Source organism: Triturus cristatus, chromosome 2_2, assembly GCF_964204655.1.
Source record: "Triturus cristatus chromosome 2_2, aTriCri1.1, whole genome shotgun sequence".
Lineage (NCBI taxonomy): Eukaryota > Metazoa > Chordata > Amphibia > Caudata > Salamandridae > Triturus > Triturus cristatus.
In genome coordinates this window covers 513,936,284-514,224,641 of record NC_140582.1, presented here as the reverse complement: position 1 = coordinate 514,224,641, position 288,358 = coordinate 513,936,284, and the positions used below count along the sequence as shown (strand labels likewise).

At 44.9% G+C, this 288,358-nt stretch overlaps 1 protein-coding gene across 4 annotated transcripts; it reads left to right on the top strand.

The window, feature by feature from the left end:
- The first annotated feature begins 60,367 nt into the window (after window positions 1-60,367).
- PRMT9 (protein arginine methyltransferase 9) lies at window positions 60,368-287,400 on the top strand. Of its 4 annotated transcripts, none has more exons than XM_085641632.1 (12): window positions 60,368-60,658; window positions 78,940-79,088; window positions 116,095-116,331; window positions 120,807-120,974; window positions 147,447-147,549; window positions 182,026-182,132; window positions 235,676-235,868; window positions 242,997-243,180; window positions 255,092-255,758; window positions 256,456-256,609; window positions 257,963-258,085; window positions 284,733-287,400. In XM_085641632.1, the coding sequence occupies exons 1-12, from the start codon at window positions 60,503-60,505 to the stop codon at window positions 284,955-284,957; spliced, it is 2,466 nt and encodes an 821-aa protein (XP_085497758.1). In that variant the 5' UTR covers window positions 60,368-60,502; the 3' UTR covers window positions 284,958-287,400. The 4 variants fall into 4 exon arrangements, with proteins under 4 accessions (XP_085497758.1, XP_085497759.1, XP_085497761.1 ...); XM_085641634.1 differs by having other exon boundaries at window positions 60,520-60,658; window positions 78,940-79,092; XM_085641633.1 differs by lacking the exon at window positions 116,095-116,331 and having other exon boundaries at window positions 60,374-60,658.
- Window positions 287,401-288,358: the final 958 nt, after the last annotated feature.

Genomic DNA, 288,358 nt, shown 5'->3' with positions numbered 1-288,358 from the left:
CGACAACTTACCTGCAGCATCCGCATCCACTCTTACAAAATCAGGAAGTTAGTGCGTGTTTTTATCCCCCGCTATATATACTGGTGATTTCCCATGTCGCGATTTACAAAAATGGAAATGGGGAGGGTTAAAGTACGGGCGCCATCCTAGTTCGGGCGTCTCAAGCCAATGTGACACACACATAGAAGACGGACCAAAGATTAAAGAATATCAATTTGGCCATCTCAGAGTATTACGAAAAAGTTCTATGACACTTCAAAACAACATAAAATGATGTTGTTTAATGATTTAAAAACATTAGGAATAAATAAAAATAATAATAAAGATGCCCAAGAGTCTATGTGGACGTTCGACCACGAAAAACAGAGTGTGTAACAAAAAACGGATATCCGGTGTAATCATGATATTTGTGTATTCAACCTTAAAAGCCACAAAGGGGCAATCGCCTCAAAGAAAAAAAGGGAAGCAAAACTTTTTGTCAACGAAAGAAGCCCAATCTGAACAGTGAAATAGAAGAAGTGAACATAGTAAGAAATACATGTACACAGTTCAAATGAGAGTATACTGTTATATCATATGCTGTCAACACTTTTGACCATAATACACATTGCTATTAAGACAATTACATGTGTGACAGTCATAACTGTCACTTGAGATGGTAAGATTACAATAGTACTTCAACAATCTACATGGCTGCATAGTAATACTTATAGTGGCAATCCTCACTATTAATGCAGATAGTCTTTATAATGACAATCATCACCATTAATGTGAATAATCTTAATATAGTCACATTACAATAAATTTAAAGGCATAGGGTCTACAAATGTTGTCAATATACATTTAATCGAACACAACATTGCAGAAGAAGGAGAAACAATATGTGATCCCACAAGGATATCCAGAATTGTATACCATATCAAAGTGTATATTGTGGCTCTTAATACAATCACATTGTCAAGCAAACAATTGTTTATTCTACATCAGCGCTGTACTCCTCTGTGTAAGTTTTCTACCCCATTCCCAGTCCATGCCCAAGTCCCTGACTATGTTCCTGACATAATCCCGTACAGTCACTCACATAGCACAGGCTTCACTCTCTCACGAAGGCCCAAATACGAACTAGTAGAGAGGTCAAAAAGAAAAAAAAAAATTTCAGAATAAAATGATTTCACTGTATACCACCTATCTCTACTCTATTCCCATTTACTTATAAAAGCTCTCCCCGCATTAGCACTTAGTAAATAGCTTGCTTTAGTTTCAGCAAAGCAGATGCTTAGCATGTGAGCGTTCAAGCGACCATTTTTAGAGCGACTGCGCAGGTGCAGAAATTTCCCTCCAATCGAAAGAATGGCATTCTGCGTAGATGCAGTTGATGCATGCGCAGTACAGTTTCCCGCGTTAGCAGCCATCTTAAGTTTCACTCTGGTTACTTGTTAGTAAAAACACGTAAGCAAGCTTCATCTTGCTAAAATATGTAATGAAGTGCATATTAATTCACACAATACTTTATTATTTCAGTGTTACGAGTTATATGAGAGGATTGCATCCGAGCAAGTCTCTTTTATGCAAGTCCTTGCTCCAGCAAAACCCAAACCTTTATTCAAAACCCTTTCATCTGCGGTAGTAAGGGTGAGTGGGGAAAGGTTCATGATTAGATCCTGTGAAGGCTCATCCCTGCTTGTGGCTCTCGTGTTTTGCTCCAGGTGTTGTTCCCTACTGAGTTGTCCTCCTCCCAGTGTACCTGATTGGCACCCTTTCTCCTTCCTCTTCCCCTTCTGCTTCTCCCGAAAAAAGGCTGCCTGTAAGAGTTTAGTGGGAAAGGAGGTTGTGAATGTGTGAAAGCAGTGTTCCACCCAAACATCGAATATTGTTGGTGTGGGTTAAAAGGGCCTGGGAACCCTCCCTTCCCTGGCGGAGGGTAGTTCTGCCAAGGTTGTTGTACATTTTGAAATCTGTTTCTCCTTCTTTGTCTCGATCTACTGCTACCCCCACTCGACCCACTATTTGTGGAGGAATCATCATTGGAGGGATCAGAGTTTCTCTTCTCTCTGGTTGGGTGAACAAAGTCAGGTCCAGCTTATGGGTATGTCTTTGTGTAGGAAAACCGTTTCAGGTCTTTCTGAAATTTTTGTATTTTAGACTGTGTTAAGTTCTCTTTGTGTTCAGTGATTTCTTTATTTAGTTCATCCAACTTTTTTTTGTATGCTGTAATGTGGTTTTAAAATCGTTCTCTGTTAGCTGTATTTCTATCAGCATCGCCTCTGACAGTCTCAGGGCAGTTTTTATAAATAAGACAAACCAGTCGCCTGTGCAATGCCACGCGATCTGGGCCCAGTCTTTTCTGAAGGTGGCATCCTCTAGGAAGATCAGAGGTACATTAGTGACTATCAAGCCCTTAGTAGCTGTTTTATTCCGTAAATATTTTTTTTCAGAAAGCTTAGACTAAAAGATTTTTTGAAAAACAGGTACCAAAAGACAATACTCCTAACTCGTGTGAGACAGGGTTACGTTTAAAATCCACCTTCTATCCACCTCCCCACACCACTCCTGTGGAAATCATGACTTTTGAACAGGCAGTATTCAATGACATTGAAAAGATGGAGGACAAACACAAGTTCATAAATTTGAGCAAAGAAAAACTATGGCCCTGAGACAATTAAAAAATAATGATACCATTCTGATCAAACAAGCAGATAAAGGTGTTGGGGTGGTTTTACAGGACAAGCTTGACTACCAAAAAGAATGCCGCCGACTGTTGGAAGATAAAAATAACTATTCTCCTCTTAAAGTGAATCCAACTCAAGAGCTAAAAAAGAAGATCAGATCTCTGGTGGACTATGCCTAAACTAATGGCCACATTTCCAAGCAGGAGGCAGATTTTTTGGTAACAGGGGATGAAAAAATCCCCTATTTTTATACACTACCAAAAATACATATAAACAGATTGCCTCCCCCGGGTCGCCCAATTGTGTCGGGCATAGGCTCACTTTTGGAGCCTTTGTCACGCGTTTGTGACTTCTTTCTCAAGCCCCTTGTACAAAACACCACGACCTATCTCAAAGACACCAAGAGCCTGCTAAATTTGCTGAAAGACATTAATGTGGATAATGACCATACCATCTAAGTCAGCCTGGCTATAGAGAGCTTGTACACAAGCTTTCCACAAGATGACACTATTGAAGTGATCAGCAAGGCTTTAGATGAGACCAACTGGGAGTTTCAAACCCCAAAATACTTCATAATCGAATGTGCCAAATTGGCACTCAAGGAAAACTTCTTTGGGTTTGAAGGGTGATGGAGCAAGGACTCGTACACAAGAGAATTGCTCGGAAGCAATCCTCTCAAATAACTTGTAATACCGTAATAATTGTATTCGTAAATACTAATAACGCACCAGAAAATCTGTACACTGAATCTAGGGGAAGCTTGCCTATGTGTATTACTAACAAGTAACCTGTGTGTCTCTACAATGGCCAACTGGGAGTTTCAAACCCCAAAATACTTCATAAACGAATGTGCCAAATTGGCGCTCATGGAAAACTCCTTTGAGTTTGAAGGGTATTTATTCCTGCAAGTGAATGGCAGTTTGATGGGGAGCACCTTTGCCCCTAGTGTGGCAGGGCTATATGTGGATAATTTCGAAGAAAGATTTATCCCCAATGAAACCAACCCTTTCGGTACATATATCTCCTTCTGGAAGAGATTTATCAATGACATCATTGTCATTTGGCAAGGACTGACGCAGGCATTATCTGATTTCTTCAAATGGATTAACAACTGTGATACTGTCAGGATTCCCCCGAGGCAAGCGCTAGCAGCGATCCACAGACTTCCGCGTTCCGAGACGTCCGGAACTACAGCCCCCAGAGGGCATAGCGCGTCTCGCGAGAAGACGCGCTTGATGCTTAAAACAGGAAGTCTCCTGCCTCCAGTTGTCGGAAATTCCTGTGGCTTGATCACGTCCCGTCCGATCCGCGTTCCACAGTCCGTGGCCTTGGCTGTACGGTAAGGGTGCTTGCACCAAATATTCGTTTGAACCTTCGTTAGTCGAGCGGCTGCTCCTACGAAGGACTACGCTCGATATCCAGAGGATTTGTCCGGCCTGCATTTTCGGCAGGCGGAGTGAGAGAGAGAGCCTCCCCCCGGATCTTGTTCGGCCAGCATTGTCGGCCGGCGGCGTGGTGGCCCCACGACTGGGCTTGCAGGGTTCATTGGCACTCCTAGAGCTCCGAGGAAGCTCGCAAGTGCGAGGCCTACCATCGATATTTGTATTGCTCATCTCCATAAAGATTACAGTGTGAAGTGAACACGAAGGGAGAGTGTGGTGACTGCGTGCAGAGGATTACAGTGATGGGTGCAGTACTGTGGTGTATTGTCTAACTGTTTGTTCCGTTGACTCTATCTTTAACAGGGGTTATTACGAGTGGTAGAGGGCTGCACTCTACCCCTGTGAAGTGCGGTGGAGTCGATAGGAGGGTAGGTGCCAGATCATGCTACGTTGCCTAACAGATCAGAGTAGGAGGTTAGCATAGGGGCTGATCCTTGTTCGTTTTGTCATTTGATACAGCCCAACATCCCGCCTCAAGCATTGCCAGCCAACCTCTCAACCTGCCTTCAATCTTACGTTACCTACGTCATGTTATGAATGGATGTTATTTTCCTTTACAGGTACAAGGGCCAAGGGCAATACCACATGCGGTACACATTCCTAAGGGTTGTATATGTTAAGGTGATTCTTACTGGTGTGTGCTCTGTTCTTTTCTCATTTCAGATCTCCCTCCCCGGTGTTCCCTTCCTTTCCTTCCCTCACTTGATCCTTCCGCTGACCTGCGCTGTAACAGCATTCAGGCTTGGTTAGATCAAGAGGTGGACCCCTCATTCTTCAACCCGCTCCTGAGGACCGGCCGGCATAACAGATCCCAACCTAAAATTCACGTGCTCGTTTGATGAACAAGAAATGCTTTTCCTGGATATAACTATCACGCAGGGCAGACTGGAAACTAAAACTTACCACAAACCAACTGCCATAAATAATCTCCTGAAATTTGATAGTTTTCACCAAAGGGCACTTAGGGAAAACTTGCCATATGGTCAATACTTACGATTGAGGAGAAATTGCAGTAAACTAACGGACTACAAAAATCAAGCAGCTGTCCTCTCACAGAAACTCGTGAACCGGGGGTACCCTGACAAAATAGTGACCAAATGCCCAAAACGTGCCAGGAATCAACCACGAGAGGCTGTATTAGAGGATAGTCAAACCAAACAATGACATTCCACTCACCTGTGTAACCACCTACAGTACGGTGTCTAACCTAGTGACCAAATCCATCAACAAGCCCTGGAAAATCCTGCACACCGGCTCACTAAAATGGGAAAACCTCTATTTTCTTTTAAGAGAGCTAGGAGCCTGAAGAATAGCCTAGTCTCTACCCGCCCGAGGCCTGTTGAGAAAAAGTGTACCTCCACCGTACTGAATGCTTGGGGCCATTCTAATGTCACTGGACATTTCCCCTGCGGTAATTGCAGTGTATGCCACTTAAGTACACCAGCTAAAAGCCTCGACCTCGAACCTAACAAAATCTGGACACTCAAAGCACACACAAATTGTAACTCTATGAGTGTAATATATCTGATTACATGCGCTTGTGGATTAAGATATGTGGGATTACAAGCAGAAAAGTCAAGCAACGCATTTGCGAGCATCGGAGTAATATTCGGTGCAAAAAAGTACCACAAAAATGACAGAACACTTCCTACAGTCAAATCACACAACTAATGATTTAAGATGGATGATTATTGAACAGATTAGAACTAGTGCCAACATGCCACGTTTGCATTAGAGAAAGAACAACGTTGGATATACAGGTTGTCCACACATAAACAAGGGGTAAATGACAATATTCAGTGGAACTCGTTGAACCAAAAATAGGGCCACGTTCATCCACCATTTTTGCTAAACAAACCTTTATATATCATTCAACTCTTGAGAAATACCCGGCCGATTGATCGGAGGTCTGCCCCACATATTTGGCTGTAACGAGTCTTTTGGCTTAGGGAACACTTGAACCTCCTACCAACACTCTGGAGCAACATCTTTTTTGTTAGATGGTACACCTTTACCGGACTCCCTAACCCTTGTGAGGTTAGTAGGGCTCATTTTCACTTTACAGTCCGCCAATAAACTCTGGGCCACAGGGTACATTAGACCCTATAGATTAGACAGGGTACTCCAAGTTGCTCACACTTTCCCTATGGTTTTAGTTTGACAACCTTGACAGCCGCCTAATTGGTTGTAACGTTAATCACACTCGCCCCTGCATGTGACCATTTTTTATATCAATGGACTATCCCTGACAACCTTAGCAACCGCTAATTTATTTGTTACTTTAATCACACTCGACCATACTTGCGGCCAGTACTGACATTGAATAATTAGCCTTGGCATGTTTTATAAGTCCTGGGATGTTCGCACACATCGAGATTAAAGTTAGAGACATTTGAAACATATGGGACTTAAATGGTTAACTTTCTACAACCCCGGGAAAATTATGTATTGGCAGGTTTGATTTTAAGTGGAATTATGATTTCCCTAATAGCCTTTTTGAGAATGGACTAATTTTGAAGCGGAATAGTGGTAGTTAATTTTGTGCACACTGTTTAAAGGTGAACTATTCAAAGTCCAAGGGTAGGTCGTCACTGGTCAAAGCCTATCTTAGTGTGTGATTGTGTAGTGTCTTGAAGTACGACTGCTCTTGTTGTAAGTTTGATTCCCTTACCATTTTCTGGTACACACACTGGTTTTATTGTTTTAGCTTTCTGAATTATTGTATTTGAAGATATATTGTGTTATGGTTATACCATTATTTGACTCTGTGGTGTATTGTCAAGATTGTTTGAATATACAATGAGTGCGAGTTTGAGTAGGTCTAAATCTAAGTTGCTAGCAGAAACACAATCTCTACTGCCCATTGGAAGTCCAGCATATGAAATGGTTGTGAATGATGGGATGCAAACCTGCTTAAGGAGAGGTACAAGGATACCCAGGGTGACAGGATCTACAATTTCCTGAAAAGTATACGTTTGAGTTGAAGAAAACTGTTTACTTGAGACAATGTTTGCTTAATACAACTCCACAGCCAACGCCTACCCAGTTTGAAGCATTGAATGAATGGGATATTGGGGCCAATCTGAAGGCACTTTATAACATAGAGATTTCACACAAAGGAAGGTGCACTCAGAGTTACGTCCCAATAAACAAATATATTCCAAAACAATTTTTTTCTTCTTTTATTTTAGACAGCAAACAGCCAACGTGTTTCGTTCCCTTTGCCACAGGAACTTCTACAGGGCTGTAATCAATTACAAGACAACATGTATAAAGAAAACATATATAAATACAACATATATAAAAGAAACAAGACTAACCTCACAATATATACATATATGCATACATTGAAAAACACAGACACCTATGTATTTAGTACAAAAAACCACATAACTTACATATATAACAGTTAACAAGACAAATGGCTTGTATCACATGTTTGCAAACATAAGCATAGATGGGAAAATTAAACACATACAGATTATATCGTTAAATACATATTAAGATCAGAAGGAAGCCAAAGAAAGGAATAGGAAAAGAAAAGAAAGAAGAAGAGAAAAAAAGAAAAAGGAAAAGAGGAGAAAAAAAAGAGAAAAAGAAACAGGAGAAAAAGAAGGGGGGAAAGAAAAGCAAAAAAGAAGAAAAAGCCAAGAATTGATGCAAAGAATAATCAAAATAACCAATCCAAATATAATAAACAGACAAGAGAAGCCTAGAAAGGCGTCAAACTCATGAAGAATATATATAACTGCCAAACCCAGAAAGGACTACAAAATATGTCCAAAACAGGTCTCACCTAAAGATCAAATAGGATTGCCAAATAATCTGACCATGATGCGTACACAACTCAAGGATTCCAGTAAAATGAACCAGAAACTTGCCGTTCATATAAAGAACGAAACCCCAATTTTTAAATCTTATAAGAATCCAAATATATATACAAGGGATGAATCACCCCATGTATCTTATTGCAATAAATATATAGCGTTAACATGTAATATGACTTATTTTCTAAGGACAAGAGGGGCATTTGTACGACGAGCACGATATAGATCTACCAAGATTGCTCACCTTTAGTCAATAGATGTATGTAAATCCTTCAATAAGACATAAATGAAGCAGAGTGCTCAATATTCAGGTTGGCGCATAGAATATAAAAAATGAAGTCTGAAACACAAAACGCAAATCAGACACAACTACAAATAAAAATGTTTACAAAAAGAAAACAGATGACCTAATATATGTGCATCTAAATAACAATGGACTCACCTTCAATATTGAAGGTGTGGTTGAAGCCCCTCGGGGGAAACAAGTATTGAGAATAAGGATATAGTCTCTCAGAAAGGCAACAGCACGTATAAATGTTTAAGGATCTACACAGAGGAGAAGACAGATACCAAAAGGTAATCTCATATCAAATACCAAAGTCATATATTGTACAAAGTAAAAAACACAATACTAGAGCCCAATCATAGAAAATGTCACTATACAACAACTCTTCCAAATAAAATAACAATGTACTTCAAAAGTTTATACCAACTAGCACATTTAAGGACTAATAGTAAAAGTAAAAAGTGAACATAAACCAAATCATACCAAAAGCACTTAGGTGACTATCCTATAATTAATCGCACCTCTTATTGATTTTAAAATTGCTCAAAAAAAGAACCCCTCATAAATCAAAGGCCGACATAGTAAAGCCTCCAAATTTGAAAAATTTCACATATAAAATCAAAACACACACCATAACGTTACCTCAGTTAAGTAACACCAATACCAAAAAAATCGCTAGGCGCCTCTTAGTGAGTCTATTTAATATCGACGGAAACTCTACCGAGACTTACCAAAAGGGTCCCGACGTGACGGGCGGCATGATAACCGGCAGCGACGCGTAATAAAAAAGCGCCGCCATTTTAAAGCTTCACTCATACGTAAAAACGTAATGCTCTGGTACGTGAACAGGAAGTAACTACAAGCGATGACGGTTTTAAGAATGTAAAATAAGGCGGCCATCTTATAGTAATCATCAGTGTCCACTGAAACATGTTCTAAAGCCCAAAACTTTACAGTTCTAATAATGCAAATGCAAGGACAACATTAACAAGGAGTCCAAAAAAGTTATTAATTGAAAGATATCGTAACCAAACCTATCTGCTATGCAATTTTCTTGAAGTAAAAATGAGGAGCCAATACTCCATGGCGGATAACTAGGAGTATACGTGAATAACTCTTAAAGAGCCCGTGGTATCCGGCAACAGTGATTAATGACAAGAACCAGTCGCAATAGATCGAACAACAAAAATTAATATGAACAATCAAAAAGTCCATCCAATGACATATCCAATCGCTTATTCTGCTTCAACGATATTAACTTAAAATGTACATAATCAAAAATAACCGTCCAATGACAACTTACACTCTCGTATTTTGCATAAATGATATTCATAATAGCAACATAGAATTTCTCAATTATATAATGCAAATTCCATAGTAAAACAATACCTTAAACAAAAATAGAAAGTGCATAGCAATAGTCTAAAAGAAATATACTCCCATTGCAGGACAGATCGAAAATAGAAATAAATACCTCAATTAAAAAGGAACTTATATAAACATAGTTTTATATATATATATATATAAAAAACATATATTTATAAAAAATATCCTTGGCGAAAAGAACATTTCCTAAAATCTGAATAAAGCAAACGTTTGCCCCCATAGTCTACTAAAATGTCATGTTCATGTTCTTCAGCAATTAAACATTTTTTTCATATTAAAATAATGATATATGGAGGTAACACCATCAGATACTTCAAAGAGAGCTCCATTCTTTACAATATTAATTTCAATTCTTCCAAAAAAAAGAAAAAAAAAAAAATATATATATATATATATATGATTCCTCCAGGCTTAGGTGACTGCCACCGCACTCCTGAACAGAGGGTGCGTCGTCGGAGCGGACCACCCAGGCACGGTCCGTAATAAATTTTGAAACTTCCTCGCAACGCAAGGATGACGACGCCGTGTTCTGGTCAATAAAAAACTTTTATTGCAATCGGCTGGTAGGACGCGTTTCGCCTGACTAGCAGGCTTGTTCACCAACGACTTGCCCGTTTCTTTGGCCATTTTAAATAAAGTGTTCACATCGTGTCACATGACTAAGACTACTCACAAAGTGTATTGAAAGAAAGACTCGTAGTTTTTTGTCATCATAGCATGCATGCACTCAATATACGATAGTCACATAAGATTCGATATCAATTTAGGTAAACAAATATATAAGTCCTCACTCCTCAATACATTACAATACATTACAAATTCAGGAAACATAATGCCATTTGCTGTGAAAAGTATTTCTTCTCAGGCTCATTAGAATAGAAGAAATAACTCGAAAAGCGAGTCAGTACTACGCTAAAATTTGACACACACAGCAAACGCAAATTCTCAAAAAGTTGCCTGCTTATTTATGAGGTGGAGAATATGTTCCCTTGAGTACTAATATGTGCATAAATGGCATCAGTTTTTCTTACGAGACTATTTGTAATTAAGCCCCAGTGGGCCGTTAATTCAATACATATATTAAGAACAAATTACAGGTAAATTTCATTCTTTTCCTACACCCCCAATGGGCTAGTACTACAGTATAATCCCAAATACATTCATGGTTAATCTTAAAGATTGAAAATTGTGATTGTGTATCTGTTATACAACAACAAATAAACAAAAAAATAAAATAAAAGATAAGTTAAAAACGGGGCAGAGAAGTTGCCTGTTTAATACTTAGTTCTATATTCCAGCGCTGACACAAAGTCTGATTATAAGTGTGTGACTAAATCTTCCTCAATATTCAGTCCTCCAGGGGACCGTGTATTGAGCTCTAAAATGTAGCAAGACTCAAGTTTACGCAACTTTTTTTCTCTATTACCTCCTCGTTGGTTTAGAGGAATGCAGTCTATCACAAAATAAACTAGGCCTTGAGTACTCTTGTTGTGATATGCTGCAAAGTGTCTCGCAACGGGGTAGGAATTGTCCCCATTCCGAATTGCTCTAAGATATTGTAGCACTCTCTTGTGGACTGGATGGATCGTGCTGCCAACGTACCTCAAGCCACAAGGGCATTGAAGGACGTAGACAGCAAAATCTGTCTTGCATGTAAGATGTCCTTTGATTTTTTTCATCCGTTTTGATAGTCCTAATGTATAAACCTGTGTATTTTTCCCAAAACTGCAAGCTTTACATTTGGTGCACTTAGTAAACCCATCTCTGGGTTTGAGCCAATTCGTGGACTGTTTATTAGGACGCTTCATAACATTGCTCACCAGCATTTGCCTGAAAGACCGCGCCCTTCTGAATGTGATTGCTGGTCTTCTCTGAGTTAGTTTGCTAAGAATCGGGTCATTTCTGATCAAGTGCAAATGTTTGGTAAGAATGCTTCTGATTTGGCCATGTTTGCGATTATAGGTTGTAATCATTCTTGGTTGATTATTTTCTGGATTAGTTCTTTTGTTTTTACTTTTACTGGGTCTGAAGAGGATATCTTCCCTCGAAGATTCCCTTGCTTTTTTAGTTGCTGATTGTAGATTTGCCTTGGTGTATCCTCTGGCTCGAAATCTCGAGCTAAGTTTGGTTAATTCTTTCTCTAATACTGCGTCTTCACTACAGTTACGCATGGTTCTTAGGCATTCCCCATATGGGATGCTCTTAATCAGATTTTGAGGATGAAAACTGTCTGCATGAAGAAGGGTGTTCGCTGCAGTGGGCTTTCTATATAGTTTAGTCTGGAGTTTGGAATTGTTGACATAAATGGAGAGGTCTAGAAAGTCTACTGATGAATTGCTGATGGTGCTGATGAATTTAAGATTGAAATTGTTCACCTGCAATTTTTTAATAAAGTTTTTTGCTGACTCCTCCGTTCCTTTCCAAACCACAAACAGGTCGTCGATAAATCGACTCCAGTGTAGTACATTTTCCTCCCACTCAGTATGGTACGCAACCTGGACCACCTGCTCCTCCCACCAGCCCATATGCAAATTTGCATAGCTGGGGGCGAAGCAGGTGCCCATCGCTGTCCCACAGATTTGATGGAAAAGCTCATCATTAAAAAGAAAATAATTGCTTTTCAAGCAGGTGGACACCATGCTCAATAGCATCTGGGTATGGGCCCAAAGTTTAATCGGACGGTTACTCAAGAAATGTTAAATGGCATTCAGGCCATCCTCATGTTTGATGCTTGTGTATAGTGTAGTTACATCAATCGTCATCAACAGAAAATCTCCTGTGTCCTGTATATAAGATGGTAAAGTTTTTACTATAGGGCACAGGAATGAATCTACAAACTTTGATGTATTCTCAAATGTTCCTCCTATAGCGGAGATAATGGGGCGCCCTGGGGGATTATCTAGGCTTTTATGCACCTTCGGAATGAGGTAAAAGACGGGGATAACCGGTTTGTCTATTTTCAGAAACATACGTTCCTCTGATGATAATAAACATTGGTTATGCCAGTCTTGTAGTTGTTCATTAAACTTAAAAAAGCTCGTTTGCATCAAAGAATCAGTAACTCTTACATAGTTGCTGCAGTTATTTAGTTGTTTGTATGCCTCATTCAAATATCTAGTTCTATCCCACAGTACCACGTTCCCTCCTTTGTCAGCATTTCTCACAATACAATTACCATCTGAAGTCAACTTAGTAACTAACGCCGAGTACTCTTTTTCATGCTGTGAATAGACTTTATGTTTCACACTAGTACATTTCTCCAAATTCTTAAGATCGTTAATCACTAGTTCATTGAAAATGTCAATAGAGTCTTTGGCAGTTATGGGTATAAATTTAGATGGTGGTCTGAAGCTGGTAGGTTCATTTGCAGTGATTTCAACCTCTTGTTCCCTGGCAGTTACTAATGCTTGACTCATAGAGATCACAGATAAAGCCTCAGATATAACAACCCGCCTCAGACACTTGGAGAAACTTAAACGTAGCGAGCTGTCTAAGTGGTGGGAGGCTAAGTCCCTCCAAAGGTATCTAGAAGTAAAAAGGATTCCTAGAGGGCTTCGCATTTTGGTGGCCCCCACGTATGAGGACCCCAATCCTAATATGCTGATAGAGTGGGCAGACAACAACCAAGAGGCATCACGGAGGATGCTAGGGATCCTCATTAAATATGCCGAAATAGATCGACAAAAGATAATGGAAGAAATCTCTCAAATTTCTGATATGCTGGAGAAAGAAACCAACAGAGAACCAATTGATAAATTCATGACAGAACTGTCTGAACGCCTGAAAAAATTGGAAACAACTATAAAAGAAAGAAAGGCTCAAAAATTCTTGAGAGATAAAAACGACTACGAACGGGTCCAGATCTACACTTTTGCGAAGAAATTCGAGAGTGTCAGAAAACAGCGATTGAACTGTAAAGGACCCAGTACGACAGTAGACCAACCAGAATTAAGTAGCCTACAAAGCTCCGAAGTAGACACCGATTTGGAAGAAGGCCAAAGCAGACAAGGAGAACCAAACGCACCTTCAGTTCTAGAAGAATTTGGTTTTTTAGAACAAGAAAGGAGGTTCAATCTCCGCCCGAGACCATTTGTCAACTACGAAGGCACACTAAGAGGAAAAGGCAGAGGCAGCAGAGGCGGAAGGGGACAAAGAAATATCAATCCCGTAAACTTGAAAAAGAAATAATAACTGAGACCTTACCTGAAGAAGAGGAAAGCACAATCATAAATCACACTAACTGAGAAGGAGACCAAATTACTCAAACTAGGATTGTCCTACTGTCCACCAGCAGATTTTAACTACGTAACAACAAGAGTAGATGTATTTAAATTTGTTAGGACTTTAAAATTGAAAAAACTATTTGCACAAAAGAAGGCACTAAGACCACGAGAAGAGAGCAGTGGCCCTGTTGACCTAGAACATCCAGGCAGTCTTTCTGTGGCAGATATGGATCTTATGCTGGGTTTACACGGTATGGATAATGAAGGTGGTCGTTGTACTGCAACGAATAACCAGGATGAGAACACTAGCCTTTGTGACCAAGAAGAAACCTCTGTGATCTCTATGAGTCAAGCATTAGTAACTGCCAGGGAACAAGAGGTTGAAATCACTGCAAATGAACCTACCAGCTTCAGACCACCATCTAAATTTATACCCATAACTGCTAAAGACTCTATTGACATTTTCAATGAACTAGTGATTAACGATCTTAAGAATTTGGAGAAATGTACTAGTGTGAAACATAAAGTCTATTTACAGCATGAAAAAGAGTACTCGGCGTTAGTTACTAAGTTGACTTCAGATGGTAATTGTATTGTGAGAAATGCTGACAAAGGAGGGAACGTGGTACTGTGGGATAGAACTAGATATTTGAATGAGGCATACAAACAACTAAATAACTGCAGCAACTATGTAAGAGTTACTGATTCTTTGATGCAAACAAGCTTTTTTAAGTTTAATGAACAACTACAAGACTGGCATAACCAATGTTTATTATCATCAGAGGAACGTATGTTTCTGAAAATAGACAAACCGGTTATCCCCATCTTTTACCTCATTCCGAAGGTGCATAAAAGCCTAGATAATCCCCCAGGGCGCCCCATTATCTCCGCTATAGGAGGAGCATTTGAGAATACATCAAAGTTTGTAGATTCATTCCTGTGCCCTATAGTAAAAACTTTACCATCTTATATACAGGACACAGGAGATTTTCTGAAAAAAATATATGATCTGCCTTGGGAAGATGACTATCTGTTGATGACGATTGATGTAACTACACTATACACAAGCATCAAACATGAGGATGGCCTGAATGCCATTAAACATTTCTTGAGAAACCGTCCGATTAAACTTTGGGCCCATACCCAGATGCTATTGAGCATGGTGTCCACCTGCTTGAAAAGCAATTATTTTCTTTTTAATGATGAGCTTTTCCATCAAATCTGTGGGACAGCGGTGGGCACCTGCTTTGCCCCCAGCTATGCAAATTTGCATATGGGCTGGTGGGAGGAGCAGGTGGTCCAGGTCGCGTACCATACTGAGTGGGAGGAAAATGTACTACACTGGAGTCGATTTATCGACGACCTGTTTGTGGTTTGGAAAGGAACGGAGGAGTCAGCAAAAAACTTTATTAAAAAATTGCAGGTGAACAATTTAAATCTTAAATTCACCAGCACCATCAGCAATTCATCAGTAGACTTTCTAGACCTCTCCATTTATGTCAACAATTCCAAACTCCAGACTAAACTATATAGAAAGCCCACTGCAGGGAACACCCTTCTTCATGCAAACAGTTTTCATCCTCAAAATCTGATTAAGAGCATCCCATATGGGGAATGCCTAAGAACCATGCGTAACTGTAGTGAAGACGCAGTATTAGAGAAAGAATTAACCAAACTTAGCTCGAGATTTCGAGCCAGAGGATACACCAAGGCAAATCTACAATCAGCAACTAAAAAAGCAAGGGAATCTTCGAGGGAAGATATCCTCTTCAGACCCAGTAAAAGTAAAAACAAAAGAACTAATCCAGAAAATAATCAACCAAGAATGATTACAACCTATAATCGCAAACATGGCCAAATCAGAAGCATTCTTACCAAACATTGGCACTTGATCAGAAATGACCCGATTCTTAGCAAACTAACTCAGAGAAGACCAGCAATCACATTCAGAAGGGCGCGGTCTTTCAGGCAAATGCTGGTGAGCAACGTTATGAAGCGTCCTAATAAACAGTCCACGAATTGGCTCAAACCCAGAGATGGGTTTACTAAGTGCACCAAATGTAAAGCTTGCAGTTTTGGGAAAAATACACAGGTTTATACATTAGGACTATCAAAACGGATGAAAAAAATCAAAGGACATCTTACATGCAAGACAGATTTTGCTGTCTACGTCCTTCAATGCCCTTGTGGCTTGAGGTACGTTGGCAGCACGATCCATCCAGTCCACAAGAGAGTGCTACAACATCTTAGAGCAATTCGGAATGGGGACAATTCCTACCTCGTTGCGAGACACTTTGCAGCATATCACAACAAGAGTACTCAAGGCCTAGTTTATTTTGTGATAGACTGCATTCCTCTAAACCAACGAGGAGGTAATAGAGAAAAAAAGTTGCGTAAACTTGAGTCTTGCTACATTTTAGAGCTCAATACACGGTCCCCTGGAGGACTGAATATTGAGGAAGATTTAGTCACACACTTATAATCAGACTTTGTGTCAGCGCTGGAATATAGAACTAAGTATTAAACAGGCAACTTCTCTGCCCCGTTTTTAACTTATCTTTTATTTTATTTTTTTGTTTATTTGTTGTTGTATAACAGATACACAATCACAATTTTCAATCTTAACCATGAATGTATTTGGGATTATACTGTAGTACTAGCCCATTGGGGGTGTAGGAAAAGAATGAAATTTACCTGTAATTTGTTCTTAATATATGTATTGAATTAACGGCCCACTGGGGCTTAATTACAAATAGTCTCGTAAGAAAAATTGATGCCATTTATGCACATATTAGTACTCAAGGGAACATATTCTCCACCTCATAAATAAGCAGGCAACTTTTTGAGAATTTGCGTTTGCTGTGTGTGTCAAATTTTAGCGTAGTACTGACTCGCTTTTCGAGTTATTTCTTCTATTCTAATGAGCCTGAGAAGAAATACTTTTCACAGCAAATGGCATTATGTTTCCTGAATTTGTAATGTATTGTAATGTATTGAGGAGTGAGGACTTATATATTTGTTTACCTAAATTGATATCGAATCTTATGTGACTATCGTATATTGAGTGCATGCATGCTATGATGACAAAAAACTACGAGTCTTTCTTTCAATACACTTTGTGAGTAGTCTTAGTCATGTGACACGATGTGAACACTTTATTTAAAATGGCCAAAGAAACGGGCAAGTCGTTGGTGAACAAGCCTGCTAGTCAGGCGAAACGCGTCCTACCAGCCGATTGCAATAAAAGTTTTTTATTGACCAGAACACGGCGTCGTCATCCTTGCGTTGCGAGGAAGTTTCGAAATATATATATATATGTGTATTACCTACTGGCGGTCACCAGTAGGTAGTTATAGTTAGGACCCCTTTTCCATAGGAAATCCGCAACATTCTATTTTGAATAACTTTGGCGCCGGTCGACGAATCCTCGCGAATTTCTCAAAATAGGTGGGGCGCTACGCTCCGCTCCTACCCTGAAAGTCTCAGGGGGATTCGTCAAGCGGGGGCTGAGATAAAAGGGGGGTCCCAAAACGCGTTTTTCCCATGCATTTTTCCATAGGACCTTTAGACAGGGCTACAGCCCGAACGGCTGAACAGAATTACTAGAAATTTGGCAGAGAGGTAGTCCTCAGGTCAAGGAAGTGCCTTTTGTAGGTTTGGTGTAAATCTGTTCAGTAGATTCTGAGAAAATAGCCTTTAAATCAATATATATATCTGAGCCAGCTTACGGTACGCTTACCGTAAGCTTACCGTACGCGTACGGTGGCGTGCGCGAGCGCGATTCTGATTGGCTGTTACATCTAAGTAAACATTCGAATCGGTCGAAACCAGGAAGCGGCGGCCGCCATTTTCTCTCTCGCACTCTGAGGGGGGGCTGTAAATAAAGGCAAAAAACATATAAAGGGGCTGTTTAGACAGCGCCCATGCACATAGCCATGTTAGTTGAGTCCTCAAAGGCCAAAAACGGTACATTTTTATTTTTTGAAAATTTCGCCGATTACGCTTACTGTACGCGTATGGTGCGCTTACGCTAAAAATTTTAATAAAAAAAAAAAAAACACTCTCTGTGCATGGCATATTATTGTCATCAATTACAAATTAAATTTAACAGATTACCTATCACAAGGAAGCGCATAATATGTCCTCCATGTGCGCACGGTGCGTAACGTGGGCACGCGGTGCGCGTAGCGCACTGCGTGCCCACCTTGCGTGTACGGCACTAACTGCGTAAAGTGGGCGCGCGGTGCGCGAAGCGCACCGCGTGCTCACCGTGCGCGCACGGTGCGCGTACGGAACGAACTGCGTTAAGTGGGCGTGCACGCCACGAATGGCGTAAAGTAACTTAGCATTTAAAAAACCGTACAAATTCACTGAAAAAACCATAGGTTTCACACACGTTATAGTTAGGAATTAGCATTTAAAAAACCTTGCAAATTCACTGAAAAAACCATAGGTTTCAGACATGGTATAGTTAGCGGAAATTTTACTGATAAAAAACCAATGAAATTCCCCCGTTATAGTTAGTGCAGGCAACTATAACTCACGCGACCGCAATCTTCTGCTGATGACATATGTGTCTTTATGAAAAAAAAATATTTCTAATATATGTATAGCTAAAAATTTATGGAAGAAGACATGGGCAAATAAGTGTCTAAATACAGTATTAGCATCAGCAGAAGATTGCGGTCGCGTGAGTTATAGTTGCCTGCACTAACTATAACGGGGGAATTTCATTGGTTTTTTATCAGTAAAATTTCCGCTAACTATAACATGTCTGAAACCTATGGTTTTTTCAGTGAATATATATATATATTATCTACTGGTGGTCGCCAGTAGATAGTTATAGTTAGGACCGTGTTTCCATAGGAAATCCGCAACATTTTATTTGGAATAACTTTGGCGCCGATTGACGAATCCTCGCGAAATTCTCAAAATAGGTGGGGCGCTCCGCTCCGCTCCTTCCCTGAAAGTCTCGGGGGGAATCGTCAAGCGGGGGCTGAGAAAAAGGGGGGGGGCCCAAAACACGTTTTCCCCATGCATTTTTCCATAGGACCTTTAGTCCGAGCTACAGCCCGAACGGCTGAACAGAATTACTTGAAATTTGGCAGAGAGGTAGCCCTCAGGTCAGGGATGTGCCTCTTGAAGGTCTTGTGTAAATCTGTTCAGTATTTCCTGAGAAAATAGCATTTAAATCAATATATATATCTATAGGCGCGCTCCGAGCGCGTACCGTAAGCTTACCGTAAGCTTACCGTACGCGCACGCCGCCGTGTGCGAGCGCGATTCTGATTGGTTGTTAGATCTTAGTAAACATTCGAATCGGTCGAAACCATGAAGTGTCGGCTGCCATTTTGTTTCTCGCACTCTGAGGGGGTGAAAAATAAAGGTGGATAACGTGAAAAGGGGGCAGGGTGGACAGTTCCTGACCCCCTAGACTTTGTCAGGGGTCCCAGAAGGACCCCCAAGGGCAAAAATTAATTGTAATGTTTTTCCGAACAATCACCGAATGCGCGTAGCGTACGCGCACGGCGTAAACGGAAAAATTCCGCGAACTTCGCGTAACGATTCCGCGATTACGCGTACCGTGCGCGCCCAGTAAAAATTTGTTTTAAAAAAGGAGAGGTTAAAAATAAATAAAAAAAATTGTGAGGTAAGGTTGGCTCTTAAAGGAGCCGTTGTGTTAATACAGGGATAGAGGAAAGAAAGAATGGGAATATTATGAACGTCTACAAACGTGCTGGTCTATCTTATTGTTAATAAGGGAAACACTGGTCACGCGACCGCAATCCTCTGCTGATGACGTCAGATATTACATCACTGATGACATATGTGTTTTTCTGAAAAAAAATATTTGTAATATATGTATAGCTAAAAATTAATGGAAGAAGACATGGGTAAATAAGTGTCTAAATACAGTGATGTAATATCTGACGTCATCAGCAGAGGATTGCGGTCGCGTGAGTTATAGTTGCCTGCACTAACTATAACGGGGGAATTTCATTGGTTTTTCACGAGTGAAATGTCCTGCTAACTATAACATGTGTGAAACCTATGTTTTTTTTCAGTGAATATATATATATACATTGCATTTCCTCCTTAACATCAGCGCCATCTTGAAATGTCCAGGCCCAATCCCGACATTTACCAGAGGCTCAGATGCTCTAACAAATGAGTGCTATCCAATTAAAATATTTGTAATTCAACCCACAAATGGGTATACCTTGATTCCAAACACATATATATGAAAATATATATGAAAAGTCTGTAGGAAACATTCACATCATCATGCCCTGAATGGGCAGAACCTCGAAGGAAAATAAAGACTTCTAATTCTAAATCATGACTCAGGCTCCCTGGTTACACATATGATGTCTTACATAAATATTTACAAGTCTATAAACAAATTTACAAATTCACAAGTGGGCTTACGCTAACCTACAAGATAAGAAAAGAGAAGAAGAAAGGGAGAAGCAACAAAAAAGAGGAAAACGAGAAAAGAAAAGAATCAGGAATAACAAGTCTGAATGTAAAGGACTTATAAGAGAAAACAGAACAAGAAATCCAGTTCTAATTCATCCAATATATACAATGTATACAAATGTACCAATATACACGTATAAACGTATAAACCAGTCCTATGCATCAATCATAAAGAACCCATCACGCCACTAAAGGTAAAAATACATAAAGCCACTAAGGCTAGTCACTGCAATAAATGTATTAAGCAATACTATTACTACTACTCACCCAAGTGGATAGCCAGCTCCTCACTACTATTCAGTCCCCAGGGTGTTTTAGTCTGCAGATCAATAATGTACCGTGACTCCAATCTCCGGAGTCTCAGTATCCTATCCCCTCCTCTGGGATTCATCGGTACATGGTCAAGACAAAAATAGCTTAGCTGATCCCTATTGCGATTATGCATTTTATCAAAGTGGCGTGCTACGGGATATGTCTCATCACCTTTGGCTATAGCCCGCATATGTTCCAGTATTCTAGTCTTCGTTGGGTGTATGGTGCTGCCCACATATCGCAGGCCACACGGGCATGTTAGACAGTATACTGTGTAAGGCGTGGTGCACGTCAAAAACTTTCTGATATTCCTGCTAGTACTTATGCTTGGAATATCATAACAAAGCACCCTCTTACTCCCTCTTACTCCCTCTACAGGCTTTGCACTTGCCACACGGGAAGAAACCTTGCAATGCACCAAATGCTGATCTTGGGGTGTCCCTTAGAAAACTGCACACTAGATCGTTCTTAAGTGATCTAGCTTTCCTGAATGTAATCAGGGGGTTAGATGGAAGGTCTCCCCCTATTATACTGTCAGTCTGAAGAATATGCCAGTTTTTTCTCACAATTCTTTTTATATCACTAGCATTCCTGGAAAAAGTAGTGATAAGCCTGAATTTGCCTCCACTAGTTTCGTTATCCAAGCTCTGTGTCTCTTTGTTCTTCAATAAATCTAACCTTTTGGTTGCATTGACTCTCCCAAAAGCCTCATCCAGGACTCCCTTCCCGTACCCTCGTGCTTCAAAACGTTTGATACTGTTACTGTTGCCTCGAAGATTCCTCGGGAGCGGTTCGATGCCAAAAGGGGTCCCTCTCTCGACAGCCCCAACCCTGATTGCTGTTAAAGCACAGGAGAGCGGGATGGTCAAGCGGGGGAAGGAAAGGATGGGAACAGCAGGGAGGGAGATCTGAAAAGAAAAAAGACACTAAAACATTAGTCTCCTGGCCCTTAATGGAGGTAACTCCAGCCTGAGGGGGTATTGTATCTAACACACCTGTAAATCAAATAAACTCGTGTTCTCCAGGGGTAATCATCCTGGACTTCACACAATCAATAATAGGTTCTGTATGCCACTATGGTTTCTATGGAGAAAAGGAGACCTGGTAAGTACATACACCCTTCACAACTCCACCATGCACCAACACCCAGCCTCGCCCGGTACCCATACACACCAGAGTCAATGCCGTGCTTCTCGTCACAGGGGAAGAGCAGACTGCCGCCTCTTAAACCCCCTGTTAAAGCATACAAGGAAAGGTGAGTTAAAATACTTCTTTCAACTCCAGATATAGCGCTGGTCACAGGGTTATAATGCCTCAATAGGGGTACTGGTTTCCTAATCACCTAACCCCCTCAAGACTTGCAGAGGCCTGTGAATGTTACCAGTGCTCAGCTCACCGGAATACCAACAACGCCCGTAGCGTATGACTTGCCAAGAGCAACGCGTTCTCCGCGTAAATGTCACGAGAGCCGGTCGGCTCACAAGGTTCACGATGGTGCAGGTGCACCCTTACCCTACACGGGTGGCTTGTAGATCATGGAATCTAAATACTGCTTAGAAGTCTTCGGCTGCATCCAGGAATAACCAGCAGCGAAGGAAACGCCAAGCGGTGTTTTAAACAGGAGCCGCTTCCGGGTTACGCCCACGTGATCGGCGTCAGTAACGGCGAGCTGGGTCACCTGGGAACTGTAGTCCTGCTGCCTGGCGTATGTTCTGTCCAGACTGTCCGTCTCTGTGATTGTCTTCGAGTTGCCCCCACCACTCGGTCAGCCACCCCCAAAGGGCCTTCGCTTTGATTTCTTGCCTTATTCCCCCGCCACCTCTCCGCGAGGTCAGAGGTGTACACGGTACGCACGATGTTCGGGGGGGGAGGAGCATAACAGTTACTCGCTGCCTGCTGAAACTCTCTGTCATCCGAGCTGTTCCTCTTAATACGGAGTAATTCCCCATAGGGGATACTCTTAACCAGATTAGTAGGGTGACTGCTCGAGGCATGCAGGACAGAATTCCCTGCAGTCTCCTTACGATAAAGTCTCGTTTTCAGCTGTCCTCCTTCCACATAGATGTTTAGATCAAGATAGTTAACTGATAGTGCATCAACCTCACCAGTAAACTCAAGGTTCACCTTGTTAGTGTTCAGGACCCTGATGTATTCTCTGGCCGTGTCAAGTGAACCGTTCCACACGATGAACAAGTCATCGATGAAACGGTACCACCTTACCACCTGATTTGTCCAATCCAAATTGGAAACATCCCAGGCTACCTGCTCCTCCCACCAGCCAACGAACAAGTTCGCATAGCTGGGGGCGAAGCAGGTACCCATGGCCGTCCCTGAGGTCTGTCTATACATCTGTGTCTGGAACAGAAAAATATTGTTAGTAAGACAGAATCTAGCAAAGTCCAAAATCAGTTCGCTGTGTTCCAAGTACTTGATAGGGCGTTTCTTAGGAAAGTACTCCATTGCCACTAATCCATCATGATGTACTATGGAGGTGTACAAACTTGTGATGTCCAATACCATCAATTTATACTCCTCCTTCCATTGTAGTGAAGCAATGTGACCCAACAAATCCTTCGTGTCTCAAATATATGATTTTACGGTCTTGACATGGGGTAGGAGGAAAAAGTCAACATAAGTGGACATATTTTCCGTGAGACTGCCCTGGGAAGCCACAATCGGTCTCCCCGGCGGTGCCTCCTTATTTTTGTGCACCTTAGGTAGGTGGTAGAAAGTCGGGATAGTCGGGTTCAGTCTTTTCAAAAATAAAAATTCATCCATGTTCAATAGTCCCTTACTGTGCCATTTAGTGATGAGAGAGTGATAATCATCCATACTTTTATGATATTCATTGACAGAGATCGCATTATATGTCTGCTCATTGGAGAGCTGGCGCAGTGCTTCTTTATCATAGTTCTCTTTAGTTTGGAGGACAATATTGCCCCCCTTATCCGACGGTTTGCACACTATTACTTTGTCCTTGCTCAAATCTGCTAGGGCCTTCTGTTGTTTAAAGGTGAAGTTACTCTTCTCTGCATTGTCCTTTTTGAATTTCTGTTTGCGTCGAAGCTGTGTCAGATCCTTTGTAACGGCTTCTGCAAATACTTCGATGGCATCCGGTACCGTTTGGGGTAAAAACTGGGAAACCGGTTTGTAAGTGGTTAATCCACCCCGTTGTTTTATACCTGTGACTGCCAATTGCTGCGATTGCCTCAAGGACGTTAAAGCCCCATCTTCTGCTTCGGTTCTCAATTCTTCCAGAACCATAATTGCATTCAGATCCCCTCCTACAAGCTCCTCCATTTCAGGTGTGTCACTGACTTGAAGTTTAGATTTCATAACTTGTGGTTTGACTTTAAAGTATTTGTGCAATTTTAATTTACGCGTAAATTTAAAAAGATCTATACGTGTCTGCGTAAATTCCATATTCTTTTGGGGACAAAACGTGAGACCCAATTCAAGGACTGACTCCTCAGTCTTTGTCAATTTTTTGTTCGTTAAGTTAATAATAGTGAGATTCGCTTCCGTCTTTACCGTCTCCTGTTGGACGCTCTTCTGTTGTAAGCCGTCCTGCTCCGTGTAGCTGGCGGGGATAGGTTGCCTCTTCCTACCCCCTTGTCCTCTCCTGGTCTTCCTCTTGCTGTTTGATCCGGGGGCTTGCCTCTGCCCCCCCTTTGCCACGATTGACGGATTAATTTGAATTCCTCCTGTAAAGGAGTGCGCACTGATCCGGACCTCAGAGGATTCATTTTCTGTTACCTCCGATTCTGAGGTCAATGGTACTTCCACCGCCGCCTGTGTTGACCTCTTAGCGTCGCTTAGAAGTTCCTTCCTTGGATTATCGAACTTCTTAGCAAAAGTCAAAATCCGTCCTTGCGCATAATCATCTTCATCGCGGTCGAATTTGCTTTGTTTTCGCGATTTAATTTTCTCCTCATAACTTTTCAGGCGTTTCTTCATTTGTTCCTTGTATTCACTGATCCTTGCTTGATCCTCCTCCTTCTTTAATGTCTCCTCCATATCTTCAATGTCCCGCAGTGCCTTGTTGCGGTCACTCCATGCAAATTTAACCAGAATCCGCAGCATTCCTCTGCATGATTCCGCGGTATGCTCAGCCCACTCTTCCAGTAATAAGGGATCCGGGGATTCATAGGCCGGTACGGTATATATCCTTAGGCCCCTGGGGACTCTGTTGACTTCAATGTAGTTCTGTAGTGAGGTCCCTCCCCACCACTTTCTGATCTCTTGCTCGTACAGCCGTTCGAGCGCAATACATTGAGTCACGATGTTCGATTTCCCAGTGTCCCTTTCTTCTCGTCTCTGATCCCCTCTCTCCTCCTTTTTCTTAAACATCACCGAGGCAGCCTCACGGCGCTCCGACTCACAGAACATCTTTAATCCAATGCCCGTATCGATACGAAACTTATCTCGTGTTCAGCTCCCCCTCGCCTTGCACAAGTTGGAAAATAAGTAAGAAACGCCAGCCGGCGTCTTACCCGGACTTCACCCGCTGTTCTCTGTCGCGGGAGTGTGCCTCTCCGGCGCCAATGTCCGTCAAAAATTCACGCAGCCAACTCGTCCGGTTCTCCTTATCTTTAAATTACTGCTCCCAAATGCCATTCAGGTGCACTCTCAGGCGGGTGCTTTCTCAGTGCGGGGGTGTACCCGCATATCTATTACAGCTGCAACTCCCCTTCTCTCATTCAATTTCTCTGGAGAAAGACAGCACTCGCGGGGGGCCGTTTCCGTAAATTTATTAACAGAAACTTCACACGCTCGCAAAACAGACGCGTTTCGGTAACAACCTTTTTCTATGTTTACCGAAGCGCCATTTCATCAAGCCCTTCTTTTCTCATTTTCTTCTTTTTTGTTGCTTCTCCCTTTCTTCTTCTCTTTTCTTATCTTGTAGGTTAGCGTAAGCCCACTTGTGAATTTGTAAATTTGTTTATAGACTTGTAAATATTTATGTGAGACATCATATGTGTAACCAGGCAGCCTGAGTCATGATTTAGAATTAGAAGTCTTTATTTTCCTTCGAGGTTCTGCCCATTCAGGGCTTGATGATGTGAATGTTTCCTACACACTTTTCATATATATGTGTTTGGAATCAAGGTATACCCATTTGTGGGTTGAATTACAAATATTTTAATTGGATAGCACTCATTTGTTAGAGCATCCGAGCCTCTGGTAAATGTCGGGATTGGGCCTGGACATTTCAAGATGGCGCTGATGTTAAGGAGGAAATGCAATGTTTGGAACAACGTGATTGACATTTGTCCCTTGTTGATTTCCATGTAATTGTTGATTGTTTAAAATCATGGCGAAATGGCGCTTCGGTAAACATAGAAAAAGGTTGTTACCGAAACGCGTCTGTTTTGCGAGCGTGTGAAGTTTCTGTTAATAAATTTACGGAAACGGCCCCCCACGAGTGCTGTCTTTCTCCAGAGAAATTGAATGAGAGAAGGGAAGTTGCAGCGGTAATAGATATGCGGGTACACCCCGGCACTGAGAAAGCACCCGCCTGAGTGTGCACCTGACTGGTGTTTGGGAGCAGTAATATATATATATATATATATATATATATATATATATATATATATATATATATATATATATATATATATATATATATATATATATATATATATGATAAGACGAGCTGATGCAGAGTGAATAAGCACTCAGGGATACTTGAAGACAAACATTTTTTTGTCAAAAACATCTGTATAATTATTCAAATTACATCTGTCGTCACTACATTCATTGAGTAATCCTGACAAAGGAATTTTAGTTTCAACATGCAGCATGGAAAAACATGAAGAACATCTGTATAATTATTCAAGTTACATCTGTCGTCACAGCAAAAACCAAAGGAAATGATGGACGGAGTGTTGAACATTGCAAGCACTCACCCCCAGTCAACTGATCTGGATTTAATCCATCACCGTTCTTTAGCCCACTCTGCCACCCCAGTTCAGACATGGCCATATGCAAATCAGTCTGACCCTGTGCCTCATGGGAACAGTCCAGCCCGAACTACCAAGCCATGTCTTCCCTGGACCGGAAACAAGCTTCCTAGGACCGGTTTCTGGCATTTCAGCCGTTTTCAGCCAGGCTTGCTTGAATCCAGTGGCAAAGTGAGCAAGGGACTCACGTCTGAGCATACCCTGCCAACTTATGGCAAACAAAGCAAAAACCAAAGGAAATCATGGACGGAGTGTTGAACATTTCAAGCACTCACCCCCAGTCAACTGATCTGGGTTTAATCCATCACCGTTCTTTAGCCCACTCTGCCACCCCAGTTCAGACATGTGGGCTAATCCCATCTTGGAATCTCTGCATTATAATTAGGGCTCCCGGTTTTCCGTTTAAATGGATTTTTACATATAAATACAGACGGAAAACAAGTTTTCCTTTGTCTGTATTTATATGTAAAAACGGGAAAATACTAGCACATTTTGTGGCGCTGCCCTTTTCCAGCAGAGTTGCAAAACAGGATGGTATGGTGATTGCTCACAGAGTAAGTATCGCTGCTGGTGTTATCAGTATTTGCAACAAAGCCTCATTAGCAATTGAATGGTCTTATAAAGACCTGTGAAGTATTGGGGTGCGGCTGGCAGCTCAAAAACTGTGTGTTTGCCCGGGAAGCTGTCTCAGCCCGGCTGACACACACGACGTAGGGGGGTGGTATTGTGAAACGGTCCAGCTGCATCTATAATGTCAAGCTTATCCCTCGACGCTACCTTAGCTGCAGCTCTGCAGTTTCAACATGCAGCATGGAAAAACATGAAAAACATCTGTATAATTATTCAAGTTACATCTCTCGTCACAGCAAAAACCAAAGGAAATGATGGACGGAGTGTTGAACATTGCAAGCACTCACCCCCAGTCAACTGATCTGGATTTAAACCATCACCGTTCTTTAGCCCACTCTGCCACCCCAGTTCAGACATGGCCATATGCAAATCAGTCTGACCCTGTGCCTCATGGGAACAGTCCAGCCCGAACTGCCAAGCCATGTCTTCCCAGGACCGGAAACAAGCTTCCTAGGACCGGTTTGTGGCATTTCAGCCGTTTTCAGTCAGGCTTGCTTGAATCCAGTGGCAAAGTGAGCAAGGGACTCACATCTGAGCATACCCTGCCAACTTATGGCGAACAAAGCAAAAACCAAAGGAAATGATGGACGGAGTGTTGAACATTTCAAGCACTCACCCCCAGTCAACTGATCTGGGTTTAATCCATCACCGTTCTTTAGCCCACTCTGCCACCCCAGTTCAGACATGTGGGCTAATCCCATCTTGGAATCTCTGCATTATAATTAGGGCTCCCGGTTTTCCGTTTAAATGGATTTTTACATATAAATACAGACGGAAAACAAGTTTTCCTTTGTCTGTATTTATATGTAAAAACGGGAAAATGGGGAGGAGCCAAGATGGCGACCGGAGCAGACGCTTGAGCGCCCGGCTCCGTCGGCCCTTGGCCTCGGACTATCATCCTGACTACTATCCTCGCCGATTTTCGAGGTGCAACGTGTGCGACGACGCGCTGACTGCGCCGCTGCCTTCCCGGAGTTTTAGCCCGCCCGGACGCCGGAGTTCTTGGTGCTTTTGTTCTCCGCATTGGACCCCTGCTCTATTGTGGCCTTGGCTGGCCCCCTGGAAGCTCCGCAGTTACCGGACCCGCTAGCGTAAACCTGAGCCCCGCGGTCCCGGTCCCACCTCATACCACGGACTGTCGCCGGATGAGCCGGGGGAGGGACGCCCGGACACCCCCTGCACCCCGCACCTGATGGGCTGGAGCTATAGGGTAAGCCCCGGTGCGGCGGGTCTCCTGCCCCGTTCTGTGGACCGCGCTGTGGGAGGCTGCAGACCCCCTTTTTTTCTATTGCCTAGTCGGCTGCAAAGAGATCCCGAGGGAAGGGCAGTGACTGTTGGCTTTTCCCTGTTGCGGCGCAGACCGGAGGGGAATTGCCTCCTTCCTACGACCCCCCCCCTGGCCACTGTACCGTTCTGCGGTAAAACATGGCGTTGATTGCCTGCTCGCGGCTGGGGGATGCTACTCCGGTCTCGCCCGCTGCCCGCTTCGCCCTCCCTCTACCAGACACCAGCTCCATAGTGCCGTCCCGGATTGCTACCGATGTGGGGGCGCAGCCTCCGCTGACATGCGGCTCCGTGCTGGCTGCCCTGCGGGACTTTCGTCTACAAATGTGTCTTGGTTTGCAGGCGCTGAGTGAGCGGTTTGACTCCATACTGTCGGCTGCGGGTCGTGAGCGCCCCGTTTGTCATCAACAAGGAGTGGGTCTGCCAGTGCTTTTGCCCTCTTGCGGGGACGCAATGGCTGTTTATGATCGTGCTACACTGGTGCCTGCATCTGGCTTTACCGGCACCCAGGATCAATCGCTCTCCAGCTCAATTGCAGATACTTTGTCTCCCCGTTCATTGCCGCCTGCTTCGTTGTTGCCTGCCTCACCGTGCCCGCAAGGGTATCCAGCAGAGCGACACCTGACGTCCTCGAGGAACCGTTCACGGTGGCCTACTGCTTCTTTTCTGTGGAACTCCTGTACTTTACATGCCAGGTCTGGACTTTATGTGGTGCACAAGGGGACCTCAATAGATGGTCGGCGGCCATTTTGTGACTCTACTTCATCATCCTCTCCCAAGCGGCCATATTGTCTTTGTCTGCACGGAGTGCGGGGCCTTCATGTAGGGGCGGGTGTAATCTTAAGCCCGCGATCGGGCCAGGGCTAAACTGATTTATATCGACATGGTTTCACGGATGGGCTGGACTGGGACTGGAACTGTTTGCATATGTTGTGCGCACTCGTCGCGGTTTGTCCGCCTTCATTTAAATTGTTGTGACACTTTATCTTCCCACGACCGCTTTTGGCGTAGTGGGTTCTCAGTGTGTGGCGGCCATAGTTGGCCGATGGTTTCGAGCGCTCTGGGGTAACGTAGGCTCCTCCCCACTTATCTCTCTGTTCTCTTATTTTTCTTTACTCTATTCCTACTTTCTCTCTTGTCTATATTTCGGGTTCATTGGGCGACAGGCACTATGCCGGGGGGGGGCAGGCCGTAGCCTCCGCATTGGTGTAGGGTGGGGGGGTAATTCACTGTTTCTACTTAGTTCTATGGGCCTTTTTCTTTTATGTCTCTGCGCTATACTTGTTTCGATTCGGGGTCCGGGTGTGGGGTGGATTGAGTGGGGGTGGCTCTGGAGGGGTGCATATTCAATCATGTGACTATCCTGTTATATAGCTGCATCGCCTCACTGCCTGAGATTTTCCTTCCATGACCGTTTTAATGCTGCTGCTGCTCTCCCGTGTGGTGAAGCTATCTTGCGGACTCGAATCTCCTTGGTGCTTATTCTTTACTGATTTTTTCCCTGATAAAATTATTTTGAAAACCTTAAAATTAACCTTCACTTCTCCTTCCCCTGGTGTCAAGGATCTCTCCAGTTTATACCTCATGACTCGTTGCTAATCTTGACCGTGGATGCGCAGGGGATGTAATGTTTGTACCAGTGCTTAACCGTACCGTGGCCGGCCTGACGGTTGTAGGCCCGTATTTGTTATTTTCATATGCACAAATAAAGGTTTTTTTAAAAAAAAAAAAAAAAACGGGAAAATACTAGCACATTTTGTGGCGCTGCCCTTTTCCAGCAGAGAGTTGCAAAACAGGATGGTATGGTGATTGCTCACAGAGTAAGTATCGCTGCTGGTGTTATCAGTATTTGCAACAAAGCCTCATTAGCAATATTGAATGGTCTTATAAAGACCTGTGAAGTACTGGGGTGTGGCTGGCAGCTCAAAAACTGTGTGTTTGCCCGGGAAGCTGTCTCAGCCCGGCTGACACACACGACGTAGGGGGGTGGTATTGTGAAACGGTCCAGCTGCATCTATAATGTCAAGCTTATCCCTCGACGCTACCTTAGCTGCAGCTCTGCCAAATAGGGCAAAGTTCAAGTGGAGAATGTGAACTCTGTAAACTGTGTCAGCGTATCTCCTCTGGTTGTACAGTTCACGCGGTTTGCATACAGTGTGCCCTTCTGTTACCATTCCAGACCCTTATCTACGCAGCGTTTCATAAAACACAAAACACACAAGGTAGAAACTAAACTGCGCAGAGGGGGACATGAATTCTGGCCTAAAGGATACATTCTCTAATAGTGTGTCCCTTTTTCATAATAATTCATAAATTGGATTTGACCCTCACTTTTATGTTGACTTTGGTATAGCTCATCCATCTATCAGGAAGCAGGTGTTTTCGAAAACATGAAGCTGATGAAAATTATCTTTGGTCTGACAATATCTTACCTGGCGCAGCAGTCCAATTGCCTGATTCTATATGCTATTTACTGAAATGCCGTGAGTTTGCATCAATTCCATAATTTATTTCAACAAAACTGACGGTTTTCCAAAGACAGTTATGATCAACTAAAATTTATACTTTAGAAGGCACAAATCCATGAACGGTGCAAGGATTTATAAAGTCCCAGGAAAATACGTATCATTCCGCACTCCCAACAAAAGGGTTATATTTATGGTCCCCAGCTGTGACACTGCTTCCTTTAGTGCCTCCTGCTGGTGGCACCGTACCTTATCTTGCTTCAAGAAAGTGCCTGCACTTAACTAATTTTTACTGGGTTCCAGCTTTGTATCATATATGCTAAATTATTAAATGAAAAACACACTCCAAGAAAAATATTATTTCTGTATCATGCGTTAACAATTCAATAATTAGGACAATCCACAAACACTTGTCTTAAAAGGGTCTAAAATCTTTTGTAAAAAGTAAGAAAAAATAAATGGAGGGGCTTAAAGTTTTTGCCCCTGTGTGTCTGGCCATAATTGCGGTCAGGATCTCAAGCTGACAATGGCAAAAACTAAACTATTAATAACCATATAATTATAAGGAAATTCAAAAATGATAACATGCAGTTTAGAAAGCAGTGTTGGGCACAGACAGACATGCTTTTCAAGCAGCATATTACTCTTGTCTAGTGCATAATTTGAATTGAGTTGCTTCCAGGTGTTTATAGTGGGGCACAATTGGGTTGTATCTGAAGGCAGTGTGAGGTTCTCTCAGTGAGGCTGTATGGTGTTCAGTGTGGGAGAGGATGTGGCACTCCGTGCCGATGACAGAAACTGCAAGGCTCTGAGACAAATGGCTTTGGATAGCACTTTTAGTCGTATTTGGGACATTCTGCGAATGGCAAAGTTTTCAGATGAATGTATTGTGTTGACCAATAACAAACGAGTGCATGTGTGCATTGTTAATTTAAATTAATGTGGAAAAATACTAGCTGCAGCGTCGTCTTTTACTTGTGGGAAAAATAAATGTGGATAAATACAGATAAAATGCCCCAAAAATAAATATGGATAAATACAGACGGAAATGGCAAAAAAATAAATACCATAAAACCGGGAGCCCTAATTATAATGGTTCAATAGCAAAAGGGAACAAGTGCAGAACGGTCCAGAATAAACATATACAAACAAAACAACACCAACGACAGACCAAGGTTAAGCACTTCAATTCCTAAGTCTAAGAAAGTTTTTTCAGTTTGGAGCAACAACTTCCAACATCTGTCGTTGTTAGATGTTCAATAGTCCAAGAGATTTCACACAAAGGAAGGTGCACTCAGAGTTACGTCCCAATAAACAAATATATTCCAAAACAATTTATAGCACTTTATAACATATTAAAGGATCAAATTGGCAAAGCAGTACATGATTTGATGGATTCTAAGTTGCACATGGGGAAAAGGACATAGAGTAATGAAGTGTTGGAAACTGTGAGTGCATTTCCAGAGGATCAGGCAAAGCGTAAATCAAGGGAGCTTATGAAGAAAAAGAGTGACTCTGCTGAAGAGGATGTGGCATTAGACAAATTGTTGACAGTTAGACCGCCACTTTATAATGAGGATGGAGAGCTATAATTGAGTCACAAGGATGGAGACTCTGAGTATAGAGAGCCACAGAAGCATGTGGAGTGCTCAGAATGGTGCTTCAACGAGTAAAGTAAATTTGGATTAATTTCTTGCTTTATGAACTAATTGCAATATGGATTTGAAGGTGACATTTGATGATATGGTGTTTTTGAATTTGGAAGCAAGAAAACAATCTTGTTGCACATAGGAGAAACTGGAGAGTGTGGCTGGAGAATTATATTCGTGAGGTTAATAATGCATGCAGCTACCCAGGAGAGTGTCCCAGAGCTAAAGCAGGTAGCCTACAACAACATAAGTGTTCTGTTATGCTTGCTGGAAGAGCCATGTTTTAAATTTTTTCATAACCGTAGAAAGTTCCAATGTTGTACGTAGCTCCATGGGAGTTTATTTCAAGTGACCGGCCTAAGATAAGAAAAAGACCTGCCACCAGGCCTGGCCCAAAGAATTTTGGGAACGCTAGCCAGTTGCTCGGAGGAGGAGCGAAAGCTTCTAGAAGGGACATATCATGAATCCTCTTCCTCAAAAAGCCAGCTCCCAAGGCATGCAAAGCTATGTGGACCCGGACTAAGGATTTAAAAAAAACCCTTTTCTGATGGGGAACGAGTGGAGAGCTTTCAAATGCAAGCACATGTGTGTTCTAGAGGGAAGACTAAGGAGGATACAGGCTGCCGCATTGTGCGCCACCTGAAGTTTGTCAAGAAGGTATTCCAGCAGACCCAGGGATAGTGTGTTCCCATAGTCCAACCTTGAGGTTACTCAAGCTTGGATCACCATCTTCTTGGTGTTGTCCGACAGTAGGGGAAGGAATATTTTCAGGGACCTTAACAACCCGAAATAGGCAGTCGTCAGATCCTGGATCTGTGGTTGAAAAGAGAGGGCACTATCGAACTTGATTCCTAAGTTCTTCATGGTTACATGTTGGGGGCCAGGAAAGGGGGCTTCCTTATGCCAGAAGGTCCTCCGTAAATCTGGCAATGATGGACCAAAAAACACAATCTTAATTTGATCTGGATTGCATTTTAAATGGTTGACAAACAACCAATGGAACTCGTTAGACAGGCAGTTTATTATGACTTCACCAGCGAGCTACTCTCTCCTCCCACAGGAGAAAAGAAGCTGGGTATCGTCCACATAGTTGATTACCTTAGCTCCTAGAATCTCCGCTAACACAGCTAAGGATGTTAGAGAAACATTAAAGAGAGTAGGTCTGAGTGCCAAGCCATGCGGCAGACCAACCGTTAGCTCAGAAACCTTGGAAGAGCCTACCTTTATAATAATATTCCCTTGGAATTTGATAAAACTGATCTTCTTAAAATACAGGGTAAGATCTCCGCATTTATCTGGCCAGCTAAAGGGATCAGGCTGTCCTGGAAGTAACTACGGTGGAAATTGTCTAAGGGAGGTTTGGGTCTGCCGGAACTTCAGTTGTACTGCTGGGCATATCAACTAAAAACCTGCAGGATGTTACTTTTGAAACCAGACAGCTCCCTGATTGGCAGTATGTTTAAAGCTATGCTTTTAGATCTAGATGAGGTAGGTTTTATGTATAAATTTGGAGCCCCGAATTTTAAAAAAAAGATTAGGCTGAAGACCCTATCTATGGCGGCTAATCTAGGGACGGGGTGTCGAGCATGTTTGGGACTGTCCTATTACAGTTAATGGGCTCCAGTATGGGACTCCCCAGGTACACCAGAATGTCTCTTGAACGCTCTATCTCAGCAATTGAAGGAGGCTGGAGTCTCACACTGGAAAGATATAATGGATGGCAATAACTTTTACCCCTGGGAAGTCTGGTGGAACCTCACTAGTGGAGCTCTCTCTAGATTCAAATTCTATCAAATCTCTTCATGGTGTAAGAGCCAACGTTGGTTAATCTCCGAGGATATCTCCATGGAAGATGAGTTGCAAGACCCAACTGTTAAGAAAAAGGAAGTAGGACGGTGGTACCATCATCTTCTTGCGGCAGCGGATAGAAAAATGGTGCGTCCACACCTGGTCTGGGAGAGGTGCTTGCCGAGTGATAATCTGGAAAATTTATGGCAAGTATCTTTAGAAATTTTATATCCATTGATTAAATCTGCTGCACTCAGGAAGAATCACTTTTTCACACTTCATAGGATATACTGGTCGCCCGTGAAGCTTGCCAAAATAAGGGGCAATGGAGAGGTTAAATGTATGAGGTGCGAAGTCCCGAAAGCGGATGACGTTGACATTTTTGTGGCTGGCCCCATGATTCAAGAATTTTGGGGCTGTGTGGGTAAGACCTTGTCTGATGTGCTGGGCAGAGAGGTTGAGGTAAGCCCCTCTCTTATTCTTTTTGGTATCATATTGAAGCCTGAAGGGGTGCTGGGGCTCCCGGTGCTTCAAAGTAAGTTGGTATTCTACTTGGTTCTTTTGACAAGAAGGGAGATTTGTAAGCTATGGTGCCAAGCGTTGCCCCCTACCTGGAGAGCCTGGTGGAATGCGGTATGATATTTGAGAGATTTGGACCAAAAGGTCAATCATAATAGGGCTAGAGCAGACTTGGGGTTGTTTTGGAATCTGTTAGATTGTACTGTTGTTGTTTAAATTACGTTGTACAATCCAATGATTATACCTCTTGGTCAGCTCACGATGTGTGGTGCGGCTGGGCTTCGCATAATTAGCATCAGCTGAGCCTCGACCCCTTAGATAAGAGCAACAAGGGTGGTACAGATCGAGAGGTTGTTTCATCTACGGAGGTCATATGAGGATTAAAAAAAAGAACCCTTGGAAGTAAAAGGGGGCAGCCAGACCTCTTAACTTCTTCCCTCCAAAAATGAGGTGAACCTTTTCAGAGCTATTCCCTTCATCCCAATAACTTGGAGTTGAACAAGGAGTAATTGATGGGGGACAGTATTGAAGTCTGCCGATAAGTCCAGCATATTTAGGAAGGCCTTCCCCCTATTTACCAGGGCGTCTCTTATGTACTCTGCAACCTCTAACAGAGCTGTCTCTGTGCTGAAATGGGGTCTGAAGCCCGATTGACTCGGGTGCAACAGATTATCATCCTACAAAAACTGAGAGAGTTAGATTTTTCCAATACTTTTGAAAAAGCGTGAACAAGGGAGATTGGTCTATAATTCTCTGGGACCTTGGGATCCACAGTGGATTTCTTAAGCAGCGGCAGAATTTTAAGCATTTTTCCACTACCCAGGGACCATGGCCGATGACAATGAGGTGTTCAATACGCTATCTGCAATCGTATTAATAACTTGAGCAGCTTTGGCAAGTATACAGGGAGGGTAAGGGTCCGATGGAGATCCCGATTTTAGACTCTTGATGGCTGCCAAAGAATCCTCTAGGAACAAAGGTTGAAAATTGGGGAGGGTTGGCATCTTAGACATGGTCTTAATTACACCTGCTGTTTCAAACTCACTAACATAACAAGAAAGAATGGATTAATACTGTGTTGTATTATGGGAACTTTTGGATGGATTGTTTTCGATGATAAAGACACATGATTTGTCAACTGAATGCAAGATGATGATAAAGTAACCATATGAAGAATAGTTTAGGAGTCTGCCGAGTTATAAGCCCTCTTTGTGGATATGGATAAGTATGCGGAGGTTATTGAACATCTGAAAGAAAAGGTTCCAGGGAATCATGTTATTTAGTAAAAAATTATGAGACCAACACACACAAAATGCAGATGAGTCAGTTCATGCATATTATGAAAGATTGATCCAGATGTATATGCAATATACTGGAATGGAAGACCCAACTAAAGAGGGAGCGTCGAGTTTTGTCAGCTTTTGTGTTGGGTTTGCGAACGAAGGTATGTACACAGATTAAGCAGAATGTGCAGAATGTGAGGTACTGACACACAAAGTCACTTGATGGGATTTTGGCTTATACTAACTATTGTAATGATTATTGGGAGTATAAAAAATCAACAAAGGAGAAAATGATGGTGGCACACGCTGTATTCTTTCAAAAAGGAGAGAAAGGATTGATATCTCAGGGAAGTGGTGTGCAGTTTCAGGGTTCTTCGAGAGGTGGAGGACATTTTCGAGGTAGAGGTAGAGATTTTAATACCAAAGCTAGCAATGGTATGATGAGATCTGAAACTTGTCACAGATGTGGTAAGAGGGACATTGAAAGAGAAACTGTAAATATACTGCCATATGCTAATGGGACTCAAATTGTGCCACAAATGAACTCTATGCAAGAGAATACGATTCCAGTGGCACAGCATGGGGTGAGTCAGTCAGTAGTCCCAACCCACCAGCACCTGAGTAGACTACAAAGCAGTTCTACAGAATTTTGCCTTTGACTTAATATTTACCATAAAAACATGTGTACTAAGCTTTGTGATTCTTTGAATTTTCCCTACACTATACCATAGGGGGATCTCCACCCTGGTGGAGAAAGGTTAATTATATATATTTATTTTTAAAGTAACACTAAATTAAACAATACTATGTTATTAATAACTTAATTTACATTTAAATATAATGATTCTGAATATCTTGAATTAAATTAGTTTGCTGAAGTTTAAATAAAACAAATTGTACATAAACTAAAATAAAATATTATTATGTGTTAATTATTAAAAGTATTGCATAGAATTAATTCAAAGTAATTTAATTGTATGTCAACAAAATGTACTGTTACATTCATTTTAAATAAAAAAACATTATTAAAATATTTAAAATAAAATAATAATGTATCATTTTTAGATAAAGAAATATTAAATGTAATTAATTTATATTTTTACTAGTTTAAATAATTCAATGTAACATTATATTTAATGGGGTTTTATTTGAATTCTTTGCCTCCATTATTTTGTACGGGAGAAAGTTGAAGTATTAGTGGTGGGCTACTCTGTTTGGGTCCTTTTTGGCTGTAATAACTTCAGAGGTGTGGTTTGTGCATAGCAATGGGCTTACTGTTTTGTGAGTGGATGCATGTCCCTCCCTAAACCCCTCATTGCTCCTCCCTAAGCCCCCTCATTTAGTAGTCACTATTTCCATTTTTACAACCACTCCCCCTAGTCCCTCTCACATTTGTTACTAGGCAGTAAGCTTCCATGTATGAGGATCTCACCGTAGAAAAGATAGGAAAGGTGGAGTTGGAGATTTACAGTTGTAGGTTTGTGAATTGCATTTTGTAGTGAGTAGTACTAGTGTAATACTAATTGGCATAGTACAAAAAGCAGTTTGTGAATTACCTCAGTGTGTCTCCACCTTGGATGTTTCCATGCTTGACATTAGATGATTTTGCATTCTTCTTCCTGCTTTATTCAGATAGCAGCCATAGTAAAGCTCAAAAACAGTTGTATAAAATCAGTATTAATAAAAGTAGAACTAGCAGCCAATCAAGATCAGTCTAATATTTTAAACCACATAGAATCCTTCATGACCGTTTCTTCCTTGCTGTTTGGCGGCCATATTTAAGTATCCCAGACCTTATTGCCTTCAGTTTTAATTACTTTGTGACGTTTTTTTCCCATTGATTTTAGGTTTTGAGTCGGTAATGAGCAGACTATCATCTGCGATGGTGCTTTCCGGGTTTATTGTCCCCTTTTCTCTGGCTTTCTGTATGTAGATGTGTCCAGTGCGCTTTTGCACAAGCCCCACCCCCTCTTTCTATTCAGCCTGCATCAGCACCATCTTCCCTTGACAACCGAGATGGGGAGCACTCCTTCACAACACCACTTAGCGGTACCTTCTTCAGAGGCATGCCACTCTTTGCAAGGGTGGTAGCTGGAGAGTTTCTTCTCCCAACGCCTCCTTCAAACACGCCAGCTCCAGGTATGATCTGGCTAGTGGGAGGAGCTTGAGGCAGGCTACTGCTGGGCCATCACACCCTCCAGCTTATAACCATTCCTGGGCACGGTTACTTCAATATTTTAGAATTTTGAATTCGAAAGATGCCCTGGTTTCATAATTAGGGTGCAATAATTTACATGCTTTGTTCTCTATAACATGAGAGCACACAGATTCAGCCAGTACTAATAGACTATGAGGAGGGGTGCTCCACTTCCTCATATCATCAGTTGGCAAGCAGTGTAGAGTTGTCTCTCCCTTTATAAGTAAAAGGATGCTCCTTCCCAGAGGACTTCAATTGATACTGCTTGACTCTAATGAATGTCTTCCCAAGTCTCTTTTACCAGCACTGGTTGACCTCAAGGAGGAAGAGATTACACATTATGCATGTGGGCAAGATCAACCAGCCTTGGATAAGGCATCACAATCATATGTGTAAAAATCAATGTCTTCTTCTTTGGTCCTTTGACAAACAGCTGAAAGCATTTTTCTCCTCTGAACCTTTGGGTGGTTCTTCCCACCCTCTTCAGCCCTATGTGCACCTTGCCTCATTAGGCCATCCAGCCTCTCCACCCAAGGGCAAGCTACTTAGATATAAGACAGACACCGTAGAAAGTTTGAAATCCTCATTACTAGATACTTTACCTATTTAATTTCAGATTGTAGAGGGGGACATCCAGTTAAATGAACCCCAGGAAGAGATGGAAGAGTTGAACTAAGATGTTTCTTCAAAATATATAGACCTATCTCCAAGTCCTCTCTCGAAGGGGTAAAAGAATGATGATGTGGGTGCTGGAGAAGGAGCTTGGGATCATTCTGCTGTCCTCTCATCCATTCTCAGGGATATGTTAAATCCAGAAGAACTCATTCATCTAGGTCCTCAGACTGGACGCCATCAACCAAGACTACAGCTTATGTTCAGTTCAGATTGAGAAAGCCTTTCCTGAAGAATATTATAAATTGCCTGAGAGCACCTGAGTGACCAAGACCCCGCCCCTTGAATACCAAGTCACTAGCACTCCTGATATTGATACTAAACCAATAATAATTTTAGGAAAAAGTGTTAAGGACCCCAAAAGATAATTGATCTTTTTAGGAAAGCTTGTTAGAACAATCGCGGGACTTATCAGGACCCTTTTCCAAGATTTTGCACTTAGCTTTCTCAGATAGGAAAAGGGGTCTTGCATTGACTTGGATATCCTGGCAGGATTGGTCCAGCAGATATATGTCTTTTGGAAAATGCAAACTGTGCCATCACTGCCAAGAGGCGTACGTCAAATATCATGTGGATTGCCCCAAAGCTGTGTGAGCTAGTCTCTAAAGAGACCTGTCCATCAGCAGGTGGCTTACTTTTGGGTGCTCCCCTATGACAAGTTCTTCAATACGTTCCCCTCCTTAGATTAAGCTCAGGCTGCACTCAAGAAGGTGTTTGATCAAAATCTTTCTGCTAAGAGCGGCAGACCAAGGGAGTACTCCATTAGCTGCCTACTATTCCAAAATCCCTTCAAGTGAAATCAACACAGAAGATGAGATTGACACAAAGCTCAGAGAAAAGACACATTTTTTCTTTTTTGAGCAACAGTTTTTAGATGCCCATTGCACTCTCTTGCTGAGGTAAGTTATACTTTTTCTTCTCCAGTAGAATGAGAGAGCAGAATAAGTTTTGTTTTTTGCAATTGGACTCTAATTATGCCAAGACGAATGGGAATTAGAGAAAGAGTTCAGGTATTTCATTCAGAGTTTTCTCCCAGACAAAGTATTTTTTATCTCCAAGAAGTAGTCTTTTATAGACCGTGGGATCCAATGTCTTCTTCGCAAGAGTTCAATTCACACCTCTAATCCTCATCCTTTGGGATTCCTAACCAGCATCTTTCTGCTACAAAAAGGAGGACAGTGCGGGTTGTAATGGACAGACATTTCAAGATGGAAGGAGTACACCTTCTCAGAGAACTTTCAAAAGAAGGAGGGGTCATGGTCCATATGGACCGGAAAGGTGTGTATCTCATTTTTCCTGTCTTTGTTCGATCGAGATTACTACAGTTTCAATAACAATACATGAATTAACAGTTCTTAGCTTTTCCCATTGGGCTATTGTCATTCTGTCAGGAATACCCTCCCGCACATGGATTCCCTCCCACGATGCCACTTCCGTGAACCTGGTGCGCTTGGAGGAGAGCGGACTACAACTCCCAGAATGCCCTCCGGCAACAGTGCCTTATGCAACTCAAGAGTTCTGGTTACATAACACCAAGGGTAACGCCTAGTTTTCGTGTTATGCAACTTAAGAGTCATGGTTATACAACGCCGAGAGTACTACTTAAGGAGAAGATCACTGGGACTCGGCGTCGGATATTCTGATCTTTGCCGGAGTACCTGGTTGAGGTACACGGACCCGTTGGAGAGTTGAGCGGCGGAAGGAACATTCTAAGGAGCGGAGGAGAGGTGCTGCGTGTGCTTCCTGCCCGTGTCCTGTCCCGTTCTGAGAGCCGTATTCAACGTCATTGGGCACAAGTACCGTTGGTAGAGCCGAAGCTCCCAACGGCCTGACAATTGGAGAAAACGAGGTGGGTGCGAGCCGAAGCTCCCCACCCTTGTTACTTGGGTAAACACACGCCTAGAGCTAAGACGCTATCCAGGAGGTGTTTCCGCGTCTTAGCCATCGACACTCGTAGGATAACTGGGATAGGTAGAGCGGCTGCTCCCATCCATTCTCTGCACCACCTTGGGTATCATCACTTAAACCCGGATACAAGAGACGCACACTAGGAAGTGTTCCCAGCGTCTTTGTGTTGTGGCAGTACTCTGGGGGATACTGATAGACCGGCTGTTCCCAGGTGGTAGAGAGCCCGGCCGGGTGACTCCCACGTGCCCCCCCCCCCGTAGATTCCACAACCTTGGAACTACCCTTCACAGCGGTCGAGTGGCATTGTCGGCCACTGCTTAGCACTGTGCCCTCCGTTGGAGCATACCGGGTCCGGTGTGCATGCGGAGGACGGTTAGAAGAGCTGTGAATGAGTATCGTACTTTAACTGGTGATTCCAGTACCGGTATTCTTTGTTGTCTGTAGTTGTTTATCTGTTTATTAAATCATCCTTAACCTCCATTTCTCTGGTCCGTCGTCTGTTTGTCCCAACCCCGAGAAAGCCAGGACGTTACACATTCCCTCAGTGTTTCACTGAGATAAAGTAGCCTCTGGTGGAATTCTTGGGAGTGAGGGACTCCCCCTAATAATCTATTTTGATGAAATTCTGATTACGGCACAGGATCCACACCTCTTGTAATAATGATTATATGCAACAAATTGTCTGCTGCAAAATCCGGATTTTATCATCAATCCAGACAAATCAACCATGAATCCCTCCAAACATATGGAGTTCCTAAGCTTTGTGCGATAGTTGGATTCTGCCACTATGTCGTTTCTGTCTCAGAAGATAAAGTATGTCAAATGAGAATTTTGTAAAATGTTAGTGAAAAACAAGGTTACTCTTGTGTGGATGGCTAAACTAGTAATATTGCTATCAGCCTCCATTCAGGCAAATTTTTTAGGGCCCTCTTCACTATGGAGTTCTTCAACATTTGAAGATCCTTCATTTATGGAAGGGTCTGTCATATGCAGATGATCTCTCTGACTGCGGAGCTTCACCGAGAACACCTATGGTGGCTAGCAAGCATGGAGGCATGGATTACCAGAGCCGTCTATGGATTTTTTCCAGGCATGGTAATTAGGTCAGATGTGAGCCATCTTGGCTCTGGAGCGCAGTGTAGAGAAGAGACCACCACAGGCAGATGGGCTTAGGAGGAATTGCATTGTCACATCATCAGTCTAGAATGTCTTGTGGGATCATTTGCAATCTGTTTCTTGGGTCCTCAAAGATTCAGCTGCTACATCCTCCTGAGGATGAATGTGTCAGTGGTTTAATACATCAAATGTCTGGACAAGATCTCAAATGTTAGTAGAGGTAGCAAAAGATTTTTGGCACTCCTGCCTTTCCAACAACTTTTCAGTGACAGCAGTTTACCTCCCAGGGTGAGACACAGAAGTGGCAGACTGGAACTCTAGTTACCTCAGAGATGCCAGTGATTGGAAGTTGGATCCATTGTTGTTTGTGAGAATTATGAAAATATGGAGTCCATGCTTTTAGCTTCTCATCTGACGTTCCAACTTCCGATTTACACCAGCTAGAGACTTGATCCACCAGCTTTAGCAGTAGGTGCCTTTTTATAGGAGTAGAGGTTTTTGAATTGCACTTTTCCACCTTTCTCCATTATCCCAGGGGTTACCTTATAGGTTAGGAAGCAGGTGGCAGATCTAGTCAGGATAATGCCATTGTGGAGAACATGGAGGCAAGGATTATGTCCCCCTAACTGCTACTTTAGCATAGCGCTGGTGGTCACTCAATAAAAAACAAAACTAAGATCTAGGAAATAAAGTATATTGTCTGCCTTTGATAAGAAATGCAGCATCTTATGACTTTTCAGATGATTATTGCCCTTTATTCTGTATAGTTGCAGATCAGAAACAAAACTGAGAATAAGGAAAATCAAAGTCACCGACATGGAAGCCTTGTAACAAAAAAGATGCATTCCTAAAGAACTACATGTGGTTTAGATGATTAGATGGATTCTGATTGGTTACTCATTCTACTTTTATTTCAACTTGTAGTTTGTGCACAAAGCGTGATGGTTATGGTGGCCCTCTTGATAATACTTTTTTATACAACATGTGCCCCGTCGCATTTTGTTTATTTAAAAAATTATATTCTTTTATCATCTACCTCTAAAAAATTCCTGCAAGTTTGGGGGCGTGGCTTGCTAAGCCACGATGGGGGACGCACTTTAAGAGTGCTCCGGGACCCCTCCACCATCCGCCCGTAATCCTTACCTGAATCAAGCCATCCAGCGGTGTACTTTGATGTGCATGTTGCGGATCAGCTCTGACTGCACCTCCGGGACTTTTGGAACTTCGCTGAGCCGTCCTGCTGCTGAGAAGAGGAGCATCGCGCCTCGCCTGCACAATGGCGGCCCCTTTCCGGTGATTGCGGTGCTGGATGCCCCTGAGGTGCTCTTCCCGGATCCTCGTGTGCTGCTGTGAGTGAGGAGAGCGCCTTGACCGCGCATCCTGGGGAGGAGCGGCTGCCGGCCCGGCGGACTCTTCCCCCCGCCGCCTGGCATTCCCTAGTCGGTGCTGGCAGGGGCTGTCCTGTGTGTGAGGAGCTTCGGTGGCCCGGATGCGACTCGCGGCCAGAGGCCCTCCCAACGGCGCTGCGGCGTCATCGGCTGCCACATCGGGCAGCGCGGGCGAAAGATAAAGGCCACACTCCCACTGAGACGGGGAGATCAGCGGAGGACTCGGAGGCCGCTGTTCCGGTGCCTGTGGAGTGGGTGAGTCCTGGTGGGGGTCCGGGACGGCTGCAGGGGGCCCCCCCAGGTGCCTCTTCTCCCTGCCTCCTGGGTCCTTGTTTTTCTTTTCCTCCCCCGTGCCGGCGCTGGCAGAGGAGTGCGTGGCACCTGAGCAGCTGGGCTCTGTATCCTCGCATCCGGCCTTCCTCCACGCCCTGCTGCCCTAGCAGCGATCCGGAGGTCCTCACCTGCAGCGGGACCGCTGCACCACTCTCGGAGCGATTCTCAGCCGCTTTCCGGCCCCCGGGGCCGAGTTCTGCTGCCCGTTGATGTGCGGCCGCGAGGGACGCGGCAGGCTGGTTCCGCGGCCGGCACTGGCCGCCACGCAAGTTCCCCGGTGCCGGTGAGGGGCATAGGCCGTGTGGCTGGTGGAGGCTGGCCGCCCATCGCGGGTCCCAGGGAGGTGATCTCAGTCATCAACGGACCAGCGGGGCGCTGCCGCGGGCACCGTGGGGTGTCCCTGGCCCTGCGGGGGCCTGTGAAGGAGACGACCTGGAGCAAGCGGTGTGGGCCTGCGCGGGCGGCCACATCGGGCCGCGCCGAGACTGGCTCCTTTCTCTTCGCCGCGCCGCTACCTGAGGCTTACACCGGCGGCGGCCGGGCAGCAGTCTCCTGGAAGGCTTCGAGTCTGGACCCACCGCGAGGGGTGAGGGAACCCTGCGGCCACAGGCGCACGCGGCCGGCGTGGGAGCCCATCACTGCTTCGCGGCCATTGAACTCTGCCCCCCCCCGCCGCTGCCGGTTGGGCCCAGCTGCTGATGAGAAGAGGGCGCCCTGTTTCCCCCCCCCCTCCTGGAGGGGCCTGCTGTTGATCGAGTCCCGGGGGGACTGCGGAGTGGCCCCGCTGCACCGGGCGCACCTGCGGGCACACAGTGGGGGACGGCAGTCAGACGGACCGTGGACTGCGCCTGAGCTGACGGCGTCTGCAGGAGTGGGTCGCGCCGGTGCGGCTCTGGTGAGGTGAGGGGGCGGCCGGCCCGGATCCGAGTGGGGTGGTGGTGTGTCTCTGGCCCCACGCCGGCCGGTCGTTCGGCGGTGAAGCATGGCTGGCCGAAGAATCGCCGTACCGAGCCTAGGTACCGGCGCGCATATCCCGAGCGCCATCATGGGCAAGGACAGGGGTGCCAAGTCGACGGCCGCGTCCCATCAGACCAAAATTGACTGCTTCACTAACCCAGACCCCCCGGGCGCAGGCGGAGAAGTGGCGTCCACTCCTGGCGCGGACCTCGCAGCCGTCCTGCAGGCCATCAGCGCCTCCCGTGCGTCCCTGGAGGGAATGGTCGGGGAGGTGAAGGTGGACGTTGCGCTCCTGCGCCAAGACCTCCGCAATGCCACGGCCCGCATCACGGAGACGGAGTCCAGGATTTGGACGGCGGAGGACGACATTCGACAGCTCCAAGACCAAGTCTGGGAGCTAACGACCCATTCCAAGGAGCTGCATCGGCGGGCGGAGGATGCCGAAAACCGGGCCCGCCGCAACAACCTCCGCCTGGTGGGCTTTCCGGAGGGGGTCGAGTCTGGCCGCACCGACGACTTCCTGGAGAAGTGGTTCAAGTCTTGGATGCCGGCGGCCAGCTTGTCCACCTGGTTCGTGGTGGAGAGGGCGCACCGGTCGTTGGCTGCCAAGCCTCCGGTGGGGGCCCCCCGCGCCCCTTCCTCTTGCGGATCCTCAATTTCAGAGACAGGGATGCTATTCTGAGGGAAGCGCGGACACAAGCCCCCTTGTCCTTTAACAATCACCCCATGATGGTCTTCCCGGACTACACCCGAGAGGTCCAGGAGCAACGCCGCTCGTATACGGAGGTGAAGCACAAGATGCGCTCCTTGGGCCTTAGCTACCAACTTCAGTTCCCGGCACGCCTTTGCGTTGTCTTCCAGGGCAAGACTCTATTTTTTTACACTCCCCGGGCGGCATGGACCTGGCTCACCGAGGAACGACCGCTGCGCCAGCCCGGGCGGGCGTCGCCGGCTCGGCGGCCTTCGGAGGGGGACGCTGCCGGGCTCCCACGCCGCAGGAGGCGCACGCAATCCCGGCGGCCCCGGGGTGGGGTGGCGGCTGGGCCTCGATCCGTGAGTGTGTCGGGGAGGAGGCCAAGGGACTCATCCGTCTCATCCGAGACGTCCTCTCAAGCGGCTGGGGGTTCTCAACGCCGCTCATCGCACCCGCTGGCTCCATCCCTGACCCCCCTTCCCACACATATAGACCTTTCCGACCTCTCCCGCAGCCCAGCCCTGTGACTTTTCTTTGTCCTCTGTCTCGGCAGGGGGTTCGACGGCCCGGTCCCGCTGTGGAGGCCTCAATCTCAGACTTGGATTCAGCGGTTTCCCGCTCTTGTGTAGCAACTTAGGACAGAACACTTCCATCCGTACTTCAAGAGGGGTCCACCACGCTCTTTACACCCGAGCGCTCCTGCTTGGGGCCTTGTAGTTGTTTGTTAAAAGTTAGGGCGACAGATGCTTCCGTTCTCGAAGTGTAGGGTGGGGGGGTGGGGGGTCGAGGGTGGGGTTTTGTTGGTTGTTCCTCCTAGTGAGGGTGTTATTTTTAGTTTGGGATTGTTTCTTCATGGGCCTGTCACACAGCAGCACCCCACGCGCGCCACTGCGTGGCTCCACACTGATACTCACATGCGTTCCGCCAGCGCTCGCTCTCAGCCGGCCTTCCCTGGCTCCCTTCAGTATGTCATTCCTTCTCCCTGTGGTACCGGTGCGCTCCTTGTCCCTTCCCCGCGCGCCCACGCCGTTCGGTGTCCTCTCGGCACTCCCCTGGCGGCTCCGCCCCCGCTGCGATTCCCATCCACTGCTTCCATGGACGATTTAGCCCCCAAGGCCCAGCTGCGCATCCTGACCTGGAATGTTAACGGCCTGTTGGATAGGCTCAAGCGCACGGCAGTCCTTAAATACGCCCAGCGCATAGGGGCCGATGTGCTCATGCTTCAGGAAACCCATCTTCTCAGTGAGAGATGTCCCTTTCTGGCACGCTACGGGTATGACCGGGTGTGGCATTCGGGGTTTTCCCGTGGCTCCCGCGGGGTGGCCGTCCTGCTGCGCCGCTCCCTCCCCTTTGTCCTTACAAAGGTGACCCACGACCCTCAAGGAACCGGGATCGCTGTTTGTGGCACACTCGACGGTAGGCCGATTAGCTTTCTGTCGCTTTATGCGCCACCCTCCGGGTTGCCGCAGGCTTTAACTCTCGCCGCCTCTCTGCTGGAGACCTTCCCGCTGGGGACTGTTGTGCTTGGGGGGGATTTTAACGCCGCCTCGGCCCCTCAGCTGGACTCATCGGGACCGATTTCAGCCTCCCGCGCTGCGCGGGCGAGGCAGCTGGCGGGTTGGGCCGAGGCCCAGGGCCTATGCGATGCCTGGAGGATTTGGCATCCTCACACTCGTCAGTACACCCACACCTCGGCCGCTCACCACTCTCACGCGCGTATTGACATGATTTTTGTCCCCCTCGCCAATTGCGGGGGCATCCAAGATGTCCGTATCCTCCCCGGGGGGATTTCGAACCACTCTCCGGTCCTCCTGGGCCTGGGCCCTCCGCCTCACACGGCCCGGCCGATGTGGCGCTTTAACGCCTGGTTCCTCCAAGACAGGACACTTCGTAGGGCGGTGGGCGCTGAACTTACCCAGTACTACTGTACCAATGAGGGTTCGGTCTCCTCGGCGGGCACCCTTTGGGAGGCCTGCAAGGCGACCATTAGAGGCTAAGGCGCATGTGGTGCGGCACCGCCAGACGCAGCTGCAGCAGCTCACTGCCTGTGAGGCCAGGGCGCTGCGGTTGGAGCAGTCTCTCTCTGAGTCCGACGACCCGGCCGTGAACCGGCAGCTACGGCTCCTTCGTGAAGAGATTCGTCAACGATCCCTCGAGGCGGCCAAGCTCCTCTGGCAGTCTTCGCTGGCGAGGGTGTATGGTTGGGGTGATAAGAACGGCGCATTGTTACATCGCCTGGCCACCTATCCCAGGACGTCACGCATCATTCCGGCGATTACCGACTCCGATGGCGCGCTCCAGTCCTCCTCCGTGGCGATAGCGACAGCTTTCGCCTAATTCTATTCCCAGCTCTACCGGGCTCGGGCAACGGATCTTTCTCTGGCCACTCTGCTTGCTTCTGGTAACGTGCACCTCGATCCAGCTCCGGCCGGACGAGTGGGAGAGCCTGGAAGCCCCCATTTCCCTTGAGGAAATTGGGGAAGCAATAGGGCGTACGTCCGCGGGGAAGACCCCGGGACCCGACGGCTTCCCCCAAGAATTCTATGCCGCCTATAGGGATAGCCTGGTCCCGCGGCTGCGGGACCACTACGCGGAGGCGATTGAGAAGGGCTCCTTCCCCCTCGAAGCTGACTTGGCCACAATTGTGGTTTTGCCTAAATCCACACCACCGTCCACCGACAGAGCGGATTACCGACCGATCTCGCTCATTAATACTGACGTGAAGCTCTATGCGGCGGTCTTGGCCCAACGGCTTCGGGCCTTTTTGTCGACCCTGGTCCAACCGGATCAGTGTGGCTTCATGCCCGCTCGGGGCACCCGCCACTGTCTTCGCCGCCTCCATGTGGCTCTGGCTCACCGCCACAGACTGACTCCATGCCGATTTCGAGAAGGCTTTTGACTCGGTGGGGTGGGCCTACCTGTTCGACGTCCTGGCCCACATGGGTTTTGGCCCTAAGTTCATGGGGATGGTGCGGGTCCTCTATGCCCATCCCCGTGCCCGGGTACTGGTTAATGGAGCGCTGTCGAGGCCATTCCGGATTGGCCGGGGGACGCGGCAGGGATGCCCACTGTCGCCCCTTCTCTTCGCGCTCGCGATGGAGCCCCTTGCGGCCCTGATTAGAAATGACCCTCTCCTTCAGGGCTGGGAATGGCCTGGCCTGGAGGCTGACAAAATCGCCCTCTACGCGGACGACGTCCTGCTGTATCTTGGAAACCCGGCGCGATCCGGACCCCGTGCGTTATCCATCCTGGGCCGCTTTGGCCGGGCATCCGGTCTGTCCCTAAACTCGCGGAAGTCGGTTCTAGTTCCTTTACACCCCTCCCGGGAATGTTTTGATTGGCAAGCGACCATCCCCCTCCGCCGGTTGTCCTTTAAATACTTGGGCATCTGGGTATCCCTCCTCCCGGAGCTGAGCTGGGCGCTGAACGTGACCACCCTGGTCAAGAAAGCCAAGGCAGACTTGGCAAGATGGCACCAGCTACCCCTCAATCCGCTGGGGAGGGTGGCCCTCTACAAAATGATGATTCTCCCCCGGTTTTTGTACGTGCTGCAAAATACCCCTCTCTCCTTTCCACGACCTTGGTTTCGTGAGCTGGATGGGATGGCGACGAGATTTCTCTGGGGTGGTGGGAGGCCCCGGTTGGCCCTGTCGACATGCCGCCTGCCCACCTTTGACGGGGGCCTGGGCATGTCTAATCTCTACCTCTATTATCTGGCCACCTGCCTCCTGGTCATTCATGACTGGTTTGGGGGGGGGGATGGTCCGACCCGGCCTACAGGGTGGAACTTGGAGCTCTGGGTTTCGCTGGTATCCAGGACCTCCTGTATGGCGCCTCCATCCCCGCCTCCTGCCCGGATATCACCAAAGCTATATTTCTGGCCTGGCGAGCGGCGCTCCGTCACACCCGATGGACTGGGAGGTTGACCCGTGTTACTCCTCTGTGGCATGGGACGTGGTTGCGGGAGGTCGCGGAACTGGAGGGCTTTCAGTCATGGGATCTACTAGGCATTTCCCAGCTGGGGGACGTTTGGCGGGGAGGGCAAATGTGTTCCTATTCTGAGCTGCAGGCGCGCTTCTCCCTCCACTCCTCCCAATTCTATAGATACCTTCAGCTGCGCCATGCCATACGCACCTATACCCCACTGGATGTCCGACTGCCGGACAACAGCCCCCCGGAGGCTCATGTCATGATGGACAATGCGGGGAGGGGGGGCATTTCCAGGATTTATCGCTCCCTCGTCAACTGCACCCCTACATCCCTGGAGGGCCTTAAGGAACGTTGGGAGAGTTGGGTGGGTCCCCTGGATGAGGCCGACGGGCGGGATGTCCTTATGGCCCCCCGCTTGGTGACGGCCTCCGCCAAACTGTGGCTTATTCAAATTTACTACCTGCACACTGCTTATCTCACACCGGCGCGCCTCCACCGCGCGGGCCTCACCACTGACGCGGCATGCCCCCGCTGTGGCTCTGAGCCGGCCGACTTCTTTCACATGGTGTGGTCTCGCACGGAGCTGGAGGGGTTCTGGAGGGGCATTGAGTCCGAACTCACGGAGGTCCTGGGGTGGGAGGTGCCGCATGAGCCTAGAAATTCCCTACTGGGTATCACTGATGGCTTGGATGGCACACGCCTAGAGCGGCTATTCCTCATGACAGCCTTAATGGTGGCCAAGCGGGACATTGCAGCGGCGTGGAAGCAACCGCAGTAGCCTAGCTTAGCTAAATGGGGCGCCGGGGTGGACTGGTGTGCGGCGCAGGAGCGGACTCTTTATCAGGCACGGGGCTGCCCCGAGAAATACCGAAAAGTCTGGGGGAAATGGCTGGGCAACGTACCGTAATAGGGAGGTTTAGAAGACGGGGGAAGGTTTTAAGGGGAGGGCGGGATTGTGGTGCACTTTCTACTGTATTACTGTGCAGAGGTGGTTCGACAGGCCCGAAAGTTTATTTTGTTGTATTGTCTAAAACAATAAAAACTTGTTTATCAAAAAAAATCCTGCAAGTTTACTGTTTACTGTCTTTAGAAATGGTACAACTGTGATATTTTCAGTGCTACAAAAATCATTTATCTAGGAAAAATAGGAACACATTATCACGCTAATTGTGTATAGAACTGACGTGTCGGGAGGCAAGCTAATGACTTTTCTTTAACCCTCTGGGTGCTATTGAGGTGATCTCCATGTCAGTAGTGCTCATAACAGGGCGCTATTGATTTGGAGGATATGTCACAGGGCCTGGCACCAAATAAGCAGCTGTTGTGTGCTGCCCTGATGCCCCCCTCCTGTCACACCCTCCTGGGTCAGGTCAGACAGGGAGACTCTCCCTTGCTCCAGCAGGGGGGGGTGGGACTTTCCGGTCCTGTAACTGATGCGATTGTGAGTCATGACTGACGCAAGAATGTCAGTTGCAAGACCAGCACCCAGGAAACCCTGGCTTCCTTGCAAACTCTGATGGGACTAAAAATTCCCAGGTTCTTTCTGACCCCTCAGGAGGCAGATTGGGAGGTTTCCTCCAATCTGCCCTCTCAGGAGGTTAGAAAGCCCACTAGAAGCCATGGATATGTTTAACTAAAAAGCAAAAGGGGTGGTGGTGGCCCAACCTGGAATAGGGCTTTTACTCCATCCCAAAAGAGGGCAATACAGTCTTACTACACCCCTGGGAGGCAGAGTTGGGAGTTTAGACTCATCATGGGAGAGATAGAAAGCATACAAGCCACCAGGGATTAACTAAACTTTGGGGTGGGGGCAGCCCACCCTGGTGTAGGGCCATGCCCCACCCCATAAAGGGTATTACAGTCTTTATGCCCACCAAGAAAGCTTAATGAAAGGTCAGCCCCTAATCTGCTCACCCCGAGGGTGGGAGGAAGACCACTAGAAACTAGAGAAATCATTAAAAAAAAAGGGTTGTGATGTCTCACCCTGGCAAAGGGCCATAAATCAACCCAAAAAGTGGCAATGCCGTCTTTCTGCCCTATCCCCACCCCCGTGGGGAGTATGGAGGCCTAGCCAGCTGGGGAGCAGAAAGCCCACTAGACACCACAGATTTCAAAATAGAGGAAAAACTAACAAACCAATAGGATGTGGGCAGCCCAGCCTAGCATCAGGGTATCAACCCACCACAGAAGGGGCAATAGAGTCTATCTGCCCTCGCACCTTCATGGGGGAAGATAGGAGGTTTGCCCTGAAGGCCAGTAATCCTCTCCCGGGGTGGTAGAAACCCCTCTGTACATCAGAGATTTTACACTGGGGCAAAAAATGAGTGTGGCATCCCTTCCTGGCATTGGCCAATGACTTCACCCCAACATAATTTTCTGCCCCCCCCCCCCCCCTCCATGGAGCAAATGGAGCTGGAGGGTTTGCCTCTTGGGATGGCAGAGAGTTCACTATACACCAGGGATTTCAAAATGGCACCAAAACAAACAACAGGAAGGGGAGAGCCCACATTGGCCTTGGGCCAAACCCCACCAAAAGGGGCTATAGATTCAGGTTTGTTCCAGTTAAGGAGATTTTCCCAAATCTGTGCTTGGTGGGGTAGCAATCTCACTAGACACCAGGGATTTTATACTTGGGAAAAACAAAGCAGCTCACTCCACCACCCCAGTTCAGACATGGCCATATGCAAATCAGTCTGACCCTGTGCCTCATGGGAACAGTCCAGCCCAAACTGCCAAGCCATGTCTTCCCTGGACCGGAAACAAGCATCCTGGGACCGGTTTCGGGTTCATAACCCTCATCAGCCAGGCTATCTTGAATCCAATGGCAAAGTGAGCAAGGGACCCACGTCTGGGCATACCCTGCCAACTTAGGGCGAACAAAGCGATACCAAAGGGGATGATGGACGGAGCGCTTGAGCTAATCAAACACTCACCCCCCGTCAACTGATCTGGGTTTAATCCATCATCATTCTTTAGCTCACTCCACCACCCCAGTTCAGACATGGCCATATGCAAATCAGTCTGACCCTGTGCCTCATGGGAACAGTCCAGCCCGAACTGCCAAGCCATGTCTTCCCTGGACCGGAAACAAGCATACTGGGACCGGTTTCGGGTTCATAACCCTCAAACCTCAAACAAACAATGGGGCAGCCTACCATGGCATCGTGCCATACTGTTTTCTATCCCCATGGTGGTAGATACGTTTGTCCCGGTTGGGTGTTTGCACATAATCTGCCCCCCCCCCCTCTCGGGAGACACCTAGACATGGAGGATTTTATATTTAGGCAAAACAAAGAGGTGTGGGCATTCCACCCTGGCATTTGACCATCCCCCACCCCAAAAGAAGCAACTCAGTCTTTCTACCCTTTGAGAGCAGAGAAGGGGTTGTCCCAATTTACCCCACAGGGGACTTGAGGCACAAATCCCACTCAGTGGCTGGAATTTTGTTAGTAAAATAATGGGGTGTTGTTTTGCCCATCCTGACATCAGACCCCACCCTAAAGCCTTAACAGTCGTTCTGCTCCCCTGGGGTCTAAAGCATCCTCATCCATATGGCAAGCAAGGGTGGAATTCTTCTGGGCACTGTTTTTACATTTGGGCCAGCAGAGTAGGGGTTAATCTGTAATTTTCTCACATTTCTGGGAGGTAATCTTCTGGAATATGCAGGGATCCCCAAAATTTCTACCACCCACCATTCCCACACTTCTTCCAATTAACATGCTACCCCACTTGTGTGTCTCCGCCAATCCCCTGTGTCATAAAAGACCCCAAAACGCAGACATCGTCATTAGGGCTAACTCCAATATTTTGGCACAGCTTAGCCGCCACCCAAGTAATCCTACTGGCCCTAACATCAGATCCTTCAATGCCTGCCGCACCATAGACACCTCCCTGTGCTTGTGACTCGTTCCGCAACCCCACATAGATCCTGGTGCAGGTGATAGATGTCCATGGCCGTGTGTCTATCTATCACTCTGGTGCCGCTCTTGACCCCTGTATTGATGCCAGGATCTCAGCAGTGCCCTGCATCTGCCACCCAGGCCTGAACTCGCCTGATCCTCCTGCTGTGTTGCCATCGGGGAAGGACCAGGTAAAGTATATTGCTCAATCGTATTCATTTGTAGTCCTCTTTGGCTCATTCTCTTCACCATACTTAAGTTCTGTTAGGAAGATTATGTGTTGTCAAAGTAGCCTGGTTGTCCGTGTGAGTCAACACCTCTCAATAGGCCCCAATGCAGCACAACCAAGCAGGAGAAAAGTGCGCAGATAAAGCAGCCGGTGGTACAACGAGGACCTCGGCAGCTCATCTACTCACAGCAGTTTCAGAACAGGGCCAGCAGCACAGACTTGGCACTACAGGCACCAGAGCGGTCAAGCAAGGGGCAGAAATCCCAGCAGCAGCTTACTGTACATATTTCCCAAACATCAGCATCAGTGAGTGGGAGGGGGGCAGAGTCACATATTTCAATGCCCAGGGCTTCCGTTTTAAAGCAGCACACAGCTGTCATAATTTGCATTCTAAAATGCAGAAGCAGGCGACGGGGGCATCAACAGGGGGCAGCCAAGGCATCACTTAATGCCCCCGGCCCCCATGAGCAAAGCGGCACACACTGTGGAATGGTCTCACAACTTCAGAGGCTGCGGACATGCACACCTCCCTCCGAGCTCGCCGCCCTCAGCCGGTACAGGTATGTCTGGCCTAGGCACCATACATGTCGGGGTGAGCCACAGCAGCTCCTGGACCCATGAATAGGGTGTGGCAGCAGGTTTCCACAGTTGCGTTGACACGCTGAGCTCCTCTCCCAAGACTTTCCAAATATGAACTGGGAGTGACTTTAACTAAACTTATTGGCAGCAAATCATTAAGCACAATTTATACAGCTGACCCTGCCTTTCAAGTTTACACACACGTGATATTCTCACGCTCGTACCTTCAGCGAATTAATCTGGGTGAACTCGTCTACCCTCAGATGTTTTCTGAAGCCCTCAATTGCTCTTCCTTGCGCTACGAATAATTGCATCAATTCAGCTTGCTCACCCGTTATATGTCCTGATGATGATCTCGAACAGTTGAGATCGAAACGCCGTTGACCCTTTACAACAAAACTCTTCCTATTCTATAAAGTTGCTTGAGGAGTTTTACACTATTGTTGTCGATGCGATGCCGTTATTTTAAACTTCACCATCACTCTGCACGTCCATGCCTCTTTCACTTACTGCGTGAGCACCTGAATTCTATTGTTGTGGAAATAAATGTTTCACATGAACTGACTTATGTCCCTATGTACATTATTTTTTTTTTGCTCCTTTAAAACAATTAATCTTCAACTCTCTAACCATAAGTGCTCTCCTTAGGATCACTTTATTATTGGACCTTTTGGCCACACCCGAACCATTGTTTTTTTACTGCATATTTCACCCCAGGTTCACGTATTGGGGTACGCTTGTTTTTCTTAAAACTGGTCGAGCAGTAAGGCAGTATCAGAGGACAGTGACACTCAGTCAGCAAATGGTCTCACACACTCAAGAACTGAACTCTAGGCCAATTGTTTTGTATATAAAAATATATAGTTGTTTTATTTTAGAACCAACAATAGGTATCAAAATACTTTCTCAGAATAAGATGCTCTAGTTGAATACTTTCAAATAGCAATAGACTTTTAAATGCAATAGTTACAGTTGTTGCAATAGGCAACACAAGTTAAACACAATTATAACATTGAGCTCAATGAGAGTTTTTAAGTAAAGGCAATTTCAATTACTTTGCATAGGTTTTTCTTACTCAGGGCTGGATCCTGGATTCATCCCTGGCGCATCTCCTGTAAACAGTTGAAATAAATCGTTTTTGTTACACAGGCGATTTTTAAGGAATATTTGTATGTTTCTAAAATCAACACTTAAAAGAATTTCTGGCAAAAACCAGGCAATGTTATCCTATGGAGGAAAGTTTGGTTATCATTTAATCACAGTTATAATTACTTTTCAGGGTCAGTGCTGGGCACCAAGATCCAGCACTGGGATCTCTCCTGGTAACAGGTGAGTAATTTTGTTTTTGTTGTTCGGTTGATATTTAGTGAATATTTTAAAGTTTCTAAACTCGACACTTGGAAGAATTTCCAAGTGAAACCAGTCAATGTTATCCTATGGAGAAAATGTAGGTTATCGGCTTTCAGGTAAGTACTCGACTGGCAGAGTAAAGGTTCTGGGCATAGACTCAGGGGTCTCCCAGGGTCAGGTAGGTACAGTTGTTACACCCTCAGCGGCATAGGGGCAGCCGGGTGCAGAGAGAGTTAGGCCCAATGTTAGCCTATGGCAGGCAGCGGGCCTTTGGTTGGGTGCTGCTAGCAGGCAGGCCACGTGGCTGTGGGAGCTGGGCTCCTGGTCACTCACTCAGGGCAAGTGGGGAAGTAAGATAGGATAGAGGTTGTACTTCCAGGGGCACTCGGGCAGCTGGTTGCAGGGTGCTTTTGAGCCGTCGGGCGCTCAATGTATTTCAGTGGAGAAGCTGCAAGATGAGCAAAGGCTGCAAGCTCGGGGACGGAGATTCTTCAGGTGCGGCCACCACTTCGAGAGGTAAGTTGGGAAGCTGTAGGTTAGGTAAGCACCCAGGAGTTGGGCATAGGGGGCCGAAGGGTGCAGGGGTGTCTTTTGGCATCGGGAAATCTTACCCTCTGCTGGTCACGGTTGGAATGGTCCCTGGTTCTGAGGCTGCAGGCGTCATCAGGAGCGACGAGGAGGGTCCTTGGGTGCTGGATTCTTGGTCACAGTCGCCGGGGGGACGTCCTCGTGGTCTTTGTTCACTGAGGCACAGGCTGGGTGCAGTGGGACAGAGTGTGCTGGATTCGCGGTTCCTGGCTGGCACCAGGTGTTGTTGCTTGTTTTGAGCAGAACCACTGCTCGTGGGAGTCCCAGTCTTTTGGATGAGCAAGGCAGTCAGGTCCTCCGGGGTTTTTGAGGTTGTTGACCACTGGAGATGCCAGGGTTTAGCAGAAGCAGGTTCGAGGATCGACAGGCCTGTAGGGCTGGGGCCAAGTCAATTGGTGTCGTCCTCTTGTTAGCAGCTGCACGGTAGGTCTTCTTTCTTCTTGTTCTTCTTTCTTGTTTCGGATTCGGAATCTGAGGAAGGATGGTTCAGGGTGCCCCTAAATACTAAATTTAGGGGCGTTACAGGTAGGGAAAGGTCAGGGACCAATGGGTCCCTTCCCTGGGGTGGATACACCCCCTATCCTGCCACTCTCCAGTGGGAGGGGGGCAGGAGCCTTGTCCTCATTGGGCAGGGCTACCCATCCTCAAGATGGCGAGAGTCCGGAGTTGTGCTTCACCTCGCCTCCCCCACCTGAGGGGTGGGGTTGGTAGAGGCTGGCACACCCCCTTTCCTCACTTGGGCTTTCCCGCCAGTCTTCCCGCCAAAGTGGGGGTCAGAACCGGTGGGGACCAGTTGCTGAGTACAGCAAGTGGTTTGGGGAGGTTCACAAAGGTGGCATGCCTTTGAAGCTTACCCTGCCTATCCTGGGGGAGGAGACCTAGCACCTCGCCCAGGATGTGCATTGTTGCAGGCCCAGGAGAGCGGCTGGCTCTCTACCCAGGGGTCCAGCAACATGCCTGCTGGGTGGCAGCCTAGGCAGCCTCTCAGGCAGGATGTGGATTGTGGGTTAGGTTCAGGAGGCAACTCTAAGTTGCCCTCTGTCGTGCATTTTACATTAAATCCCACACTGGCATCAGTGTGGGTTTAATGTGCTGAGAAGTTTGATACCAAACTTCTCAGTCTTCAGTGTAGCCATCATGTTGCTGTGGAATTTGTGATGACAATCTCCCAGCACCATATACTCTTAATGGCAGCACTGCACTTACAGTGGCCAGGAATGGACCTGGGTACTGCAGGGGCACAGGACTCATGCACCTGTGCCCACACCACTAGCATAGGGCACCCAGCTGTAGGGGTGACTGAGGTATGCCAGGGCAGTGTGTTTGTGGGCATGGCACACAGGGATGTGTGCCATGTCGACTCTCTGTTTTGTTCTGCACCAAGACACTCAGCCTGCAAGGGCAGTGTGTGTGTGTCAGGGTACAGGGCCTCTAAGGGTGCACAATAAGTTCTGCAGCCCTTAGGGGCATTCTCTGGTCACAGTGCCCTGGGTACCTAGGGTACCATTTACCAGGGGCTGACCTGTGGCCAGAGATGCCAATTGGGTGTTGGTTTCAATGCAGTTTTAGGGAAGGAACATAGGCCCTGGGCACCTGATTGTCAGTAGCCCAGGGCACACTCAGTCAAAGTACTTCAGCAATTCAGCAAAAAGTGGGGGCATACCATGCAAGAAAGATGGCACTTTCTCACAGAACACATACTTGAAGTTTCAAGACAAGAGTGGGCATCAACTATCGCAAATGTTGAGATAAAGTCCGTTGAAAATGAACTAAGTTTACAGCCAATAGAAGACTTCTGATGTTGTCTGTAATTCTTCACCTGGGTATATGGAGGAGGCTGTCGTTGTCCTGTTTCTATGACTATAGATCTAGACCAGTTTCAGTGCATACAAATGATTCTGGTAAGCAAGCGTGCTGAATACAACGGGTGGCATTTATTTCCATTATCTGAAGTTGCACTCTAAAGAACTGCTCCTTTACTCTGTACCAAGGTTTGAAGCATCACCTTGCACTGCTAGGGCAAAATTAAGAGGTAAGATTAGCAAATACGTAGTGATTGTGATGACCTGAGAGAGAACAACACTGCCTTTCTCTTGTCTGCTTTACACTGCATCCCTCTTGTTTTTGTCACCATATTGCATACATTATTTTTACATTTTCAAAGGTCAGGAGACACAAACCCAAGTGTTAGCTCTTAACAACATTATTCTGGTTTTTAATCAGAACCAAATCCAGGCTTATCTTATTGAAAAAAAGAAGTAAGATAGTGCCCTTAAATAAGCAATTGACGGATGTTGATCTCTATCATGGACATTTCTAGACCATTAAACTGCACACAAAGGAATCATTTCTGTAGTTTTACTCAATGCTGGTGACATAACACCTTTGTTCTTCTTGCAATAAAGTGTCACTCATAGGGTCACATATAAGGCATTGGGATGTCACTCATTAAGACACTGAAAAATGTAAATGTCACTCATAAACCAGCGGTAAATTTGGCAGGTATGCATTTCTCTTGTAATGCAAGGGAACAAGACCTAAAAAGGAGAAGTGGGGGGACTAACCAAGTTAGGCAGCATGCAAGTGACATCATTGCACGTGACATCACAGCGTGTGACATCCCGACACATGACATCACACGTGGCTTCGCAGGATGTGACATCACTGGAAGGGGCATCACAATCCATGACCATTACAGGAAGTGGTAACGGATCATAAAACCTCATCAATATGTTTATGAGCACTTTATGAGATTGAACAAATTAGATTTTGCATCAGGGATGTGCAGAAAATATTAATGCACCCCGACACAAAATCTTGACCTCAACTTATACATTTATTTATTTTAAACACTGTCACAAAGAAGTTGGTAACAAGGAGAAACATTGTATTATATCTATTCTGCTTAATTGTTTGCAAAGTCTTAATTTTAAAATATCTTATGGGGTTAAGGCACCTGCTGTAGAAATCTTTGTGTGCCCAGAAAATCTGAGGGAATAATAATGGAAAGATAGCCCTAGAAGTTAACGCATTTGCTGCTGGGGAGATCTCTGCTTTATCTAGTCAGAATTTTCAATTGAAGTAGCATAGAGGGTTGATATGTCTTCTGCAAGGCACATCATGTAATATGCAGATTCCTGATTCTTATTTTATGTAGCTAGGTAAGTGGATTGCAGCGTTTTACACCAAGATCCTTTTGTTGCTTGCAGTTTTCATAAATTGTAATCCTTCTATTATAGTACATTGAGCTATGAAGGACATGTGATTCCTTGTAACCCTCACTGTCACATGTAACACGGCCAGTACATTGATTTACACACACGTTTTATTGTGAATGTGTACATGTGATGTAAAGCGCGTTAACACCCCAAATCCGGATGAGTAGCACTCTAAAAGGAAGAAAACAAAACAGTGGCATTTAAATTGTTATTTGTCTAAATGCTGTGACAAACCCGAACATCTGACAGTCTTATAATGCATGCGTATCTTTTATATATAGGGCCTGAATAAGTCAAATGCTTGCCTCTCTTGAATACTTTTTGAATTAACAACAAGCTGTGTGCCTTTGCTTCCCCTCCATTGTGTTTGCTTTTGCAGTTAGGCTCCAGATAGCTCCCAGTCATGATGAGGGAACAAAGGAGGCCTGATTAACTTGCCCTAGATGCCCAGCTGAAATCTGATTAGCCCTCTCCCGGCCTGAACGTTGCTGCTCAGAGTGAAAGCAGACAACGTGCAGGCGCTGCTGAAGGTATAAAATAACACCTGCCCCGGGACCGGTTCAATGTTTTCTGAGAGGCCAACTGTTTGACAGGGTAGACGGCGTTACTGAAAAGTAAAAGTATGTTAAAGTTGGTTCCTAATTTGACAGGTCAGCCGTAGGTTGGCGCCTTCCTCGAACCCACACCAGAGGCTGCTGTGCGTCAGTAAAGGGGAGGAGATCATGTTTGTGCATCACGTTGTTGCTGATTTGCCCTTGATCGTAGACGATACAGCTGCAAATTTTCTTCGGTGATCTCCAACAAGTAGGAGAGGTGTTATTTACGCACAACAGACACAGAAACCGCAAACATAGGTTTTAATTAATGAGCAGAGTAGCTTCATACAAGCGCAAATATTAGAAGGTGCTTCAATTCTTAGCGAAACATATTTTTGAAGTAAGAAAAATTATGATATGGTTGCAAAATACCCACTCTTATAACAACGTTATAGTGCATTAAGTAGAACGCATTCGCGCTAATATATGATCTTTTTCCGTCCGCCACAGTTCCAAGATGGCTGCTGTGTTGGAGTTCAGACCCTCCCTGGTGCGCTCTGCTTCCCTAAGCATTGCTCCTCTCTGTGGCATGACAGTAAAATCCAAGATATCTGACGCTGCCCCCCGTGCGTTTCCACCATAAGATGCCGTTCCTGTAACAGCCACTGCACTGCCGGACCGTAACTCCTGCAGCCTCGCATCATGCAGCCCTCGGCTCTCTCCCGTGGCCGAGAGGCGCTGGTGTCGAGCTCCTTGAATAGCGCTGGGCACTGCTTAACCGAGGGAGACTTTGGTACGGCATATGCACACTACCTGCTAGTGCTGAGCCTAGCCCCTGAGCTGCAGGCAGAGCTTAAGGTGAGTAATCGAGTGGTGGATAATTTGATCTTTTTTGCCCATAACTGTCGCACTTACTTTGCATGATGAGCATAAATGCACCGGTGTTAAGAAGTCACAATAATTTGATGAGCAAACACCACATGTCAAGCTACGGCTTCCAGCACATCTTTCGGATAGGACCCAAGAATAGGCAACTGCATGATGCCTGTTTTCGTATCACGCTGCATGCGAAAGTGTCCGATGGAGATTAAAGCATGTGCAAGTCTTCCTTGTAGTACTCATGTTCACCAGACATTCGCCTCCAAACCGGGATGTTTATGTAACACAGGTTGATGTGTGGAGACGCCAGACGAGAAGTTACACAACCATTAACAAAGCCAATAGGGTTATTGCCTTTAACCAGGACTTTAAGCGGGATGTAAAAACTGTGTGTGGGGTGGTGGGGGGGCGTCTGTGAAAGGGGTGATGCAAACCTGTTAAAGGGGCGTGGCCAACACAATTTGGGGTGTGGCCTAAATCAAGAGACCTAGAAAAGTGTGCTTAAGCAATTAGGCTAAACAAGCATTTGCAATGCAATAGGTCTCGCATTTTTTTAGAGTTAGAGTTATTGGCGTTGTAATGGAAATGTATTTTACTTATGTGAGAGCAAGTGCGAAAATGATAGAAAGGGAGAGCGAGTTGCTACATAGAGATAGTTCGAGTTATCTGCGTATACAAGTGTGAGGTAGAGTGAAGAGAGAGAGAAAGAGAATGAGATAGAGATTGAAAAGAGAGTTAGAGAAAGGTAGAGTTACATGCTGGAGTCCGGGGATACTTGTAAAAAGCATAGTCAGGGTGAAGCTGCTCCCAAAGCTACTGATATATATTTTGGTGTCACGATGTTTTTTGTCATACTTTATATATTTATTATTGCAATGCAAAAACAATCTATGGACGCATCATGGTGGTCCATGTAGGTTATGTATTTGTTGTTCAGGTTTAGAAGACTCATGTAGGCTTCATGTTATTAAATGCGTTAATGCACTTAACTTTCACAGATCAGTAAGCATAATGGTGTTGCTCATTAAAAATTCTGACGGGGACCAGGTATTGCTTGGATATGCAGGTTCCCAAGTCCATTTGAGTTGCTGCGGTGTATGTGTGCGTCCCTGCGGCATCAGACTTTTGTGATGTGGATATAAGAGCGGCAGAAACAGCGGGACAATGTAAGAGGCGCGGGGGTCAAAGAGGACAGATGGATGTAAAAGGGACAGACCAGCAAAAATAAGTGGCGGCCCAGTGTGATGACGTATGCACATGTATGCCTTGCCTTTTTTTTTTATTATTTACGATTTCAAGATGTCGAATGTCACCTTTAGCAGTCAATTTATTTTTGAAAAAGACAGGTAATTTCTGATGTATATGTTTCCCTCGTCTTCATTTTGCTTGCAACAAAGTGTCACCCATAATCGCTGAATGCCACTCAGAATTAAAGTGAAGTTATGAAAATGTCATACACAAGCAATATGAATCCTTGGCATCTATGCGTCTCCGCTGATGCGGTCTGAAGGTGGCGTGGGGGGGGCTGTTGCGGCCTCTCTGCTGATGCTGTCTAAAGGCGGGGTGGGGGACAGAACACAGCTGGGCTGCGAGGCCTCTCTGCTGATGCTGTCCGAAGGTGGTGGTTGAGGGGGCAGAAGAGGGCTGTGCTGCGTGGCCTCTCTGCTGATACTGTCCGAAGGCAGCATGGGAGGGGGGCAGGGGGAAGCAGAAGGCTGAGCTACAGAGTCCTCTCAGCCGATGCCATCTGGGAGGGGGAGGCTGACTCGGGACTGTTGTGGCCTTTCTGCTCACGCTGTTCAAGGGGAGGTTGGAAACAACAGCGGGCTGTGTGACAGGCGAAAGTGAAAGACGAGTGCTTTCAGGCTGCCAAATGGTGCGCGCGCCCGGCACACATGCACAGTAGTTGGCGGCCTGAAAGCACCCGTTTACACTTCCAAAAGTGCTTACTATAAGTCTCGCCAGAACAGCGCTAAAGCGCTGTCTCAGGCGAGACCTAAAAAGGGCAGTAGTAGATGGTGTGTTGATTGGGGGGGTGGGGGGGACGAGACAAGTAAAAAAAACATTTACCGGTCAAATCGCGTCCCTCTTTTCCACAGGCACAGGCTCCCAGAGTGCACTGTGGCCAATCCTGACTCAGCATGGATTGGCCTGAGCGCTGATGATTTGCGCTCCTACTTGTGCCTGCTCTCTCTAACCTGGCTACGCAGCTCGGGTTGGAGAGAGCTTCAGTGTGCATGACGGTTTGGCCGGCCTGAGACGGCCGACCAGACAGTCATTCACACTGAATATCTGTTCAACCACTCCTCCACCAGCCTGGCATCATCCTGTCTTCACCCCCAAGCCTTGGCTCTGAGCGGAAAATTAAAACGATAATAAACAAGGGTTTACTATTGTTTCATTTACAATTTTTTGGCTGCTGGTAGGTGGGACCATACTACTCCGCCATATGGGAGAAGCCGCAGCTGAAAAAGGGCCTAAGCAAATACTCAGTTTCTCAGTGCCTCTTTAAAAATTTTCACTTTTAATATATGCCTCTTAATTCCTTGATATAATGTGATGCACTTAGGTAAATCACTACTCTTTGTTAAAGAAATACACAATTTTAATTCTGAAGACCGCTTACCATATTCAAACATGGTTTGTTGCAAAGTTATAATGCTACAGGCAGTTATACATTGTGAGATCGTGTATTGGCCATTGACTCCATTTTACTTAAACTACATTTTGTGAGCTCAGCTTCATCTTGTGTCTGTCTGGCCATCGCTTTCAGCTGCGAATGCAAGCCGGCCCAGGTTACTTGCGTGAACAGGTTGTTTGCTCTTCACTTGACAGAGCGAGAGATAAGCTGCTAAGACATACAGTGTGGGATGCGTACAGTGTCCAAGGATGAAAATGTGAAGAATTCTACCTGCAAACTCTCATCGGAGCCTGGCAAGCTCCGTTGAGTGACCTCGATGCAGAGAGAGTAGCCAGCACCTACAGCGCAGATGAAGGGAGAGCTTCTAGAAGTCTCTCTCAGTGTTAGTAAAAAGTATAAAGACAGAGACCTCTTGGCGCTTTGACAGGAATCCTCCTGTGGAGCATACACTGTGCTCAGGTCCGCCTTTGTGTGTTTGTTTGAGAACTCCTGCCTGAGACTATGAACAGGTTCCCCAGTTGTGCTGGCAAAGATGATGCCAAACAGACAGCTGGTGAAGTATTCCAAGTTCTAATTACTTATTCTTGTGTATATACATTCACTACACACATTTATTTTACATGAATATTATTGCAATTTGAAACATGGGAACTTGCTGCAATAAATATTCTCCTTTACTTTGCAAATGAGTGTTGAGCTTTGGTCACATTGTATTTTAAAGTGTGTAGAGACCTAATTTGAAGAGTGTTCATGTTGTGCCCTGGTATTTTGAATTCTTGCCCCGTGCTCTGAAGAAAAAACAAGACAAATGTTTATATTTACGTTCAGATCCTGACCACAGCAGATACTAAGTACACATCCTCCCTGGAGGATGCAGAGACATGCACACAGAAGGCAAGGGGTGGGTGGGGAGATCTCAGAGAAGTTTAATTTCAATATTTACTTAACATCATGTGGAATTGCTGTAACTAGCACATGTGCATCAATGTGTAGTGTTGGGGCACATTGACCCACTCAAAGTTTACCTGTACTATTTGGGCAACCACTGTGCTAGGAAACGAACAAACATGACCCACCAACAACGAAAGCCCACCAACATGTCTCTCCTCCATACCACATAGATTACAACTTCCCGATTTCCAGCTCATGCCCTGCATAACTTGTTGTCTTGTGGATACATTTGGCGGGTTTGACATTCACAGCTCCACATCAGCCTTAAGGCTAAACTACAACCACATTTGTGTTCCGTTACATCAGGCAATATCTGGCAATTGAGAGGATGAAAAGGCGTGACAAAAAGGGAAATCACGGTCTTGAAACCGTTACATAAATTAGGCCAGTCGCTGCCAAGTACCTCCCATGAGTCACCGTAGGTGAGGTGTCTCTCCAGAGGAGGATTCCGGTCTGGGTTCAACACCACCACATCCAGCATCAAAGGAAAGGTCGGGTGCAAATGAAATCACAGCAGGGCAGCTGCAGGTGGGTCCAAAATCACTCCACCCACATTGCACAAATCAGCATAGAAAGAAGGCACAGTAGGCCAGTATGTGTGTAAAGCAACATCCCGGGCACCCTCTTCTGGTTACTTTTAAGATTCCTGTTTCGTTACAAAAGTGTTACGAGTGACTCAAGTAGTGATGCGTGAGCCATGTTTGTTAGGCTTGTCCTCATCCAGTCTGTATAGCCAGGACATGGCATCAAAAGGTGAGGGCATGACAACTGAGCCCAATCGGAATCCGTTTCAATGCTTCCTTTTTAAAACTGCCGGTGCCCAGCACCGGCAGGACCCAGTCAACTTAAAGCCCTCGCTTTAACAATGATTTGGAGCCATGCTGTACAGCAGCACAACAAAAACTAATTTTAAAAAGTGCTTTGATGCTGCCAGTGAATATAGTGCTTTAAAATATATTTTTTAACTGTGTACTCTTCCTTTCCCCCCCTGTCCCCATCCTCCGTGTCCTCCTCTCTCCCTCTGTTTTATCTTGTTCCATAACTCACTCCCCTATTTGGAAAAGAAAAAAAAAACTCGGATGGAGGGCGGGAGAGAAGGACAGGGGAGTGAGTTGGGGAAAGAGAGAACACGTAGTGAGGGGAGAAGAGAAGGACATGGGTAGGGGATAGAACTGGTGAGAGTAACTGAGGAAAGCGCACGGGCAATGGAGGAGGGGCTAGGGGCAAACACACAGACAATGGAAGTCTGACAGGGCTGAGTAAGCACAGACAGTGGAAGGGGCTGGGGTAGCACACGGACAATGGACGGTGGGAGTAACGCAGAAGGGTTCAGTAATCAGACAGGCAGTTACTTCAAAGCTACTTTGAGTAAATTGAGTGCAATTTATTTTTTTGAGTCTTGATAGAAGTGTGACCCCTTTGATGTGGCAAAAGAAAACTGCGGCTGTAGTTGTTTGAGAGAAGGGAGGAAGAAAAAAAGCTATTATTGTGTAGAAGCTTGGCGTTTTGTTGCATCGCTCTTAGAGAGATGGGGGTCAATATATGATTAGGAAATATGGAGCCTTGTTCTAAGAATTTTTTGAAAAAAGTGGTCACAAATTGTGCACCAACTTTTTGCGAGTCAATTATGAGTTTGCAAACTGATCATTCTATGTTTTTTTTTTAAATAGTAAACCATTTCCCTTAAAGGAAATGGGAGTGTGTTTAAAATACTTATTTTTTTAAAGTTTTACTTGGATTTGGTAGTGGTCTCCAGAAAACTTTTGTGAAAGAATCACAAAATGAAGGGATTTAAAGACCCCTTTCCTTTTGCTACCCACATACCATTGATGCATTCCTCTCTGTAAACAGGAGGGGGACACACCTTTCACACCACCTCCTATTTACGATTTGGACAAGGTTGCTAAAGACCTTTTGTGAGTCCCAACAATTTTGTGACTTGTAAATGGGCTTTTGGACATAAAAAAGCCCCTTTGTGGATGCAAAACGGCTTTGTACACGACGCCCGCGGAGAGTGGAAGAAGTCACCAAGCAACATAGTTGTTAGCTAAGCTTCAATCTGTGGTAGCGGTTTGGCAATGTTAATTGTCTGATTATTTGCCAGTAATCTTAATTACACTGAATCCTACTCCTCCTTGTGCCATTCCTAACCAGTGAGGATATCCCACCCAGTAGACATCCATGCCCCACTCCTAATTAATGACCATAAAATAGCAGTTATATAACGGCATTTATCACATAGCACATATTACATCGTGATGCTGCAATAATACGATTTATTAGTTAGACTTAAAACAAAAGGAAATATTTAACTGCTACAGGTCCCAAAATATCTCAACCAAACACATCATCAGAATAAAAACCCTGGAGTATGCAATGATTTATGATTGTATTGGGTAAAGGCCATGCTGCTGTGCGAAAAATTTCAGCAAACATTGACAAAGTCAGTTCTGGAGATGTCTGCCAGTCTTGTGCTTCGCCAATATTTGTTTTGTTTCTTCAAAGTTTTTGTAGTATGTTGTTGTTGCAGCAGCTGTCAAGCCCTCAAAAATATATTTAAAAAACTGCCTAAAAACACATTTTTGTTTCGAAATGAACATGTTGTAGTTGTTTCTGGCATAAGGGAACTACTTTGTGTGCGGATGAGCCTCTTGTGAAAGAGAAGAATGCTGTCATGCACAGTAAAATTTGTCAATGTATGAAGTGGTATACATTGTGAGAAGTTGGCCTGATATATGATATCACTAGTTCTAGTGTACACCTTATATCAGTCCAAACAACCCTTACGGTGATTGGTTGTAAAGTCAACCTTATAGACCAGCTATCCTAGTGGTAGCATGGACAAGAGCAGTCTTAGGCTAAACTCTGTATGGCATGTGAAGCCAGCTGTTATACCATTTGCAACCCCTTGAATACCAAATGAAAGGACACCACAACAGATAAATTATAAAAATAGAATGTTTTTATTCTAGTCAAAATACCCTCAGCACTCTTTATGAGATTCGAGGTAAGTACAACACAGTCTTATTTAAGCATACATAAGTCACACAGGTAAGTAATACAGTTAGGCCCTAGGGGCCACGCAAACCATATACTAAGTAAGTGGTATAAGAACCACTGTCACGAACACAGGTTAGGCCTAGGCCTAGGGAATCGCTGGGGCTACAATATACTACCAATTGTTAGGAAGTGGGAGGCCCACGGGATTCAGGTGCAGAGTGGAAACACTCACGCGTAATGCGTTAAAGTCGATAGAAATAGTAGTAATTAGAAATTAAGAGTTTTAGGACACTTCGGAAGTAGCTAGGAGTTAGAGACTTGAAAACTAGACACTAGGATAGTCAATACCCTTGTGAGCACCGGAGTACTCAAGTTACCTAGCCCACGGGCTGCTGGTGCATAGGTGTGAACTTGCGTCGGGTTTCGTCGTCGACTCCTATGGATGCCTGAAGAAAGATGCTGACAGGCAGTCAGTGAAGAGTGTCCGGTGGATTCCAAGGAGGGAATCGAGAAGGATACCTGCAAGCAGAGGGGACAGAGTCTAGGTCACCAGCCGGGAAGGAACCAGGAAGGAACCAGGCGATGTCGTGAAGATGCAGGTGAAGAGGTGAAGCTTGTCACAGCAGCCACGGGTACCAGGAGGCGTCGAGGACGACCAGATCAGGAGGCGAGCTGTCCCACGAAGGCTCTTGCTGTCGGCGGCGTCAATGTCGAGTTAGGACCCAACAAGCCTTGGCAAGCGTAACCCACGCAGGATGGAGGACTTGCTTCTGTCGCAGACCAGGAAGGTCTGGGGTGCTTCCCTTTCACAGGGGAGCGGGGGACAATCTGGAGGGGCCGGACCAGCAAGGCAAAGTTGAAGGTTCGTCGTCACAGAGGTCATTAGCCAACGGGCCAGCAACCGGACAACACGTCGAGCAACTCAGGTGCAGAAGGGCCCCACGCAGAACACGTGAAGTGTGGGGAGCTGATCTTCTTTGCAGATGGTGCTCGGGATTGGGGCTTCTCAATTCCCCAAGCACAGCCTCGAGGAAGCCTCAGAAGTCGCGCTAGTCAGTTACTAGCCACTTTTCCCAAGTCGCCGGTCCCTCGTCGCCTCCACGGGTCTCAGCTTTGCTGTAGATGTGGATCTGGTTCAGAGGTGTCTGGAAGTCACGGCGCTGGTCAGTCTCTGCAGTCGTCCCTCGTAGGATCAGTCGCAAAGCAAGCAGCGGTCGCTGGATGGTGCCTGGTTGCCCAGGGTGGTCACTCCATGGCCACAAGGGAGATTCTTCAGTCTTCTTCCGTAGTTGAATGTCGAAGGTCCAGAGTTTCTGTTCAAGATGCAGGTTCAGGATAAATCTAATCCTGCAGGGCTCAGCTGCCTACTGATATACTGGGCTAGTGGGCTGGGCTACCTGCAAGGTCCCTACTATGGGTGGGACCAGGAAGGGGGGTGGCTACACCCCCTTTCCTTTGTCCAGTTTCGCGCCAGAGCTGGGGCTGGAGTGCCCCAGTACCGGTTTGAACTGGACTATGCATGGGACACCTTGTGTGCCCCAGGCAGTGTCTTATTCCTTTCAGCCCTCCCTGCCCCAATACACTAAAGTCTGTCTGGGGAGGTGCTAGCACCTCCCCAAGCAGGAAACCTATTGTCCAGGCCTCCCTAGCTGGGAGGGCTCCCAGCAACAGGAGGTCAGACTCGTGTCTGTGGCAGCAGCATCCATTTTGTGATGCTGAGGCTTTGGTCAGAGTTAAACAGCAAAGTAGGATTTTAACAAGTCTCTCCCTCTAGAAGGGAGGAATAATATCCTCATCACCAGAAATGGTATGGGGGTATTATTCCAAAGTGTTAGACACCTTACACGACATGTTTTGATAAAGCCAAACCATAGTTACCATAACCGTTTAAGATTATAAGGCACTTTAAGAGTATATGGTAGGCGATATCATAGAACAGCTATAAGGACATGGTTCCGAAAGCTGCAGACAGGCTCAGCTCATGGTAGAGCACCATCTCACATGTTACCAAGCACTCTGCCTCCAGGATTGTTAAGGCCTGCCATAGGAGTGGCTCACAGGTACACATGTGTCTATTTTAAGTGTAGATATAGGTATACTATATCTAAGCAAGGGGTGATTACACGACCTTGCCCCAGCTGAGTGATCAGCCAGTTGTGTCTGATTGGAAGGCCAGGCCAGGGGTGGCATAATACATGCTGCAGCCCCTGGGAGGCCTAGGGTACACCTATGCCCTGGGTACCTAGGGTACACTGTACAGGGTCCAATAAGGTGATCCTTTCCAATTGGGTATGTACCTAGGGTACATGGAGTCCATTTTAAAGAGAGAGCAGACAGCCTGAGACCCTGAATGGCAGGATCTCAGGCCAACTAAGTCGAAAAACCAGCTAGACACTAGGCAAAAAGTTGGGGGTAACCATAGTCAGATATTCACCTTCCTACACCCACCACCCTGTGCTGTATGCCATAGTGGACAGAAGAGAAATGTGAGTAACACTATAGACCCATGGACGAAGAGGGCTTGCTGAACACCCCTATACTTGAAGAACACTCTATTCAATCTTCGTTATCTAATCTATCTGTATCAAAAGTCCTAGGGTAAAGCCACACCTAAAAATAGAAACACCCTTGCAATAGCTCAAGAAGTTGACATACCTATGGTGGAACTGCTGCAGATCGGAGCATATAAATTCTCCCTACTTCCACGGACAGAGTAAATCCACAGTCACACGCACATACACTCATCATACGCTAGGGCCCATTACACTAACATTCCTTCTATTACTCTATCCACACTGAATATATGAGAGAAACCTAAACCAATCTGCATCTAGTGCGAGGTCAATGCGACCTAAAAGAAATTGTCCTGAGTCATGATTCTAAACATAGGAAATACATCTGAAACTCAATAAACGATAAAGAAATAACCACCCGACACTGGAATTCAAACATATGTCAATTTTTATCTAAAATTAGTTCAAATGAAAGTCAATCAATAGCAAAATCATTATTCTCATAGTTACCTATTCTAGCTAAATGGGTCAGGACAGGTCTCTCAGTAAAGTCTCCCGAGTCGCCCTCCTCTCGATCATCATCGATCCTCACGAGCATAGGTTCAGGAAGAAGTGGCATTAGATCCTCCCTAGTCTAACATTATTTATAAAAAAAACTTGCAAAATAAAAGTAACAAACAAACACTAAACGTCCGTTGAGCCGCTGAGCAGAGCGAGCAGGAAAGGATGTTGTCTTAGCAACATTTAGAAAACCTCTGCTCAGAAAAATCACAAAAATAAAAACACGGAAGAAGGAAGCTCGAGTTAGGCAATCGATACATTTATGAATGCTCTTCCTTGGAACCATAGCGGAGCCACCGCAAGTTATTAGTTCATTGTGGCTTTATTCTCCTCCAAGGGCACTTGGCAGCAAGCCCGGAGCTGCTGTCCTCACGGAAACTTTTAATTCAGACAGAGGCTGTGGTCAGGTGACTTTCAACCATGTTCAGCAAGGCCTCTCGTCACATTTTCAATCACTCGAGTGCAGGCTGCAAATAGCGGCCATCTTGGTTTAGGCCAAAACGGACCATCTTAATTAAAAGAAACACAAAACAACGTTACCACATCGTAATGATTATACAGTGTTAATCCCCACTAATACCCTTATGTGTATGTAATTAATGATTATAAATTAGTAATTTTAATCATGACTTATAACATAATCTGGAGTTTAAATCTCAATAAATTTTCAATAGAAAACCCTGCTCCAGCAATCCCCCCTTTGGTGATATATATCACCACAAAAACCAACCCAAAAAAAAAAAAAATGTAGTCCCAATTTTAGGAGAAATTGAAAATGTCTTTTGTGACACAACATTAAACGCCAGATTCTCTTTCATCATCCCTCTTCGACTCCAAGTAAACACTCTCCCTCAATTCTTCTAATTCTATTTCTTGTGGGTCTCTCTTTGACCTCTTTTGTTTCTTTGCAGAATTACCTCTAATTATTCTCTTTTTCCCTCCCCTGTTTTTACAACACAAACACCCTAATCTAAGCATCAATAAAGCAACAATTACACATGTCAAAGGAAATAATATCTTACCAATAATGGTACTACCTAACTTAGCAATAAAACTCTTAACAGCTAGTAGCTTATTAGCCATTTTAGTCCAGATACTTTCAGCTTCCAGTGGTATTAATTCTTCATGCAAATCAGTAATATTTTTGATATAGACCTTTAGATCTCTGCTTTCGTCAGGAATGTAAGTGCAACAATGTTGAACTTTCAGCATTCCACAAACTCCACCCTCCTTGGCCAAAAGAATATCAAGGGCAAGTCGATTTTGCATAGACATGGCACGTACGGCAATCATCTCCGTATTTACCAACAGAAACCCTCCAGCGGTACTTGTCGATAAGCGATCCACCACTGTTGACAGTTTCCGAATTCCATATGCATTTAAAGAAATTCCCACTGCTGGAATTAAAGCTCCAAAGATATCACCTACAATTTCTGACCAAATTTCTCTTTTAAAACGTGTTAGTAAATTAATGTGTTCTACGTCTTCTATCTTATCTATATGAAAAATCTTTGGAAACGTTACCACATCGTAATGATTATACAGTGTTAATACCCTCTAATACCCTTATGTGTATGTAATTATCTAGCCGTCTGCAACATAAAAAAGCATTCGAGCACGTTATTAAAAAGCGCAAACACGAAACAAATAGCACTTTTGCGACACTTATTTAATTAACTTGCTCACCAATTTAGTTCACGTATTAATAAAGCAACATATATGCATTCCCGCGTGTAATTTTCTCTCATTAGTAATGTTGATTAATAAAGACTTCCAACAAAGTTAATAATTAATGATTATAAATTAGTAATTTAAATCATGATTTATAACATAATCTGGAGTTTAAATCTCAATAAATTTTCAATAGAAAACCCTGCTCCAGCAGAACAACCCAAAACTAGTTAAACCTAATAAAAGAGATAGATTACATGTCGAATCCACCTAGTTAATGTTGAGACAGGAGGTTTAAAACTCTGCATAATTGAACAAAACGTAACTGAAAGGGATTCAGATACCTTAAAGTTGGAAATTCTCTCCAAATACAGTTACTGTTGTGATCAGATGTAAATAATACATTCAAAAAGAGGCTTGTGATGGGGAGGGGTAATGAGTTCGAAAGCATGAGGTAAGGGTTAGAAAGCATGAGGTTAAAAACCAGCTCTAACCTATATTAAAGTGGGTAACTATTTTGACCGTCAGTGTAGGTGGGTGTGTCTACCTTGAACCCACAGCAGCTGCTGCTGTCCGTGAGTAGCGGGGATTTGGTCATGTTTGCCACCTCGCTTTGTTGCTTCTTTGCTCGTGTATGCTAGGTGATGCAGCTGCAAATCTCCCTCTGTGACTTTGAAATAGGTGAGGTGTTATTTTTGCACAATAGACATACAAAAGCTGCAAACGTCGGCTTTAATTACCAGTCAGAGTGGCTTTGTGCATGCTCAAATATTGTAAGCTCCTTCAAATTTCACCAAAACATACTTTTAGAGTATGAATACTCTGTCCTTTACTGGGGAAGGGTTAGACTATAGTTAAGGAAAAACAATATCTTCATGTAATTAAAATAAGATACAGTCTTTGGTAAGAAACCGACCGGGAGCTGTAGAAACAAACCCTCCAGAACAAAGCATTATAATATTGTAAGATAGCAAAGCCACTATCTCACCTAATCTACAACTGAGGTCCTCACAGCAAGGACCTTAGCAGAAAGAACCTTTAAAGGTACCTCTTATTCCGGCAATGAAATGAAGGAGATTGAAGAACTTTTAGACCAAGGGGCAATCCCGCAAAGGAACTATAGGGGAGCCTGATGCTGCAAGACTCTGATGTTATCAACTGCAGCAACACCAAACAGGAGCCAGTCCCTCTTTAAAACAGGAAAACCAAGATGTGCAGTGGGTGGTATCTTCTTATTTCTTCTGAGAATAAAAGGCCTCTCTACAGGAATGAACATCATATTTGGTTAGGAAGGGAACGAGAAAGAGGGACAAAATAGTAATGGGAATGCTTTTGAATTTTGTTTGGGTTACTCTTGGAGTATACAGTAGACATATGTGAATAAATGGTTAGTACACATGGTTCTGTATGTTGAGAGTTGGCTGCCGAGGTCACAATAAGTTAAAGTTGCTTATCGTCTGTATATTGGTAAATGGCGATGGATGTCAACATAGGCCGTAAACACATGGCTGAAGTGAGGTCCTAAATGTCTCATTGTTCTTGAAAGTACTCCTGTAATAGTGATGTTAGCCAGATAAGTATAGTTGCTGTTAGTTTGCATCCCTCTCCAGAGTCTGCAGTGCTTAAGACCGAATGATGACCTGTCAGTATAATTGTGCACTTTCATCCCTATCAATCTTTTCCCCTTTTTAATCGGTGCCTCTGATGCAAATGAGAACATGCAATCTTGTTGTTGTGCACTGAGTATCAAACAGAGTGAACTCTGTTACTTCTGTGGAGGTGCAGAGCTTTTGTCCTGCTTCTATTTTGTCAAGAATTGTTTTATTGCCAATATGATTGTGTTTGGTTTGCCTTTTTATTTTATTTTTTATATTTAAAGAAATGCCTCCATTCTCTATTGGTGAGGTGAGAAAATGGGTTGTTGATTGAGGGCGGGAGGGTGAACTCTTCTCAAGCAAGAGCCACAATCCTCGTCAGTGTGAACCACAAAAAGTCACTAAATTAATGTGTGCTTAACCCTCTGGTAGCTTGGCACAAAAGCTATCAGGCTTAACTTGAAGTCAATGCATAAAGTATTTATGCAGCACACCAATAGCAATAAAGTGAAAATATGCCGCAAGAAAAATCCCACACAAATTTAGGAAAAATAAAGTAAAATGTAATATATTATTTGACACCAAAACAACAAAAATCCAAGCAGTAGGACTGGACATATGCAGTTTCAAATATTTGAGTAAGTATAGTGCCCAAAAGCACAAATTGTTACTTATGCTTATCTGGTCTTGCAGGACTGGGGGAAAGTCACAAGTTCAGGCCAACCGCTGTAGAATGCTGGCCAAATGCAGGTTCCAGGTTAGTGCTGCTGAAAAAGTTACGTTCCCAATATCTGGCACGAAGAGTCGAGTTTGCAGTGGAGGAGGCCATGAGGAGCAAGTAGAGCATTGCGGATTGTATTTGCTGTAGTACTAAGATCCTGTTGGGTGTCGCAGACAGTCCTTGCTGGAGCTTCGCGTTGCTGGCGGTCGATGTAGTGTGAAGAGTTAAGTCTACTAGAGCGTTACGTTGGCAGTCCTCGCTGGCGGTGAGATCTTGGTGCATACTGGCCTGTTCGCTGTTGCTGAGAGACCAAAACTTCAGGAATTCTCCTTTGTGTCCAGAGGAGTAAAATCTGATGCCAGCCAAGGCCCAGATCCTGGGTAGGCCTCTCTTGTTATGTTATGGTATTGGGTTTTTATAACGCGCACAGCTACTCCTAGGAGTGTCCCGGCGTGAGCCTGCGAGGTGCCGAATAAGAGAAGAATTAAAACAGAAAGGTTTTGAGCTGTTTCTTGAATTGCCCCAGCTCTTGGATGCCGTGCAAAGAGAGAGGCAACGAATTCCAAGCCGTAGCTGCCCTAACGGCAAGTGATCTGCCCCCCATTCTTTGGAGGCGCACGCAAGGAATTTGCGCAACCAGCTGAGATGACGATCTCAGGTGCCTAGTAGGCAGGTAGAAAGCAAAACACTTTCTAAGATATAGAGGTCCTCCATCATACAAAGCGCGATGCGCTATGACCAAGGCCTTAAACTCCACACGTTTCCTAACCGGGAGCCAATGCAACATGCGCAGATGATGCTTGATACTCTTCCTAGTAGGAATGTTGAGCACCAGCCGGGTCGCTGCATTCTGGACCACCTGCAATTTTTTAAGAATGTAGTCAGGAAGGCCCAGATACAGCCCATTGGCATAGTCTACCCGAGAGAGGATCAGTGGGCGGGCCACTGTTTCCTTTGCTGGTCTTGGTAGTAGTGGAAGGAATTTCTTGAGAGACTTTAATATCCCAAAGCAACTCCCCCAAATTTTTTGATCTGAGTCGAAAAGAACAGCTGTTCATCGAACCAGACCCCCAAATTTCTGACTGGTAAACCCGTGCAAGATGGCATGGGATAGTCAGATGGCCAGAGAGATTCCCTGAAGCGCGGGGGAAATCTACCGTAAAGGAGAATTTCGGTCTTTTCCTCGTTACATTTCAGTTGAGCGGCCGAGAGCCATTGGAAAACGGCTGTCAGACACTCCTTCACCCTCACGGTAGAAAATTTCGATTTACCCCAGGTGAACAGAAGCTGGGTGTCATCGGCGTAAGCATCGATCTTGGCACCCCGCTCTTCTGCCAATTGGACCACAGGAGTAACATATATGTTAAAAAGCAGGGGATTCAAAGAAGACCCCTGCGGGACTCCAGTGGTCACATATTGGAGAGGAGATGAGAAAGGCGGGAGCCAGACCTGTTGCGAACGCCCAGTAAGAAAGGATTCCAGCCACTTCCAGGCTTGTCCAGAAATGCCTATGTCCGCTAGCCGAGCCAAAAGCAGTGCATGGGGAACAGTGTCGAACGCAGCCGACAGATCCAGCATTATGAGGGCTGCACTTCCGCCCGAGTCCAGACAGTCTCGAATAGCTTTAGAGACCTCGACCAAGGCGGACTCAGTACTAAAGGCGGCTCTAAAACCAGATTGTGCTGGATGAAGTAAACTAGACCCCTCAACAAAATCCGTAAGCTGTTTGTTGACTGCCTTCTCACAAATTTTCGCCAAACAGGGGAGCAGAGAAATAGGGCAATAATTCCCTGGGTCCCTAGGATCAAGCAATGACTTTTTTAGCAGCGGAAGGATCTTCGCCTGTTTCCACTTCAATGGGACAACTGCCTCTTTTAGGGAGAGATTAACGAGTGTGTTAACCTCAAAATTAACTGATTCGGCAATAGAGGCCAGAAGCCTGGCCGAACACGGGTCCGATGGAGACCCAGGTTTCATAGATTTCAATATTTTGAGGGACTCCGACAGATCAACAAAGGCAAAGGCTGACAGCATAGAAGCGGAAGTTGGAGCCACATCCACTTGAAGGCTCTGGCCGACAAACGTTGCCTGGATGGCCCGAATCTTATCAATGAAGAAATTGGACAGCTTTTCACACCAGGCAGCTGAAACAGGGAGTTTAGTAATCATAGCCTCAGGGGCCATGAAACTCTGTATAATAGAAAATATTTCCCTAGAATTGTTGCTGGTGGACTCAATCCGTTCAGGGACTCACTCTTGCAGAGGCTAGCAAGGCTTAGGTAGGTCCAGTTGCAGCACGTAAGCTGAGCAGTTGTATGGAGGCCACTGTAGAGTATGTCTCTGTCGCTCTGAACAGGAGGTCCATCAGCTGACCCTTGGAGTCACTTCAGGTAGCCTGGGTGAAGGGAGTAGGTCCCGTCTTCCTTCTTAGACAGCAGGGGAAGCCTCCGGCAGTAGGGCAGTCCTCTGGCAGCAGGTCAGTCTTTCTTCTGTAGTATTAACAGGTCCAGGAGTGTACTCAAGAGTTGGTCTGAGGGTCCAATATTAATACCTGGTGCTAGCTTTAAAGTGGGAGAAACATCTAGCCCCTCAGCCCCAAACATCTGGTCTGAAAATCCTTCCTCCCTGCTGTGGTTCCTGGAATTCTGGTATCACAAAAGACCAGAGTGAAGTTACTTGTGTGAGTGCCGAACCGAAGTAATTCCTTTGAAGTGCAAGTGTGGTAGGTGACAGCTTCACTAATCCTGTCGGGTCAGGAAGGCTCATTTTGCAAAGGTTCAGTCTCCCTTTCTGATAACTGGGAGGAATACACAAAGGCCAACTGCCAACTTTATTTAGCCATGTGAGCCAAGATAAAGGTACCAAACGGTTATGACAAGAAAATGCCAAATTTCTAAAAGTGCCATTCTAAGAATTGTATCTTAAAATTAGACTTGACCATTAAAGAGGGTTTTAATTTACAATTCCTTAGACTCCAAAAGTCGCATCAACCTATTCCCAAACAAACATTATCACTTATTAAATGCAATAAGATAACCCAATGTTATCCTAAGGGAGAGTTAGGCCTTGCAGTAGTGAAAAATGTATTTGAGGTTTTCATTACCAGGACAAAAGTTCAACTTAAAAAGTTAATGTCCAACTTTCTAAATACAGTGCACCCCAGCCTGTGTGCTGTTTAGGGCTTACCCCAGGGGTAACTTATGTGTTAAAAAATAATGTTTTGGCCTGGCATAAAGCTTTATTTAGCCAGGTCGAGATCGCAGTTCAAAACTGATACAGGCTGCAATTGCAGACTTGAGGTATGTTTAAAAAAACTTTTTCAGTGAGTGGCACAGTAGTGCTGCGAGCAGACTAGAAGCATTTTATTTACAGGCCCCGGGTACATGTAGTACACTTTAGTATGGACTTACAAATAAATGAATTGTGCTATTTGGGTGGAAGCCAATCTTATCCTGTTTAGAGGAGTGAGCGCAAGCACTTTTGCCCTGGTTAGGAGTGTTAAAGTGTGCAGAGTCGTCAAGCCAACAAAAACGGATTCAGGAAACAGGAGGAATGAAGGCAAAACGTTTGGGGGTGACCCTGCAGAGAGCGCCAAGTCCAACAGGTGATATCTAGGAACTTTGACTTCATGCATTCAAGGGTGTAAAGAGACCAGAGAAATTGGGTGGGCCAGACGCGGGAACCAACTGATTGCTTCAGAAGAGATAGTGGGGTATCATTATCCGACTGCAGGTCCCACAGTTTTCTGAGGTATGCTGAATGAGTGTATGGATTGACATAAAATAGTTAATGAAATTACTAATTGTTCTGCCAACATAATTGCCGAAAGGCTGATAATAAATACATATAGGTTTTGGGTAGAGAGTCGACTGTTTAAAACTAGTAGGGATGTGTGATGTGAAATATGGTGGGCTTTTCCAGTGTTAATCATATTTTATGATTGCTCAAATTATCTGAATAATTACAATTGTTTTACTTGCTGATTGTACATAATAAATAACCTTTTATTGTAAAATAATATACCAACAGCTGAAGGTCTACAATTTCGAGAATCCAATTTGATGTGTCGTGCATTCACAATGTTCCTCTTTACAGAGTTATATTTTTTATGTTTAGCATGATTAGGAACTGTATTTTCAATGGTTTTGCACCTTTCCTAAAGACAGCTGGTCTTGCTTTTTCTTCACTGAAACTTGAGAATTTGGTATTTCAGCTTATAACTTCTTTTTAATGATACAGTTTTAGCATTTGGCAAAAGGCCAGGCTTGCATTTTGAGTCCTTTTTAAAATATTGTTTTGAAAAGCTTGCTGCTGTGAAAAAAGCTTTGCTTTCTATAAACCTGTGAGTTAAAAATAAATGAAATATAAAAGTTCTGTTTCATTGTAGTTTTGAGATGTCACTCCATAGGAATGGTATACCAAACCGTCAGTAGCAGGAGGTGATATAGAATTACTCCTCCGGAGAGATCCAAAGTGCACTTTGTTTATTTGATAGAATTGGGTACAATAGGTCTGCAGACAGCTGACTGTCAAGCCGAGCCTAAATTGGTTTTAATGCATGTGTATATATTAACACTTAATTTTTTCTTTGTTTTTTTTTTCTTCAGGAAGCATTTCAGTTCACACTTTTGAAATGGGCTGAAGAGCTGAATAATCTGGCTCGGATAAAAGATTTATTTGATTGTTACGAGCAGGCCCTGGAGATCTTCCCTAGAGATGAAGTTATTTGCAATAGCATGGGGGAACATCTCTTTAGGTTGGTAAGAGGACAAATCTAGATTTTGTGCTAGAAATTTTATGGTTATGGTGCTGATGTCCTGTTCTTATTTATTTTACTATGTTTTTGCTTTAGTATTGCTAATCATTTACGTTTAGTTTGCATCCCCGAGTCTGTTTATCAAGATTCATTAGAAGAACATGTGAAAATGTATCTTAACAAAATTGGATAGACATGTGAAACTTACTAGAGCAAGTTTGGATTAAGCATCTGTTATATGCCCCTAATTTTGATCAAGATACATTTTTCCATCGTTTGGGTGCAGCTCTGGTGGGTTGGGACACGATCCCCTGGATTCTAGGGGGGGATTGCAATACGATGCTAGATGTGGATTTGGACAGATCTCACCCCCTCCTGCACGGTGCTTGTGTATACAAGCAAGCAGATCTCCTGAAAACATGGACACATGGGTGGGAGCTGACGGATATATGGAGACAGATGCACCCTACACATAAAGAATATTCTTTCTATTCGCCGGTCCACCACCTCCACACCAGGATAGATAGATTATTCTGTACAAGTACCATTGCTCGCGTATTAGTCAGTCCACTTATTTAAAAAGATTTTTCTCTTTGGACTAATCAAACAAAATTCACTTAAATTACCCGATAGGGACGTACCAGACGGCAGTCGTGCACACTCATGTGTAGAGCTATCAAGCCTACTTAATAATATATTTGGAAACAGAGAACCATCTTCTTTTAAATTAAACATCTTTACTAGATGACGAACGGTTATTCCCACAAGCATGAGTGAGGGCTTTTAAACTGTTGATTGCGCTACCTTCTGGGTCCAATTGGCTAAATAGACCAGTGAGTGAAGGGAGACCCCACCTGAATATATTAAGGTAGATCTACATAATTACTGCGATATCGGTCGCCTTAAGCCCAGATGTTTACTGCCAGTTTTTCAATCACGGCATGAGCAAAGGAATGTTCATTAACCTTGACTAAAGGAGGAAAAGTATTGCCAGTCCTGAAGAAGGTGGTTTTTATCATTCCATTCCACCGAAACGCGTCGACGCATGAGTACTTGGTTTAATTTGTCTTGGGACAAAAAACTTTAGAAATTAGGGTGAATTATTCCCAGTTCCCTTTTTTTCCGCATTGGTTACGAATTAACACTGCCGAGTCACAATCTTGGTGTCAGTTGTTGTCTTTCCTTCTATATGATGTCTTATTGTTATTTGTGTATGAGATACTGAATAATTTTTAATGTTTTAATGATGCATTTTTCTTGTGTACATTGATATGCTCCTTCATGTAAATTGTATTTATGATATCATTTCTTTGTGTCACCCATTGCTGTAATGGGATTTTTAATGTGTTAATAAACTCAATGGGATATTTTTAATAAATGCAATTCACCTTAGTGTAAACTTTCTTACATCTCATCCGGAGTGGTTTGCAGAGTGTGACAGTTTTGAGTTGATGAATCTGATTGAATGGTGTAAGTGGGTAATTTAAGTGAATTTTGTTTAATTAGTCCAAAGAGAAAAATCTTTTTAACTATACAGTTTCTGGTGCTCTGTCCCTTTTGGACTTTAATGAGCCCCTCTCCTTGTTTTTCAAAGTCCACTTACTTAGCCAAAACCTTCTTGGATCACAATCCTCTGGAGCTTACCCTTACCTGGGGGAGAGTGCCGACACCTGTGCCTACCTGGAAACTCTGGCCCCAGTTACTGGAGGACGCTCCGTTCCGCACAGCTATTTCCACCACCATTAACAATTAATTACTTGTCTGAAAATTGGAATACAGCTTCCTCCAATCTCATAGAATGGGATGCACTTAAGGTGGGGGTGCAAAGGGCTGCCATCGGGCAGACAGTGGGGGCTAGACAAGAGATAAGTCAACGCCTGATCAGTGTAGAAACCCTAATGAATACTCTAGAACCGGAGGCAGTGACAGATCCAGGAAAACGAGACGCATTTCAGGAGGCCCGCATTAGTCACGCTGAAATGCTAGAAACTTTAAGGGTTATCGATTATAGTGCTTTTACACAGCGGAAGAATGTTGAGGCATACAAGGCAGGAACATTATTACCCAGCATAGTACAGAACAGACCGGAACTACCAATCATCACACACATCCATACACCGAACAGAGGGACATTCTACACAACTCGAGATAAATGAGGCCTTTTGTGAATATTTTAGTGACCTCTGTGCGACCCCCCCCGCGCATCACACTGATATGCTCCTGGACGATTTCTTCCACGACCTAACAATACCCTCTCTATCGGCGGATACACAGAAGAAACTGGCAGGCCCCATCACCCAACATGAAATCCGGGCAGCGATTTAAAGGCCTAAACCATAACAAAGCACCTGGCTTAGATGGCCTGCCCATAGAATTTTATGAAACCTATGCAGACGCTCTGGTTCCTAAATTGGAAGAGGTGTACAAGACGGCACTGGAAGTTGGACACTTGCCACAATCCACTATGCAGGCACTGGTCGTCTCCCTGCTTAAGCCGGGTCACTATCATACTGATATTTCAAAAAAAATTTGTTTAAATATCTTTATTGGTCTTTTCATATTTTTCCATTTTCTCAAGGTACGTGACATAGCAGAATGTCAAATAAAACAACAATATTTTCAATTACATGTTACATTTTTGCAACAGTACTGTTGTGGATTAACTACTCATGTTACAGCAGAACGTATTTCGATGCGTTACAACACATCAACTTAACATCAAGGCTGTCTCTCATAGCGTCTTCGTGATCCTCTAACCTGCATTCCTCCCCACATTACTTAATTGCCTGTGGAGAAAGAGGCGTGCAACCAGAAAGAAAAAAGAGGGAAAAAGGTGCCCAATACCACATGATGACATCGCCTATAACATTAAAGCCACCCAGATCTGATCACCCTGAGATTAACAAATGTTGAAAACATTCTTATGTGGCCAGTGCGATAGGCCGACAGTGGGATTGTTCCAAAGGAAAAAGGAGGATAGAAGCAAATACACCAACAAAGTAAATATTTACAATATAATAACTGTTAACATAATCAAAGGGCTGCCATCCAGAAACCATTATGAAAGCCATTACATTACAAAGCATGGGACTATAGAGTGTGGGAGGTACGACAGGACAGCACACTGGGGTGATAGTCAAACTCGTGTCAGTGCCAGGAGCTAGCCTCATGAGTGCAGGCACCGGGACAAGACGGAGTGAGGACCACGCTACACCAAGCGTACTCTGCGAGGCGACATCCGGTGGGGTGCAAGTGTGTGCCGCCATGTTCCCGTCCCCCACCCCCAGGATTTTCGGCATGTGTCCTATGGAATAGATGGCTAGGGGTCATTGTCCTCCCCGGTATCCGCAGTGTTAAAAGCCGACAGTTTTGGCGTCCCATTGTAACGCTATGGGATATGTACGGAGCCCCGCCGTCTCTCCCCTGTGAAGTGCGGTGCTTTCTCCCTGTGCCCATATCTTAAGTGAGTTTGTCCAGCTGATCGTCTCTGATCATACTGATATATCTAATTATAGGCCCCTATCCCTACTGGCCACTGAATATAACATTTTGAGCAAAGCACTAGCGAACCGCATACAACCATATTTAAACTCCCTTATACTTATGGATCAATGCGGATTTTTACCGAATCGCAGCACGTCCCTCAACACCAGACGTTTACATTATATTATGACGGCTACCCCAACGGCGTATCAGACAGCGGAATGTTTGGCGCCAGATTTACGCCAAGCTTTTGACTCCCTAACATGGGAGTATATGTTTACTGCCCTACGGCGTTTCGGCCTCCCTGACGCCTACCTCAAATGGTTGCGCCTACTGTATACTGCTCCCACAGCCAGGGCACGCACTGGCCGTTATTTTTCATGGGAATACGTGATACATAGGGTTACCCGACAGGGGTGCCCTTTGTCTCCCCTGCTGTTTGTACTCGCACTAGAACCTCTGCCGATCGCCTTGAGACAATCACTGATGCAGCTGGGAATACCCGTTGATGGCAATGCTCACCTGATTTCGATATATGCTGATGATGTTCTCCTTTACTTACGCAATCTCACTGCTGACGCTGAACCTCTTCCCACACTGTTTTCTACCTTTGAAAGAATTTCCGGCCTCTCTATTAATACCAGGAAATCGTATGCCTTCTATTTTCATGACGGACCTCGCCCAGATGTGGCCCAATTCGGTATTTATAATCTACCCGTAGCCCACACGACATTTAAGTATTTAGGAATACAAGTATACAGAGCACAGGCGGATCAGTTTGAAGGAAATCTGCTGAAGGCCATCATCGCCCTACGCTCGAGTGTAGCCTTTTGGATATCCCTGCTGCTCTCAGTCATGGGGCGGATCGCCATCTCTAAGATGGTGATGCTTCCCCGTTTATTATACTTATTTGTGAATCTCCCCCTGGTAGTCCCGCACGTCATCTTCCGTACCTTGAATACTATTCTCATAGAACTCATTTGGTGTATGGGCCGTCGGAGAGTGAGTCTCCAGAAATTGCAATTAGAATCCCATAAGGGAGGGCTGGGAGTTCCCGACTTTAAGGCATATTATTATGCCTGTCAACTACAATGGCTGTCCTATTGGACAGCGGGCTGGAACTTACAAGAAATTGGATATACGCCCAGGAATATTGACCGAGGTACACTCCACTCCCTAATTCTACCGATAGCCAAAATCCCGGAAGAGGGGCCCACACTGCTCAAGACTGCATTGCAATGTTGGAAGAAAGCTTTGTTGTACACTTGTGGAGAAGTGTGGCTCAGGGGTTAGAGGCGGCAGACCCGGAAGCTGAGATCGGTCCTGGACCAGGGTTCAATTCCCGCCTCGGCGGGTCTTGGGCTAAAAATTCCACGGACTCGATAATTCTCGCCCTGGTGCCTCCTCGACTCACGGGTTCACACTCTGCAACTCTGGGCAATAGCTTGCTTAATCTCCACAACGGCCCCTCGCGGCGGGATGCCTGACTTTCACCTTGTGGATACCCTGCTATCTCACAGGGGAATACCAGGACGGGTTCCCTAAGCAAGCGCCGGGAAACCCACAGCGGGTAGCTGTGCGCTATATAAGCTCAACTACATTTACATTTACATTTACTTCCGAAGCATCCCCATACGCATCCAACGTCCCTTTGCTGGGCATCCCAGCCCCGGGGGTGGGCTCACGATGGCCAGGCTGCGGGCTTGGACTGACGCGGGCGTTAAGACAGTCGGGTCTTTCTTTGGAGATGGTGTCCTCCTTGATCACTACACATTCATACAGACCACTGGTGCACCGGAACGCCTATACTTAGTACATGCAGCAGTATCACTCTATATTAAAGAAACCTGGGCGGCACGATTCACGGAACCCCCACAACATAGACTAGTTAATTTATTATATTACATGGGAGAAGGAGGCCACTTGGTTAAATGGCTGTATACAGGTATTCGGGTGCAAGCCTCGATTGAACTCACTACACTTAGAGCAAAGTGGGCAGAAAATACAACCACAGAACTCACCGATAAAGCCTGGGAGAGCATGCTTGAACATCCTAAGAGGGTATCCCGTAACGCTAAACTTAAATTTATTCAAACAATGGTTCTACACAGATCTTACCTAACCCCCAAGAGGATACACCGCATGTTCCCAGAGGCCCAACACTGCTGCTCTAGATGCAGGGGTGATGAGGCGGACTTCACTCATATACTATGGGCGTGCCCGCGTCTTCATGTTTATTGGAGCAGAATCCGGCATTCTTTGGGAGAGGTCACACACCTCACAGTTCAGGACAATATCCTGAAATGTCTCATGGGGCTCTGCAAGGGCACTACGTCGCTCAGGGTGCAGTTGCGGTTCTTAGACTTGGCCCTCATACTGGCCGTGAGAACCATCACCATGAGATGGAAAGCCCCTAGATGTCCCTCGTTGATTCAATGGCAGGAAGACGTGACGCAATGGGGCAGTGCTGAAAGCGCGGCACTAAGAAGAGAAGAGTGGCGAGGGGGGCGCGGAAACATCCCATCTCTATGGACTGGGACGTAATGATGGAAAACTTTAAACAGTTAGATCTTATGCCGGCACAAGGTACCCCCACCCAATAATACACTCACATTTTACAAGCAAAGCACGTCATGAATAGTTACTGGTCTGAGTGAGGATACAACCGAATACGGATAGCACAGAGTCAGTATTACTATACTGTTAGTACTGATAGGCCGTTAATCATACAAACACCAGCAGACCAGGAGGTAGGGTGGCGGGTAGGGGGAAGGAATTAAAAGTTTTGTATTGTTTTAACATATTCAATGCAGTTATGTGGATGCAATGATGTACCTCATGTATGCAAAATCTTCGGAGGACTGTAGTAATGGAGACTTAGCACTTAACAGCTCGACCCGAAACAGTATAGAGATATTGTGTATAAATTGAGGATTCAACAAAAGTAAAACATGCCATAAGTACTAATTATACTGTATTGTACTGCCGTTGAGGTAATCAATAAATTATGTTAAGAAAAAAAAGCATCTCAGTTTACAAGCTTTTAAAAAATATATATTTTATTGATTTTTACAAACGTCATGAAACATGATCCACTTGTTCCTTCTTTACAGCATGACACTTGAGGGCATTTACTACTTAGCATACATTATACATTAATTCTGTGTGCTTCTGTATGAACCTAAACCCCTTTTTATTTTTATTTCCAGCCTGTCCAACAGTTTACAAGCTTTTAAATACAAAATGTTATTTTGATTAAATGTACTTATTTAAAAACAAATAGAACTAGCATTTGCAATGCAATAGGTCTCGCATTTATACGAGTTTAAGCTATTGGCATTGTAAATGACAATGCCTTTTATTTATGTTTAAAAAAACAAAAATAAGAATTGCCATTTACAATGCTAATAGCTTAAACTTGCGTAAGTGCGAGACCTATTGCAATGCAAATGCTTGTTTGGAATTGAAAGTGCTGAGAGAGTGGAATTTTGCAACTGCTGAAAGAGCCGTATGAGATCTAAATATGACGGAGGTACTTTTGGATGCTGTGAATGACAGCAGTGCAATAAATGAAGCAACAATGATTCACCCCCTGTTGACAAACTGCAAGGGCCGCGGACACGTGCAGAAACACGCACACAGGCACATGGGCGGCCGCACACATCCGCAACTGATGTGCAAACCGGCACAAACGGCAACACGTGCATTGTGAAACTTCTCAGCCGCAGCCATACAATTCATGCACGCACATTGGCACGGATGCATGCACAGTGACACTCACACAGGCAGACTCTGGGGCACTCCTACACAACGACACGAACGGCAGTACTAACGCACTCCGCGTGTGTTGCCTATGTAGAGTGCGCACCCAGGCACAACTGTTCTGCCTGCCATACTCTTACGCAAGTACCACAACTGCAGGATGCTCACACCATCGAAGTAAGTCTCACATTGCACAAGCCAACTCATGGCAGGGTGACATGTACTCACTCCAGCGCGCGATGAATGCATGTGCCAGGCTCCCTCGAAACAGGCAGCAGTGTGAATGAAACCTCAGAGCCATGTGGAAACACACGCGCTGTACGGCTAGCCATGAACGTTGTGAGGGTATCCCAAGGTGTGCTATACAAATCACATGTCGTGCAATATTCATTTAAATATATGTGTGGGTGCAAACTGTAGTGCTATAAAAAGCCATATTTCACAGGCAGTGGCAAGGTTTCAGTACAATATGGCTTTATTACACTGGGGGGGACCTGCATTCATTCTGATTTCCTTCCTGCAGCCATTTAATGTATAACGCATGATCGTGCATTTAGATAATGATAGGCCCAGACCCCTCTATAGAAATTCACTATTGCCTTAATTATCAAGCTGTTCATGAAAGCTAAGCAAAACCTGACCGTTGTAATTACAATCAGGGCCTCTTGTTAGATGAACATAGCAGGAGCAGCTTCAACAAGGAAGTAGGCGATAACTTTTTAAAAGAGTGGTGCACGCGCACCACACCGAGACATCTATTTCCTATTATCGCGCACGCCTCTGTGCACGATAATTACAAACAGATGTCGGGCCTGCGGGTAACCGACAGCAATAGGCCATGGGCGGAGCAATACACCTGCCTTTGGCCAATTGCGTGCTGTCTTTGTTAAAAGGACGCACGCAAAGGCCAATAGCTTGGGCCAAAACAAAAAGCACACGCACAAGCATGTCCGATTCTTAGGTTAGTTTCCGAAGCCCCTATATGAAGTCTTCGCCAGAACAGCGCATGTGAAGGGAGACCCCTCCTCCCCCTTCCACCGCTACTGTGGCAGACAGCGCTATACAAAAGATTATACAATACAATACAATACTGTGGGTCCACCGCCTGCCTGTAGGCAGGGTGGAGCGGCACGGATGCGGTCACGGAGGCCGGTGGCGTTAGACATGGGCTGGCACGGCTGCCAGAGGGCGGGGGCCTGCAGGATATTTGGTCCCACTGTGGACGCCTCTTCTGCCTGTATGGCATTTAGGCTGGAAGGATGGAGCTACGTCGGGCATGCCGGCCCTGAGGCGTGAACAACAGGGGAGTTCGGAGCCTAGACTGGGGTCTGGCGTGTTGAATGACTGTTTGTACTGGGTCGCTCTGGCCTGTAGACTAGTTACATCCCTGGCACTGAGGAGTTAGCAGGGGTCTGCAGGAGCGACATGGCTGGCAAACATGGACCTGATCCTGCTGGCTACCCGGGGCCCCGGCGGACTCTGCCTGTCTATACCACTGGGAGTTGGGCTGGTGTGGCACATGAGCACTCAGACCTACTCTGTCCATCCCTAAACAGATTGCCCCTACTAGCCATCTAGAGGAGGCATTCTCTTAACGATGTTCTTTTTTTACTGGTTTGAGCGGTTAGCCATTGCTAGGCTGCCCTTGGGCGAGGAAGTTTGTAGTTGGGGTTTTGTTTACATGTTCAGAGTGTCGAACATAGTCCTCCTACTGCTGGGTAGTAGGTGGAGGGGAGAGGGAGGGGGGTACACAGAGTGGCTGTGAGGTGGTGCGGAGGGAATTCTGGTATAGATGTCATATACGAGAAGCCTGCATAGCAACATAAAGTTATTGTCTTGGAATGTAAGGGGGATTGGGTCTGTTTCCAAGAGGCATAGTATTCACCTATATTTGTTTTGTAAAGGAGCTCAAATAGTAAGGTTGCAGGAGACCCATCTTACAGCAGAGGAAGCTGTCCACCTGCGATCTAGATGGCGCTGCCAACTCTATGCAACCTCTTACTCTGCTTATTTCCCAGGGGCATTGCTGTGGGTTCGGGCAGGAACCCCTTTTGAGGCCACACACTCTATCACTGACCCAGATGGCTGTTATGTTTTGGTAAAGGGCAGGCTGCTGGGCAGAGAGGTCATCCAGGGGACTGTCTATGTCCCAAACTTGGACCAGGTTTCTTTCCATAGCCGAGATCCTGAGGGCACCCGCCCTACTGGCAGAAGATGGCAATATACCATCTGGTAGTGGGAACGACGATTGGAGATCACTCCAGACATTTAGAAAGTTACAGATCAAGACTGCCTTACATGGAACTAAACATGACTGAATACCTGAGATCTAATATCGCTCCCAACGGGTTATTGATCACTTTAGCACCCAGGATATCTTAGAAGATCTTACTTTCCGTCGGGAATGGTCAAGGATTTCATGGAAATGTACCCGTGATTGGTTGGTACTCCTCAGTAACACGGCTAAACGGTTATCAGATGACCTTCTGATACAGATCACACTCTCCGAGAACAGACTCAAAACTGGCATCTCTGTGACAACATTCAAGTCAAGATTGACAGAAATTAATCAAGAAATGCAAGATCATAAAGAGTATCTTACTAAACAAAAGATCAATCAACTTCAAAAAGATGTGAGGAAGTTTGATAAAGAAAAAGTCTATCCATATATCAAAGATGATTACGTATTCCCCAACCATGACACTACATCAGAGGATATCAGCAGTAATAACTCGGGGAGATCAGATTCTACTGGCAGCGAATCTAACTTTAGTAACAGACAACAGAGATCCAGAGGAGGATACAGATATCAACCTATGCCACCACCCTTATTCCAAGGTTTCCCTACACATCCTTTTCACTCTCAACAGATGTGGAACGGACTACCAGCACAGAATCCCCTGCCTAATTACCAATCATTCCAGAACCCCCCTTTTCTCAACAGAGGGAGGGGCAGAGGAAGAGGCAGAAGAAGAGGAGGGATCAAGAACGTTCACTGGCAGGAACCAGAGCAGATGGTCCTGTGGAGCAAGACAACGAGACCCTAGTGGTCAATTTGTCATCAAAACCTCTTACCACAGGAGAGACCAAACTTCTAGAGAAAGGCCTTGGATTTGTCCCGACACCGAAGGTAGATGACTTCAAATTACACCAAGAATTGCATCAATTCTTCCGGAAGGTACGACTAAGGGCTTTCTTCCATGATAGACCTGCTAATCCACCGGAAGGCAGTGGACTCAAGAACAGATCCCGATTCACTCCGACTGCAGCAATGACTCCCAATGAGATCCTGACGTTCGAGCAGGCCATCCTCAAAGATGTTGACAAAATCACAACTAACCGCCCCTTTGACAATCTCTCCAAGGAAGAAAGATCTATGCTAAAAGACCTGGCGGAAGATGACTCCATCATTATCAAACCGGCCGATAAAGGCGGAGCGATTGTCATACAAGACATAGACACATATGATGAAGAATGTCTACGACAATTATCCAATGTAAGATACTACGAACCAACCGAAGAAGACCCTACTTCACGACTTGCTACAGCTATACGCTGTCTAACAGATGAAGCTGAAACAGAAGGTTGGATAACGAAGGACTAAGCCATGTTCCTCAGAAATGATGACCCTCGGATGCCATATTATTACTGCTTACCTAAAATTCACAAGGGCATTAACCCGCCCCCTGGACGCCCGATCGTGTCGGGCATCAAATCTCTACTTGAACCTCTGAGCAAATTTTGTGATGTTTTCTTACGGCCTTTGGTCACCAAGACTCCAACTTATCTAAGGGACACTACAGAAGTACTCAATTTGATAGAACAATTTGAGGAACCAGAATCCATCACACTGCTTGTCACCCTAGATGTAGAGGCACTTTATACTAATATCCCGCAAGATGCCACTCTGATGGTTTTGGAACGTGCCTTACGCCATCTAAACCCCTGGCCTTTTTCTACACCAATCGGTTTCATCTGTGATTGTGCCTCACTTGCATTGAAAGAAAACTTCTTTGCGTTCAAAAATAAGATCTATCACCAAGTGCAGGGCACTTGTGTGGGCAGCACATTTGCGCCGAGCCTGGCATGTCTTTACATGGCCAGGTTCGAAGAAGAACATATCCTCACAGACACCAACCCATTTACCGGCAACATCCTATTATGGCGCCGGTATATAGATGATATCATCATCTTTTGGAAAGGGGATGAGGAGGCCTGTCGTTCCTTCTTCACATGGATTAATACCATCAATCCCTTCCTGAAATTTGTCGGATCACTGTCATCGGATTCCATGCCCTTCCTTGACCTCTGATATCACTTGAAGAGGGTACTCTAAAAACAACCAACTACAAAAAACCTACAGATTGAAATAGGAGCAAGCTGTTCCTAAGTCACCATCCAAAAGCACTCAGGGAGAACTTACCTGTAGGTCAGTTCCTCCGACTACGGAGAAATTGCAACACCAGAATAGAATTCGAAAAAGAAGCTGAGACCCTATCTGTTAATTTGATCAGAAGAAATTATCCATCTAACATCATAAGACAGGCACGCAAGAGAGCAAGAAACAACCACAGAGGAGCTCTACTTGAAGTAAAAGAGAAGAAGGAAACTGAGAAACTAACCTGTGTGACATCATTCACCTCCTATTCCAACAAAATTCAAAAAATTGTCAAGAAGCACTGGAGGATATTAGAAACAGGCAATGTGTCACCAGGACCGACACCCCTGTTCGCATTCAAAAGGACTGAGAATCTGAGGGATATATTGGTACATACACGTCCAAAAAATAAAACCAACCCACAACCAACCCTTTGGACGCTACCCCCCGTGATGGGCCACTACCCATGCGGTACATGCACAGTCAACGAACGACGGCGACCAAAGAACTTGATCTTGGACTTTCGAGACCATGGCATCAAAAACGCCACACTAATTGCAACACCAAGAACTGCGTATACTTGATTACGTGTCCCTGTGGTTCATATTACATAGGAATGACAGCGCGACCAATAAAGATACGCATAGGAGAACATAAAAGCACTATCCGTTGCAAACGCTCAGCAACGAGATTACAGACGCATTTCCTGGAGAAAAATCACCCCCCAGACAGCTTGAAGTGGACCATTATAGAATCCAACCCTCAATGGTCCATGACCACTTTGTTTGAGCGTGAACAACGATGGGTCTTCAGACTTAAAAGTGACAGTGGTGGTCTCAACGATAATATACCCTGGGTGGATCTGACTAGATAAACCACCCAGTGGGAACATCATATAACATCTGCCCTATTCACTGCACACATGCACACATGACACAAAATGGCGTCATGTTCCCTGAGACCACAAAAACCATACAATATATATAACAGATAATGTTTCCCTCCCGCATAGTGGTCCTACACCGTCTCTTCTAACTATGCATTACACCACTACTGAGACTATACCCTCACATCTCTGTCAGCAGATATTCGCCCACATGTCTCTAGTCGACACTCTGATCTCAGTGTCTCTAGACTACCACTTGTTCCCAAATACATGCACTGGATATGCATCCTTAGCACACTATGGGTCAGTTTACATTGTCCCACTCCCTCTCCGTTGTCCCGTTTAATTACATGCTCTAGGCCATGATACTTCATGTTCCACAATCTCGCGCAACTCTGATTGCCATCCCGGTATCATTGGGATTCCCGTATTTGGATCCCGTTCCAACATGGCCGCCATACAACCCCTGACGATTATCTCGTCATTACGCTCTACCACGTGTCACGTCATTTCACTCCCCTGCACTTATCCTGAAGGCTTTGTATATAATGGATACTGCCGCCCCTAGTTGCCGTCCAGCAGCCGAAGCTACCGGGTAGGTGATCCGGAGCACAGAAGAAGAGTACGAAGTAAGTGCTTTCCACCCTGTCATTATGACATTTGTCATATCGTATTATTACCGGCACACTGTCCCGTTTTCTAGCCGGTTCTATCCCGATCAGCTTATGTGTCACAGCCTTGCGGTTTTTGTTCGCAGCTGCCTTCTCTGGTTTTCGGCGAAGCTGACGAGGTCTATCCTGGAAAGAGGGAGGGTAGGAATTGTGGAACTCTTTTTTACGGTGTGCTTTTCTTGTACGACCATGCCTACGCTGTACTCACCTCCGTAGTCCTCTTTGCTAGGAAGGAGCTCAGCGTATCACCAATCTCCACTATTCATGATTAACGATATATGGACACCCTTTCCGTATGCACACTATCTACACCATTGACCCGCGGTGTTTTGTCTTTAGTGAGCATTCTCATCGCCTAGCTCAGCACTCGACATAGTCCACATATCTGAGTCTAACGCATGCCAGGGACATTCTTGCTCCCCCCTCCATCCACATGTATGCATATGTCCAGTTAGGTTCCCCACAGGGGTACTTTGTGACACAATCAGCATGCACAGATTATTTATCCACACTACTTGAGACTGTTATTGACGGCCTTGTATTGTGTTCCTGTTCCCTTCCCCTCCCCCCCCCACCCCCTATGTGTTTTTTGTCTTCTCTATAGGCCGCAACCAGGGACACGCAAAGACGACGTGTCCCTTATTTATCTACTCTACAGTATCTCCTATATTTAGGACTCATGGGTTTATAGGGTGTTTCTTTCCCGATTCCCATTTGACATACCTTACTCTCTTGGTCCTGATGAAGCGCTCCCAGATCCATTAGGGACTACTTATAGCGCGAAACATGTCGACCCCTTGACACACCCACACGATTCACCACACGGGTGAGAGAAGAGGGATTATATTTGTTTCATTTTCCCCTCTCACACAGGCAACTGATGTTGCTTCTCCATCCCCGTGATATATTTTAAACCAGACCCCTAGGACATCCTTAATAAATTGCTAGTGTCCTTGGGCTCTTTTTAGACTTCACTCACTATCACCACTACCACTTAGTCCCACACACCCCCATGCACAAGTGCGGCAAACTCCTTAAAGATCTCCGACAAAGAGCCCCGTCAAACGGGCCCGTGAGGGACTGCAGCGCCACCCCCACGAGGAGCACCAGCCCAATGATGATGCTATACACCTGTTAGGGTGTGTGAGGGCACTTCTAGATCCACACAGGAGTACCTTCACTCTTTCTCGGCACACTCAATCCCACTTGGAGACACTTCACATTTTTCCACAGCCCAATTAGCTGTCTGATTCTCTCCTCTTTTATTCATAAGGAACTGTTACCATCTTACTGCTGTCGCAATTAATTTGGGAGCCCTGGTACAGGACCTTTTCAATAAGCTCCTCGTCCCCCCTCTTATGTTGAAAAAATATTCTTTCCATCGGGGTCTAGCCATGCCCTTGACCTCTGTCGTAGCAAAGGACCTCCATTTAGGGGATCATTTTAACTGTGATGCGAATGTTCACCTGGATAGGTCCACACCTCCTCTACATGGGACGCTGGCGTCCAAGACTTCACAGGGTTTTCAGGACTGGATGGGCCATTGAGGTCTTGCGAATATTTGGAGGGTGCAAAATGGGCTAATGCGAGGCTATTCTAATTATTCACATCTTTATAGACTGCACAAACGCTTAGATATGTGTGTTTGCTCGGCCTGTCTTAGCCTGAATGTGATTCATACCGAGTATCTGGGGCGCACGCTATCAGATCAGAGCCCATTACCGCTGGCATTTTGCCCTGTTGCCGTGCGCACAGTAATTCCTATGTGATGCCTTAATTAATCCTTTCTTAAAGATACATGCTGCAAACATTCTCTACAGGCAGCCATCTCTGAATATTTCCAATTCAATCAGGGCATGGCTGGTGTCCCGCTTGTTGAATGGGGTGCTTTTAAAGCGGTGTTGAGGGGGGGCGTTTGTATGGGGCAGACCATCGGGGTGAGAAGAGAACTCAATAGAGAACGTTTCACTATAGAAACCAGGTTACATGATCTGGTAGTAGTTTGGGTTCTGATAATTCCACTCATACACAGTTCACAGATGTGAAGGGCTGATATAATGCTTCATTAGAACATTTGCAGTGCCTTGACCTAAAGATTACCTTGCAAGAGTTTTTGAGGAGAGTGACAGATCGGGCACTGAAGATGGGACTTAACTACACTCGCCCATGGCCATTAATACAACATTCTGCACCTGTTACGAAACCCTCAACAAATACCCTGAACAATTTAACTGGAGAAGAGGACAGCGTTCCTGGCACCATTACCGCTGCGTATGCTTGACCTGCCTTCCGGGAGGAGCTGAGGGGGTGGGGGGAGGGGTGAGAGGGCAGTCACGGTACAGGAAAATCAATTGCCCATCAAGAACGTGACTGCTGTAAAAACCTCGGGCCTGGGTGGATTTCTGGCAGAGTTTTATTCTATATTTGCTCCTGCCCTGGTTCCTAGATTAGAGGTGCTGTATGCGGAATCCTTGTGTGTAGGGTCATTGCCTAGTTTAGTCCAGAGACTCATTTGTGGTCCCTCTTCCGAAGACGAAGTCTTCGGCTGCACGTCCATCTGAGTTTCGCCCCCTCTCGATGTTAAATGCAGATTTTAAGATTCTCCGTAAAATCTTAGCCATGTGATTACTTCCGTTAAAGCCTGGGCACATACATGAAGACCAGAATGGATTTATACCGACTAGGTCCGCCTCAGGAAAACTCCGCTAATTGGATCATATCCTTTACCATAGGGATATTGGTCTTCACCCAGATGCTTTAGTAATGTCAGTTGACCTGGAGAAGGCCATTGATTCTGTAAGATGGGATTTTATACAAGCGGTTATGAAGCAGATGGAGTTAGGAGATTGATGGTTTATATGGCTATGTTTTTTATACACTAACCCTATAGCGAGAACTCGGACAGGTGGTGTCATTTTGGCCTCATATGGAGACCCTCGTGGCATAGCCAGGGGTGTCCGTTATCCCCCGTTTTGTTTGCTTTGGCCGTTGAGCCACTGGTGGAGCTTTTCTGATGGAGGGGTGCAGGTCATGGACTGCACTTGGGAGGTAAATTACATATTATATGCTTGTATCCGGATCACTTATTATTATACCGAGCTGATGGCCACCTGGGAGTGGCCCATGCCCTAGCGTTATTAAAGGAGGTTTAGGTACTGGTGGGCCTTCGAGTAAACAAATTGAAGACTCACCTTTTCCCCATGACACCAGGGCTGTCACCACCAGCTGATCTGCCAACAGAGCTCCATTGGTCACCTCCGTTCTTCAGATATCTGGGCAAACAGGTGTTCTATGCCTTGGAAGAGCTTAAGGAAGGCAATTTGGTACCAGTGACAAGATCACATAAGACGTGTACAGATCTGGCCTTCCCTAAAATTGCCAGTGATAGCTTGCACCGCCTTGTCCAAGAATATTATGCTTCCCAAGCTTATATTTCTTTATGAATTCTCACTGTTGTGATACTACGCACTTGGTTAAAAAAATTAGATTCCCTACTCCGAGATCTAATTTGGGATGGGGGCATAATGGGGCCTCCCTGACAATACTTGGGAGATCCCTGGAGTATGGTGGATTGGGTGCCCCCGATTTTGAGTCATACTACTGGGCCGCTCAGCTTCAGTGTTTGGCACAGTAGTTAGATGGTAAGTTTCTTGAGATACTCGGTCTATTGGTTTGGTTGATAACCAGGGCTTTTGCTGGCTAAGCTCCTCAATCTGGCAAACATCTAGGACCCTCTCTATGCTCCGAATATACCAGTGATAGTGCTACTCCATGGGGATCCACTCTCCCCATTTACGAGATGTCATTTATCAGAATGGACGACAGCCGGTATAATTATGGTGCATGATTTTTTCCAGCAGGGTGAGCTTATCCCCTGGATGATTTCCTGTCCCAATATGATCTGCCCTCCGGTCAGTTTTTGAACTATCATGCACTGGTGAGAATGTTTGGGGAATTATGGCCGAGGAGCAGACAAGAGCCGAAAACCCATTGTATTCTTCAGCCAATTGGTGACCCTGGGTGCTGCACGTCCTCTTGTGAAGTGGCTTTATAGAGCACAACTAGTGATGATTACAAAGCCATTGGTTAAAATTCAGAACCTCAGATATTTAAACTGCCGCGAAAGTGGAGCGTATAGATATGAGGAAGGCGCTGACGCTGTGGAACACTAGCCTTATACTGCGCGCGGCAGCAGACCAGTCCCGGGGCGCGAGAGCAGGAGACCAGCCTTGAACTGAGAGAGGGCGAGACCTGCCCTGTGGCACCAGAGACCTGCCAGTTAGTGCGAGAGGCCGGGACTTACCTGCGGTGCAAGTGGCAGGAGACTGGCCTGGAACTGCGAGATGCAGGAGACTGGCTCTGTGGTGCGAGAGGCTAGAGAGTGTCATTTAAGTGGCACGAGATGCCGTAGGCCAGTACTGCGATAGGCAGATAGACCGACCCATCACTGCGAGAGGCCAGAGATCGGCCCTGAACAAGGAGAAACCAGAAGAGCATCTGAGCCAGCGAGGGCTGGGAGAGACAATATGGGCGATAACTTTTTAAACAAGACATATTTTTCCTATTATCGCGCACGCCTCTGTGCACGATAATTGCAAACAGATGTTGGGCCTGCGGGTAACCGACACCAATAGGCCATGGGCGGAGCAATGCGCCCACCTTTGGCCAATTGCGTGCTGTCTTTGTTAAAAAGACGCACACAAAGGCCAATAACGTGGGCCAAAACAAAAAGCACATGCACGAGCATGTGCGATTCATAGGTTAGTTTCCGAAGCCCCTACATGAAGTCTTCGCCAGAACAGCGCATGCGCACTGTTACAGGCTCGACCTAAAAAGCAGCAGGGTCACCTGTATGCCTTACTTGTACACTGTCTGTGTGATACGTCCTCAATCAGAAAGAAATTAAAGACCTAGCTTTCTAACTTAGCTTAAACCTGCTATCCCCGGGGTAGCATTTACAGAAGTGCAGAGTGCCTGGCACTCTTTAAAGTAACACCAGTGCGCTTTACAAATGCTCTTCCATTCCAATCTGGCAAAATAATATGGTTGACAGATATACAGTCCCAACGCATATCTGAAGGATGCATATAACATTAAAGATGTTTTATTTCGATCTATATCCAACCAGGGACTTTTTCTTTCATGTTATTTGAATAAAATATATACCTTTTTGTCTTAGGCGGTTTTTTAAACATTTATTATAGTACATCTGCTATGCTAAGTTAACTTTTTGTTAATACATTTTACACTTCCTCTCCCCACCAGCAGTTACATTGGCCTCACATTTGCAACCTCCTTCTCTCCACCTCAGGCTGCTCTGTTTCTGATAACATTTCAAATGAAGACCGGAAACTAGTCCTACTCTTTTCTCTATACCTCTCTCTCACATCTGAGTGTCATTGCCTCTTTGGCCTACTCTAAAGGTGCATCACTCTTACACACAGATCCCAAGACAATTCCATTGTAAATAAAAAGCATCCATAGAGCCAGGATTTGAACTCTTCCATAGCCACTACACATATTATTTAGTGCTGCGTAACTATAGATGACCATTACTTTCTGTTTTCATTATAATTTTGGTAATTCTCTGTACTAGCTTTTAAAATGTGCTGAATCAAGCCCAATATAATGAGAGCAGAAGTTGTATGTGTTGAGACACCTATAATCCCCCTAGTAGCCTGTAACACCACTTTCTAGAAGATCGTTCACATTTTTTACCTTCACCATCTATGTAAAATGTTAATTATACCTCACTGGGTTTTAAACCATGCAGCTTTTAAATTCATTGAGGGGGTTCACTTCTTGAGTTACATAAGAAAATTCGGATTTATCCTTTTTTGCGCCAACTTTTCTAGGTTATAAAGTGGATTGTCAAAGTAAATGAGTGTGCTAAGAGTGGGCATCTATGTGTAGTTATAAATTAGCGTACAGAATCTAGTGAGTGAACGTTAAGTTTGAATTTTCCTGCAGGGGTTATCAATTTACAAAAAGCTATTTCATTAACCTCTTCCCCCAAATCCATTGTTGCTTCTGGATGAATGTCCAGTAGACTTGGTCTAAGCCCTTTGAACCAGCCAGTTTTAATGTTACTGGCTTGTCCTTCCTCTCTGTCTTTTAACAGTATGAATTAGTTATCAGATTTAGATCATTTGCTTGTTCTGAACAAATCCCTATTGGTTGGGCTTATTTAATTGTGGGAGAATAGGTTCTATTCTGTTGACTAGTACTTTTGGTCTTCGGTTTCGTATCCACATAATTTATTGCAATAGGTTTGTAAAATGCATATTGCTTGGGAACCCTCTTTGGCGTAAGCACTAAAGTAATATCCCCATCTATCATAGTGCTAGAAACTATATTAGAGCAAAACATTGTTAAGTTATTCACCTACCACTTACTAATATTATATGCTGGCAATCACATAGTCACATCTACAAGATGAATAATTCAATATGCGCTGGGTTTGAATATCTTAAGTGAGAAATCGTCCTAGTAGATCATGTATAGCGACAAAATTGTGAGACATTGGAGAGGTTGTATTACGAAGAGGATCCTTATTCTTCCTGTTTGTACAGATGTTCACAAGTTCTTGCTTCTATACTTTCTGGCATTTCGACCCAGACACATGTTTTTTTGCCCTTTGTAGCCTGAAGGCCTAGGGCTATTTCAGGGTTTCAATGATATCAAAAATGTCTTGCCTGTAGCTGCCATGCTTATGTATCATTTCGTCTGAGTTAGAATTTGTCTTGGTGCAGAATGGAGAAGGCATCTCTTTTTTTTGTCCATATAATGTCTTGTACTGTTGTTTTTGTCGGCTGGATTTACAGAAAACCAACCCATTACGACGAATTCCGATTTGGGCAAAGTGATATATACAGTACACTGAGCCAAATTAAGTGTTTGGTAAATTTTGTTAATGTAATTTAGCTTCTGTTTCTCTGTAATTGCACTCTGACCCTCTGCTGGTGTTATTTCCTCAAAGTATCAGTGCTCCAACGCCTTGAGCCTGCAAGCTGTGACTTATTGGTTACTTCACCCATGTAATTGAGCACAGATGGGAGTGGTTCAATTTGTAAGCAAACTTGTTTCCTAAATTTTCTTGTGTATATGTTTAAGTTGAGTATTGTGTGACAAACTTGCCAGCATCCGTGATGGCGCTTTCCCTCTGGCTGCCTTCCGACCTGCGCTTGCTGCTGCTGATGTGTAAGATGGTCCAGGCAAAATTGGTGTGTTGAGAAGAAGGGTCGCTGCTGGCATTTGTCCCTGGAGATTGAAATATGGAGCCTACCAGCCTTCTTTTCAGCTGGTATCCGTCTTTCAATGCAGACTGTGCCAAGTGTTATGGGTGGAATGAGGATGGATGAATTTTCCAGGAGAATCCCATTGTGTACTGGTGCCATGGGAGCAGCTTCTTCTCTGCTTATCTGATGGCAGAACAGGAGGATCCAGGAAAGGACAGTGCAACACTCAGGGACCTGCCCCCACCCCAAAATCTATGCAGAGACCAATTGATGATAAAGTGGAGGTGCTCCATGCCCCTCAGACCTCTGTTAGTAATATTGTGTAATACAAATGTGCAAAGACTTTAACTATCATTTCTGAACTGTAGCAGGAAGTTGATCGTCCATGAGAACAAAGTGTCAGCTGTGTTGGAGGAAGTTTGCATCCCATGCATTGTCAGAAAGGCACTAAGGAGGAGTTTTTAGGTCTAAGGATTCTCCTACTGTATACCACAAAGTAACTTGGCTCCTAATGGAGTGAAAATCGACGGGAATCTTGAGCCAACAGATGGCAAGAGGATCTTGTTCTCCTTTATCAATGACTTGTAGAAACATCTAGCATTGAAAATGGGTGAGATCTCCATGACAGTGCTTGCTTTGAGGGGCTGGTCGGAAGATTTAAGAGGCTTTGAAAAATAAGTGGGCAAGGTGGATGTGTGTTGCAAGCAGAATACGTATTCTGTGATAAGCAGTATAAAGATGCTTTTGATGAGCAGAAACAGAAATGTTGAAACTAGACGTGAGGGTGAATACACTCAACAACAACAAGGCTAGGTGTGTGTCTCGGAAGTCTAATTTTTGACTGAGTGCATTATTTGCATGGTACATTCAAGGTGTTGATGGGGTACTTGTCACTCTTTTTAAACAAGGGTGTCCATGTCTGGCGTTGAAGTAGATGCACCTGTCTTAATGGTCCCACAATTTATGGATCTCTGTAAACATTTTCTTATGGAGGTTCAGAGTGAGGGTCCTGGTGTGTTGCTTGTTCCTGATTTCCACTAGGATTTGCTGTCTAGCAAAAAAAAATAGAGTTTGACTCTCATTGGATCTAAGCAACAATCCAGGATCATGTTAAACATAGGGCGGAACACCACCATTAGAGTCACCTTTACCAGAAAGGAGGCAACCAAATGTTTTGAGAGAATAGTAAAGGTGTGAAGTCTGTGCCATGGCATTGACAATGGCCTGTCTTCCATACAGTCTTAGATTTGTGAAATGTGGTGGAAAGTGTGGTTGCTTCCATTTTTGTTGGTAGGGTGAACTCTTGTGGGTTTGGCAAAGGTAAAAGGGTGTCATCTGAGACACAAGGTGATAAGGACAAAGTGTACAAATAATCGTTATATAGTTTGCAGAGATGCGGAAATCTTTCTGATTTGCCACCTTTCCTTCCTTGGGCCTGCTTGGACCACTGGACGTGTGTTTAGACCTTATGGGATATTCATTATTTTGTTCATTATTTATTTACGCAGTATACGTTGGGGACAGCACTTGTTAATGTGCATAATGGATTGACTCAGTGGTTCTGTCCTAATAAAATCGATTTCATGTTGAAGGTTCTCTTTGGTGAGAATAAGCACTTGTTGAAAGTTATCTATGATGGAGATACTCAGCTACCAGAGGATTGCATTGTGGCGTCATGTTTGTAGCTTAGAGAAATTCTCACTTGATGGCCAAATAATTTATTTTTCATTTTCTTCTAATTCTTTCTTATACATTGGATTCTTCATTTTTGTCTCCTGCCAAGGAGTTGTATATTTGTCAGATCTTAATGCTGAAAATAATGTTATTTAATGCTTTGTATGAGCGAGTTGCTCACTGACTTAATATTTCTCTGTGCTTACTCTTGATATACATGTGAAAAGTTGAGTACTTTCTCCTCCCTGGATGTGCCTCGATGGCAAATCCTTCCAATGATTGGACACATAAAATGTATCATCCTCTTGTTGCAAGTTGGAACAATAATTGCAGCTATAATGATGATTACTCCTCCTATATATCAGTGTTCCATTCATCATGATTACTGTTCCTGCACAGTCTTCCCAAGTTCTTTTTTTTTTTTTTGTCGTTTTTTTTTTTGTTAAAAAAAAACTAATTTTTGTTAAACAAGAAGTAGAAGTGAGGTAACCAGTATAATGCAGTCATCACGGTCATACTGTGACCTGTTTAAAATAAAGGAGCAATAATTTTATTTTAAGTTTCCAGGTTAGCCTAAGTGCGATACTTCTTGACAGTGGATTATCAATATGTGGAGGTAATGTCCTAATACCTTGTAAAATCGTACCTCCCACATATATTTAGGCTTGGAAATATGATCAAAACTTAAGTCACTTATATATAATCCATGGCTGTCAGCCAGTCTTCATATGGGTAGGGGAGGTGCTTTCAGCTAAATAGTTGACTCTCCTCCGAGCCACATTGGTTGCGCAGCACAAAAAATCATCTCGTCTCCTGATAATAGATTGCACCTCAATTAGAGGGTTCATATTTTGGGATGCAACATAACTATTACTCGGGTTCTATCCCAAGCTCCTTCTATGTCTCACTCCACTTGTCAAAGAGAGGGGGACAGTCTCAGGCCAAATGCAGGAAGCCAGCTCTAAAGCGGGCACATTTGGTATAGATATCGGGAAGAATGAGTTCAATGTAGTGTAGTTTCACAAAAGTAACATCAGCCTGATGAAGAAATTTAAGGTGAAGTAATTTAAGTATGTAATTCAGTTACACTTTTTACATTTTGGTACAGTTAGCCATTATGTGCCAGTCAGAACGTGTCTAATTTTTTTTCCCCATTTCTCCCACCATGTGACACATTCAATATTCGTACAATGAACATGTTAAAATCAAGTCTGTCATTTTCAGATTTTATGTTTACATATTTTTGTTGTTCTGATAAACCACTACCTACCATGCTATATTCAGGACACCAGTCTGGAAAGCACCTGCATTCTTCTGAAATGCAATGTCACACTATCCTACATTGAAATATTTCCAGAACAAGCCATTATTAACATCTCTGTCAAGTCAGACCCAAGCTCAAGTGGAGCTTGGCATTGATGGGAGGACAAAGAGAAACATGGATTTAAATAACTTCCCCAGAAGTATCATATTAAACGCCCAAATTCTTTAACCTTAAAGTAAAACATAAAAATGCAATTTCTCTGAGTATTCCTGGGTTTTATGTAGTGAAATTAGCTCGTACAGTTGTGCAGCACATAGTTCACGTCATAGCCTCTTTCTCCTCGAGCTCTGCTTGCTTTCTTTGCATACATATAGTACTTAACCACCTCCTAGATTAAAAAAAATATATAAAACATTTTATTCAATTTTTTTTTAATTTAACATACAAATTTGCCAACATTACTGCGTATGAATGCTATGTTGAACAACAACATTCAGGTAAAACCAAGATTAATGACATTGGATCACCCTCTGTCCACTTTAATACTTTCAATCTTGCAGTTTCCGGTCACTGTCTTTGGTTCCTCCACATATGCCAACCTTTAAATATAACAGCCTCTAGATTTGAAAACATAAAAGCTATTCTTTAGTCTCAAACCAACATTCTGGCAGTATACCAGGGGGACGTCTCAATACCATGGCGTTAGAGTTCCTTTTTATTTAGTTGTAGGCCTTGCCTGTGTTTCAGAGATGCAGGACTCTGGTTTGTGAACACACATGTATTTGAACACATGTTCTGTCGAGTTGCACACAGGAAAATATTTTCTTTTTCTTCATAGCTGCATTTGTTACCAAATCACCGAATACGATCCTCCAATTTGGCCAGCACCATGCTCATGTGCACCCCTTAATGTACGGGGCTTTTGGCGGGTGGGCATATTTCTTTTGAAACTGAGGTTTCAGTGCTTGTTGTGCCATCTAGACCAGCGATCTCCCAACAGTTTCTATCACAGGAACTACTTCTATTAACTGAAAATAGTCCACAATTGCTTTGACTAATGTTGCAGTAGTGACCACTTCAGATACATTCACAATCGTGGCTACACCTTGCAGAATTAATAGTAGTCACCACCCAGATATGTCATAATATTGAGTGACAACATACTGTAATTAAAAAATGCCATAGCCAGAAAATTCATAGATACGAATGTTAACTTCACATATATTTATCTTGAAAATATGTGTATCTTCAAGGTACACAGATGTGTAGTTAAAAAAGTAAATGTAATTATGCTTACTATAAATGCCTTTGTGATATTGTGGTAGTCGATATTCTGGATGCAATATTTTGGCTAGAGGATATTTAAAACTTTATATTGTAGTAGTACACCAAACAACCCAATGCATAAGTCAGGGTCATTTTTAGCAACGTCAGGAAAAGCTTCATTAATAGAGAATACTTATGCATGATTAATGAATAACAGCCACAGCAGAAAGTGCCCATTGGCAGAAAGTAAATACTAACAGCTATAGCTCTCCTCAGCTCTGTTTGAACTATCATTCAAGCAGCTTTAATATGTTCGGAATTTGTGATCATTTCACTTTCAAACAGCAGCATATTCGTTTCTTAAAATACATTTTTTAACATCAAACATGCTCTTTCTGTATTGGGTTAACACCTTCCAACAGCTTTGTCTTTTTCTGAAAAAAAAAACTAAAACCTCTGCATCCATGGTCCCCAAATGTTAGCTTATGATTTTTCTAGTATTTGCATCTTATTGATAAAGTCTGCACCGCCTACACAAGCATTACCCTCACATGCCAAGGATACTCACCATAATGCCAAAGAGCCCTACATTATTCCAAGGATCCCCACCATTATGTCCGAACCACTCCTGAGGGGCCTTGATTGGCATTTCAGGCTGGACTGTTTCCATTAGAGCAATACCAGTGCTGATCTGGATATGGCTGGGTCTAATCTGAGGTGTCATCATGGGGAACATAACGGTGGGTTGAAATGCTATCCTGAGTGATTGCCAGATGTAGAGTATTTTTAAATCACCCCCATCACGTTTTTTTGTGGTTGGGGGCCATACTTGTGCCAAGGCTGCGCTACATGCTAAGAACTACGACATCATGTCCGTCATGGGCTTGATTTCTCCAAGGATCGGCCTTGATAATGTGATAGATGACCTACTCTCATTATGGTCAGAATAACTGGTATTATGCCATGATTTGTCCAACGATGTCCATCATAGGCCAGTATTTACCATTATTTTGCCTGTGAGATAATTATGTCAGAAATAGTCATAGTATGTGACCGAGATTAACCCTTTATACCGTGGCCTCACTATGCATTTGGTGTTCCCTGGCACCAGGAGTGGCTTCCATGGTGAGTCAGTGTCTTTAATAAGGAATTCACCACCAATCACATACGCAGCACATCCATAAGAGAACACATATGTATACATAAGCAGAGAGAAACATTCAAACAAATATGCATAGATACGTGTGGACACCACTCTCACTGTATAAAACAAACAAGGTAATTGCGTATCTCTAGCTCAATCCAGCCTCTACTGTCCTTGGCTACAGACCTGCTAATGCACAGTTAATATATAGTTCCACTCTGTCTCCGACAGTCCCACACTCTAGAGAATTTTCTTTGGCTATTGCTAGTACTTCTTTTCTGGCCCGGTTTTCACAGGTACTGTGTGATCGATAAACTGGGGCTTGAAATGTGTCCAGTTTCCTTGTTACATTTTTAAATAGGCCACTCCAAGGAGACAGAGATTTGTAGAGTTGCCATCTTCAAAGTAGCTAGAACCACTGAATTACATTCATACTTTGCTGGGCTGCCCTTCATGCAGCTAATTTCAGGACCCTGTCAAGCTACCAATTGATCATTAGCTACTCGCTGGACATCTGAGTGTGTGAAAAATATCTGTATCTCTGATTTCAGATACACTTCTGTGGCTAGGTACACATCCCCAGAATTAAGACATTGGAGGCCTTTGTCTCCTTCTCAAAGAACTCCACATGTTTTCAAGTTTTGCTATCTTCTGGCTTCTGTTAAGTTTTTCCCCATGGGTGTGCATAGTTTTTTCTGTTGTTGAAATGTGGCAGTCCTAAAGGTAGATGTCCTGCTCAGTATTGGAGATGCAGTCTTTGAGAACCTTCATTACCTTTTTCTAAGAAAGGGAGGTCTCTCAGTGTTAACTATTAAGGACTTTCCTTGTGTAAAAACGGTTTATGGGATAGCAGATAAGACCAAGTCCCCCTTCTCTGGAACCTCTGGTGTCATGGACTTTGGGGGAAAATAGCCACCATTTACTTTGAGATTCCGCTGTTCTCCTTGAAAGGCATTTTCATTAGCAAACTACAGCATTTGAGCCTGGCGATGAGTCTTCACTGTACACAAAGTAGAGAAGGTTTGCCACCACCTGCTTCTCTGCTCCAGCTACCACTGCACTCTCCCTCATCACTCTGTAGTGATTCAGCCAGTCTCAAGAAGCAGCTCCAGAGATGGAGCTGCACCTGAGAGACAAAAGAAAGTGACCATGTTGGTGTCCTGCGTGCTGCACCTCGCCACAAAAGGATTTTAGTGTTTGGTTGACTATCCTGTGTTCTACTGGGACGTTATGGAACCGAAAACCTATCACTGTATAAAAGAGAAAAATAAACTGAAATACTAAAACCGTGTCGGATGGGAGATCAAGCCCCATTGATGAAGCTGATCTAGTGTAATAAACTCACCATCAATAAAAAGCCCACCAAAAGTATTTTCACCCAGTTTCTCCATATTCTAAAAAAAAATATTCTCAGGGCTCACCTTAATGCCTTCTGTGAAGGCTAGCGGAAGGATGGGGATTAAAGAGTAATACCACCCATGCGCTTCGACACACCATGCTGCGTTCTTGAATTGATTATATGTCGGCACTTGGGAGTCAACTGAGACGGAGAGAAATGGGGCACAGCCCTGCCAGTTATTTTTTCAGTCAGAGTGCAGCCACTCAGCAGTAGAATGGTTCCAGTAATGAGTGTGAGCAATCAGATAATATAGCTCTCCAGATCTGCAACCTCACTCTCTGTCCCTCTCCCCTTTGTTGTATGTTACCAGCTTAACACTAGGTAGCGATCATCGAGAAATACTGTAGGGTAATTTGGCAATTCTAATGAGGAAATCACACCTAACATTGATAAAAGTAGCCATATCGGGGGTAAGGGGGTTACCTTTAATTCAAAAGCTGTTAGGGTTCACACATAATTGGCATCATATGTGTCCAGATTGTTTGGAAATAATACAACCGTTAACAAACATTGGGCCCATTTAAACCTCTTTTCTTCAGATAATTGCAGGGTGGCGACAGTAGGTGGCATCAACAGTGACTTACTCCAGTTAACATTTCAACCCTGTCAGCTCACAGTAACTGCTTATGTCAGATGTGATATATTAGATTGGGAGTGCGATTGTAGAGGAACATATCTGCATACAGGATACTCCTAGTACACTTAGTTTATACCTGTCCTTATCTTGGTGTGCCTCTTCAATCAGTCATAGCAAGGGCAAATCGGAGAGGTAACTAGATCACCGGATCCCTTTAAGGCAGAATGTCATGCATCTTGGAGTGCATGAGTTATTGGATATACATTTTATGCCTACCTTTACGCCTATCCATATGTGCGTTGGCCTCCTATAGACCAGATATTTCTGTGTGTCAATTAGTAAACTACCAATACATTGATTTTTATTTATTTTTATTTTTTTATTTTTTTTCGTGTGTGAGAATTACCAATTTGGTCCATTTTACTCTGTTATACACTTGTGCAAAGTACAGTTTTCAAAGTTAGTTGCACTGAATATAATTTGTACATTGTGTTTTGTACTATTGACAGTGCAGAATGTCAATCCACAGTTGCTCAATCCTGGTTTACTTGCACGCACATTTCTGCTTAGCACAACTTGTTATCTCGGGTTGCAATACAGCTCTTAAAAAAATCTGCTTTCAGGTTTTGTTACTGCTATTTGTGCACACTATCATGAATTGGGATAACAGAATGAAGGTAACATATCTGGTTGGTCAATTTGATAAGTTCTTACTGATATATAATCAACCTGGAATGAATGAGCTTAAAACTAAAATGTAACACTTTTTCCTACTAGGTTAACGTACAATTTTATCCAGTAAAATACATTTGACCACATGTTGTCAAGGCCATGCAGCCTATAGTTCCTCCATCCTGTAAAAGTCGTTCACCAAATGTTCCTTGGTTGTGATGCCCTGTATCTTTTTATTTTTAGTTTGGCTACATTGATTGGTCTTGCTGATACTTTACACTAGGCGTGTGCAAAGAATTCTGGTCCATTGGCAGAGTTTGTGGAGTTTTGCCCACTTGGCGCGGAGTTAAGCATAACTGTGCGAAGTGACGCAGAGCAGATTTTTTTCTCTAAGGCGGCTGACCAACATTAAGTTGGTGAGAGCTTGCAAGAAAAAATCGTGCACTAGGCCTCCCAGCGAGATTCCTCAAAGCGGGCAGTTGCGGCAGGTCACGACTGTTTGCATCGAGAAATCTGCCGCTCGCATTGAGGAAGCTGCCCCTTGAGTAGAATGTCTTCTCAAGTGGCAGAAAACGGCAACGCCCTCTGGCGCTATGCCTAATGCAATTTGCACTTATTTTACAGTGCAGGACAAACTCCCAGCACTAGAAATCAGTGCAAGCAGCGCAACGTACCAGACTCTGCTGCTGGCGGAACTCCGCGGAACTCAACAGAGTTTTTCCGGCACTTCACAGAGTGGAACTCCGCGAACTCCGCCCAGGCCTACTTTACACTTAAAGTGCCCTTGGATTCTGAAAGTCTAGAACTCTGTGAAGGACCTCTGAAGTAACCATTGACCCCGAGTTATTATTTGGTTCCAATCTAAAATGTATTGGAGCCTGAAACGTAGCTCTGCTGAATGTTCTTGTGTTATCTGGGTCACCTGTAAGCCCGTGCACATTTTACCTGAGAGATCTGTTGTGTGTGAAGGTTCACTTTTCCTTTCTAAGGGTGACGCAGAATGTCTCTTGTTGGTTTAAGAAGGCCCACTCCCAAGGTCCTTTAACAGAGCCAATACCATAGCTACCTTAGGTGCAGTTGTTCCATTTATGTCCTTGTAGGTCCTCATCTTCTCTCTGGTTGTCATTGCAAATCAGTCTTTCTCACGAAGAGGATTTCGGAACCATTGATGAGAGCGGAACTGGAATAGCAAGCATGCAGAAAAAATATGGAACTCTTAGTACAAGACAATAAATATTCATACAGACAAGGACAGGACTGAGGACAGCATCGATATAGAGCTTAGGAACAAGCAGTAGCTAAGGAGTAAAATACGATACCGGGAATCAGTAAATTTAAAATTTGCAAAGCTAGTAACGCAGAGTAAGCCAAAGGGCTGAGCAACAAGCAGACCATGTTTGAGCAGCGTCTCAAAAAGAGGATGCCTTTTTAGAACCCAGAGATTCAACTATACTTTGATTATGTCCCTTCATCTGTGCTACTCCTCTGAGTTGCCACGGCCTGATTCTGCACATTGAACTCTTTGCAAACGCAAATTGTCTAGGTACATCTGGCCCTAAAGGGTTAGTTACATAGATCAGAATGCATCAGTGTGATAAATCAGACTGGATTGACTAGTTGGACAAGGATTGCAGTGAATCAGTGAGTATTCTTTAGTAACCTTGCCTGAAGGCTGAACCCTCAGGAGGACCACCTGGGGGTTTAATCGTCATTTAAATCCTTCCTTTTTTTTCTAGCTGGTCGGTCACTCTACCTTTACTTTGTTTTATTGACTGAATCCCTTCATCAACTGAATTTTCTTAGCTTTGATCGTTCGCAGACTGACGTCAGATTTTAAACACTGGGGTACATGGCTGCAACCTTGTTTTACAGGATTCTCAACATCTTAATAAATTGCTTTCCGGTTGGAAACTTGTGTGTCTTGTAGGTTGATGGCTAATCAAATAAATATATCCTCAGAGTGCCAGGACTTAATGCGTGATCTCCAAGCTGTTGTAGCTATGCCATCCATTATTCTTTAACATGGACAAAAGTTGAATGATATCATTGTTGGGTGTATTAAGAGAACCAGAAGAAACTTGGAATCCTTCAGCAACGATATACTGGGAGACCTACTGTGGTGTTCTGAACCTTCCTGTCAGCCACAGCTTCCAGGTTCTGGAATGTGGTGAAGGTTGCTAGGCACTGGTTTGAACTGTTTGAGTTCAGTTATACTCAGCCTACTGCCGGATGGGGTCTCTATACTTTTATGGTCCTGAATAAACTTATCAATCAACAAACTACGTGTCAGTTCTTCTTCACAAGGGACCCACTTCTACATTTTGGCGACGACTTACCTACGCACTGTATCTGACCGTAAGAGGCCCCAACAGCTACAAAATCACAAGGCGAAGTGAAGCTTCTCTTACTACTTCCTACAACCTCAGCCTTCAGTGCTAAACTTTTGCCTTCCTGCTGGTGAGACTCTGCTGTGTGTCTCCTCCTTCAACGCTTCCCTCCGTTGGTCCAGCGGAGTGTTGTCTGGTGCGCACTGCCGACTGGTGGCATTGACGAACGGTAGGGCACCATTTTATTTACTTCTCACCTCTGTCGTGATCGCTGCAACTTTGCTTTCTTCACCATACTTCCTTGGATGGTACATGCATGGTGCCTTTCCATTGGGCCTTCAACTCGCCAAGCACCTCCCATTGCTGCCTGACGTTTCCTGACCTCTGACACGTGTTGCCTAATGTTGCCTTGACCTTATGTCAGCAAATCGTCCTCTGCCGCATGACACTCTTTGAGGTGCATGTTGTTTGCTGTTGCCTGGGTGTTACATCATCAAGCCAACACGTAACCGCCTTTTTCTCTCTTCAGGCTAACATGACGTCGCTGCCATCTTCTTTTCTTGCCTGTCTTTGCCTAGCTTGCTGTCATTCACGGTAGGACAAGTTCAGCGGTTCTGGTTTGTTTTGCGCGCCGACGCGCACAGCTGACCTTCACATAATTTACATTTCCTGCTCGTTAGCTTCTTCAGCACTGATGCGCACAGCTGCACTTTCTTTCATAATTTGCTTGTGAACTGCAAATTGAATGTCTACAAAGAAGTAATTTTTACTCATGCTGGCAACAGCTTCTTTCTTGTTACACAGGTGTGTCGTTCACACTGATACACACAGCTTACTATTGTGTGTGTAGTTTCTTCGCTGATGCACACAGCTTATGGTGTTTGCTACATAATTTCACTATATCTTCATCTACTACGTTCGCTGATGCATGCTCATTTTTAATATTTGTTTTTCTTACTTCGTGTTCTCATTTCACATAATACTTACACCAAGCAAAATGTCACAACACCTCTTATTTTTCTAATCTCTGCAGGTTGCCCATTATGCTCGAGTTTGTGGTACCTCTTTGAGCGCTGAGCGGAAAACCTCTCTCCTCATGCATTGTTTAGGATCTGAGGGTCAAGAGGTGTTTGAACATCTCCCTGAACTATCTGATAGTTACTCTGCCACTCTCAGTGAATCTGAAATTTGCATTAAACAACTGGACTTGCATTATCTTCATAAAGTAAGCACGGTTCTTGAGCAGTATCATTTTAGAAGATGCATGCAATGGCAGGAGGAGTCTGTTCATCAGTACATAACGGTTTTGCGCAAATTGGCCTCTACTTGCAACTTTGGTGCTACTTTGGAAGAACGCTTGAGGGATCAATTTATGTTAGGGTGCGTACAAGACAAAATGAGGGATGCTTTATGGCAAAAAGACACTCCCACTCTTCTAGAGGTTATAACCATCGACAAGAGTCATGAAAATTCCAAAGCATGTGTCGATATTATAAAGAAGGACTCTTCAGGTGACAAGAAAGAAAATTCGGAGGTGAAAGTGGTGGTTGATAAGCGTGTTAAACCCAAGACTGGTTTAGCTCACAAATTTCCCTCTCAGAAGACCTTTCAAGGCAAGTGTTACAGGTGTGGTGACTCAGGTCACATGGCCAGTTTTAAAGACTGTCCAGGCTGGAGAGTAATATGCAAAACTTGTGGGACAAAAGGTCACGTCTCCAAGTGCTGTAGGTCAGAAAAGGATCACAAGAAGGTCAGGGAGGTTGATCTTTTTGAGGAGGATGTAGAAGAAGTTATCTTTGGTCAAGTTACAGAAAATATACGTGATGGGCCTCATGAACTGGTACTGGTTAATGACGCACCTGTTTGACTACGGAGCCAAGATTACGCTGGTTCCAAAAGTTTTTTTATGAGTGCAGTTTTGTTAGGTAAAGTCACTCTTTTAAAACCTGACATCAGACCTAAAGGGTATGGTGGGGTGATCATAGAGTTACTTGGTTACTTTTGAGGCACAATTGATTTTAAAGGAAGGGTCATCCCTGGGAAGATCTATGTCTCAATGAAAGGTGACTCACTTATAAGTTGGGTTCATCAAAGGGATCTGCATGTGTTTCTTGACCCCAATGAGAATCCTCCCATTTGTCTAAAAGAATTGGCACCTGTGAGGGTAGTTGACAATTCCATTAAAAATTGGATCAAGGATTTCCCTGCAGTTTTTGCTAGTGACCTAGGTTGTTTTTAAAACTATGTGCATCGCATAAGGGTTAAGCAGAATATAGTTCCAAAAGTTGCCAAGGTTAGGAATGTGGCACTACTGGTAAGAGTGTTACAGCAAACAAATGATGGACGGAATGCTGATAATGCAAACATTCTCGCCCAGTCAAAAGATCTGGGTTAAATCCATCGTTCTTTTGCCCACTACGCCACCCCAGTTTGGACCCAACCATATGCAAATCAGTCTTGAGCCTGTGCCCCATGGGAACAGTCCAGACCGAACTGCCAGGTCAGGTCCTCCCTGGACCGGAAACAAGCATCCTGGGACCGGTTTCAGGGTATGTCACCCTTCTTCATCCAGGCTAGCTTGAATCCAGTGGCACAGTGAGCAAGGGACCCAAGTCTGGGCATACCCATTCCACTTAGGGTGAAAAGTGTTACAGCAAACAAATGATGGACGGAATGCTGACAATGAAAACATTCTCCCCCAGTCAAAAGATCTGGGTTAAATCCATCGTTCTTTTGCCCACTACGCCACCCCAGTTTGGACCCAGCCATATGTAAATCAGTCTTGACCCTGTGCCCCATGGGAACAGTCCAGACCGAACTGCCAGGCCAGGTCCTCCCTGGACCGGAAACAAGTATGCTAGGGCCGGTTTCAGGGTATGTCACCCTTCTTCATCCAGGCTAGCTTGAATCCAGTGGCACAGTGAGCAAGGGACCCACGTCTGGGCATACCCATCCCACTTAGGGCGAAAAGTGTTACAGCAAACAAATGATGGATGGAATGCTGACAATGCAAACATTCTCCCCTAGTCAAAAGATCTGGGTTAAATCCATCGTTCTTTTGCCCACTACGTCACCCCAGTTTGTACTGGGGTGAATGTATGACATTGTTCTGCATTCTGTCCATCAATAGTTCTTTTTGCATTTGTCACCCCGAGTGGGACTGGTATGCTCAGACGTGAGTCCCGTGCTCTCCATGCCACTGGAATCAAGCTATCCTGGCTGAAGAGGGGTGAAACCCTGAAACCGGTCCTAGGATTCTTGTTTCCAGTCCAGGGAGGACCTGACCTGGCAGTTCGGGCTGGACTGTTCCCATTGGGCACAGGGCCAAGACTGATTTGCATATGGCTGGGTCCAAACTGGAATGGCATGGTGTGCAAATAAACGATGGATTTAGGCCCAGATCGCTGTACTGGGGTGAATGTATGACATTGTTCTGCATTCTTTCCATCAATAGTTCTTTTTGCATTTGTCACCCCGAGTGGGACTGGTATGCTCAGACGTGAGTCCCGTGCTCTCCATGCCACTGGAATCAAGCTATCCTGGCTGAAGAGGGATGAAACCCCGAAACCAGTCCTAGGATGCTTGTTTCCAGTCCAGGGAGGACCTGACATGGCAGTTCGGGCTGGACTATTCCCATTGAGCACAGGGTCAAGACTGATTTGCATATGGCTGGGTCCAAACTGGAATGGCATGGTGAGCAAAACAATTATGGATTTAGGCCCAGATCTCTGTACTGGGGTGAATGTATGACATTGTTCTGCATTCTGTCCATCAATAGTTCTTTTTGCCTACTGGTAAGGGAGCATGAAATCTGAGCTGGATAAGCTTCTGGCCAAAGGTAGCATTCAAGAAGGTGAGGCAACAGAGTGGGTCTCTCCGGTGGTGATGGCCCCTAAGGCCAATGGTGAGGCCCGGCTCTGTGTGGACTTGAGAGAGCTTAACAGAGCAGTAATTGTTGACCACTATCCTTTACCCAACATAACTGAAATGTTGTGCTCTCTTGAAGGGGTAAGGCATTTTCCTCCTTGGATTTAACCTCCGCTTACCACCAGGTCAAGCTTCATTCTTCTTCATTCTTCTTCTCAGGACCTTTAAGTTTCTGAGGATGCCCTTCGGGCTCATTTATGCTGCCTCCGTTTTTCAGAGGGTGATGGAGAGCATCTTTAGAGGTCTTCAGGGTGTCCAAGTGAATCAAGACGATGTGCTCATTTTTGGGGTCTATCTGGACCAAAATGATACAAGGCTCAGGTCTGTGTAGAAGAATTTGCAAGATGCTGGTCTCATCCTTAGGACTGATAAATGCAAATTTGATGTTAAGGAGATAGAATACCTTGGGCATTTTTTGTCAGCTGCAGGTATCAAACCAAAGGCGGCGCTTATGTGTTCAATTCTCAATTTACGTTCACCGTCAAGCAAGGATAGGTTAGTGAAGTTCTTGGGAAAGGCCGAAGTTTACCACAAATTTGTTCCAAATTTTGCAGGGAAGACCTTATGTCTAAGGTCTTTATTAAAGAAAGGGAGTGAATGTGTGTAACTTCTTCATGTGTGGTAGCAAGCTTATTCCACCACTTGCTTTGAGGGAAAAGTTGGTCAAAAGTGCTCATGCCTCAGACATGGGTATTGCCAAGACCAAGGAAAGGATCAGGGAGGCTTATGTTGACAGGCTTGTTCGGGAGTGTCCTGAGTGTGCAGGTTATGACAAGATACTCCAGTGTAGGACACAACCTATGGTCATTAGAGATCAGGCTGCTGTTCCGTGGTCTGATATTTCTATAAACATTTTTGGGCCGGTGAAGCTGAGATCTCAATATTCGTTATGTCATTGTGTGTATGGACTTGTTTTCTCTGTGGTCTGAAATGAAAGTGGTGAATTCCGTGGAGTCTGCTGTTGTGGTTGAATTTCTAGAAGAACTTTTCGAACGTGAAGGTTTCCCGCAAACGCTCTTGTCTGATACTGGCGTTCATTTCACCTCTGCGGTCATGGAAGATTTTCTGACCTCAAGGGGGATTAAGCACAAGAAGGCTGCCCTGTACCATCCACAAAGCAATGGTGTTGTGGAAAGGTTCATCAAGGTACTTAAGGAGGCTATGCAACAAGCCAGGTCCTGTGGTGAATGTTGGGAGGTGGCTATGAGGAAAAAGGTCAGGGAGTATCGATTCACTTCTCATTCTTCTAATGGCGTGGCCCCTTTTTATTTGTTCAAAGGTAGGATGGCGAATGTTGAAGTGGCTCCGTCTTGGGTATGTGCCAAGAAAATGCTGGTGGATGACAAGGTGGGTAGCACGGAAGGTTGGAGAGAAAGAGAGAGAAATATAATGAATGAGAGGAAGGTCCGGTACAATGAAAGAATGGCAGTGAAGAATACTGTAATTAATGTTGGTGACTGGGTCAAGATTAAATCTCCCAGTAAAACATGTGGAGGTTCTCAATTTAGTCAGCCATTTCTGGTGATCAAGATGTTCAAAAATGACATAAAGACAAGTGATCATAGGATTTGGAATTTTTGCAAGGTGGTGAAATATCATCCTTTATCACCTGTTGATTCTGCTGCTACCACTGGTGAAACTTTTATGAGTTTAGGGTATAAAGAGCCTAAGACTTCTGAAAGGAGGTCTAGACCGTGCCGTTCAAAGCGCATTCCCCTCCGTTTACTGGAGTTTGTTTCTTGAATCATTTTTATGTGCATTGTTTTGTGTATAATATGCTTAGATTCTTTTCTCCAGTTCTTCAATGTTTCTTTTGTTTTTTCAAAAGTTTATATCTGCTGTTTGGGCTGCAAGGGGGAAGGAGATGTGGTGTTCTGAACCTTCCTGTCAGCCACAGCTTCCAGGTTCTGGAATGTGGTGAAGGTTGCCAGGCACTGGTTTGAACTGTTTGAGTTCAGTTATCCTCAGCCTGCTGCATGATGGGGGTCTCTGTACTTTTGTGGTCCTGAATAAACTTGTTAATCAACAAACCACGCTTCAGCTCTTCTTCACAAGGGACCCACTTCAACACCTATGCATAATACAGGTTCATAATAGTGTTATTTGGGAATATGTGAGCTTGACTGACAGTCGTGTCACCTTAAATCTTGAACAAGGTTAACTAATAGTTCCCTCCTTATAAAGCTCATTTAACACCAAGTTATTGTTTTGTGAACATGTGTGGAACATGTCATGTAAAGGAGATTCAGTAGTGTATTGAAACAATTATTGGCACATTGTTTTACGTCTGCATGTTAAAATTTAATTTTTTGTTATGTTTGAATTTTGTTCTATATAGGATGGGCTTTCGAGATGAAGCTGCTGGGTATTTCTACAAAGCAGTGAAACTAAACCCGGACTATGTGGATGCCAAAGAGAACTTTTATCGGGTTGCTAATTGGCTTGTTGAACGCTGGCATTTTATTATGTTGAATGACACAAAAAGGAATCAGACCTATCAGAAAGCTATCCAGAAGGCGGTCCACTCCGGATGTGCCACTGTGCTAGATATTGGAACCGGAACAGGGATATTAAGGTTTGGAGTATATTTTGAAATAAATACTGGAATCTCAGTGGTTGTTTAGTCCCATATTGGCATGTGTAAGTAACAATTAGTTTACAGGTCTTGGCTACAGATGGCATTAGCGGTTAATTGTAAAAGACATATTGTGAACAGTACCATAGAGTGTACATTGGGTGAGCACCTTGCTCGCAATTGGATAGCTTTCTTGTCTGTTTCACTGCCCTGTTCCTGGTTCCATGACTTTCCTATCTAGTCTTGTTTCTCCTGCCCAAAGACATTTCTGTCTCAGTGTTTTAATTGAGTAGCATGTTGGAGCTATTTTCTCTCCCTCTCTATCTCTCCCTACTCTCCTTCTTCCACCTCGCCCCCTCTCTATAGATCTTTAAATGTTTTTAACAGTGTCAAGACGGCTGCCCCTGCATGTGAATGCAAACGAGGTGGCCATCTTTGAATTCGTTTTCTTTTGCTGTTGGAAATGCATGTAAAGATGACCACTTCTGATGCATCCACATCTGTGGCGGTTGGCTTTGAATTGATTTTCTTAAAGGAAAAGAAAATTAATTCCAAGATAGCCACCTTAGAGGCATGCACACAAGGCACTCTTCTCGGGGGGGGGGGGGGTGCACAAGCTTTTGCAAGGCATACAATATTGTCTTTGCAAGTGCTTCTTTTCATCGGGATATATAAACGGTAAATCATTTCACTAAATTATCCACTTTGGAGCGTTACTTAATTGTAAAAAATAAAGAATGTATCCCATTCATTTTACTTTTAATTCTTGTTGCATACCTTTTACCAGTGGGCATAAGTGTAGATTGCTAGATTCAAATGCAAGGTCCAAGAAGTCTAAAGCACAGGGAAAACCCATGGGGCCTTCAAAGCATTTGTGTGCCCTGCAATACAGTACATATGCTGTCTTCTCTTTTGTGATTTAGATACCCCTTTCTTTGAAGTATCGTAGCAATACAATGACTTGCGACCGGTATTCCAGTCGCAATGTGCTTATACATCTGGTAACGACTCCCCTTCCAAATTGCGATTCTCTAGCCATTTCTTAACCCATTTAGCGATTTGTTAAGCCTTCAACAAATTTCAAAATGGGTTTAAGGAATACCAAAAAGCCATTTTGCACAAACGGCTTAGTTCATATGGCTTTTATTGATTAACTAGTTAATAGCCCATTTGGAGAAAAAAGATAATGCAACTACTTTAAAGCAGGTGTTACATTTAAAAAGTATGCTTTGAAAGCCATGTCAAATGAATGACCCTCAGTCACATTAAGGGTAAACCACCTGAGAAATATCAGTGAACTGTGGTTCAACCAGCTTACTTTTTCTTTCAGGGGCTTGCTTGTAACAGTCACAAAGAAATACACCCTGGTTAAATGTTTAGATCAAGTACAGTGTACATCAGATTCCATCACATGTTTAATGCAGCTGCATCTTTGTAGGAAATTAGGTTTTTGATTGAGGTGGGTGAAAACCGTTCTCAAGCAACAACCACAGTCCTTTTCAGGGTGAACCACAAAAGTCACTAAACTAATCTGTGCTTAACCCTCTGGTAGGTTGACACAAAACAGTCAGGCTTCACTTGGAGGTACTGTGTTAAGTATTTATGCATATTTGAAAAGAAACAAGGGAACCCAAACAAGGTAATCAAGGACCTTGGGTAATAGTAAATTAAGTATTTATGCAGCACACATACACTAATCATGTGAAAACACAAGAGAAGAGATATCGCACACCAATTTAAGAAAAATAGAGTGTGTTGAGAGTTATACCCAAGGAACTTCCGTGGTCCTACTTAACTACTTAATATTGGACATCCATACGTTTGATTGATTCCTGATGGGATAACCATTTTATGATGTTTTTAATGTCACACATGTTATTTGTCTCTCAAAGTTTTTAGATGTTGTTTATTTGCTGTATAAAACTGTTTTATGTGATTGTGATTTTGTATTTCCTTTATGAAAGAATACGTTTTTTATATGATAAAGAAAAATAAAAAACATTTTTGATATTAATTGTTTTTGCACCTATAAGTTATGAATTCTTCTTGTGTATTTTTACAATTGTTTTCTGGGTTCCTATAAGTGTGTGATCAGGGTGAAGTACTGAAGTAGCTGTATGATTGAATCGAGAGCAATATTTTCCTAAAAACTGGTCCAAGAGAATTTGTTATTGAGTATTATATATTATTTGACACCAAAACAAGAAAATTCAATCAGTTGAAGCGGAGATACACAGCTTTAAAGGTTCAAGTAAAAATACTGGAAAGAAGCAGAAAGCTCTAACCACGGTTATCTGCTTGCGCTAGACCGAGAAAAAGTCACAAGTTTAGTCAGACTGCAGTGGAGTGCTGACTCGATACAGGTACCAGACTAGTCAAGCTGAAGTTCTGCCTCCTCAAAGTCCGGAGTTCAGAGTTTAAAACTTCAGAATTTCACAGGAGCTCAACTAATGCTAGCCAAGGGTCCAAGTCCTAGGGATGCACCTCTTTGGGAACAGGAACTCACTCCAGCAGAGGCCAGTGGGGCTCAGGCATGACCAGTAGCAAGGCATGGCCGGGCCATTTGCAGGTCTACCCAGGGCCAGTTGCAGAAGGTCATTTGGGCAGTTGCAGGGAGGCCTCTGGAGCTTGTTGTATCTCTGTACCTCAGAACAAGAGGTCAGCCAACTGATCCTTGAAGTCACTTTGGTAGACCTGGGATCAAGCAACAGGGCAAACTTATGAGGTACAAAACAAGCCTCAAGCAGTAGGGTGGCCTCTGATGTACAAGGACATCCTTCTTGGCCTCCTTCGCAGGTCCAGGAGTGAACAGAAGAGGAGTCTGTCTGGGGCTCCTATTTGTGCACCTGGTGCCAGCTTTGAAGTGGAGGAAACTTTTACAGTCCACTCTCCCGCAACCTCCCCCCCAACCCCCCCCCCCCCCCCACACACACAGAGGATTCTGTAATTTTCCTCCTCCCTGCCTAGGCTCCAAAGGGTCTCTAGGGTGACAAAGGGCTAGTATGAAGTTTTTTGTGTGTGCGCTGAGGCGGCAGCTCCCTTGAAATGTAAGTGGGACAGGGAATAGCTCTGCCCCACACATTCTGGCAGGAAGGCCCAACCTGACAACACTTAAACCCCCTTTGTCTCACTGTTTTGGCCAGCTGCCATGCTAGTCATGAGACCCAGGATACATGCTGTAGGCACAAAATAGGGCAAGAAAATACTAGCTTTCTAAAAGGGGCATTTAAAGAATTGTGACTTCAAATCAGACTTTACCATTAAAGAGTATTTTACATTGCATTTCTTTTGAGACCAAGCATGAAAATTCTTTGTGCTCTCAATCAAAACCTACCACTTATTAAATGTAATAATGTAACCCAATGTTTTCCTATGGGAGACGTAGGCCTCACAGTAGTGAAAAATTATTTTTTCACTACCAGGACCTGTAAACCTTAAACGTACATGTCCAGCTTTTTAATTGCACTGCACCCTGCCTAAATGGTTGTCTAGGGCCTGCCTTAAGGGTGACTACTATCAAATAAAAAGGAAGGTTTATGCCCAGCAAAGTCATTTGCAGTTTACAATTGCATACAGGCTGCAATGGCAGCCCTGAGACATGTTTTAAAGGGCTACCGAAGTGGGTGGCACAATAAGTGGTGCAGGCCCACTAGTAACATTTAATTTACATGTCCTGGGCACATGTTGTACCTCCTTACTAGGGACTTATAGTAAATTAAATTGGCAATTGGTTGTAAGCCAATGTTAACATGTTTAGAGGAGTGAGCACAATTACTTGAGCACTGGTTAGCAGTGGTAAATTGCATAGAGTCCTAAGGCCAGCAAAAGGGAATTTCAGCAAAACAGGAGGGGGAGAGCAACATTTTTGGGGGGAAAATCACCTTAAGGCTGACGGGTCTAACCACCTTGTTTGCCATAGATTTTACAGCAGCTTCAACTTTGCAGTTTCAGATCTGTTGCGTCTTTCTGATGCAAGTTGGAAAAAAATAGCCTTACACCATAGCAGCAAAATGATTAATATCTATTTAACCACTTTTATGACAATTACATTGTTTTGCAGTTTGTCTCTGAAATTCCATCGTGCCTTGTCTATTTTTTTAGATGTCGACATTGAGAATGCTGACAATGGTAGCATTGCTGATCCTTCACTTTCTAAGCGTCTTGCAAGGTCAATGGAGTGATCCAAGTTTAAGGAATCTGTACTACTGGACGTGAAATGGGTTGTAGTGCAGAATTCTGCCTTAGGCAGTGCATTACCTTATTCGCCTCTTTGGATAGCCATCCACCCATGGCTTTGTTTGAAACGTAATTATCAGCAGAACTCTTTAATTTATGAAATGACATGCTAGAACCGCTGTTGAATTGATTCCTATATTTTTTAATGCACATGGGATACTTGGGGAGCTGGGAATTCATATTCTTTTATTTCTGTTTGAAGAGAATTTAAGATTTTGTTCTATGTCTTTATTTTTCAGTATGTTTGCTAAAAAGGCTGGAGCACCTCATGTCTATGCATGCGAGTTATCGAAGACCATGTATGAAGTAGCTTATGATGTGGTAACTGCAAACAATATGGCTGAAGGCATCAAACTTTTGCACATGAAGTCCTTTGATATAGAGATTCCAAAGCACATACCTGAGAGGTAATGGAAACACTTTCTTGAATTAGTTAATGAATGCTCATGACTCTTCAAAATATATTATCATTTTCTGTAATATCTGGTTGTTTTCTGGTAGTAGTTTATAAAATATGCGGACAGACACCTGTTGACAATAAAAGTAAATTTGGCCTAATTCTAATATCATATTTCACCTTCATTTAAATCAGAAAATGTCATACCGAGGGGGGCAAGCCCTAGGTTGGGGTGCCTGAATCTATCTCGGAAGGAGAGAGGTTTTGGGGAGGAAGGCAGGTGCTAGGCGCTGGCCAACAGGAGAATTGTGGTGAAACCAGCGATATGTTTTTGCGAAGAAAAAAAAAGTGGCAAGTTTGAAGACCTCTAATTTAAATTGATTGGTTTGATTGGTGGAACAAGCTATGGTGATGTGACAAGTGTATCAGCTTGTGGAAGAACTTTGGGTGCGAGTTCAGGGAAGGTGCTATGAGGCAGTGCTTCATTTGTAAATGAATGTGTGCCATTGCCTACATATTTGATCAGAAGCCTGCTGCTGGTGCAATTAAATGTCAGTGCGCCGGATATCAAAGCTGTGTTGTCTTCAAATCACCTCAGGCTTCTTGAGTTCACTTCCAGACACCCCTCCCCCCCATATTCATCCCACTCTTGGAGATTTCTTCTTTCTCCCATGTGAGGGTTTTTCTGTCTCTATCATCCACCATCTTTTCATTTTGTGTGTTTTTTCCCCCCTCTCTTGCTACTGGTAAATATTTGATGTGGAAAATCGAGTGCTGGTTCCCCCAAAAAATTGCCAATGGCAACCACTGCCTCCAATTAAGCACTGCTAAGGAGTTTTTTTTGATGTTTAAGAATAATCTGCGTGGTAATCTAGGACCTAGGGTTTGAGTGTATGAATGTTAGTACACGTACTCTCAGCTCAGAGCTTTGGGGCAATAGTCAAAGCTCTCCAACAGCAAAAAGTTATGTAAATATTAACAATAAATAACACCTCTGAGGTGGAGTCCATTAGCAACAAGCTAGGATATAATCCTGCCTCAGTATCTTGTAACAGCTACTAAGCAACCAGTGAAATCTAGAAGTAGTGTGAAATGCCTGCTCCGCCCTGAGCAGTAAGGTGGCAGAGAAACAGAAAGTTGAATAAAGGACTGCTCCGTCAATCGCTAGTACTTCTGCCTGCAGTGGAGCACCAAGTTGGCAGGAACATAACCAGCTGCATGAGCTGTGTACAGCAATGCACCATTGGTTCTTGGAGGTATCCCAGTCCCTGTGCCAGTGTTAGTCTGTGTGATTGATGTTGGACTGGTCCCGGCACCTATCAACATTCTGACCATTGCGCTTAAGTGTCATGGCTGCTGCATTCAGCAACTACCACAGCACCCACTTCTTGACATGGTTGGTCTGCTGTCTATTACCCATGCTGTTATTTAGTTTGAGGACTTTACTTCTTGCTTTCTACTTCTGCAACATTTTATGAAGTTATGAGAAGTGATGGGCTCACAGCATGGGATGTAGTGACTGGTAGTGTAAAGAAACTCTGACTGTTGGAAAGAGGCAGGATTATCTGATCCTAAAACATAATGTGGGTGATAGTCTCTGGTAATCCTCAAGTTTTTAGCTGGGCTATGAACTGCGGCTAAAAATGTCTCCAAATAATTCTATGGTTCGTTTGTCATTAGAAGGTACTGCACTCCTGTACAATTAGTCTTTGCCTTTTCTGTGCTTTAAAGAGCTGCTTGTTTTCTGTTGGTAGCACGCTGCATGTGTTTCTGTACTATGGTCAAGTTGTTCAAAAAGTCGTGCCATATCTTCTGAACAGAAGACTGGTCAGTGGCAGCTGATATCAAGTGGTTGTCAAACATTTTGAAAAGAAATACTCAAGTGTTGTGTATACTACGAAAAGTATAAGAAGCCTGTCAGAGAGTATGTAAACTTATTAAATGTAAAGTATGTTTACATGTAAGCTAAGTTTTCAGTTCAATTGTTTATTTTGGGGTATTACTCCATAAAACGCAGAAGTGCCAGAGCTCCGCAGGCAGACGCCGGGAGACACGTTCTTTTTAAAAGCTTGTTAAATCTGTTTTTAACTGTGTTTATTCAATTTTAAGCTTGTTGCTTCACCTACCTGAACCTAATCTTAAACAGCGTCCTTCGTGACGGCTGCAACGACCCCTAGCTCGCCTCCCCGGCGACGCACAGACCACGCCCACTATCAAGGCCACGCCCCCTCTGTGACTTCACTTAAAAGCGCGCGCGCTGTGCGCCGCCTCCAGAAGTGCCAGAGCTCCGCAGGCAGACGCCGGGAGACACGTTCTTTTTAAAAGCTTGTTAAATCTGTTTTTAACTGTGTTTATTCAATTTTAAGCTTGTTGCTTCACCTACCTGAACCTAATCTTAAACAGCGTCCTTCGTGACGGCTGCAACGACCCCTAGCTCGCCTCCCCGGCGACGCACAGGCCACGCCCACTTTCAAGGCCACGCCCTCCCCCGCCCATATCATGTGTTGCCTCCGGAAGCGCAGCGGACGAGCGCAGCGGGAGCGCCGTTTGCGCGCCGAAGGCGCGCCTAGGGCAAGCCCGTCTGCGCCCGTCCGCGGCAGACCGGGGCACGGGGCCAGACCCCCTAGTCCTCACCTCCCAGATAACCGATACGATAAAGAGGAGCTCCTCAACCTTCGCAACAAATACTTTAAGGTATGTGAGCACAGTATTGATCTCAGTATACGCAGTCCTACAAATCCCTGTGAACACTGTGGCTTCATCCTCAATAAGCATCCTAAAGCAAGCACGCCCAACGACAACGCCCGACCAGAGCACACTAGGAAAATCAGTGGCGCTCTGCTTAACTGTCGTTCTCTCAAAAAACATAAACTAGAAGTATTCGACCTTATAATAGACAACAAATGGGACATACTATGCCTCACTGAAACTTGGCTGGACGAGGACTCAGACCCTGAAGTCAGGGAGGCCCTTCCCCCTGGCTATGCAATTTGCAGGCAGGATAGACCTAAGGGAAGGGGAGGTGGCATTGCCATAATCTATAGAGTGAATATGACATGCTCCCTCGAACCAGCTAATATAAAAGATAGCGAAACTGGAGCTTTCTCCATCGGTATCGACAAAAATACGGTCATCAAAGGCCTATTAATCTATAGACCCCCGGGAGGTAGCAGAAACTTCGCGGAAAGTCTCATCCAGAACGCTACCCCATTGGCTATGAGATACAGGAAGTTCCTTGTATTAGGGGATCTTAATCTCCACTTCGAAGACTTCAACAATTCAGCTGCTCAAGAATTGCGTCAAGAGCTGCAAACCATACAATTAGAAATAGCCTCCCTCCTCCCGACCCATCGACAGGGGCACCAACTTGACCCCATCTTTAGTAATTTGGAGGATCTGAAACAGGACCCTCCCATTCCTTTGCTGTGGACCGACCACTTCCTAGTCCCCTTTCACTTCCTAGTCAAGACTCACCATAAACAAACCCACCATAGCGCCAATAAACAACAAAGGAAATGGGCCCGTTTCTCCATGGACTCTTTTGAATATCACTTCCTACTGAATGGTTCCCCCACAGACTTAGGAGTAGATGTTGACAAGGCTTGCATGGCCCTGGACGGACACATCACTAAAGCCCTAAACATCACTGCCCCTTGGGCCAATAAGGGCCCGGAGCGGCAAACTAAAACTGCACCTTGGTTCAGCACAGCTCTTAGAGAAACCAAGGCAGCCTGCAAGAGGCTCGAACGTGCCTGGAGAAAGAACTATTCACCAGAGGCAAGAGATGTGTACAAAGCTAGCATAAAAAAATACCACTTCCAAATTAGGAAAACCAAAGCGACCTTCTACGCTGACCGTATAGATAGTGCTAACTGCTCATCCAAGGAGCTCTTTAGGATCTATAAAGAGATCACTATACCTCCCCCCTCTTTAGAGCAGGCCGATACCTCAGTACAATCTTGTAACGTCATTGCGGAATTTTTTCACAAAAAAGTACGCAACATTTACACCAGTTTCCCTGATGATGCCAGAACTGGCTCCAACCTTCTACCTCCTCAGGAAGAAGCGACTTGGGAGGCAAAGATCGAAGACTGCCTTACAGCATACCAGGTTCCGACAGAGGACCTTTTGATAGCCACTGCTAAAGGAATCAAATCAGGCTCCCCTCACGATCCTGCCCCTGCCAAATTCCTGGCCAGTGCCATGAGTCTTCTGGCACCGTATGTAGGCCATATATTGTCTACCTCTTTTAACACTGGCAAGGTCCCACACGGGTGGAAACAAGCAGTCGTACTGCCTCTTAAGAAAAAACCCCATATCAGTGCGTCCCAGCTTAGCAACCTGCGCCCCATTTCGCTCCTACCCTTCTTCTCAAAACTGGCGGAAAAGCTGGTCAACCAACAACTCTCAGCACACATAGAGTCCAGAGGCCTCCTGCATACCAACCAATCGGGCTTCCGGGCCCGCCACTCCACAGAATCAGCCCTCCTTTTTTCGACTGAGGCACTGAGGAAGCACGTGGACGCCGGGCATGTGGCGGCACTAGTGCTCCTGGACCTCAGCGCAGCCTTCGACACTGTAGCACATCATACGCTGCTACAGTGTCTGAAGAAAGGAGGGGTGACAGGCACGGCCTGGTTATGGCTGGAATCTTTTCTTACTAACCGTAGCTTCTCGGTGGAGCAAGGAGGAGCACGCTCCGACACCTTTGACCTCGGTCAAGGAGTGCCTCAGGGATCAAGCCTCAGTCCAACCCTTTTCAATTTATATGTCACCCCCGTGGCTACTACTGCGGAACGCTATGGGGTGGAAGTAGTGACATACGCAGACGACACTCAGCTGGTGGTCGCTCTGACCCAACCTGCTGAACAAGCCGCCGCGAACTTCTCATCATGCCTCCAAGAGCTGGCTGGATGGATGGCGAAGAACTGCCTCCGTCTGAACGGAGACAAGACTGAGGTGCTGATTGTAGGAAAACCCCCCTCAGTCTGGTCATCTGCCTGGTGGCCACAGACCCTGGGGCCTCTCCCTACCCCCAGTAATCAGGTCAAGAACCTTGGAGTATGGGTGGACTCAAAGCTTAATTACGACTACCACACCAGACGGGTCGCTGGTACGTGCTTTTCGATTCTACGGAAACTCCGTAAGACCCTGGACCTGCTCCCAGAATCCTCAAGGAAGACCCTGGTCCACGCTCTTGTCACGTCGAGACTGGACTACGGCAATGCTTTGTATCTAGGCGCCAACGCCACTAGTCGGCGTCGACTGCAGACAATCCAGAATGCTGCCGCTCGCCTGGTCCTCCGGCTGTCCAGAAGAGCCGCCTCTAAAAAATCTCTACAAATACTACATTGGCTTCCGATCAATGAAAGGATCGACTTCAAGGTCCTATGCATTGGTCACAGGATCGTACATGGCAAGGGCCCGGCCTTCCTTCGGAACCTTCTCTGCCCCTATACGCCTACCCGACAACTCCGCTCATTAGGAGCAGGCCTCCTCGCTGTCCCCAGACACAAGAGAGCCAGAATGGGGGGTAGATCCTTTCGTACTTTGGCGGCACATAAATGGAACTCTCTCCCCCTGAGCTTAAGAGTGGAAACATCGGAGCTCATCTTCCGCAGGAAACTTAAAACATTCCTCTTTCCTAAAGAATAGCCCCGTCTTGTCTGACTGACGGAGCAACTAGCTCTTCTGACAGCGCGGGGACACACTGACAGTGTAACCAGGCGCTATACAAAATCAGAAATAATAATAATATAAATATATTCAGTCCGTAAAAACAGTTATGCACAGTATGCAAAATAAGCAGTTTTACCTAGTTTACTTGTAAATGCAACTTATTTTATCCCATTTGAGAAAAATTCCACTTGTTTCACTCAAAATCTTACAAAGCAGCAAAGTAACCTATAAAATGCATGTTTACTAGCCTATTGACAGGTAGAACATTAATTAACTAACACAGTTACCTCTATATCCCTCTAAGAAAAATCAAGATCATATCAATTTCCTACCTAACAAATTAATATAAATCAAAGCAGGGAATGTCACTGGTCAGCTTTGGCAAACCCAATCAGTGAACACGTTAGTTGAAGTCATTCCATGAAAATATACCATAAACATTAAAGCTTGCATAATATTAAAATATTCAATTAAATATACAAGCACCAAAGTTTCGAATTTATTTGAATACTAGAAATTAAAAAGAACAAAGACTAAATGTGGATTTTATAATTAATTACATGGAGCTCCCCGTTATGGCACCTTTGTTACCACTTCTTAATCGTCAAGCCAGGTGCAGATTATTGGAAACGGAGAAAACAATCACCTCATTGTTGTCCGCCTTAAACAACCATGAAGCATTCTGATAGTTCCTTATGTTCAGGCTCTGGCTGGTGGGTACAGTCCATTTCCTCCTAATCCAGTGATATGCAGTGCAAAAAAACAAAGTGGGACTTAGGTTCCGAACGTACCTTACACAGGGTACATTTATACAAAGGTATTACTTTTGTACACTATTTAGAACAAAACAGTTTATTGGGAGAATGCCTAGTCTACATTTCATATATAAAGATCTAGCTTCTGGAGGCTCAATCCTATTGTGTATGGGCTCAAACTCCTAGGTTGGTTTAATAACCAGGAACTTCCCTGTCAAACTTCCCAGATTTGTCTGCCTAAGTATTTTTTTTAGAAACCAGCCACCAGTATCAAAAGCTTAGATATAAAATCTGCCTTTCCCAAGTAAATGAAACCACGTCTTAACATATCTGAGCCATGAGAGTCTGCTATCGACATTTAACTCTCTTATCTTCTGTAGGGATGTCCCATAAGGTTGCAATGAATATAGCACCATACTCTTATCCAATAAAGAAGAGATTTCAAATTGTCTATATACACAATATTTTTTAGTCCAAGGTCTAGTCTCAGTGGAGCTATTGGACCCCTGTGAGGCATTCCAAATAGAGCCCTAACTAGGCCTGGGAGGAGTTCCGCAGAACTCCGCAAAGTGCCCCAAAAACTCTGTGGAGTTCCTCAAACAGTGGAGTGCACTGCGAAGTGTAGTTTGCGTGGATCTTCTGCTGCTCGAGTAGAAATTCTACCCGAGCGGCTTCCCGCACTTGCCAACTTACCGTTGGCGAACCCGAGCGAGGAAAAAACTCGGCTGCACTACCTGCAGCGGAGTTTTCTGCACTCCGCGGAGAACGGAGTGCAGAAAGCTCTGCAAACGGAGTGGAGTTCACGGCCCAGGCCTAGCCCTAACAAATTTGGTCTGCACTTTTTCTAGGCTACTCAAGATACAGTAGCCCCAGGCCTCAGCACCATTGAGTGCTGCCCGAGCCCTTTTGCTTGGTATATCTCAATCATTGGTGAAACATGGTAAAACATTGAGGATTTATATAACTTCAGAGTGACAAAGACTCGATGTTACGGTCAAACTACTCTTGTTAATCTGGGGGGATCTTGACATCCGGTTAGCCAAACTTGTTCCCAAGTAATCCAAGTCCTTCATGCGTTCTTTTTCAGTGCCCCCAACCCCTCTGTTTCCCCCTAAATGATCTGTGCGATTTGAAGTTCATAAATTTTGTCTTGCCAGAATTAATTTCCAACCCCTGGGATTTACAAAAGCTGGCAAAACATTCAAGCAGTGTTTGGATCCCCATTGGGGTCTTGGAAGTTAGCAGAGTGATATCAGTAAAGAGCTAGGCTGGAATATTTTCACCAGGATTTTAGGGTAATCATCTTGACAGTTATACAATAACTCTATTACACCATTAATGAATAGAATGAATAGTGTTGAGGCAAGTACGCATCCCTGTCGGACTGCTCTTTCTATTTGAATGGTCCAGTCAATTCGACATTCCTTCTCCAACTTACTTGAGCATTATTCCCACTATGCAATCTGATTAATATATTAAGAAGGCTGATTGGCATGCCCGTCTCTCCACTCACCTTCCACAGTTTATCTCGGGGAACTACGTCAAAGGCAGCTCTCAGATGAAAAAACGCTACATAAGATGTCCCCGCTTCAAGCAAATGTCTTTCCAGATCAACATGACAAAACAAATATCCTGGTCGGTCTATAGTGCTAGTTTCAACATGGAATCCCAGCTGTAGGTGATATAGGACCTGACTGTCCTGTACCGACTCCTGACTTTTATATAGGACTTGTAATTTCTTTTGTATATTATTAATTAAACTTATTGGTCTATAATTTGCAGGGTTATCTGTCATGCCTTTCTTGTAGATCAGGACAATTTTGGTCTCCATCCATGTCTCTGGAATGTCAGCAGCTGCTGCTATCACATTTGAGAGTATATTCACATAAGGGCCCCACTTAATTGGCTTTTTCCTGTATAAGTCCCCTGGTGTCTTGTCCAGGCCAGGTGCCTAATTGGACGTTAATGACTCAATAGCTTTTAATGTGTCTTCAAGCTAATAGGAATTACTGGCTTGGTGGTAGAAGTGGTATCATCAGCACTAAGGACTATAGCACAATGAATTTCAGCTACAAAGGGGTTTTTAATTCAGAAATGTATTGGTGCCATATATGTGGCTAGATAAAAATAATCCTGGCTCCTAGTTATTTTGGAGCTCCCAAATGCAATTATATGCAACAATGACTTAATATCACCACACTTTAGAGCGTTTAAAAGGTCAAACCACTTGCTTCCTCCCAATTTCTTCTGCTGATAAGTTGTATTTGTTTATAATCCTTCCTGCTTTCCCAGATAGCTCGCCTATCCCCCTTTTTGACAGTGGTTATCGGCTTGTATCTTGCTTCCTACACTTCCTATTGAACCATGATGTTTCTTTGTGTCTCAGGGATTGTACCTTAACCTCTTTATGAAAAATTCCTTCTAATAACTCAGATAATCCAGAATGTATTTCAGTTTTCGAAACCTCATTGTCAGCCACAACATGTACATATGGGTCTAATATATCTTCTAGACTAGTATATATATATATTGGCAAGAATGTCAGGGCGCAGCATATCAGGCCATTTAACATTCCTCCTATTACTAATAGGGAAAGTTGGTGTTGCAGATATTCCCAGTTGAGATCAACTGGGGAATTGGAAATCCTTTGAGTGTTAAAAGAAGAGCATTAAGGTCACTGTCCCCTCTGTCCACTACCTCCATATCCTGAATATAGCACTATGGTTGTAAATCTGACAATATATAATCTATTTTGCTAGCATATTTACCCCTCCCAAAGTATAACAGCTTCCTTGTCCGAGCGTTTTGTGCCATTGCGTGCTCTCAGTCCATTTATCAAAGTAAAGGTCGCTACTTGTAGCTCCAAAGCTGAGAATTGTTTTATTGGGGGTGCGGATAACCAGGGGATGCCCCATTTTTCATCCTCTGTACTAGTAATTGTGTTCACCAAATCTCTAGGGGCTCAAAAGAACCATTAAAATTGCCAGAAACCATTAATGGGCAGTTAACTAAATTATGTTCCAGAAAATTATCACAGTGGCGAAGAATAGGATAATCTTTGTTCTGCCTAAAGCTTCTATTGTACACATTGAATAGTCTAAGAACCGACCCTGATGGAGAAGAGAATAAAAGACCCAAGATGTCCGGAGAACTTAAATGGAGTACCATGGGACGTTTTAACCCAAATCAATAAACCTCCTGAGGGGCGATCCGCTGCAGAAGGACTGATTTTAATGCTAAAGATGACATATGCCTTGTAAGATATCATGCCATAAGAAACTTGCGTTCCACTAAAAATCTGCGTCTTCAGGTCATTCGATCCTGGAAAACCCACGCTGGGGGCTGATCTTTCTCAGTATGAGTTTTGGAGCTTTGGAACAATCTGCCTTTGAAACTTTAACTTTGCTCCATTCGTCTCTCCTTTAGACAAGCTTTGAAAAATATGTTCTTCTGTTGATCTTCAGTTCTTATTCAGCTGACACTGCCTCTGTTTATTACCAGAACACCTTTGAGTGAAAGTATGCTTTACAAAATAAATTAACACAGCAGGCACAGTATGTAAAGCATTAAAGACATTGGTCATGAACCTGGTTGATGTGCTCTGTCTATTAGTAAGTTTGCAGGCTGGATAAGTCTGTAATAGACAAAACAAAGCATAACATCCCACTCAACCTGTATTTCTTGAATGGCGCCTCAAAGTGCAGGGTGGGATGACTGTAAACAATTTTAAGACCATATATGCATTTTATTTTATCATAATTTATTCTTCATTGTTTTTTAATCATAATTTACATATATAGTAGCATAATGCCATGTTTTTCCATTTACAAATCCAGAACATTGTTTATAATTATTCCAATTTTATCCTTTTCAGTATTAAAACATATTTTCACAAACAGACACACACATTTTTTGAACATTTGCTATAAAAACTTTGTACATTAAAATGAATACCTCGTGTTTATCTGATTTCTCCCCCATATCACGCTCCTCTCACTCATTCGCTCACAGAAACACATCCTCTTACATATCTTACATCAGTCCCAGCCACACCTCACATACATTGCGAGTTACAACAGATAAAGGTTTCCAGTTTCTGGCGTTGTGTTGTGGGCCAGGATCTCTCACAAAACAGTCCACGTATGTTTCGGTGGGTAACAGATGATGATGATCCATCTTCTTCAGGACCACATACTGTCAAACATAAATTATGGTGGGCCAGCAAGGGTTTGATTTAATTTGGGTGTCTTGTCCTGTATAACTGTGGAATAACTTTGTCAAGAGGCTGTTGGTCCAATGTAGTTCTACGGGCACTCAATGTAACTATTCCTCATAATCCGTTTTAGGTATCCCATACTTTGCAAAGCTCCATGGTTGCAGACTTCTCTTAGATTGTTTAAATGGGTTAATGATATGTCACTAGGACATGCCTGTTTAAGAGCTGTGTGGCAGGTGCCTTAATCGGTGCTAGGCTTCAGACGTGTTGAAAAGCATTTGAGAAAGTACATTTGTAGGCTGGATCAGTCTGTAAACCACTGTATATGATTATGTAGAGTTGGGACAATATCATGGTCCTGTTCTCCTGCCAGCAGACAGCCCTACCTGAAGATATTCTGACACCGGAAATTAATAAATGAATGAAAATTGATCTTAATATGGCATGCTGCTACCCATGTGTGTCCTGGCGCTATAGGCACAAGTCAGAAGTGCGGCATCTAATCAACCAGCGATTTTTTTAAATATTTGTTAAAGTTTTTTAGATCAAGATGGAGCAAAGCCTACAGGGAAACGAATTCTAGAGGACTGCTCCACAATAAAAATAAATAAAAAAGGGGCTCTCAATCTGATGCACTGAAAATGTGGGAAGTAAATCACCGAAGCTGGTATGGGACATACAGAATATATCTGTTGCACAAGTACGTAGCAATGTTGTTCATGCTCAAGGCAAAACTTCTCAAACCTTATTGTGCTAAACATAGTCTACCCATGAAGTTTGGCTAGACGAGGACTGACCTATTGAAATTCTCTAACGCCCAACGAAAAGGTTAAATCATATTTTGCGCTATTTGCAACCCATTTATGAGAAACCTTTGAAGGCCTACGTACAGTGCTCTTCCAAATTATAATTTTGAGCAGATGGTAGCCTGGATTAAAAAGTAATTGCCTTCCACAGGGAAGATGGGGAGAATCTTTCTAACAGATCACATTATCAAGAAGGTTGAGTAAATGTTAAATGTTAAGCATACTTATAAAGCGCACTATCACCCCACGGGCATCCTGGCCCTGGTGTACATTAACTCTAACCACGCATATAAGTTGCAGTGAAGATCGTACCCAGAGAGGGCCTAAGCAGCACCATTAGGAGAGAGCCAGGTCTTCAGTTTCTTTCTAAACTGCAGAGGTCTTCCACCTGTCTGAGGCTGGTCGGAAGTGCATTCCACAGTCGAGCGGCTGCAGAGCTGAAGGGTCTTCCGCCCAGTTTTACTCGCCTAAACCTAGGTGCCTTTACAAGGTTAGCTCAGAATGCTTCTGGTAGGCACATACCAATTAAATTTGCTCTGCAATGGTTTAGGTCCTAGACCATGTAAAGCTTTAAAAACAATACAGAGATTTAAACTAGATCCTCTGTGGCACTGGGAGCCAGTGGAGCTCACTAAGGGCCAAGGAGGCTGATGATCGCCGTGATTTCAGAAGTGCAAAATACTTTTGTTAAACTAAGGTACATACTATCTAGATTTCTTTTCAGGCTCAATGTGTGGGGATCTGCCATTAGAGGTTCTGGCCATGAAAACAAAGTCCTGAACAAGGATAGAACATCCATGACTGAGACTGCAAGTTTTTTTCTGAATTAAGGTTGAGTGAATTAACTGACATCCATGCTTAGATATAGGGAGGAGCATTCGAGCCTTGGAGATGCATCACAATTTGTGTCATCAGAATCACTGTAGGAAGCAGAAGAAAAATACCTAACCAGAGCTAGTAAATTTACATAAACATTAAACAGTGCAGCACTATGGTTCGACCCTACACTTCAGCAACTTAAAATCAAATTGAAGGGGTGAAACAAAACTATTTGTGATTCTACAGTATTGAAGGATTCATTACCTTTGACACCTGCGAAAATGACACTAGTTTGCTGGTTACTTGTAGAGTAGACTAGGGTGGTCAGCAGTGTCAAATGCTGAAAGATGTCTAAAATGATCCATCCGGCGCTTGCCTATGTCATTCAGTGCTGCTACTATATGGTCTGAGAGCAAGCTCAAAAACTACAGTACTTTAATATAAACTGATGAGCTGAGCTGCTTGTGGACCAATGTTTCTGTTAACATGATGTGTAATAGAGGTAATGAAATTGGACTGGAGTCTGTGCAGATAAGACCGTAAATGTGCATCATGGACACTAGTTTGGACCCTATGTGACACGCTTGTGTTTGGTAATGTATTCTGGTTTTTGTTTGCTTTCCTGAAATCTGATGAAGAAATCTTCAGAGAAGACATTCATTAGCACCTCTAGTTTACCCTCTGTTCTTTTACATGCTTTCCTGACAAGAACCAATCCACATTCTATTCTGAGTTTAGTTTTGTCATTTGTTGCTTTGTTGTATCCGGAAAAAGGAAAAAATGAACGGAATTCTAAACAATGCAAACATTCACACCTAGTCGCAAGGATCTGGGTTTAATCCATTGTTCTTAACTCACCACGCCACCCTAGGTTAGTCCCATACACAAATCTGTCTTGACCCTGCTCCTCGTAGGAACAGTCCAGCCCAAACTGCCAAGCAAGGTCTTCTCTGGACCGGAAACAAGAATCCTTGGACAAAAACAAAAGGAACAAATGATGGATGGAATGCTGAACAATGCTAACATTCACCCCCTGTCACAAAGATCTGGGTTTAATCCATGGTTATTTTGCTCACCACACCACCCCAGTTTAGACCCAGCCATATGCAAATCAGTCTTGACCTTGCTCCTCATGGGAACAATTCAGCCTGAACTGCCAAGCCAGGTCCTCACCGGACCGGAAGCAAGCATTCTGAGACCGGTTTCACTGCGCCACTGGATTCAAGCTACCATCGCTGATGAGGGGTGATGGCCCAAAACCAGTCCCAGGATGCTTGTTTCCGGTCCAGGGAGGACCTGGCTTGGCAGTTCGGGCTGGACTGTTCCCATGAGGAGCAGGGTCTAGACTGATTTGCATATGGCTGGGTCAAAACTAGGGTGGCGTGGTGAGCAAAAGAACGATGGATTAAACTCAGGTCTTTGTGACTGCTGGTGAATGTTTGCATTGTTCTTTTGTTTTTGTTGTATTTGGATGCACTCTTTCTTGCAGGGAGCTGTAGAGGAGGCATAAATAGCTATCAATTTCCCTGTGATACAGTTAGCTCATCCTGTTCCTTATTGTGATACAATCTAGTCCTACCATCTGCCTAGTTGCCTTTGAGTGGTTACTTGCATGGAAAAGTTTACCAGGTCTACCATCCATCTCCCAAAGCTTTGCTGTTGGGCAAACCAATAGTTCATCAATATAGATCTCTTTGCCAAGGTCTGTGCCAGTTCTTTAAGTTTGCTAGTAGACTTGCAATTTTTATGTCACAATATAAGTCCCAAAAGACATACTTTTGGTTTAGCTAGGTCCTGTTTGCAAGTCCAGTCTGTGATGTATGTTGCAGGGGCGGTTCCTCTATAGGTGGGTGGAGGCATTGACCACCCCTTACTGGAAGCCCCTCACAGGCCGAGAGATTCATTTTTAAACCAAAACATTAACTTACCTGTTCTGTCACTGTTTTCCAACTAGGGGGTGGGGCTACAGCGAGAGGGACGACCAGGACCAGCTGATGTTATGTAAACTGGACTGAGCCTGTCAGATTGACCTGTGTTTACACCATTGCCAGCCTAACCTGCGCAGTTCAGGCTTCCAGAACCAATGTCAGGAGGGGCTGAAATAGCAGAGACGTTTATTTATGGCATAGTACTCCATGCTTTTAACGGACAGTAAATGCTCTTTAAATAGACTGTGCCAGATCACCTCTACATTACGAATCCCATTTTGCAGCTATGCTGTGCTTCAAAATGGAATTCCTATTGCAGATGTTTTCAGACATATTCTATTTATAAAGCTTTTAATGTTTGTTATATATATTTAATTTCCTATCACGCGTTCCACCACTTTCAAAGGTCATTGGCAGCCACTGGAGTGTTTTGACCTCTGTCTACCAGCATGACCATACCATATGCCCAAGCAAGGGACCCTCTTCTTTGCTTTTTGGGGCAGGTCGATGATAAGTTCAGGCATATAGGGTGCAGTCATGCTAGATTCAGATATGTCTAATGGACATGGTTGAATTGCAGGAGTTCAAGGCGGGCGCAGTGGGATACGCGACTTGTGCATTAAGGACTGAAACCCATTCAGTGTCTATCATGTCTTCCCATCAACTCCACATTCCATTTTATTCTTGGATTCTTTAGGTTCTTCGTAGTGTTTCTTATTGCCTTGTATGCTGCTTTGATGTGCTGCTGCATCTTTTCCCATGTGAACAGAATCTGTCGTATCTATCTCTCATTCTATTCCCCACTGTCCCATGTGTGTGCAATTGCTTTGGTTAATGCAATATAGGTCATAAATTGGCCTAGAGGTGCCCCTAAAGCTGCATTTGGTTCCTCAAGCGCCATTTGAGTACCTGTGTTGTAGTGCGTACCAACTGTGGTTACCCCAGCTCTATTCCAAGCAAACTTAAATTATATCTTTGCTATTGAGCTAAACCTATGGAGTGCCACAATGGTAATTCCAGGGTGTAGGTGGCCTGTGCTTCAGGTATCAGTTCCAATTGAACTGTAGCGGGCCGGTCCGGTCCAATTCTGCGGGTTAGAGGTATATTGCTGCATATTCAAACGTGCGAATTCGCTGCACACATTCACAAGTTTTGTTAAGTTACCCAGATCGAAACACCCAGACAAATACTGCAACTGGGCAGACAGATAATCGGATTCAAAGTCCAGAACACCCAGACCACTCTAGTCCAGTGACAAATATACCTATCAAGGCCAGCTGTCTCCTGCCTGCTTCTCAAATTAGTTTAGTGAGCAGTAGAATCAACTCCTGAAAGAAGGTCCTCTTGAGATGGAAGGGAATGTTTTTACAAAGGACCGAGCACCCAGGTCCATCCGCCTCATTGCTGAGAGTGGTAGCTTGTAACAAAAAGTTACACCCTAGGTTTACCTGAATGGCATTGTACAGATGTTTGTATATTGTGATTCCTAAGTTCTTGAAAGTATTGGTTGCCACTGACAAGCCACTGTCACGTGTTCCTCTCAGCCACCGGAAAGAGACATAACTTAGTCATCTTTATCTTAAAACCCTAACCTTGCTCCAAACTCACTCAATGGTTCCGGCAGCAGTGGCACCACCTCCTCGCAATCGCTCATATATAAAATGTCATCGCTAAAAAATGAGATGATGTGTGTACCTGCTAATCCGTAAACCCACTGGTTCACCACACAGTTGCACATCACAAGCCTGTGGCTCCATTACCTAAGCAAAAAGTAGCAGGGCAGGGGGGTGCCCCTGTCTCGTCCCATGCTGCATTGATCACGAGTTGGACACAGTGCTGCCCGTTTTATTGCGAGCCGTAGGCAGGGAGCAAGGTAATTTTATCCACTTGATAATAGTGAAACCAAAACCCATTTATTGCAAAAACAGCCACAGAAATTCCAGTTCTAATGAATCCATAGCATTCTTCATAATACTGGATTCCACTGTTGCTCATTTCCAGTTTGGGTGGACACTGCTAATGACATGGAATAATCTGCGTATATTTAAGGATTGTACACCTACCTGGAAGGAATGCGCTTTGGTGCTGATGGAGCAACTGTGGCAAAACATGAAGTATCCTGTTGACCAATACTTTTATTAGGATTTAACAATCCAGATTTAACACAGAGAAGGGACAATATCAGCTTATATTGAGTAGATTGAAGTCTGCCTTCAACAGGTCTTGCCTGTGCTCAGCTGTGATATGGGTGGTTTAATTTCATCCATCGCAAGCAGTGAGTTTAAGAAAAGCGATCGGGCATGGCAAGGCGGCTGAGCTTATGCATTGAGCATCGTTTCCCTACTCTTCCCTGCATGCAGTTGCTTAATTTTATAGGATGGTCCATGGGCTGTGGGTTTTTAATTGACCCTCCATTTAACAAGCATAGTTGGGCACTTTCTTCCGTAGGACATGCTGAAATGTAGTATTGCTCAGTAACTGTGTCTGCAGCCTTCAGGTGTGAATCCTTGCTGGCATATAACACCACTGAAGGGCTATTGGTATTGAATTATGGTTTGATCTTATTTTCGCCAATTACTCTGCCCTAATTAGTTGACGGAATCCGTCGGCAAGATCCCATCTTCTCCGGCAAGCTGACAACATTTTGGCACGTCTCCTCGGCGGGGCACCTGATAATGGTGGCTGGTACCTGTCCACCTCCACATTCAGTATTGCATTGGAATCAACAACGATCTCAAATGGGTCTTTGAGACCGCGTGCTAGCGATGGTGTGATGCATCCTAGGTTTTCCATTTGACCCACATTCGGACAATAATGCCCCACCAAATGTAGTTCCCTACCATCCTCTGGAAACCCCATGAACCTTAGCTTACTATCCAGAGTTTTTACGTCAGGACATGGAGGCTAATATTATGCAATAACCTTTTTATTGGCCGCTCACAGCAGCAACAACAGAGAGCACTCCGAACTTTATAAATGTTTAATTAGTCTATAAAGTCCAGCAATATGCAGCCATCTTCTTTCTTTCTTTTGTTGCTGCTGCGCGCAAGATAAGTTATCTCCATTGGTTCTGTTAAAATTATTTTAAAGAATATTCTAGAAATGTGTGTATGAATGATGGCTATTGATATTATCAAAGTACATGTATTGTGACGCTCTTACTCTGAGACCTGCTAGCACTTTTAATGTTATTTTTCATTAATTTTAATAGCCAGACTTCTGATTCCCTGATGATCGTTGGAAATCTTTCAGGTTGTTAGACGAGTCCTCAACCCTGTCCTTAAAGATGTGCTTTCCAGAGCGGCCACGCATCTTCATTGTAAGGCACTGTTTTTTTTTTACTTCCCCATCTGAAGACACTGTCTCTGCTCTCCTGAGCAGCTGCTGGGGCGTTGTACGTCCGTTTGAAGGAAGAGTGCAAAGGAGTGCTTCCTAACAAGATGTGCTTGGCGCAGTGTGCGCTCTCCAGAGCAGCCAAACTCAAGCATATAACTTTGCCATAGCCCGAGCGGTGCAGGATATGTGGCTGGATATCGATGAAGATTTTAGGAAAAGAGCTTAGCAATGGCCGAGCGTCCAGTCATGTGCGCCTCTGCTGCCATTTTGAAGGACTGGGATAGTAGAGGCCCTTATAACATTGGCAGCCATTTTAAGTCTTTGGGACACAGTGAAGCGACTGTCAAGGTTTTTTTTGGCAGTTGTAGTACGGTTGCTAGGTACTGGGAGAGGTTTTTTTTTAGGAGAGGTTTTTGGTCAGGATATTGGTTATTGATGAGGGTATTTTATAATTATTATACCTAAGCACAGAGAGGATAGTTTTTATTTCTCATCATATTAAGAATATCTTGTGTTATGGCAAGAATGTCAGAGGAACAGTTAAAGGGAAGATTAGAGGAGAAATTGGAAGGTATGGTGAATAGAGCATTGGGACCGTTGAGGTGGTCGCTAACTGGCACCAAGTATGATGTATGATGCCCTATGTATGAAACGGAGAGTTTCTAATTTACCTACTGCTAAAGAAAGAAGTGCAGAGCTACCAGAATGCTCAGGATGGGTAGGTAATGTTCAAAGAAAAAGAACTTCAGGTGACGACCATCATAATAAGAGTAAGAAAGCAAAGGTAGGAGGAGAAAGACTTCTAAATTAGGATGTGAAGGACATGCCTAGTGCAACAGGCACTGTGGATAGGCAAGATAAAGGCCCAGATGTTCCGGTATCAATTGACAATGATGCGGTTTCGGAGCTGGAAATAGATCTGTTTGACTCTGGCTACTAGTGAATTGAGGTCAGGAGAAGGAGGCACATAAGGCCTTTGGGTAAAAAATTGGCATAGTTGACCCTTTGGGGGATGACCTGTTTGATCTTCTTTTAATAAAACACCCTCTATCCTCAGAATTGGCGTCATGACAGCACGTGGCTGACTATGGGCCCGATTTAGATCTTGGCTGACGGGTTACTCCGGATATCCCGTCCACCGTAGTATAAATACCATTATATCCTATGGGATTTTGTGCCAATGGGGTCAAAGGGCCATTTGCCGATTGGGCAATGCTAATACAGCACTTTTGTATGAAAGGAGGAAGAGTATACTATTAAAAATCGACCCTAAGTTAGTTGAACTGGTGAATAAGGTGGGGCAATCCTTCCTCTCAGGGTCATCTCTTTGGAAATTACTTGATTAAAGACTTGGCGCAATACATTGTTTTTTTTTTAGCTCCATACAGTAATCCCTGAAGGATATCAAAAAGGTTTTTGCAGACAGAGTTTTTGGTAGGGCCGAGAGAACAAGGAGTCCATTCCTCTGCCAAGGATAATCTGAATCAAGACCCTACCTCAGACGGGGTACGGGTCCCATCAGGGATTCTATCGCCAGAAACAGAGGTTTCAAGGCAGATCATTCTGAGAGGATAGGAGACAAAGAGGAATGTTAACAGGCAAGAATACTGAAAGACCGTTCAGATACCCTAATAAAGGTGGGTGGCAGATTGGCCCAGTTTTTTGGGAACAGGAAATTGGTGACCTAGGATCCCAGAGTTCTAGAGACTGACTAACGGTGCAAACTGAAGTTATAGATACACCTGTACAGACGAGGAATTCCGAGAGGCAGGTAGGAGGTTGTTTACACAAGAGTTAGAGGATTTACTGGCGAAGGAAACCGTAGAGGTTCATCAGCAATATATTAAGTTATGCAACAGGTGAAAAACTTAAAGGAGTTGAACAAGTTGATGGTATTTCACCACTTCAGGATGGATGGCTTTTCATCTGTTAAGAGTTGTGTTAAGGAAAGGAGACTAGCTACCCAGGTTAGATCTTAAGGATACATATTTGGCTATCTGGATTTGAGCTCCATATCGGAGATTCCTTCAGTTCATATGAATGGGGAAGTTATGGAAATTTAGAAGCCTCCCATTCCATCTGTCCTCAGCTCCTTGATGCGTTACTAAAGTGCTTCGTCCAAAAGCAGCATGGCTATGGACGAGAGGAGTAAGGGTAATTATTTATCTGGATGAAATTTTAATAATGGGCCAGGACAAAGAAGTAGTTTTGAGCCATTCAGAAATGACTATGGAATAGAATTTTTGGGCTTTGTGATAAACAGAAAGAAATCTTTGATTCGGAAAACTCAGTTTTTGGATTTTGTTGTGGGCATTTTTCAGGCAGAATTGAAGTTACAGAGGGAAAAGTTGAAATTACGAAAGGAATTGAGGAATGTGTTAGGAATGAAGGCGACATTCTTGAGGATCTTGGCACGGATTGTAGGTCAGTTATCCTCATTGATTCTGGCAGTATTTCCTGGGCCGCTGTAATATCGGGTTCTGCAGAGACTGAAATGAGGAGCTTGCAAATTAGTTGGTCATATTCTCAGATGATAAATCTAGATCAGGAGTCGAAGGAGGAGATAGAATGATGGCTGAAGAATGCAGAAGCATGAAATAGCAGGCCTATTTTTGGGGAGAACCCGGAGGTTGTTCTAGTCTGATGCAAGTTTGTAATGGTGGGGATCCAGGTGTAGGAACTCATCCACGGGTGGACTTTAAACAGTTCAAGAGAAGAGGTTACATATCCTCTGCTTAGAATTGTTGGCAGGTTAATTTCCAATACGTTGTTTTACCCAAGGAATGATGAAATGTTGTGTAATGCTTCGAATGGACAACATGTCGGCAGTGAGATACATCAACAAGATGGCTGGCCCTTGATCAAAGGTCCTTGGAAATTTGTCAAAAGGCTTTTGGGAATACTGTTTGAGGAAGTGAATTTCAGTTGTGGTGTAGCATATTGCTGGTCTAAGCAATAGTGTAACGGATTGATTTTCGAGGAGTTTCAAAGATTCAAGCAACAGGAGTTGAACATTGAGAGATTTCTGGACATACAGGAGAAATGGGGCCCTTTAAGCATAGACCTTTTTGCGGATAGACTGTACAGACAGTTAAGAAGGTTTTTCAGCTGGAGACCGGCCCCAGAAGATTGGGGAGTGGATGCTTTCTTGCAAGATTGAGGGGGATTACTTACTTATGCTTTCCCTCCGTTTGCAGTGTTGCTGAGAGATCTGCTACAGATATGCAGATGCAGTGAGACTGTAGTGGTTGTGACTGCAGTTTGGAGGTAAAACCAGAAGTGAGTGTATTCCGTCAGGGTGGGATATTAATGTGATGGAATAATCCAAGCATCTGTGTCTTTAATAAAATCCAGATTATCTGCCCACAAGGCTGTGCAAAATCTACATTTTAAATCAGTACACAAAGACTAATATTATTCAAGTTTAAAGTGTAGTTAAAACATTGTCAGTTACATTCACCACAGGCTTAAAGTAGCAATGTCAAAACATGTTCGCATTCGACCAATCTGCAGCTCTTATAATGTCTTGCAGTCTACCACCCAAAACAGTGCTTTTGATGCTGATGCACCCCTAAGAGAATGTGCTCCAAATCTACACGCATCCACACCTGCCTCTCTCTTCACCTCTTTCACCTATCTTGCCAAAGTTAGTGGTGAAACCGCCCTGTTAGGCGACCTGTAGGAAATTAATGTGAAGTGGAGATCCTGGTTGTTTTGAATAGGATGTTTTGTGAGCAGCAGGTGTCCTATATTACCTAGTAATGCACGCCCAGTACCTTTTTTTTAGCATTTTTTGCAGGATTGATCCTTCTCTGCTTTCATACACTGTGATCTTTGCATTCCCTGCAACTGTAAAAGGGATAATTACAAAACAGATGTACTGTAATGCATCTCGGATTCAATTATTCCTCTCATCACTTTTATAGTTTCTCTGTGTATTGTAAGAATCGACATAACTTCCATGGATGCAGCATTTTGCCCACACCTGTACTTAAGTTGATCCTCAGTTGTAAGCCTGAAATACAGGCAATTCTACCTTGAAAGTGCTATGAAAATAAGCATTCTAGAGATAGATGCATGTCAAAAAGAACTGCTCTCATCATAAAGATCTAATCCAGGGCAGGGAGAACAGTGAAGCATATGGAGTAAAACCTACACCTCCCTCATCCAGAACTAGCTTGGTCTCTCCAAGTGAATGATATTTCTGAATCCAGTTCAAGAACTCTGGAGGCTATTTCTGTGAACCTTTAGGAAGAAAGAGCTATGGGGAAGAGATTCCTTGGTGATGCTTGGTACCAATTGGCCTTGAATAGTCTGGTGGTGATAAGAGCGCGTCGTTTTATCTTCTACTAGGGATGCCCACTCTAGGATCACTATCAAACAATCTTGCAAGTTGTAGACGAGTCTGTAACAAAGGCACACCTTGAAGCGGCTTAGTTTTTTCTTTTTACCATAATAGATTCTTGGAAAATGTTTGTTATTTTGATTTAGATTATTGTCTGTTTGTATGATCAGAAAGTATCGGAAGGCTGAAACGACTCCTGTCTCAAGTCTTGACATTATCGCACTTTGGCACGTAGTCGTAATTTCACCTGCTTGCACATTTTAAGAACATCAACCGTGGTGTGAGGCATTTTCTCATCAAAAGACAAACAAATGATTTAATCCTTTGTGCTCTGGTGGAGAGAAACAGTACAAACTCGTAGGGATTGATCTACTGCTGTAGTACCTGTCTGATCGTTGTTCATTTGAAACTGCTGTTAAGCAACCTAGTGTCTTCCAAACAACCAAAGCAAAAATTATTCTGTGGCATCCGGGGTAACAACTAAATTCTGCTACTATTGCTGAGGCAGAATGAGTGTATCGAAAGGAAAGACAAGAATTCTGGAAAGCTCTGTTGCATTACCTGTCCTATTCCTTCTCCTCCCTATCAAGTACAGAAGATGGTGAAGGTGCGTGGCTCTCCCTTTAGTCAAGAATGGCAGTGACAACTGCTTGCTAAACCAATTTCCTATTAGCTCGAACATTTATCCTTTTGGAGTTTTGTACTTATCTAAGAAGCTCTGGGGCAGATGACCCACACAGTACTGTCTTGTCATAAGATTTTCCCCAGGACAGGATCTACAACTGATCGCCTGTGAGGCTCACCTGGCTGCTGCAACCCTTCTGCTGCCACAGTCCTGCATATCTTTTCTGACACACACATACAAAAATGTGGATTATTATTGTGCCTAGTGAGGCAAGAAGGTATTCTCTTTTGAGGGGTTAGCAGGTGGATGGGGAGTGAGTGGTTACCTATTGCTGGTTGAAAATTCTCACTTTATTTTGGAGTTTGATTAGTCACAGTTGACAGACTAGGCATAGTTCCAGAACTATCATGGAAGTTACAGGAGAAGCGACACACTGCTAACCACTCCATAAAGGTCCAACATTGCTACTCACTCTTCCTGGTCTCTGTGCAGATTGAAAAATGCAAGCTTTGGTGAGCACAGCCTGCACAGCTTCTCTCCATGCTGTACCTGATTGAATAGTGACACTCATAAAGATCATGAGTCCTCTTGGTGTGGATGACATTGTATAAATTCATAACTTTCATTGACGAAGCCTGTGTTAGCTTCCTGTAGTTATCTATTCTGAGAACATATTCATTACCTGCTACAAAAAGAAACACAATTCTGTTCTCTGTGGAGACTTGTGAAATTGAGCCGCAGCATGATGGCTACAGATGTCAGTTTTGCAGGAGAAAAATGTTGAGGCAGACGCACCCTGTTGAATATAATGTGCCATAAATGATTGGAAGCAAAGATCTTGTGTGTCTCCTGTCAGATTTTCAGCAACGACTTCTGAGTTTATTTCCTCGCTCACTGTGGCAGATCGGAAGTTTCTGCTTTGCCGCTCAAATTGCCAGTGATTGGCTCTTCCAGGGCATGCCTATTGATGGTTTGGGCGAGGACATCCTAAACATATTTCCTCTTCTTGTAAACATTTAGTTAAGTGTTTTAAATTTTTAGATGTAGGTACAACATCTGTGTATTTCTGACTGTTTTGTTTCTCTCACACACTATGGTTGGCTGAAGACATTTCAGTGAATACACTCATTGCCTGGAATAGGAGGGTGATATTTGTACACCCTTCCTTACAATTGCTGGACTTAACAGCTTTGAAGAACTCAGCTTTTGGGTGTTTATAGCCCATGCATGCACATTTTTAGTTATCTTTTACTTCTTGCTTGACAGAGAAAGGAGTCCAAGTTGACACTGGCAACTACCCTCCATGACTGGGCTTATTATAGTTTTCTTTATGTTTTGCTAATAAGGTATGAATCAATAGAGTCTCATAGTTTGATGCATTTTTTTCCTGATGTGAGGGATATTTGTTGCAAACAAAACTTAAAATTTCTCTAGTTCTTGCACATAAACCAGCTTAGTTGGTGTCCATTAAGTTGATCAAAAGAGAGTGTGGGTCCTGTTATCTGCATGTGTAAGCTTTTTAACAGAAACTATTTGGTGCTCTGTCCTTATTGTTTGACAAGGGTATTTTCTTGATTTCCAACTCCTTCAAAAGATGTAGGTTTTGTTGATCCATGGAAGTAATCTGAGCTAAAGAGATACTGTACTGTTTTTGATATTAGCACACTTGGTCTCCTTCTTTAGGTATGTAGGAGTTGAGAAGGTTTCTTGTTTTTTGTGAATGAATGTTTGAAGGACTTACTGTAGAGCTCTGCGGCTACCTCTAAAGGTATCCTGGCACTGGGCCGAGATTAGGCAAGGTGGTGGGGCGGATTCAGGATTAGACCAAGGTGTAGGATGCGACTAGCCATGTTTCTATTTGATTAGCTTCACTAAGAAAGTTGAGTGGAGCAGTGTTCTTTTCTTAATGGAAAAATCTGAAACAATCTTGTCAACCAAAGAGAGCCAATGGAATATTTTGTAGCATAAGTAAGTCAGCAGAAGTGGAGTGAAGATAAACCGGAGCATTTAACACGAATGCCAAATAAAAAGTGAACCATTCTGTTCATGGCCCTATGGCTGATAGTGAAACACTTAAAGTGATTATCTTGCTTACTGGCAGTGAATGAGGATCCAAAAGTTGTTTAGAGATAGATTCCATGTGAGATATTTTAAGAAGTAGCCTGGCAGCCGAATTCCAAATGATTTCGATCTGGCCCACCATATTTGTGGGGCTTGTCATGGAAATGTACTGAATAAGCTGGAATCTGAGGGTGTTCCATGCACACTACTTGGCGCCTTGCATTTTGTCTGTTCAGAAATTGAAGGTGCCCCCCCATCCAGAATGTCATTATTCATCTATGAACTACGCAAGGCAGCATGCATGGTTTTCTAGAAAGCCATTTCAGTCAAGGAGAGCTGTAGGGTGGGCTTGACCAGATGTCTAACGTGTGCAACTGCATTACTACAGGCTTAAGACATTACTAGCCGTTATTTAAAAGCAAGATGTCTGTGTTATGCAAACTTTTCTCAATGGTTGTTTCATGTAGGTTAGCTGCTGTCCAAGATGGCATTTGCAACATGGTTCCTAAATTGAGGTTATGCGGCCTCCATTCGACAGTATCTACACTGCCGCCAATCTGTTTTCAGTAATTGGATGTATGAGTAAAGAAGTCAGTTGTGGCCGGCATGGCTCACGGGTGGGGGACGGTGGGCAGTGGGGAGGAGGTGGGGGGGTTGGTACGGGCGAGTTGTCGCATGGGGGGGATTAAATAATAATTTTTTTTAAACGTACCTTTCCCGTGTCCCGCGTTTTCCAGGGTCTGGCACCTGTTTTCCTGCCTCCGCTAGAACAGGAAGCTGGCAGCCTCCCTCCTATCCCCTAAGCCAATCACAACACTGCAATGGCAGAATTGTGATTGGCTGGGACGCCGATCGCACAGGCATCTATGGGGAGGCCATTTTCTCCATGTAGGCTGCATGCAGCCTATATGGAGAAAACTGAGAGTGCGCATGACTGGTTTGGTCAGCCCCAGAGGGCCGACCTTACAGTCAGGGCCTGTAACATTTTCTAGCCACTCCTCCCCTGTCCTGTTGCAGGATCGCCCGCCCACCCCCAACCAAACCCTTCTTCTGCTTTCTCGCAGTGCGAGAAGCAGAAACATAAAATGGTATTTATAATACCATTTTATGTTACTGCTTCTCGCACTGCGCGAAAGTAGTGAGGCTACGCTCCTCCGCTCACATGGAGGAGCCGCCCCTGAAAGAAGTGTTACTTTTATGACTGATATGATGTTATTTCTTATAATTCCTTCTGTCAACAACTCCCCCTCCCCCCCACACATACTCCTCCAGTGTAGGGTAAATCTACAAGCCTTCATCTGTGAATTAAGTGTGTGGGCAGAGTTTACCTAGAAGTGAGCTCGGTCTGCTATGAAGAGTGTTTCGAATACGTGCAGTGGTAACTGTGTGCTTCCTTAATTTTTACAGTGGTTGGAAACCTTTTTCAGTTCCACACGGCAATGTGGGTAGATGTTAGCCTCAGTATTCTTAAGTGCCATGTTCATCAAAAAATGCAATTGTTCCAAATTGAAAATACAACAGCCTATCACAAATGGAATAAACAGGAATTTCATATCATGGCCACTCAAGGAAATAGGCTATAGCTATGTATTGAATACTTGTGAAGGGCAAACTGTACCTCTTCGTGTGTATAGGCCGTGATGGTGAATAGAGCACATGGGGGGGAGGCGGCTATTGCATATTTTGTCTCTTGCCTATTTGTTACTAAATGAGGAAGCTGTATATTTGCATAGTATTGCAAGCAACCACAATCCTATATTTTTTTTTCTTTCTTTCAATGTTCTTTTCCATTTACTGGCCCATAATGTGATGGAGGTCTCAAAATAAGTTGATGTTCCATTTAGAGCAAGAAGTATTCGTTAGACTGTACCACTGGGCCTTTTAATCTAAGACATTGCATATGACTTTGCAGAGTGTCGCTGGTTGTGACAGAGACCGTTGATGCAGGCTTATTTGGAGAAGGAATTGTTGAAAGCTTGATCCATGCATGGAAACATTTGCTTTTGCAACCAAAGGTAAGTGAATGTTTACCAATGAAGTGCAAATACAACTAGTGATTGTTGTGTAAGGCCATGTCTGATCGAAGACTGTTAGTTTAAAAACAGACATAAAAAAGTAGTTAATTGAGATCAAGATAAATCTAGGTTCTCTGAAGGGGAAGATCAATTGACTAGGTTGTAGGTTTGTAGCTCAAAAAGGTTTTATTTTTCAAGCTTGTTAATGAGGATTTCTGCAGGAAAGCATCATTCATTCCTGGTTGCGCATCAGAGTCTCTGGCTGTTGAGGTATTCAACTAAGCAAGCGTAGGTATTTATAGGTTTGTTTCAGAGCCAGGTGGGTGAAGTTAAAGGGTATATGACCGGTTGCACTAGGCATTTTGTTCTGTTAGTGGGGGCCTCCAGCTTATTGCAAAGCCATGCGCCCCATATCAGAAAATATTCCATTGTGTTGCAGTCTATGGATGCCAAGAAGATGTGTGGGATTGTAGAATTGATTTGTTTGGGGGGGGCAGAGCGTTTTTCCGCTCCTATAAGATTAGGGGTAACCTATTAATCTGGTCAGTCACAATGTATGTTTCACATGCAGTGCCATGCTATTATTCTTTGTCTTAGGAAACCCAATTTTTCCTCTTCTGTCCTGAGAACAACAAACTAATTGTCAAACCCTCTTGGCCCTCAAAAATCCTAAACTAATGGTAGAAAACTATTTATTTTTCTCCTTCTAAAGTAGCCACGCTTCTATGTTCCCGAAAGGATTTTTATTACAAAAAGCATGGAAGCACACTGATTTGTCTGTTTTGAAGACCGTTTAGTTAGACAAAGAACAAAATGAACATTATCAGCATGGTGGTATCCTTGGAGCTCAGTGTCTGATCCACTGCTACCTTTTCCTTTGCAAGATTTCAGCTCCAGAAGGGACAAGACAAGGTTTTTAATATCCAGTAACTCCAGAGAAATTCTTGTTTATTCTCTTAAGGCATCTTTCTCTGAAGCTGGATCACTTAATTATATCAGTTTTACTTTCCTTTAAAATGCAGGGTAACCAGCAAAAACCTTCTGCTGTAGGACAGTAGTAGCCTTTTTGGTAGATGTTCTCTTCCCTTGTGGCATGGAGCACTATAGCGATCGCAGAATTAATAGAAAATGTAAGACCCATCTGAGGATAACGTCACTTGAAACCAGTCGTGGATGGCATAACTGACGGGTGGGGGGGCGTCCGTGGGTTTGGGCGAGTGGTCGTGCAGGGAGGGGGTTAAATAATATATATATTTTTTTACCTTTCCCAGGTCCAGCGTTTTCCAGGCTCCGGTGCCAGCTCCTGCTTTCCTGCCTCAGCAGGAACAGGAAGCAGGCAGCCTCCCTCCCCTAAGCCAATCACAATGCTGCAATGGCAGCGTTGTGATTGGCTTGGACGCCGATCGTACAGGTGTCTATGGGGAGGACATTTTCTCCATGTAGGCTGCATGCAGCCTACATTGAGAACATGGAAGGTGCACATGACTGGTTTGGTCAGCCCCAGATAGCCGACCAAACAGTCAGGGCCCGCAACATTGGGCTAGCCACTCCTCCCCTGCCCTGTTGCAGGTCCGCCCGCCCGCCCCCAACCAAACCCTTCTTCTGCTTTCTCGCAGTGCGAGAAGCAGAAACATAAAATGGTATTTATAATACCAATTTATGTTTCTGCTTCTCGCACTGCGAGAAAGCAGTGGGGAGATGCTCCTCCGCCCACATTGAGGAGCCGCCCCTGCTGGAAACTATACTGTATCATGGATATGAGCAGTTTCTAGACAACTGGTGGGAGAATAAGTTAAAATGTTGTCATTGTCATGTCTCAACAGGAAAACTATTTAAAAGGTATGGAGTGAGTTTGTTGTGAGGAAGTACATCTGGGGTGACTAGGCAAATTCGTATGCCAGTAAGATGTTTTTACAGAATTGGTCATTTTTACTGCTGATTTTATTTTAAGTGTGTTTTAACAAGTTGCAATGCAGTTTGTACAGTGGGTGTATCAGAGTTTGACAAGTGAAAATATGGTTGTATATAGATTTTTTTAAAGCCCATTTTACAAAAGTCAGCATTTGCTCTCCGAGTAGACATTTGTCTTCATCATGAGGTTTAGACCCCCTTAAGCACAGGACGTTTGCTGCAGTGTTCAAATCCTGGGTCAATCATTGCAAATTGAACACTGATTTTGGTCATGCTGTACCTGTTTTGTGTGTGTGGGCAGCTTGCACTGCTGCTGCCTACATGTAACTGTTTTATTTTTGTTTGTTTATTAGGCAACCTTGAACTTCAGATGTCTTTTTGCTGCTAATCCTTGTCATAGGTGTGTTGCACTACTACTGTGTCTAATGTGCCTGTGTTGTGTTTACTAGGCAATATTGAAGAGCATCTCCATGTATCCATGTTGGGACAAAAGCAATCCACATGCCTTGTGAAAGCTGTGGTGCCTAACCTTTCTCTGTTACTGGAGAAACCAAAGGGTTTACCCTCCAATGAGCTTGGCAAGCATCCAGACGTATTCGAGGTGGTTCATATTGCTTTTGTTTTTTGTCAACATCAGAGGTGCTGTCCAGATGTCAGAGGGACACTGAAATTATACACCATTTCTGAGTGAAGATAGTGATTGTCCACTGAAACCTAGTTTAGGTAGCTAAGTTAGCAAGAATTACAGAAACTATTTAACTGCACCCAGGAGGCTTGCGTGGAGAGCAAAGGGAGGTGAGGAGTGGGAGGAGAGAGGATGGAGGCAAAGATAACTTCTCCAGCATTGGAGAAGCTTTTAAACATTTGAATCCAACAGACCCTCTAGTTGATTCTTGCATTCCTCCTTATCCAACAAGGGGTGTCGATATGCTGAAACCTTCACCCAGTACTTTTTGCGTCTGTTTTTCTTGGCACTGAGGAGAATTGCAAACCAGGAGAGAACACATTGGATTAGTGGTAAGATCTATGCTGGATTGCTGCCATCTTTCGAGAATGGAGACATCTACAGAATTGCCATGCTGATATGACATGGGAGACAAGAATGACTTAGCTGGCTCCCTGCAGAGGGCCCGAGTATACTTGCTAGAATTCGGAAGCTGGTCCCCAGGAAAATATCCTCAAGACATAGCTGAATTAAAGACCTGCCCGGGCACAGCATGACAGACCAAGCCTGCCCATGAGCAGCATGGTTGTGAGGATGTGCCTGCACCATCCTCGACCCATCCCATGCCTGGCTGCCTGTTTTCTCATTGCCAGAGGAACCCGTAAGTAACTGACTTTCACACCCCGGGTATGGAATCCTGTTGCATAGGGTGGATGAGGTCACCCCATATTTGGAATCTCTTTCTAGAGCTTACTCACACAGAGATGTTCAGACAGAGAGATTGTAGAGTGAAGTCACATTCACTATCTAATTATAAAGGATCAGTTGACAGTTGGAACTGGTGCCACCAGAGATGTCCATGGGTGCCCCAGGGACTATGGTTGCTCCTGGTGCTATGAGCGCCCATGACAATTCAGCAGCCTGGCCGCACCTACCTTATTCGGAGATATAGTCCCTTAAAGGATAAGGAATTCCTGAAATTCAAAAGTAGTAGCTGGTCCACCATTTCCCAACAGTTTAATAGACAAACCTAGTATAATTACCATTGATGCCAGTCTGAATGGTTTGGGGGCTTGTTGGAAATTTGCCTAGTTTGCAGGGCCACCCAGATTTCTTTTTGCCTAATGGTAAAGTGTTTGCTTCTCTTTTCAAACTGGTAAAATTGGTACATTCCTCATTGGCTTATTGAACTTATCTATATGTCCCTAGTATATAGTATCAAAGTGTACCCTGGGCCCGTAAGTTAAATTTCACAAGTGGACTGCAGCACTTGTGCCACCCCTTTCTGTGACAATGTAAACATAACTTCAGGCCTGTCACCAGTGGCCTGGCTCTGCAGGTGTGAACTGCAAATTCCACCTGCCAAAACAACCCCCTTTTTGACAGGACTAAATCTTCATTTTAAATCTTTCTAAATCACTTCTAAGTTGGCATCATTACCCATTAGGCGGAGTGAGTTGTAGTTAAAAGAAGGACATGTGAAAGGTTAATATTTAAGAGGTCCTTACTGTGCCTAGACTCACAAAGCTATTTTTACTGCAGCAAGTATGATACTAGGATGCAATATTAAATATGAGTACTGTATCCCTGGAACGGGACTAGCTAGAAACATATTTAAACCACTATCTTTAATAATTATTAAAAATCCCATTCAGTGGTGAAGTCAGGTTTTTTTCTAAATATCAAGGAAAAGTTACTTTTATAAAGTTACGTTGCCCTGCTTGAAGTCCCAGAAAACTAAATTTGCATTTTGCTCTACCACTTTCATCTAGCCAGTAATTAGTATTTAAATTAGAGTGAATGAGGTGTGAACTTGCTCCCAGGAGCAAACAATAGACTGACTTGAATGGGCAGGGATGACCTATCTGAACCTGTCATAATATGAAGGTGGGCTGGGAGGAACGTTTCTGAGATTAAAATGTCAAGCCCTGCTTTAGTGTCACATCCTGCTGTATTGGTCTGCTAGAGTTTGTCATTTGAGATATATAAAGGCCTCTCCTTTCACAGCAAATGTTAGCTGAGATTTACACAGGCCTTTCTTTTGTCCCCCCCCCCCTGCAAGTCGGGCCCCAATCACAGTGGGCCTATTTTTGACATTATAATGTCACAGCCTGTTTGACAAGTTTGCTGGGATTACATAGAACATTTGGGGTGCACATCAACCGATGAAGGTCGGAAGCCAAAACAATTCTTTTCTAACCCATGTCTGGTTGCTTTAAACTCAGCTTTGTTCTATCAGACTTCCTGTCTCTGAAGTTGTTAGGAGTACAGAGACTGCCTAAGATTGGATTTTAGTGTTGGAGTTGGGAGGACACTAGGATTACTTTTTATTTTCTTAAATAATCTTTATTATTAATTTCCATATTTCCGGTACAGTCACGTTAAGAAACAGCAAATCTCTGTATCAGTCCAACAAGCCGTTAGGGTGATTGAACATCATTCATTGACTATGGATGGGCATAACTTGCAGACTTGTACTCCACTGAATTCCGCTGAGGTACATAAAAACTCTCTAGAATTCTGCAGAGTTCCGCGCACCCCGATACTTGGAATCTCAACCTGCCTGCATGTGTGCACGGGTCCATACTGTGCCATACACATGGGGTCTGGAGCAGCGCACCAAGGCATGAGGCCACCATCTGAGGCATTTGCATCGATAACAGCAAGTAACATTAGGAGAGAGCTGAAGGCCTTTTCCTGTTTTAGTTCTCCTGCACCGGAGTTGGCTGCAGAGTTGTGCAAAATTAAACAGGGGCGGAGGTTCTTTCTCCTATCTGAAGAATGCACAATGTGCACCATTCCCAAAATGTGACTCTTACAAGAACCCTTGACCCCAGAAGTATTGAGTAATGAACCATTCGTGCTCTTCCCTACACAGTCTCGTTTTGCAGTTGTGGCAACAGCATACATAGAACTAAGAATAAATTAAGCCCTCAAGGAGTGGCGTCACACAGTAGTGCACTTCAAACCCTAACGCTACATTGACGTTTCCATGTCTGTGTGTTAAATCATGGGAAAAAGACTGCATGACGTCACTGAGCTGCATTTGCATGCACTTTATTTGTTGCTGGGATGTCCACCGCACACACTGCAGTCTATGCATTCACCACACAATAAAATCATGCACTATGACCGTCTTCAAGTCGTACCTTGTTATGCCACTACACTCGTGGTCTCTAGGCTTATTCCTACATAGGCCAGGTATGGGCAGAATGTCTTCTTTCTTCCCGGCTCCCATCAACTGATCTGCATTTGCCGCAGCTCCCAGGGACGCTGGATATATAATGGGAGGAGGCAGGAATGGTGCTTGAGGAGGTTTGGGGGTGGACGAGCAGGAAGGAAGGGGCTATCAGACTGCAAACTGAGCCATGAGAGCAAATCACTAGGGTCATCGTGTGACCTGAGGTGCTGTGGCTGGGGTGCCTGTCTCGATGTGCTTTATACAGTTGACCTCCGGGAAGAAGGCTCCAGTATCGCCCCAGTATGCAGGCGGTGGTGCAGGGGAAGCATCTGGTGGCTTTGTGTCACTGCGTTGGCTGTTTTCTGCTCTCTTGCGGTTGCTTTCTGAAGGGATCATACACAGCAGCGTAGAGACATTGGACTTGATAGCCAGTCACCACTTCAAAATTTTCTGCGGCACGCTAGGATTGGTTAAGATGTCCCCACTGTTCCAGTCCTTGGTTACCTTAAAATTAGTAGTACGTGTACGACACACTCCCAGGCTACACCCAGAATTAGGTTAGGCTTTGGGATTGGGTGTTATGAGACCTGGAAGTGCTAAAATTACGGCCAAATGACAATCGTTGAAAGACCTGCAACATGGGGTGGGCGGTAAACTCTGCCATCCGGCGGGATGCAAAGTTTTCGCCGAACTCTTGGAGCCCGGAGTTGCAAAACTCTGCAAACTTCACCGGCGGAGCGGAGTTTACCACCCACCCCTAACAGTGACCTGATACCCATGTCCAAGTTGATAAACTAGTGAATGGGATGTTAATACACATAAAAGCAAGAAGCTTTACATTCTTTAACCACCCAAACCGGTACTTTGATTGAGTCCTCACCCTGTAATAGGAGCAATTGCAGGAAGAAGGGGGGAAAAGCCAATAAGCAAGAAACAAATGTTAAACCCATCATAGGGAACAAGGGACCGATAATTTACTGGGGAAGGCCTAGAACTGATAGAAATGTGAGGGGAAGGCAGTTGAGGGGACTGTTTTATGGAGGGATAGAGGGGGCAAGTTTTAGGCCTCTACTGTGCTCAGCTCTGGTCAGTGTGTGATATGTATGTGGCACAACGTCATGTCAGTTAGTGGTAGTGGTGCGATCCTCATCTGATGATTCCTTAGCTGGGATAGAAAGTAGGTGGCAATCTGGAGTCATCTAGGGCCAGTCGTGCATGATCTGATACCATGCTTGTGCATGTTCAGGGCTGCGCCGTCCCTTCTGTGCTTGTAATATTAGCACCCTCACATTTCTCCAACTTAGTCAATTCTCGTCTCCAACCTTGTAGTGGAAGGCCCGTAGGTGATTTCCAGAACAATGTAATATGTTGGCGGGCCATTATTAAAGCGAGGTCCGCAAATTCTGAGGTGATGGTTTTAGTATGGGGTGTAAGAAACAGTCCCAGTATGCAGACAGTCTTATTCCAGTTGCGTCTAGTGGCCTCATTTATAAGTACCATCACTGTGTCCCAGTATGGCGTGAGAGTCGGGCAATCCCAAATCACATGGTAAAAGTCTGCCCTGTCTAGATACCTGGGACAGGCAGCCTTTTCCCCCGAAAACATTCTGTTGATTAGCTTAGGCGTGAAATATACTCTGCGAAGATAATAGTATTATATTAATTTAAAGTGAGCATTATGAGAGGTGCGAGGGGTATGCCTAAGGACATCAAACCAGTCTTTGTCTATTAATATCCGCCCTAAGTCTGCTGCCCGGTGGTCTCGGAGAGGGGAGAATTTGTGTCCAACTTGGGAGATTACTTATCTATAGTGAAGTGTGATTGCTCTTTTCTGCCCTGCTGTAGTGCAGATAGTTTTAAGATAAATGTTCTCAGAGGAATCCAGCCCTTCTGTACTCCACATCCAATTGATAGCAGCTGCCACTGCTCCATAGAGAAGGAAATGATGGTGTGCTGGGTGTCTAACTCAGTCACCAGGTCTGGTAACCCTGCAATTGGCCACCATAAAATACCTCTCCAACCGTCGCCATACCTCTTTGCTCCCAGTCAAGTAGTCCAGTCTCCTGTGTGTGTGAGGTAGAGCAGAATTGACCGGAGGAGGTCTTTAGCAATGGAAACCACACATTTTTAAGGGAGGGCAACAAGGGTCCCTCGAGACTTACTCGGCGTAGAGAATGTGGCATAACTAGTAATGCTGCCAGGGTGGCGCGACACTAGGATTACTGTAGCACACTCCCACAAACACCACCAGTACCCTGATCCCGAGTTTAGTGTGGAGGAAAACTTCGGCCTTCTTGAAAATGCCCAAAATGGGTAAGGTTAGCCCCAGGAACATTTACCACATTGGTTAGGGCATCCCCAAGGGTCATTCCCACCCACAAGCTCATGCCTAGCATAAATGTGGCAACTCCAGGCATCCACTTCAGAACACTCTGACCTGTGGAGGACCAGAACCTGCTGCCTGACGCCTGAGAAGAACCTAGAAGACTCGCCCTGCTCTCATTCTTGTACACAGGACAAAGACGTGGACTCCAAGGGTCACAAGGCTAATTTCCTGTTGTATCTACAGGGACACAACATGCTGATTTTCATGCAACTGCTCAGCTTCCCAGTGGCGACTGGACATCAACTGGACCCTTCTGTTGCCTCTGTCTGCCATCCTTTACGTCTTGAAGTGCCTCCCCTGAGGTCCTGTGGGCTTTAGAAGTGTACTGCGGTGGATTGAGACTTAAAGGACTAAAGCCAGAAGGTAAATTGTTTGACCAGGACGAATCTGGCTAGTGTATCCATTCCGTGCTGCATTGTGGTCCACATAAAATTGCACCTAGTTCCTTTTCTACTGCAACCATTGAATACCATTGGCACTTAGTGCTTCTTAGTGCCATTTCTGCTTAAAAATGTAAAGATTCTTATCCCTGCTTCCCCTTATTGGATTATTGTCATGTTGAGGTAACTTTTAAAAAAAACAATTTTTTAAAATGATTTTTCATTTCGATATTTTTCACGGTTTTAGTACTCCATAAATACCATACACATTGCTTCTAAGTTCAGCCTGTCTGATCTGTCCTATAGCTACAATTGGTTAAGCTAGAGCCACTTTTATCCAAAGTTCTGAGACTGTAGTCTAATATATTTAGCATAGCCGTTTCCGTGCTACACCCTTTTCAGAATTCTGACCGGAAGGTGTTGGAAAAGGAAGGTTAGTTACAGGTCTGAAGTTCTTGAGGTCATTAGGATCCACTTCAGTATTTTTAAGAATGAGAGTCGCTTGGAATATTTGGAGGGAGTCAGGCATACAGCCTGACTAGAGGGAAGCATGGATGAATTTGGTCCAGAATGGCGAGATGATGTGATTTAGGCTCAGTACTAGGGAGGATGGGAGGGGATGAATAGTATGGTATGTGGATTTCAAGTTTGCAATTATCTTGGGGGGCGTGGCCTGGCGCTCGGCAAGATGGCCGTGCAGTAGTGTTGCTCCGCCGGCCGCCAAAACTATCCTTTCAAAATCCTTCCCCTACCGGGCTGTTTTTGGCCGGTGACTGCGTGGCGGCGATTGCTGATACCGTGGACGACCTGGCGGCGTGCTTATTGTAGGCGTAGCTCCTCTCGGCGATGGAGAGCGACTCCCGGGCCAGTCAGGCTCCGACTGCAATGGCGGCCGTGATGTGCTGAGACCTCCGAGAGCTCCTGGCGGCGACCGCAGTGTCGGCGGCGGCGATCTGGGGGCCCGGGGAGCCGCGAGGACGACAGCAGCGGAGCAGCGGGGCGCATGCTGATCAGCGGACCGGACAACACGAGGGCAGCGGTGAGCAAAGACGATCGCTGAGACGCGGGTGGCGCTCTTGGTCACGCGAGCCGCCGTCGTCTGCCTGGGCTCGCGAGGGCTGGGCTCCGCGTGTGGAGGGACCGGCGCTGTGGACTGCTGGGGCCAAAATGACAGCGCGATGCGGGGATTGACCCCGGGGCTCCTCATGCATGTGGGTCCCTCCCAGGCCCGGAGTGCTGGCTGACCTAGGTCCTGCTTACGGGCGGTGTGGCAGGCTGCTTATTCAGGAAGATACCGGCTGTGTGAGTCGAGCGCTGTAAACGCTGCCTATTGAGAGGTTCTTTTGCTTCTCCCGTGTGATACCTGCGCCTAGTGCTGGAGCTGGACTGAGGGAGAGTGTGAACACGGCCTCTGTCTGTTGCAAAGGAGGTGAGCAGGGGACACTGCATTTTCTCCGCTGCAGATCACTGGACATAGGGGGCAAAGAGTCGCAGCTATGTGCCTTTGAGATACGGGGGCGTTCCTTTGTGTGTAGAGTGACGGCGGGGTGCGGGACTGGTGACAACAACGCATTGGCATCAACCTTATGACCCGAGGCCCTCTTCGGGCGTGGCACGTGTTCGTCTCACCCCTGCACCCGGCATAGGTGGTGGCGTTTCTCATCTGGGCAGGACTCTGTCTCCTCAGTGCACCATGGGCAAGCCTGATAAGTCCCAATCTCAACTAACTTTTGAACAGCTGGCAAATCTTCGCAGAAGGTAGTCTCTGATTCGGAGCTGGAATCGTCAGATCAGGCCCCCACAGCGCTTGAAAAGTCACTGTCCGCTATACAGGCCGGTGGGATGGCTATGGGTGGGGAGACCATTATATTTTCACGGCGGCCCCCTCCCTACTCGACCGTGGAGTGGACTTTGCCGCTATGCCCCCAATGGGTGTACCCCACCTGATGTACGTCATCATCTTGGTTCTATTGGGAGGGGTTATAATGAGGGGAAATGTCTTTGGCAAATTGGGGTTGCTAAAGTGGGCGGGGGGAGGGGGTGTTGTTAATTTTTATTTTTTCTATTGCAGGTACAGTGGTCAAATTTCAAATCTAGAATGCGGTCTGAATCGTCATTGGTGTATCCTGACTGTAAGTCAGCATTCGGAGAACTGGTTGATTTGCCTATATAGATAATAGGGGAAAGGTATAACTGCATAACTTGGAATGTACGCGGGTTGAACACCCCAAAAAAAGTCAGACAGGTGTTGGTGCACTTAGATAGGCACGATGTGAAGATTGCTCATTTACAGGAGACACATTTGCGCAAACTAGTAGAAGACAGGATAGCACATAGATTGGCATCTTTCCGATTGGCCTCTTCGTTCTCCACTTATTCCAGGGGCGTGCTTATCCTTATTAAAAAGGGACTTTCATTCCAGCCGATACATACCTGTACAGACACGGAGGGGCGGTAGGCCATGGTACAGGGCAAGTTGGGGATGACTGTGGTGACGTTGTTAAACATGTATGGTCCTGTGGTGGATGATCCGGCACCCTTTCTGCAAATGTTTAATGCTCTGCGTGAATGGCCTGAATCTGCAGTCCTATGGGGAGGTGACCTAAACACACATCTCAATCCACAAGTGGATAAATCCACCCCCTCGGGCACGCGCACGATTAAGGTTAGCCAATATATAAGGGATGCCATGGTGGAAATGGGGCTGATTGACGTATGGTGCTTATGTAACGAGGGGACATTGGAGGGCACACATATCACACCTGCGTTTAATAGTTGGTCTAGACTAGACTATTGGCTGCTGAATACCGAGGCTAGTGGGTGGGTGGAGAGGGTACATACGATCCCACGTACATTATCTGACCATAATCCTGTCATCCTCACCATCTGCATCCCTATGAATCCACATCGCCCTTATACATGGCGGTTTAGGGCGGAAGCATTACTTGATCGAATATATAACGATGCTATCAGAACAGCTATTGTACAATACTTCCAATTGAATGTGGGCTCAGTGGATAGACAGGCCACGTTATGGGAAGCATTTAAAGTGACTATAAGGGGGGCGTGTATAGGCACCACAGCGGGGATCCTAAATGACATTGGAGGTCAGTTATCCAAAACGGAAAGAGCTTTGGAGGTGCTTGAGCGACAAAATTCGAAATCGCCTTCCTCGGACATGCTGGCGTGCATACAGGACGCTTTAGCAGAATATAACAAACTAGCTGACACGGAGACGCGATATATAGGTAGAAGGCGAGTGGCCCGGGCGTATGGGAAAGGGGGGAGACCGGGCAGAAACCTGGCTGAAAAGTTGCGTGCTAGAACAGACAGTCCCTTAATCAACCACATTATTGACACTCATGGCACGGCACATTACACAACAGATGCAATAATGGATCAATTTCAGCAGTTTTATTCATCTATGTATACTACACGGGGTGGAATGGATGCTGAGGCTATGGACGAATACCTAATAGATACGGCCTGTGTGTGGCTCTCGGACGCCCATAGAGAATATTTGAGCCAGCCCATTGATGAAACTGACGTAAGAAAGGCTATTCTGTCACTCCCTAATAATAAGGCTCCTGGACCCGATGGCCTTACGGCAGAGTTCTACAAAGCTTATGCAGACCTCTTGGTCCCCTATCTACTGGAGATGTATGCGGCAGCCCATGAGACTGGGATACTTCCTACGTCCCTACGACAGGCCTTGATCATTACTCTCCTGAAAAAAGACAAATTGCCTACACGTTGTGACTCTTATCGCCCCCTTTCGTTAATAAACCTAGATGCCAAAATATTGGCAAAGATCTTAGCTGCAAGAATCCAGCCTCTGATGCCTCTTCTGGTTCTCCCGGACCAATCTGGGTTCATTCCGGAGCGCTCCACTTCCCATAACTTGTGCACTATTTAAAAAAAAAAAAATGTAAATTGTATTTATTAGAAACAGAAACATAGGGCATCAACATTACACATGATTTATACATTATTATGTTTTTGCAGCACCAATACACTTTAACCGTTATGACATCAATATGTGGACCAAGCTCCAGTGAACTTCTAACAGCAGTCCCGCCCACCGCCCCCATCCCTTGTCCTCCCACATCTCTATTCTTACCGTTGTACATTGTCTAATCCTGGTGGGTCACAAATGTATCCTCTAAATTTATTCCAGTCTCCCCAGATTCTTGTCCATTTCTGGGGGCATCCTCGGTGCACATACACCGCCCTTTCTGCTACCATGTCTTCGTCCATGTCCCTACACCAATCTCTCAGTGTAGGTACCTCATTCGATCCCCACCATGCAATATTCCTCTTAGCCACCACGGTTTCCATCGTTACCCAGTCTTGCGCGGGGTGGGTTAGATCAGTCGGCTCCCATATGTTTAAGAGGCATTGTTTCGGTTCCGGAAGCACTGAGTCCGCCACGGTTTGTGACACAGTCCTCATTATCTTGATCCAGTATTGCCGAATCTTCGGACATTCCCATATCGTGTGGTAGAAGGTACCCTGCTCCCCACAACCCCTCAGACAAAATTGGTGTGCAGCCATCCCTATTTTAAAGAGGTCACTCTAGTGTAATATGTACGATGAAGTATTTTCAATTGTATCAATCGCAAGCGTGCCGGTATTGCCACCTCCCGAGGGGATGACAGCGCCTCCTGCCATTCATGAGGTCACTATTTTTTTTTTTTGCCATGTTCCACGTTCTCAACCCCAACTTGTCTGCTGCTGCGGTAATGCTAGATGCCGCTAAGGCATTTGACTCCATAGAATGAAAGTATATGTTCCACATACTGCATAGAATGGGCTTTCCCTTTGTACTGACACGCTGGATACAGGTTTTATATACAGACGCGTCGGCGAGAGTGCGAGTTAGTGGCCTTACTTTGGAACCCTTTAGTATTGAACGCGGTACTAGACAGGGCTGTCCCCTGTCCCCCCTCCTTTTTGCTCTCATTCTGGAACCTTTGGCCTGTAAAATCCGGCAATGTCATAGAGCAGCCGCTCTTAATTTTAATAACCATCTGGTGGGGATCTCCATGTACGCGGACGATATGGTTTTGTTCGTCCGTGACCCTCAGATTCATCTATCTCCGATTATACGGGAATATATTAAATTTGGTCTTTTTTCTGGTCTCCAGATTAACTGGGAAAAATCGGTCATCATTCCACTAACGCAGTCTACGTCTCCACCCCAGTTAGAATACCCATTATTATGGTCTGAAGATCCAGTTAAATATCTGGGCGTTTGGGTACACCGCAATCCTGATATTGTGGTTAAAGAGAACTATGGCCAAGCATATAGCACTCTGGTGCAACAAGTGGATAGATGGTCTCATCTTCCTTTATCACTGGCGGATCGAATCGCAGTAATTAAAATGGTCATACTGCCTAGGTTTTTGTATCTGTTTTGCAACATTCCAATAAAGCTGAACAAGCACTTTTTCAAAACAGTGCAAACTCAATTATTGTGCTTAGTATGGGGGATAAGCAGCCTAGAATTAGTTGGCTCACATTGTCGCTTACATATGACACGGGTGGGTTTGCTGCTCCCGAGTTGTATGTTTATTATCTCTGCGCACAGGCCCAATATGCTTATTATTGGTTTAGATCTCATGACTACATTCCACACGTGGCAGTAGAAGACTGGGACGCTTACCCTGTATCTCTGCTGAGCATCCTCACGCACACACGTAGACAGACGCCCAGAACAGAGATTAACACGATTGATGCTACTGTCACGGCTTGGCAGGCGATTGGCTTGGCAGGCGATTCGCATAAACTACCTTTATATGCTCCTGCGTTACCGCTCGCAGGACACGCGGCTTTGTCGGTTACTCAGGAAAGAGGGCCCATAACTGAGCTGAAGGAAGCTGGCATAACGCATAAGAGCGATCTTTACCCGGGGGGTAGATATCTCGCGGACGAAGACCTCCAATACATACGAAACCCCACTCCGCTATTTCGATACACTTGCTACCGATTGAAGCGCGCGGTAAACGAACATTATGCGGAGTTCCCTGTAGAGCCCGATACACTTAAGTCGCTTCAGCTGTTACTGGTAGCCCCAACCAAGAAAAAACTAATTACTAAGTTATATAAAGCAGTACAGGATGAAACGGTTCGTGGACCAGACAAAAGCTTGGAGAGATGGAATGCTATAGTGACTCCCTCGATTACTGCAAAAGAATGGGAACAGATTTGTATGCTGACGGGTCGCCTGTCCCCGAATGGGAATTTGAGAATTATTCATTTTAAATTCCTTCATCAGGTGTACCATACTCCTGTTAGGCTACGTAGGATGGGACTTCGGGATACTGACCAGTGCCGCCGATGTGGGCGAGACGGTGCTGATTTCCTCCATCTTGCTTGGCAGTGTGCTCCAGTGTTCCATTACTGGGAGACCGTTACCACACGAATACATACTATGACAGGTCAAATACTGCAATGCACGCCTTTGGTATGCCTTCTTGGGCATGTCCCTCACTTGAAGGCTGTCATGTGGAGGTTTGTACGTGTGGCCCTCTTGCTTGCCAAGAGGCAAGTGCTGTTCACGTGGGAAAGCAAAATGGCTCCGAAGGTTGATGAATGGGTTAAGGATCTGGTGTACTGCCATGAGCAGTTGGACCTCTATGCTGAGGAGCTGCCAATGTCCTCTCGACCCAGGGACATTTGGGCCCCATTGAGAGACTACTTGCTAGCAAAGTCTAATAATGATCCTCAGTGAGGATGTGTGATATGATGTATTATGGCTGTGGTACCCCACACGCACCCGAAAAGGACAAAACTACAACATGTAAAGGACAAATCAGATGTGCATGTAACATATTCTGACCATGAAAATGTACCTGATATTGATTATTGCTTTTGTTTTCTGTTTTTGCCATTGTATCTGCATTGTTTATTCTTTTTTATCTTTTGTTATGCTGGTGTTGCTTATGCAAAGAGATGTTTGGTATATCTATGCGCTGTAATAAATGCATAAACCTTAATTAAAAAAACAATTAAAAAAAAACCAAGTTTGCAATTATCTTGTGGACAGCGCAGAGTGAAACTCTGAGCTACAAACCACTTAAGGCCAAATGGCACTGTTATGATAAAATTAATTGCAAGCACATGGATTAGCAGGTTAAAAAACAATGTGATTCCAGGTGGAGATGCAGAGCTGATCTCTAAATACCTAGGCCTTAAAGCCCCTTGTACCTATGGTTATTTTTGGGGGATGTCATGGGAAGCGCAGGGGGAAGGTATAGGGGATGTTTGTGTTGATTGTTCATACAGTGGGCTCTGTATGTGATAATATATTGTGGCAACCCTTACGATATATAAACTGTATCTCAAAATTTCTCTGTACCTTTATAAAGGATTGTTTCATTGGTATAATTGCTTTTATTGGTTTCCAAGTAGGGATTCAGTACAGTTTTGACAAAAAAAAAATGTAATTGATTTTGTTGAATCAAGTGAAATGTAACCACACCTGTCTCATAACAGCCTAGAGTTCTGTTGGTGTCCTGGTCATATAAAGATGTTTGGTTGATTTCTTCTTGTTTCAGGGGTTAGGGTGGCGGTACATGGTGGTGGATGGATGGGATGGGGATATCCACTGTGTGTTACTTCAGCCTTTTCTATTGCCTATATTTCACACCTAGATTATATTGTTTCCATTCTGACCACCTTCCTGGTTGTGCTTATTCACAGGCTCCATATTTTCTAATATTTCTTCGGTCATCCCCTACCCTTCTGTCAGCATGCAACAAACCATATTGATCCTCCAGTTGACAGGTTTTTTAAAATGTATAAATATCTGAGTTTACCAAAAATCTAGCCCACATCCTTGTGTGTAATCAGAAGCTCCATGTTGCTTAACATAGTATTTTATCTTGGTACATACTTGTCAGACCATATTCTCATCCGCACTAATTTTGCATTTGGTGATAGCGTGGTCTCTAGAACCATATTCATACATCCTGTGGTGATCTTCCCAGGATTTCTTCGATTTGTCACATAACCATATTGTGTAGTAGAATTCTCCCACCCAGCCGCATTACCACCCCTTCAGAGTTAACTCTATATTTCCGGTCATTTTTTACCTTTTTATCATCTGTGTATATATAATGCAATTGGTAGACAATTTTTTACTGTACCTATCTGAATTCTGCCTGTGTGGCTACCTTGCTGATGTGTTGAAGGGCTTTCTCCAGTCACACCTCCTTTTTTCACGGGTTAGACACCAGCTGAGCAATTAATTTGTTTAGGTTGATGGGGGCATTATTGATAAGTGTTTTAAAAGGCCTAGTCTTTGCTTCCTTCAAAGGTCTCTCGGATAATACGCTATATTTTGATGGAGTCTCAGATACAATTTGTCACCTCCTTTTTTTTTTTTTTTTTTTTGATAATCAATGTTATTGAGTTAAAATCACACCAAAACAGTACATTGGTAGCAGAATCAAATGCACTAAGACGACAGTCGACAGCCACACAACTAGGGACAAAGGAGCATAAGGCATACAGCAGTGTAAAATAATGCCCGTAGGGGACATGAAGCCTACACATCCACAACCCTCTTAGGGAACTAGGTTGAACCATTTGCCCCACACCTTCTGGAAAAGTTCAGGACAACCACGGGCTTCAAAGAGGGATTCCTCTTGGGTCCCACACCAGTCCACCCCCCGTTTCCACCGCCTGACACTAGGAGGCTTGGCCAGGGACCAGAGTGCCGTAATGTCCCGCTTCGCCACCACCGTGCCGAGAAAGTGCTTATGGGCCCGGGAACCGTCTGGGCCATCAAACACCCCCAGGAGCAAACGCACCGGGTCATGTGGGACCTCCCACCCCAGGGTCAAGGAAGTTCCAGCTCCAACCCTGCCGAAAATGCCGCCAGGACCGGACATAGCCAGACCATGTGGTAGAAGTCAGCAGGAACATGATCGCATCGTGCGCAATTGGGGGAGGACCGCAGGCGGGCACTGTAGAGACGCGCAGGGGTGAGGTACGCCACGTGCAATTAATAGAGTTGGACTAACCTTAGCTTAGAGGAGGTCGTCAACGTTTTAGGAGCCATAAGGGCGTCCCTCCAGTCTGCGTCCTCCAAGGGGCCCAACCACCCCTCCCAACGGCCATGCAGGGCCTGTTATTCACCAATGAGTGGTAGATCCGAGACACCCCACCTCTGCCCAAATTCCCCATCATCACTTGGGCTTCTAGAGGGCTGAATTCCGAGAGAGAGATGGGAGACGGAATGTGTACGCGTAGGGCATGTCTTTGTCACCCCTTTCTTATATGGGTCAGTAAGGCATGGTGCAAATTGTATGAAACAGAATATTTTTGCGTGCTCCATTTTCTAGTGTGCTGCAAGTTGCTCAAAGGCCTGCAAGTCATCTGTTCCAGGACCATCTCCTAAGTCTCAGCCTCGGAAGACTTGCAAGCAGCCTAGCTCTTGGTCTCGTGCTTGTCCATGTTGGGGTATATCCTTTTAATTTTCCTTTCCAACCCATCTTTTTGTGATCTCTCTCCACATCCATCCCAATTACTGTTCGTATGCCTCATTATGGATTTCAGCTACATAAGTCTGTGCTGTGCTGTCAGGTAACCAGTGTTGTCCCCCCCCCCCCCCCCCCCCCCATTGTGTCTTTTGGCTGGGATCCAGGTTTCTTACTGTGATAAACTGTTGTTGAGAACAACTAATTGTGTTGCCCATTAGTACTTTTATAGGTCCGGTAATGGAGTTCCTACATCATATAATTTGCGCATCAGATTATCCTTTCTATGTCCCGATGAAATGACTTGGGGTAGGACATGAAACTAGTCTACCGTATAGCTATTCACGCCTAGAGTTTTCCTGCACATACTCAAATTTTAGCATGCCACTTTAGGGTTGGGAAATACATTTGTTCTGGACCCACTAATCTGGTATTTTTAACCGTTTTTTTCTCACTTCAAATAAAACCCACTCCATTCTAAGACAACGTAGGTGGTTAGGTGTATAGGGACACCCCTATTTTCCAATCTAGTGCTCCCGCGTATTCTTTGGTAGCAGCACGCCCCTGTCTGTAGAGGGCAGGGATGGACCCTATGATGAAGCATGCCACCAAGGGGTAACCCGGGTGGGTGAGGGTTATTTGAAAGAATTTTTTTTTTTTTTTTAAGTTCTTGCAAGGGTTATTTCTCTGACACTGAAGGGACCCTTTTTTGGCTATTTGCATGGTATTGTGGGGGCCAAGTCCCTACTTTACCTATCAGTACTCTCCCCCTTGTGTTTTGATGCCAACACTTCAAACCAGGACGTGTTGGCAGCCATCTTGTGACTCGGTTGAACCGAATCACAAGAAAAAAGAAAAAAAAAAAAAAGAAAAGGGTGCAAGGTAGAAACACCCTGACCCTTAGGCCTGTTCATTTTTTTGGGGGCGGGAGTCGTGAAGGATCCGCAAATTTGACCACATTTTTCTTTTTTAAACGAAGTGCGGACTCCCACACTTCGTTTAATTAAGCCCCCGGGTGGCCCAGGTCCCGTGGGCAATAACAAATAATGCGGGGTACCTCCACCTCCCCAGGGCTAATTGATTGAAATGTGGGGTGCCTCTCGGCGCACTGCTGGTAGGGGAATGAGGTCCTCCTGACGGAATCAGGACTAAAGTGGACTTCTTCCCCCAAGCGCCAGCGCGCCAGGAGGCACGTTTGCAGAGTGGTGAAGAAATAGGGCATGGTCTCTGACTTTCTTTCAGCAGTCCAGTTGAGTAAGCCTTACTGGAGGTAACAGGATGGCTAGTTGGCCCCCAAGTACCCTCAAGAGCCAAGGGGACTTCATCCCCCAAAAAGTAGTGCACCAGGAGGCACGTTTGTAAAGTCGAGGAGAAAGAGGGTGTGGCCACTGAAATCATTACAACAAACCCACTGTGTGGGATTTGCTGGAGGGAACAGGAGGGGTAGTTGGCCCCCAAGGGCCCTTAATAGCCAAGGGGGCTTCATCCTCCTACTAGTAGTGTGTCAGGTGGTGCTAGGAGGGATTGTTGGCCCCCAAGGACGTCCTTTAGGTAACTCAATGGAGGCTCTACAGGAGCAGTTACAATCCCTTGCCCATAAAGCTCCCCCTCCACCATACCATCTTTTCACCTGGTGGTAGTGTTCACCCTTTAGCAGCTAGGGTGGTGAATAACAATTTGTCGCGATCATCAGATCAGAGTAGAGACATTTGATTACTGCTCCTGCCTCAAACTGTTCCCTGCCTACTAAAAAGGCTTCTTATAAAAGAGGCAAATAAAGCCTCTGTTGAGCAGGAGGCGGGTGTATTTGCCCTGGTGCATCATAGACTACTATGTCTAGGCCAGGTGCTGTGATGCACCTGGCCTAGACCCTGGTGTCCATAGGCAGAACAACACCTCCTATAGCCTAAGACCAGTGAAGTCACTATTCGCCATCCCCCAGCCTGTATGCCTTATGCTTTAGTATTGGCCAATGTAAGTCACCTTAAACAATCTGAATCAGAATCGTATGAACAACTAAAAAATAAGGTGATATTCTGGCTAGCTGGTAGATTGCATAATTTCTCTAGACAGCGCCTGCTCGAGGAGATCATAATGACTAGCAGGGTGCGTGGATTGGGCGCACCTTAAATACTCTGAAGGGGGATTGTATTGTGATTAACTTTTCAAATAATTATAGGGCAGGTCTCATTTTGTGTGAGCCAGTATCTACATTACTCCCCCGCTTGTTTTCTTTTTATAAACAATTGAGAAGGGACTACACACGACGGAGGGAGTCCAAACCAACCCAGGAGTTCGGTTCTAGTTCCACCCACTCGCAATACCACCTGATTCCACTAAATAATAGGTTTGAACCTTTGAGTGGGCTGAACGATCTACACTGACTGAGTAGACACAGTAATTATAATATGTTTGCCAGCACAACTGCCACAATGAGGGAGTTAAAAGTCCTGAGCTGGAATATAGCAATTGTGCAAGGAAAATTGGGCGACCTTGGCTGCTTAAATGCCCACGATATTATTAAGCTCCAGGAAACTCGGGATTCAAAGGGGGATTTATATGAAGATGGTTATACATCTTTTAGTACTGAGGGGATTCTCTCAATAAGTGGGCGGCCAGAGGGGGCCTTGTTAACCTTGTCTAATTAAATTTGAATTGTAACCCTACTCTGGTTCCTACTAATTCTCAGTTTTTATGTGTATTTTATGGCCTTTGAGTTTCATTTCAATATTTTATGTATCAATGTTTATAATGCCATATACATGGGAGAGATGCTTCATATGTAATAGGTGACCTTTTTAAAATATTTAAAGTTTATACTGTTTCTCAGTCACTTAATCATATAGCCCTAATGATAACAGGAGATTTTAAACTCCATCTGTGTAACAATTGTTATCTGTATGACCCTGCGAATGACTACGGGGCTGATGTTGATCAGGTGCCAGTCGAGCATACTGCACAAGGGAATCTTTTTAATGATCTGGTTGCAGATTATAATCTAGTTAATTTACTCTGCAGGAGTGATTTAGATCAGATGGACACTACCCCAACCTTGGAAGGCCAAGTGGAGGGCTTGTTTATTAATTACATTTATGTTTTTAAGAGTTTTTATTGAATTTTGTCTAGTCTTAAACTGAATGGAATGTCCATAGCGACCATATTCCACTGTCTACAAATTTTCAGTGGAGGAAAATGCTGGTGGCCAGTCATGCTGTTCATAAAGCCATGACTACCTCCAAAGACAATGGGCGAAGGTTCAAATGGGAGCAGATTATTTCTGAGACTTTTAATGCTGATGTGATAAGGTCTTGTCAGGCAGAATTCAACACATGCCCGGATGAGGAAGCCCAACCTGACTCTATTCTTAAGGCTTTTTTAAAAAATATTTATTTTTATTAAACAAACATGAATCGACATTACATGATACAGTATCAACAGACTATAAGTTGCTGTATTACAATCTATTTTGGCAAGTGCGTAACTAAGACTCTGTAGTTGGTGACATAATCATGGTGATGGTGGATCGTCAGATGTATGCGTGATCGGGGGGTACAAATATTACCTCGAAATATATTCCAATCATTCCATACACGGGACCACTTCTTGGGGGATCCCCTTGCCACATATACTGTCTTTTCTCAGAACATACACCAGTCCATGTCCCTCTTCCATGCTGCCACAGTCGGTGCCTGCGCCCCCCTCCCCCCCCACATCTGTGCAATGTTATGCTTTGCAATCATCAGTCCCAGCGTAACCTATATGATTTGCTTGCTGTTCAAGTCAGTGGGTTCCCACACATTGAGGAGACATCTTTTGACTTCTAGGTGGATGTCAAGAGTGAGTACCTCACCGAGAGTGTCGTGTATTTTCGTCCAGTATCTCTGGATGTGTGGACATTCCCAGAGTATGTTCAGAAATGCTCCCTCCCCTCCACAGCGCCTCCTGCATTTTCAATCCTCTGCCCTCCCCATTTTCACTAGCCCAGGCCCTGTAATGTAAATGCGGTGTAATATATTTAGTTGTACCAGACGTAATCTGGCTGAGATGGCTACTTCCCTTGGGGAGGCCACTGCCGCCACCCAGTCCTCGTCGTCCAGGATTATGCCGTCCCTTTCCCATTTCTCCCGTCCCTTTCCCATTTCTCCCTTAAGTGTTGAAGGGGATCGCTGAAGTTGTGTATCAGCTTTTTATATGTAAGTGAAATGGTTTTTGTCGGAAGGTAGCCGTCCAATATTCTGTATTTGAGGGGCGAGGACTCTGGGGGGGTATCGCCTTTCTGGTGGAGCGTCTGTAGTGCGTGTCAAGCCTGCAAGTATCTAAAGTACTCTGTGGCTGCCATGTCGTGTTCCTGCTGCAAGGAGGGAAATTATGTAACCTCCCCTTAAACCCAGAGGTTGCCAACCTTTGAGATACCTATGAAGTCCCACTTGTCAAAGCCCTTTGATTTCCACAAATTCCCAAGTAGTTCTGAATCCCATAAAGGGGTGGCCAGTGTTACCTTATGGTCCCACCCCAGGCTTCTGTTATCTGCATGCCAGACTTGCGCCGAGTGCTTAGTCGGCCCTGTCCGATGTCGTTCCCCAGTCATGGATTACAAGGCCCTATTGTAGTTCCCTCCCGGCAGTAGCCACCTATCCATTGCGTAGCCTGGCTCATCAGCTCGTCTATACGTTCCATGGTTGATGGCGGCCAGGTGTGCTGCTCAATAATATTTTTTGAGGTCAGGAAGGCCTATACCCCCATCATACTAAGCAAGGTTAAGTTTGGCTAGTGCAATACGTGGTCTCCCATTCCACATCAGACGTCTCTGCAGGGTTTCAATTTGTCCGAAATAGCTTGCAGGTACCAGGTCCGAGGAATTTTGCAAGACAGAGGAAGCGTGGCACGGACATCATTTTAAATAGGGATGCCCTGCCCAGCAGGGAGAGAGGAAGTGCTTTCCAGCGCTCAGTATCCCGCTTCAGTCTCTGCAGGGGCGGGAGGAGATTGTGGGAAAATCTAGCCACTGGATCAGATGCTATATAGATACCCAGGTCCTTAAAACCGGTCGTGGTGACTTGCACTGTACATCCCCTAGGGAGATCAGGCAGAGGGCCGTTAAGGACGTACAGTACAGATTTACTCCAGTTAATCGAGTATCAAGAGTACCTGCCAAAAATTGCAAAAATGTCTAGAACAGATGTGAGGGATGCCCTTGGAGAGGCTAGATACAGGAGTATGTCGTCCTCCTACAATGAATTGTGGTTTTCCCATGTGTCTGCCTATCTCTATCCTCGTATCACTGGATCCCTCCGCACCCACGATGCCAAGCTCTCCAAGGCCAATGCGAAGAGGAGGGGAGAGAGTGGGCAGCCTTGGCGAGCCCCCCTACTCAGAGTGAATACTTCTGACTTTTTATTATTCACAACTGCTTGTGCTAGGGGGTTTGAATAAAGGAGAAGCACCCTTTGGACATATTCTTAAGGCTTTTAATGTAAGTTGTTTCTTCATCAACTCAGCCCTTACAAAGCCGGCCGTGGTTGGCTCGTCCAAGTACTGTAGATGGTTCGATAGGAACGGTACTAAGGCGAGAAAGGAGCTTTTGATGACAATCTAAAAAAACACTGCGGGACAAGGAAAAGATCAGGCGATGTAGGACCGCATATAGAGTTGCGTTTCGGTATATGAAGCTGCAGCTAAAGAATGACTTGTAGAAAGAATTAATGAAGGCAAGTAACCAGAAGAACGGTACCACCTTTTGGAGGACTCTGAATCATTCCTTTTTCAAAGATGACCAGCTCTCCGATCAAGCCAATACTGTTCCTGCCCAGGCGTGGGTGGATAATTTTTCTGCTCTATATGATCTACTTGTCCCTCTGACACCGCGCGTTACAGTAGCTGACAGGCTCACAATAAGCTGAGCAGAAATAACTAAAGCCATACTTTCCTAGTGAACCTGTGAGCCCCAGTTATTACTATGCGTGTTAACGCAGCTATCTGTGGCCCTTTACCTGAAACTAGGCATCAGTCAGTAATTGTACCGGTGTTCAAAAAGGGTGATAGGATTGGGGGCGTGGCCAGCAGCCGATCTAAATGGCCGCCGCTTAGAGGAGCTCCGACGGCGGAGTAACTTTCCCCCAAATATCCGGCGTATAATCCGGTCATTTATCCTGGCCTGGAGGCAGACGTGCCTTGAGGAGTTGCTGGGGCTTTGATTGCACATATTCCGCAGCGCGCTCGGCAGAGCGCACGAAGCAAAGCGGCCTACGCAAGCGGCTGCGACCGGGGACTGGCCTAGACCTGGGGCCCGGAGTAGAGGCTCGCGGCCCGGAGTGATGGTGACGATAGGGCGGTCCTCGGCGCAAATTTAATAACGGGTGCGGGAGCGGCGCCTCTGGACCTGTGGCTGCCTGGCGCTCGATGGACCCCCCCCAGGCCCTCCCCCCCGGCGGCACGGTGAAGCGGACATACCAAGGGGGCACAAATGGAGGAGACGCCGGCCCGGCCTGCAGACCAGAGTGCCTTGGGGGGGGGGGGGGGAAGGAAATTCGAGAGGCCAAGCGAAGAGGCTGAGCCTGGGAACACATACCTTTAGGTGCGTCGCAGCAACCCCATAGAACAGCAAGCATGCATGGAGAGGAGTGCTCAGGTGTAGCGGGCCGCCTGCTCAGCCGGCGGGAACCTGGGTACCACAGGGAGGAGTGACCCACTTGGTGGTGTGCAAAAACTAAGCAGTGGCGGCTCATATCTCGGGTAAACCGGTGCTACAGCAGGAGGCTGAGCACAAACACCGGCCACTGGTCGACGGGCAGCAGGGGACGGGGTCAGGGCCCTGGGGGAATAACTTAGGGCGGCAACTCCCTGCACAGCAGCTATTTGGATACCAACTCCCATTGAAAGAAGACCGGGTGGTGATTGTGGACATAAAGCCGGTCGTCGGCCGGCTGTTTATGAAACCGTGGAAGCTGGGGCACATCTGGTGGTTCGCCAAGTCTAGGTAAATACCCCCTCACTGCCCATATAATCTGACAAGACGGGAAAGCCGACAGGCCGCGCAGATCGGGAGGTCTTGCGGCAGGCGGCGGTGACTACCGCTCAACCCAACCTACGCAGATTCGAAATGGGGGGCAAAGGACAGCGCACAAACTCGCAGCTCAAGCTGGATAAGTTTGCCTATGCCAAAGAAACTCCTGCGCAGTCGAATCGTACAGCGGTCACAGACACAGCCCCTGTGGGGGACGGAGTAAGCAAAGTGACATTGGATGACATTATGGATGCGCTCACTAAGGTACAGTCAACGGTGGGTTCCATCCCCACTGATGTTTCGTTCCTAAGAGCCGACTTTCAAAAAATGACTGCCAGGGTTACCGAGGTGGAACAGGTGACAAAATCTTTATCTACAGACTCGGCCATGCTAATCCGCAAGGTCAAACAAATGGAAGCCGAAAATAAAATGATGGCGACGAAGCTGGACGACCAAGAAGGGCGCTTGCGCCGCAATAATGTTTGAATCACGGGTATTCCCGAGAGTGAAGGGAGTCCAGCCATGGACCTATACATTGAAGATCTTATTAAAACCAGACTTCAGCCCAGAGGCCTCTCGACCTTCTTTTCTGTTGAAAGAGCACATAGGGTGCCGGGGGGAAGATCCAAACCTGGTGCGCCCCCCAGACCAGTACTGGCCCGTATTTTTTATTTCCACGCGAGTGGCCCCGCCGCTACGCATTAACAATTCAACGATATCTTTCTTCCCAGACTTTACGGCGGCGGTCACCAAACGTCGCAGACGCTTTCTTGAAATAAAGCAGGAACTTAGACGGAGGGAGCTGTCTTATTCCATGCTGTTCCCTGCGAGGCTAAGGGTAGTGGCAGATGGCAAGGCCTGGTTTTTTGATACACCAGAAGAGGCCTACGAATGGCTCGAGGGATGGCAGCGAGTGGATGGATCCAGGCGATAGGAGAGACGACAACAGCGAAGGGAGGAGGTGGACGCTGGAGAACACAGTTCTGCACAGGAGGAAGATGCTTCACGGAGACGGAGATCGAGGAAAAAGGTCAAGTGGACTCAATTACTTGGGACTCACCGAACTCGGATGCAGAGTAGTTCAAATGGGCGAGGTAAGACAGAGGGCCTTAAACGCGGAAGAGTCGAGAAGGACCAGATGCCACCACCCCCCCCCCCACCCCCCCCCCCCCCCTTGCCCGGGGGAGTGCGGCAGCACGCGGCGGTGATAATGCCAAGCAGCTCTGGTGATTCTTTGAGGTGCGATCGCCTCTGGGGTGGGGATGGACTGTGGACTGCCTCGGAATCCTCGCCCTCACACGCAAGTAATGTTCAGGGGTTTGGGTAATAAGCACTCTGCACGGTTGGCGTGGCGGGTAGTTTGGAATCCGTCTAGCAGGGAGGCAGTGAGGGGGAAGGACTGGGAATGGTTAGATTTTTGTTTTCTTGTTGAGTTTGTAAGGTCACACATAGTCGAGACATCCCTGGACTTTGGTCAACAGAGGCATCAAGCCATTGAAACAACATTATCTCTTATACAATCCCACAAGTATGGCGAACCTAGACTCTTTAGTCCATGATCAGGGGTCCAGTCCTATGACTCAGGTGGCTCCCTTAACCCTTATAACGTAGAATGTGCGTGGCCTGGGGGACAAAATAAAGAGAGGCTTAGTTCTACAATGCCTAAAACGTAGCTCCCCGGTGGTAGCCCTGCTGCAGGGGACGCACCTCACGGGTGCCTCTTGTAGGGCGCTGGACAGGTGGGGGTTTAAGATGGTAGCGCACTCAGAATTTTCCTCAGGCTCCAGAGGGGTGGGTATCTTGGTCCGAAAACAGTCACCACTAATAGTACATAAAATAAAGACAGATGGATATGGTCGTTTTGCGGCCATTTCTGGACAATGGGAAGGGCGAGCTATTGACATAGTGTCAGTGTATGTTCCCCCGGCCCTATATGCTGTCACACTTCTGGCTCTGAGTGCCTTTTTACTTGACCTTCCAGAGGGAGAGCTGCTGATCGGGGGACTTTAATGCAATTATAGACGGGGGCATAGACCGATACCCCGTGAAAACACACCACACGAGTAGTTCGCGCTTGGGGAGCTTTCTAGAGGCGCTGGGACTCACTGACGTATGGAGACGTCACCACCCAACAACACAGCAGTTCACCTTTTACTCTGGGGTCCATAACAGTCTATCTAGAATAGATTATTTATTCGCCACCATGGGCAGTTTGAAAAATGTTGAAAAAGTGGAGATTAGTCCTACGGGCATCTCGGACCACTCCCCAATGTTGTTAACATATACATATTGTCACAAAGTGCGGCAGCGTGTCTACCCCATCTTCCTGGGTTATCTTCAGGTTCCTAAGATCCGAAAAGCTAGCATTGCGGTGACGCAACACTACTTCCAAGACAACGAACACTCGGTCCGCTCTCCGACTACCCTGTGGGAGGCTTATAAGGCAGTTTTCAGGGGACATGCCATTGCGTCCATCACAGGGCATAAACGGGAAAAACAACGGGAACTGAATGATATAGAGCTAGAACTATATAACGCTGAGGCCCGACACACCACCAATCCAACACCGGCTACTTCCCAACACTTGAGTTTAATGCAACAACAATATAGGGAGTATCTTCGGGAAACAACTAAGCTAAGAATGATGGCCACACAACACAGGGTTTACGAAACAGGTGATAAAGCCGGTAAGCTTCTGGCGTGGCTTGACAAAAGGGAGCAGGGGAGAAAATGGATAGGACGACTCCGAACGACGGACGGGCATGAAACGGCTGATCCAGAAACAATAGCACATACCCTGGCGCGACACTTTCAGCAGGTATATGATTCTTCATCAGCGATGTCCTATATAAAAGATATTGGTATGCCCAAGCTCAAACCAGAGGCGGCCTTGGCTCTGGAGGCTGATCTTACGGTGGAAGAATTGTTAGTGGTGATTAGCTCGCTTCAATCTGGGAAAGCGGTGGGACCTAATGGTATACCAATAGAGCTATGTAAGATGGTGGCTGGGACCGTTGCCCCGCACCTGTTACATATGTATAATGATAGTTTGCAGGTGGGTGAACTCCCGTTGGACCAGCGAACAGCCACTAAATAGCAATCCAGAAACCTGGAAAGCCCCCTGAGGATTGCGCCTCATATCGCCCGATATCCCTAATCAACGCAGAGGCCAAAATTCTTGCGAAACTCCTTGCGCTCAGATTGACACCACATCTGACGACACTAATACATCCGGATCAATCCGGTTTCATGCCAGGCAGAAACACGGCTCTAAACCTAAGACTCCTTCACGGGGTGATGGCCCGTATCCCATACATTCAGGAGCCTGCGGTCATACTATCGTTAGACGCACGAATGGCGTTTGATATGGTTGAGTGGACCTACCTATTCGCGGTGCTTCTACATTTGGGCTTTGGCCCTAAATTCTGTGCTTGGGTCCGTCTGCTATACACCAAACCGGTAGCACATGTTACGGCCAACGGCCATATTTCTGGGAGCTTCCCGTTGGCACGGGGCACACGTCAAGGCTGCCCTTTGTCACCACTACTATTTGCCCTAGTACTAGAGCCATTGGCAGCATGGATTAGGTGGGAGCCGATGATCCGGGGTATCAGATGGGCGGATGGATGGGAGGACAGTATCTCCCTTTATGCAGATGATGTGTTATTATATTTGACCTCACCCAGGCGTTCTATACTGGTACTCCTAAATATTTGTGGAATCTTTGGGAGGGCTTCAGGGTACACCATAAATTGGTCTAAATCGGTCCTGTTTGTTTTACATGGTCAACCACCGCATCTCCCAGGGGGGTGCCCATTACAGATCGCAGAGGACACGTTTAAATATTTAGGTATATACATAACACTTAGCCCGGATAATTTCTTTAAACTGAACCTCATGCCGCCCTTGGAATGTTTGAAAAGGGATGCGGTGCATTGGGGAACACTACCACTGACACTACTGGGCAGGGCTGCGCTTTTTAAAATGATAGCGCTCCCTCACTTCCTATACGCACTGGAGAATACGCCATTTCCAGTGCCCCCCAGCTACTTTAAAACGATAGCAGCGCAAGTCGCCACTCTAATGTGGGGGACTAAACCAGCACGCATTGCTCAGGACAAGTTGGTTAAGGGCTGGTATGACGGAGGGATAGCACACCCAAACATACAGTTATATTATTGGGCGGCCCAATTGAAAGTCATTAATCAGTGGATACACGCCCCTCAGGCGGACCCGGCCTTTCAGGCGGACAGGTCGGGACTGGGAACAGACGGTATGCTGTCAGCCCTTTATAATAAAAAGCAGTCCCCCTCATTAATAGGGCCCACAAAGCATACAGTTACAATATGGCACAAAGCACACGCCAAACTGGGGCGCAACGGTTGGGACACCTCCGGAATTGTAAGGGATTCGCACGGTGGGACGCAATTGGTATATCCACAGTGGGGGACATGTGGCACAACGGAAAAGTAATCACATTCGAGCGTCTTTAACAGCAGTACGAGTTGACACCCTCCGAAGCGTTCCGATATATGCAGGTAAAACACGCACTCTAGGCGGCCTTGACACCGGGCGATGAGGTCCCGGAGGCAACCCCGCTGGAGTACTGACTGTTGATAGATTACATGCACAACCGGGCGACCTCTCTCACATATCGGAAACTGGTTAATAACCTGCCTTATCCCACCAAGAGACTTCGGGAAAAATGGGCCCGGGAGGTGGAAGATTTGGACAATACTGAATGGCAGGAGGCACTGGCTTCACCAAGGGAGGTTGGAATTTCTTCAAAACTAAGGTTGGTGCAGCTTAAAATACTGCACCGAACCTACTACACGAGGCTCACATTATACAAAATTGGTACAGCACTGAACCCGTATTGCCTTCGATGTGGGGAGGAAGGCACATTTTATCATACCATGTGGCAATGTCCGAAGGTCACAGAGTACTGGGTTAAGGTGATGAGGACAATATCGCAGGCGGAGGAAGTATCACTAATATCTGAACCCAGGAGATGCTTATTAAATATTTGGGAGCCAAATGATCTTACTCGTACAGCACAGAATTGGGCCACATTGGGGATAATGTTTGCTAAACGCAATATAGTGCAAAAATGGGGCTCAGCAGACGTACCAACACGCAGACTGGTGTAAAGATATGGACTCCGCTATGGTGCCCGAGAAAACTGTATATGTCAGTCGTGGTTGTCCGCAAAAGTGGAACAGGGAATGAGGAAACTGGAATAAATTCAGGGGTTATGTATGTGAACCGCCAAAGGTAATGGAGGAGGAGGACATTGATGATGGAGGAACAGAAACTGGAATGGAGGACTGAATGTGGGGGTGCCTATAATAACTATGATAGGAGGAATGATGGGGTACCAACGTTTCAGGAATGTCACTTACGGAAATGTAACAATTGTGTAAGCTGGGTTTATGACGTGTGTCTTGGTTTTAAGCAATATAATAAAAAAGAATTAAAAAACAAACAAAAGGGTGATAGGATAATAGGCTGATTTTTTTTTTGTTGTGGATACTGAAGTGAAAATTATAGGAAAAGTTATTCTAGAGAGGCTATCAATCTGGGCCAATCAAGAATAATATTTTATATGAACTCCAATATGGGTTTCGGTCTGGCAGGGGCACAGTGGAACAGAATTTAAATTTGTATGTTTTGATCTCCAAATATACTACGGCTAGAAAAGGGTTCAATTCCTCTGGCCTTCATGGACCTCTGCTCAGCCTTTGATGTGGTGAACATCAATAGGTTGTTGCCTGAGCTGGAGTCCATGGTGGTCGATGTGGTCTTGGTCTCTTTCTTCAGAGATCTTCAAATGGGTCTGAGGGGAATGGTAAAATACAGGACGGATGGTGAATGCACTCAGTCTTTTAACATAAAATATGGGTGTTCGACAGGGTTGGATCCTCGCCTCTTTTTCATTTATAATGTAGAAAAATCTCCTGGAAGGGGTGTTGTCCAACAGCCACCTAGACGTCCCAAAGGAAAAGGGTAGACCCGTACCTGTGCTTTTATATGCGATCTATCCATCAATCACAAAAAATCAAGTTTTGTGGTGGTTGGTCCTAAGAATACAAAAACAGCTGAACTTTTAACTCGAGCTTATACTCTACGTAAGGTGGAACATTTTTCCTGGTTGTGGTTCTTAATTTCCAATCTCAGATGCCAACCCTTGATTTAGAAAAAAAAAAAGTAGAGAATCTAAAAAGGGCTATCTCGGGTCGATAAGGCAAAATGCATTCCTATGGCAACATTTGGCAGTGAGATTTGGGGGTTTGCGTCTAGTTACAGTATCCAGGAAACTGAAAATAAGTTTCTTAGGGGTTGGTTATCAGTGGAACAAAGTACTCCAGCTGAAATTATCCATGAAGAAGTGGGCATGAATTTTATCTCAGGTTGTATCTGACTGCACCCACTTTTATTCTGGTGCTCAATTTGGTATAAGGAGGAGCTAGATTTAAATTGATCAATTCTTCTGGATTGTCTGTCCCTAGACAATGCCCTTTGCATACCCTGGCTTGATTATATAAAATCCTCCTTTGAGCAACTAGGGAGGCCTAGTTTATTTTTTGATCCAGAGTCTATTGTAAAAAAGGATGTTTCTTGGATCTGGCAGACGTTCTTCTGTTGGGTGGCAGCCCAACGAGAGTCCACTGCCCTAGCCAAGCAGTCTATGCATACATACATCATGGTTAAATCAGTGAGAGGAATTCAAACGTACCTTTTCCTGGATTTGTCTAAACACCATCGGCGTCTCCTAACCTATTTCAGACTGAGTATTTTTCATCAGCTTCTGTTCCAATAAGGGCAATGATATAAGCCAACTAGTCCGCCCCCATGTATCTGTGATAATCTCGGTATGTGTGATACTGTGCATTTAGTGTTTATCACTCCCAGTCCTCCTCTCTGCTCTCCAAGTACATTAGGCCACTTTTCTTACCATTGAATTTTAGACCGATTTGATCCACCTTTTTATATTTACAATTATCATCGATTCCCAAACAGTGCTTTTTTTTATATCTAGGATTTTGATCTGTGTCTTTAGCGTTAACTTTTTAGTTGTGGGGTAATTTTTTATTATGGCACTATTAAACCTTATGAAAGGCTGTTGTGGTAGTATTGCTCTCAGATGGCTCCCATTTATTGTTTTTTTTATCATATATGGATTTTAAGATGAGTTTAATATTTATTTATGTGTTTCAATGTATACCTATATGATTTTTGTGCAAAATCGAATACAGTTACTTCCTTACTCTCTCCCCTGTCCTCTTATTATTTCCTCTCAGATGGATGTCCTCACTCACCAGCCCACCTCCATAGTCAGGGTGTCCATCTTTGTCTCAGAAACTGGCCTTGCTCCTCCAGTGCATATGCAGCTGCTTGGGCCTCTTAATCAGTGGCTCTTAGCCACCAACCTTTCTCTGGAACTTACACATCACTTGGTGTGCGTGGGTCTAGAACCCATCAACTAACCATATCCCGCTCTGGTCAGCCCTGCTACTACCTCTTCCCCACCTCCAGACAATGCACATGCTGATAGAGAGGTCCATGGCACCAAGGGGAAAGGAACGCAGTTTCGCATCTCTCCCATCTAAGTTAGCACAGTTGCGTTTTTATCTCCTTCTGTGGGCCTAGCCCTCCTGCTGCCATCCTGGAACCTCCAGCAGCATGAGGTGTGCTTCCTTCAGGACTTAAAAACTGTATGTGCTCTGCCTGAACTGGAGATCTAGTTACGGTACCAAGTCACGTTCCCGCCAGAATTAGCACTTAGATGGAAGTGTACTATTGGTTATTGCCACAACTTGAGAGTGGGCAGGATAGTGCACTCCGGGATTACGAGATGCCACACATAGCCAGAAGTTGTCATAGGGTGGGAGGGAGCCTGATAGCCCATTGGCTAGTCACTGCATCATCACCCCCTCCCCTTTCCCCGTGCACTTTCTGGGCATAAATATGGCACCCTGAAGCTCAGATCGCAACGGAAGTTGAGAATAGACCAAAGAAGAACTGCTCTGCTGACCTCTGGACCTCACAAGAGACTGCACCGACTGCTGGACTGCAACTGCCGCACCTTGGGCTAGCAAAGAGAAGAATTGTGACTCATGGAATAGTCTCTCTACAGCCCCAAACCAAAGAAGTGACTCAAAGGGCCAGTCGGCTGACCCCCTGGAACCAGGGCCATTAAAGCTGGAGTATCCCATTCCGGCTAGTCAGTAGCCACATTCTTTGAATCACCGCTGACCACCACTGGGCAACCTAAGACGCCGATCCTTGACAGCCAACGGTTGCACCTGAATCTGCTGGACCTGGGAGGGTCATCTGTGCCAAGAGTGGTCCCCATAGACAGACACCAGCCCTCATCAAAGGATACGCTGGACCCGCTGTGTACGGAGATCGGTATCCCAGCTGCAGCTGGCCTTCTACTGGCTCAAATAGGACCTCAAGGGACACTGACCCCTGTGAGCAAAGTTGCCCCACCTTACCAGTGGACTGAGGAATAACCACAAGGACACCCCCATCGACCGCACAGCACCTAGAGCATCTTTCTGCATCATGACCACTACATTGAAGTCTATGGTGGACTGGATGTAAAGTGTGGAGCTGGACGAGAGACTGCTTTTGTGACCAGGTGACTGTCCAGATACTCCTTATTGGCCCCCTGACCTTCTTCCTGTCAGAATTTGCCCCCCCACTCGGGCCGGAGTAGATGAACACAAACTCTTTCAATCTTTTCAAAAGTTTCTAAACTTCGATTACCAATGCTTGTTTGCGCTTTGGACTAAAAAGCTGAGATTTACGTTTTACTTAAAAATCCATAGCTTCGGAACTGTCTGGGCATATCTGCTCATCTTGGTGTCCAAAATTGATAAAAATATAATCTATTTTTATAAATCGGTGCTGGATTCTTTTTTTGCAGCGTGACTTTTTTTATTCCGTTGTTTGGTGCTTACAAATGCTTTACATTAGTTCCTTTGTTTAAGCCTTCCTGCTCAAAGCCACAGCTACCCAGGGTTGAGCTAAAGGTTTTACAAACAAGCCTGACTGGACCTAAGACCGATTTGCGAGTATATTACACGGTAAGGTCGTACAATACACCACAATCCTCACAATTCTATATTTTGGGTATTTGAGTAAGAGTACCTACGGACAACAAAACCGTTTACCGCTTATTATTATTGTACCATTAACATCTCAGCCTAAGATTCTATACATAGATCGACCAGTATGATGAGTGCATTTTGTTGAGACAAGATAAAAGATCCATTATTTACTATTTAATTGACTGTATTCCCTAAAAGTGGGTAATGTGATGTCGTGAATTGAAACAGTTAATTACAGTTTATTGAAAATGTTATGTTTGTGGTCGCAATGATCAGTGTAAGGCTGTGAGATTGCTCAGTTGTTTTTGACATGATCAATCCTAATATAGCAAATAATGTGTTGTTCCATAGGTCAAGTGTCAAGATGCTGCTTTGGAAGGGTTTGGCCAAGTCATACCTGCAGGAGCGGTTATATTTGGGATGGCAGTACAATGTAAAGAGATACGCCGACATCACAGGTATGTTTGTTTATGTACTTTCCCAAATCGCTAACACTAGGAACATTTGGAATATTTTCAAATGGGAGAAAATGTGGTGTAACAACCAGAGCTGCTGACTTTGGATCTGGGGAAGGGGGTTCGAGTCTCGGCGTCGGCTCAAAATCGTGTGATTCTGGGCAAATCACTTAATCTCCCTGTGTCTACAAAAAACAAGCATTTGCAATGCAATTGGTCACGCCTTTGGGACCTTATAAGCGTTTAGCCATGCATTACATCAGGGAGTCACTGGATAGCTCAGTCAGGAAAAAACAGCGTTAGTGAGTACATGGATCGAGATGACCACCCTAACCAACTCACACAGCTCCTCGACCCCAGGAGCTCCCATTTAAGGGACCTGTATGTAATAATTTCCAGCTGCTGGTAACATTTTTACTCCCACGGGTCCCGCTTCTCCTGTTCTGTTAACCCCACTGCAAGACCCACACCCTGCCTCCCAACACAGGGATTTGATCAAGCGCATCGCTGGTACACACATCTGTAAATTCCTTTTTGCACTACCATCTTGAAAGGCACTGAATTATTGTATAATAAGAAAGATCTAACTCTGTTAATCTGATACACAAAAATAATCTTTGGCCCGCTGCTTTACTCTTCTTACTAAACAAATACATTGAAAACCTTTAGATAAGTTCAAATATATGACTCATGCAACCAGGTGAAGATTTAACAGAAAACAGGAGGATCGATTGTATACATGGAGTACGCGAAGACCAGGCCATATGATAAGTCATGCACCAAGACTGGGTGTCAGGGAGATACTGCCCCATGTACAACTGCTTAAGTTCCACTCTATGCCATGAACATGCAGCTCTAAACAAAGCCCCAAACCCAGGCTCTCTGCCACCTGCTTAAATCAGTCAGTGCTTTAGGAGAACATGGTCAAGCGGAGGGAATGGCAGCGTGGCTGCTCCTTGACCAATGAGGAATGAACAGAAGTCAATAAAGCAGCATTAGGAACACCTTGACTGGACCGGGGAGCGGGAAAAGCGCTCGGCACTGACATATGAGAAATAATGTGGACAGTAAGAGCAAGCAGGGGCAGATGCACAGCTAGGCTAGGGATGGGGTTCACTCATGCTTTTGCAGTCAATGGGTTTGTGAAAAGGCGATTTACAGCTTGTTTGTCACTAGTCTTATCCACTCCAGGGGTGTAGTATAGCCCCTTGCAGCGCATTGGGGGCCTCCAACCCTCCAGGGGCCCCCAGTCACTTAAAGTGGGCCTCATTCAGCTCAAGGCCCATGAGTCTGAGACATGGCAGACTTATGTGCCCCATCACATTCCGCATCTCATATTGCATCACGCCACTGGCCCACTCAAGTTTCAAATATTTTTAAAACCAGTCCGAGCTAGTGAATCAGTGTACGAAATAACAAAACAGCCCGCTAGTAAGAACGAGATCAATGTAGCTTATCATCGCAGCTCTGACCATCGTCATGGAGCTTCCACCCAGCTGCGCATGAACACCTTACACCCCAAGTTTCATTCAAACATTCCTGCGCACAGCCTCCGTTATCCCCAGAGCAGTTTTTACCTGCAGGATAAAAACTGGTACGACACTGCACTGAATTAAAGGAACTCATGAATACACTTTATTTCTTTTAAGACCGTTTACAAGTCCTCTACACAAATCAATACACTGAAATGCGAGGTGATGGGGGATAATTATTAGGGGGACTAACGTCTTGATATTTCCACCAACGCAAAAAAAAAATCAAAACTGCCCCACCCGTCATTCTGTTAGAGAATTTAAACACAAGTAAATAGTAATTGTCTTCTGTCGGCTAAAGGATCGAGACCATGGTATGTACGCGCCTTTCTTTGTACCCTGAATACATTTTCCCTATGCATGGGAGCATGCAGTGTCCGAGAGAGAGCATAATGAATCCTCTGCCTGTTTTGGGTTCAAGTTTCAAAGAAGATCTCGAATTGAGGCACAGCCAGGTACCTGGCTAGAGCCTCACTCGAACTTTCAGTGGCTTGCCCACCTTTCTAAAAAATGCAAGACCTATGGCATTAGAAAGAAGTGTCCTCCATTGTCCCGACTGCTTTAAAAGAGAAATCGCACATCGCTGAATGTGAGCAAAGCACGTTGTGCCTGCAGTAAGAGAACCACAGTAAAGAAAATAGTGCTTACAGACTAAATAACACGTACTGTGTGACAACCGAAGTAAAAGGGCTGGTAGCCATGGGCGGTTACAAATGAAGACAAGGTGGTACTAAGGAGAGACTAGCAAGCCTATTTATGAATCAGAAGCCAGCATTGACGATGGACAATGATACAAGCCAATGGCAAATATAGGCAGAGAGTGGGCGGGGTTTCTATTCCATACTCTAGTACAGCAAGTCTCGCAGAGCAGCGTATGTGCGCTGACTCTAGGCTCGACCTAATGAATGGGTCCTTGTGTAATGTAAGTGATGCTCATGTAAAAGGCTCCAATACCTTCGGGTCGAGTTCTCGCTATATACAACTGCAAAAAACAAATGCACAGTTTATACAAGCCCTTAAGAAGTAGATACTTTGGTAAATGTAAATACATATATTTTTTTTGTTTAGCCCTACTTCTCGTATTTGTGGTGAATGAATGCAGTAGATGGAATTACGTTATAAATTAGATCGTAAGTTAGCAAGGTTTGGGACTGCATCTGATTTTTCTTGCATGACTCAGACCTCTCATCAGTATGAGTGAACGCACTCTTTCGATAAATTTCTGTGATTAATATCTATCATGCCTGGGTTAAACCTGCTGTCTTAGGTTGCACTGTCTTTCCCACAAGGTACTATAAAACTAGGCTGCTGCTAAAGACCAGTTGGCACAACTTGAATTGTTATACTGTGTCTGTCACTTCTTATTTGTATAGTGTGGGGTTTGCGACTTACTTTACCCTTTGCCACTCTGATCTCTCTGGAGTAGGCTGATGTCTGCCTTTGTGGAGTTACCCTACACATGGTGTCTGGAGGGAGTTTGGGGGAATTGAACAGTCATCCTGGTAGGTATGTTGATGTGTTTGTTGGGTGAAGGCTTTTCCTTTGGTGATATACCATGTGTCTGTGTGAAGGTACGGGGGAATTTACAATCCTCAAAACTAATCTGATGAAGCAGAAGCACTGTAAATGGATTATTATACATGTGAATTGTACTCTCTATAATGACTTCAGAAGGATATAAAGCCAAGTTGCCTGTGCCGGATTTCACGCCCCAATTCACAGTTGATGTCCACAGTGAGCATTTAGCATCTTGCTGGCAGTATATGTTGACCCATGTGCTATCTTTGTGGAAAGGCTTGCAGTGGGGGTTTATGTTTGTTCAAATGTCAGCCATGTCTGCTATGGTAGCGTTGTCATTTTTTAGAGTCCCAACAGATCGCTCTGCGGCAGTTACACCTTGCACCCTTGCAAACAACTTTAACATGCTTGTCTCCATAGTACACTGTTTGAGACGCCTCTGTTTTTGTGGGCTGTATTAGTCCAGAGCTGATGTCTCCCTCTAGTATCTTTTTACAGGTCCGTCTGAAAATACACCCTAGTGGGCAGATTTTCCTTGGCCCTTGTGCAAGCACTGGTTTGAACCAACTTACCAGCCTGGGTGGGAAAGAGATACTGTAACCCACCACTTATCTATAGATAACGCTCATTGGGTAACTACTAGTCCTGGCAGGCACCACTGGGAATGAATCTATTTTGATGAGGGTGGCTGGAACACCTTTGCCTGAAGGTGGCGCACACACCAAAAAATCAGGCTGTTATTTTAAATGCCTATATAATGGTAACGCTCTGTTTTAGTACAGGCACATGAATAAATGTAACTGCAGATATGAGCATTATGGTTACCAAAATAAAGGTAGTACATGTCACAAGTATTGTCAAAGCCAGTAGGTCTCACCTTTGAAACCTATTGGCTTGCCAACTGCTTGTAGCAAAGCTGCACAGAATCTGTGATGCTATGCAGCATGTCTAAAGATTTTTTAAAAAAAAGAAGTTTTGGGATGCATTTTGTTGGCTTGCGATCACTTTTTTTTTAGTCACTGATCCGATTAGGATTCCATGCAACGCAATGGTGGTCCACAAACCCTGGTTTTAGTGGAACATTGGCAATAGGCCTCCTTACTAATTGCATGCATGGCGCATAAGAGTTGTAACAAAATGCTCAATCAATCAACTCTGATTTGTAAAGCGCGACTAATGACCGTTGCAGGTATCTAGGCACTGAGTTCTTGTTGTGATCAGTCGGAGAACCAGGTCTTGAGTCCTTTTCTGAATTCAGGGAGAGAGTATGATGTTTGGAGGGGCAGGGGGAGGTCGTTCTAGGACTTGGCGGTCGGGTGGGAGAAGGGTAATACTTCTTGGCCAGATGGCGATAGGTATAGTTTTCCTTGCCAGGTGATATTTTATCTACACCATTCATTCTTGGGTGTAGTAGAGTACTCTTTATTTTTACCAAAATAAAAGCACTGAGTGGACACTGATTTATTGAGGTGTATTAGGGTGCCTTATTTGAGTTCAGAATGTCTAACCATCATCAATCCCTGAGCAAGACTTGCACTGCTCTTCCTCTCTACTCGAGATCCTGTAAGTGTGCTTACACATCTGTGAGTGGTTTTTGGGGGGGTGTTTTGTTTCTTGCTGGATTATTCATTTATTTGGCATTCTAATATGCTGGTTTGTGATCCTGGAATGCAGTGCACGTGCTGGTTATAGTCCTGAATGTAAAGGGAATTTCTGTTGATTCCTTCTGATGGCACTCCAGTATGGTGACTGCTGTCATTGTTTCTTACCCCCTGAAACTACGAATTAATAATTCGCGTGCACATTAATCCCCGAGAAAGCCAGTGTTTAAATATCTGGATCTCTTTAGTTCGCACTGTGAACACCTGGCCCATACCCTCTGAAATCGTTGCAACACCTGCTTGTTTCAGTACGAGTTTGAGGAGTTGCTTCATTAAGTTGTGAAGAAGTATAAACTGTATCCATCTGGGCTGTATGACGGGAACATAACGGGTGGACATGCAGTGCCATTGAGCGCATGTAGGCAGGGAAGTTAAATTGCTGCTTCTGCATTGAGCAGAATCGCAAATGACAATTTAAAGAAAGAAAATCTTTGCACGAAAGTTAATTAATACAAAGGATGAATACATTTCGATTTGGCAACAAAGAAATATAGCCTAGGAGCCCCATGTAAATTAGACACTGCAAAGGATCACATGCTGAAGAACTAACCAGCCAAAAAAACTCGCAAAGTAAAGACCTCATGAGGAAAACCTCAGTAGAAGAAATTATGGAGAGGATCACAACACATTAGCAGCATGAAGAGAGGAAGAACATACACAAATTAAGAATAAATCCTGGTAACTAAAAAATAAATAAAAATTTGTAAACAATACATTTTGTACCTGACACCGCCCCTTTAATTGAAAACAGCAATGCAATACAAATTAGGTCCAGAGTGATGAATATCTACTTCAACAAAGACTTATGTACAAGAATGCATTAACTTTTTTTTATTTTATTTATGAAAGTTTTGTACAGACATAAGCATGTTACATATTATTTCACAGCATCAAATCCCACATTTACCTTACAGCGTTATTACATTGCAGAGCTTAATGGCAAAATATTGCAAAGGTGGGGTGCGTTACATCTTACTAGCTAGCAAACATTACAATACTGTGTTTGTTTCGCTTTCCAAGACTACAAGTGCATGAGCCCTACGATTAGCGGTTGGCTTGTAAGATATGAAGTAGTTACGGGTTTATCCTGCAATACATGCTAAAGTCACGGCATTTCCCAAATACAAAGTGAATATACAGGGCATACTTCGACTAACTGCTACTGCTCAGGAGAGCATATTCCCCAGGGTATAATGAACTAGGTTAGCAATTAGCGTAACATTGGTGGGTTGGTATCTGTTGCTTATGTTTGACTATCTGCAACTGTCCCATCTTTTTCTTGAAGCTAGGTCGTGAAGGGTTCCCAAATATCCTTGGGGCGGGCAGCCATGGTCACAATATCCCAGAATGCAGCAAGGTGCTCTTGACAGTATCAAGTAAATCAAAAGGGAGTGGATCACTAGTCCCAGAGAACCAGGGTGTGCAAGGACAGTAAAGGTACTGTTTTAAAAACCCTCAATCACGTTATAAACGTTTCGGATGTTAGCGGTATATTTTCGTTCTCCGCTTCGTTCTTAGTAACGTGACAGCATCATCATTGGGTTTGCTGATATGCTTTCTCCACCTGGAGATCGTACCACTGGTTGTTTTGGTAGTGATCGTAAATAAAAAATGAGAGTGAATTAGGTGAAGTGTTCAGTGGTGAAAAAAGTTAATTAAAAACCAACAGAGCTAGTAAAAAATCTTTAATTGTACTAGATGTTAGTGAAATTAGTCAGTGTGCACTCAGGGTGAGTTAAGACCCTGTGCATTCTAAGGTGCCATTAAAAAGGTCGACATGTTTCAGCCCTTGTTGTGCCCCGAAGGGTCACGTGGGCTTTCTTCAGGACCTAGGAGGTGAAACAAAGACCTGAATATTCACAGGATCTTTAGGGTGAATTGATTAATGGGTTAATTATTCCCAAAGGTAACTATGCAACTTGAGCCTGTAAGAATAGTTTCAAAGAGTAAGGTGGGGAAGGAAAGAAAAACAGACCTAGTTAAAATAATTTAGTTGTGGAGATAAAAACAGGTTGTCATAACACATTCGTCTGAAACAGACAGCCAACTATACACAGATTGTTCCTTTATATCTATAAGGTTGTCTGCAGCAACTGGAAAATGGCAATTTTTAGATACAAGACACTAAGTGTGTCCCATATTTCTTATGGCAAAATTCGTCCCTCCTTCAGCAACTCGTAAGAGATTTACACATTCCATCTTGTCATATAAGGTGTTGAGAGCGTTCATATGTGATTGTATCAATAATACAACTGGATGTGTAAGGAGACTCATGATTAAATCAGGGTGACGCTACTGACAGCCTTTGTTGTCCTAAACTCGTAAGCGCGTGTTGAAACAGGGGGGAGTCTACTTGAGGAAGTGCAGAGGCGCGTAATCATGGCAGTAGTTATGTATTCATTAAAAATTTTTCACAGATGTCTTAGTCGCGCTCGTATTTTTACAATTAGCTCAGAAGCAGTTAGTTTATATGGGAAAAAGGAGGAGCGGTATAGAGTTACGCAGAGTAGTTGAAGCTTACGTATGAAACTTACAGCAGCTTGTAAAATAGATTGAGCAATAGCTCTGCCTGATGTTACATAGTGCGAGTAAATATAAATCTGACAGGGATATATTGGCGAAAATATATTAATAGCTGATGCTGAAAACGGAGGCTGCGCGTGTGATTTGAAAGGGCTTCCGTACCTGTTTCCCGTTACTGTGGGTAACAGCGGGTGTGGAGTAGGGCGGTCGCTCGCGCTCTAAAAAAATAATAAAAAAGAAACACAGGATTTGAACTGTCACACTTGGACCAAGAAATACATTACGGTTCTGTTGTGAAGTTGAGTCCACCATCTCGCTAACCTCTTCGGCGCTGGACGCGGCTTCTGTGCTGGCTCTGCCCTAGTCGACCCGGTACTGCCGGTAGGACCTCAGAGCTCGCGTTATATCTGATATGGACCGCGTAGAGATAGTCGAAAGACTACTAAGAGATGGGCCACATAGAAATTAGAAAACTGAGCGGCAAGACGTGGTAATTACCGATTCTGTGTAGAAATGGTGACATTGATGCAGATTATTCAGAATTGTACACAAGGTAGTTAAAAAAGGGGAAAAGGTGGTCTTTATGGAAAGAGCGCTCTGAACACGCCTTTAAGTCATTGTCAGCAGCGTGTGTCCTCATACGGGACTACATATGTTCGATCAGGTATATCGACCCTTAAGCTTTTAAGAGGTTGATATATATTTTTGGCCAGATTCTCAAATATTGGCAATGAAGTCTTGGAAGACAGAGGGTCAGAACATCATTTTCTCAATACACTCAACCATGGTATATTGTCATTCAAACCGTGGGTATTCGTTGAAAGTCGATGGACCCATCTTTGTTCTTTTTCGAACAGAACTTTCTCTGCTTGGTTGTTCTTGTTAGCAAGGGTTTCTAGGATTACCCAACGTAGGTCGTTGACAGTATGTCCTTGTTCCAGGAAGTGATTGCTCATCTTCGTAGTGCTTCTCTTGCACTTGACGTTGCTGCGATGTTCGCAGAGTCGTTGTTTTACCTTCCTGCAGGTCATTCCAATGTAGCGCAAGCCGCATGGGCACGTGATCATGTAGATGGCGTGGGTGGTATTGCAGTTGGTGTGCGCTCTTATGGTCCAGTTTAGGTTGGGTAGTAGCTGTAAATGTTTGGTTGCTGTTGTCAGGTGGCAAACTGAGCATGACCCGCACGGAAAGTGTCCTGTGACCGGTGTGTGATGCCAGAGGCCTTGTTGTATCTGCGTGGCTGGTTTTTCCAAAGGTCTTGTGTGTACGAGTATGTCTTTAAGGTTCCTCGTTCTTTTATTTGAGAATCTGGGTTTTGGCCATTTCAAGTTTCCCGAGGTCAGAGTTCGCCAGTTCTTGTTGACGATTTTCTTGATCTCGTTTGACACAGTACTGTAAGTGCTAACACATGTCAGCTGATCCAAGGTGGATTCCTTTACTGTGGTGTCTAGGAGGATCTCTCTTGGCTGGTTCCTTGCCCTTTTCTGGCATTTATTAATAATGTGTATTGGGTAGTCTCTGGTTTGTAGTTTTTCACTTAGTTCCATCGCCTGGCTTTTGTAATCTCTGATGTTGCTGCAATTTCTCCTGAGTCGTAGGAACTGTCCATACGGGAGGTTTTCCCTCAATGGACGTGGGTGAAAACTGTTATATGATAACAGGCTGTTTTTAGCTGTGGGTTTGAAGTAGGTCTTAGTTTTTAGATTTTCCCCTTCGTTGAAGATAGTGACATCTAGGAAGTCGAGTTTGCTGGGATCCGCTGTGTATGTAAATTTCAAGCAGTCATCCCTGGTATTGAGCCATTGGTGGAATTCGCTCAGATCTTCGTTATTTCCTTCCCATATCAAAAGCACGTCATCTATATATCGCTTCCAGAACACGATTTGGCTCAGGAAGGGATTGGAGGGGTCATGGATGTATGTAGTTTCAAAGTTGCTGACATAGAGCCCCGCTACACTTGGCGCAAAGGTACTGCCCATTGAAGTACCGTGGCGCTGTTTATACATGATTTTGTTGTATTCAAAATTTTTTTCTGTAAGTGCTAACCTACAGCACTCAAGTACGAAATGTCTTGGTGTCTTGTGTTCCCATTGTTGGCTGAAGAGAAGGGTCTCTAAGGTCTCCAGGGTTTTCTGTTGCGGGAGGCTCGTGTACAAACTCTCGATGTCAAGTCCCACTAGTAACATTCTGTTCTGTGAGTATTGTAGGTTCTGTAAGTGGTTGAGTAGATCTTTCGTGTCTTTCAAATAGGTGGGAGTTTTTTGTACTAATGGTCGTAAGTAGTAGTCAGCAAATTGTGACAACGGTTCTAGAATAGAACCGATTCCAGAGACAATAGGACGTCCGGGTGGCGGGCGTCGTTCTTTGTGGATTTTGGGTAAAGAATAGAAGTAGGGCATTCTAGGTGTCTTGGTTAACAGAAACTCTGCTTCAGTCTTGGAGACCCAGTTGTTAGTTTCTGCTTCATCGACCATGATGGCAATGGTGTTCTGTAAGCGTTGGGTCGGGTCTGTCCTGATGACTTCGTAGAATTTTTCGTCAGAGAGTAATTCGATGCACTGTTGATGATAGCCTTCTTTACTGAGAAGCACAATGCCACCTCCCTTGTCCGCTTGTTTGATTACTAGCTCTTGGTCATGTCGTAATGTATCTAGTGCTCTTTGTTCTGCATTAGATATGTTCATGAAAGGTCTTCTGGTTTGGTCTTTTAGATCACCCACTTCTTTCATTATGGCCTGTTCGAAGGCTAGTACTTCTACTGGAACTTGGTGGTTAAGTGGGCAGAAGTTGGATTTTTGGCGGAGTGTTGTATCGCCGTCCTTCGTTATTTCTTCTTTTCCATTAAAGAAGGCTTTCAGCTTAATCTTCCTGCAGAATTCAGCCATTTCACACTGGAGTCTAAAGATGTCTACGGGTGGTGTGGGTACGTAACTGAGACCTTTGTTAAGAACATCCTCTTGTTCTTTGGTAAGTCTTACGTTGGTGAGGTTGAAAATCAGGTTGTTGTGCTTGTTCCCGCTTTTGCGCCTGTCATGCTCCTCGTGTGGACTTGATGTTGCTGGTCTGACCAGGTGACCCCTTTGCGTCTTGTCCTGTGGGTTGTCTGGCCTCTCCCTAAAAAAGGCGGCCTATGCGTGTAGTTGGATCCCATGTCAGGCATTACTGGAGGGCCCATAGGTGGAGGACCTGGATAGAAAGGGTTTGCCCATGCTGGAAGGTTGGGGTTGAAAGGAGTAAAGGGCATTTGAGGTGTCTGTGTGCCGAAGTAGGGATTGAACCAGGTGTTTGGTCTTCTTCTGTTTTGGCGTCTGTATTGACCTCTGTTCCTCCTCGGTGTGTAGGATTCTTCTCCACTCCAGTCAGAGCCATTATTCGTTGAACCTGTGCTTGAAATACTTGAGTTGTCAAAGGTGTCATCTGGGATCTTATAATCATCTGCACTGTAGGGGTGCATCTTTTCCATAGAGAATTTTTTCAGATCCTTCCCTAATTTTTGGATCTTGTTCTGTGTGATGTAGTCCTTTGTTTCGTTCATTTCTTTATTGATTTCTTCTAACCTTTTTTTATATACAGTTAGCTGTACCGTGCTCTTGATTTTCGTTTCTAGTATTTGTATTTTGATCGTCAGTTCTTCTGTGAGGCGTGTGGCGGTTTTTATTATGAGAACTAAGTAATCTCGGGTGCACTTCCAAGAGATGGAAGACCAATCTTTTCGGAAGACTAGGTCTTGAAGGAAGATGCGTGGGGCATTGTTTACCCAAAGTCCTCTTGGTGCTGCGTTGGCGCGTAGGTACTCTGTCATGATTACGCCATGGATGGCTGTGCGCACTTGTTCTTTCTTTGTTTCTGATAGCTCATCCCAGTCTGTAGTCTGGGCTAGGGTCTGTGTGATATCTCTGTCATGTAGTAGCGAAGGAAGGGACAGAATCGCATTAATTTCTTCTGTGGAGTAGCTCAAGCCTAGATTCTCGGACATGGTGGCTTACCACAGGCAGTGTCTTGGGTGAAGGACGGAAAAAAAGGGGGGGGGGAGGGGGATCTCCCACAGCTGCACGCTGCTAAATATTATAGTAATCAAACTGGAGGGAGAAGGAAGATATGCTGATCCACTCAGCTTCCTTGTCATAAGTATCAAGTAAATCAAAAGGGAGTGGATCACTAGTCCCAGAGAACCAGGGTGTGCAAGGACAGTAAAGGTACTGTTTTAAAAACCCTCAATCACGTTATAAACGTTTCGGATGTTAGCGGTATATTTTCGTTCTCCGCTTCGTTCTTAGTAACGTGACAGCATCATCATTGGGTTTGCTGATATGCTTTCTCCACCTGGAGATCGTACCACTGGTTGTTTTGGTAGTGATCGTAAATAAAAAATGAGAGTGAATTAGGTGAAGTGTTCAGTGGTGAAAAAAGTTAATTAAAAACCAACAGAGCTAGTAAAAAATCTTTAATTGTACTAGATGTTAGTGAAATTAGTCAGTGTGCACTCAGGGTGAGTTAAGACCCTGTGCATTCTAAGGTGCCATTAAAAAGGTCGACATGTTTCAGCCCTTGTTGTGCCCCGAAGGGTCACGTGGGCTTTCTTCAGGACCTAGGAGGTGAAACAAAGACCTGAATATTCACAGGATCTTTAGGGTGAATTGATTAATGGGTTAATTATTCCCAAAGGTAACTATGCAACTTGAGCCTGTAAGAATAGTTTCAAAGAGTAAGGTGGGGAAGGAAAGAAAAACAGACCTAGTTAAAATAATTTAGTTGTGGAGATAAAAACAGGTTGTCATAACACATTCGTCTGAAACAGACAGCCAACTATACACAGATTGTTCCTTTATATCTATAAGGTTGTCTGCAGCAACTGGAAAATGGCAATTTTTAGATACAAGACACTAAGTGTGTCCCATATTTCTTATGGCAAAATTCGTCCCTCCTTCAGCAACTCGTAAGAGATTTACACATTCCATCTTGTCATATAAGGTGTTGAGAGCGTTCATATGTGATTGTATCAATAATACAACTGGATGTGTAAGGAGACTCATGATTAAATCAGGGTGACGCTACTGACAGCCTTTGTTGTCCTAAACTCGTAAGCGCGTGTTGAAACAGGGGGGAGTCTACTTGAGGAAGTGCAGAGGCGCGTAATCATGGCAGTAGTTATGTATTCATTAAAAATTTTTCACAGATGTCTTAGTCGCGCTCGTATTTTTACAATTAGCTCAGAAGCAGTTAGTTTATATGGGAAAAAGGAGGAGCGGTATAGAGTTACGCAGAGTAGTTGAAGCTTACGTATGAAACTTACAGCAGCTTGTAAAATAGATTGAGCAATAGCGCTGCCTGATGTTACATAGTGCGAGTAAATATAAATCTGACAGGGATATATTGGCGAAAATATATTAATAGCTGATGCTGAAAACGGAGGCTGCGCGTGTGATTTGAAAGGGCTTCCGTACCTGTTTCCCGTTACTGTGGGTAACAGCGGGTGTGGAGTAGGGCGGTCGCTCGCGCTCTAAAAAAATAATAAAAAAGAAACACAGGATTTGAACTGTCACACTTGGACCAAGAAATACATTACGGTTCTGTTGTGAAGTTGAGTCCACCATCTCGCTAACCTCTTCGGCGCTGGACGCGGCTTCTGTGCTGGCTCTGCCCTAGTCGACCCGGTACTGCCGGTAGGACCTCAGAGCTCGCGTTATATCTGATATGGACCGCGTAGAGATAGTCGAAAGACTACTAAGAGATGGGCCACATAGAAATTAGAAAACTGAGCGGCAAGACGTGGTAATTACCGATTCTGTGTAGAAATGGTGACATTGATGCAGATTATTCAGAATTGTACACAAGGTAGTTAAAAAAGGGGAAAAGGTGGTCTTTATGGAAAGAGCGCTCTGAACACGCCTTTAAGTCATTGTCAGCAGCGTGTGTCCTCATACGGGACTACATATGTTCGATCAGGTATATCGACCCTTAAGCTTTTAAGAGGTTGATATATATTTTTGGCCAGATTCTCAAATATTGGCAATGAAGTCTTGGAAGACAGAGGGTCAGAACATCATTTTCTCAATACACTCAACCATGGTATATTGTCATTCAAACCGTGGGTATTCGTTGAAAGTCGATGGACCCATCTTTGTTCTTTTTCGAACAGAACTTTCTCTGCTTGGTTGTTCTTGTTAGCAAGGGTTTCTAGGATTACCCAACGTAGGTCGTTGACAGTATGTCCTTGTTCCAGGAAGTGATTGCTCATCTTCGTAGTGCTTCTCTTGCACTTGACGTTGCTGAGATGTTCGCAGAGTCGTTGTTTTACCTTCCTGCAGGTCATTCCAATGTAGCGCAAGCCGCATGGGCACGTGATCATGTAGATGGCGTGGGTGGTATTGCAGTTGGTGTGCGCTCTTATGGTCCAGTTTAGGTTGGGTAGTAGCTGTAAATGTTTGGTTGCTGTTGTCAGGTGGCAAACTGAGCATGACCCGCACGGAAAGTGTCCTGTGACCGGTGTGTGATGCCAGAGGCCTTGTTGTATCTGCGTGGCTGGTTTTTCCAAAGGTCTTGTGTGTACGAGTATGTCTTTAAGGTTCCTCGTTCTTTTATTTGAGAATCTGGGTTTTGGCCATTTCAAGTTTCCCGAGGTCAGAGTTCGCCAGTTCTTGTTGACGATTTTCTTGATCTCGTTTGACACAGTACTGTAAGTGCTAACACATGTCAGCTGATCCAAGGTGGATTCCTTTACTGTGGTGTCTAGGAGGATCTCTCTTGGCTGGTTCCTTGCCCTTTTCTGGCATTTATTAATAATGTGTATTGGGTAGTCTCTGGTTTGTAGTTTTTCACTTAGTTCCATCGCCTGGCTTTTGTAATCTCTGATGTTGCTGCAATTTCTCCTGAGTCGTAGGAACTGTCCATACGGGAGGTTTTCCCTCAATGGACGTGGGTGAAAACTGTTATATGATAACAGGCTGTTTTTAGCTGTGGGTTTGAAGTAGGTCTTAGTTTTTAGATTTTCCCCTTCGTTGAAGATAGTGACATCTAGGAAGTCGAGTTTGCTGGGATCCGCTGTGTATGTAAATTTCAAGCAGTCATCCCTGGTATTGAGCCATTGGTGGAATTCGCTCAGATCTTCGTTATTTCCTTCCCATATCAAAAGCACGTCATCTATATATCGCTTCCAGAACACGATTTGGCTCAGGAAGGGATTGGAGGGGTCATGGATGTATGTAGTTTCAAAGTTGCTGACATAGAGCCCCGCTACACTTGGCGCAAAGGTACTGCCCATTGAAGTACCGTGGCGCTGTTTATACATGATTTTGTTGTATTCAAAATGGTTTTCTGTAAGTGCTAACCTACAGCACTCAAGTACGAAATGTCTTGGTGTCTTGTGTTCCCATTGTTGGCTGAAGAGAAGGGTCTCTAAGGTCTCCAGGGTTTTCTGTTGCGGGAGGCTCGTGTACAAACTCTCGATGTCAAGTCCCACTAGTAACATTCTGTTCTGTGAGTATTGTAGGTTCTGTAAGTGGTTGAGTAGATCTTTCGTGTCTTTCAAATAGGTGGGAGTTTTTTGTACTAATGGTCGTAAGTAGTAGTCAGCAAATTGTGACAACGGTTCTAGAATAGAACCGATTCCAGAGACAATAGGACGTCCGGGTGGCGGGCGTCGTTTACCAGGGATGACTGCTTGAAATTTACATACACAGCGGATCCCAGCAAACTCGACTTCCTAGATGTCACTATCTTCAACGAAGGGGAAAATCTAAAAACTAAGACCTACTTCAAACCCACAGCTAAAAACAGCCTGTTATCATATAACAGTTTTCACCCACGTCCATTGAGGGAAAACCTCCCGTATGGACAGTTCCTACGACTCAGGAGAAATTGCAGCAACATCAGAGATTACAAAAGCCAGGCGATGGAACTAAGTGAAAAACTACAAACCAGAGACTACCCAATACACATTATTAATAAATGCCAGAAAAGGGCAAGGAACCAGCCAAGAGAGATCCTCCTAGACACCACAGTAAAGGAATCCACCTTGGATCAGCTGACATGTGTTAGCACTTACAGTACTGTGTCAAACGAGATCAAGAAAATCGTCAACAAGAACTGGCGAACTCTGACCTCGGGAAACTTGAAATGGCCAAAACCCAGATTCTCAAATAAAAGAACGAGGAACCTTAAAGACATACTCGTACACACAAGACCTTTGGAAAAACCAGCCACGCAGATACAACAAGGCCTCTGGCATCACACACCGGTCACAGGACACTTTCCGTGCGGGTCATGCTCAGTTTGCCACCTGACAACAGCAACCAAACATTTACAGCTACTACCCAACCTAAACTGGACCATAAGAGCGCACACCAACTGCAATACCACCCACGCCATCTACATGATCACGTGCCCATGCGGCTTGCGCTACATTGGAATGACCTGCAGGAAGGTAAAACAACGACTCTGCGAACATCGCAGCAACGTCAAGTGCAAGAGAAGCACTACGAAGATGAGCAATCACTTCCTGGAACAAGGACATACTGTCAACGACCTACGTTGGGTAATCCTAGAAACCCTTGCTAACAAGAACAACCAAGCAGAGAAAGTTCTGTTCGAAAAAGAACAAAGATGGGTCCATCGACTTTCAACGAATACCCACGGTTTGAATGACAATATACCATGGTTGAGTGTATTGAGAAAATGATGTTCTGACCCTCTGTCTTCCAAGACTTCATTGCCAATATTTGAGAATCTGGCCAAAAATATATATCAACCTCTTAAAAGCTTAAGGGTCGATATACCTGATCGAACATATGTAGTCCCGTATGAGGACACACGCTGCTGACAATGACTTAAAGGCGTGTTCAGAGCGCTCTTTCCATAAAGACCACCTTTTCCCCTTTTTTAACTACCTTGTGTACAATTCTGAATAATCTGCATCAATGTCACCATTTCTACACAGAATCGGTAATTACCACGTCTTGCCGCTCAGTTTTCTAATTTCTATGTGGCCCATCTCTTAGTAGTCTTTCGACTATCTCTACGCGGTCCATATCAGATATAACGCGAGCTCTGAGGTCCTACCGGCAGTACCGGGTCGACTAGGGCAGAGCCAGCACAGAAGCCGCGTCCAGCGCCGAAGAGGTTAGCGAGATGGTGGACTCAACTTCACAACAGAACCGTAATGTATTTCTTGGTCCAAGTGTGACAGTTCAAATCCTGTGTTTCTTTTTTATTATTTTTTTAGAGCGCGAGCGACCGCCCTACTCCACACCCGCTGTTACCCACAGTAACGGGAAACAGGTACGGAAGCCCTTTCAAATCACACGCGCAGCCTCCGTTTTCAGCATCAGCTATTAATATATTTTCGCCAATATATCCCTGTCAGATTTATATTTACTCGCACTATGTAACATCAGGCAGCGCTATTGCTCAATCTATTTTACAAGCTGCTGTAAGTTTCATACGTAAGCTTCAACTACTCTGCGTAACTCTATACCGCTCCTCCTTTTTCCCATATAAACTAACTGCTTCTGAGCTAATTGTAAAAATACGAGCGCGACTAAGACATCTGTGAAAATTTTTTAATGAATACATAACTACTGCCATGATTACGCGCCTCTGCACTTCCTCAAGTAGACTCCCCCCTGTTTCAACACGCGCTTACGAGTTTAGGACAACAAAGGCTGTCAGTAGCGTCACCCTGATTTAATCATGAGTCTCCTTACACATCCAGTTGTATTATTGATACAATCACATATGAACGCTCTCAACACCTTATATGACAAGATGGAATGTGTAAATCTCTTACGAGTTGCTGAAGGAGGGACGAATTTTGCCATAAGAAATATGGGACACACTTAGTGTCTTGTATCTAAAAATTGCCATTTTCCAGTTGCTGCAGACAACCTTATAGATATAAAGGAACAATCTGTGTATAGTTGGCTGTCTGTTTCAGACGAATGTGTTATGACAACCTGTTTTTATCTCCACAACTAAATTATTTTAACTAGGTCTGTTTTTCTTTCCTTCCCCACCTTACTCTTTGAAACTATTCTTACAGGCTCAAGTTGCATAGTTACCTTTGGGAATAATTAACCCATTAATCAATTCACCCTAAAGATCCTGTGAATATTCAGGTCTTTGTTTCACCTCCTAGGTCCTGAAGAAAGCCCACGTGACCCTTCGGGGCACAACAAGGGCTGAAACATGTCGACCTTTTTAATGGCACCTTAGAATGCACAGGGTCTTAACTCACCCTGAGTGCACACTGACTAATTTCACTAACATCTAGTACAATTAAAGATTTTTTACTAGCTCTGTTGGTTTTTAATTAACTTTTTTCACCACTGAACACTTCACCTAATTCACTCTCATTTTTTATTTACGATCACTACCAAAACAACCAGTGGTACGATCTCCAGGTGGAGAAAGCATATCAGCAAACCCAATGATGATGCTGTCACGTTACTAAGAACGAAGCGGAGAACGAAAATATACCGCTAACATCCGAAACGTTTATAACGTGATTGAGGGTTTTTAAAACAGTACCTTTACTGTCCTTGCACACCCTGGTTCTCTGGGACTAGTGATCCACTCCCTTTTGATTTACTTGATACTTATGACAAGGAAGCTGAGTGGATCAGCATATCTTCCTTCTCCCTCCAGTTTGATTACTATAAGCTCTTGACAGTATGCCATATACTGTACCCAAGTAAGAATGCAAACTTTGAAAACAATTAGAGGGACTGTTTGTACATTACTATGCTTAACTCTGACGCAGATTTTATTCCACTGCAAAATAAAATAAGCTTATGAGCCACTACAAAAGATTTGACGGATTCACCCAAAAACCTAGGATTTGTACAAGAATCAATAAACAAATGCTTAATTTGTTCTCTTTGGCCAAAGAATTCTGGAGAACGAAGGGAGAAGATCTAAGGGTTTCCTAGCCTGGCAAATTCATCTCTCACATATTGAACCAAGGAATTTGCAGGCCATTCTCCAGAATGAGACAGTCTAAAATAACCCAACAAGTAAAAGATTTCTCAGGATTTGATTAAATCGAGAATCAAAGTGCCAATGAACGGAATTTAATATTGTCCGTAATGTAAGAAATGCCCAACTCAGAATGGCAAACCCCGCTAGTAGTGCTGAACAGAACCGACAATAGTCTACCTAAAAAGGCATTTCCAGCCTTTGGATTCTTGTGGCATCTACTGGCTCCCAGAGTTCGGGATGTTTAATAAACCTAAATTATGCCAAGCCATGTATAGTTCCCCTACAAACCTTATTTTGTCATCAGCTTCACACTCTGAACGTAATCTTCTTGCCTCTGCCCATAGCAAACGCTCCATGTACATAGCCTCCAGTGCCCCCACCTTATTCTTTAAGTGTGTTTGGTACCAGTGACGTCTTATGGAGGAGGAGCACCTTATTGGTTCATAAACTGCATGCCCTACAGACAAGCAGACATGTAGTGGAAGTCAGGGTAGGCGGCGTGACTCTTAACACAATGGAGGGCAAGCTCCAGGCTTTCCTGCCCTTCTACCAATCTCTCTATAGGGCTGACAAACTTGATGCCTCCAGTAGAGACTTTTCTGAACTCCATCACCCTCCCTAAGCTCTCTGCATCCGCGAAGCTCGCCACCCCCTTAGTGGAGGATGAAATTCCCACAGCCACAGGCCAACGCAAGAGGTCTAAAGCGCCCGGTCAGGACAGATTGATCCTGCTGTTCTTGAAGTGCTTTGCATCCCAACTCCTTCCAATCCTCACAACCCTCTTCAACTCTTTTAGTGTGGATAGAGGGCCATCTCCCTGTATGACAGAGGCTTTCATCGTGCATGTAGCCATACTGGGCAGGGACCCCTGCTGCTCCTACTTCCCGATATCTCTCCCAAACGTAGCCTTAAAACTCTTTGCTAAAGTCCTAGCTAATTGCCTCTATGCTGCCTGTCTTGATCCATACCATCCAGGGGCATTTCGTCGCTAGTCGCAACACTAGTAACAAGACCAAACTTGCGCTCCACCATATTTGCGTGGCCAGAAGAAAAGAGAGAGAGGCAATCCTCCTATCTCTGGATGCTGAAAAAGCCTTTTGACAGGATGGTTTCGAGAATGCTCTTCGCTGTGCTCAACAACTTGGAGGGATAGATTGAAGTACATTATGGCTGAGGCAAATGTTACGGTTAATGGTCACCCATCAGCCCCAAATCAAATCCAACGGGGCACCCACCAGGGCTGCCCACTGTCCCTCTCCTATTCGATCTCTTCCTTGAACCTCTCCTCCAGAGTTTTGGGAATAATACCCTTATCTATGGAATCTCCTTCTGTGGGCACACCTTAAAAGTATCCACCTTTGCTGATGATAGTCTGTTTACCATCACGGGCCCCCAATGCTCCCTTCAGGCTCTAATCCCCCTTCTGTTGGAGTTCCAAGCGGTAGCTGGACTCAGGATTAACATGACTATATAAGAGGGCTTAGTTCTAGTGAGGGTAACATCCTGGTAGCGTTCCTTACCACAGCAATACTCTTTCGCTTGCCGATCACCTCCATCAGATACTTGGGGAGCCATTGGATGCCTGCCCTTTCAACTACTGCGTCCCTTAAGTTTGAATCCCTCCTACGCGACACCAAGACATCCTACTTGCCTCTAGGAATCACTCCCTCTCTTGGGTTGGGACACATTGCAGCCCTTAAAATGAAAATCCTACCTCGCATCCTGCATCTTTTGTAAACTGAAAAACCCTGGTGCTTCATAAACCAAAACCTAGCATCTAGACCGCTGGGCGAGATCCCATCGGTCCCCAAAATCTCGAATGATTTAATTTTATACCCTACCCCAGACACTGGAGCTACCCTTGCTGTCTGGGACTCGATTGCCACCAAGCAAGGCCTTTCCTCCTCTCCCCCCCCCCCCCCCACTCCTTTCCTAGACAATACAGAGGTCACCGGGGACTGTAGACACTGGCTTCCACATGTGGAGATAGGAAGACTGCCTCCATCTCTGAAATTTCTTCATGGGAGACCTTATTACGGGCTTTGAGGACTCAAACTTGATATTCCGGAATCCCGGAAACTGAGCGATATCATTGTTCTTCTCTACTACTGGCTCTCCTACCCCAGTGTCAAGGCGGAGACAATCAGGCCACCTACCCCCTTTGAGCGCCATCTCCAATGCCTTTCCTCCTCTAAGAACCTGATCTCCAATATCTATAGCATACTCAATGCCTGAGAATCACCACCCAAAATAACATATCAATTACACTGGGAGAGGGACCTCCAGCTTACTCTTCACACCATACAATAGCAAGAGGTATTCCTTTGCAACACTAACTTTGCCAGACACACACAGAGAAGGGAAATTCTCTATAAAAACCTGTATTGTTTGCATCTCACTCCACAACGCCTGCACACCCTCAATGCTGCTTATCCAGCTGCGTGTTGGCGCAGCTGTGGCAACACCGGCACCCTCTTACATATCCTGTGGTCTTGCCTCCTCTTAGAGGCCTTCTGGGACACTATATTCCAAGCAATCTTCCAAATCCAGGCTCGTAAACTCAGTAAACTTCCTGAGTTCGCTCTCTTAGGAAGGCTCTCCTTAGGGCTTTTACCCCCTCCACTGCACTGCAGGCAAGTACATCTCCCTCCCAACAGACTGATGTGTAGGTAATAGCACGCCAATGTCCATGCAATCGGTGTGGGAGGGAGGGTTTTTACCAAGCACGTTGGTTGGCTGTTACTGCAAGCATTGTATGTATGCCTTTACACGTCAAATCTCAACAAAAATCAATGAAACGTAAAACAAGAAGTGACTAAAAGTGTACCTCTAATATTACAAACTTTAGAATCTCATATGTATTGCTGATCGTTTTTTTGTCTTTTTAAAAATAATTTTCTGTTTCGATTTTAATAGGCTAAATGGTTGAGAGACACACCAAGTGAGTCTTTTACATCTTCTCAGAAAATATTTTGACCTTAAATGATGGGGTGAATGATCCGTTTTCTCACTTGTTCCATCACCAGAACTCCATTTCAATCATTCCGGGATCCTGTCAAATCTTACAGGAGATAAAAAAAAATGTAGGTCTCGGCTGGCATTTGAGCGCGCATGCGCTCCTCGCCTCGAGACTTGTGGTAATCAGCTTAGTTTGGAGAAGGGGACTCGAGGCGCGGCCCTCATTTTCATTGGGTAACGTCAGCGTTTGTTAAACACTGGCTTCCCATTGAAAAAGAGGGTTTTAGGTTGCCTCCCTTTGGCTTTTTGGGACGGCCTACTTGGACTCCCTCGCCTGCTTTACGCCCGTCGTAAACGTTTTCTTATCTTTATGGGGCCATGTGTTTAAACATATGGCCCCATAAAGACAAGAGATCACCGCCGGGAGCTTGATCGGCTGTGGGCTCCTACGTCACCGCGAGCCACGCTGGGATTGGCCCAGCGTCGCGGGTTGCCTAGCAGTGGAGGGGGGCTCGTCTCTTGTGAGCGCCGCTCCAAGATCCAGGTGCGTGACGTCGGCACCGAGAGCAGAGCCTGCACTCCAACCCGTACCGAATCAAATGCTTGTTATACACTGTCCTTCTGCTGGAGGTCTGTAAAGCTACTGCTGTGCTTCTGCGGTACCCTGACCTCCCTATACGGGGGTCTGTACGCTCCTCTGCTGGTGGTCTGTGATGTCCTCTGCCGGATTAGCGTTGATTCTCTCCCCGCTCCTTCTACATACAGTACGGTATAAAATTATGTTCCCAGGTTAGTTTGCGTCTCCGTTTGCCCGCCACAGCTCACTCCAGATCTTTCGCAAACCGCTTCTTTTTGGCACCAGATAAATTAATCTTAACTCCCAGAAGTAACTTAACTCTTTCCTGCCGGCCACTTTCACTTTGACAGTCGGGCCCCAAGGCTCAGCATGTCTGCTACTGATCCTCTGGGGATGAGGGAGGCAGTGAGGAGTCGGTATGCCATGCCTGTCAAACATTTCTTCCTCACTTCTTACCCCCCCCCCCCAAGCCCCCATCCCCTGGGGAGGACCATCGCTTATCATCCACCACAATAAACCGGCTCTCCGTGTGTTTGTAAGGCGGTAACCTGAGAGTTACTGCTGGCAGCAAAAGTCTCCTGGGGAAATGTTACTGCCCTAGACTCCCTCCCCCACCAGCAGCTCCTATCCTGAGGGCTTTTAACAACCTATGCCCCCCACTACATACACCCCCTTCACCTGTCTCCTATACGGCTTTCCTCAATGCCGCCCCCCATCATCCTGCAGCCAGACCAGTTTTTACGCCCACACCCCATGGCCTTCTCCAGGGTCGGAAGGGACTTGAAATCAGGCCGAGCCGCTAAATAAAAGTGCCCCCACTTAGGGAGATGACCCACCACCAGGGCAAATTCTGGACAGTGACAGTCAAAATTCAGGACAAAAGGTCATTTTAGGGACACATTTGAGGACCTGGCCCATTATAAAATAACATAGAGACAAGGGGTACCGCTCCTAGCAAAGAAAGTTCCAAAGGCAGGAAGTCGAGTAAACGTCAAGAAGTCTTGGACAACTTATCATCAAAACACATACATAATGTATCATCATACCATGGAGGGCTTACAATACAATTCCCACGAGGGCATACAGATATCTTTATTATAGAGGATACAATATTCAATATATGTACTTTAAGAACATATCCAAATACATCACAACACTGCACTGCATGGGTTAATTTTTCCATTCATACAATCTCTCATACCCTAACATCCATCCACAACAAACATCTGTGCAAAAACATGAAAGAAATTAATTACAATATTTTTCTGCTAGCTGAAAATCAGTAGATATTATGTATTGTATGTACAGAAGGGAAATCTCTCAACAGGGCCGGCTTTAGGGCAATGCAACTGGTGCAGCTGAACTGGGTGCAGACCTGGAGGGGGTGCCGCTGACCTCAGGTGGGGGCACCGTGTTCAGCAAAAGCTTAGTTTAAAAGCAGCGTTCCTTGTGCATCCAGATTTCAGGCAGCAATAAAAATGTCAAGATAACTCTTATGATTAATGGACAGAGGGGAGGGAGAGAGGGAGGGAGGGAGAGAGAGAGGGAGGGGGAGAGAGAAAAAGAAAGAGAGGACAGAGAGAAAAAGAGGAGAGGGAGAGGGAGAGAGAGCAAGAGAGAGAGGACAGAGAGAGAGAGAGAGAGAGAGAGGAGAGTGAGAGAGAGCGAGGGGGAGAGAGAAAAAGAAAGAGAGAGGACAGAGAAAAAGAGGAGAGGGAGAGGGAGAGAGAGCAAGAGAGAGAGGACAGAGAGAGAGAGAGAGAGAGAGAGAGAGAGGAGAGTGAGAGAGATGGAGGGGGAGAGAGAAAAAGAAAGAGAGAGGACAGAGAAAAAGAGGAGAGGGAGAGGGAGAGAGAGCAAGAGAGAGAGGACAGAGAGAGAGAGAGAGAGAGAGAGAGAGAGGGGGGGAGAGAGAAAAAGAAAGAGAGAGGACAGAGAGAAAAAGAGGAGAGGGAGAGAGAGCGAGAGAGAGAGAGAGAGAGGGAGGGGGAGAGAGAAAAAGAAAGAGAGGACAGAGAAAAAGAGGAGAGGGAGAGGGAGAGAGAGCAAGAGAGAGAGGACAGAGAGAGAGAGAGGAGAGAGGAGAGTGAGAGAGGGAGGGGGAGAGAGAAAAAGAAAGAGAGAGGACAGAGAGAAAAAGAGGAGAGGGAGAGGGAGAGAGAGCAAGAGAGAGAGGACAGAGAGAGAGAAGACAGAGAGAGAGAGAGAGGGGGAGAGAGAAAAAGAAAGAGAGAGGACAGAGAGAAAAAGAGGAGAGGGAGAGAGAGGGAGAGAGAGCGAGAGAGAGAGAGAGAGAGAGAGAGAGAGAGAGAGAGAGAGAGAGAGAGAGAGGAGAGAGGAGAGAGAGGAGAGAGAGAGAGACAGGGGGAGAGAGAGAGAGGAGGAGAGGAGGAGAGGGGGAGAGATTATGTGAGGGTTCACTGTGTAACTTCCATACCAGAGTTTTAATAATCTTGAAAATATGGTGCTATTCTGCTCTTTCCCTTTCACGCAATGCATCTCAACAACTTCCCTTACTGCGCTGTCTGAAATGTTAGTAAATATATCCCTCAAAGATTTGGCACAGGTGTCCAGACTTAAATTTTGTCTTGGACCTTGTACAGTGCCCCACTGCCTTTTGGCCAGGTTTGCGCTACTGAGAAGGGCATATGCACGCAGACAGACAGAAAATCACTGTTTGTTAAGAAAAGGACACTTTAAAAACAAGCATTGAAAATGCAATAGGTCTCGCCTTTGATTAAGTTAAAGCCATTTTCTTTGCTAATGGTATTGTATAGCAAAGCAAATGGCTTTAACTTAATGAAAGGCGATACTTATTGCATTTTTAATGCTTGTTAATTTATATGTCTGTCTCGTGGATTCTTTGGCCCATTTTTGGAAGCTTCAATTGATCTCTTCTTAGCAAAAAAGCATTAAGCATATGAGACCTCTATAAAAACTTTAGCCCATGCATTGAAATGTATACTAATTTTTGCATTTACACATTTTCAAGGCCAGGTTTGTATAACAATGTTAACAATTTATTCTTATAAGCTATTCTTTTGTTCACCTATGATGCATAAACAGCAACATGTGCATTTCATTTGTTCAGTAATTCTTGTATACGTTTATCACCTTTTGGTTTAGAACATTTAGATTTTAATTATCTCCATGAAAATGTATACAAATATGGAGTTTTAACTTAAGCAAGTTCTGTAGAGTTCAAAAGCATCAAGCAGACTGCCAATGTTCACTGAGTTTGGGTGATTTGTTTAGTAACCAGTGCCAGAAGACTGCCGCAAATCCGTAGTCCATGCAACTGTGACATCCAGGCTGGACTACGCAAATGGCTTATATCACGGCCTGCCTAAATATTCGATTAGACGTCTGCAGATGGTGCACAATGCGGCTGCGTGACTGATTAGACGTATTCCCTCTCGGCATCATGTCTCTCCGCACCTACAGGAGCTACACTGGCTCCCAGTAGCTAAAAGAATAGAATTCAAGGCCTTGACTCTGGCCTATCGGGCTCTTAAGGGAAAGTGTCCCAGCTACCTTAAACAAAGACTCTGCTGCTATAAGCAAATTCGAGCTCTGCGGTCAAATTCTTAGATTCTGCTCTGTGTTCCCCGCTTTGCGGAAGCCCGTCTGGGTGGTAGGGCATTCTCAGCAAGAACAGCCAAAATGTGGAATGCCCTGCCTGGGTATCTCCGCCAAGCTAACTAGGGGCTACAATGGTATGCATAGCACAAAGAACATTGACTCCTGGAAGTGGATTTGGAGCTGTTGATGGCGCTGATCCAGATTAGTTGAAGCGTAGGCTCTGTTATTGAGGTACCAAGTGAGTTTATACATTGGTGAAGTCAATTTGTAGTTGTTTGAGTAATATAAGCTCTTTCATGTCTTAGTAGACTGCTGCAGCTGAGGGTGGAGGTTCGGTTAAAAGGATGATTGCTTGGTAAGTATTTGCAAACAGAATTCTTTTTGTGCTGTGTCAAAGTTAATACATTGCGGAGGTCTTGAATGATCTTCTGACAGTTGCTCTCTTCTTGGTACTCTAGGTTGTACTGTAGTTGTAGAGTATGAAATGGGATCAGGCAATCTTGTTCATGTAGTTAATTTATGGTTAATATACTGCTCTCATCCGTGTTTTCCGTAATGATTGGGGATTAGTAGTTTGTAGTTCCTTATTGTGCCATAGAGTGGTTCAGCCATTTGCTTTTGGAAAGCCATGGTGCTTCCTGTATATATATTTTATTTGTTGACGATAGTTGTAAAACGATAGATGAGAGAGCTTTCCTATTGTTGGTAGTGGCAAAAAATGTACGGTTGTCTCTAACTCATGAGTACCCATGAAGGGATTGTTGGTTCGTATAGGGGCAGTGAGCAGAGATGCACCTGGGATAGTTGTATTACTTTTTGAAGTACTAAAATTGATTGGGGAAATTGATACCAGCATGGGTTATTGGTTGTTGGAGTTCATTTTATGAGATTTTACTCTGCATTCCAAAGGACTGATCTAACCACTCACTTTACCTCTGAGAGAAGAGGGTGGGAAATTTAGGGGAAATCTGGTCAGGGTCTATAATATGAATGGTGTGAGCATCATCTTGATAGTGTCTTGTCTGCCCTATCTGAGAGGTTGAGAGGCGATGTTTTCTTTTTAATTTCCTCTTGTACTTTCTTTTGGTTTAGCAAGGAGCTGGCACCAATTTGATTTGAAAATGGGTTGAGAGGGCCACCATTTGAAGCTGCAGCCGTTTGAGAGGTGCTTTAAGCAAAGCTTCAAAGGGAAGAATCTCAGTATTGGCTTGGTTTGGCCTGATGGATGCATGCAAGTGTTTTTTTTTAAACTTTATTTGTGATTTTAAACAGTTACATAGTAGATCAACATCACATTGTCAGCAGGCTTAGTAAAACATTTGTAATAAATGGCGTGCAGTCTACAATACTTATCTCGTGGATGGTATCTCATGTTCAATAATACTGTCCAGTCAATGACTAGGGCGCAGAAGAGCATATAATCAAAATTAAACCTTATGCAATCAACGCAGGAGGACCGCACACACATAGGAGCCCTGTTGATATTCTCGGGTCCTGCGGCACACAAGGAGTCCCTATTAGGCTAGTATCCAGACTAAACCTTTCTGGCAAAAAGGAGAGATCCTATGTAACGAGAGATAGACTCACTGTTGATTCTACACCCCCTTCAACTGCAGTCGGACATGACATATTAGCATCCCCCTCAGGACTATGCGTTAGGAGGTATCCCACCAGCGGCCCCCATATATCCTTGGGTTGAGAGGTCCGTGGCAGTAATTCAGCATACGTTTTACTCTGTTCTAGGCAGTATACCATATCTGCCAACCATTCCTTAAATTTCGGGGCCCGGCCTCTACCCCATCTGCAGGCTACTTTTCGCTTTGCCAGCAATAGAGCGATAGCAACATACTTTCTGTATTTTGTTGGTACATGCGCTGTGTGCCCCAAGAGCGCAAGTATCGGACCTCTGGCCAGGTGAGTATCAATCATATCCTCTAATTCTTTGAACACTTGTTCCCAGTATTCTCGTACTCTTTCACAGTCCCAGGCTAAATGCAGAAACCCCGCACCCAGCCGTCCACATCTCCCACAGCAATCATCGTCAGCTAGTTTAAAACGCAGCTTCTTAACCGGCGTATAGTATAGCTGGTGCAAGAACTTAAAGTGTATTACACGGAATCTGCTACTAGCCGATGTCTGCGCTGTCTGAAGACAACAATATCGCCACTGATCATCGGTAGCTTCGCTCCCCAATTCCTCCTCCCACCATATCCTGGACGAATTGTCGGCTCCCGCTTTATACGCTCGTATCGTGGTGTACAACCTGGACACCAAGTGTCTGCCATCCGCAAATCGCAACATCCGGTGCAATGGCTCTAAACTCTCCGGTTCCCGGGGGAAGTCCGGAAGTATCGATCTCATGCCCTGTCGCAATCGCACGTATAAGACGACGTGTGCAGCGTATGCGTCTCTGCCTGCAAGAATTGTGCAGATGTGCGAAAGGTTCCATCTTGAATAAGATCCCCCCCATGTACTGATCTGTACTTGCTTACATAAATCTTGAAATCCTTTCTCCTGCAACAACGTCAAGTTCGGGTGGTATGTGAGCGGTAGCCTAGGAGAATAGAGGAATGAGACATCTAAAAGGGCTGCTATGCGATGCCACGCCTCCACCGTACTAGTAATTGTGGTAGGTGACGTCACCTGCGTGTTCGCTGGACCATATATGAGGCCACTAAGGGGTATTGGGTCCGCAAGCCAGTCCTCTACCGCCACTTGCGGCATGTATCGCGGAGGATACACCCAGTAATAGGCATAATGCGCTTGAGCACATAAAAAATAAACCTCAAGGTCTGGAACATCGAACCCCCCTTGTTCATATGGCCTAGTTAGTATAGACCACTTCAGTCGCGACTGTTTACCCCCCACACCAATCGTATGAGTTCCGAGCCCAGCATGGCGAAGAAGACTCGTCCCGGGTGATAGGGAATGTTGAGGAATAGATACAAAATCTGTGGAAGTATCACCATTTTAATGAGCGACACTCGACCCGCCATGGACAGGGGCAGCGCCATCCAGCGCGTTATGTTAGTTTTGAGGCGCTCGATTGCCGTGCCATAGTTCGCCCGGATAGCTTCCTCCTTATCCCTGGTCACACGAACCCCAAGATACCTCAAGTCATCCTGACAACATTCCAGCGGGAAGTCAAGTGGGAAAGGAGTCCCAGCCGACGTGAGCGGGAACACCTGGGACTTTCCCCAGTTAATTCCCACTCCGGAAAGCCTTCCAAACCGTATAAATTCCCGCAATATGGGATTGATATTACTCTGCGGATCTCTAATGTATAATGTAATATCGTCCGCATATAACGATATCAGTATCTGCCGCATACCACAACGGAATGCCTTATCGTTGTGAACCTGCCGCAGTCGGGCAGCCAGTGGCTCTACAGCAAGTGCAAATAATAGGGGCGATAGTGGACACCCCTGTCGAGTACCCCTGGAGATGACGATTGGGGGGGACAAATGACCATTAATCAGTATACGGGCCCTCGGTTGATGATATAATAACTGGAGCCAAGAGAGGTACAAACGCGGGAAGCCCATCCTCTGCAGGACTCCGAACAGATAGTCCCACTCCACAGAGTCGAATGCCTTGGTGGCATCGAGAAACACCGCGGCCAGTGGGAACTCCGGGTCCACCGTCTGTATCAAGGAAATCAGAGTTCGAAGATTGTGCGACGTTGACCTGCCCGGTACAAACCCTGACTGGTCCGGTAGCACAAGTTTTTCCATCAGCAGGGAAAGGCGATTAGCAAGCACTTTGGCCAGTATCTTGGAGTCGCAGTTTATCAGTGAAAGCGGCCTGTATGAGTCACAAGAATTTGGGGGCTTTCCAGGCTTCAACAATGACGTGACTATTGCCTCCCTCATCGAGGGTGGCAATGTGCCTGCTTCCAAGGATTCCTCATATACTTCCTTGAGGACTGGCGCCATGATGTCAGTGTAGCTTTTATAAAATTCGGCCGGCAATCCATCCGAACCAGGCGCTTTCCCGTTTTTCAACTGCATGATTGCCTCCCGCACTTCGTCTAGCTCGAATGGATGACATAAGAATTCACGTTGCGCATCACCAAGTCAACCAAGTGCGACCTCCCCCAGCTCAAGCGACCCTCCTCTCTGAGACGTGTAAAGCGTGCTGTCGTATGCAAGTGTAGCTCTATTGTGGGGTGGGAAATTGAATCATATTGGTTGTTGTTCAGCAGATCTATGTCTTCAGCATATTCTGAGAGTTTATATTGATAGGATTTTATTTTAATGCCTTCTATATTGCATGATGATTCCTAATTTGTTCTAGTAGGGGAGCGGGAATTGTGGCCTGGGTATTGACATGCAGCATTTTAATGTACTTTGATCATTTTTGGGGAGGTCATGCCACTTGAATGCTTTAAATCTGTGTGGCTTCTCAGCTCTGTTAAAGGTATTTTCTAATCCATCTTAATGTCACATCAGGTGTTGTGGTCATCTACTTGGGAAGATGTTTGTAAGTAGCCTTTTAATAGATGTTGATGGTCTGCCTTTCACAGTCCTAGGTTGGTTATGGTGGACCTAAGATGAGTTCACTGGCTTCAGCTTTCTGCTACAATTTTACTCCAAAATTTACCGTTTTTTTTTTATTAGTAACATTGTTCAGTGTTTTCTTGTTGGTCTTTGTTCTTCTTCTGGATCAGAATAATCCTAGCTTCTGCAAAGGTGCTAAAGGGGGTGCCAGTTTAATTGAAATGGTTAAACAGCAAATGTAGGTTACAAATGAATACTTCTAGAAGTTACTGATAGAGTTCAGGTGGAAGGTGGTCTGGGCCTCAGGGCTTCCTTTTCATAAAACTTTATTTTTCTGTTGTCAGTTTCGTTTTCAGTGAGATTTGATTCTATGACCGAACGGTCTAGATAGTTTTGATTCAATTGCAATTAGTTTTGGAGAGTGGAGAAGAAGTTGTTAAGGTTTTACTTCAGATGCTGTTTCTCACAGGTCTAAGGTGTCTCCTGGAGGTCTTTATATTTGAGTAGCCCTTGTTTGTTCTTGATTCCAATAATGTGGGCCTTCGTCTTTTGTGCTTTAAGGTAATTTGCTAGAAGTTTACCAGCTCTGTTCCCAGCAACTTGGTATTTGGATGTAATTCTAAGCACAATGTGGTCAGGGGCATAGATGCCTCTTTTATTATATTCAACTTAAAATGTTAAGAGAGCATTTTAAGTTTATCTATGGGTTTTAGAAATAAATGGTTTTATAGCTTTTTTTTTTAAGTATTTGGTTTCTTTCATGGCTTCTTTCCTATGCTCTGATCTTGCCATAAAGTTGCTTTGTAGGTATCCAAACGATGTTTTTGTAGATTGTTGCTTAGTTGTTATTTCAAAGCAGGAAAAATATATTTGGATCATTTAGACAGTTGGTGTTCAGACTTCATCTGGGGACATTGTTACTGGTTGATATGTTTTCTGAGTATTTTTATGAGTAGTTGGAGAGAAGAATTAATCGGAGTGGAGTGAAGTCCAGGTTTTGAAGTGAATAGATAGTCAATTCTTGTGTGCAATTTATGTGTAAATTCTTGTTAGTCAGAGTTGCCTATGTGCTAAATGTCTGCTACATTTTCATCCTACATTAGATTTGTAAATGCTTTTTGAATTTTACTGGAGAAGTATATGCCAAAGATTTTTGTATTCTAGAGCGAATCTTTGTTTTGTGGTTGCCCGTAAAGATTAGGGTCTGTTGATGGTGGTATTGCTGATGACTTGAATATCTTTTCAAGTGTTAGTGCATCCAGGGTTTGGTGCATAGTTGTTGAGCAGGCTGTAGTTAATATTCCCATGTATGGCACTAGATCTGAAATAAAGCAGATAGTGTGAGCCTGTGACTGAGGTGTTGACTTTCATATTCTTATGTTACAGAATTGCAACCACTTTCTTTTTGCTTGTGAGAAGGCAGTTTCTCCCACTTACTTCCTATTAAGCTTTAGGTAAGTTTGTTGAGATGGGTGTCTTGCATGGAGGCAAAACTTGTACCACGTTTATACAGATGTGGAAATAATTTCTGCCTCTTTATGAGGGGTGTTTATTCCTTTGGCATTCCATGCGACGTGTCTGATAAACATCCTATTATTTACTAGTGGTTGCCGATTACAGACAATTGGAGCAAGTGGCTTCCTTAGTGGAGAAGTACAAAACTAATTGTGGGGGCATAACACAGAGTGAGTGACAATCAGAAAGCTGAAACGTAAAGTGCAGTTCTAGGTTATCATATGGATAGGGTTCAAATGTTGGCTAGACCTTTGTCATGAAATATGTTAGGCTTGGGGTAAATATTGCTATCTTTTTTGTGAAGATTCTTTGGGACTTCGCTTTGGTATATTTTCCGCCATTTGTTAGAAGGAAAAGGAGTTGTGGTAGATTTGTAATTCTTGCAGATCCTTGAAGATTCTCTTTCTGTCACTGAAGGTAATTTTACATCTTTTGGTGGTAGATAATGCTTTATCTGATGTTATGATGGTTCAGGGTAGATCTCATCTCCAAGAACATTTTGTTCCCCATGGCTGTAACTTTGTGACGATTTTTACCAGTTATATTTGTCTGCGGCATTCTGCTTGATTTTTTGGCTTCTTTACAGCATCAAGGATTAGAGAAACGTGGGTGTATTCTAGAAAGTACATCATTATCCCTCTGGGTTTTGATTTCCTCGTGGGAATCCTAGCTGAAGAATATGTTGAATATGTCAAGGTTGTTACTGGGGTGTCAAGAAATTTGGGAGACCTGTTAGGAAAAGCATTAGTTTCTTTCTTTTCCTTCTGAGAGGCCATATAGTTTTATCTTGTTTTTCCTATTTTCAAGTTTCTGGATTTCTGAGGGAAAGCTGTTCAGTTTCACTGTAGCATTCTGCTGTTTTCTGACTCATACTGTCAGGTTTTTCTTCAGCACTTTGTAGTTTATCTGAGATCTGCTCCTGGAGGATTTGAGATATTTCGGCCCATTCATCATTTCTGCTGTTGCCTGGTTGCTTCAGGGGAAGAGGGGTCTTGCATCTTGCTCTCCTGTTACTGACTTTTAGTACATTGGTTAGGTCTTTATTTATTTGATTCTTCCATTTTTATTAGAGGAGGAGTGTAGATCTAGCCCTTCCGCATATTTGTGTTCTTCTTGGAGATTGGTACATGCTATAGTGCTTTTGATGCCTGTGGTAGGCTATTCTGCTGGTGGTCTAATGGTTAGTCATAGCAGATGCTGCCAAATCTAATTGTGTGATGCTGTTTCTAATGAGGTTGATCGCAGTTAGCCTGTTGATTATTCAGCCTTGTTCTTGACTATGATGTTTTGTTTGAAGTGCTCCTGACTAGGGCTGTGTAACTTATTCTGTATCCTTATGTATAGCTAGTATTCTTGTACATGTGCTTTATATGTGCTTTTAACTTACTGCACTTGAATGTACTATTAATCTACGTATTTTCTTTGGTACTTAACTGTACTTGTGGAACTCAATATTTGATTGAATTGTATTTATGTAGTATTGTAGTATTCCTATTTAGTATGCCTCACATTGTTATCTCTTGCTTCCATTTCCTTGCATTATTTGTATTTGCTTGCACTTGCAATTATTGCTTCTCATGCTTACAGTTGTTTTTATTAATGCTTTGTGGTGTTACTATACCTTGTCGCTTAACTTTGTTAGTTCAGGTATATCTGCTCATGTTTTAAGGCATTCAGGGCCTTGCATCACATCAGTGTTACTGAAATAAACAAAATGGCCACCACTGCTGCTTCTTAGCAAGAGGGTGCGGGTGCTGGAAGCCTAGACTGGCAACATGAAGAGGAGCACGTTGATAAGTTTGACACACCTTTTTTGTGCAGGAGTGGGGCCGAGGCACCGGCATTTTGTTTATTTGCTTAACTCTGCCTGGGCTGTGTTCTGCTATGCTATTTTCAATGCATTCAGCATTACCCTCACTTGACATTAAGCATCAAGATGGCTATTGTGTATTAGGCAGAGAAAGCACACAGCTGGAAGTGTTGAGGTAACTTGGAGAATGACACGGGGCAATTTATTGATGTATAAGTGTGGGCCTGGAGGAAACATTGTGGGGAAGACCTGGCCCTGGTCTTACACTTGCTTGTGAGTAGCTGGTGAGGAGCTTGAAGTTGTGTAGCTCATGAAGTGCAGCACAGCAGTGTACTCACTCCTATAATGTTGTAGTCACATTGTGCGATTCAGCTGCGTAGCACCATAGCTGTAAGTGGCTGAGGTGTTTCTGAATTTCTGTGCAGGAACTGAAGGGCCCCTGGGATGACCCTGGAGGGTGGGTTTGTATGGTGTCTGATGGGCTTCAAAGAGGAGCTCTGTCTGGTTGAGTTGGGTTGAGCTCCCCATGGCAAATCAGATCAGTTGCACTTCGCTTCCAGTTTGCAAGAAGATGGGTTGTTTGAATTGCAGTTACTTCAGGACATCAGATGTGAAAAAGTTTCCCTCAAGACGGCAGAAGTAGTATTACATAAAGTTATAGGCCCAGGTCGACATCTTGCAGACTAGTTGGATACTGCTCACTCTAAATCCCAGTGTTTCCCTGTTGTTGGTGAATATTCTTGGGTCCAGCTGGTGCCCCCACCACTGAAAAATTCCAAGGGCAATACTGGCCCCAGAGTTGTAACATTGAATTTTAAAGCTAATTGTATCTTTAGCTCGCCTCCTCCTGCATTTTGCCAATCGCCCCAACAAACCACTGGATTTATTCTGGCCCCCCATATCTGGACTCTGCAACTTTAAGTTTGTGACCAGTTTTGCCTACCACAAATCCTTTTTTTGATAGATTGTAAATCCTAGTTCAGTTTTGGATTATTTTGAGATTTTACAAATTCTTTTTTACTGGTACTCAAACATGTGGAGCTGCCCTTCCTTGTGTCCAGGGACTCTGAAAGACAAGGTCCAAAAGCTAGACATACCACAGTATACATTTGTAGTATTTTGTCTGACCCCACCAGTCATTAAGAAACATTGCGCCTAGGAAAGAACCGAGACCTGGAAGTTTCCAGACAGCTTGTACTCTTTGACACATAGGATAATGATGTACATAGACCATTTTGTTTTATTTACTATGCCTTCCAGGTTAAGTGCTATAAAACTGTATGTGGTTGCATCTGTCATCAATGAGATTTTGTGCTGTGCTTAATTTAATCTGCTTTCTCCTTTAAGCCCATACAGAGGTGTTCCTTTTAAAAGTGTTTGCTTCGACCGAACATGCGTAATTAGTGTGAAACTGAGTTTCAAATCTGCTAGCACCTATTGATCAAAATATTGGCGTCTCTGCTGGGCTACTTCTGAAGAGTTAAGTGTACCTAGGGTGTATCTAATGTGTCAATAGGAGGGCCCCATGCCCATCCTGTATGGATGTAAGAATAGTGTGAAAATCACCCCAAATGAGGTATCCGATATTGATCATCTTGGCCACCAGTAACACAGTAATTTATTTAAACAACATGTTCTAATTTGTAGATCTATGGTTTATCAAAATAGGTCAAAATATAATGAAGAAATACGCTGATAGAACGAAAGCTAATTCTAATCCTCAATGATTGTTTTTTTGCTTTTGTCTTCCTGGTTTCATGTGTGTTGCACCACCTGAATCCCATGTTGACTGGACCCCTTTTATCTACTCCAAGGCTCATGCTCACTGCACGGGATAGATTTCCAGCTCCGCTGTGTCTTAATTTTTAAACATTTTGATATAAATGTCAGCAACAAGGAACAAGTTACCTTTACCCTTTTTCTAGTGGATACTCTTAACTGCAGATTCTTCACCTTTAGAATATCACCAGACTGCATCCAGAAAATTCTTCAGCAATGCTCTTGCATGCTGGTCGATGGCTCTGTATGGCTTCTCACAGCTCCGAAAGTGACCGTGTGGAGACTCATAGAAGTGCCACCCTTATGTGCTGATGTTAGTTTCTTGTTTGTTCTCCTCCTGTGTCCTGCAAATCTGAGCATAGACAAATTGTGGGTGACAGTGTGCCGATCTCAAACTTTGAACCGTTTCAGCCTATCAAAGAGGCCACTCCACAGAAAGGGGAGATGGGAAGCGAGTGAGGAATCTGCAGTTAGATAGAATATCCACCACAAAGGTAAGTAACTTGTTCTTCTGAATGATACTGCTAACTATTCATTTCTTGCGATTTGAATAGGTGCCAAAGCAGTACTTCCCAGAGGTGCGAAGTTTGGGCAGTGCAAATAATCTAAAGCGTAGAGATGCACCACAACAATAATCCAAAAACAAGAACAAATATGTGATTCTTGTCTTTGTTTTTGAAAAAATGTCACATTTGCAGTGAATACTATCCTATTAGGGTGTTACTCTTGCGGCACATATTTGCCTTTTGATTAGAACGGCAATGGTTAATAATACTTGCGATGCATGAGTCAGGATATTGATGAAGTATATTACTGTGCTTCCAATCTGAAACCGTACCGTTATGCTTTTACTAGGCTGAACTTCGTGTGTGTTTATACTTGCCCTGAAGAAGTCCATCTCATGAACGAAAAGCGCTGGCTGTCTTCACTGCAATTATGTGAGATTTTTTCAAAAGCAAATAAAATAAAGACAACAATCACATCTTTATTCTTGTTTTTTGGATTATTGTTGTGGTGCACCTCTACGCTCCTCCTATGCTCCCATACTGGGCAATTCAGTGTTCCCCAGGGGTCTATGGAATAATGATTATAGAAAGCAGATAACAAGGAGGCACACGACAACACCTCTCATAAAGTGGGATAAATTGTTTACCACATATACCAGCCCCACGGATCTCAGCTCGAACATATATGTGATATTAACTGAAAAACCCCAACCCATTGAATGCAAATACTTGAGCAAATGGCACCAAGTACTAGGGAAACAACACTCTTTATTCCAATGGCAGAAGCTCTGGTCTGACATTTGTACAATGTTTAAAAGCTTATAGAATAGAGAATTCACGTACAAAATAATGTTGATATGGTATATTACCCCGAAAAGGTTGAAACAAAAAATGTATGGGTTGGCTGATAGTCTGTGTTGGAGGGGTTGTGGAAATGAGGGGGATGTATTGCATATATAGAAGGCTTCTCCTTAGTTACAGATGTTCTGGAAACAAATCCTCAGCCACGATAAACAAGTGGTGGGCTATCATCTTCCAATGGATCCGGCAACCACCATCCTTGCTTTGAGACCTAAGGTTTGTAGGTGACTCACTAAGTTGAACTGAAGACTGATCCTTCATATGCTACTGGTGGCAAAACTTCTATTAGCCACCAAGTGAAAGTTGCCAACGATTCCTACTATGCAGAAATGGCCCACCAAATTGTGGCCACTATTAGCACTGGAGAAACTCCCTTGGGCCATCAACAATATGGACAACAAATATGAGAGCCAGTGGCAACTTCTGGTAGATTATTTATAAGATAGAGGTTTTGGATGCAGGTGCCCCAAAACTCTACGATCTCTTCGACACACTGCAGTATTTTGAAGTGAGATATGTCGCGTTGGTCACTGTGGTCATTTGATGCTGAGTCTTTTTGCCTGGAAGTGTTAGGTCGGTGCCCTAGAGACAAAGTAAAGATCCTAATATTTTTACAGGCCCTCTAATGTTTTAGGTCCTTGCAAGGCCTGGGGGGGAAGTTGATGGAAGGGGGGGGGGGGGTGGATTCGATTGAGTCTCGGTGGTAAAGGGTTTCCTTGTAGAAGGTCTAAACGCTTCATTTGTTGTTGACCTTCTGACTTGTGCATGGTTGTAAACCAGTAATATGTCTTTGGGCAAAAAAGAAAGTCCTGCAGAATTGAGCAGGCGAAGTGAACTTCCGCACAGTACCTGGTTGTCAGGGCACTACTGGTTCATGAATGTTTCTACCAATGCCCATGTCTCAGCCTGGCAGCTATGTAGAACAGGCACTTCCCTTTACAGCTGCGTTGTAGCTGCCCTGGCCCTGGTGGAATGGGCCCACAGTCCTTCAGGGGTCTTCTTCTTGGCCAGTGCATTACAGATTTTGACCTTAGTCGGCAAGTCAAACACATTTTGCTGCCCTCACTCAATCTTCATGCATTTACGTGTAAGTTGTGGAGATTTTGATGCAGGATCCTTTCATGTTGCTGAAACAGGAGGTCACCTCAAAGGAGAAGCCTGATCGGAGGGAGGACAGATGCTCCATGAGCAATTCTTGCATTTTGCCTGAAAACCCAGTTGATCCAGGCTTCCCTTCTAAGCTCAAAGCTGGTGCCTGTAGCCCTGCCAGTACAGTCTGTAGTGTCCAGCCCGGTCCGCAGCATGTACTTTGCAACATTGCGGCCATCATGAAGACCTGGACTGAAGAGGTCCTGAGTTCCTCTGGGACAACCGGCAAAATATTACTGGTCGCATCCTACATCCTACTGTCCTCGTGAGCAAACTGTGTTCATAGACGCAAGTGCTAGACTAGCCTCTTCTCAAAGGTATCAGTTCTTCTTGATTACCTGTCTGGGGGATTGGCTGTGAAGGAACCCATGTTTATGTTACACTTCAACTCTTGGCCGATCAGGCTCTCCATTGTCAGAAGCTTTGTTTAAAAGTCTAGATCACCAGGGGCAGGTCTATGACTCGAACTACAGTCATCTGACTGCAGATATGAACATGGTTTAGCGCCTGTAGCCATGAGGGCATCAGTAAGGACTTCATTAAGTGTTAGCATTGTAATAGGCAAAGAGTGCATGGACCCTCTACAGGTAAAGGCGGTGAGGCAAAGATCTCAGGTCAGGTTGAATTATAATTTATTATGCTTTTGTGATCTCAGCGCATCATCAGCTGACATTGTGCCAATGTTGGCTCTGGGCCTGAGACTGGTGTCAGAACTGGATCTGCTATCTGTGCCGAGTCTAGGGGCAGGTCCAGAGGTAGCAGATGACGTTGGCCGCAGACCTTCGGTGGTCGTCTGACTAGAGACCCCTATGGCCCAAAGGCACTCCAGTAAAAGCCGGAAGAGTGCTACAAATATGCAACATGGATGCCCTGAATATATCTGCTGCGGGGCGATGATTGCTTGGGGAACTTCGTCTCACTTCGAGTGGTGGGATGGGGTCGAGTCCTGCTTTGTCTTTTTATGTTAATGTTTGTACTTTCACTTTCTGTAAGACCTTGAGCAGGAAGAAGGCTCTCTCTGCAACAGCCCTGAGAAAAGGCACTGACCGGGCGTGCGACCTGGAGCACAATCACAATCTCTGCTTTGACCATGATCTCGTTTGGTCCTCGACTGCTGCTTTCCAGTCTCGGATAGCCTTTGGGTGCATGAGGGCACAATTGTCGCCTGACTAAGTCATCCACCAAGCCCAAGCACTAGAGGCAGACCACACACGGTCTGTGATCGACATTTGTTTCCTGCACTCTGCATGACTTGAATCCTGAGAATTTAGGTGGATAATATTGTTCCCTGGCACACTCTGAGTGAATTTGGAAATAGTCGGAAGGCCAACAATGGTGCAGAGCTCCATATCAGCGTTAAAGGGCATGGAAAGAAAGGAATTGGGGTCAGCGCGCAGGGGTGGGGCTTACATGTGGCTCAGCTCCATCGCTTCCAAGACAGTACACAGAGTCATTGCAGAGCTATTCAACACTACTGGCATGTAGGAGCATTGCTGGAAAAACCTTGCTGATGCAATCTAGCCCCAGGGCATATTCTAAAGGAGAGCAATCTGTGATTAGTGTCCATTAGAAAACTACTTCATAAAGTAATATTTATTTGTAACTGGATGAGGTCTAATGTTGGAGCAGAAGAAAAAATTTCCTTTATCATGCCACAGAGGCGGGTTGATGGCAGTGTACACATCTGAGTGCCTTTTTTATTTTTTTACATATTGTTAGATCTGGGGGTCTCTAGTTGGCAGAGGTAAGTACCTTTGTCCAAATAGGGACCCTGGCTTCTAGTCAGGGTAAGGGGGATACACACTGTTGATAACCCCTGGTCACCCCCTTGGTAGCTTGGCATGAGCAGACAGGCTTATCCCCAAGGCAATGTGTAAAGTATTTGTACCAACACTCACAGTAATATAGTGAAACACCACAAATGGACGCTACACCAGTTGTTTATAAAATTATATAAATCACTTTATATAGATTAGGCAGATCAAAACGACGTAAAAATCACATACACCATCAATCTTGTCTTAGAAATGTTCTCTTATGGCAAAAGTTCACTTTAGTAATGTTCTCTTGGTTAAAACATACTGGTAAGCATAGACCCTTGTAGGCTCAGTATGGCTGTGAGCCCTTGTTGTTAGTGTGGGGAAGTTACTTGCAAAAATGTCAATAATGTGCTTCTCACTGCCCCTCCTGGCGTCGGGAGTAACACTGCAAAGACGCCGTACTTGATGATAAAATGCCCCCGCTGTAGCACGGAATGTGCTGTACTCAGGGCTTTAAGTGGGCCGGGTCTTTCCGGTGCTGAGCACCGGCAGTTTTTTAAAGGGGCCATCGAACCGTCCGTTTGTTTCCGAACTGAAGTGACAGCAGCGCTGCTCACACTGCTCACTTCTCACTAGTGGAGAAGTTACAGCATGATGTCATGGCAGGTGAGCGTTGTAGGGGAAGGGAATCCTTGGTGTCACCAGGGCTTTAAGTGTTAGCTTTTTCAATATTATATACAAGCCATAGTTGCTGCTTATTTATCTTATGCAACTAACCTCATTGACAAAGCCAATAGCCCTGACTTGTTGTAGGTATGATGTTACTTGTTGTATCATGTATCTGGATACAATGGCAGAAACAGCAAAATAAGTCTCGCGGCACACTCTGCTAAACGCAGATTTTTAGTTTACGTATTTTTAATCCACGCCCCTAATTACATTGGCCACGCCCCTTTGAGAGACCCCTGAGTTTTTTCATCCCACTTAAAGCCCTGGCTGTACTTAGGTGCTTACTGTAAAATCAGGGATTCACCCCTAGCAAATGTACGGGTGCGTGCTCGTAAACCAAAAGGACGCTGTCCTTAAATATTGGTTTGCTTCACTTGAAATCACTCCCTTCACGATGCGCGAGTGCGCGCCAGTCAACTACAGCGTGGAGTAACCCTAATTAAACACCACTTCCCTGGGTGCGAGCTCCGGTCCTCAATCGGAGCCGGTTACCTGAGAGTGAGGGGGGGCTTGGCAGGCCGCGCTGTCCCCCCGGTGAAGCAGCTTCTTCGGCAGTGCTCCGTGGCCTCGGGCGCAGCTCTGTTCTTCGTTGCAGAGCGTGGGGAAGGCCTGGTCGCTAGGAGACACCGGGCGCTTCCTCGAGACCCAGTGCAGCTCAGTCAGGCCGAGCTTCCCTGTTGCCGGGCAACCCGCGACGCTGGGGCCAATCCCAGCGCGGCTGGTCTGTGACGTAGGCGGAATGGGAACAATGCTTACGAGGCTCCTCAGGCAGGCGGCGGTAACTTTTCTTCGCACAGCGCTTCTCTTCTTCCTCGGACTGGGTCGGTGGTGGTGATCTTGGCCCCTTGGTGACGGACTCGGGTAGTGCACAGGCATGCGCTCTCGAGCGCCGGGTCAGATGGTCAGGAGGTACGGCAGACCTCACACAGAGCCCCGCTGTGTGCCGATAGCACACCGAGTTAATTACACGCAGGGCAGAGTTCACGAGGCCACAGGTAGTGCGCAGCAACACGCACTCAGCGCCAACACGATGGTTCCTTCTGCAAACTTTTGTGTCCTTGAGTTTGATAACCGGAGGCCAGCTCTTCCCAGGCCCTTGGAGATAGGTGGACTTCAGAGGGGGGCAAAGCACACAGAACAGCTCCTCTTCAAGCAAGGGGACACAGCACACAGCAGAGAGTCCCTTAGTCCTTCTCCTCAGTAGTAACAGCAACTGCAGGTCAGCTTCCAGACACTCAGCAATGGCAGCACTTTTCCTCAGTCTTCCTGGCTGTTCTTCTTTGGCAGGGATTCCTTCTTGATCACGAAGTTTCCTAATCTAATTTTACAGGGGTCTCAGCTCTACTTTTATACCCCAAAGTATTTATTCTTCCTGTGTGAGGGGTCCTGGACCCAGTCCAAACCAGTTCCGGGTGCACTCTGCCAGTGCACATCTTCTTCATTTGTGAGTGTGGGCCAGGGCCATCAGACATGGCGCAGGAGGTGGAGCCAGCATTGTGGAAGGCAGGCACAGACCCAGGTGCTACTCCTCCCCACCACTCTACATGCAGATGGGTCTATTCAGCCTAGTGCTGACTCAACCAGTCTTCTGGAGCCACCCCAGCCCATGTCACTCACAAACCAGATAGTCAATCCACAAACAGGCAGAGGCACACAGAAAGACTGAACAAGAAAATAGCCACTTTCAAAAACTGCTATTTCCAAACTTAGAATTTAAAAACCATCTTCACTAAAAGATGTGTTATTAAATTCTGAGTTCAGGGATACCAGATTCCATATGTCTATCTTGCCGTTATGGGAAGATATGCAGGTAAACATGTTACACAGCATTCCCCATGTTATCCTATGGGCAAGATAGCCTTTCACTAGTGAAAAACGAAATTGGCAGTATTTCATTATCAGGATATGTTACCCATACTAGTACATGTCCTACCTTTCACATACACTGCACCCTGCCTAGGGGGGTACCTTGGGCCTACCATAGGGGTGTCCAATGTGTAAGAAAAGGGAAGGGTCAGGCCTGGCAAGTGTGTACACTAGCCAGGACAACATGGCAGTTCAGACTGTGCACAGGCACTGTAGTGGCAGGCCTGAGACACCATTTTAGGGCTACTCATGTGGGTGGCACAATCAGTGCTGCAGGCCCACTAGAAGCATTTGAATCACCCGCCCTGGCACACTCAGTGCACTTTACTAGGGACCTACTGGGAAAACAAATGTGCCAATCATGGATAACCAATCACAGTAATAATTTAACCAGGGAGCACTTGCACTTTGGCACTGATCAGCAGTGGCAAAGTGCCCAAAGCATCTAAACCAGCAAAACAAAATCCATCACAGTGTCCAAAAAGTAGGAGGTAGAGACAAAAAGTCAGGGGAAACCATGCCGAGGATGCCAGGTCTGACACGTGTCCCCTCCAGCTGAAAAGTTGGGAGAACTACCCACCCTCTTGGGAGTTCTCATCACTAAGGCAGAAAAACCTGGACAGACCATCAGCATTGGCGTGTTCTGTACCAGGGCGGTGTTCCACCGTAAAGTCCATTACCTGTAGGGAGATGGACCACCTGAACAGTTTTGGGTTCTCGCCCCTCATTTGCATTAACCATCTGAGGGGCCTGTGGTCTGTTTGAACCCGGAAGTGAGTCCCAAACAAGTAGGGCCTTAGCTTCTTCAGTGCCCAGACCACAGCAAAAGCCTCCTACTAATGTAAGCTACGAGTTGGTCCAAGCCCTCGTCATTCACTTGTGAGAGTACTGCTCCCACTCCATGCTCTGAAGCATCTGTCTGCACCACAAACTATTTGGAGAAATCGGGCGCCTTGAGCACGGGTGCCGTGCACATGGCAGCTTTCAGGGCATTAAACGCGGTCTGGCAGGCATCGGTCCAGATCACCTTCCTGGGCTGCTTGCTTGAAATCAGCTCTGTCAAGGGGGCAACAATGGTGCCATACCCCTTGACAAATCAGCGATAATACCCGGTGAGTCCTAAAAAGGTTCTTACCTCTGTCTGGGTCTTGGGGGGCTCCCAAGCCAGAATGGTATCAATCTTTGCTTGGAGGGGCGCCACCTGGCCGCTCCCTACCTGGTGTCCCAAGTACACCACAGAACCCTGCCCTATCTGGCACTTACTGGCCTTTATAGTGAGGCCTACCCTTTGCAGAGCCTTCAACACTTCGCAGAGGTGTTGCAAATGTTCTTTCCAACTGGAGCAGAACACAGCAATGTCATCCAGGTATGCGGCGCTGAATTCCTCCAGCCCGGACAGTACCCGGTTGACCAGTCTCTGGAAGGTGGCAGGGGCGTTCTTCAACCCAAAGGGCATGACATGGAACTGGAAGTGCCCCTCCACTGTTGAAAACGCTTACCTCTCCTTGGCCCCCTCAGTTAAGGCAATCTGCCAGTACCCAGAAGTTAAATCAAACGTACTGAGGTACTGAACAGTGTTCAACCAATCTAAGAGCTCATCAGCGCTGGGGGTGGGGTGTACGTCAGTTTTGGTGACCGCATTGAGCCCACGGTAGTCCACACTAAACCTGAGTTCTGGAGTGGCACCGGGTGCAGCAGCTTTTGGTACTAAGACTACTGGGCTAGCCCATGGGCTGCTGGAGGGCTCAATTACCCCTAGCGCCAACATCTTGGAAACTTCTTCCTTGATGCTGGCCCTGACCTTGTCAGCTACTCGGTAACATTTCTTTTTCACAGGTAGACTGTCCCCAGTGTCCACATCATGGACGCACCAGTTGGTTACTCCTGGTGTCAGGGAGAACAGGGAGACTAACGGACCCAACACATGGCGACAGTCCCTCTGCTGTTCTAGAGTCAGTGTGGGAGAGAGGTTTACTCCATCCACTGATCCATCCTGCTCCTTTGCTGACAGGAGGTCAGGAAGAGGGTCACTTTCCGTCTCCATTCCATCATCTGTAGCAAGGAGCATTGCCACATCAGACCTCTCAAAGTATGGCTTGAGGAGGTTCGCATGTAGGACCCTCAAAGGGTTCCTGGGAGACTGCAAGTCAACCAGATAGGTTGCATCGCTCTTGCACTCCACCACCTCATATGGCCCAGTCCACTTGTCTTGGAGCACGCAAGGCTTCACTGGTGCCATCACCCACACCTTCAGCCCAGGTTGAAAATCGACCAGAGTGCAATTCTGGTCATACCATCTTTTCATTTCTTCCTGGCTAGCTTCCATGTTCACCTGAGCGAGTTTCCTGAAGAGTTGAGTCTGGTTGCGGAAGGCCAGCACATAGCTGAACACATCTTTGGGGGTCTTACCGGGGGATTTCTCCTCTAACAGGGTGGCCATACAGGAGTTCAAAGGGACTGAACCCTAAGGACTTCTGGCTCACCTCCCTGTAGGCAAACAACAGGCATGGTAAGAAGACGTCACACTTCCGTCTCATGGGCTCTGCAAGGCTGATTATCATGCCTTTTCAGGGTTCAGTTGAATCTCTCAACCAACCCATTCCCTTGAGGATGTTAAGGAGTGGTAAACTTGTAAGTTACCCCACACTCCTCCCACAAAGACTGCATGTACTTTGAGATGAAGTTGATAGCCCGGTCGGAGACCACCTCGCTGGGGAACCCCACACAGGAAAAGATCCCCATCAATGCACGGCCCACCACAGGGGCTGTGATTGTCCGGAGAGGGACAGCTTCCGGGTACCTGGTGGCATGGTCCACCAAGACTAAGATAAACTTGTTGCCTAAGGCTGTCTTGGGTTCCAGAGGCCCCACAATGTCGATGCCCACCTGCTCGAAAGGGGTGCTTACCACGGGAAAGGGTTGGAGGGAAGCCCTACACTTCCCTCCACTCTGCCACTTGCCTGCAAGTCTGGCAGGTCCTACAATGTGTACCGACGTGTGCCTTCATCTGGGGCCAGTAAAAGTGGGTGACAAGCCTTTGGTAGGTCTTGTCATGCCCCAGATGACCTGCGAGAGGCACGTCATGAGCCAGACCCAGTAGGATGGTCCTGAAGCGCTCGGGTACCACCAGCACATGGGCTGCACCGGGCTCAGCGACCTTAGGCTCACTATAGAGTCACCCATCCTCCCAGTAAATGAGATGATTCTTGGACTCGCCACCTGCTGCCTGGTCTGCGGCCTGTTTCCGCATACCAATGAGAGAAGGGCATTCTCTCTGCACCTTGCAGAACTCCTCCCTGGACGGACCTCCTTCTTGCTGCCAATGGGTCAGCTCAGGCAGGTCTCCCAGTTTGGCTATCTGTTCCCCTGTAGGTTCCAGGGCATCGCCCTCAGGTTCTGCCTCCTCCTGGACTGTGGGAATTGTGGGGGCTGGTTTCCCAGGTCCCCTGCCCCTTCTCTTCTTGGCAGGTACCTAGACCATTGTTTCAGGCTCCAGGTCCTCTTGGTTACCCCTACTGGCTGCCATTGACCGAGTGGTCACACAAAGCACTCAGGCAGACCCAACATCTCCAAATGAGCCTGGCGTTCCACCTCCCTCCATGGGGAACTCTCCAGGTCATTTCCTAGCAGACAGTCTACAGGCATGGATGAACGACCTTCAAGGAACCTGAGACCCCCCCCACTCAAAGGGAACTTGCTCCACTTTGCAGAGGCGCACGGAGTTGTCTGCTGCAACTACAGGGTGAAGTGCATTGGGAATGACCTGCTCTTCAGACACCCAACGGATGTCACGCTGGCCCCTGTGTCTCTCAGAGCCTCCACCCTCCTCCCATTGATGGTCACCCACTGCCTGTATGTTTTAGTGTTCTCAGGCAGGTAGGTCTCCTGGACCCTCTCTCTGTCTCCTAAAGAGACAAGGGTCATCACTGCTTGCTCCTCCTCCCCACTGGAAACCAATTCCTCTCCCAAAGCTACACTCACTAAACCCGGTGTCTGAGCACCAGTGGGTGCTTGGGATTTCTTGGGGCACTTAGGGGCAATGTGGCCTCTCTCACCACAGTGGTAACACCTGGGGGGACCCTGAGGGTGACGCCTGCCCTTAGGGGACTGTGACGTCTTGGGCTGGGACTCCTTTCCCTCTGAACTCTTTTGGGGCCCTTTAGAGAACTCCTTTTGATTACCTTAGTCCCCCCCCACTCTTCTGCTGAGGACCCTGCCCACCTTTGGCTGTGGTACCCACAATCCCCTTGTGGACCCTGGTGCTAGTCCAGTGGTCCGCCTCCTGAGCAAGTTCACTGGGATTAGTCAACTTACTATCCAAAAGATGCTGGCGCAGCTCTGGAACACATAGACTGCTCAAGTGCTCCCAACTAATTAGATGGCACAACCCCTCAAAATAAGTTACTTTGCTGCCCTTCATCCAAGCTTCCAGTGCGCGGGTGTACGTTCTCACACATTCAACCCAAGTGTCTGAATCATTCTTCTTTGAGTTCCTGAACCTTACCCTGTACTGTTCTGGGGTGAGCCTATACTTGAGGCATAAAGCCTCCTTCATTTTGGCATAAGTCAGGGCACCCTCCTTCTCTAACTGTGTCAAAACTGCTGTCCCTCTCACCTCAAAATGCTTCCACAGGTCCGCCCCCCAGCTCTTTTCAGGCACCTCATACATCCTCAAAGCAAGCTCATATGATTCAAACCATGCATGAATATCCTGTCCCTTTTGGAAATTCTGCACTACATCCTTGGGTATGTATACCTTACCCCCTTGCACTGGCTGTGCGCTGCCACCATTTGAACTGGACTCCAGCTGCTTGGCCTTCATATCCAGCTCCCCCATGCTCAATTCATGAGCCAAAAGCAATTTCTTTTCTTCCAGGGCTAGAGCGTGCTTGCTCGCCTCTGCCCTATTTTCACTCTCCAAAAGCAATTGCTTTTCCTCCATTGCTGCTTTTTTGGTTCTGTAGTTTCAAAACTTCTAACTCATGTTCCCTGATCCTCTGGTTCGCCTCCCGCTCTTTACGGAAAAGACTCCCTGCGGAATGGATGCTGGCAACCTTGCCGGTTGCTCTTGGCACAGGCAAATCCTGTGGCCCAAACCCATTCCCCTGGTCATCCACCCCCTCCTCTGCATCATCTCCTCCTGCAGCTCCTTTGGCCTCCCACCAGGCTTTCAAGGCCTTTTGTAGCTCACCCTTCTTAGCGCTTCTCCTTGTAGGACATCCTAAATCTTTGCAGAATTGTTTAAGCTGGTCTACCTTGTAAGAATACAAATCCTCAATGTGGAACTCCAATTCTGCCTTTTCACTTGCTGCACCACCCTTTTGAGACATGATGCATGGATGACTTTAGAACCAGATCAAAAATAGAACCGAAAAGAAAAATGCAGTATGTGGCGGCGTAGTGGTCTGCACTAATCTAGTGATGTGCACCAATCACGGTGGGTCAAGTACAAATACAAGTTCAAATCCTCACCGCTGACCACCAATGTTAGATCTGGGGGTCTCTAGTTGGCCGAGGTAAGTACCTTTATCCAAATAGGGGACCCTTGCTTCTAGTCAGGGTAAGGGGGATACACACTGTTGATAACCCCTGTTCACCCCCTTGGAAGCTTGGCATGAGCAGACAGGCTTATCCACAAGGCAATGTGTTAAGTATTTGTACCACAAAATTGGGGACAACATCTTTCCCCCGCCAAACGCACTGCGATATGCCATATTTAGGCGTTCATTATTACTTTTAATTTCATCCATGCCATCCCTTTAAACCATTTTCTCCACTTTAAACTTCATTTCCTTTTTCTCAGATTTGCAAATCCACACACGGAATAGTTTGCTTTTTTCCAAGTTTCTGATATTTAAACAGTGCCCATCCAGACCTCATGTAAAAATACGAGTGATGCAGGGTTCATCACAAACAGTGTTTTATTTGTTAAAATCCCAATGTATTTCGGGCTTAAAAGCGCCCTTCGTCAGGGGTTAACTATAAACAATAATAAAAAACAATTATCCGTTACTGTTTCAAACAGAAACGTGCATTATTCACTTAATTGATCAACACAATCACATGTTCAGGTTAAACATGGTATCACAACACAAATTGTTCTAACATTTGTTTTCCCACCATGTAAACTATCTATAGCGGTATATTTATCTCAAACTGTTCTCCCTCTGCACCAATATGTTCACCCAAGTATGTCATAACCTTCATGTCACCCCTCACTTTCGATAAAGATAGTTTACATTATATATATATATATTCACTGAAAAAACCATAGGTTTCACACATGTTATAGTTAGCGGAAATTTTACTGATAAAAAACCAGTGAAATTCCCCCGTTATAGTTAGTGCAGGCAACTATAACTCACGCGACCGCAATCCTCTGCTGATGCTAATACTGTATTTAGACACTTATTTGCCCATGTCTTCTTCCATACATTTTTAGCTATACATATATTTCAAATATTTTTTTTTCATAAAGACACATATGTCATCAGCAGAAGATTGCGGTCGCGTGAGTTATAGTTGCCTGCACTAACTATAACGGGGGAATTTCACTGGTTTTTTATCAGTAAAATTTCCGCTAACTATAACATGTGTGAAACCTATGGTTTTTTCAGTGAATTTGCAAGGTTTTTTAAATGCTAATTCCTAACTATAACGTGTGTGAAACCTATGGTTTTTTCAGTGAATTTGTACGTTTTTTTAAATGCTAAGTTACTTTACGCCATTCGTGGCGTGCGCGCCCACTTAACGCAGTTCGTTCCGTGCGCGCACAGTAAGCATGCGGTGCGCTTCGCGCACCGCGCGCCCACTTTACGCAGTTAGTGCCGTGCACGCACGGTGGGCACGCGGTGCGCTACGCGCACCGCGTGCCCACGTTACGCTAGATGGGCCATGTACGCACGATGCGCTTCGCGCACCGTGCGCACATGGAGGACATATGATGCACTTCGTTTTGAAAGGTAATATTTTAATTTTTCGTAATTTTTATAAGCCATGCACAAATGGTGCCCTTCGGGCACCATTTGCACACGGGGTGGAGAGAGTGTTGTTAATTTTTTCTTTTATTATTTTTGTTAAAAATATTGTGGTTTTTCAACACCTTCGATAAGCCCTGCACATTTGGTGGACAGCGGCCACCAAAAGCACAGGGGGTGGGGAGAGTGTGGATAGTGTTTTTTTTTTTTTACATTTTTTACCGTACGCGTACGGTAAGCGTAATCGGCGAAATTAGCGAAAAAATAAAAATTGCGTTTTTGGCCTTGGGGGGTCTTTGGGGACTCCGTCAACATGGCTATGTGTGTGGGAGCTGTCTAAACAGCCCCTTTACATGTTTATTGGTTTTATTTAACAACCTAGCTCTCAGTGCGAGAGAGAAAATGGCGGCCGCCGCTTCCTGGTTTCGACTGTTTCGAATGTTTACTAAGATCTAAGAGCCAATCAGAATCGCGCTCGCGCACGCCACCGTACGCGTACGGTAAGCTTACGGTAAGCGGACCGTAAGCTGGCTCAGATATATATATTGATTTAAAGGCTATTTTCTCAGAATCTACTGAACAGATTTACACCAAACCTACAAAAGGCACTTCCTTGACCTGAGGACTACCTCTCTGCCAAATTTCTAGTAATTCTGTTCAGCCGTTCGGGCTGTAGCCCTGTCTAAAGGTCCTATGGAAAAATGCATGGGGAAAACGCGTTTTGGGACCCCCCTTTTATCTCAGCCCCCGCTTGACGAATCCCCCCGAGACTTTCAGGGTAGGAGCGGAGCGTAGCGCCCCACCTATTTTGAGAAATTCGCGAGGATTCGTCGACCGGCGCCAAAGTTATTCAAAATAGAATGTTGCGGATTTCCTATGGAAAAGGAGTCCTAACTATAACTACCTACTGGCGACCGCCAGTAGGTAATATATATATATATATATATATATATATATATATATATATCTTCATTCTACTGGCGGTCGCCAGTAGATAGTTATAGTTAGGACAACGTTTCCATAGGAAAAGCATTTTTTGATCTTTTTTGATGTGCTTATAACTTTGGCGTCGTTTGACGAATCTTTACGAAATTTTCCAAAAAGTTCCTCTTTTCAGGTCAGCTGTAGGCTCTGGAAATCCCGTTGGGAAAAAAATGCTCCATATTGCGGCAAGCAGTGTGTAGGGTGTACACACAGGTAGTGTGAATGTGCGGTATTGCGGCAATGTTTAGTAGGCTGTGTAAATCGTATTGGGAAAATAACAATGCGCAGTATTGCAGCCTTCCTTTAATATAATGCGCAGAAATGTTTACTTATAATACGGTGTTCACTTTTATCACGGACAGTGTCACTTTCTTAGACGAAATTTAATATTATGTGGGAGGGCGTGTTCTATTCCTGTGCACAGAACAAAATTAACATTTAATTGGCTGAGGTGTTCCAAAAACGAGCTCAATGTTCATTGGCTGCGAACCATTGAAAGTAGAAGTGTTGCCAGCCATTTCCTCCCCGTCCGCGGAGTAGCAAGGACATCTGATTGGCTGACGTGTTCCAAGCAGGACCTTCCCAAGCTTAATGTTCATTGCCTGCGAACCATTGAAAGTAGAAGTGTTGCCAGCCATTTCCTCCCCGTCCGCGGAGTAGCAGGGACATCTGATTGGCTGACGTGTTCCAAGCAGGACCTACCCCCGCTTAATGTTCATTGGCTGTAAACCATTGAAAGTAGAAGTGTTGGCAGTGATTCCCTCCCCCCTCTGTGGAACACCATGGACATTTTATTGGCTAAAGTGTTCCGAGTACAAGTTTGCTCATTATTGGCTGGGAACGGTTCACTATTGTTAACCATTTCGTGACACACTTCAATGGAGTATGGGAAAACAAAGTAGTAGCGGGGAGGGTAGGAACACTAACTCTGTACAGTGGTCACAAGGTGGTGGACTGGGATTGTAAAGGTAAAAAATGTTTTTTATATATTTTAAGGGCCATTTATATAATTGGCGTGGGGTGTACAAATCACGGCGGGAAAATAACAGAGTGTGTTGCGGTCTTCTTTTTATTAAGTTTGCGGGTGGGATACTTCCCAGGAGCTCTATTTACTTATAATGTGGAGTTTACTTTTCTGACGGGAGCTGTGGTTGAGCAGCAAAAATTTCAGTCTAGGTTTGAAACAGTTTTTATTAAGCAATTACAAATATACTTTCTTCGGAAACTGAAGCTGTATATATCAAAGGGGTAACAAATAAAAACGCAGTTCATAAATATCCCTTAAGGGTGTCCACACCCTCCCTTTTTTTTCGGCTATAGTTTGTAAAAGTGTTGCCCCATATTCTTGATAATATAAGAGGGCATGAGTTACTTTTAGATAAAGTAGAAAAGAAGTGCTACAAGAAACACTCCCGCACTACATCATCTCAGGTCACAAGAACAATAACAAGTAAAAAACAGTTAAACACAAATTACTTTATATTGCATAGAAATGTACGCTTTATCATTTTTTACAATTTCTATTCTGTAGAATTCGGGAAAGTTCTGTCGTAGTGCTTAGAGGTCGCTCACTGCTCCACTAACAAATCACATACGCTTTTAAGAATATTTAGGATAGTAGTATAATATTATACACTACTGGTCCTATATATTCTTTAGGGAGAAGGTGAATAGGAACCGCAACAGAGAAAAATAGAAATACCCAAAAAAATTCCGAAATGTTGGGTTTATCAAAGGTATTCCACTAAGAAAGTATGCAAACTATCTTTTTTTAAACTGCAATTTCGAAAAATATTCTCACTGTAAAAATATCTGATCAAGTAAGTTATAGAGGTCAGTAAGCTTTATTTCAGATGGTTTACTCCTGGCGGCGACAAATCTCCAATTCCTGTTGTGTGAAAATATCACACTCTACTACAATATACAGAGTGTCACTGATGCCACACAAAAAGGAAAAGGAACATAAACTCGCGAATACAAAACAAGATCAATAACGAAATACGTTCTAGCAATGAATATGTTCAGAGCTTCTTTTCTCCGGGACTTCGAAATCTTTCATCTTCCCGCCGACGGGTCATAAACTCCTCTGAGATCATAATGACTGTTAATATTATAATATACATATTCACAGTATATGACCCCAAGGGGGAAACAGACTAAGACCAAGAGTCTGCTAATGTTACATATAAATCTTTAGTCTTCGCGCCGACGGGTCATAAACTCCTCTGAGATCATAATGGGTGGTTAATATAATATACATAATCACACTATATGGTCCCAAGGGGGAAATAGACTAAGGCCAAGAGGCTGCTAACGTTACATATAAATCTTTAGTCTACGCGCCGATGGGTCACCAACTCTTCTGAGGTGAAGTAGAGTGTCAATATTATAATATACAAAGTCACACTATAAGAGCTCGAAGGAGCCAGAAAAGGAACAATGTTTGCTGTATTTTGTCTGTTTCTGAAAACAAGCTGCTGACGTTACATATAAATGGCAAAAACAACCAATAACACTTTTTTCTAAATACAAGTCTTTAAATATTGACAAAAAGCTACGTATTATAAATATCTACTATGCCATAATCAAAAAATTCTGGATTATGTTTTGTGGCCGCAAAAGAAGAATCCGACTCTAGAAAAGAGCACCTGCATCACTGAATGGATACGCGTAAATAACTCGCAAAAATGAAACTAATCAATCAACGAGTGTGGTTTATATACTTTTTGGTTATTGAGTAGTCTATGGAAGGAAGATGCGGCTCCGCCCATTTAGATGTCACGTTTTACAGTTGACGCGTGCTCACGTTTTAACTGTTTAACTTGTGCATGTGTTGGGAAAAGTTACAAAATGTGAAGCGGTAAAGGTTTCGATTTCGATCCTAACACGTATAAGGTCCTTAATATGTACATACGTTGGAGAGCTTAAAAACTGTTACCCGGCAAACCGTGTCATTTCCATTCTCATGACTAAATACATCTATTAATTGCCGTAATTCTAAATAGAAGACATAAAAAAAATATCTTTCAGAATAGAAGAAAAAAAAGTGCTAATATTTCTCATCACTATGGTTTTAAATTAAAAAAATGCGAGGATTTGTAAAGCGTACAGCTACCCCTAGAAAGGTGTGCCGGCGCTCGGGGCGTCGCAAAGATTAAGCAAGGTGTTGCCCACAGTGACATAGTGGTGGAGCCGGGAATCGAACTGTGAACGCTGTTGTTCGAAGTCAGGTATCATAGCTGCTGCGTCACACTTTTTCCACACTTATATGTTAATTAATGCTAAATAAGTTTTTAACATCAAGTTATAACTTATAACAGTTATAACTACAGTTAGTTTTTCACTATAAAAAGTATGCACGTCTTTTTAAAATTTACTTAAAAACAATATAGGTTTCAGGGACATTGTAGTTAGAAATTAGCATTTATAAAACCTTTGAGATTCACTGAAAAACCATAGGTTTTACAGACGTTATAGTTAGAAATTAGTATTTAAAAAACCTTCTTAGCGAATATATTTATATATATAGATAGATATATATATACGCAAATTGCGTTGTGGTCATGGTATTGATGATGGTCTTTTAGAAGCAGGTTAGGGCCACTTGGACAGTAATGTCATTGTTTGTGTAAAGGGCATAATGTCATAGTCCTCATATGCCAATAAATGGAGAGGGTTTCGATGTCACCATATGTCATTTTTGCAGGCATTATGTTGCACAGATAATTTTGTTTTCCATGTCAATGCTTGCTTTAGTGTTATCTGATTTGTACCCCCTTTTCCAAGGATAGCGATGAAGAATATTGCTGGGGTGCAGTTGGAAGGAACTGTTGAATTTCAGAGTCCTGTCAAAGCGCATAGAAGTGGGGATGAGTCCATTGAACCATACGCCACTGAAAAATTGAGTAGAGTTCCTGGAGGTTATACTCCATTGACAGAACCTTTTCAAGTAATGACGATCGATTTCAACAATCTTCAGGTAAGTAAATCCATGTAGTATGTTAATGTATTGGCCTGTATGTTCTTTTTTATGTTTACCGATGGTGATTTCAGTATATAGAAAGGCAAACAAAATTAAGTACATACACCATTACTATGTGGAAGTCAGTCTGCAACATCTGACTACACATGTTGTTAAAACATTGCATTTTAGTGTGAATCCAAATCACATTAATTAACATATTTTACAGAAAGGCCTCATTGACGCCAGCAAAACAATAATTGGTGTATTACCGCCGGGGTAAAAATGTGGCTGTATACTGTGCATCGTGGAACTACCATATATATTAGTTATTGCATAGATAGCATCTTAAATTACTTTTCAGTTATTGTGCAGTACTGTATGGAGTTACAGAAGAAATCTTCTCATAGTTCTGTTCAAATGCACATGGTTTCTAAAAGTTTTATGGTGAATTATTTGAAAAACTTTTATGTTTGTTTAGTATCGTGGGAAACTATAAATTGCGAGAACATCACTTTGCCTCCCATTAGCAAAGTGATCAAGGAAAAGGTGTATATAGGCAAAATCATTTCATTTTAAAACCTTATTTTCAGGGATTTTTCAATCAGAAAGCATTGCTGGGGTAGACACAGACTAAATCTCACCTTTAGCCATGTCTGGTCTCCTCATTAGTTAGGAGTCCCGTTCCTTTCTTTTTACGAATATTCCTATACCTATTCCTTCTCAGACCTCTTCTATCCAATGTGTTTGACAAGTAGCAAAGGGGCTTATGCTTCACAATAGCGCTGGTGATTTCTTATTGACCTTACAGGATTTGGTTGTTCACACCTACTGGCTTTGGCAAAGAAAATGTTTAGATCTTCTCGTCTCCCCCTCAATCCATGAGCATGTGTGCTTGGTTCCTGAAGAGCTGATTTAGGAAATACGTAACTAGGCGAATCAAATAGCTGTAGGTTTGCTACTGGATTCTTTTATAGCAGGGACTCCTTGATAATAATATCACATTTGTTTTTATGTTGGCCCATTTGGCCATTCAAATTGTCTGGGTAGCCTGTAGTGGCCTGGCTCTCTATCACTACGTTTTTCAGAGACATTTAAATAGCATCTTTCTATCGGTAGTTATCTTGTCTGAGATGTAAATACTTGTTTAAATGCTTCATCATACAACCATTTTGATATTAAACTTGGGGAATGGAAAGTCATCTTCCGGGAGCATTTTCCCTGACATGAAAGACTCGTCTGTTGCAAGCCCTATTGGAGCTTTGTAATAAAGGTGATGCTTTTGACTTATTTTGTCCTTTTATTTCCTAAACTTTATTTAGATAGTATTTCAAACTTGAAGATGCTTACCCAACTTCTTCTCTAGTCTCTCTCTGTGGCCTGATTTGGCCCACCACAGTTGGAATGGTAATTTGGATTTTGATTCCCCTGCTGATTCTCAATTCATTCAGACTACGCTTAAGAGCATCTACAGCTTGATGTATGTACTTCAGTCTGCACCACACCAATATATTGCCTTATGGACTTTTTGGAGCACCTCAGACATCCCGAATACTTGATTGCCTCCAGTGGTGTGGTAGAGATGTAGGTCATCGCCTGTCACATGGGTTTGACCGAATCAACTATAGGGAGGTCTGTATAACAATCTGTGAAGAACAGTTCCTTATTAAAAGTGAGGTGGCCCCAATGGTAGTGAGCTGGTTGCCAAAGGCTTCCATGAAAAGGTATTTCTTCTAGGCTTTCGTTAGGAACTAAGGATTGAAAATGTTGCTCATAATGTCTTAATATGATCATTGTTGGTTCCCACACATCTGATTCATTTTCTAAATCATTTGGTGTGAAGTGGTAACGTTATTTTGAAGTTATTTATGCCCCTAGGAAGTGAAATCTACAAATGTATGAAGTCACGAAACAAGTGTTGACAACATAATAGAATGTTAAAATCAAAATAATTGTTGATAGGCTCACACTACCAAATTAAGATTGTTAACCTAAGTTTTGCAGATCAAATATATGCAATAAATCCTTTTAACATTCAAAGGAGTCTAATTTAGTAATAAACTATTAACCTAGGGCAACATCAAGGCAGGGATAGCACCAAAAGAGTTCACCCATGCCGGTTAGATTATAGGAATTCCTTCTAAATGTTGTTAATGCATATTAAACTTCTTTGTGTCAACTCAATAGTTTTCTGATATAGCTCACTTTTGCAAAGACCAGCTTGATTATTTCCACAGTATGTTCTTTATATGTACTTGGAGGATCTATACGAGTAGATATGTCGGTGAGGCTGGCTGCCCTAATCATACTGTGCTGGAAGATGTGAGCCGCCCCACAGGACTCCTTGGCCACTTTGTGTTGGTCCGAAATGGAAAGCCAGCACACCTACAAAAATGACTGGCCAACAGTGCTCCACCAAGCTTTGATATCCCTCAATCTACATGAGGCATGGTAGCTAAATATCTGCATTACAGCATTTAAGAAAATTACCAACAAAGCAGCCGAGCTAAAATTGTAGTTCCTTGATGAAGCGGAAATGGCAGGCAAAAACCATGGTTGGACAGTCTTACAATCCTACAGCATTTGGGGGCCTCAACCCTACCTCACGTGTCACATCTCTCAAACTATCCAGCATTTCTTTTTAATAACACGAATGGGAGCCTTTCCTTCAAAATACCAGGTTCCATCCTGCAAACAAAGATGGCCGAACTCTCTCTGCCATTTATGCGGTCGATTTGATGAAAGCGTACTACATTTCCTGTGTATTTGCTCCACCGTAAATCATCTAAGACCGAAATTACTCTGCCCTGCCTTTCGGACCATCAAGTATGGCTGTGTTGACATCATTGAACAGCAAATCAATTCAGCTCTCTTGCAGATTCGCCAAGTTCCTAATACAAGTGAACAAACTATTAATAGTCTACTAGGTCATTTCAAAAAAATAACGTCCGTCTTGGGGCAGGGAATCTTTAGACAAAGTTTCTGCCACTTCTTAGCTGAACTGTGCGCCTACATTCCATTACTACTTAATAATTTAGTCATTAATCATGAAGGCCCTAGCACCCAATCTAGCCTGGACAAACTTATCTTCGCCAAGGCTGCAAATTACTTGATGTCCCCCAAGTAGAAATCAGAAAATCATCATGGGATCATCCGTGCATGGAGCACTTTATGGACTATTTGTTGCAATGTACAAGGACAATTTTGATACAGCATGATGCTCCCAAAACGAACTCCTTTTAAATCATATGGTGCCTCTCAACTGCTTCTCAAACAGAAGTTGTTATAAATTTGTTTACGAAAATTTAAGCACAGAGTACATTACCAAACCACCAGTCATAATGTTTTATATTACTGTTTTTGTATTGTAAGATGTTTTTAACTAGGAATTCTCTTTTAATTAAGAATGTTTTCACTTAGCAATTATTTTTATTCAATATCCAGGATGGCTCAAAATTGCAATGATTTTAATTAATCTGCAAATAAACTTACTCTATAGGGTACATATGCCAGTGACCTTTTGCAGTGCTAATAGTAGCTTCCCTCTCCTTGCATACTGTACACTGATCACAGTGCAGATATTCACACCTAATGCTCTGCAGTCCTTTGAGAGAGATACTGTTCGATTAGAGTGGCCTGATCTAAAGTTCATCAGCATGGACATTCTCCGATTTGTGGATGGAATGTTGAATCAGCAGGCGAGATTTTCTTCCAGGTTTATCAAATCCTTCTCCTATTAAATGATTTTCAGTAATCACCCAACTCAAAATTGGGCCCCTAGCATGATTTAAATATAGAGTCTTGTGACACTGTTTGATTTGCACTAGAAAATCTATCTGGGAATCATCAGTATATAACTTACAAGGTATATCAAAGAAATTGATGCGGTATAGAGGGACTAATGATAAAGAAATGACCAAGGTGTACTTTAGTTAGTAGAAGCACTGTGGGAAAATGTATGGGATTTAACATTAATGATAAGAAGAGAATGGATATCTGTAGCCCTCGACAAAAATTATTTAACCCACCAGTCCGCAGACACCACATTACGTAACCTAACAAATTCTGTAGCATAGTTTGTTAAGCAGTACTTAATGTGACATTTTGTTGGAAATTTCATAATAATCTAATGGATAAATTTTACTAGTCTGCCAAAAGGAATTATTCCAGATTTTAAAAAAAAATCAGTGGTTTCAGTACTGTCTTTTTTTGCCATCAGAGATTGGCATGTGTAGTAATGGATATGTTTCCCAAGTGCGATTGAAGTTGGATTGACAATGGAAATTGTGATGTTTTTCTTAGCAGAGCTCAAATAAATTGCTTTTATTTAACCCAGAATATTACCACAGTCCAACGATAAGTTAATATTGTTGAAGGCGAGCAGACAAGGTTATGGGTGATTTCCTGTAAGAATAAAGCTGGAGGGGAATCTGCTTTAAAAGTTATAGTCTCCTAAAATGAAGACGGTTGCAATCTTCCTCTGTTAGTTTGAGGATAATACAGTCACTTTCTGGACTTCATAGAGAGTGGGGGATTGGAAGGTTCTGGTCGGAAAGGTAGTCGATTTAAGGCAGGAGGTGTAGGTGCTATAATTGTTTTCTGCTAGCCGCAATTAGGCAGTGCCTTATATTTGTGACTATATTACTGAAACTATTGACTAAGGCATCAAACTTGACTGGGAGGGGAATGTGACACTTCTGTAGCGAAAGACGATATGAGATCTTGAATAATGTTGAATAGGTCTTCGGGATTCATAACACAGTCTGAGATTTAATCCGAAAGGTTTAGACATGAAAAGTACTACAGGCTGACTTCCTAAATTTTCTTTTCTTCCTTGTACCCAGGCTTTCCTGTTTTTCTTAATCTTACTTTTCTGTTTTACTTCAGAAATTAATCAGATGGGTTGTCTAGGTGTGGATTTGATAGATCTTGAGGATTGCAATGTGTCATTAGCCTTTCCAGGATGTTTTAACAAGATTCTCACTGTTTGTTATTCAAGGGAGGGGAGCTATGTAGATCTTAAATATACGGAATAATGTTTGCATTTGCTGAAAGTTTCTAAAATCTGTAGTATTTGGCCAGATTATGAACAATTGTTTGGCTAGTAGGAGGTCCATGGTAGAAGGGCAGTGATCTCTATTAAATTAGAAATTATATAGGGGGAAAGATTGCGAGTAGTTTATGTAAAATATCATCTGAGAATGAAGCTCTTGTGTAAGGACGAAATGGAATAGTTAGAAAACCTTGCAGTTTTGGAGGAAGGCCTGCACAGCAGAGTAAGTGGTGCCAATGTTGCAATTGGATTACCTGAACATGGGGATATTTTATAAAGGTACTGTGAGTGATTTCAGGGCTTTATAATGATTCTCTAATTTCTATATAGGTGAAGGAGGGCTAAGGTGGCAATCATTAGAAGTATCTTATCCAGGGGTCTTAAATTTAGTGTGATACTAGGTGATGCGGAATCCTTTGTTGTAGCTCAGGAACGTCTGTGTCTGCCTTCGGTTCACCCAGTATAGAGGGTATGGGTGCATCATGATATCCAGGCTGGGGTTAGTGGAGCACATTAGTCATTCTGAATGATAAAATCTGTCTTGGACTATATAATTTGCAGATTTGCCTATCAGTATGCAAAGGTCCTGTGGCTAAATATGGTGGAGTTTGCTGTAAGGGATTTAGTGGCTATGCAAAGTAACATCAGATGCTTCAAGTAGCTTGGGTTAGGGTAGGATTGCGTTTTAATTAATGAATACATGAAGGATCTGATGTATGGTGGTATGATGTTCTGAAAAGTGGGGACAGCACTTGTTTCTCTCAGAAGAGGTTTGGTTTTTATTTTTCTTGAACTTTGGTTGTCTCGTGCTAGTTCCTTTTTCCCCTTCTTAAATGTGTACCAGAGTGATGCTTGATATCTAATTACATTTTTGTAGATACCTCCTTACTTGAGGCAAGGCTCTGATAGCTAGCCAAACCAGTTCCAACATATGCTGAATAATTTTTAGGTTTGGCCTACTTTTGTTTTCTCTCTCTGCCCTCTGTTTCTCGATGGTGTCCTGGCAAATATTCATGACTTGAATGCAGTTTAGAAATGCTCCTTCTCTGTTAAGCTTCTTTCTACCCAGCTGCAATCTTCAGAAATATTCAAGTTTATTTAATGTATAATGTATGCATGACTTTTCGTTTTCAAATCCGTTTTTTCCCGTTGTCATGTAAAATGGCATTTATTTTCTCTGGCATAGGGTATTAGAGTCTGACTCCCATTAAGAGAATGGAATGGGGATCCCACTTCTTTTCCAGTATCAAACTCAGCATGTTGAATTCTTTAAGATCATGGAAATATAAGCTTTGAAAATTCTTTAAGATCATGGATAAGCTTTCAATTTTGGCAATAAGAGGCAGAAAAACACCAGGGCATGCATCTGCGCATAACTTTAAAAAAAAAAAAAAAAAAAAAAACGTGCATCACAATAACCTATAAGCTTTGTTGGAATGCAATCTGCAACTTCTACAGGTCCTTTACATATACCAGGCACACTCAGACACACTCCAACATACCCATATTGTAGACACTGCAAGCATACAGACTGTGCAGAGAGAGACTTTTTTACAGGTACACTCTTCAAATACACACATAGACACTAAGTACACATACCCTTACACATACACATGCAGCGTGCATGGACCGCATCATAGCACTTTTGTTTCTTATGGCCGGGGGGGGGGGGGGGGGGGGGGGATGGGTGGGGGATAGGGGAGATAAAACAATATGAACAACAGGGGGTTGGGAGGGGATAAAGCAACAGGGGCAATGGTAGGTGGGAAGGGATAAAAACAATATGAACAATGTGGGGGGTAAGCAGGGATAAAGCAACATGAATAACGGAGGGAGTAGGAGGGGATAATTGGGAGGTAGTAAATACGATTGACAATGAAGCCTCCAAATGTTGAGCAATGGACGGGCACCAAGCCTTTTATGGTAAACAGTACCCTTGCAGCGACAGTGCCTGCAAATAGGGAACTCTAAAAAGGAACATATTTGAATGTCTGTTGCTGATTGTTAGCGATGAAGTAAAGAGAAACGTTATTGTTTTATTCAGCCCTAAGACACAGGCAAACACATTTCTTATTCTCTTTTATTTTGCTTAGGAACTGGAAAGCCTGTCCACTAGGAAGCCTAGCAATATTACTGCACCAATCATAAGGGAAGGTGAACTGGATGCCTTTGTGGCCTGGTTTGTACTGCAGCTTGATGAAGAGCACAGCCTGTCTACAAGTCCAGGCGAGGAAACCTGCTGGGAGCAGGCCGTCTACCCACTAAAAGGCCTTCTTGGTAACGTTATGGGCTTTCTGAGTCTTTTGTTGTTTAAATATAACCTCATAATTTGTAAATAACGAAAGCTCCAACTTTGTTTTTCACTATGCTTTTCACTGTCTCATAATAAGGGAGCCTTGCCTGGAGCCATATTGGCTGATGAGATGCATTTCTTAGTTACAGCTTAATAAGACTGCCAATAGCTTTCAATCAGTACGAAATTGAGGCGAATGGTAACAGTCTATCCTGTGTGGTGGATTTTTGTTTAGAAGGGCCAGAAAAACGTTTCAGATCACAGTGCCCTTGTAGGTCCACATGGGGTACTTTGGCAGTGGTAGGTTAGGGAGGGGAACAGGGGAGATGTGAGACGTGAGTCAAGATGGGATATGGTAAGCAATAAGGGAGACGTGAGGCAGTTATGAACTTCGAATAAGCTACAAACACTGGAAGGATGTTCTTTACCACAACTTTTTTGTCTGCGAATTCACAGTTACAGCTTTTTAAGGCTCATGCTAAGGAATTATTTTAGTTCTTTTAAATGTCCTTCATTAATAATAAAATAACTTTATTTAAAGTTGTTTTACAGTTTCACATAAAGAATATACAAGAAATAAAGGGGTATTGTATCCAGATAAGTTACAAAATGTATTTGATCTTAGACATACATTTTCATTAGGCTCTCCAGAATGAGGACGCTCATCCAAGTTTCATCTGATACAGTTTGAGTAGGAAATCTCAATTTAAGTATGCAATTAAAATCTCAGTAAGCATCAAGTACCTTACACACAACTCTACCGTCAGGCCAAATGTATATGATCCAAATAGCAACAGTACAAGTTTCCTACTATTCCCCCTGAAACTGGACTAGGTAAAAAAGTAAATACATATCTGGCCTCTCTTTACATCCGTGTACAGGCAATGTTCTTTATAGTATCATAAGGCCCCAAATATTATGTTGTGTTCATTAAAATGTACAAGATGAAGCTTCATATGAAGTTTACTGGCAGCCCCACCAACAGTCTTTTTCAGACCCCAGCTCCAACTGCAATCCCTTAGGACATTTCCTCCTGCAAGAAGCCCCCAACATTCTCAACATACCCAGCATTCTATTGCTGACAATAACAAAAGACTAACACACAGTATCTAAGCCCACAACATCTTTCAAGTGTCCTTTCTTCTTTTCTTTTCATGCACCTTGTTCTGTCGCCAGTTACCTATAATTCATTGATCTGCTGCGTCCTCGGTTGTTAAATACTCCTGAAGAGGACCTCAGAGGTTTTTGAGACACAAAATGATAGACAGGGTGGCAAAAGAGTAATCTGCCATATCCTTACAATAAATACCATCTCCCGCCCAGTCTTTACTTTTAGTCTTTGTTCCTTTTAACCATGTTCTCTGTACTAGTTTCTTTATAAGCAACAATGATATAGCTGTATATTTCCTCGCTCCTTTAGGATCTTCTTGATGTGCCTTAGTGAAGCTTGAGGTGTGAGAGCTACTTCGTTACAGGCCATTTTGGAAAGGATCTTAAATACTTGGTCCGATATCATGCAATATGGAGGCATAGCCAAGCAACGTATACATAGTCTACAAAGGGCACAGGCTAATATTGTGACATCGCGGGCAGTTTGGGCCCACCTCCATACCCATTGCCTCAAGACCAGCTTGAGTGTAATACAGTCTGTGTAAAAAGTGTGTAATTTTCTATTTGCTTTTCATATATATCATCTCTGTTTGGATACAGCAGTAATGCCATACCTCGTCTCTCCACGCCTCCGTCATCTCTGCCTCCCATTTTGGTTTTAATATTATAATTGGGGCTAGTCGCTTAACTACTTCTGTTCTCTACAATTTTGATATAATGCTGCATACTCTATGCTAATAATGAATGGTGTCGGAGCTGCAGGCGGTTCAAAGGGAAAGCAAGACAGCCTTGCCCATAGCAAGTGACGAAATCTAAAGTATAAAAAAAATCTAATGGTGTGGATCCCCTCATCTCCTTTAAAGCTTACTTGGGACAAAAAAAAAATCACCAGCCGCGTAGAGGTCTAGCTTAGTTGCCCTGAATCGCAGCAGTTGTTGTTGCAATCTGAGTTCTAAAGTAGCTTCCAACCGTGGATTACTATGATTAGGGATCTCCAGTGAGTATACGTCCTCCAATCCAGGAGCTCTAGCAATCTTGTGGAAAGCATATATTGTGCAATTTAACGTATGAAATTGCACTCAAGGTATAGGTATGGGTCTGGTCAGGACTGTAGTTAGTGGGAAAGGGGCCACCATATCTCTTTCTAGGCTACTAGTGGGCGACGTGCACTCAAGGTGGCACCTCTAAAAGCATACCTTGCTTGTGATACCCAGAAATAGTGTATTAGTTGCGGCCTCGCAAATCCTCCCCTCGCACAGGAAAGAGTCGGCACTTCCCAACTTAGATGAGGTTGCCTCTCTCCCCAAACAAACCTGGTGAATATCATACACAGCTGTGCAAAGAAGGATCTTGAGAGCACAACATGTATATTAGCGGGGAGCTACAATAACTTTGGTAAAACTTTTACTTTAATAATCACGACTCTACCTGCTAAAGAAAGCGGGAGGGATCACCAAGCCAAAGATGTCTCTTCAATTTGGTCTGTAATTCGCCCATGGTTATCCCGCACATATTTCTCCCCATGTCAGTTTATTTTTATGCCCAAGTAGCACACTGACTTAGCGCACCACTCTAGCTTGAATTCTAGGTGCAGCTTGTTCATATGTGGTGTTATAGGTATGCACTGAGATCCATATATTGGAATCCTGAATACAGCCTAAAGTGTATAATCTCAGCAACCAAAGACGAAACACTGTAATACAAATCTCTTGCATAAGAGTATCCTGTTAGCATACATTGAGGTCAAGTAACTGGCACCATCAATCCAAAGGGCTCTATATGCATGGGATTCTCTAATGATACATGCCAGGGGCTCCCTCACTATCATGATTAGTGAAGGCAGAAGGGAGCATGCCTGTCTCATTCCACCGGTGACTGGAAAAGCAGAGTAGACTTTCCTGTTCAATCTGATCTGTGGAATTGGTTTTTCATAAAGATTGGCTGTCCAACCTGGTATTCCAGCCACTGCAGGGCTGATTTAAGGGTTCCCTGTCCTGTGCATCGAGCCAAGTAGGGTGGGTCCTGATGAATGTCTCTCCTTCTCTTGGGTGTCGTTCCTGATCCAGAGAGTAGTAGAGTTGTGTATAGTATTTATTAAATATTTCTAAAAGTAACCTCTGCTGTTGTGCAACTTGTTCTGTCTGTCTGTTTTCTCTCTACTACTACTGGGCCTTTCACCCTCAACGTACTCTCTCGCTGTTGTATATTTACAGAGATATTTCAATTCTTGGTCTGCTTCCGCTCTGAATCCAAAGAGCATGTCTTGTATAGTTCTCTCCCCTCACCACTGAATTTAGATCATAGGTGTCAGCATATGATTTATTTAGTACTCTGAGCTGCCTCTCTAATATCCACAATAGAGTATAAATTGATCTGAAGACACCTGTGTATTTGGAAATGCACAGTCCTTTTATAAATGTCTTAAAGGCTTCCCACAGGGTAGAGGTGCGATAGGCTGAGCCTTCATTTAACTCAAAGTAATCTTCAATGCCCCTCCTTGAACAGAGTCCAGCAGAGCACTGTGTAGGAATATCCAGGGTCAACTGTCATGCTCTAATGCCAGAGCTATCATCTCGAAGATCACAGGAGAGTGATCCAAGATGGCACAAGGAATGACGTCAACCGCCACATTTGACCTGCAGGGAATCCTTCATCACAAGCCACTAATCTGTGCAGGATTCTGCATTGTGTATGGAAGAATAAAAATTTTATTTTTACATATCAAGTGTTTATTGTTCCAGATATCAATCAGCATGTGCTTTTTATCTAATGCATGGAGTGCTCACGCTGTAAGTGTATCTTTCCTTAGAGGCATTTAGTTTGACTATAAAATCCCCCCTCCACCCCCCCAGAAGGGTGTGTGTGTTAAGTTTATCACATCTGTTCATTAGCTCATGAAAAATATCAGGGGGAAATCGTTTTGGAACCATGTGAATGAATCCCTGGGAGGGCGCTCCTGGACGACCTATTTGTCCACGAGATTTCAGAAGCGATCGAGGACTATTTTACGATTAACACCGGATCGGTGGACTCGTGGTCCGTGCTTTGGGAGGGGTTTAAGGCATATATCAGAGGGATCTGTATAGCTAAACATGCTGGGGTCCTAAAGGCACTGCGTGCGACGATTAAGCAATTGGAGACACAGCTAGTTACGCTTGACGCTGAGGCACAGTCTGCGCCCACTAGCGACGTGTCCGCTAGGAGGCTCCGCCTCCTGACCGATTTTCGGGACGCGGCGGACAGAGAGATTCTATACTTGGGGAAGTACCAGACGGCGCGTAGATATGGGGAAGGGGATAGGCCGGGGCGCACTCTGGCGCAGGCTCTGAGGCCGCCGTATAGTAAGTCCTTGATAGTCGAGGTTAGGAGCGCAGACGGTTCGCTCCGCACGACACCCGTCGGGATCAGGGACGAATTCCTGGCCTTCTTCTCAGATTTATACACAACCAAGCTAAGTGAATCCTCGGCCTCTCGTGACGCCTACTTGTCCGAAATCGCGCTCGTATTCCTAGATAGGGGTATGCAGGAGTTCATGGCGGAGCCCATAACGGTGGCTGAGGTACGAGGGGCGATTAAGGTGCTTCGTGGCTCCTCCGCCCCAAGGCCTCGATGGCTTCTCAGGGGATTTTTACAAGGCCTTTGCTGATCTACTGGCGCCACAGCTTATCAAAGTATATGCGGAGGCGCTGGAGCGTGGATCTCTTCCGTCGACCCTTAGAGAAGCGGTAATAGTTCTGCTCCCAAAACCGAACAAGGACCCGACGTTGTGTGGGTCTTATAGACCTCTCTCCCTCTTGAACATCGATTACAAGATCCTGGCCAAAATAGTGGCCAACAGACTTTCCCAATTGATGGAATTCATTATCTCGCCTGCACAATCGGGTTTCGTCCCGCGGCGCTCTACGTCTTTGAATCTGCGGACGCTGTTCACGGTTCTCCACAGAATTAATCCGGCCACGCCTGCCGCGGCGATCCTCCTAGACACGGAGAAGGCCTTCGACTCCCTAGAATGGCCTTTCTTTCTTTCGGTCATGCAACGCATGGGCATGCCAGAGAACTTCCTCGCCACCACGCGGCTCTTGTACAGCGGCCCCACGGCCCGTCTGCGTATCAATGGTACGCTGTCCCGCTCTTTCTCTTTAACGCGAGGTACGCGGCAGGGCTGTCCGCTTTCACCGCTACTGTTCATTCTGGCCATGGACCCCTTAATCCGGCATTTCCAGGAGCGGCGTCTCCACAGGGGTCTCCAGTTTCGGACGGGTCCCTTATTAGCTTCCCTCTACGCGGACGACACTATACTGTATATCAGGGAGCCTCAGGTCAACCTAGCTCCCCTGATATGGGAAATCCTTCGCTTCGGTGCCCATTCTGGATTGGGCATCAACTGGCACAAGTCCATCATTTTCCCGTTGACTAGCAGCACCTCCCCATGGCAGTGTGAGTTCCCGTTGGAGTGGTGCTCCGACTCGGTACGTTACCTGGGCATACGGATACATCTGAGCACGGACGAAATTATCCGCCTTAATTATGGCCGTGCGATTGCCGAGCTGGAGACACGGGTGGAGGGATGGCTGCGGCTCCCGCTCTCCATGTCGGCCAGAATTGCCATCATAAAAATGATCGTTCTCCCCAAATTTTGATATCTTTTTAATAATATCCCTGTTCCTCTCACTCGGGCATTTTTCTCCACCCTGCGGTCCCACTTGATTAGACTGGTTTGGGGCGGGAAACACCCCCGGATCCGCTGGAGGACTCTTACGCTCCCACATGATAGAGGCGGCTTCGGCGTACCGGATATGTATTTATACTACCTGGTCGCTCAGTGTGCGCACGCCTACGCCTGGTACCATCCCGACGCACGGATCCCGTTTCTTCGACCGGAGGCAGATTTCGTTCTTCCGGGTCGCTTATCGGAGGTGTTACCTAAGGGGGTTCCCCGGAGCCCAGTGGACATCCAAACGGTGTCCACCACCAGCTGGGCCTGGAGTCGCCTTTCTCGCTATTTAGCCCGGCCTCTCCTGTATTCCTCTTCTCTCCCACTTCCTAACCCAGGACTGTTGCCAGGCACGGGAGAGCTACTGGTGCAGCGTACTTTAACTAAGTTTAACCTTACTAAGATCGGAGATTTATACCCGGGAGGACACATATTCTCGTTGTCGGAGGAGGCGCGATTCAGCGAGGCCACTTTCATGGACAAGTTTATCCTACGCCGGCTTTATTGCGCGGCGCGGTCGGAAATGGCGGGATTCCCCCTCGAGCCGGAGCCCTTTGAACCCCTCACCCTCCTCATTGATAAAGATACAGGAGCGCATATGGTCTCTACCCTTTATAAGTCATGCGCAGCTCTGGTTCCATGTGCGGATGACCGATTGCGGGCGGCTTGGGAGACGGACTTGGGTAGGCCTATTACGGACGAACAATGGACCGTTTGTTGCAAAGTCACAAACACGATATCACTCAATAGTCGACACAAGCTCCTCCATTACAAATTCCTTCGCCGCTGCTACATGACCCCTGATAGACTCCATTCCATCGATCCCTTGCGGCCTCACACATGCTGGAAATGCTCTGCACCACACGCTGATTTTGCACACATGTCATGGACATGGCCCAGACTGCAATCATACTGGATGCAGGTACACGAGATCCTGGGTGCTATGTTGGGGCTCACGTTGGTCCCCACACCTGAGGTTGCCTTGTTGGGGCTACACGGTCAATTTCCCTAAGAAGGTTCGAAGGCTTGCCTCTCTAGGCCTACTACTCGCCAAACGGGAGGTTGCGAAGCGCTGGGGAGATAAGACGGCCCCCACAGCTGGGATGTGGCTCACTTCCATGGCTTTCTGCAGCACAAATAGCGAGATCTATTCCAGCCTCCTCCCCACAGTTGCGCGACCCAAGGATATCTGGGGCCCGTATAAGACATATATCGCTACTCTACAGAACTATTCCCCACCACACTCCAGTTCCGGGATAGTGCCTACGGGAGTGGGGTAGTCTGTATGGCTCTAGAGTTATGTTTATGGGGTGATTGGGACATGGATATGATGTTAAGGTCCTACTTATTGTCACTCTTGAGAAGCGGTTCCCTACGAGCGTGGCCCAGCTGGGGTGAGTGGGTTGAACATGGGGGTGCCCGTGGTTGCTGAATGATGGGCCCTTGGAGTGAGATTATCATTTTTGAGTTTGGGCGGATGGGAGCGTTGGGTTGATGACTGGGGGTCTACGATCTGATGTCTTGCTTATGAGCTGTTACTTATATATGGGGCGAGAATGTCGTAGTGTGTCTTTTCAATGGTTATTTACTGAGCACACAGCCGATGTCATTGTAATGTTTTGTTTTTCAAAACTAAATAAAGCTTTAAAAAAATCAAAAAAAAAAACATGTGAATGAACTAGTGGGACATGTTAGTTGTTAATCAGACCATGCCACATAATGTATTTGCCTTCAGTTTCAGCAATCACATTTAGATGACAGTAGTGTACTGTGCACCTAATCAGTATCCCCCCTTCCATGGAGTCAGAATTATAAGAAGAAAAATACCTGTGTGGCCCCACAATTGGCCCTGGTGAGATACGCAAACACGTCTTACTTTCCTGGCGTAAGAATTATAATGTTCCGTGTGAGTAATTTCGGCTTATCCCTAGCTTGAGTGTTTATCAATCACGAGTCTTGGTCCTAGTCGTGGGCAAGTGCCATATCTGTACAGTGTGATCAATCGGGTGATCTTTCTAAAATACCCTGTGTCATAACCCCTTTCAGAGGACTACGGGGAACGCAGGGGTTACAGGGCACGCAGGGATTACAGGGCCCAACTGTGGTGGTTAAGCTCTTTTACTATTGATTTCCTGGAGCCCAGCCTACTATGGATGGATCCTGACCATCTGGGCCAAGTACCCCTTCTGCACTTGGCTCTCAGTGGTAGCTGTGGACGAGCAGTCAAAGCCTTTCTCTGGAGGAGGGTTAGTGGATGGGAGGGGCTACTACATATTAGTGAACGTAACTAAAGCGCTCAGCAGTGCCAATAACTCAAAGTCCAGTCAAATACTTGTTTTTAAAATAAAAAGTATTTTATTTCTAACTCTGTGTTCAAAGAAATATTACAACATTTATAAACAATAACACACTTGCAAATCCCTGTCCCACCCACTCATCGTAATGTGGTTGGGGTTATTCTCCATTCACTTGTGGCCACATCCAGGGAATGCTCTCTTGTAGGCCTTAACTCAAGAGTCTACTCCAACTTAGAAATTAGTCAAAAATGCTTTGGTGCCACAGACCTCTTACAAGTGAGTCCCCCGGGGCCCGGTTGGCCCGTAACCAATCTTACCTGCTCCAGAGGCGAGGAAGCATCCCGGGTCTCAGCAGGTTTCCTATTTGTTTGTACTTGCAAGGCTCCAGTCCTGGTCGGTGAGTCAGCTGGAAGCACAGCAGCACCTGGCCAGCGGTGGCTCTCCTTTAACCTTACACGGTCGGCTCCAGCAGCGATTGGAGTTGCTCATGCATGGTACGTTTTGCACTCCCCAATGGGGTAGCGGGGTCGAATTCCAGTGTTTCTGGTCCGGGGGCCATTGATGTGGCAATGCATCCTCCTCAGTACTTGGGGGTGGTGGGTTGGGAGCAGTCCTGGATGCTACTTTGAGACCTATGGGTCACACAACTTTACAATTATTGGGCAGCGGTCCGATCTTCACTGCACTCTTAATACTGGCAGCCCCTTTTGGCATACGGGATTGCCACAACCAAGGCACCAGCACTCACCGCTCAGCAGCCCATACTATGGCATACATAGTCACCTTTAAGGCTCTACACAGGCTTTACTCTCCCTGCACGTCACTCCGCTCATGGTTGTTTTCACAGTGGCCCTCTCCTGGCATACATGGGTCACGGACTTTAATTTGGACACGTGCAACAACCCGGTCGGCACAGCAGCCGTCTGGTCATACCTCACATAATGAGTCCACTCAACAGGGCTTCCCACTGGACTTTGCTACCTCCAACGCCCTTCTCTTCCTCCAGGGCACACTAGTCTTGGCAAGCAGTTAGGCGCTGGTGTTCGAGGCTCCAGAGCAGATGGTCTTGGTGTCCCTGGGTGATGTCCCCTCCCCAGCAGGTAGACTAGTAGTCCTTGGCCCACCCTCCTGATCGCAGTCAGAAGTCTTGCAGAGCTCCCTTTCCTCCCACAGCCCGACTGGCTGCTCGGCAGATGACAATTTTTGGGGTCTCAACCTCCTCTTCTTATAGTCCATTTCCAGACACCAAATGCGATTTAGGGTCTGGGCCTTTAAAGTTCTTTTGAAGTACACCTTTATCCTCACCCTTTTCTTCCTCAAAGTGAGGCTGTCCCGTCAAGAAAGACTCCTAAGCTGATAGTCCCACAACACAGACCATGGGAGTGACTAGAGTTCCCACCTGGATGTCAGCCACAGTGATATGTGCTTTCAAAAGGTTAATTCCGGGCTCCCAGCCCTACTCCTTATGATTCAGGTATCCCCCCAACTCCTCCTGAGATTTTTGCAAGCCATTTCCTTGTGATCTCTCACTGAATCGAAGAGCGCTCTTTGCAGTGTACAGGGTGAGGTACAGCGGGGAAAAGTCTCACTCTCCCTTCTCCAGTGTGTGCCACCCAGCATCAGGAATGCAGCAATACACATATCTGTCCTTGGAAATTCCTCTACCTCCTCATGTCTTCACCAGGCAGGCCTGTGCTTCCCAATATGGAACCCATGGCCCTCCATGTAATGTACCATTACAGGCACACTTGCACACAGTGTATTCAAACTGTCCAGCACTGTTACCTACATGTATTGTGTCACCACAGGCACACATACATTCTACACCAACATTCACTTTGTGTGCACTGCGAAGTACTGTAGCCTTTTTGTGTTGTGCCACTTGTGTCACCATGCATGCGTTGCACATCACTAATTCATGTACTTTACTTCTCGCAGGTACACATACACTTTTTTTTTTTACACACTTTATTGGTGACTGCTGTACGTTCTTACGTTTACAACATATAACCATGCAAAATACAGTCTTTTGGTTTTTCCTCCCCTCCCATGCCCTTTATCCCCTCAGATAATTACAACAATCCAATGTCTCCCATCGTATCTGAGAGGGGAATTCTGCATCTTGCATCAGTATCCGAATAATAGTGCGTTTATAAAATTCAACCCCCAACTTGCCCCCATCCCCCCCTCTTATCCCACCCTAGCCCTCTCCTAGGTACATGCTTTCACCATGCACCCACTGCACAGCACTACATCTCTCATGTAATTTACTCCTCACAGGTATACATGCACCCAGTACATGCACTTGCCATGAAAGCAGAGCACCGTTCTATCCCTGGTCTGTACCCTTCCCAGGCAAACATACAACCAGTGCAGAGTCACCATACTGGACTACCCAGCTCTTTACATCCAACTGATGTAGTCCAAGGGAGGAGCTAAGCACACATCAGCGGAACTTGATTGAGTGAGTCTATAGGCCTCACAGACGAAGGACCCGTCACTTCTTCTGATCACTACATGGTATGCTGCCACGATTGTGCTTTTTTGGATTAATTTACTCCTTGTGAAGGCAGTAGCCTTTCACCACTATGCGGGTGGTGCTTTGGATGTTCTCTCGGTCCAACAAGAATGTAGTCCAAGAGACATGCCTATGTCAAGGCACACACATGACGGCAAAAATCAGCATTAGGGATCCAGCCAACAGTAAAGTTCGGCACTTGGCAGAGGTACAAATCCATTACCATGCACAGGACGTGTCTGTCCTAGCACTCTGTCCTGCTCGAAGCATACCAATGTGATAGGTCATTTTTTAAGGTTGATAGCAACCCAAACCAAAAATCCTGACTTGGGCAAGTGCATTATTCACCCCCTTCCCAACACTGAAAACCCCAAACATCAGGGACTACTATTCCCTTATAAAAACAAACCATTCTCTAAAAGGAATACGAACAGGTAACAGGCCTTTTAGAGCTCCTTAATGTGAGGTACCACTAGCAGTCCCCACATTCGTAGCTGATGACACAGTGGTCACCTTGCTTTGTGATTGGACCATAGTACATATGTAGGAAGTCTCTCCTACTCGAATATAACTGTCTGCAACAGTGTGCCCTCCAGAGCAATGTTTTGGGGATCAGGTGAATACAACAGCATCAAGAAAAAATTATTTAGTTATTGCTAGTTTCTAAAGCACGTGACATTTTAAAGTGGTGGGGCCCGAGACGATACATAGTAAGCGCTTGTTAGTAAATAAAAAAAAAGTCTTACATAACCGCATGGGAGTTGCTCACCAGAAATATTTTAATCCTCTCCCTAGCCAATGTGCTCCTGCTCTTTTACATGTATTTATTCTCCGGCAGAAAGTTGTGCGGTTTGGGGTCATGCTCATACTGATGGATTGAGGGCAAAACAAAGGCCATGTAAGAAGGAGAGTTATGCTTAAAGTTCCTGAGCTACCAGATTCCAAGTAGCCCATTGTGTCCAGTGGTTGGTAATAATCAGAAGCCTAAACCTTTGTGTTCTTTTCAAGGTGACTAGACAAAGCAAATACGAAGCTCTTCATAGTAATGCAGTGGTGATTAAGATGCATATTTCTTCCACTTTTGTAAGGAATGTTGTGACTGTGGACTAAGTGTTTTTTTGTGGAATGATGGTTTCAGGAACGTGTTTATAATGTAGCTAATCTGATGTAACCTGCTTAAAAAGCTAGCAAATGATTGAGCAACAAAAAGCAAACTTTGTTGAGTAATTTTGGTGTTTTGTTATTTTGTGTTTAAGATTATTCTGTGAAACCTGGAGACAAGTTGCTGATGGAGGTTTCTTGCCAAGACTGCTACCTTCGAATTGAAGGTACCACCATTGTGAAGTTAGAACGAGATCTTGGTGACCAGATGGATTCAGGAGAAATGGACAACAATATAACTTTGGGCAACGAGGCTGAACTTTGCAGTGCTCTCGCTTGTCTTCACACAACAGAGAGGAAATGCAGTCTGGAGAGCTCAGAGATAGCTTTACTGAACAATGTGCCATACCATGAAGGATTTAAGACTGCCATTGGCAAATTAGTGTCTTCCTTATTGCCTGGCTGTGAATGTCCAATAGATGGAACAGCAGAGAACCAACTTCTAAGTACTTTGGACCCGTTATATGTACTCGATGTATCAGATGGATTTTCCATTCTGCCAGTGATTGCCAGCAAACTTGGTCCAGTGAAAGCATATAGCTCCGTCGAAAAAGAAGAGCACCGTATTGCCCTTGATATAATTTCAGAAGTGAATCATTTGCCCAAGGACACTCTAGAATTTTGGCTCAGCCAGTTGGAGGAAGACGGTGTAGTGTTACAAAGGCCAAAGTCGGACAAGCTGTGGAGTTTAATAATTTTGGATGTCATTGAAACATCTGGGCTCATCCAACAGGAAGTGCTTGAAAAAGCTGCAATTTCCAGGTACTGAAAGCACAGTGTGATGAATGAGTGGATCAGCATGTTTACTAGGTAAATAGTAATGTATGTACACCTTGACTTTAAGAGAGCTAGAACCATAGTGACTATCGAGACAAGATTCACAGTCATAGTAAAGCGAAATTGAGAGAGATGTAGCATATAGAATATGGGAGAAGGTACCCAGGCAGTAAGAGAAGGGCATTATTGAAAGACAAATCAGAATTGTTAGGCAATAAAGTTACATTTGAAGACCATCCGATTAAAAAAAAAGCAAAAAAAAGCAAAAGCACAAGCAATCAATATGAAACATTGGATACCTTTTAGAGGAATACAAATCTTTAAAAATATTGTAATTGATTAGGTATTTTTTTTTTTTATGTAACGTTTCAGCTGTATTTGTGTCCCATCAGAATTAATTGTATGGAATATTGTCATGAATTAAATACTGCAATGATCACTTATGCGTTTGTGGCAAAATCTTGGTTTATCAACTCAAAACAGAAAAACGGTGCACTCCACCAAGAGCAGATTAAATTATGCTATAATATTGTATATTTGTCCGAATGCAAGCAAGCTTATGTTCACGTATGCAGAATAAAAATATGTATTTTGTACCATGAGATATCATGGTATAGCTAACCGTGTTTAAACTGCTTTATTGTTTCACAGCTGAAGCTCTGTTAAACTTTCTACCCTGTAGATGTTTGCTTCAGTCTGGAGGAAAGATCTTTCCGCAGCATGTTGTGATGCTTGGGATGCTTGTGGAGTCACAGACGTTAATGCGGGAGAGTGCTGTCCAAGGCACCGAGCCCACATTGGGGTTTAATATTGCCCCTTTCATCAACCAGTTCAAGGTACTTATACCTTCTTTTGGCACATCCTACTCCACTGTGTATGATATAACGCGACCTTAATCTTGAACCGTCAATGTTTAGTATGCAACATATTGGTTTCAATCACTGATCAATTTGTACTCATTTTGCCAAAACTGCAAATATATGGAGCTGTATTTGTAATGTGGGTAAAATGATCATTATTAATGTGTCCGTTAGTGGATTGATCGTTTTTCTATGCAACTCTAAGAAAAAAGATTCTAAATGTGCATCCACTAGCCAAAGTATCAGATAGTTTTTTGCATCCGTTAACCAAATTGGTGATCTGACAAGAGCGCCAGAATTAACTTGATAATCACTTTTTATACTTTGCTTTGAAAATTATGCAAAATGCTGGTCGTCTGAAGGTTTGCTTTCTTTGTTTAGATTGATATTCCCTGCAGTTATCATACTTCACCACCAAACACAGGTTACCTGTTCAGTACCTTTTCACGATATCATATAAGCTAGTAAATAAAAAGGTTTGCTAATTTCACCAGATGTCCCGTACTCCTACAGCCAAATCCCCAAGCTTTTACTTGAAATAAAATCAGTCTCCGTTACGCTGTCTTCCCCTGGAAGTAAATGTGTGTTCCTTCTATTTGCCTATTTTAAACAAAACCTAAACCTCTTGTGCCAGGTGGTAACTCCTGGAGGTTTGTGCGGTCATATTGATCATCAAAGATCTTTCCAAGTAAAAGTGTCTGCCACTCAAGGGATTTGAACATGGAGTCAGGTTAATTTTGATTGCCTCCAAGTTTTACCATATCTCACCAAAGAAACTACTTTGGTTATCTATCAATACATGCATGCTTCCTTATTAAATGGCTGATTAATACTCGCAAAGCAATCCACCGGGACATTCCAATATATTTGATGTAAAATGGCATCTAACCCTTAACAGGAAGTGAAAGCAGACTACTAATACCCTACTCTAGTAATATTAGAGAAGACATTTATAATTAGATAACAGGTTATCTTTAGCTTGTCCCTGTTCTTTCTGAATAAGCTACCAGTTTCCCATTTTTCACAAAAAAATGATATTGTTCCCCTAGATGGTAGATGTAGACCCAATTGTCCCTTCTGTTTCTAGTCTAAGTGATGGTCTGACATTATAAAGCACTATCTTCTATTTTCTAAAAAAGTAACATAATAGGATGCAAAGGAATGGTCAGTGTCCGAGAAATGTTTTACATCGAAGGTCATGTGAAGGGACCCTCGCTTTTTTTTTTAGCTTGCAGGAGCATTGAGGTGTGCGTTGTAGCCACTGTAGATGAAACTAAAATGTGAAAAGGTGTAAAATATAATTTTTTCTGATTATATTTTTCACTTTAGGTCCCAGTTCATCTTTTCTTGAATCTTTCAACGCTGCCATGTGTCCCATTAAGCAAGCCTACTGAGTTCCTTAGGCTGGATCTCATGAATCCCTATTTAAGTGATTGCAACAAAGAGGTTACGGTAAGATAAAAGGAAATGCTGTTATCGGGAATGAGTTTATCATTTGTAATGCTTTTAATTATACTACATTATGAGTTTGAGAAATGTATAGAGTGTTTTTCAAGTCTAGTTGACAAAAAGGGGATGGGGTCTACAATAGCACTGACAAAGGAGGAGGGTGGGACATATGACTTAGAAAATTAATAATTTCTGATATTCCTCACCGCAGACTCCTCACCTTGGGAAACCCTCAGGCACCAGACTGGATCTGTAGATTTGTCTCAGCAATGCTTCCACGAGACAGGAAGTGTTGTGTGACTGTGCATCGACTTTGTCCTGCCACAGAAGTGACATTGGAGTCATGTATATGCTTCACCACTGCACGCTCTTGTCTGTTTCTTTCTTTCAGCGTCTTCAGATGTGGTTCCGGAGCACACATCCAACCTTTTTCTTGTATTATGACAAAATATTTCCTGTTCAGAATGCAAGTGAATATGTCCCCACCGAACGCTATAGGGTTTAAACGTTGCAGGGACTGTCACCGGTTGATGTCTGTGCCAGACCCCCACCAAGTATGTTTCTGATTCCTAAGATCCTTGCATAACTCAGCCCTGCTGGGACTGTGTCTGGATGGACCCCAGGGAGATCCAGGAGCACAAAGCCAAGCTGTGTCACCGAACATCAAATGGTGGATGTGTACCTATTCCTGTTCCCAGAGACATTCCCGCGAAAGATCCTCCTCACATTTCCAAGTTGTTAGGTAAGTCCAAGTCTAAAGAGAAACACAAGAAGATGAAGCAAGAATCCTCCCCTTGTCTCACCATTCACATCCAGAGAAGTTGTGGGGACGTTAAGGTGCCTCTCATTCTTGACCTTGTACTGAGAAGGAAGTTCTACAACTTATCCCGATTCTTAGCAAGTCTCCGGGTCCATATGCGACAAAGCAGTGACTACAGTCCTACTAGGAAGCCATTTTGACCATCTTCGCTACCCTTCTGGGTCCTTTTTGCACAATTGTGCAGAGGAGGCACTGGTTGGAATACCATCTGTGAATCCGTTCTGACCCACTCTGATGCATAAACCAACTTAAAACTCTGCGCTTCGGCCCTTGATGAACCTGGGTGTATTGACACAGATACTGATGCGGGAAGAGGAACCTATTGTGTTATCTGACTCTGAGGGAAATCCGACATGACCTCTTATGAAGTTGCACCTCCCACAGCCCTTCCAACCATATTCTGATTTTGACAGAACACTTCAATTACCCAAAACTCTCTAAAATTTTTCCATATGGCACAGACTCTGAACATAGTCAGCATGAGAAGGAAAAATCTAAAAATGACTGGGATGATGCATCCCATTACTATGATAACGGCAATCTTTATATGGACCTTTAGGAGGTCAGTGGGTTGGACACCACCCTGGGACACTGGTCCTTCTACAAAGGAATCAGCCTTTTTCACAGTGGTTATTTGATGGGCTGATGACGTGTTACACCTACAGTTTTCATCTAATGAGGTCAAGACCAATGTCCTAATAGAAGTCCTACAGCCTGTGTAGGCTTCCACGGAACTGCTTCCTCCCTTCAATGAAGCCCTAATAGACACAATAATGAGCACTTGGGCCAAACCTTATTCTTGCCTGCAGGTAAATAGACAAGTAACCAGAAGAGACAGACCTACCCATCATGACCCACCTTTTCTTACGCACCACTCTACACCTGTATGTTTGGTGGTCCAGGCATCCACCAATAAACTAAATTTTAACTTCTTTCCTACTATACCTCCTGATAGGGAATTCAAAAATAAAATATGGAAACATTCGGAAAGAGGAGGATTTCCTCAGTCAGTCCTGCCCTTTTGGGCAGGGCTGCTTATACCAGTGTGGTGCTTTGGCGTCACACATGGTTGTGATTCACTGGCTTTGGGGTGACGTTCAGACAGCACTAATTGACTTTCTAGACTCTGCCTTGCAGTGCGTCATGGAAAGCAGGGCCACAGCATGTTACCTCAGCTTTTCTGTGCTCATTTGACTTTATCTCCCACATGTTTCGCCCCTTTAGAGGTTTTTGAAGGGTCTTGGTGCAAGGATCATGCCAAGGACCACCTTCTTAGAAAAAGATCCTCTTTTGAGGCCGGGGATCCAGCTAACAACTTCCAGGCCCTCTGGGGCAGCGCACAGTTCAGTCACTAGCCCCTCATTCTACTGCCACCAAACCACTTTAGCTTGCTCTCAACGGAACATGGCCATGCAGTTTGGGGCAGGTGTTACCTTCACAGGTGGCAGAGCATTACATCCGACACATGGGTTCTTCAGATAGTCCGGTAATGATACCCCCTGCCATTCCTCTCTGTTCCGCTATATGTTCCACCTCCCATTAGAGCACCTGTCTCTATTTGTCCATCCTGCAGCAGAAGGTCCATGCTCTTTTGGATGAAGGAGCCACGGAAAGTCCTGACATCAGAAATAGGGAGTGTATGTTACTCCTGTTTTCCCTGGAGGATGGAAGCCTTCGTCCTATTCTAGATGTTCTGCCTCTCAACTTTTCCCTGAAAAAAGACAAATTCAGGATGCGCATATTGAGCCAAGTTATAGCTGCCTGGATCAAGAAGACAGGATTGTAGAGGTGGACCTGCAGGACGCCTATTTTTCATTCCCATCCTGCAGTTCCACAGATGTTACCTGCAGTTAAAGATCGTCCAGGAGCATTTCCAGTTCTCCATGCACCCTTTCGGCCTCACCAGTGTCCTTCGGGTGTTCACAAAAATGATGGAGGTGGTTGCAGCACACCTTCGGAGGTTGGGTCTCTTGTCTTCCCCTATTTCAAGAACTTGTTGTTGAAGGTTGGCTCGCCACAGTCCATCATAGACCACCTCCATATGACGAAGAACCTCCTAACATCTTTGGGGTTCTCAATGAATGTGCTCTGAGGCTACTTGACCTCCTGCATTCAACTGGTCGATTACACTAGATGGCATATGCAGGTTCTGCAATGAGATCTGTAAGTCTTGGTGGGCTCAGTACCAAGGGACTCTGTCGGAATCCATTCAGGTTTCGGAGGAGACTGAATGTCTCACTTCGTCTGCTTGGTCTTTCAGGATTTTTTGATTTAGGCCACCCCAAGACCCTCCACCTTGGAGAGGTATTGCTTTGGTATCTTTTCAGAAAGTGAGGCATCTGCGGTTCGCAGTGTCCTTCAGAAGAGCTACTTACTTATCTTTGGTAATGCTCTTTCTGTTGGACACTATCTAACCACAGATTCCTCACTACCTTCCCACCTGCTTGTTCTGTGTAGTGGCCTCTTTAACATCTAAGAAGGTCCTAAGTTGTAGATGAGCAAAAGGTCAGCAACAATTGTTCTACACTTCCCATGTGAAGGCGCTGTAAGGGAAAGAAATAAGAAACTGATATCAGTGTGCCAGGGGTTGCACTTTCCAACACTTTTGGAGGAGTGTGATTTCAACATGGAGCCACATGGCACCTTCTGCGAGTGTGCAGGAGCACCGCTGTAAAGTTTTCGTGGATCCAGTCTGGCACCTGGGGAATAGTCAAAAAGTGAGGAATCTGCAATTAGAGTTTGAGTAATGGGTCCTGTCCATTTAATCCCCAGATTTTTTGCTTCTTAGACTACCTGGTAAATGAACTTCTGTAGTGAGTGAGTCTCACTGCCGGAGTCTGCCTCACTATATTCTCTGATATAATGGTTATGGAGTGCTAACCACCAGTGTCCGCCTTTTAAGAGAAGTTCTGCACCTGCCCAACAAGGGTAAGAGGTTGTGGACTGACTGCATGTGAGCATGCATGCATATATGTGCGGGCTGAGTGTTTGAGCCTAATATCTAACTTATTTCAGTATCTATTCACAGGATTGCTTGTTGCAGAAGAGACCCTTCATGGATTGGTGCTGATCTACAGTAGGACTTATATTGTGAGGTCGCATTCATAGTATAGGTCTGTGGTGCTTAACTGAAAAGAGTGGGTGCTTTACTGAATTGTATATGATGGGTGAAATCCGAAGTACAATTTTGCCTACTTGGCCTAGAGATTCAGGTAAGGGATCAATCCTGTGGTAACAATAGACACACAGTGTAGATCAAATGTCACCTTTGTGATATCTGCACTTCTCTTGGCACATAAAGACCTCTTCTCTTTCCTTAGCTTATTTTTGGATTCCTGAGTTATGTTCTCCCTGCTGGGCCAAGTTGATTACTCTGCTGGACGGCAAGCGGACCAAAGGTGTAAGGACGAATTTCCACACCGGCGTTGTGTTGAAGAATAATATTTATTGTACACAAGATTCCAACACATAAAATGGTTCAGGTCAGGGGACACACACGGGAGAGAGTCTGGTTGCCTCAGTACTCAGTAAATACGGTGTCCCTGAGCAGACAATAGGATAAAAAAATCACAACACATCTTCCTCCTTGCAGATGCTTAAAATAACAATAAAAAAACAAATGTTATACAAGGTAATGAAAAGAAACCAGCGAGGATAACTTTTGCAGAAACTAAGGACGTAACCCACAAGGGCGAAAGACTACTGAGGCCACACATATTAATCACACACATAATCCGTAAATTTCCTGGGTAGAACCACAGAGCGTCCCACTCTGCTGGTACTGTGAAAGGACAACCCATCAGCAACGGTGGGAAACTACTCGGTACACATGGGGGATTCATGCGAATTAACCTGTGAGTGCGCACCATCGCTCTCATCTTCATCCTCCCACCATCTGCCCCTTTTCACACACGCGAATAACATTTGTGTGAACAGTGCTAGAATCATGAACAGTCTGGCTATGATCAACCCTGTGTCAAACAATAATGGGGGGAGAGCGAGGAAAAAAGGGAAAGACGTCCCTATCCCCAGTAAGAATCACTTAAACAATGTGGACGTACCCAGAACCTGAGTAGGGATAACTTGGACTCACTGGAGATTATCTACAGTGCCAAAGAATCATTAGATTATTATAAAAGACCCCTCACACACCAACCTGGTTGGTGTCATGTTTCGTCATTGGGGGTCCCAACCGGGTGGCCGAGTGCCGCCCGGTTGTGCTACGACACCTGATTACAGCGGAACTGGTGTGGTGCGAAAGTGTGATGAACTGAAGTGCTTGTTAAAAATACCTCTGGGGATCCTTACCGTGTAAATTGTATTTGTGGTGGCCCAGGGTATGTTAATAATGTAAAGGTAGACAACTAATGGAGTGATTTGTCTCGTTGTTGTCAAAGTTGGTCTATATGTTTCAGCCCCCATGAAAAGATAGATGGGGCTTTCGTCAGGACCTAGTGCAAAAAAGTGAAAGTGAGTGCCAAAATTTCACCACGTGTGTAGCACAATCACAACACACTCGCTAAGGTGTGTTGGAAAAGGAGTAGTGGGTTGACACTGTCAGCGCTTTTGTCGATACCTGGAAAGAGAAATGACAAGGCAAGACCCATATAACATATAAAAGCAACATAAAATGCAATCTTTCGTCTGGTAAAAAGTGCCTGTCTATTTATTCGTTGAAGGCACATAGGTGAGTCCAATGGAGTTGTCGAGTTATCAGGTGCTTATGACAATTGGTGGCATATGGCAAATTAGCCGGCTTAAACGTAAAAAGGCATGCCTGTGCTGTAAACGGTACGGGTTGCATGCTGGGTTGTGCGCAATGTGGGGTAGAAGAGGCTCAAGGTAAATGTCTGAGCGTGGGAGGCACACCCCCTATATGAGTGGGGTAGCCAGAGTAGCATTGCACGGAGGATGTGTGCAAAGTCCGAAGTGCCTGCGAGGTGGAGTTAGGCTAAGGTATATTTGGAGTTAAAGTATAAGTGAGAAATAAAACAGAACATAATTACACTGTTTCTGTTAAGGTAGCCCACAAAGATTGTTGTCGCTGACTATGCACTTAGGTAAACATTTCCTGAGGAAAACATTGTCCATACATGTTACTGCACTGCAAGCATCAGCTTTGGCCACAAATCCAATTTCTGTCCTCTTAGAAAAATGATCAATTAGGACAATGGCAAATACTTGCTCACCCCGGTCCATAACTGAACCCATAATGTCCACACCGACTCTCTCCCATGGCATGGGAGGACAAGTGATAGGATACAGAGGAGGCCTGAAAGTGACTTGTGTTTTGTCTGAATTAATACACAGCAAACAAACTCTGACAGTTCTCTCAATAGCAATGTTTACACAGGGCCACCAATACCAGTTCTGTACCCTGCACTCGGTTTTACCAATTCCTAAATGCCAAATTTCCAGTATTCTACACCTTAGTTTAATGGAGGAATGACTTTGCCACTTCTCAATAACAGCCCGTTTACTCAGATAATTCATGTTTAATATCCCAAAAGGATCATAGCTCCTTGGGAATGGACTTTTTCCCAGGCCACTCACTCGAAAGCATTCCGAGCACCTTACTTAGCACAGCATAATTGCTCTGCTCCATTCTCCACTCTTCCATGGATATTCCATACAATTCCTCATGTATGTTAGCCACATAGAAATCTTTCTCTGAACTGTCACTAGAATCATGAAGAACGGGCATACGACTCAAGAAATCTGTCACTACAACATGTAATGAACTTCATAATTAAAGTCAAACAGCCGAACAGATATTCAGGCAAGTCTGTGGGACGCAGCATAAAGACCTTTAGTGGTTAGAACTTTAGTTATGGGCTTGTCACTGCGTAAAATTACCTTGTTTTACCAAAGGAACTGGCAGAAATTTTCCACGCCCCAAACACATGCTAGAGCTTCCTGCTCTATAACTAAATACTTTTCCTGAGCGGCTGTTAATAAGGGGGAAGCAAAAGCAATCATACATTCCATACCATGTGCATCTTTCTGGGTGAGGACAGCACCCAGACCTTTGCCCCTTGCATCAGTGGCGATAATATTACATAGGGGGGGCTGAGCACATCTCGTTTTTGAGTGAACAAAACAACATTTGACATGGTTCCGTCCAAGCAAACTTGTTCTTAATTTTGAGCAATTGTCTCATATCATACGTTTGTATGAGAAATTTTCTATGAACTTTGAGTAGAACTCAAAAAGGACTAAAAAGGAACGCAGTTCCTCTCTGTTCTTGGCTCAGGGCATTCCGTATGGCATCCAAAAGCTCCTTCTTAGGCTTGATACCTTCCCTCGTCGCCAATTTGTCACAACGAATTTCAACACCGGGATTGTGTTGAAGAATAATATTCATTGTACACAAGATTCCAACACATAAAATGGTTCAGGTCAGGAGGGACACCCGAGAGAGCGTCCGGTTGCCTCAGTCATCAGCTGTCATCTGGCAACATTCCAGAACGTTCAGCTGATGACAAGACACAGGGGAACTTGTACAATGTCTATGAGCGGACAACAGGATATAAAATCACAACACAAAGGCCTCTCCATGCAGTAAGGCCATGTACCTGTATTAGGACCTGTTCCTGGGCAAAGAAGGGGTAAAGACAGAAACCGCTGGAAAAATTGCACCCCTCCCCCAACCATTCAAAATGCTTTCAGGGACCCTTCTCTTGACTGGTGATGATTCATCAAGATACTCGAGGATCAAGAAGTAGGATTGAGTACCGTCGTGCTCTGCAAAAATTACATTACTCCCGGGGATGCCAGGCAGTAGTGAGAGAGCCAAGGCAGCTTTCTGTCAGCTGCAGGAGAAGCAAGATCAAGGAGCTGGGTAAAGCTTGTTGTCTGCCGTGTGGGAAGCAGGCTTAGGTAGCAGGCCCCCCATTCTCCTCTGACCTTTAACAGAGGACAGAACGGATGCCTGCCTGGGGTTGTGCACCTGGCTCTAATACATTAAATAAAGTGGGAATGAGGCTGCTTGTCAAAAGAAAGGCTGTAAGAGGCCTCGAGCAAAGGACATCCTCAGGCTAAAGGAGCACCCAGAATCCTCTGGGGTGCCTTTAAAAAAAGTTCATATTTCTTCGTGGTGCTATCATAGTGGGGAGGGGCACAACCAATGGACGTGTAAGTGTTTTGGGGGCTGCAGGAAGTGCAACAGCACCCACATAATCCCCTTTTGAGTTTTTGGAGGATAATTCCCCCTAAGCTTCCCAGGTCAATGGATACATGACATGGGGAGACTTTCTAGTCTTTTTCACGCACTACTGGAGTTGGAGCTTGGAGCTTTTCTTGCTTGGGTTTTGGTGGAGTGCAGGGAGTCCTGTTGATGGGTCTTGAAGGGTTGTATTTCATTGCAATGCATAGTTTTACTACAACTTTTTTTGCTACACAAATATTACCATGCATACCTTTAGTATGCATTAGTATTCAGTTAATGAACAAGTCCTCCACCAAGTATACATTCACCCCGCATACCGTTACATCGTATTTTTATTTTTTATTTAAGTAATCTTATTGTAACCTCTTAATAGTTTTCTTCCAAAAATTGGCAACTGATATGCATGCAACCTATAGTTAAAAAATTTTAATTTTGCGGCACATGTATAATTGTTAGAGCATGCTTGCTTAGAACGTGACTAAGCCTCCCTTCTTTCTTTGCGGCAAATGTTATCAATTTTTAAAAGAGTATAAATTACACTTACCTGCACGCTGCTCTTTGTGATCCTATCGTCCGTCCTGCTCTAATTGCTCTATCAGCTCTAAAAAGAGACTCTCAACCACATATGTTCGGAAATAGTCATGGAAGTGAAAAACCCTCCACCATATTGTCCAGATTACATATTGTTTTAAATTTTACAGATAACATGGTATTAAATTAATAACCAAGTATTTTTTTTAAAAAAAACCTTTATTTTTTGAAGTCAGGGACACAGCTATTCAGCCGACAACCCGGAGGTACGGCAGCTTTAGAAACACAACACAAGCAAGCGTCCACATTTCACTGGTAGGAGAGTCAAAAGGTTCTGTTTTAAATAGACACAAACCCAAACCTAAACACAAGCAAGGCGATAAGTACTTAAAGCACAGAAAGGGTTCCCATCAGGGGGAGCGAGCCCCATTTCGTCCATCAGACACAGGTCTATAGTAAGGGAAGGAGGGGAAGGCAGAGACTCAAGAAGGCAAACACATACCAGCAAAGAATACAAAGCCGGAAAGAATGCTAAGGGGAGAGCTGCTCCTCAGGCGGGTCCGGGTCTGGGGGCAGGCATATGCCCCCTCTGTACTGGTTCCATCGCCCCCATACGGTGTGCCATTTCCGGGGGCACCCTTGAGCACAATACACTGTCTTCTCCCTAAACATGCTCCAATCCATGTTTTCCATCCACGCTGTCAATGTAGGATGCCTAGTGGAGCCCCACAGGCGAGCGATGTCGCGCTTAGCTACCATGTTCCCTAGGGTCACCCACTGAGTCTGTGCCGCGTCGTGGTCAGTAGGACCCCAAACATTCAGGAGACAACACCGCGCCTCCGGCTGCATGGCGATGCCCGTCACCTCCCCCATCACATCGTGGATTCGCTTCCAGAACTCCATGATCGCACCGCATTCCCAAATAATATGTAGGAAGGTGCCCACCATACCACAGCCTCTCTTACATAAGCCCTCCTCGGAGAAACCCATATGGACCAGCCTAGGCCCTGTCACGTAAACTCTATGGAGTATTTTAAGCTGCACCAGCCGCAGGCGCGCAGGGATCGCGACCTCTTTGGGAGAAGAAACTGCATACTGCCAATCCTCATCATCTAATTCGAGGCCATCCCTAGTCCATTGATCGCGCAACCCTAGAAGAAGATCTGCCCGAACATCAATTAGTTTCTTATAAATGAGAGAGATCGTACTCTCTGGCATATGGCCATCCAGGATCCAGTCCTCTAACGGAGAGGACTCAGGCACCGTCTCCCCCTCTACAAGGACTGACCGCAAGGCGTGACACACTTGAGCGTATCGGAAGAACTCCGTGCTCCCTAGCTCATATTCCTTCTGCAGCTCCCCGAATGACTTCACCCTACCCTTATTCAAAAGGTCTCCAACCCTGGATATACCGATCAGGTCCCATTTCTCAAACCCTTTTGTATGCCAAAGCTTTCCCAGAATATCGGAGTCAAACAACGGGGTGGCAAGGGTAAGCTTACCCTTCCAGCCCAATGAATCCGTCGCCACCTTCAACCAAGTATTTTTTAATAAGTTAATTATTTTTAATAAATACCTGATTATTAACACACTTAATCACCCAGTTTTATGCAGAAATATTTGTTTAAATCCAACCTAACAGTGTATTGTTTTTACAAAAAAAATTATTAAACAGGTTTTCTTTAAAAGATTCTACTGTATTTGCACACAATTAATTCTACTAATAATTAATCTTTTATTCCACACTGAAAGTGTATATTCGGAACTAAGGACCATCTGGTTACATAGAGGAACTACCTTCTTTTCAAATGTGTGGTAAAGTCTTGCGTTGTTAAGACTTGCATGCCAACAGTCTATTCGATGTACAAAATGTGTGGTAAATGTTATCCAAAGTAAAAACTTCGGAGTAAAAGCTGCTTCCCGTCTTGAAGTTGAAGTTGCTTTAGCAGTGGTAAAAAAAAAGAGACTTGCTATTGTAACACTGTCATTTTAAACACTTATTGCTTTATTGATGCGTTTACCATGAACAGTCAATCATTGCATTGTATTAATACAGGTTCTTATAGCATGGTACCATCACAAAGTTTTAATGTGGTTTGTATTGAATTCTTAAAACCAATTATATTCATTTATAAATATTGTTATACACTGACAGCACTAATATGCTTAACTTATTATACATGTATTAAAGAGACTGCAGTTCATGTGGACAATGGACAGGATACATAATATTATCGGTGCACAATGGCAGTTACTATTGGTATAGTGATCCTGAAAAAGACCAATCACACAGAATGCAATACACAGGTCAAAAATATTTTTGCAAATAATATATTTGTATATCTGAAAGAAACACGGTAGTTAGATTCCACACCTTAGAATATCCCCAGGCGTCAGGCTGGATCCGGAAAGATTTTTTCAAGTCAAGTCAAGTCAAAGTATGCTTTATTCGAAGGATATTCATAAAAGCAAGATACAATATACAATAACAGTTCATTAGATACATTAAAATACTATTAAATACAATACATTTCGATACTACATACTTTAACAAAATCTAGTTAAATTACATCCATAAGGGAGACATTATTTCATTTGGCAGCGGTGCTGTTCAAATCACATGCGGGTTGACATAATTAAAGCCCTGGGTTAGACATTCCGCGATAATAACAGTGGATACTTGTTGTTAAAACAATGATATTTAAATAATTAAAAGTTTTAAAACAGATTACATACGATAAAATGCTAAGAATTAGCAGGGGGGGGAATAGTAAAAGGACTAGCAGTCTCCCCCGGTTCAAGAGAATAGTCAATTGACTAGCAGTCTCAATCTAATCATCCACGCCCATCCTAGATACTTTGCAGTGGCAATTGAAATCCAAGGCAATGTGCTGGTGCATATAATGCGTAAAGCAACAATGCCACTAGTAGTTCCTAGATTTTTGCACATTGGAGTAAGCCATATACGCCGTGGAGCAGCATAGATTTCACAAGAAAACAAGAAATGACCAATAGTTTCATTTTTTGTACCACAGGCAGGGCAAACAGCACTATTTCCCGCTTCCCATTTTACTGTTAAAGATCTAAGGGGAAGTGCTCCAGCTCTTAGTTGGAAGAGAAGCTTCCTATCTCTTGGCTTGGTTATGATATCCCAATAAGGCTCAAGATGGGGATACATCTTGGCCTCTAGGTACTCTCTAGTCATGTTACCAACACTTGGGCTACACCAGTTCCGCTGGGCAACCTTCTCCCAATAAATGATCTTGATCGTACTTTTAGAAGGGAAGGTTGCTCCTGCAGGATCTTCCCAAAGTGTGCTCAAACCAAGCTCAAGCAAGGATGTCCTAAGCGCTTTTAGCCAGCCTATTTTATGGTGAAGGTCAGTTCTTATGATGTCTAGAAAGCCCCCGGCATAGTGAGAAAGCGCAGGCGTGGTCCATAACCTGCGCCAGTACAATATTGGGCGGAGCCGTGCCATATCTACAATGGCTCTTCTACCCAAGTCATACTTAAGGGGCAGCAGCGGGGTGCTTTTGGGAACGCCTGTAATGGCCCTAAAAAATATATTCTCTGCAAGTTGAAGAGCCGGCATTTTTTCAAACCCCCACAACTCAGCACCATAAAGTACAGAACCCAGAGCTTTAGCTTCATAAACCTGTAAGACAGGTTTCACAGGTTTAGTGAAGGATTTTCGGTGTTCTGAGCTGATTGCGCCTGCCAATTGTCTATGTTTGATTGTTGCAATTTCAATATGGTGCCGCCAGGCCTGCGCATTGGATATATGCATACCCAAATAAGTAAAATTGTTAACTACCTCCAACGGACAATTGTTTAAGGTATATTTTTGTCTTAAAACTACGATGGGGATTAAAAGTCATCAGCTTCGTTTTTGTAATATTTACTTCGAGGCCATACTCTTTACAAAATTGGTCAAAGATTGACAAAGCACACTGCAATCCACTTGGCGTTTTAGCTAAGATGAGTGTGTCATCCGCAAACATTAAAATAGGAATTTTAATACCATCTAAAAAAGGAGCATCCACTTGGGCGGAAGTCATACGTGCTACAACATCATTGATATAAAGTGTAAAAAGGACTGGGGCCATCGAACATCCCTGTCTAACGCCCCTCTCTACTGGAAAATCTGAGGTAACTGAGCCTAAGCCACCCCACTGTATTCTTGCATAATTTGATTCATGGAGTCTCATTATCCTAGATAACAAATCATTTGGGATGCCCTGCTTCTGTAAAACCGACCATAGCTTTAGTCGAGGGACCAGATCAAAAGCGGCCCTTAGATCGACAAAGGCCGCATACAAGATTCCTTTGCCGAGCACCACCGTCCTCCATTGAATCATAGTAAAACGAAAGACCTGATCCACGGTACTTGTGGATCGTCGAAAGCCAGCCTGGAAGGTTGAAAGGGCCTTGGTCTCTTCCGCCCAATCCAGGAGCCTATTGACGATCACACGCCCCACTACCTTTTGGATGGTATCTATAAGGCTTATAGGGCGGTAGTTACCTTGCAATGATCGATCTCCTTTCTTGAAAATGGGGATAATCACTGCACCCTTCCAGGATTTTGGTACTGATGCACCCAAGGCAATGGCATTAATAAGATGGTGGATATATGAGCACCAGCGCTCTTTATCGTTAACAAATAGATCCGCTGGCACACCATCAAGGCCAGGGGCTCGTCCGCAGGCAACTGCATCCAGAGCCGTCATAATTTCACTAGGACAAAAAGGATTTTCTTTTGGGAGGTCTACACAGATTATCTCATGCTGTTCGGTAGTATTAAAAACAGCATATTGGTTTTTAAAAAACTTTACCCATTCAGTTTCAGGGACATTGTTTTGAGGGGATTCAGGACCACCTGATTTTCCCCATCTGACAATGTGCCAGAACTGTCGAGAATCCTTGCTATCACTAGCTGCCTTTAGCTCAATCCAATGTTGCTCATCCCACGCTTGTTTTGCCTTCACAATACTGGTTTTATAATTTTTCCTGGCAACTTGGATTAAAGCTGTTTGCCCTCCCTTAATAGCATTACCCAGTGCGAATCTACACTCCCTGCATTCAGCGTTGTACCATTTTGCTGGCTTTGGGACCCTATCACCTTTGTCCTTGACAGGCTTAAGGAAGTATCCCTTGATTATATCAAAAAGGGAATTATGAATTCCTTCAACCCTGTCCAGGCCATTGCTCAGTGTGTTACAATCCTCTAGGTCTAATATGGCTTGGTCAACATGGCTACTCATACTAACAATAGCCTGTTGATTGATTGCTACCTTTTCCCAGCGTAGCCTCCTCATGTTGTTGGTGGGAACAATCCGGGGTGGTACGAGCACAGGGAGTCCCACAGGCAAGCCAGTGTGTGGCCACCACTTGTGTGACAGGCACAAAGGATTATGGTCACTCTCCAACCTTCCATCCACATACATATTACAAATAGATGGCCATAACTTTAGGCTACATAACAGATAATCAATTCTGCTATTGTGCCTACCATTATCAAATGTGCTTGCACCTTTTCTATCTCCACTAGTCCTGCCATTCAGTGCTCTTAGCCCCTTACCATAACATAAAGCATTTAAACCAATGATATCAGCGGACCATCGCACTATTGGAGGCAACTCTAGTTTAGGCACGCCCCATAGTCGATCCTCCTCTTCTCCAAACAAATCATCATTGCTAATCAAGGGTTCAAATGTACTATTAAGATCGCCCGCAATGATAATATTGTTGGTCGACGAGTGTATGTCAATGAGGCTATCCAGATCTTCTAGTACCTCTGACCTCCCATTCTTCTTCCTCCGGACATATACATTATAAATGTCTACACTACCCAGCTTTTCTAAGTCTAATCTGATTAGTTGGATATCCCTACTTCTTGTGTCAAAAACTTTAATGCCCAATTTTAAAGTTTGACGAACCCATACTACTAGGCCCCCCATAGGTCTACCCCTTGGGCCTTTTACCGCAGGGACAAAATAATTCAAATAGCCCTGCATAAAACATGCTTCACAGGCCCAAGTTTCCTGGAATATGCAAAGGTCAAATTTATTAACAAAGCTCATCCACTCTGGTGATTCCATTTTGGAGGTCAACCCAGCAATATTCCATGAAAATAGGGTGCCTACTGATTCCTGGATGATAACCCTAGCATTATCTGGAGCAGGCAGAGCAAGATCGACCAAATGCTCACGGGGATATTCTACCTCTACTGGAGATGATGCAGTACTGGACTCATTATAATGCATACTTGTATTTGTCCCGGGGGCCGCAAGTAGTGCTCTCGTAGACTCATGGTTATTGAGTCAATCGACATCCTCCAAGCTGTCTAACACCTCAAATCTGTTTCTCAAGGGGATCGTAAGTTTATGTTGAGTATTGGATGAATCCCCTATCACGGAGGTGACAGCTAAATTTGGTCTTGGAAAAAAGTAGGTGAGTTCCCAAGTTGTGATCGAGGAACTCCTATACAGCGTTTGCCAATTCAAAATATGAGCAACAGCTCTTGGGTCCCTGAAGTTGATGAGGATAACATCCCCGTGTATAGTTTTTGAAGTGTTACCCAACCAGGGCAAGCGTCTTACATGTAGAATTTCCCCATTAATATAAGAAGGAAGAGGGCGATTTTGGCCTAGCCAATGGATAACTTTGTTTTTTAGTTGATGGTATCCTTCTACAACATCCGATTTTATCATAGGAACCCCTGGAAGCACAACAACCAGGGGGACTGCCTCTGGTGGTAAGTTAATAGACAACGGACCTCGTGGTTTAATCGAGGGATCTGTGTTGTGCCCCGGTTTGACAAACAAATGACCCTCGTTCTTTGGGGTATTTACAGCACAGGTCATAGCCCTAGCCGTGGTTGTGCAAGATGGTTTAGAGGTAATGGTACTATCTGAATGGCTAACCCCTCCCTTACTTATTGATGTAATCGATTGAGTCGCTTGTTCTTCTGGGGATGAACTAGAAGAAACTATAGCAGAAGCCAAAGCGGTGGATGGTATTTGTAAAGGGACAGATGTGGTCATATTTTGTTCCATCTTATTTCCCACTAAAGATTCAACTTTCGCTAGCCTTTCTTCAATGTTCTTTAGACTTTCTACAATTGGCAACATAAGTTTTTCCATCAATTTGCCAATTTCATCCAGTAACTCCCCATTAGTACCAACTTGATTCAAGCAAGATGCAATACTACCAGTTTCAGTGTACGGGGGGTAGCATTTTTCCCAGAACAGGTAGCAGTAGAATTACTTTTAGAAATGTTATCACATTTACTTTTACGTAACTCAGAGACTATCTTCCTTCTTTTCCTGGGCAATGGACCGGTCAGTGTGGTCTGACTATATATGATATCATTAGTAGGTAACAACTCAGTAGCTTGGGGTGATAACTCATGTTGGACATCCAAGATATTATTTGAGTCATCGGGGGGAGGGATAGGGGAAAGAAGAATAGGTAAGGCCATATCAATACTTTGTTCGTGCACAATAGACGTAACAGGGCTCCTAGTGGAGTCGTTAATACCCGAGGGTAGCATGGAATCCTGGAAAGAAGAAACCTCAATGTCCGTACATGGAGCTTCAGGAAATGGCGAGGCTGATGCCATATTTTTTATGAGTTCTATTGAACAACGGCGTCTAGCCCTAAGTTCTGCAAGAACAACCTCCCGGGCAGAGTCAGTATTAGGTTTCTTAAAATAACTATCAAGAGTTCCCTTTTTCATCTGCTCACTCATGGTGTTAGGATATCACTATTCACCGGAGACAGTACAGGACTCAGTAAAGTTTGTGTCAACACCCAGCTGGTTTCTACAGAATTAATAGTAGTGACCACACATACCAGTTCTGGCGTAGTGTCTCCAATTCAAAGAGTAAATGGGGTGGGCCCGACCCGGCCTCCTCTGGCCTCTGAGGGCCACAGAGGGCCCGCCCTTTGCCCGGGCTTAGCCCGCGCGCGGTCCCGCGACGCGGTATGGATGTCCGCTTATCAAGCGCCGCCAGGCGCGAAGGCAATCAGGGCTGCTTCCGGTGTGTGCGCCGAGGCACCTGGGAGATGTAGTCGGCTCCCTCCCCACTGCGGCCGCTAAGGAGACCAACGCGGCGGCGGGAGGGAGAAGCACCAGGGCGGGGGAACCAGCCAGCAAGTTAGGAGGTGAGGTGAGTGGAAAACGCAAGGTTAGGCACTTTCACTGCAAGCACCCGCTCCCCCGTATGGATGTCCGCTTATCAAGCGCCGCCAGGCGCGAAGGCAATCAGGGCTGCTTCCGGTGTGTGCGCCGAGGCACCTGGGAGATGTAGTCGGCTCCCTCCCCACTGCGGCCGCTAAGGAGACCAACGCGGCGGCGGGAGGGAGAAGCACCAGGGCGGGGGAACCAGCCAGCAAGTTAGGAGGTGAGGTGAGTGGAAAACGCAAGGTTAGGCACTTTCACTGCAAGCACCCGCTCCCCCGTATGGATGTCCGCTTATCAAGCGCCGCCAGGCGCGAAGGCAATCGGGGCTGCTTCCGGTGTGTGCGCCGAGGCACCTGGGAGATGTAGTCGGCTCCCTCCCCACTGCGGCCGCTAAGGAGACCAACGCGGCGGCGGGAGGGAGAAGCACCAGGGCGGGGGAACCAGCCAGCAAGTTAGGAGGTGAGGTGAGTGGAAAACGCAAGGTTAGGCACTTTCACTGCAAGCACCCGCTCCCCCGTATGGATGTCCGCTTATCAAGCGCCGCCAGGCGCGAAGGCAATCAGGGCTGCTTCCGGTGTGTGCGCCGAGGCACCTGGGAGATGTAGTCGGCTCCCTCCCCACTGCGGCCGCTAAGGAGACCAACGCGGCGGCGGGAGGGAGAAGCACCAGGGCGGGGGAACCAGCCAGCAAGTTAGGAGGTGAGGTGAGTGGAAAACGCAAGGTTAGGCACTTTCACTGCAAGCACCCGCTCCCCCGTATGGATGTCCGCTTATCAAGCGCCGCCAGGCGCGAAGGCAATCAGGGCTGCTTCCGGTGTGTGCGCCGAGGCACCTGGGAGATGTAGTCGGCTCCCTCCCCACTGCGGCCGCTAAGGAGACCAACGCGGCGGCGGGAGGGAGAAGCACCAGGGCGGGGGAACCAGCCAGCAAGTTAGGAGGTGAGGTGAGTGGAAAACGCAAGGTTAGGCACTTTCACTGCAAGCACCCGCTCCCCCGTATGGATGTCCGCTTATCAAGCGCCGCCAGGCGCGAAGGCAATCAGGGCTGCTTCCGGTGTGTGCGCCGAGGCACCTGGGAGATGTAGTCGGCTCCCTCCCCACTGCGGCCGCTAAGGAGACCAACGCGGCGGCGGGAGGGAGAAGCACCAGGGCGGGGGAACCAGCCAGCAAGTTAGGAGGTGAGGTGAGTGGAAAACGCAAGGTTAGGCACTTTCACTGCAAGCACCCGCTCCCCCGTATGGATGTCCGCTTATCAAGCGCCGCCAGGCGCGAAGGCAATCAGGGCTGCTTCCGGTGTGTGCGCCGAGGCACCTGGGAGATGTAGTCGGCTCCCTCCCCACTGCGGCCGCTAAGGAGACCAACGCGGCGGCGGGAGGAGAAGCACCAGGGCGGGGGAACCAGCCAGCAAGTTAGGAGGTGAGGTGAGTGGAAAACGCAAGGTTAGGCACTTTCACTGCAAGCACCCGCTCCCCCGTATGGATGTCCGCTTATCAAGCGCCGCCAGGCGCGAAGGCAATCAGGGCTGCTTCCGGTGTGTGCGCCGAGGCACCTGGGAGATGTAGTCGGCTCCCTCCCCACTGCGGCCGCTAAGGAGACCAACGCGGCGGCGGGAGGGAGAAGCACCAGGGCGGGGGAACCAGCCAGCAAGTTAGGAGGTGAGGTGAGTGGAAAACGCAAGGTTAGGCACTTTCACTGCAAGCACCCGCTCCCCCGTATGGATGTCCGCTTATCAAGCGCCGCCAGGCGCGAAGGCAATCAGGGCTGCTTCCGGTGTGTGCGCCGAGGCACCTGGGAGATGTAGTCGGCTCCCTCCCCACTGCGGCCGCTAAGGAGACCAACGCGGCGGCGGGAGGGAGAAGCACCAGGGCGGGGGAACCAGCCAGCAAGTTAGGAGGTGAGGTGAGTGGAAAACGCAAGGTTAGGCACTTTCACTGCAAGCACCCGCTCCCCCGTATGGATGTCCGCTTATCAAGCGCCGCCAGGCGCGAAGGCAATCAGGGCTGCTTCCGGTGTGTGCGCCGAGGCACCTGGGAGATGTAGTCGGCTCCCTCCCCACTGCGGCCGCTAAGGAGACCAACGCGGCGGCGGGAGGGAGAAGCACCAGGGCGGGGGAACCAGCCAGCAAGTTAGGAGGTGAGGTGAGTGGAAAACGCAAGGTTAGGCACTTTCACTGCAAGCACCCGCTCCCCCGTATGGATGTCCGCTTATCAAGCGCCGCCAGGCGCGAAGGCAATCAGGGCTGCTTCCGGTGTGTGCGCCGAGGCACCTGGGAGATGTAGTCGGCTCCCTCCCCACTGCGGCCGCTAAGGAGACCAACGCGGCGGCGGGAGGGAGAAGCACCAGGGCGGGGGAACCAGCCAGCAAGTTAGGAGGTGAGGTGAGTGGAAAACGCAAGGTTAGGCACTTTCACTGCAAGCACCCGCTCCCCCGTATGGATGTCCGCTTATCAAGCGCCGCCAGGCGCGAAGGCAATCAGGGCTGCTTCCGGTGTGTGCGCCGAGGCACCTGGGAGATGTAGTCGGCTCCCTCCCCACTGCGGCCGCTAAGGAGACCAACGCGGCGGCGGGAGGGAGAAGCACCAGGGCGGGGGAACCAGCCAGCAAGTTAGGAGGTGAGGTGAGTGGAAAACGCAAGGTTAGGCACTTTCACTGCAAGCACCCGCTCCCCCGTATGGATGTCCGCTTATCAAGCGCCGCCAGGCGCGAAGGCAATCAGGGCTGCTTCCGGTGTGTGCGCCGAGGCACCTGGGAGATGTAGTCGGCTCCCTCCCCACTGCGGCCGCTAAGGAGACCAACGCGGCGGCGGGAGGGAGAAGCACCAGGGCGGGGGAACCAGCCAGCAAGTTAGGAGGTGAGGTGAGTGGAAAACGCAAGGTTAGGCACTTTCACTGCAAGCACCCGCTCCCCCGTATGGATGTCCGCTTATCAAGCGCCGCCAGGCGCGAAGGCAATCAGGGCTGCTTCCGGTGTGTGCGCCGAGGCACCTGGGAGATGTAGTCGGCTCCCTCCCCACTGCGGCCGCTAAGGAGACCAACGCGGCGGCGGGAGGGAGAAGCACCAGGGCGGGGGAACCAGCCAGCAAGTTAGGAGGTGAGGTGAGTGGAAAACGCAAGGTTAGGCACTTTCACTGCAATACCCCTTGCACGTCGCTAGGCGTCGTCTGCGGCTCCGCGTCCGTCGTCGGCGTCGTGCGCCGGAATGACGTCGTCGGAGTACTTAGATGCCGCCCTCGCGCGCTGACGTCAGTTCTTCTTTTTTCCACGCCAGACAGCGCCGATCTGGGAAGAGCTTACCCCTTTAGTCACTTTTTGACTAAAACTTTTTGGACTCTTTTGTCTACTCGACTCGAACTGGTGCCGGTAGGATGCCTGGGTTTAAAGCCTGTGACTCCTGTCACCGACTGATGTCGGTGACGGACCACCACCGCCGGTGCCTTTACTGCCTGGGGGCCGACCACGATGCGGAGTCGTGCCTCGACTGCCAGGCCTTGACCTCGAAGGCTAGGCAGGAATGGTCCCGCAAGCTTTTTGAGCTCCGACACTCGGCTCCGTGCCGTTCAAGGTCCCGGTCCAGGAGGAGGTCGAAGGACCGGTCGCGGAGCCGCAGCCACCATCACCGCTCGTCGGGTTCCAAGTCTTCGGGTAAGTCGAAGCATGGTAAAAAGTCCAAGAGACGACACCGCTCTTTGGACTCCCCTCGCCGGTCGCGCGACTCGGTCCGGGTGGTACCATCCACGCGGCTCCGCAGGAGCCGCGTCCGTCGCCATACCCACCGGTCCCTGGGACTAATGCGACTCCGCGGAGATCAGTGCCTTCCTCTCGGCCATGAAAGGCCTGGCTCTGCCGTCGACGCGCCTTTGGGCCCCGCGGGCTCGACTAGGCGGCCTAGCGAGCCGGCGGCTCCGGCGCCGTCGTCAACTTCGGTCCCGACGCCGCAGGTCCCCATGGGATCCAGGCCTGGATCTCAGTCGGTGCCGGTCGACCTCACGACGCCTCCTCCGCCGGCGCCGACACCGGTTAAACCCCCGGCGCCGTCTCCGGACGACGCCGTTCCCCGGTTCAGCCCCGTCCGGCGCCGCATCTGACGCCGATGGATGACAATTTCATCTACCGTCCGGCTCCGGTTATTCCCCCTGTTTATCAGGAATCATATGACGGGGCGACTGGGAGGGGTCATGCAGGCCGACTTATCTCAGGACTGGGCAGATGAGCTGGGGGATGCCAGTGGTCTGGACACCTCCCCGGACACTGGTTTCATCTCTCCTCCGACTGTGGCTTCGGAGGAAGGTGTTGCATTTTCCGTGGTGCTGCGCAAGGCGGCCGAAGCCCTTGGGCTGGAGCTGCCTGCTGTGGCTGTGAGAACTAACCTCCTCACTGAAGTGCTTCAACCGTCGGCAAGCTCCTCGGAGCCTCTGCTGCAGTTCAATGAGGCACTAGTGGACGTTGTGAAGGGCACCTGGTCCAAGCCCTCCACAGTACCTCCTGTGTATCGGAACGTGGCCCGGCGCCACCGCCCTGCTCCGGGCGACCCCAGTTTTCTGTACCAACACCCCACGCCCGGGAGTCTGGTTATCCAGGCCTCTACTTCCCAATCCTCCTTCCCGTCCGCTCCCCCGGATCGAGAATCCAAGAGGCTGGAACAGTTCGGTAAGAAGCTGTTCTCTTCCCTTAGTTTGGGACTGCGATCCTTGAACACCGCTTGCCTCTTGGACCGTTATTCTCACTCTGTGGGATACGGTGGAGGATGTGCTGCCCCAGTGCCCGGAAGAGGCTGGACAGGCTCGCCCAGGCTCTTGCCGACGGGCGGGATGCAGCGTGACATGCTATTCGATGTGGACTAGACACTACGGACTCGCTGGGTAGGGCGATGTCAACCACGGTGGCGCTCCGCCGCCACGCCTGGCAGCGGTCCACGTCTTTCTCAGGGGATGTCCAGAGCACCCTTATGGATATGCCCTTTGATGGCAATCGCCTTTTTGGCGAAAAGGCGGATAGTGCGCTGGTGCGCTTCAAGGACTCCCGGGCTACGGCCAAGTCCTTGGGCCTCTCGGGGCCGCGACCGCAAACTTCCGCTTTTCGTCCCTTTCTTGGCCAAGGAAGGGGCGCCCCCTCACGTCCCCCTAGCCACCGGCCGCAGAACCAACCTGCACGCGGACGTGGATTCCGCCGCAGCAGTACCGGGGGTCAACGTGCCGGTCAGTCCACATCAACCCCGGCAGCATCCGCCTCAAAGCCCTCCTAGTCCGTGCTTTCAGGCCCATTCCACGTCAGTGGGAGGCAGAGTTCGCCATCACCTGCTCCACTGGCGTTCCATCACGTCGGACAGGTGGGTGCTGCAAATCGTCCGAAGGGGCTACTCCCTCCCCTTCGAGACGACCCCTCCAGCCATTCCACCGCAGTACCACCGCATGTCGGGAGCTCCCTTGAATCTTCTACGGGAGGAAGTTGCAGCCCTCTTGGCCAAGGGGGCCGTCGAGCGCATTCCTGGTCCAGAAGTAGGTTGTGGTTGCTATTCCCACTACTTTCTGGTTCCCAAGAAGGGCAAAGGGGGCCTACGCCCTATCTTGAACCTCAGGAGCGTCAACGCCTTCCTCCGGAAGGAGAGGTTCAAGATGCTTACCCTAGCTCAGGTTCTGGCTGCCCTGGATCCAGGAGACTGGATGGTAGCGTTGGACTTGCAGGACGCTTATTTTCACATTCCCGTCCTGCCGGCCCACCAGCGTTACCTGCGGTTCACGGTGGGTCAGGAGCATTTTCAGTTCACAGTGCTCCCCTTCGGCCTCACCAGTGCCCCTCGGGTGTTCACGAAAGTGATGGCGGTGGTCGCAGCTCATCTGCGCAGATCAGGGGTTCCAGTCTTCCCCTATCTCGACGACTGGCTGTTGAAGGCGGGCTCGCCCCAGCAAGTAGTCTCCCACCTCCAGACTACGGCCGACCTCCTGCATTTGCTGGGGTTCTCCATCAATGTGCCGAAGTCGCATCTGAGTCCCTCACAGAAGCTCCTCTTCATCGGATCGGTTCTGGACTCTGCGCAGTTCCGGGCTTATCCTCCGGAGCAGTGGGCCTGGAATATTCAGGCTCTGATTCCCATCTTTCAGCCTCTATCCCTGGTTTCGGTCAGGTCGGTGCTGCGGCTTCTGGGTCTGATGGCCTCCTGCATCCTGCTAGTGCATCACGCCAGGTGGCGAATGCGGGCTCTGCAGTGGGACCTGAAGTTTCAGTGGGCCCAGCATCGGGGCAACCTGTCCGACCATGTCCTGATCTCAGAGGGCACTGCAAAATAGTTGCAGTGGTGGCTCACGGACCGCGATTGGATCAGCGGCAGATCCCTCTCCCTACCCCTCCCAGAGCACGTAGTAGTGACAGATGCGTCCCTCCTGGGATGGGGGGGCCACATGGGGGAGGCGGAGATCAGAGGACTCTGGTCTCCGGCGGAGTCTCGGCTCCATATCAACCTTTTGGAGCTGAGAGCGATCCGACTTGCACTGAAGGCATTCCTTCCCTTTGTCCGGGGAAATGTGGTGCAGGTGTTCACGAACAACACCACCGCCATGTGGTATTGCAACAAACAGGGCGGGGTGGGGTCATGGACCCTTTGTCAGGAGGCTCTGCGCTTCTGGACATGGCTGGAACATCAGGGCATCACCCTGGTGGTTCAACACCTGGCGGGCTCTCTGAACGCCAGGGCGGACGAACTCAGCCGCCGGTGCATGATGGATCACGAATGGCGTCTCAACTCGGACGTGGCGCAAGGCCTCTTTCGGTAGTGGGGAGAGCCTTGGTTAGATCTAATCGCCACCGAAGAGAACGCGCAATGTCAGCAGTTCTGCGCGTTGGAGTTTCCAAGGCGGCACTCGCTCGGGGACGCATTTCGTCGCGAGTGGAGTTGCGGTCTGTTGTACGCCTTTCCGCCTATACCACTTCTGCCCAGAGTGCTAAAGAAGATCAGGCACGACCGGGCCCAAGTCATCCTGGTGGCTCCGGATTGGGCACGAAGGTACTGGTATCCTGAGCTACTCAGTCTGTCTATCGATCCCCCGATTCGACTGCCTCTTCAGGAGGACCTTCTGTCGCAACCGCAGGGGACGGTCCTCCACCCAAACCTGTCCAGTCTCCACCTCCATGTGTGGAGATTGAGCGGCGACAGTTGATGCCATTTGACTTGCCTCCTGAAGTCTGTGATGTGATTTTGGCAGCCAGGCGTCCCTCCACAAAAACGGTATACGCCTGCAGGTGGAACAAATTTGTGGCATGGTGCACAGCAAAGGCTGTGGATCCCCTTTCCGCCCCTCTTTCCGAGGTTCTCCTCTTTCTTCTTTCCATGGCCCAGCAGGGCTCTGCTCTGGGCACCCTAAAAGGTTATCTTTCTGCTTTCTCTGCTTTCTTACGGCTTCCTGATCAGCCTTCTCTTTTCAAATCCCCTGTTTCTCGTTTCTTGAAAGGCATTACTCATATGTTTCCTCCTGTCCCCTTCGTAATGCCTCAGTGGGATTTGAACCTAGTCTTGACATTTCTGATGTGCGCTCCCTTTGAGCCTCTTCATAATTGTCCCCTTCATCTTCTGACTCTTAAGACTGCTTTCCTGGTAGCCATCACCTCGGCTAGACGGGTGAGTGAGCTCCAGGCTCTATCTTCTAAGCCTCCTTTTCTTTCTGTCCATCCGGACAAGGTTGTCCTCTGGACTCGTTCTTCCTTTCTTCCGAAAGTGGTGACTGCCTTTCACATCGGGCAGTCTGTCACGTTGCCCACCTTCTTTCCGCCTCCGCATCCTTCGAAAGAGGAAGAGAGGCTCCACCGTTTGGACCCAAAATGGGCGCTTTCCTTTTATTTGGACCGCACCAAGCAGTTCCGGGTGGACGACCAACTCTTTGTTGGATACGTGGGTGCTAAGAAGGGGCGGGCAGTACACAAGCGAACCATCTCGCGGTGGGTCGTCTTGTGTATAAAAGCTTGTTACTCCTTGGCTAAAAAGAACCCTCCTGTAGGGGTGAGAGCCCATTCCACCTGGGCCACAGCGGCGACTACTGCCCTGGGCCGAGGCGTCCCCTTGCAGGACATCTGTCAGGCAGCAACGTGGGCCTCGCTGCACACGTTTGCCAAGCATTATTGCCTGGACAGTCAAGTCCGGAGAGATGGCTTCTTTGGCCGTTCTGTTCTCCAGGACTTTCTGGTGTGATCTTGGTTCGCAGACCCACCACTGGGGTTGGTATTGCTGGGGTATCTATTCTAAGGTGAGGTATCTAACTAACGTGTTTCTTTCAGATGAACAAGTTACATCCCTTCGGTAACGATGTATCTGTAAGAAACATTAGTTAGTTAGATTCTTCACCAACCCACCCATCCTCCCCGTTCTGTGAACCGACATCTAGGGTTAAGGCTATCCTTTTCAGGGCCCTAGATTTTTTGGCACCAGTGTCGGTCTCTTGCATGGCTCTGCGTTCCTGGCGTGGAAAGCTATGTACAAGAACTGACGTCAGCGTGCGAGGGCGGTGTCTAAGTACTCCGACGACGTCACTCCGGCGCACGACGCCGACGATGGGCACGGAGCCGCAGACGACGCCTAGCGACACGCAAGGGGTATTGCTGACGAAAAATCTTTCCGGATCGAGCCTGACGCCTGGGGATATTCTAAGGTGAGGAATCTAACTAACTAATGTTTCTTACAGATACATCGTAACCGAAGGTAAGTAACTTGTTCTGTAGTACCATAGATGAAAGGTGCTCAGTGTCCCAAATGAACTTAAAACCTATTTCAAAATGGTGGCAATTTATGACATATAATGTGGTTTCAAAATCAATGAAAAAAACAACCATAATTCAATACATAATCATTATTCCTAGCCTTCTACCATATTTGTGAAGGCTAACCTTTAAATATGTGGCGACGGCATTTCGACCCCACATCCAGTATGGGGTCTCATCAAGACCTAACAATGAGGTACACCTGAAAATAGAAGGGTAATGAGTTGTCAGAGAGTTGTGCACAAGAGTCATTTGACTGAAAACAGAGGAGGTGATTACTCACATGGGGCCCTGCCTGGCACCCAGTGAGGGGAAGGCAGACTGTTTCTATGGCGTGTCTTCCAATTTTGCACTGCAAAATGTAGATAAATACAGGAGCACTAATGAAAGCTCGTCTTCATGTGACACAGCAGAAAGTTCATACAAACATTTATTCATTATATGCTGTGAGGTTGTAGATTTTTGTGAAGATGTTAAAGCAATATACTTAGTGACTAGTCACTCTCTGAATGTGGACATTGAAAGGATCATTAGCTTGAATTTGGAGCTTATTGGTTGGGTAGAGGATAATTTTGAGAAAATGGAAAAGTATGATGAAATCATTCATTTAAATCTGTACATTTAACTTCTCTTGTCTCGGTTGTGAGGGTGTCTTTTTGTAGCAATAGAAAATCTGTTTTAGTCTATCTATGAGAACTACTTAGGCTTATGCGATGATTGATGGGTTTCCTGCAAGCAACTGTGAGATTTTAGAGACCTTTGGGTTCTATAAGATTACCAGTAAATATTTTGTTTAAGAAATCATATGTCAGACTATCTGCAGGAAGCTTCTGTTTTCCAGGTACTCTTTCTCATCCTGCATTTTATTGTTTGTTGTACCACAATTTAACAATTCTGTATGGTTTTCACTTTTGTAATTTTAAGTTTTCTCATAACCTGCAATTTGGATACATTTTTGCATAGGAATTTCCTTTTTTGACTCCTAAGTTGTCCTAAAATATGTTAAATAAAAAATTGATTCACTTAATACCATCTCTTTTCATCATCTCTTCTGGCTCCAAAACATTGTCACCATTAAACATATTTTGTCTGGGATCCTTCCTGGCTACTCAGTGTGATTATATACAAAACATGAATATATGCAAGATTACTTAAGGTTGCGAGTTGTTCATGACCTCATTGTAAAGCAATGCTTTTATTTTTTTCAGGTGGAGATTTGTAAATCTGGCCATGTCACTGCTGTTCCATTTTGGTACCATTTATACCTGGATGAAGAAGTTAGCCTGGATACCTCTAGCGAATCTTCACACTGGAAACAAGCAGCAATAGTTTTGGATCAGCCTATACCAGTGACTGTTGGAGATGTACTTCTGCTTGCTGTTCAGTACCATAAAAGTAGTGTCAACATTACGGTGAAGAACCATCCCCTATAAAAAAAAGTCCACTTTTTTGGCTTTGGGAAAATACCACAGCAGGTTGTTCAAGAATTGTTTTAAGTTTGGATTTCACTTTTATCACTACCTGTCCCACCTGACTTGAAGCACATCTGAAATTAAAGTTTTATTGGATATTGGTACTACATATCATGACCAAACCTATGTGATTTAGTGCTTGGTTGTCTTCTCTGGGGTAGCTTTGTTTCCAAGGATGTCTTGTGCATTGAATTACCTACCTGCTACACCTGTTTTCGGAAGCATAGATCTAGTGTTGAGAGTTCCCATCTATGTTTGATGGTAAGGGAGGTTAAAATGCATTTTTATGCAGCCATATAAACTGAAACCCCTGCCTCCTATTTTCTTTCTTTTAACAAACATACGCCTGGGACCTTGCTACATATATATTCTTAAGTTCATGTGAGGTTTAAAATGTTTCAAGAAATTTACATGGCATTTGACGTGCCGAAGAGTGCTTATGTTGTTGCATTCAATGTCTTTATGGAAGAGAGTGATCTTTTTCCTCTAGGCATATTTTTCGTTATGTGGATCTATGGGTTCTGTAGTTTTCCCCTACTACCTAGCAACTTCTAAATTGACAAATTTGATGTAAAAAATATAGGCAAGGTTACCGATAACGTTCATTATTTTAATGCTTGTGTGCAGTGCTAATTCTATTAATTTCAGGTGTAGAACCTTTGATTTTCCTTTGTTCGTTAAAATGTAGTTATCAAAACATTTCAAGGATTTGTCATTTTTGAACTCGAAAATATTTATAAATTATACCTGTAATTGGTTAGATAGAACAGATCTTAATTTGCTGACTTTCCTGACTTGTCTTGTTAAGGGTCATGTTGAAACTATGAACATGAGCAAACACAACTTGGAAGAGATAAGCATTAGCCATGCCCACAGCAAGTTTGTGAATGCTGCAGCTTTCACAAATGAGTTATGTTAAGGATCATTTTTTGATCGACATGATTCTCTCAACTAATTTTTTTTTTAAAATGTCTGTCCTTTTTTGTTTTGCATGAGGACCATAACATATGCATTTTTCTCTTTTTTTGTTTGAAATAGTTTTACTGATTATTCTTCCATTACAATTCTTCTTATGATTGGAAGATACATTTAATTTGGTAGAGTTGAATGGACTCTGAAATTCTAGACATACGTTATATGTTTGGAAAAGGGAGGTTTATTACATCGATGTGAGGGACAAAATGCAATATCTATATCAACTGACTATCACCCTTGTAAAGATGTTTACCTGTTTGAGTTTGCCTAGTTAGCAATGTTGCATTTGTTTTACATGCACTTTGACATGAAGCTGACAAACATTCATTACTGTATATTTCTTTGCTTGAACAGAACACTATTGTACCTCAAAAGCACATTAGTTAGTACATGGAATTATGTTGCTGTATATGAAGCGATAACACACTGTATGCTTCGCTATTACCAAAGGCATCTTTCGAACATCTGTTCTGTTATATATGTTACCATACTCAGCATTGCTAAGAACGAAAACCATATTCATATTTGTATACATCATTCAGTTGTAAGCTATTTTGTTGCTGAAAAAGCAGATACTTTATTTTTCTTAATTTGGAAAGTTGTATTTACATGACCATAAAATGTCTACCATATGAATTTATTATTAATACTTGCCATGTGACAAATTCTAAAACCTACACTTTATGAAGAACAAGCACTGTACATATTTACACCCACAATATTCCTATTTTTAGAGGTACATTTACTATTTTGGAGGATGGAGTTGGTGTATAAACACATTATCCGCGACCACAAAAAAATAGATATTTTTAACCTTTTAGGTCATTTTAAACAAATATAGCACATAAATTGTTCTATGTGTTAATATCTTAATAAACACACCTACACCTATTTTTTTATTATGATAATCAGTAAACCCTCAGGGTGCAGATTTTATAGGTCTTCCAATGACGAAATCACTAAAACAGTTCCACTTAACATGATAAATATCGGGCCTTATCTGTCTCAGTTCCCACTGGCGTTATGGAAGAAATTGGGTTTAAAATCTGTTCAGCCCCATCTACTCGAATGCTTTTGATCTGTCCCATAGTGTGGCGCGATGCTTGCGGAGTTGTAAGAACAGCACATGCTACACCCCATTTGACTTCACTCTAGTTACAGCACATCATTTTAAGATACTTTGCCTAAGTTTAATTTAAACCTATTGTAAAAACTGTCTTGCAATTGTACTTCCTTACAAGCAAAAGCAACAGAGCTATCGGCTGTAGTTCCTTATCCAGTACTTATACTGTTCCTGACGGTCCGTTTCTCTAAAATACATGCGTGCAAGTTTGATATTGCTTTCAAACGTAAGAAAAGTGTACTGGTAAATGTATTTTAGTTTCAAATAAAACAACATTGACTTATAGTTTCTCAAAAGGAGACATAATTAAGACCACTGTTTTAATTTATGAATGAATGGTTTTGAAAAGTTGGCATGATCTCATTTAAACACCTTAAGTTGACTTTTATTTTAGTCATGACATGCAAAAACATAAATTGACATTACAATTTAATTAGAAAGCTAGAATTTCAAACCTTTCATGTCATGGGAGTACGGTGAATATTAAGCAAACAAAAAGGAAGCTGCTCTTCAAATATGTTTTTCATGAGACTATTTAAGATTGTTAAAAAAACAATTTTGGCACTTTTGTATTGTTAATGGCTGAATTCTTAGTCATAATGTCAGTAGTGAGGTCAAATTATCAGCAATTTGGCTAGTCCTTCACCCCTTCTTAGCTCTTATGTTATTGCTACTCAGCTTCCAGTCATCTGTCTTCACTTCCATTCTTGACCCAGACTTTATATTGGGCTGTTGGCCCGAATATTAGACATGGTGGAGGATGCACATTGCAAAGGAGTGGAAGTAGATGTCTCCCTTCTCTGTGGTTTGAGTTGGGTGAGCTGTATGGTTTCTGGGGAGTTATAATTCCACATTAAGTGCAGAAAGGCAGGCGATTTAGCTAACCGGTAAATAAACAATGATGCAGAAGGATTGTTGTTTTGAAAAGACTTTGTGAAAGAAATAGGGAAAAAGTTTTCATTCAATACTCACTGCCCTTGATAAGGCACTCAACGTCCTACAGAGAGATTTTGGAGACAGTGGGTTTTAGGAAGGGTGAGAGCGAGGGAACATTTTCTGTGCCATCTATTTGCATCTTCCGAAATTTTGCCACTCGGCAAATGTTGCTTCGGAGGTTCTTTTCTCAGAGGTGAAGAGCAAGTACAGGACGTGCAGCCAGAGGCAGAGTGCTGCAGATAGTAACTACCCATAAGTATGAGGACTCAATCTGGTTCTTCCCAAGGAAGGTTTGGAAGGCTGAGCTTATTTGGGAGCAAGTGGATGT

Coding starts and splice junctions, on each gene's coding strand:
- PRMT9 (XM_085641632.1), top strand. CDS start 60,503: ATGCAGCCCTCGGCTCTCTCCCGTGGCCGAGAGGCGCTGGTGTCGAGC. Junction 147,550..182,025: donor ATTTGCTTTTGCAACCAAAG/GTAAGTGAATGT, acceptor GTTGTTCCATAG/GTCAAGTGTCAAGATGCTGC. Junction 255,759..256,455: donor GAAAAAGCTGCAATTTCCAG/GTACTGAAAGCA, acceptor TCTACCCTGTAG/ATGTTTGCTTCAGTCTGGAG.